The 254,636-nt window shown below is 35.6% G+C and overlaps 7 protein-coding genes and 1 long non-coding RNA gene across 14 annotated transcripts; 6 read left to right on the plus strand and 2 right to left on the minus strand.

The window, feature by feature from the left end:
- Nucleotides 1–29,378: 29,378 nt before the first annotated feature.
- LOC121411047 (low-density lipoprotein receptor-related protein 1B-like) lies at nt 29,379–37,145 on the plus strand. The gene is made up of 5 exons (XM_041603525.1): nt 29,379–29,585; nt 30,446–30,577; nt 31,460–31,606; nt 34,883–35,086; nt 35,999–37,145. The coding sequence occupies exons 1-5, from the start codon at nt 29,525–29,527 to the stop codon at nt 36,487–36,489; spliced, it is 1,035 nt and encodes a 344-aa protein (XP_041459459.1). The 5' UTR covers nt 29,379–29,524; the 3' UTR covers nt 36,490–37,145.
- A 3,024-nt stretch (nt 37,146–40,169) lies between these two features.
- On the minus strand, nt 40,170–60,629 carry LOC121411046 (tubulin monoglycylase TTLL3-like). Of its 4 annotated transcripts, none has more exons than XM_041603522.1 (19): nt 59,905–60,629; nt 59,057–59,149; nt 58,278–58,476; nt 57,694–57,795; nt 57,074–57,261; nt 56,482–56,647; nt 56,108–56,178; nt 55,622–55,750; nt 55,106–55,220; nt 54,521–54,682; nt 54,090–54,273; nt 52,853–53,001; nt 52,098–52,338; nt 51,342–51,564; nt 50,548–50,760; nt 49,855–50,116; nt 47,755–47,774; nt 44,166–44,240; nt 40,170–42,104 (listed from the first exon to the last, which is right to left on the minus strand). In XM_041603522.1, the coding sequence occupies exons 1-19, from the start codon at nt 60,358–60,360 to the stop codon at nt 41,652–41,654; spliced, it is 3,501 nt and encodes a 1,166-aa protein (XP_041459456.1). In that variant the 5' UTR covers nt 60,361–60,629; the 3' UTR covers nt 40,170–41,651. The 4 variants fall into 4 exon arrangements, with proteins under 4 accessions (XP_041459456.1, XP_041459454.1, XP_041459458.1 ...); XM_041603523.1 differs by lacking the exon at nt 40,170–42,104 and adding an exon at nt 42,141–42,193 and having other exon boundaries at nt 59,905–60,627; XM_041603520.1 differs by lacking the exon at nt 47,755–47,774 and having other exon boundaries at nt 40,170–42,193.
- Nucleotides 60,630–76,286: 15,657 nt separating this feature from the next.
- On the plus strand, nt 76,287–77,307 carry LOC121412210. The gene is made up of 3 exons (XR_005969569.1): nt 76,287–76,298; nt 76,682–76,801; nt 77,268–77,307. It is a non-coding gene; the product is annotated as an uncharacterized LOC121412210 (long non-coding RNA).
- A 2,745-nt stretch (nt 77,308–80,052) lies between these two features.
- Nucleotides 80,053–101,394, plus strand: LOC121411048 (dol-P-Man:Man(7)GlcNAc(2)-PP-Dol alpha-1,6-mannosyltransferase-like). Its single transcript, XM_041603526.1, has 10 exons — nt 80,053–80,238; nt 89,655–89,792; nt 90,589–90,727; nt 91,649–91,822; nt 93,564–93,758; nt 94,461–94,564; nt 95,075–95,301; nt 95,734–95,903; nt 96,809–96,887; nt 97,364–101,394. Exons 1-10 carry the CDS (start codon nt 80,125–80,127, stop codon nt 97,629–97,631), a joined length of 1,608 nt encoding a protein of 535 aa, XP_041459460.1. The 5' UTR covers nt 80,053–80,124; the 3' UTR covers nt 97,632–101,394.
- A 1,140-nt stretch (nt 101,395–102,534) lies between these two features.
- On the plus strand, nt 102,535–136,854 carry LOC121411049 (ATP-binding cassette sub-family C member 9-like). 2 transcript variants are annotated; one of them, XM_041603527.1, is made up of 32 exons: nt 102,535–102,579; nt 110,077–110,759; nt 111,916–112,152; nt 112,374–112,565; nt 113,016–113,174; nt 114,113–114,268; nt 115,949–116,083; nt 116,659–116,821; nt 117,253–117,293; nt 118,531–118,800; nt 119,258–119,443; nt 120,550–120,628; nt 123,028–123,133; nt 123,897–123,995; nt 124,558–124,723; nt 125,326–125,463; nt 126,127–126,334; nt 126,669–126,895; nt 127,413–127,582; nt 128,024–128,093; nt 128,367–128,524; nt 129,113–129,205; nt 129,581–129,683; nt 130,000–130,119; nt 130,472–130,583; nt 131,087–131,217; nt 131,482–131,560; nt 132,065–132,173; nt 132,703–132,806; nt 133,115–133,248; nt 133,861–133,923; nt 134,609–136,854. In XM_041603527.1, exons 2-32 carry the CDS (start codon nt 110,127–110,129, stop codon nt 134,744–134,746), a joined length of 4,779 nt encoding a protein of 1,592 aa, XP_041459461.1. In that variant the 5' UTR covers nt 102,535–102,579; nt 110,077–110,126; the 3' UTR covers nt 134,747–136,854. The 2 variants fall into 2 exon arrangements, with proteins under 2 accessions (XP_041459461.1, XP_041459462.1); XM_041603528.1 differs by lacking the exon at nt 102,535–102,579 and adding an exon at nt 108,611–108,678.
- Nucleotides 136,855–139,800: 2,946 nt separating this feature from the next.
- On the minus strand, nt 139,801–146,413 carry LOC121411052 (vacuolar protein sorting-associated protein 72 homolog). 2 transcript variants are annotated; one of them, XM_041603534.1, is made up of 7 exons: nt 146,354–146,413; nt 144,320–144,464; nt 143,448–143,600; nt 142,794–142,920; nt 141,354–141,548; nt 140,708–140,861; nt 139,801–140,314 (listed from the first exon to the last, which is right to left on the minus strand). In XM_041603534.1, exons 2-7 carry the CDS (start codon nt 144,434–144,436, stop codon nt 139,996–139,998), a joined length of 1,065 nt encoding a protein of 354 aa, XP_041459468.1. In that variant the 5' UTR covers nt 144,437–144,464; nt 146,354–146,413; the 3' UTR covers nt 139,801–139,995. The 2 variants fall into 2 exon arrangements, with proteins under 2 accessions (XP_041459468.1, XP_041459467.1); XM_041603533.1 differs by lacking the exon at nt 146,354–146,413 and adding an exon at nt 146,005–146,109.
- On the plus strand, nt 146,171–198,972 carry LOC121411051 (lysophosphatidic acid phosphatase type 6-like). The gene is made up of 9 exons (XM_041603532.1): nt 146,171–146,556; nt 149,842–149,973; nt 150,773–150,903; nt 151,743–151,831; nt 153,120–153,346; nt 153,795–153,982; nt 162,758–162,926; nt 164,275–164,423; nt 194,584–198,972. The coding sequence occupies exons 1-8, from the start codon at nt 146,275–146,277 to the stop codon at nt 164,392–164,394; spliced, it is 1,338 nt and encodes a 445-aa protein (XP_041459466.1). The 5' UTR covers nt 146,171–146,274; the 3' UTR covers nt 164,395–164,423; nt 194,584–198,972.
- On the plus strand, nt 156,400–161,338 carry LOC121411050. 2 transcript variants are annotated; one of them, XM_041603529.1, is made up of 2 exons: nt 156,400–159,710; nt 160,685–161,338. In XM_041603529.1, the coding sequence occupies exon 1, from the start codon at nt 156,582–156,584 to the stop codon at nt 158,430–158,432; it is 1,851 nt and encodes a 616-aa protein (XP_041459463.1). In that variant the 5' UTR covers nt 156,400–156,581; the 3' UTR covers nt 158,433–159,710; nt 160,685–161,338. The 2 variants fall into 2 exon arrangements, with proteins under 2 accessions (XP_041459463.1, XP_041459465.1); XM_041603531.1 differs by having other exon boundaries at nt 160,703–161,338.
- Nucleotides 198,973–254,636: the final 55,664 nt, after the last annotated feature.

Consider the following 254,636-nt stretch of genomic DNA (forward strand, 5'->3'; position numbering starts at 1 on the left):
TGCGCTTAGTCAAAAGTGAAAAATGTCTTTCAAATCACAAACATGAAACCTGGAAAAAGGGGCGTTTGGGAAGACATGTCTGTAGAATCATGAACAAGAAAAGTCATATTAATATAATCAGGATTTGAATCCTGATTCTGATGACACTGTCGGGCTACTTCGGGCTTGACCCTTACCAAGCTCAAGGCGCACGCTATGCATGCATTTATTTAAGTTCTGTGTTAATTATTGCTTGGTACGCTGCTTTTCATTTTTTTGTTGTCATAGCTTCAACTTCAAGTTCTAGTAAATGAACCTACTTGACAGACGATGAGCTCATTCGTTGTTGAGTGAACAGTGCCAATATTACATTGGATTGGGTCTGTGCTGAAATTCACTTCCGAATACCATTTTCAATCTAAAAATGAATAGAAGTGAACAAATTGAGGTATAATAGATTGAATTCTCAAAGCAAAAGATTGTTTTTTTGAGATCCGAAACAAGATACTTTCTGGTTCAACCTGCGCACTGGATCAGCCCAAATCTGAGTAGAACAGCATTGGAATGAAAGTCATCTTAACCCTGATTCGGTGGTATTGTGGTTCATGTTTGTGTTTTGAATCATGATTTAAATCATAATTCTGGCTTGAGCTCGCATAAATGCAGTCATATATATATGTGACGATATGGTAACAAAAAGCTGTGGTTTCAAGACACACTATCATTAGGGGCCTATTGCTTTCTGCGACTACTCTATTACAGTTTGGCTTAAAACAAAACAATATTTGGGGCTTCAAAATAGTCTTATTATCCCCAAGAATTAAGGAAGGTGGGTGCAGGATTTTAAAAAAAGTCCAAGGTCGGAGTGTCCTGAACTTCAATTTACATTCTTTTGCTTTGGAAGATGAAGGTGAGAGAAAACTTGGCATGTGCCTTGTTATGATGAAACGGCAGATCATGGGGAAAAAACTCTTTAGCTCCTCAGTTATCTTCCCAGCGCTGAAATTTATCGCCCAACCTGACAGAATGGCAATGCTTAATTCATGACCGATTCATCAGGAGTTCCTTAGTGTCTTTTTGTAGCTGTGGTATAAGAATTCATTATCCTGATAAACTAAATGCAAATTTAATGACTTGAGCCGACAAGGGGATAGTGTGGAAAGAGGTGATCTATCTTGTGGCCATGCCGGCAAATATTCTTGTCATGCCTGAACTTCTGAATAACATATTTGTGGTTCATCACAAGGAAGTGAGTGAATATTTTATGCATGCCTTTATACTTTAGGGCTAGTGAAAGCCTTTCATGTTTTAGAAATTGACAGTTTTAATAAGGCAGTTAAATTCATGTGAATTGGAAAATTGGGAAATAATGAATTTTCACAATTTTCATCAGTCAACTGTTGATAGGCAGTGTTACATCTTTAGAAACCCCACCTATTCCTGATGAAATTATTTTGTGTTTTTCCTTTACAGGCTAAGAAGTAAAGTTTTTCTTGACAGATCAGCTTCTATTGAAGCAAATGCCCTGGTGATCTATTCTATGCCCATATACAATATAAAAAATACATTTTTTTGACAAAAAAGATGGGTCATTGTTATTGGTAATCATCTGACGGTCAGCTCATTCTAGGTGCCATCGCTGTATGTAAGCAGATTGATGAAAAATAGATTCCATTACCTTTGAAACAATTCTTCATGATACATTTCACTGTGACTGTATTTAAACACATACACACCCAGAAAGTGTGTAATCAATCACAAAGACTTTCAGTTACTTCAGCACAATTGTAAGAGAAAAAAAATTGGAATGTTATCACATAGACTCGTGCCCAATTTCACTTATGGTAGAACATTTTTGTTAGATGTTAGAACATAGATGGATGTGTTGCAACTGATTTCATTAGTCATTTGAAGCACTTCCTCATTGGAAATATGATCATGGCAGTGATGGAGTATTTAATGTCTTTGATACACCTAAAGGTTGGTAGCGGTTCTTCATTGTGTGCAGTTAACCCTTTGACAACTGAATCCTCCCATTCCTGTGGGCTTTGTTTAGGGATCATTTTTGTGTAATTTACAATTCAACCATTTTACACTTTTGTTTTCTGCTCATACTAATTTTGGACTATGTGCCACCATATGCTTCAGAAACATTTAATCATTTTCAAATTATTTTAGAAAATATACCCTGGACACTTCCAGTCTGCAACATTGCAGATGCTGGGGCTTTGGACAATGGCTCACCCCCCCCCCCCCTCTAAAAAGTAAATAAGGAAACAAAATTTAAAAAAATAAAGTTCCATTAACAAAAAAATAAGGAAATAGTGAAATATTGTGTTTTTAAATATGTAAAAATCCTACTCCTCAAAAAAGAAGTTGATTTTCAGTTTGAAAACGGCAAAACTAAGCTGAAGATGCATTTTACTAGACATAAAAAGATATGCTGCAGATCAGAGTTTGGAAAAATACGAAATTCCATGTTTTGTTCCTAATTACTTTTTCTATCATATAATCTCACACATAATTTGTATGAAGATGACTGTATGTGAACAATTTGATGGATGGTCATTTTGTTAGAGTTTTTGAAAATTAATTTTGGGCTCAAGAGCCAAAAGGAAATGTGGGTTATCAGGATGGTGCAACCAGATATGCTTGAGAACATCTCTTTTGTAGAGCTTTCTGACTCCTCTCGGGAGACAAGAGGTTTTCCAGACAAGTGTTTAGAGCATAGGTCTTGTACCAATTATATTATTTCACCGACTGTATGAAATGAAATTAGAATTTAACTGGGCTATAAACTTGAATCATCCCTTTTTTAATGAATATGATGATCATCTTATGCAACCTTAAACTTATGCTAAAAAGAACATGGTTGCACGTTCTAATTCTAGGGGCCAAATTGAATTACCTGCATGACCTTGTTATGAGTGTAAAGTTAGAGTGTAATGTTTTAACATGAACCCAATTTTGGAATATTTACATTTTTATTCATCTACCAATCATGCTTGCAATCTTATCATTACAATGATGGCTTCCGCTTTTGTATGTAAAAGTAATTATGCTCTCAAGGATTTATCGAAAAAATCCAGGTTGTTTGTGGTTTGTAAGCATCCAAACTCTGGATGTGATTTGAATCCCTAATAAATTTATTTTCAAATCTCATACCATTAATTAAAATCTTTAAAGTTTTAGATTTAACCACAGTATCTGGTTGGTTACTAACCACAGCCTCAGGGGACTTGTTTTAAATCCAGGAGTGACATCTACAGTGTAGTTGGTGCAGGATTCAATAAAAATTATAATTTCAGCTTCTGTTGTAGTCATAATTGCAAAATCTTTGATGAGCTTTACAGACAAAAGCATTTGTAAAGATAATATTGAGAGAAATCTATGTGCAATAGCATACTTAAGAATTCTTCTGACAGGTATATGCTGGCCCAAGCACCTTTGTTGATCTGCCTACAAGGTGCTGTCCAGCACAATAGATTCAGAACACTTAAAATTCTCAAAGATAGTTATAGCTTCCATTTCATCTAAACTTTGATCTTGAAGTGATTTACAAAAGGAAAAGATATACCTGTCATATCTTGCAAGCATTTTTTTTAATACTTTCGTCAAAGTTTATCCATCCTTCAAAAGCTCTCAGATGGTAAAATGACACTGTACTGTCTATCTTCTCATAGACCGCTTCATATCCAGATGATGTCTTCTAATCACTTTGTTCAGTTATGACGTACCTCTTGCTGTCTGAGCCAGACAACCACATTAGCAGATCAATAAGCTACTTGTAGATCCGACCGGCTCTCTAACAGAGCATCATTTCCTATATGATTTCTAACGGCATGAACGTCGTCACACAAAAGTCGATCAAGAGATCCTTATATTTAATCAGACTCGAACGTGCGGTTTAAGATGTCATGTACATGGCCTCGAATAAAGAAGTGTATTAAAGGGAACAGGGATCCAGTTTCATCTGTTTCATCTCTATTACCCCTTATCATAGAATCCATAAAGAGAACGGTGTCCAGGAAATGCTCTCTTCTCTCTTACAAAATCCTGTATGATGTGGAATTACAATGAGAAGGAAGATGCTTTGTAAAGGCTTCTTAAATTTCATCAGTGATAACTGATGAAATTTTTGTCAATATTTACTGATTTTAAGAGTCATTTACCTGCTTAATTGTAACATATTCTTGCACATGAAATATGGATGTCTTCAAATTTTATTTAAGGATACGATTTTTTTCATGGAAACTACATGTTCCTATTCAGATCTTATCCGGAATATGAAGTGCCAAAATGTAAGACTCAGTTATTTCATGAGATCTGATCAAATCATGACTGTATATCAAATAAATTCATTTATAATACATGAAGATGACAAAAAAAAAATTTTGCCATAAAAATATATTTCAATTGATCGAGATGCACCATTGGCTTGACATAGTTCAATTATATGTGATATTGTGTATAACTTTACAAACAGCTTTATGAAACCGTTCCCTGATATAGATTGTAAAAAAGCAAAAAGAATATATGTGGTCTTTGTCATCTGTTACTTGACTTTCTAATATTATGAAATATTGGTTTGCTGATTTAGGAGTACTGTAGAGAAAAAAGTTTTATGGTTTGTTGAATTTGGTACATGCAGCCATGACAAATGAAGTAAAAAGTACATCCACATGATTCTGATAGAAAAAATCATAAACTAGACAAATAAAAAAAATAAAGCTTGAACGATTGATTGGAATGAAATTAAATTGGACTTTGAGAGGGGGAAAGAAGTAGGATACATGCAGGAGTGGAGGGGTGGGGTCTGAATCTGCAAATTGCTCTCTATGACCTATCAGATGTGGCCGAGATGAAATTATAGAATAAGTGAAAACCAATATTTAGGACCCAACATACTCATGACAAGTGGAATCCTCCCACTCGTATTGATTTGCCCATGAGGATAGCTCTGTGTGAGAGCTATTCTTCAGGTTAGCATCTTCCTCTACTCTTTATATTCATCCCATTGCACTCCCTTCTTTTTTCTTTTTCTTTCTCTTTCTCACCCGATTCTTACCCCCTTCTATGTGTCAGTACAATTCTATTTATCTATTTTTCCATCTGTCAGTCTAGTCTTTCTGTCTCTCCAACCATCTATTTATTTCTGTTTTAATCTTTCCTGGACGAATCCCATCATGCCTCCTGTCATTTTCTCCCTGCTCAGTAGATTTTTTTTCTTTCTTTTTCTTCCACTATCCTTTATTCATCTTGTACTTCCTGTCATCTGATATTTTCTCCTCTTGTTTAATAGAACTAAGTTTCCATTCAGAGTTTACTGTATGATAGTGAGGAAAAAACACACATTTGCTTTTCATTAAAGTAATATAGAGTTTTAGTTGGTTGGAACAAGTGGGCAGCTGGAGCTAAAAACTCGTCCTTAGCAATGAATTTCAAACCTAATTATATCTGTCTTTCTCAATCAAGGGGTTAAAAATCTGTCTCAATCCATGACCCCATTAATACCACCAGAGTCCTCTTGCATTAAACTGTTGCTAGAGTTTATGCAAAGGGACCCAGAACCTCTTTTTTTCTGAAGTGAATTAAAGCAGTAGGTGTATTCACACCTTCCTGAGTAGGAAACTGCCAGTAAATCACATGAATTTGTCATGCCCCAATTCTGTTCAAGGCGAAGTTCTGATAGTCATCATCCTAACATGCAAGTCTGGTATTGCTATATTGCAAATGATGAGCATTCTTTCTGCCTCACATCAAAAGATGTAATTTTCTTTCACACTGAAAATATTCTTGCAGTCTTTAAGAAATCCCTACCAAGGTAAATTTCAAGGTACTTTGGTAAGAACCTACCACTTCATCAATATTTTCTCCAGAAATATTACAAACTCCTTAATTTCACCATAATCAATGCTTGTTTTTTCCGTGGGTGGATGTGAAAGGGTTTGTGACACTATTTAGGATTGCCAAGCAATGAGAAGGAAGATGCTTTGTAAAGGCTTCTTAAATTTCATCAGTGATAACTGATGAAATTTTTGTCAATATTTACTGATTTTAAGAGTCATTTACCTGCTTAATTGTAACATATTCTTGCACATGAAATATGGATGTCTTCAAATTTTATTTAAGGATACGATTTTTTTCATGGAAACTACATGTTCCTATTCAGATCTTATCCGGAATATGAAGTGCCAAAATGTAAGACTCAGTTATTTCATGACATCTGATCAAATCATGACTGTATATCAAATAAATTCATTTATAATACATGAAGATGACAAAAAAAAAATTTTGCCATAAAAATATATTTCAATTGATCGAGATGCACCATTGGCTTGACATAGTTCAATTATATGTGATATTGTGTATAACTTTACAAACAGCTTTATGAAACCGTTCCCTGATATAGATTGTAAAAAAGCAAAAATATATGTGGTCTTTGTCATCTGTTACTTGACTTTCTAATATTATGAAATATTGGTTTGCTGATTTAGGAGTACTGTAGAGAAAAAAGTTTTATGGTTTGTTGAATTTGGTACATGCAGCCATGACAAATGAAGTAAAAAGTACATCCACATGATTCTGATAGAAAAAATCATAAACTAGACAAATAAAAAAAATAAAGCTTGAACGATTGATTGGAATGAAATTAAATTGGACTTTGAGAGGGGGAAAGAAGTAGGATACATGCAGGAGTGGAGGGGCGGGGTCTGAATCTGCAAATTGCTCTCTATGACCTATCAGATGTGGCCGAGATGAAATTATAGAATAAGTGAAAACCAATATTTAGGACCCAACATACTCATGACAAGTGGAATCCTCCCACTCGTATTGATTTGCCCATGAGGATAGCTCTGTGTGAGAGCTATTCTTCAGGTTAGCATCTTCCTCTACTCTTTATATTCATCCCATTGCACTCCCTTCTTTTTTCTTTTTCTTTCTCTTTCTCACCCGATTCTTACCCCCTTCTATGTGTCAGTACAATTCTATTTATCTATTTTTCCATCTGTCAGTCTAGTCTTTCTGTCTCTCCAACCATCTATTTATTTCTGTTTTAATCTTTCCTGGACGAATCCCATCATGCCTCCTGTCATTTTCTCCCTGCTCAGTAGATTTTTTTTCTTTCTTTTTCTTCCACTATCCTTTATTCATCTTGTACTTCCTGTCATCTGATATTTTCTCCTCTTGTTTAATAGAACTAAGTTTCCATTCAGAGTTTACTGTATGATAGTGAGGAAAAAACACACATTTGCTTTTCATTAAAGTAATATAGAGTTTTAGTTGGTTGGAACAAGTGGGCAGCTGGAGCTAAAAACTCGTCCTTAGCAATGAATTTCAAACCTAATTATATCTGTCTTTCTCAATCAAGGGGTTAAAAATCTGTCTCAATCCATGACCCCATTAATACCACCAGAGTCCTCTTGCATTAAACTGTTGCTAGAGTTTATGCAAAGGGACCCAGAACCTCTTTTTTTCTGAAGTGAATTAAAGCAGTAGGTGTATTCACACCTTCCTGAGTAGGAAACTGCCAGTAAATCACATGAATTTGTCATGCCCCAATTCTGTTCAAGGCGAAGTTCTGATAGTCATCATCCTAACATGCAAGTCTGGTATTGCTATATTGCAAATGATGAGCATTCTTTCTGCCTCACATCAAAAGATGTAATTTTCTTTCACACTGAAAATATTCTTGCAGTCTTTAAGAAATCCCTACCAAGGTAAATTTCAAGGTACTTTGGTAAGAACCTACCACTTCATCAATATTTTCTCCAGAAATATTACAAACTCCTTAATTTCACCATAATCAATGCTTGTTTTTTCCGTGGGTGGATGTGAAAGGGTTTGTGACACTATTTAGGATTGCCAAGCAGGTTCCTTGATGTTCCTCCAGTTGTGAAAACTATTGGGCTGCGCTGGAAGAGATCTGGCTTGATCTAGCACACGCTCATGAAAATAACATTACCTTGAAATGTGCACATAACAATTGCAAGCACGCAAGGACAATGTGACCTTTAGAATATTCGGCATTTTGATCTTATGAGAGCAGAGGGGACTATCAAGTGACAGCAGACTTAAAGTAGGTAGTCATGACTAGATTCTATCTCCAAGAACACCTATGACTAGATCCAGTGCATCAAATGCTACTCTGAAATTAACTTTGATAACCTTTTCCTGAAATTAACATTAATTACTTTTCCTTAAAATTATTTAATTTGGGGTATGTGACAAATCTACTCACAAGGAGAATTACAGCCATTTCACTGCTACTGTCATGATCACTAGTGGCTTTTTGAGCAATGCAAGGACTGCAATAGTACAAATGGGACCATAATTTCTCTATCTCTTTATCTTCCATTGTCAGTCATATTAATTACACCCAACTCTCTTTGTATCCTCTTCCATGTCCCATAAAATTTGAATTTAATCTCTGCTGATACCCCATGAGACTAGACGTAGTGATGACAGACTTTTCCTCTCTGTCTCTATCATTTTACCATTACTCACCTCACGTTTCCTGGACTTTTTATTTTCTTTGTGTCATCTTAGCTCATACATAGAGAGGAGTAGAGCCCCGAATTCACACAAGTGGTATTGAGTATTGAACCACTGGCTTATGCTAATTACATTACTTTATTGCATTCATTCAGAAATGGGAAAGAAATGAATGCACATTTAGTTCATAGTTGTTTGAGACCACTGTTTATTTAAATTAATCTAAGTCATTTAGGGAAGTCGTGGCCTGAGATCATAGCAACAATGAATTTAACACCCAGCTGAGAAAATAAAAATTGTGAAATCTTCACGAATTGTGGTGTTGAAACAGCTTTCATAAATAATGATCAGCCTGTTATGTTTTAATTCTTGGTTAATTTTCCAATATTGAGTTCATTATTTTCCATTTTGCATCTGATATTCTGGGTATTCCTCACTCCACTCCCAAAAGAAATCCTTATTTTTTATACTTGTTTTGAATTTTTCTGCAATTGATATTATACACCGCCAAATTTCTTTTGTGAACCCATGTATTTTTGTAATTAGATTTGACCAGCTTCATTTTTGCAATTTATCATAATTCCATTTTAAGAATCAAGTCTATTTAGATACCACGTGATCAGGTTGCTTCTGTTTTCTTGTGTTGAAAATGGACATTGTTTTGTGTTGCTAAGGCAAGGTAGAACATCTAAACAACATTTCTTTTTCAAACAACTTGTCAGATATGAAAATTTCTTGGTTAAAATTGGCTGGACAGACAGGTGCCTGACTTTTGCTGTGGTAACTGTTAAATAATGACAGCTCATCTGTGCTGGCAACTTCCATGAAATGGTGCCCCAGATTCAAATGCATCTTTTAAAAGTAGGATGTATTGAATTTCAAGCCCCGCCGCGTTGAACCATAATTTCCATTTCATTCAATATCTTAAGGTGACACATGGTTGTCATTCTGCTGTTTCTGAGAAATGAAATACAATTCCATTGTTGTGAAAAGTAGAATTCATGTAACTGGCTTGCATCTTTTCTGCCAATGGAGACAGGTTTGGTATTCACCATGACTCCATCAATGATTTGTTTCAATGTGTTATTTCGCTGTCACTGACCTCAACGAAAGAAATACTTCCCATAGAAAAGGAGCCAAGACCATCGCAAAATGGACTGATGATATTTCAGATATCCTGGGGCTATTATTGTGGTCTGTCAGCAGGCTCGTGTGAATAGCACGCAGGAGTGTATTTTAGACAACGGTATTGGATTCATTGGCCACAGGGACGAGAATAAATTTGCTATTACCTATTTCTTTATTTTCATAATGGCTTAGGTGACAGTCTTGAGATTGGAAGAAAAGAAATGGCGAAGCATATAAAGAGAAATTGCATTTTAGAGAAGGAGAAATGAGATCGGTGTGTGTGTGAGGGTGGGTGTGTGGGAGTGTGTGAGGGTGTGTTTGAGTGTGAAAGGGAGAGAAGGTCTCAAAATAATAAATTATTTTATTCTATCTTACATTCAATCAAGATTCTCAAATACATTGGTGTTTTTTTAGGGGAAAGAGATGCAAAGTATCTTTGAAATAAATTATGAGGGTGTCGTATTATTCTTATTCGATTTTATTCAATTTCCAAGCAAAAGGTTGTAATGTGAGAATCAATTCCTGAGCATTTTTGCTTTCCTTTCAGCATTCCCTTATAAAAGAATTCATTATTTAGAAATATCAACAACCATTATAGGACATATTATGAATAATAATTATGATCTAAATGAATTATTCAGAATTAAAATTGAAACACTTTATCATTTGCAAAGACCATATTAAATAAATTTGTGTGGTTAATGTAGCTGACCATAGTGCAAAACCTATTTCACTTGTGACAGCATTATGGAGCACCCACCAGACATCATTTGGTGAGGCTCAGAAGGGATGTTTAGCTCACATGTACTTCAAAATAGTCTTCTGTCTTAACAGTCAGATGTAATGATAAGAAATAAATGCTTTCCTGTCCAACTGCTGACAATAGATAATAATAAAATCAATTGGAAAACCTGTTAGCATGTTGATCATGTTCTCCATATCCATTTCAGATTATAAAGAGTGATTGGACTGCTAGATTGGTTTTACTCACGCACTGGTTTGCTGATGATTCCAAATCTGTTACCTTATCGTTACAACTAATGATTTTCTTTATCTTTGTCAGACATCATATTGTGTTTCCTCACTCCAACCAAGTTTAAGTACTCCTGTAACATGGGCATAAAACAAAGTTACTCATGCTTATCATGAATTCAGAACCTGTTCAATTTCTTTACTGCAATTCAAGTCTGGTTTCTGTCCTGGCCAATGAAGAATATGTAATGAATGTTCAATGTGATAGAAAGGAATTTTTTTTTATATAATTTATTCTTTTTTACACGAGCGGCCCTATATCCTTTTTAAGGAGGAGAGGCTACTTCTTTAGTTGTATGATATATATATAAATATATATAAACCCCTTAAAAAAGTTGGGAAATATGAGTTTAGCCATTAATTTCTCCCAAAATCCCAATTTTATGCAATACATATTTGATATCATTAAAATGGTCATTTAATTTTTGCTTTAAATGATACCATACTTGTTGTGATCATGCCATCACGAAAAGAGTAGGATTCATACGTGTTGGATGAGGTCTGAATTGAAAAGCTGGATAACAAGCAGAAATAGTCATGAAGGGTCAATGAAGAACATGATTCTTTTGTCTGTGTCAATAAAGTCCACACAAAGCAAGCCCCTGCTCTTTCAAATGTGACGTTTTGTTGTGGTTTATGTGGTGATAACCCATTATGTGAGATAACATGCATGACTGTTTGTTTGCCATCTGTTTGCTTGTGCGGAGGTGTGTTTGATTCCATGTAAATGTTGATGTTAATGTGCATGAAAACAAAAGAAACTGCTGATAAACTCACTCATCACTACGGAAAAAAGAACAGTGACTTTCAATATTGTGTCATTTTGCAACTTCAATTTTGACCTTCCCCCACATTTCAAGGCACTGTATCTCCACATGAACCGTAATAATATCATGTAGGGTATCATTTTAAAGAGAACTAAATGATCTATGTATTGATATCAATCACATATTAATCACTAAAAACAAGGAGGGATTATCAATCAAAGTCTGATTTTCAAACTTTTTTAGGAGTTTATGTATGTACATGTTTATTTATATGTATAAACATTGTAAAGATTGTGGGCTTTGACAGGGCATAATGGTGACTATGGTGAGAAAAAACACTAATGCTCCAAGTTGATAGAAGATATATTGAACCTTCTGCTAATTGTGTGTTGTTGATGGTTGCTATAATCAATTAGATTAATAGAATGTAACAACTTTGTTTGAAGACTAACAAATGCAGATATTTTATGTGGTTGTTTGAATACATTACAGCTATTTTTGGTTCCAATATTGGGTCTTTATTCACATTAATTATGACAATCATTAGAAAGATATAATGAACGCATTTACAATTTTCAGTGTAATTCATCTCTCAGAATGTACTGATCAATTCAAAATACAAGAAATAATTATGCAAAACAATATGAATTGGATTCTGATTTATATGTACAAGAATGTCCAAGATCATAGTAGAGATAAAATTTTTTATTATATCAAGGAATTGCAGTTATGGTTTCTACTGTTTTTTTGCGGCTTCAGTGGTTAAGATTGAGTGATATGGAAAGTCATTCAATTATGTATGATTAATGACGACTGGCTCCAGTACGAGATATGCTCTCAGATGCAGTCTTGATAAAACCGTAAAGTGGGTTATTCACCCCAAACATTCGCTTACAGCCTGCTCATTGTATTCATTGAACTAAACGTAAGGTATAATTATCATCTGCATACTGCATTTTACTGCAGTGGTAATATAGGACTATGAAAGTATTAATTGTTTAAAATTCTTGGTACAATGTCAGGTTTCTGACTTGGTAGAACATGGAAGGAAAATTCAAAATCATCAGAAGACTTTATGTGCAAGTATATTTTTAACATTGCATACATGAATTTATGAAATCTTTCCACATAATAAAACAAAATCTGATGAAGAATTGTATACAATACATTGTGGAAAAATACATTCTTGCATGGATAATAGAAATATTTTCGAAAGCCAGCTTAATATATCAGTCAATTCACTGAGACTTAAGTCGAATATCCATCTTTCATAACAATATTTGATCAAGAAACCTTTTCTATTTTCTTCTTCTTTGTCATCATTAGGTGGGTCTTCATCAGCTCGAGCTTGAAGAATAGCACGCTAATGTGGGATCAGAGAAATAAGCCCGAAGTCAGTGGGAGTGTGCGATCCCGTCTTCACCAGCTCGAGCTTCACCTTGCTTCAGCTCGCTCGAGTTTAAGCCCGAAACTGGCGCATGTGCGCTTCAAAGGAACAAGCGCGCGGTTTTAAAATTTTACCGCGCAAACATTCGGACCGTCTGCGTACGTACGTGTTGCAATTGATGCAAACGTATGTAAATAAACACAGTACATGCATACAGCAGTTGTACCGCGCTATACGTACGTACACAGTACGTGTGCGTACACGTACACGTGTGTTTTGTTGTTGTAAGAGCCGGAAATTGATTGTTGCAGTGCATGGTGGGATCGATAAACCCGAAATTTGAGCTCGAGCTGATGAAGACGCAAAAAGAATAGCGCGCTATTTTGTGAATTAGCTCGCTATTCTGAAAATAAGTCCAAGATTTTGGTGGTTTATTTTCCGATCAGAATAGCGCGCTATTTCCGTCTTCATTGCAAAATTAGCTCGCTATTCTCTGATCGGGCTAATTCACTGGATCAGGAATAGCGCGCTATTCTTCAAGCTTGAGCTGATGAAGACCCACCTCCTGTTCATTAAAACTAAGACTTCAATCCAATTAAATTTTTACTTAATTGTGTTGATGTAAAGTGTTAGCTGCATTCACCATTGGCGCATTCATGAGTGCTTTGTATTTGAGATGTCTGAATTTTAATAGCTCTAATTAGTGCCAGGTTGATATGGTCAGAAAATGAATCCTATATTGTCAAGGGTAGTCTTAACTGACAGACCCATTTTTTTTCAAATCACTGCATAGTTGAAGTAATTTGACTTATAACTCTGTTGAAAGATACAATTTGGTTAGAAAATCATGATTTTTCAATGATCATGACAGGCCTTAAGAAAAAAATTTGCATGACAAATAAGTTCATATCTTTGTTAGATAGCACAACTCCTGGAGCATTTAAAATCCATGTTGGGTCTGAAATGCCTTATATATTGATTTCAGAAAAAAATGTTTTCAAATCAGGAAAGGAGAGAGATCTTTCTCTATAGACCTACCAAACCTCTGTCTCAACGCTGATATTGGAAGATTCAATTCTTTCACAGTAGATTCTATTTGGCAAAATATAAAGAAAAGTTCAGTTTGTGAGATTGAATTGTAAAAGAAATTGTCTTAAGGTTGTTTAAAATTTTTAATGATGATTCTTTTAAGAATGATGTACAACTAAGATGTAAGATTTTGATATTGCAAGTATGATTAGAAATTAACTCTATTTTGCCAAGAGTCACATGCACACAATATGCATATGAGCCATGTTCAAAATCAGACATTTCCTTTCTTTTTAACATGTTTTGATTGTGAGGGCATGCGTGGTGCAACTCTCTACTCTGTAATTTTATATTGTTCTTAAAATAACCTGAAAATAATTAGAAAAATTAAAGTGATTTTTGAGAGATTCCCTCAACTTCAGTTTCCCTTTAAAGATATTGATTTGGAATGCATGAATTCTCAAATTTTCTTATGTTATTTTTCAATTGAATCACACTTAGGAGAAGTTAAATCAGCAGCTGAATTTAGGGGCTTAGTAGTGAAACCTACAATTGATGGCATCATTTCTATATTGATTTTAATCTGAAATACACCTGTCATGCTGAGCACGTTTATTGTATTAAAACTGATGGGAATCTTTGCATGCATATTTCTATTCTATTTGAGAGTAGTCGCACAATTGAATTACTTTGTGAGAATGTATTTCAATCTCACCACACAACAACAATTTGGTGCTGAGGCTCAAAGTTATATATTTTCTTTAAGGATGTTGGACAAAAATAATGGAAATGACACTTCCATTTTACTGTGTATATTTTGGTATTATCAAAACTGCTTTCTTGTTTCTATTTCATGTACTGCTATTATCTTTTTTTTTTCAAATTCAAATCAAAGTAGATCAAAGAGATACAGACTTGAAACTGGTATCTTTTCAATAAAATGATAGAAATAATAAAAATACAATTATAAAGCCTTTGTGTAAAGTGCAAAAAATGATATTTAATTGATATCATGACACTGTCACTGCCATCTTGGAGCCCAAAAGGAATAAATAGGCCTACAAATACCAGGTACTCACTTCACCTTGGTAAGATAAGATCTTGTGAAAGGACAGACTTTAATGTGTTTTAAGATAAAATCATGGTCAACACAGCCTCCAATACAATATAAAATTAATTCCATGCATGAGGTTTGAACCATCAACTCTCAGATTCAAAGGCAGGAGTCAGAACCACAAGGTCATAATGCGTCCACAAATTTGATCCCATCATAAACACACAAAAGAATTCTGCCTGCAGAATGAGAACCATAGTCGGCATATCTGCTTGTGTCATTGCATTGATTTTGGATGATAGATTATCTTTTAACATTATGGTACTTAAAGAAATATTGAGGCATGGAGCACATGTTTGGGTTTTATCTTTGCTCATAATTTTGATTAGGATTTCTAATATTACCAAAAATATTAATTCAAATTTTGTAAAGAATTTTACTTGTCTTTTATCATTTTATTATTATTTTTGTTTGGTGAGACATGTATTCACCAACTTAAACACCTCGGGTAATATCACCAACCATTTTGAAGAATGTAGCATATCAATCAAGAAAATGCTCAAAGATTATTGTTGAGGCACTAAAGAGACTGTGAAGCACAAAAGGATGTGTTCAAAAATGATTTAAAATTTTAAGGTTAACCTTCACTTGAACAAATTTTCATATTTCTGATTATCATTTATTTTTTTTTAAATTGCCTGTCCTATCATGAAAGGGACTTTTATCTGTTATAAGATAAAATCATGGTCAACACAGCCTCCAGACACATCCCACCCTCTTCCCAGCTTCTTCCTTCCCCCTCCTCCGTTAAGATAGAGATGTAGATATAGAGAGGAAGGCCTATGTCTTGCTTCGTGAAGATGTAATGATTCACGCCTGATTAACAACTGGTCTCTTGGCATTTCAGATTTGTTGATTCAGTCCTGTCCTGTTTGTCAGAGGGAGTCTCCTGGTTTTAAACATAGAGAGCAATCACTCCAAAATCTGAAAATTTGTCCCCTTTCCCTTCCATTAGTCTCCCCTGCCTACACTGGAATGCTGTCGCGTTGATTACATTGCTGTTGTGGGAAGATTTGAGTGTCTTTTTGGACACCTGTTTCCCAGATTAATATGTCTTGCTGGTTTCTGAATATTCTAATTGCATCATTGTTAGTATTAAATATACATGGGTTTATCCATTTAAGGCCTTTTCAACCAACCGACTATCCAGTAAAGTCATTATGTGGTTTAGTCTGCCAATTATGAAGAAATAAGTTTTGCAAAGTAAGAATGTCAATGACTGATCATTCCTGCTCTCGGGTGAGAGAGTTCTTACATGCATGTCAATATACAGCGTAGAAATATGGAGCATTCTTTCATATTTGAATGTTATTACATCAGTGACATCATTTTATCATAGGGAATATGCATTATTGCAAAGATGGCTTGGGCATCGTTCTGTATTATTAACCAACATGTCCACACCATTTATATCCCAGTGAGAAAGTCTCATATATGTATGAGTACTTGCAACAAGTTCTATTTGTTCTTTCTTTGACAACTCACTATAGTACAACACAACATGCAAAATCTGCACATTGTTTGTATTGTCTAAGGTATTCATGAGCTTCACAATGATGAATGCTCCCACATATACACTTACTTAGCCCATTGCAGGCCTTTCCGTCTAAATTATAGTTAATTCGCTAATCTTCATATGTCAATGTCAAGTCTACCTGTCAATTCATCTGAAATTAGTGCATGATATGTATTATTAGCACTGCTCACCCAAAAGCACACCTTTTCCTGTGTATCTGACCTACATGCTATATTTAAAGACAGAAGCAGTTGGAAGGGCATGGTCAAATGTAGGGATTTAGGGAAGGGTGTCTTAGCCAATGGAAAAGCAGTAATATTAAGATATCTGGAGCTACCTTGAGCAAATTCTATGCTTAATGTGGAGGGGTAAATTGTTTTGGACAAAAGGGAGGAATTGGTAAGTAAACTTAAATTCAAGTTAATAGGGCTTGAAATTATTTGTTTACATGAATGTTTGGTCATAAGTACTTGCATACCATATAGAAGATTGCCCATTGTTTTCATTTGCAGATCTTATTCTGTGACATTGATAACAAATGGGCAACGAAACGGTTTTTCAGAGGGGGGGGGGGCTGACCATGCAAAAAAATCATAATCATATGGTCATTTTACATTTTTGTATACGGCTTTTTGAAAAAAAGTGGAGGGCTGAAGCCAATCCTCCCCTCTCCGCGGCCCCTAAAAAAAAAACACTGCTAATGTTTTTGTATCATACTGCCCTCTTGTCATGATATATGTACAGTACTTTTTTCCATTGAACATGTTACTGACTGAAAATTGATGGTCCTAAGAATTTGCAGATTTCAAGAGTCGACAGAGTGTATAGTTTCATGTGATTTCTTCCCCTATACATATGCTCTTTATGTGTCTGGTAATAATATACTTTGGCCAGTGAAAGGAAATGTAATCAAACACAACTGAATGAATTCAAACTTAAGTTCCCATTTTGTGATTCTGATTGGTTAAAAAGATACTTCCATTTGATTTAGCTGTAGTGTGTTTGATTGCAACTATCCATGTAACACTTGGAATTTCACAAGCTAGCTTATTCAGGATGTCTTAAAAAATGGAAGATTGAAGTAGTCATTATTGCTCAAAGTTTAGTTATGTCAGTGGCATAGTTGAAAATTACAATTGAATTAGTTTATTGATTGGTTGTTATCTACCAAAGATTATTGAAAACATAACTTGTGAATGATACAATAGTAATAATGGTGAAGAGGATAGCTATTACGATGATGATAATAATAATGACAGTATATAGTAGTGTTGTAGTAATGGTGATGATAAATAAAATAATTGTAATCAAAATAATTGAAATAATAGTAACATTGACAAAATGATTTTCATAAACAACAGCGATAATCATACTAGTTATATTGATAAGAGTAACAATAATGATAATACACTATTAAAAATGAAATTTACAATCATTTAAAATTACAGAGGAGTATTCTTTCTCAACATGATACTTGTATTAAGTGTGTTAGCATTGGTTCTAAAACACACAAAAAGGTAATATAACACTTTGAAATCATTGCCATTCTTCACCATCTTAACTCTTCATGCGTTCACCTGTAAACCCCCTGTCTGTTGCATTATTTTAGAAGTGATCCCCTCTACGCAGTATAATACACTCTGTTATTTAGAGTGCCATAACTATTTATCTTATCATTTTGAAAGAAAATGTTGTGTAGCAAACTTGTAGAGTGTTTCCTGGGCTTTCTTATTGTATATAAATTTATTGGATAAATCATGGAAAATTTTATAGTAAATTACATTTTCTAAATGCTTTCTCCCAATACTTCCAACAAAATTTAGCCCTCCTTTTACTTTGGTTCTTGTGTTTGTGGCATGATTTTTATTTATCCACTTGGACTGTTAATTACATAAGCTTTGTATTGATACCAAAATCATGATAATCTGATATAAATAGCCCATATATCGTGGAAAATAAAAGAGAGTAAATTTTTGCCTGGTCAAGGTACTCTTCTCCATTGAAAGGGTCTCATTCACATTCGTGCCATGAGTCACAGACTCTTAACAATAAACCTGGCCATGGTATTGTTTGTGAGGAGGGTTTTATTGATTTTCTCCTCTCCTTTTTCAATGAACTTCCTGGCTGTGATCAGGATGTATTGATTTTTTTTTGGGGGGGGGAAATAAATGTGATATAAGTACTAATTTTCATGGAAAACTCAACGATTCTGTAATTTGTAAACTGCGATAATCCGTCAAACGCTTAACTAATGTCGCACGCGCGATCGATCAATCGGTACACATTTACGGTATACACAAACGCCAAGCTATACATTGAAGCTACATGTAGGCACACTCCGGGGCATGCAATTGTTCGAAAAACAATGGGACAGGGGACGTCTATGGGAAATGTGTGGTTGTGCAAAAATGCGAACAAAACACGCCTACAGATGTGCAATAATGCGAACGTAACGCATGAAGAGTTAAATGGTGATTTAACTTGCCATTTTAGAGTGTTGATATGATGATGATGGTGATGATGATGATGATGATGATGATGATAGTGGTAATGATGATAATGACAATTATGATGGTGACAATTATCATCATCTTCATCGTATTAATAAGAAAATGTATGACACTTTTAAAGATGATAAGAATGATATTAATGTTGATATACTGATGCCTGATAATCCTTGGAATATTCACTCCCAGTATACATGTCAGTTGATAATGATATATTGCTCCATTAGGTATCTCGGACTTTTCTAAATTTCTTCTCTTATGATATTTTCCCTCTCCTTGAAATTGACTAATGGATGTTTCTAAGTCCAGCAAAGGAAAACAATCAGATGAATGATGGAGAGTTGCAAAGACCTCTAGTGATGTAGGCCAAATACTGATCTTTGTGCATGAATAGCGCTAGCAGTAGACAAAAATTGCTGATATATTATAATGCCTCTGAAGCGAAGCACAAGCTATATAAATTACATTGTCTTAAATCTTGAACATTTGTTTATATTTCAAGTCCAAATTGATTAAAATCAAATTTCAAACCTGAATGTAAATTCACAACCAATCTATTTTAAATCCTTGATATTAAGAGCGTATAATGCTTCACCCATATTCATGAGGCAAGACTATGCTGGGTGTTGTGCACAATCAAATCCAGAACGAGTGACTATCATCAGTGGCAGAATATTTTTTTAATGATCAATACTGTGGAACACAAGCAATCTGCTAAAAAAAAGAGGAAGCTATTGCGAATCATAAATGTGGATTCAGCCTGAAAACTGGTTTGAACCATATGAACTCCACAAACAAGATGATTAAAATGACTTGCTGTATTAAATGGTGGCTGCAATTTAGCATGTCTAGTCTTAATCGCATCCACCTCTTAATCCCTTTCATTGGTTTTTTTTTTCAAAACTAGATAAAAAGGTATATAGTTCTGTGACTATGTAATTGGCATTAGAATGGGTCTGTAATTATATATTCTAATTCTATATTATAGAAGGTTCCTGGGTATGCAGTATCTCAATACCCTGGGGAATCCTACCTTCTGAGGCATATATTCAACACCCTTGCTTGCATCTAGATCCTCTTCTTTTCTCATCACACCTTCTCTATCAAGATTGCATGATTATGTCACAGTTTCATGAGCTTGGCCACTCTTCCTTTTCACTCAGCTGAACAAATTTCAAATCACGCCAGAGCCGTCACAGTGTACTCACTTGTGAAATAAAAACAAAAACTGTCAGCAGAGGAGTTTACCAATCAGGGGGACCCAATTCCCGAGTTGTCGTTGGCTTGCCCTTTCAAGGAGAGCAAAAGAGATGCATGCAAAATTATGTTTCTGGGTAGCGATATTGTGGCATGCAAGTAATTTGGCCCATCGCTATACGAGATCAGGCAGTGGCATGTTAACAAATTCCAAATATAGATTTCAGAAAATCAGCGAGAGATTGACAAAATAGAACATCTCGCAAAGGAATCACTTTGTTTAATCCGTATAGAATTACATTGTTTCTTGATCCTACGCGCTAGCATAAAGAAATTTTTTAATATACTTCAAATGTTACTATTACAATTTTATCATAATGATAAATGTAAAATCAAAATTGAAAGTGGATAATTGAAAAATTGAATTGAATTTAAAACAAATATGCAAAAACAAACATGTAGCTTTTATCCAAACTCTCTACATTGACAAGACATTGATATTTAGAGTCACTGTTAACTGTTTCAAAATTAAAATGAGCAATTTTCCAATTGAATTCTGACATTTTTCTTTCGTTTTCTTGTACAATCTCTATTTTTCTCTCTTTAAGTGTGTAATGGAAATGACGCCTACAATATTGTTGGCAATTTCATACAGGAATGAAAGCTTTGTTCCTGGGGAATGTTCTATGTTGGTATGGATTTAATCAAGGTGGATGTTTGGATGTGTTTAACCCAGTTCTCAAAAATTCATGGAAACTTTGTACTTATGATGAAGAAAGTTTGTTAGTATTTTGATAATGGCGTCTTATGTCATGAGAATAAGCTTCCGGTGATGCATCAACATGTGTGTTCTAATGTACATGGATTTTTTTCATCGGTGGTTTTGGTTGTCTCACAGGAAAGGAAAACCTAAAAAGTACATTTATGTCATCTTGGGCTGTATTAGTAGCAATTGCTATTCATAGAAGCTGTAAATATGGATTAATACATGAACATTTCATCTTTAAAGACGTATAATGTCAACATTAAATCGATATGAAAATTGATGAAGGTGCAGTGCCATCATTAGTAGAAAGTGATGAAAGGGTACATTGAATGTCAAGGAGATTGAGTGGGAGCCTTAAAGTCCTGTTCACATTCTAAAAAATGAATGCTGTCATTAGTAAGTTTACCTGTATGGATCATTAGGTCTATACTATGCGGTTGCTACATATGTTGCTCAGTTATCCAATAAACTTCAGTTTTTCAACCCATAATATTTTATTATATTTTTCCAAGCAGATTTGCCAAGCACTTACGTTTTATGCGTAAAAAAGACTTTTTCATTGTTTCGCTCTGGAGGGTTTCAGGCATTGACTTTAATTGTTAGTGTGATTGCCACCAAGAACATCACTAGGAAATATCTATCCTTTATGTTCTCCCCATCACTGATAATGCATACAACTGCATGCCAAATATAGAGTCAGAGAAATAGAGAGTGCGTTGCCACCTTTTAAGATGGTGTGATCCGTCATTACACGCTGTCATGCCGGATTAAGTTTCGCCTCAGTCATCTCCGAGGCAAGAAGCATTGCCTCGCATCGTACCAACCCCAGGCCCTCCCGGGCTATTTTCCATTTCTCTTTTTATGCACTTATTCCTTAAAAGATCTTCTATAATGGAATTTTAATCATTGGAAAGCTAATGATGTGAATAACACATGCAATTTGCACACCTGTCCTGCTTTGGAAGTGTTCTTGAGGTTTTGAGCATTTCTGCAAGGACAGATTGCTAGGAGGGTTGCAGTATAGACGATGAGATGTGTTGTCATGTGGATAATTTCTGTCGATGAAAATGCATGAAGATAGAAGAGAGGTGCCTCTGCATAGAACAAGAGTGAAGGAACTCTCGCTTTGTTTCTATTTACATGTACGTAAATCAAAATGCTATTTCATGAGTTTCTAGGTACAACGAACCATAGCCCGATAGGGGTTGAATGTCCAGATACTATAGGAAAAAATGAAATCTTGTCTTTTGCCTATTAATTCCACAAAATATATGCATCAAACATCAGATAATCAAGAGCAATTTTGTTCTTTGTCATCTTGCTCAATGATTCTTTCAAACAATTCATTGAATATTGCTTGCTAAATTCTCTAAATTGCTGTCTTAATCAGAAATACTTGTCAATAGACACAGCAATGGGATACACATGGTATTTATAAGCATTGGTTTATTAAACAGATTATTACAACTGTTATTCAATCCACTTAACATAGAGATTGAAGACGTTAATGGTGTCACACCTTGACGTTTTAGACAGCGTATGCCCGACGTATAAAAATTTCTCTAAAACGTCGGCATACGCTGAACTGTGATTTTTTTTTTTCAACTCTGGGCGTATACTTAGCGTATTCATAACGAGTTGGACGTATACATAACGTATTACGTAACTTATAAGTAACGTATTCCAACTAATGCTTAGCGTATTGCTGGTGTACACAACTTATTCCCTACGATAGCCTAACTTACGCATAGCGCGTGGCAGCGTATCGCTGACGAACACGTGTCGTAGCCTATAAAAAGGCTGCCGTTCGACTATTCAAATCATAACCGCTCGATACATCACCGTATCAACACCACCGCCATGCCGAAGAAAACTCCTGTGAACCCCACCTTTATATACCAATTCCTATAAACGTTGTCAATACGCCATTATACGGTAGCTGTAAGTTATAAACACGTTCAGTAAGTTTTGTGGTCGTCTGGAGCACGTCTTCATACGTCAATATACGTTGCAGTTAAGTTACACATATGTTCAAAGCACGTTACTCATAGGTTAGAAGTAAGTTTTAGGATACGCTGGACATTATCTTGACGTACATCGACTTATGAGTAACTTACGAGTAACGTGTGTCAACGTGTATCAACGATCGACGACCTCGCCGTATGACGACGTATACCAGCGTGTTTTAGCATACTCTTAACGTATGCAAAACTTTCCCTGTAACGTATTCGACGTACGCCAGCGTATTCGCCAAATTCCTCATACGTCGGGCATACGCTGTCTAAAACGCCAAGGTGTGACAGTGCCATCAAGGAGTGGAAGCATTTTTTTACAGAGAAAAAAAATCAGGAAATTCAATTTTGATTTTTAACTGGTTTTAATTTAAGGAAGAGAACATTATACCATAAGTATTATTCACAATTAATATGGTCAATATCTTTATTCAAATGAAGTTTACCATAATACATTTGTAGAAATTGTCAACAACTGTTTGCATATTGATTCAAATATCATTTTCAGTGGCCATTGGTTGTCAGGCTCAGATGATGGAAGTGAAGCAGGAAGTTGATATTGTTTAAGGCCAAAGGATGCCAAGCCTCCACTTTCATTACTGGAGCTTGAAGGTCGATCACCACTAATTTCAATGAAGAGGAACAGTGTTCTTAATTCATCTCTTTGATACAGGTGGTATTTAAACCTTGGTTGCCCTAGATGCATGCTTTATCTTTTCAAGATGCATTCCAGCTGAAAATAATGCATATCCATATTCTGATTCAAACTCAGAAAGCCTATGTTGACCATCAACAGTGTAAGATGCAGTAGGGGTATCTGGGTAGCCACGGTGTGACCTGGATAATTTTTATTAAATAAATCTTTGCATGATTACCCATCCAACAGCTGTTCAATCAACTGCCTTGTTAAGCTGGTTATGCTCTGATGAATAACAAATTACCCAAGCTTGAGCATAGAAGCCATCTTGATTTAATGAAATAAAACATAAACAAGGTCCATCTCTTACTGAGACGCACTTGCAGCATTCAGTTGGCATTGATTATCATTCAAATTTCTGATTGAATCTCCTTTATCCTATTACTCCACCAGGTTGGTATGCCGGTGTATTTATCCTTTATTCTATTTGGTTGATATATTTTTTTATTATTCAAACTTGACAGAGGTAGGACATTAAAAAATATTGTAGGAGTAATAGTAGTAATAGTTGTAAAACCCCCAAAACTGGAAATACTAGTCTACAAAAATACAGTCATTATAAATGTAAACAAAATATAATCATTGTTTATTAAGCATCATAAATTTTCCAGGAAAACTTTCATTTTTTGTCTCACCTGCGAAGCAAAGTGAGACTATAGGCGCCGCTTTTCCGACGGCGGTGGCGGCGACGGCGGCGTCAACATCAAATCTTAACCTGAGGTTAAGTTTTTGAAATGACATCATAACTTAGAAAGTATATGGACCTAGTTCATGAAACTTGGCCATAAGGTTAATCAAGTATTACTGAACATCCTATTAGAGTTTCATGTCACATGACCAAGGTCAAAGGTCATTTAGGGTCAATGAACTTAGACCATGTTGGAGGAATCAACATCGAAATCTTAACCTGTGGTTAAGTTTTTGAAATGTCATCATAACTTAGAAAATATATGGACCTAGTTCATGAAACTTGGACATAAGGTTAATCAAGTATCACTGAACATCCTGCATGAGTTTCACGTCACATGACCAAGGTCAAAGGTCATTTAGGGTCAATGAACTTTGGCCGAATTGGGGATATCTGTTGAATTCCCATCATAACTTTGAAAGTTTATGGATCTGATTCATGAAACTTGGACATAATAGTAATCAAGCATCACTGAAAATTTTGTGCAAGTTTCAGGTCTCATGATTAAGGTCAAAGGTCATTTAGGGTCAATGAACTTTGGCCGAATCAGGGGTATCTGTTGAATTACCATCATAACTTTGATAGTTTATTGGTCTAGTTCATTAAACTTGGACATTAGAGTAATCAAGTATCACTGAACATCCTGTGCACGTTTCAGGTCACATGACCAAGGTCAAAGGTCAATGAACTTTGGCCGAATTTGGTGTATCTGTTGAATTACCATCATAACTTTGAAAGTTTGTGGATCTGATTCGTGAAACTTGTACATAAGAGTAATCAAGTATCACTGAATATCCTGTTTGAGTTTCAGGTCACATGATCAAGGTCAAAGGTCATGTAAGGTCAATGAACTTTGGCCATGTTGGGGTTTTTTGGTGAATCTCTGTAAGTTTATTGGTCTAGTTCATAAAAAGTGGACATAAGAGTAACCATGTATCACTGAACATCTTGTGCGAGTTAGAGTAGTATTCAAAGTCAGCACTGCTGCTATATTGAACCGCGTGATGCAGGTGAGACGGCCAGAGGCATTCCACTTGTATTTATCTGGAATTTCACTTTGTAAAAATACTTTTGTAATCCAATGCAGAATTTAGTCATCAAACTATGATGCATGGAGAAAATTATGTACACTTTTGTTTATGTGTTTTCATCTATCTATCTATCCATCCATCATTTAGACCTGCATCACTGAATCGCAGTCTTTCTATCTACAGTAGATGTTAACATTTTTTCTTCTGCCCCAGCTAATGATGATGATATTGATAATGACATTGGTGATGATAATGATACTGCTGCTACTAGTACTAGTACCTCTACTACTACTCCTACTTCTTTCTACTTCTACTACTACTACTACTACTACTACTACTACTATTACTTCTACTTTTACTACTACTACTACTACTACTACTTCTACTTCTACTACTACTATTACTACTACTACAACTACTACTACTACTACTACTACTACTACTACTACTACTACTACTACTACTACTACAACTACTACTACTACTACTACTACTACTACTGCTACTACTACTACTATTGCTTTTAATACTTCTACTTATTCTACTATTACAATGACTCCTGCTATTGTTACTTTGAATAAGCCAAGCAATACTAGACTTATGGCTGTAGGAATGGTGTTTGGTGAGAGAGACAGAGAAGATTGGAGAGAGTTCTAGTGTCTTGGATAAGAGAAAGAGAGAGAGGGAAGATGCAGAGTGGACAACAGTCACATATAGAGGTCAGTCTTGCCTGGATCTATTTTTTCCAAAATGAAATATGATAAGATTTAGTCACGTGTTCTTCTCAGGCTCGGCACTTGCAGAGGATTTCAAGGTGTAAAGATGAATAACAATTTACATTTTTTCCGATTGAAGCGTGATAGGTAGAAGCTGAAGTTATTTAAGAGGATTTTTAAAATTAAAAGAGGAATAGCATTGCCTGGGGTATTAAAACAAAACAAAATAGTCTACAAACTTTTATTACTTACTCTTTTGTTTTGTTCTGTGTTTATACATTGTATCTACATGTGTGTAAACCAGTGAAAAAAATAATTTCTTTTATGGACAATAAAGTCATAAAGTTATCTCATAATAATTCCATATTGACTAAGGCCAAGCCTGTATCCACTTTGCTTGTAAAGGTTGAAGTATGATACCAGCTAATTCAGTGTAGTCTTTCATGCAGGTATATCAGACCCTACTCTATACATAAGTTTTGCCTGCATACTGAACTTGATGCTGCACACCTCAGAATTCAGACATTTACATCACGTTTAAAGGATTTACTTTCATAGATGAGTGAAATTGAATCAGACGATGAAAGCCTCTTCTCCCCATCGATGCCGATAGAAGCAGGCATCTTGTCCCCTCTATTCTGCCGTCATCTCAGAGCAATAGTATGGAGGGGTGATATGAACACAATACTCATATTACATGGGCTTGAGTTGAGAGTTGGGGAGACACAGTCCTACTAAATAGTCTTGATAACAGACCTAGTGTTCATGGTGACTCTCCTACCCAGAATATGATAGATTATGTTGCACTTGTGGAATTGCAATATGAAGTTTAATTCAGAAGAATATGATATTCAGAAGAAAATGATCTCTTCAAACTTTTCCCTTACAAACACTTAACCTCACTAAATACAGGTATGGTAGAGCACCGTAAAATTTGTATCCCATCAACCCGTCATAAGAGCATGGTTGGTTAATTGTCTCAGTCATATTTTCCACTCTTTTTTTTGCCTTTGGGAATATTTTCTTAAATATTTATACTCATTCACTTATTTGTTGATGTAAGCATCGTCTATGTTTCTAATTCCAAGATATTGATTTTATATTTACATCAAATCTACATAAACATATATCGCAATATTCTAAATCAGGTGGTCATTTTGAAAAAGCTCTTTGCTTATTTGTAATTTTCCTTCTATGTCTGTTGCATGTATTTGTATTTAAAATTATTAATGCAAAATTAGATTTGAGATGTGAATTTCCTACAATTTGAAGATTTCAGAGAGAAAGAGGAAGGAAAGAGGGATCGACTCAAAAGATGTGAGGAAAAGAAGGCATATTGACATCATATGAATCACTGAGTGTTTGCCAAGAGAATCGTTAATGGATTGAAATGGGCAGTACTCTTTCATCAATACATGTTTATGACTTGTGTCAAGGAAGACACCTAGAGGAAGACATTAGGAGATCATTTCAACTTGTTTCCATTGGTCCGGAGGTCATAATGGTTGTGATCCTACTTACTTGATTATTGTTTTCTGTTTTCTACTTTGTGAGGAGCAGAGAAATTACAAAAATATATTCCTACATTGTATAGTGTAATATTCTTAAACCTTTTGAAAAAACAAACTCTTATTGAAGTAAACATAATTGTAAGTAGATGAAAATTAAAATCTACCAGGAATGTTTTTACTTTTGTTCATTATGGAATTACCCACCTTTCCTTAGATGGTCCTCCAAGGCTTTATTTTTTACATTGTGTAGCAATATCAGTTTTGCTGCTGTTTACTGTTTTAGGCCTTTGCCATCTGTAGGTAGTTACTGAAGGCATTTTGTTTCAGGTCGTCTATCTGTCTGATTTTTTATCTTGGGATAACAGAACCATGTGACAGATCAAATTTAATGTTGGTCAAAGTATGTATATTTATAGAAATGATTTACTTGTGAAACAAATATGGTTGGTACCTTGTCTGCACATCTACGTCATTTTGAAATGATTTTTTTTCTTTAGTAACATTTCCCCCTTCTACATTATCTTATTTTACTCTTTGTATTTTTCAGATTATGATTTTTTTAATCTAATAAAAACTCAAAGCGTAAATAACATCAAGTGTAAAATAGTCTACAATATCAAGTTTTCTATCTCTTCATTCCCATATGCTTGGATAATCCTATGAGTGGTGAAAGATGGCATTGTACAAACATGAATAATAAACAGATTATATATATTTTTTTAATTGTTGAGATCACACAACCATGCATTATGATCAGATAAGGGACGTTGGAAGAGATGCAACACTAATCCATGTCATCAAATTCATTATATGATGAAAATGAATATTTTCTTGGATTTTGTATACATGTGGAAACATGTCTTAAAACTTGCAAACTTTACACAACACGCATCAAGGTAAAAAGATCCTGTAATCTTAGAAGATATTGCAATGCCTTGCAGTAGCCAGCTTGCATTACTATATGAAGAGGAAATCTAAACTCACAATGCAATTAAAAAAAAGAAAAACTACCAGACATTGAAAAAGAAATCTCTCTTGCTTGCTGTTTTGCATGAATTTGATTTTGTGAGCTCCAAGGTGTAATCGGACATGAAAATTTATCCTCCGTGCTTCCCTGTTTTGCAATTCAGCCCCTCTTGCTTGCTCGAGAAAAGGTGGAATGATATTCTGCTACGTGTCTGCAGCAGTAAAGTGTGGAATTTCGATGTGGAATGGTTGTGTCACGTAATGTATAATAACTTGTCATGACGCATACACTCTTCGTTGCATTTGTAAGAACAAAGAACTTAGAGAGAGAGAGATGACAAACTGAGATGGCCGGGAATTAGTGATTACCATTGATCTTTTCTCTCCCTCGATCATCATGTACTTGATAGAAAGTGATTATAAGGGAGAAGGGATCTTAAGATTAATCTTTGTCTCAATTTGCTTTGGGTGAGAGTGCCTGGGTGTCTAACCACTCTTTCATTGGCAAGATGTAGGGCACCCCTTCCCATTCACTCATCCTTGCCATCCTTTTCTCTCCTCCCTCTTTCCTCTCTCATGCTACCAAATTCTCTTTTTTATATTCAATTTCCATGCCAAACCAAAATCTTACATCAGTAGATGAAAACTGATATCTGAATAACTTATTCTCACATGATTTTATTCCTCCTTTTAAGTTTAGTTTCTCTGTTAAGTGGTTCTCACAATTGGGTGCTCAATTTTTCTGACCGCTAATTGCGTACATGTGCAAAATATGTTGTTACAAACGGTTGCACGACCAATCTTCAGAACCCCTGAGGGACCATCCTGCTTATCATTGTTCTTAACTTCTTATTGTCTCCCTTAAGATGCAGAAGGACTTTGCCGACCTGGTTATTTCAGCTGCCCTTCCTCTGGGATTTGTCTCTCAAATCGTGCCCTATGTGATGGGCTCCCTCACTGTCTATTTGCGGATGATGAGGATGAGATGCATTGTCTTCAAGCTAATCAAGAGGGGAGGAGAATGCTTAGTAGGCGCCAGAGTGCAGGTTAGTTGCCACAAGTTCAATCTTTATTAGTAGTCTAGTACTCGCATATTAGTAGTCTAGTACTCATGTAGCAGTGTTGTATGGAAGAGTTTGGACCATGGTCCCCAAAAGCTCTACAACCAAACAATAAGAAAGGAGAAAAGAATGAAAAGCAAAGGAAAATGTATTATATTTCTCTGAATATCATGTCAAAACCTAACTTACATTAATATTCTCATGAAAAGGTGATTTTTTTATCTCGCTTGCTTTGCTCGCTCGGGACTTATATTAAGCTACCTCTTGCCACACGCGACATACTGGGCCCACCCCCCCCCCCTGATTTTTGTAATAAAAATGTCAACATTTATGCTCGCTCGCATTTTTTCCCGATACACCATATTGCCCCCCTCAATTTTGTTTTTTTTGCCTTGTGACGCCATTGCCTATTCATGCCATGATATGACCAGGAAATTTTTTGCTCTTGCCACCATCCCCTGGCCACTGACCCCTGTTACGACCCTGTCCATTAGAAAGATCTTACTCTGTTTTCATTTGGCTCTGATAATAGATTTGAGAAAACAAGTCTGTACCAATGAACATTTTTCTGGCATTCATAATCACATTTATAGCCCTTTCCAGCCATTTTGTATCACAAACACTCCTCACATTTTGTCATGGCATAACAATTGCAGCTCTATGGGATATTATAAGGCATTTTTGCAGAGTCAAAGAGCAATGGTTTTGTCACATGAGTTGTACTTCCACTCATTATAAAATAACATTTATATGGCAAATGATATAGCCAACCTTTTTATATTGCTGGGGTCTTGGGAGAAAGAATTGCAAGAAAGTAGAGTTTTAATGTTTTTGTTTGTTTTCAGAACCTATTGATCTATCAGACTGCCATTGTGAGAATGGAGGTACATGTATGGAAGATAGTGATACAGGATACTACTGCATCTGTACTGAAGAATACTCAGGGGATCAATGTGAAATTATGGGGAAGGCTAAACGTAAGAAAACATTCTTCATAAAACTAATATTATTGTCAATTAATGTTATTTGTTATTTGAATAATAAAAACATCACTTCCTCTTTTCCTATCCCCTTTCCTGTGCATTATCATTTGTATAGAATTTCCATATTGTAATTATGTAGTGCGGGAGAAGTGTGTTAGGGGGCTCCTGTCTCCAGGCAACAGTGTCGAATTTCATTTTTGTGTCCCCTGACCTACTTGTTGCTCCCACTTTACTTGTAATGGTTTTTTTTTTTCAATTATATTGTAGGTCTACTTGCATCCTTTTGTTGTATGTACATATGCTTTTTGTATATGGTGATTGAATACATGATGATTGTAATTTTGTAAATGAATTCTGAAAGCTTTTGTTAATTGTTGATATTGGTAATGATATTTATGAATTCTAAAAGCTATTTTTAATTCTTGTTTTGCCAAAAAAATCTTTCATCTTGTGAGATTCCTTCCTTACTTAAATGCTTTTCTGTATTTTTTTCATGCCCATTTTACTTTCTCTTATTAATTAAACAAATACACATCAGTCAGCAACCCCTAAAAATGGGCTACCTGTTATGATATCAGTGATAGCAATAGTAATGATATGAATGATAGTGATGTGATGATCACAATAATGATAGTATTCAATTGTAAAATAATGATAACCCCAATGATAATGTTAATGATATTCATAATAATTGTGATAATAATGATACTAATTATGATGTTGATGATAAAAATCATGCTAATTATGGTATTGAGAATTTAATCTAAAAGTATGAGCATGTGACTGCAGAACTCGAAAAGGTATATTATGCAAAGTTCAGAAGTGTTAGCAAAGGCTTTGACCTTTCTTGGTACATGTTTTCTTAATCATTATCAGGGCACCACTTGGCAGCAGTCATCGCCCGTTGTACATGTAAGAATGGGGGTACGTGTACTCCAACTAGCTCAGGATTTGGCTTTGTGTGTTCTTGTTCACCGGGCTTCCGTGGTTATGATTGCAGCCACAACGACAGTATTCCTAATGGTGAGCCAAAAAATATGTTTTTTAACCAAATGTAATGAATATGATGCTCTGGTTCAGCAAAAAAAAAAACAACTTCTCAAATTGGTTGAATTTGAATTCATGAGAGGAGATTAACTTCAGGAGAGTTTAGAAACATGTCTCTCATAACACTGTATCCAAAGGGGTAGTCTTCCTTTCTTACAAGGTGTGGTGGCTTAATGGGGGTGTGTGGGGGGTAAAGATCGGGAATCTGGAATAAAATCAATGATGAATAATTAATGGTTAAAGTTGATCTTCACAAAGATATGCATTACAAAGTAATGTTCCCTCCAGTGACTGTTTGGCAGTAATGTGTTACGAATGATTGTATGAAATTCATTCTCTCAATGTGTTTGAAGTACAATATCGAATGCATAACATTTTCAAAGTCTTTAAATATCTGTAGTTTACTGAATAAGAGAATTTAACTAATTGCAATTTTCAACTTAGGCTTGTCTTGAAGGTCTGTTTTTTCATGGTCAAAGGTAATACTAGTGGGGCTTTGAGGCTTCTAAAAACACTTTGTTTATGAAACAGTGAGATCGCAAGTTTTTAAAGTAATGGGAATTGAAATGATTGAGTATCTTATTTGACCCAAGATAAGGTAAACAGTCATGCTTAAAGTCATGTATAACATACAATCCCTTTTAATCCAGAACTGATATTCCTAGCTAGCAAGCTAGGGGAGATTGCACCACCAGGCATTCACCTTTTTGTGTGTGTAATTTAAAACATATTATATGCAAATTTAGCAGATCGAATCTAGGGGCTTTTGCTTATCCATAATACCTTAACAAAAGTATTATTCCGTATTCACAGCTGAATCTCAATTCACTTGAAGCATACTCGGTCAGAATGTTTATTGCATTATAGATACATCCAGTGCCAATTTAAGGTTTATCATGATTAAGGGCAATCGATGAATAATGCAAGTGGAAATTGTAATTTCAATTAGGGCCACATCTTGTACGCCTAGTTTCAATTTCTAAAATGAAAATCAGGTTGATTTTGCTGATAGAATTTTTCAAATTGACTGGGTGTTATCAATAGTCTTCCCCGGGAGTAGACGTGAGGTACAATCTTGATTCATCCGTTCATGTCTGAACGGTATTGGCTTTCTCCTTGGTGAAATGGCAAGGAGCTCTACTCAACTCTTGGGATTTCCTTGCAAAGATGCTTCACCCATCCAACAGGATCAATAGGGACTAAAGTGAGGAGCGAACCAGGGTAGCAACATCTAAATGGAAATCCTACACTTCTGAGTGTTTGTGGGGATCCTAAAATAACCCTTTGAACGATGTAACTGTGTTTATTGACCTTTCGTTGATAGGCATGTGAGAAGCAAGATGTTGTCATTATGGTTATGGATATCTTGATGAATGTTATTTTCATGCAAATACATTGGAGGTCATGAGGGCTGCTGCAAGAAAGGTCCATACATCTGATTTTAAAATCAATTACAAAGTTATTGATTTATCAATTTTAGCTCTTTAGCAAATAAATTCATACTTTCTGTTTCAAGAAGACAACCAGCGGTCTATCACACATGGGTGGAAATCGCACATTATCAAATGTCCCCCTACTATTTTTGGTCTTGTATGATGGAAAGAAATACATCATTCAAAATCTAAATAAAACATGTATTTTGGACAAGATGACCTCACTTTTTTGGTGATAACTTTTTTTTTTTGCTTTTCAAATTTATTTTGGTCGAAATGACCTTACATTTGTGATGATAACCCTTTTTTTTTGGGGGGGGCGGCTTGTCAAATTTTTCCAGCCCCTGGTCACCCCTAACTTTGGGGATAAATTTCCACCCTTGCTATCACAAACTTGGAACTCTAAGGGATCGATTACTGTACGTGAAGTCCACCAAAAAAAAGTTGATTTCAGTTAAAATAAAAAATCCAACAAGCGTAACACTGAAAATTTAATCAAAATCGGATGTAAAATAAGAATGTTATGACAAATTAGTTTAACTTATTTTTACAAAACAGTATGTACATCCTAGCGGATATGCAAATGAGGAGACTGATGACATCATCCACTCACTGCTTCTTTTATGTTTCATTATACATGTATATGAAATATTTCAATTTTCTCGTCATTGTTATGTGAAACAAATGTTTATTCTTCCCTAAACATGTGGAATTACCATTTTTTTAAGGTTTGCAATTTAGTCAAGTTGGTTATTGTCATATCTGTAAAAATTATAATATTTTCTAATTAAACAGTAAAAAAAAAGAAGTAGTGAGTGAGGGACATCATTGACTCTCTCACTTTCATATCTCTGAGTTGTGCATATAACTGAAAAATAGGCAAAACTTTAACATGTCATAACTTTCTTATTTTACAACCAATTTTGATGAAATTGTCAGTGTTTTTATTTAAGTAAAATTTCTCTGGGGTAGACTTGAGTTTTGAAATTGTTTTCAATTGATTCCAAGTCTCTTACCATCCCTCCCCCGCTTCCATAGTATTAAGTTTCCAACCAACCAAAATAAACGTGAAAATTTCATTGTGAATTGGGAAAGCAGTTATATTATGCTCATTTTTGTGCTTTAATCTGTGGTAGTAACAGATGAAATAGAGAATTTTATGCTTGAGAGAAGACAAAGAGAAGAATTTGAAGAATTTTCTGCATGCTTGATATCTGATGAAAAGTATACATTTGTTTTTACATGTTGAAATTAAGAGGAATATAGTACTATGAATGTACTTTGAGAGGAGACCACATATTGCAGACCTGTAGTTGACCTCAAACTGATTATTAATAATGATGAACCAGGCACTTTATAAAATTTGTGTTTTGATTATTTATAATTCTCCAAAATGTATCACACTTACATATTTGACATATCGTCATCTCTTCTTCATAAAATTTTGATTTTCTGATCTTCACTTGCCCAAGATGAATTATACATCACTTTATGCACGTCAAAGGGAGAGCATTCTTCTGAATATGAATAAAACATTCGCTGAAAATGTGTCATGTTTGTCACTGCTTGATATATAGAGTCCCATCAATGTACCAGATCGTTGTATTCCAACTTCAATTCATGTCCAACATCTATGCCAATTCTTTAGGTATTTGGCCATTGGCACATGGCACAGCCATCTCATTTGTCGACAAAAAGTCAACTTTACTGTACCTGACTTCAAGATTTTTGCTTCAGAGTAGGTGCTGCAGGGTTTTGGGATCTGCAACAGTCACAATCTCAGTTGAAACACTGATGTTTTGTTCTGTGCTTTGTATAGGATCGTCTTCCCCTGCGGAGTACGGCATTGCAATGGGAGCTGCTGTTGTCGCTGTTCTACTTGTCATGTTCGGTGTGGCTCTTTGCATCTGTGTAATCTTACAGTACTTGAGGCAACAGAGGGATGGCCCAGAGAGTCCATACAGTCGGACCCTGAGTCGAGATGTGTACAGCGTAGAGGGTGTCGATATAGCAGGCTTGCAGAGTGAGTTCTAGCTTCATTTGATACTATTTATAAGTTTATATCTCTAATTTTTGGCTCAGTCACATTATTTACTGATGTTTCAACATTGCCAATTTTTGTGTGTAAAGAATTTTCAGTTTCAATCCCCCAAAAGAGGGCATACACCTAAGGGAAAGTAGAAGTATAAAGGGTATTTTGAGTGTCCTTATGGCTAGAGTACCTTCCATCAATGATGTATGGCTTGAGTCAGTTGAAATTGTCATGATTTATCCATATGCAATTTTAGCTACATGTATACATAGACAAATTTTAGCTACATGTATACATAGAAAAATTTGGAGGTGGTAATTCCCAAAATTGCCCCTATGGAGGGATATAGACATACTTTATTGCTCTAAAAAAATTGTCATCTTCTTCATGGGAAGTCTTGATTCCTTCAGAAGATGTGTATACTTGCCATGGAGTAGTGGAAATGGTCAGTATCATTTTTCCTGACACATTTTACCTGATAATTGTGTGCTTTTAACCAAAATTTATATTATCAGCCTTAAGCAGGAGTAGTTTATAGCTACATTATGTTAACCCTTAATAAATAATGATGCATCAATTCATGGACTTCATTGATATAAGATGAGACTTTTGTATGAAACAAATATGCTTTGATATCCTGAATTAGAAACTGAAAAAGACATTACATTGTCATTTCTCCTCTTCTATTATCTTATCTTTTCATTGAACTTAATTTGATTTTTTTACCAATTTCACATCTTCTTAAGATATCATTATTTTCATGTAATTTCTTTATGAGGTATTCTCTTCATCTTTGGGGGGAGGGGGATGGATGGTTCTTTTTTTCATGAGAAAAATACCTGAATGCTTTTTTTGAATTATGAGTCATTCTATGTTTCATTTTGTATGTCTATGTGACTACAGTGGAAACAGTCGAGCCTAATGACTACATCCCTCCCAGTTACAACCAGTGTATGCACCCCTCCCCCAGTAGTCCTGATGGGGACGTCTTCCTCACCCCATCCCAGTCCAGCCAATTCAGCGTTGGGTCACGATGGAGGCTACGCACCCCTGAAAGCCCTCCCCCTACCTATGATGCCATCTTAGGATTCTGCAAGGAGTGTAGCGAGTTGGCTCTGCGTAACATGGCCAAACAGCAGCAGCATCGCGGTCAATCTCAGCTGCAGACGCCAAGTAGCGATCAATTCGACACCATGAGTGGGATCAGTAGTAACTACACCACAGGGCCTAGCAGTGCATTTAACACCGGTAACAATACACCCATTGGACCCATGCCATTCTCCCCTCGTGCCTTGTTCAGGGGTAGTGGCACAGGGCAAGGTGGCCCATCCTCCCAGTCACAGACAGACAGTCCGTTAGAAGAGTTTGAATTGAGGAGAGTCCAGTCAACGTGACCCCAACCAAATCTCGCTTTGAAGGAGCCTTTTCCTCCCCTTCAAATTTTGCAGCACCACAGATTTTTCTACATCAGATACATTTGTATTTTGAAGAGAAGTATTATATAGGATCCATGTTTGTGTAGATCAAGTATGCTGAATAGTCTTCCTCATTCAGTTGATTTGCTTATCATAATTATAATAGAATTATAGATATTATCTATCCTTAATCAGTAAAATAGACAAACTAATGCATTTACCAAATGATAGTCTTATGTAATTGTCAGGTATGAAATACTTTCCCAATACTTGCCTGTATCCTTGTTGTTATGACGTGGTTCCTATTTATGAAACATTTCAACGAAAATGTTCAATCAATCAAATTTGTTTAGGAAAAAATGCTGAGCTTTGTTGCTCAGCGTTTTGCAGAGTTACTTGACAAAAGGAAGCAAGTGACATTTTTCAATGAGCTAAGATTTGACAAATTGATTTGAGGCCAAGTTTCATACTAAAACACTAATCCTAGTGCATCAAAGTGCGCATATATTTTGTTTTTTACTTCATATCTCCATTCATTATCACCAAGTAGTGCTATGTCAGACATGTTTGGCCCTCCTAAAGTTGATTGTTAGGAGACTACGCAGGTTTTTTTTCACCATTGACAAAATGCTAATCTTCATATCATTTCTCCTATATTTTCAGTGTTTGATAATGGGGTTATTAATCTATATAAAAAGAATTCCATACATATTCTATATTAATCATATGTATAATGGATATACTTGTTATATATTTGAAGAAAAATGAGGCTCATTATTTAATACAAATATTGTACAGAACAGCACATGATATCTTTATATTTTTGTACTTGATTGGAACACTAAATGAAAATTAGAGAAAGATGTGAATGATAAATCATTTATCTGTTTGTTTTGTAGTGTATGTTATCATTGTTCATTTTTGTATCATTTTTGTTGTTAGAATGTAAGTGGCTCTTAATGTGTACATAATAAATCATTATAATAGTAAAGATCCTTAATTTCCATGAAAATTATCATGATTTTTTCTAATTTCTTTGGTCTGGAAGCATTACTATTCTCATGATTATGTGTGACAAAAAGTTTTCCATTTTATTCTGACATCAAATATTCTTGCAATTCTTGAATTCTTTACTATTATTCTTTTTCAGGGTCTGTAATATAGAAAACCATTCAGGATAAAGAATACATTGTGCTGTTTTGTTTAACAGTTTGTTGTAGAGGTAAAGAAAAACTCATATGATATACATTAAAAAGTTATTTTTACTCATACTGCACTAATTATTATTGAATCACCTATCTTCCGTGTAATTTAAAAAAGAACAAATTTAAAGGAAAAATCATATTCACTTTTATTAAATTGGCAACAAACTCCCCCTGCAAATTGGTAAACTTGAAAGTGCAGAAGGACTCTTTAGCAATCTTTATTAATTTGAATACAAACTCTGTAAATGCAGCAGACAATCTTTATGTTGCTGATTTGAAGAATAATAGCTGGTGAACTAGTCAAGACTGCAAATAAATCCTTCCCTGAATGGGTTGAAATTGGTATATAAATCATGGCTTTGAATAATAGTGACCAATCTACAAGTACATTAAGTACAAGTGTATTTTCTTCCAGTACTGCAATATGATCTGTGCAATTTTTAACTCCATTCAAATCAGAGAACAAGGATCACATATTTGATATAATAAATTCTTTGATGGCAATAATATGGTTGTCAAGAGAATTTGAAATTAAATTTATATTGATTATAAATCAGCATACACAGGCGACCACTACACGTTTATGTTATTCCTACCTTGTAGTTTATTATAATCTTACCTTTATTTATAAAGAACACTGTAAATTCAATTGTATCAATGTAATTGTATGTAGATCTTAGTGTCATATCTAGGTGCCTTTATTGTGTTACAGGGTTGTATTGTTATATTTTGTTGTTTTTATCTCTAAGCTTGAGTGTTCATTGTTTATTTGCATCTCAGGCCTATGAGAAGTTTAGTTGGGATTGTTGATGAAACATATCAGAGCGTGGCCAAGGTTTAAAGCATGTTACATACTATACATGGGACATTCACAAATGTCTGAATGCTGAGCCTAATTTTTAGCTTGATATGTATCATTGGTTTACTTGGTTCCTTTTACTCACTGCCATTATATTAGCCAGATGAGCCACAATGAGAAATACAATTCAGTACTAGGCATGCCAGAAATTATTTTTCAATTTATTCACTTTAGCAACTTATGGCATTTTATGACTGCACATATTCAATTCCATTTTGTATGTTGTATAAGTAATATAGTACATGGTATGGTATAAATTTTTAAATTTGCATCCTTGTGATGTGTCATAAGAGATGTACTTTGAAGTAAATGATGAATGGTTTGAAGTCTGCTAGTATTATTTAACAGTCCATCTGTGTCACTTGTATGTATATTGGAGATATGTAATACAACTGAAATTATTTTGTAGATTTTTGCAATAAAATTATGACAAAGAAGTTTGTGACTCTGTACCAGCTGTTTGTTTTATTTTTAATTCTTATTATTCATTACCTGATGTTTAGTTTGTGCCTTTTACCAATACCCACACTTAAATCAAAATATGTGAATCAAATCTTCATGGAATATAATGTTTCCTTTAAAAGCTTTTGTCAAATTCAAAAGATGCATATATATTGGCTTTTCATTCTATTTCTTCTTATGTATTATTTCTCATTTTTCATTTAGAATTATCTCTCATAATTTGAGAGTAAACGTTTTGAGAGAATGTTTTGCCCATAAAGTAAAAATTAAAGCCAATGGTATACCCATCATGAGACTAATTTTTGAAGGAAAAAAAAATATTAATTTTTTGAATATTTCTCCTCTCTGCATCTTATCCTTTTCTCTTTTGGTTTCTCTTGATCTTTTTTGTCTTTTGTTCATATTAATCTAAGCCTCACTGCAGCAAAGCTCAGTAACAATTTTGTAGTGTTCAGAAAGAAGTTATTGTCTTTAAAAATTGTTCTCATGGCCATTTTCAAGTTTGGTGTTGACGTTTTGGTGTTGGGCCAATCTTTGCATCAACCCAGCACCAAACTTGAAAGCTACATTTCAAGTTTGGTGCTGGGTTGATGCAAAGATTGGCCCAACACCAAATTTTGGTTACTATTTTTATTTTGAAGCAAGGGAACTCAATCTGATTGTGCTTCAATCACCTAGCCAACACCAACACTGAACTTATATGAGATGTTGCTGAGCTTTTTTGTACCTTGTGTGATCTCTTCCCTCAACCCATCCTTGCCTGATAGAATTTCTTATCTTGCTTTCATGTATTCATAAAATTATCTTGCAAATCTTGGTATCTGACAATGTGACTAGATGAAAAAAGAAAAATATTGGATTTTGCTTTTCATTTTGATACACATTGATTTGTACTTTATTACAAAATAAATTACAATTTAAACTTCAGCGTAAAATTGTTACACAATTACAATACATTGCACAGTACAGTCACAAGTAATAAAAAGAATGTTTACTAAAATTTTGAATGTTTAAAACATTAACTGTCTTAGCAACTCCCAAGAAGAAATTAAGATATTCTTTATGTGCTATGTTCAAAAGCTTCTCGCTTGTCTTGATACCTGTCAAAAAGTTTGCTCCGTTTTTGATCTAAGACCATCATGATTGTAAAATTGCATTAGTCATTAACTGAAAATGGACATTTATAATAAACCTGTTAGTGAGAAATTGAAATGTAGAGATTTCAGTGACAATATTACACATTAATGATAACATTTTTTTACTGGAATTTCACTCCTTTGCTGTCATTCTTTCCATATTGTTTTACTTAACCTTATCCAGCTCAACTATAAACTCGGAGATTATTACTAACTGAATGAAAATCTTGAAACAAGTTGGCTAAAGTGTGAAAGCAGAAAAATAAAAGAAAATGAAGTTTGAATGATAAATTGACATATGATAAGAAAGTAATGAGCATTGGAATATCAAGGCCAAAAAAAAAATGACCCCAAATCATCTCTTTCCTATTGATCGGACATACACATCATGGTATAATGAAGTGAAACCTGAATTACAGGTCCTCTACATGTATAACAGATAGATGTGATTTAAGAGAATATATAAATGAAATATGCAAAAGTAATGGAGAAAAATTGTACATGTTTGACATCACAGATCTTGTTCACATTGCCAATAGGAGGATCCATATAACATTAGTGATCTCAATACCTATTCAAATGCTTATCACTTTCTTATTTTTCATTAAATATTTCTCAAATTTTCATCGATCTGTTTTTTTTTCTTTTTTATAGTAAATTAAAGTGATTCAAAGGGTTTTGTTTTTCCTTTTAAAAATATTTCCATGATACAATTTGTAGAATGTTTTACAGTAATGAAAATATTACTTAATCTTAAATAAGATCTATAGAGAAGCTCAATATGTTAATCAATTTTATTTATAACACTAACATGACAAAAATTTTATTTCTTTCTTATAAACCCTATAACATAAACATACAAACGTGCAAAGATAATAAGGAAAAAAAATCACTATATATGCGTAGTGTGCAGAAAGAAGTCATATAAAAGATTGGTTTCAATAACATTGTGAACACACAACATCGAGTTTCATTCAAGCATAGTTTCATGATGAAAGACTGATATTGCCAGCATACCTCAACTGCAATTTCTATAAAATACTCAGAAAACATGAAGCTGATCAACAGCTTATTACAGTGTATAACATTAGTTCCAAGGGGAAAAAGATTGTTCAAACCTATACAGAAACATACATTTTACAAAATCTTCTACCTACCATAACTAACCCCCCCCCCCCCCCCCATGTCACAAGATTGCCTATACCTCTTTACAACTTATAAATTCTAGATAAATTATTTTCAGTACAATAATGTGCGATCAGAAGACATCAAAAATCATATCTGAATAAAACATAACTTGAAAAGTTTATCTTTATTTACATAATTGATTGCATATTCAAATTAAAGTTCAATCAATGTATCCATGATCAATTTGGAAGCATTTCTTTGGATTTCAAATGAGGCAACATTGGTATATTTCTGACAAATATTTCAGCACAAAGTTTACAGAAAGTTTTGAGGCAACCAAACAATCAGGTGCTACCTCCTAGCATTTGTAAGTACAGCTGGCATTGGTCCTGGAGATCTCAGGTCTCCGTTAGCCTTCATGAAGGCCAGGTTCTCTCTCCTCTGCCTGGTAACATTAGGTCTAGTCCTGCCCTGAGAGAAACCTAGTCTACCTGGTCTTGGTGCACCTGACAGATCAGCAGAGTCATTCAGTGTTAATAACTGCCCCATTGAGTTACTGATGAAATTGATTGCTTTGGGGATTGGGTCATCCTGACTGATAGTTGGTTCAGAGACCTTGGTTTCACAATAGGATGACACGCCCAAGTTGGGATGAGAAGGAGGGCGTGGTGTCTTGGACCTCGGGGGGCTGGGTGAGGTTGCGGTGGTGAGCCGAAGCATGGCCGTGGACGGACGCGAGGAGGGCACGGGTTCGTCGAGGTCCGGGTCGGGGACTACCAGACTACCCCGCTGGCAGTCGCATACCTGTGATTGGTGGGAGGTGTCAAGAATGTAGCCACGCCCGTTACCACATTGAGTGCATTCATTGCTCCAAACACCATCTAATGAACTTCCTGCAGTGATTAGTGATGCGGTGAACATGTGCCACAAATACAGATAGTGGAAGAATGAAAGACAAATATGAAATTGTTTACATGGTGAAGTGCATAAGGATAAAGAAAGGTACAGTAATTTGAAAATACCACATAATAGAGACACATTAAGATTTTTTTCAATAGTGGAAAAGAAATTGTTTAAAAGAAAGGCACATTTAAGACACATGAAGAAACAAGTAATTAGTATGGGAACAAAAATGAGAACTACTGGTCAGTGCATATATTCCAATACGTGTATAATATATGTGTGCATGCATTCAAATTTTCAATATACAGTGTACAATATGCTTTTACTACAAAGTGAATGAGTGCTGCTTAATTTCATTGAACTTATATGACTGTTTTGTCTTGAGGTAGAAAAATAGCAACAAAATCAATGACTAACCAGTAAAATGACAAAAGTGAAATGCCGATGGTGGAACATGTAGTGTATATGTATGTGTGCAAGATCCAATATCTTCTGTACTAAAATTTGCCTGCATGACAAGCCAGGTTCACGCTTGTTAAATTGTTGGAATCACATGGAAAAGTCATTTTAGAATTTCATCACAGAAGAAGTCACCAAACAATTAAATTGGAAGATGGTTGATAACAATGGCCATAACATGGCTCTACTTTGAAGGTCAACTATGTTGATATATACATATTTCCTTTTGGAGAAAAAAAGAGAAGATTGGCAGTGTTGCAAAGAAAGTATAGCAGATCGGATCAGACTGTGTCTTGATACTTCATGAAGTATTTGATGAAAGGAAAGAAAAGAAACCCAAACTCCCAGAGTTGCATGAAATGAACAGTATAAAAACTTGAATCTCCATTTTGTGTATTTAGTGGGTGAAAATGGGAATCTATTTGTTGTGAATCACGGCAAGATATATTTAAAATGACTGTCAATTCATTCTTGACAAGGAATAGGGCAAGAAAATACTTGAAACTTTACTGCATAATTAGAGCAATTTTCCACTGCAGGCTCTAGATCTACTTTGATTTTGTGAATAATGTTTTGGAACAACAAATAGATCTACATTCGTAAACATAGTAATAAGATGCAAATTTGATACTTTTCATCATTTTCTGTTGAACAAGTACCCTCAAATAGTTCGCTAGTTTTTGACAATTTGAAGACAAATATCACATTTATCGACCAGGTAATTTCTGTTGTCATATTTCACAAGAAATGATGAGACAGCAACTGTTCTGGAAACAAGGAATGGCACTCTATGAAAAACCAGAGCTATGCACATTGTATACTATTGGCTTGCGCAGTGACAATCGAGTTCACCAACATGGATCGTAAATTTTCTCCCAGTTCCATCTTCAACGCTTCTATCTGGATAGAAAGCGAATCGTTTGTGCATGGGGTCATAATTCATTTAGTCTTGTGATTGAATTGATGTGCATAGAAAATAAATTCTGTGACTGCAGGGAGTATATTAACACCACTATCTTATAATGACACGAAAATGTGTGATGAAACCTAAACCATTTTATTTTCAATCGTATGTTTCAAATTACGTGTATTGAGATAAACTTTAAACATATAGTTCAATCATCTATGTTATGACATTCATAAAGCAATATAAAAACAAGTCATATAATTCAATATAGAACAAACATTACCTCATTCAATATTGAGATATTATTATAAATGAGTCATGTACAATATCTTGAATAGGAGTCTATAATAAGATGCGACTAACCAGATCACAACTTCTCAGAAATTGACAGAATTTATTTCAACCACAGCCAAATTCCCCCGTTATCAGAATGGCTCTTTAATCAAATATTTTCTGCATGCAATACACTTGAGGTTTAACAATATTGCTTAAGGGGGTTTCCTTTTGAATAGATGCGACTGTGCTTTCAATAAATCTATTATTTCTTGGCGATTGTCTCTGGTGGGGTCATGAGAAAGAGACTGAACGGTACGTACTACTCTGGCCAGACAAGCTATTTCTTGCTTCATGTTGTCCAGCTGCTGGGACAGCTTGCGGCTTTGGAGGCGATACTGTTACCACGGCAACCATGGGCGGTGCAGGAATGGTCCACATCAGAAGAGGGCGGGGCAGATGAGAACATCATTTCAGGAGGGAGAGGAGCATAGCGATAGGATGGTTTGAGCAAGATGGATAAATGAGGATGAGGAATGGATGTAAGGGTGAGATGAAAGAACAGAGGAGACAGAGAGCAACAAAAACACAAAGCACAAAATTAGTAATGGCAGCAAATAAGCACAGATTAAATAAACAGAATTTAGATGACTTCCTTGGTCCCAATAATGAATTTACTGGTGAAAATGAAAATGACAATGAAATTATCACAATACATTATGTCGTAGCTTTTGGGGGATTAATTTTTCTTTTTTCATGCATAGCAGTTTTAAAGGGATTTTAATAAACCATCAAATTTGTTATATCTGATTCGATTTCTAAAAAGGTGGATGGATATACGTTTACTGTTTATAAAAAAAATTCTCCCACACCTGCCCAATTTTCATCTAGTGCAAAAAAGTGGAAGATTGTGAAAGGTTACATGCATTAAGGTGCTAGGTTTGCAATTCGTGTAATAGACATTGTTTACTTTGTGTTTTGTGGAGAGATCATTCCATGGTATTAATTCAATTTTATGAATTCAGGTTGATTATTTAATCTCAATTAAAAATTTATTTCATAGTCTGAATTTTGTTATTGCATTTTGTTCTATTTTATAAACATTAACTTCATAATCTGGCACTAATACAGAATCAATTTTCCATTACTGAACACAGAAACGAGATAGGAATTGAAGAAATGTTCTGCAGTCATTCACTAAATAAAATACTTAATTTATCTACATTTAAATTGCATCAAAAATGGAAAGTGATTGATATTATTAAGTAAGTGTAATCTAGAAATGTAAGACTTAGAATACAAAATAATTTTGCTAACATTGATTACTGGGTGGGTTCTTATGTAAGGCTACTGTGAAACTGTCATTTTCAGAACAAACAATATGCACTGATGCATTAAATCCCAATACTGCATAATGTTGTAAGACATGTATGTATAAAACTATAAGCAAAATGTAAATAAATCAATTGCCCAAACTTCCCATCACCAATAAACAAATACAGGCATGCATGCAACAAAAATGAAAAGTGCATTAAAATAAAATGAGACAATGAAATCACAAGAAACATAAATGATGGTGAAAAGAGGGACGGGTGCTTCATTTACAGTCACAAGCAAGCAAAATGGAAAAAAAAAATCTGTATATTTATTAACTAATGGTCATTTAATGTCAGTTGAAAATAAATGATTCATTTTGGGTTTTTTTTAGTCATGGCATGTCACCGAAGCCTTTTATTCAAGTGAAGATAAAAGCAATGGTGATATGGAATGACTACATGTACATGTAGTTCCATGTTTTCTCTGCAACACACACAAAATAATTGCTTCTTTGAATAACAAATCATTTCAAAGATATATTTTCCTTCTTTAATCACAGCTCAATTGTCACCTTTAAACATGATATACAAGATAAAAACCTGCATATAAAATATGGAATGTATAATAATCTTGGTTAAATAGTGTAACTGGCAGGACTGATGTGAATTCATTTCATGCGTAGGATATTTTGAGAATTTGAAAAAAAATATGACATGCACATCCTTCATCTTGATACAGGTTTCTTTACCATTTTGATAAAGATATAAGAAATCAAAATGATAGGTTCTTTCAGAAAGAAAATAATATTTTCTGTTCTAAATATATTTTCATTTTCATTGTTGATGATGTAAGAGAATATGACAGTACAGTTAGGGTTACACAATATTCTGTTTTATGAGATAAAATGAGTGCTCCTCCTTTTGGCATATACTGTATGTAATGGTAAATGGTGCATAGTGTTACGAATCCATTTCTATGTTGACTAGCAAATAACCCATAAATTCCACACCATTTATAACAAAATTGATTAGCCTGCCTTTCTGTGATAGAATAACCCACTACTCTAATAGAATTAATTTCCACACATGTCTAAATTACCCATAAATCAAAAATGAAATTATAGGTGCACTGAAAATCTAATACACTGTAAGAAATTGACCAAATGCATTATTTACACTTAATTTCAATGATTTTTTTTTGTAGATAGGAATTGATGAGGCAAAATAAGTATGAAATATAGTGAAATACATTTCATCATAACTGACATGCATAGAGCTACAATATAGTGCAGTTTACAGTACTTACTGTAATATACATTTGTAGAACCTGCTCTAAGTAGAGCATTTACATGTATGTACGTATACAAATTGATTGTGGGTCTACCAGTGTGTACATAAATTTATGCACTTGTATTGTGTGATGGCTAAAAAATAGCATGTAACAGGTGCTGTATAAATATCACTTTTATGTATCATAAGCATATATAACACAAAAAAATCGTGGAAGGAAAATGTGACCAATAATCTTAAATACAAAATAAGACAAAAAGCAAAAAACCAACATACATGTAGTACTTTGGACTTTAATTTTTTCCAACCAGGAACTGAGAGAATATCTCTTCCTCTATCTTCTCACAAAATATGGAGATTGGGAATCCCATGGAAATCAAGATTAAAGGATTTTGTCAAGAATAATTTAATTAATACTAAGAGTTTTCAACAGATCCTGCACAGTATCCAAATATCATACTACAGTTAACCTCAAACTTCAATTTTCTCCTAGTTCTTTAGAATTCTTGTAGGCCATACATTCAGTCAACTATTATGGGTTTGTAGATGATCATTTCAAAGCTTATGAACTGGGTTTTTTTTTTAGCAGAACATAAAGAAAAAACCAATATGGTGGACATATTGTTGTGGGATGCACAAATGATGAAAATGACTGACTGTTTGACATTCCCCTTAAATGAGAATCACATAGTATATTAGATAGAACAATGATCAAAATGTGCAGGTAACCAATGAGTGCAAGTGAAGTGTTTCATGGACGATAATAATGAAAATTTAAAAGCGGTGGGCCAATCCTCTCTTGTGTGTGCTGTATGAGTGGGAGTATAATCTGTGATATTCAAATATGTGAATTTATAGTACAGTGCAAATGATGCTGTACGCCCAATGACAATAAGAGTGTAAGTGATGTGACGACAAAAAAATAGTTCCGGATCTGAAGTCCAAACTGAAAACATCATATTTTTCAAAGCAACATGCCGTGACAGTATGAAATACTACTCAGATAATTGATTTCCTTACTAATTCTTCAGCAATGTTTTACTCTTGAATTAAAAGAAAAACATTGTGAGGAAAATATCAAATTCCAATCCATTTTGTGCATGAAACCGAGTGGTAAAATAATGTTCTGCTTGACATGGTGAATAAGCATGAGCTTTCCTGGCTGTGAACAGCTGAAACACTGTTTGTGTAATACATACATACTGAACAAATGTGAATCCCAAAAGAGCAACAGAACAGAGTGAAACCAATATGCACACAACCGATAAAACCCAAAAGAAACTTAAGAATTAAAATCATGGGTTACCTGCACAGTACTCATAGATCCTACGTTAGTCACGTGATCATGTAAATATCACCCAGCCAAATCATGGCCGGAGCAAGTCAAAAATAAAGAAGGAAAAATGATTAGTTTGTTATGGAAGGGAAATAAACTCTGATTTTCACATTTACTTAAGACAAGGAATAGATAGGGTATTAATAGATGTAGAGGCAAATGTGATGTACTCATTAAGAGGCAGATGTAATATTGTACTTGTATGAAATAAATCTATGAAATTTCATTTGTATATTTACTGCTGCAAAAGATTTGCAAGATGGTATACATAACAATTTCAAATTTGATGATTTTTACGGTGTATCTAACAAGCTGTACATACATTTATTTACGAGTACATTTAAATCAACCAAACGTATGTAAAAGTATTTCTGTATCACGAACCAATGACGGAAGTTATAAACAACTTATAATCTACCTCTACACCTCAATGTTACATAAATATTACATGGCAGGGATAAACATATTAGATTCTACACAAAATGACAACAAATTCTTGAAGACATGTTTACAAAATTGTACTAATTCTATAGTTACAAAAATAGACAATGAAAATATTGCACTTTGAATCATTTCCTCGATTTACAATATATTGCTTTCTTTGATGTCTTGCGCAGGTTTTGTAGTAATACAAATGTGCTTTAAAAACAATGAACATATAAGTGGACTTAATCAAATTACATCCCTCACTTGGAAAAACATAAAAACTGTCTTTACTTAGATTTGTTGTGCACCTTACAAAATAAATTCCAATGTTATTCTTTCTGCACACACTGTCTTCTTCACACACTTAATTCCTTTACAAAAATTTGTTGCTAATTAAGTTTCTTACAAAAATGTTCATATTTGTAAAATAGATTTTTCTATCTAGCTAAAATTAAATCTATGAAAGGCATATTATACCTTGATGCTACTTTGTTCTAATACATGTACTTTAGCTTCAGAAAAAAAATTATTATCCACATGTATGTGTTCAGTTATTTGTTTGTGCTCATTTACACATTCATTGATCAATGGATTTACATAAGTTTCAATATTGTTGAACAATTAATTTTATCATATCATTTGTCTTTTATTCATTATCTCTGTTGGGGTGGTTAACATCCTATTATTCTTTCTTCTTTTTTTTTTTTACTAACAACATTAATTTATCAATTGTTAAGTATGAGGCAAATTGATATTTCGGTGAACAAACAAACCTCCAATATTAATTATACATTACTATGTTCACACAGAGTAGTATTCAACAAAAGTTTAAAACATTTCATGAAAATAAACATGCAGCATTATTAGTACTTAGTACTACCACCAACACCATGTGGGGGCTTTCTTTTGTGATGTTTCAAAATGGAAGAGTTCCCTTCAAACATTTCTATTCTTTACAATTTGACTACTTTCTTAATGCACAATACACATATGTTGCATTTTGTTGTATAACAGTGTCCTAATGGGGATTACATAGTTATTTGGCAAGGATCAAGGGTTGACTATTGATTGTTCAAAGAGACAGGCTACACCAGGACTCCATTGATTCTGTCATGGTACCACCTAGACCTGATGACAGCTCAGACCTTCTCCCATTATGCTGCAACTTTAATTTGACCTTGAGAGCTCCTGATCTGACCTGCTTGACAAGAGCACCCTCATCCGAACACTTTGGTTTGGGGAGATTGATCTCGTAGTCCCCGACCGTGGGAGCTCGCACTCGGGATGGTAGCTCCCTTATCGGGAAGCTTCCGTGAATCTGGGCGGTACTCTTCACTACTTTGAAATGACTTAATGAATCACAGTTATTCTCACAATCAGTAGACACCTCAGGTGCAGCATCCACTTTAGCATCCCCTCCCCCACCTGCAGATCTGATCATCACCTGAGTCGGTTTCAACTCTTCCCTTCCTTCGCCAGACGGCTTGTACTGCAAGCTAGGTAAATGGATAGTCTTGGTGACCTTGTGGGATTTTGCCTTCCTGCCTTTCAATCGCTTCATCTTCTTCCCATGGAAAGAGTTAGTGCTACTACTAACGCAACCGTTAACACTACTACTATCAATAACATGCACTTTGTCAATACCTGCTAATTTCTTCTTCATGTCCTCCATGGTCGTAGCCTTCGGTGTTACACCAGTCTTCAGCCCCAACTTCTGGAACGCACTCACTTTGTCAGTCCTTCCCGGTGTCTTGCTTCGTTGGTTGTCAGATCTTCTGTCAACCTCCTGACGAGGACTGATCACGTTGTTGATGCTCTTCTGCCGGTTCAGTGTAACCGGTCGCCGCACGCCAATGCCGTCCACACAGATTGACGCCCCGATATACGGAGGAACACTTACACTGGGCTGTACAAAGAATGAAAACAAGAAAATTACCAACAAGAACTGGTGTACGATGAAAATCATGTTTGTCTTCCTTCTATATCAATAAAATATCATTTCAATAAAATATTATTTCAATAAAATATTATTTCAATAAAATATTATTTCAATAAAATCAACTCCTGAGTTTGATAATTTTGACAGATTGCATGAAGTAAATACAAAAACTTTTATCCTGACAATACATTCAACTTTTAAAAAAACCTGGTAACATAGAAAACCTAACCACAAATTTGGCAAAAAAATTATACACAAAAAATAAAGGCAAATTAGCACTTCATATGCCCAAAATGATCCTGAAAATCAGTAATGGATACAACACGTCAAGTAATTTGAAATAAACAAAAATACGAAAACAGACCCAACTATTTTTCCCCTGACCATGTGATACTCACCCCTTTGTACAGGATCTCAAACTTGCCAGTGTCACAGTTCTTATCATGCTTACGGTCTAGGACAACCTTCATTGTATCCTCAATGACAGAGGCACACATTTCCTCTGTGACCGGTGTGGAGGCGCCCATGGCAGGGCTAGCATTGATCTCTAGCATCCAAGGCAGAAAATCATCTGTCAACATGAAGTCAGCTCCATACAGCTCAAAGGAATTCTGATGGCATTATTCAAAAATAGAAATGAAAAGCTTATATATGGGAAGTTGTGCAAAACCATGACAAAAGTATATACATATATTTGCAACTAAAAACATGTCATGAAGAACACTCTTTTTTAATTTAGCTTACATCAACAGGTAATGTACTTTGACATTTTTTTGTTCAAGAAATAACAGATTCCATTTTTAGGAAATACATCCTCTCACATATGTAACAAATAGTTGTGATATTTGGTATACAACTGATATTTTCACTTACATTACACATAAAAGCTTAAACCCATAATCATGTTTTGTAGCTGACAGGGTAAAAACTTCAATTTATTTTTTTCCAGTGGTTTTCAACAACAGTTGATGTGAACATGTTAACACTAGCTCCAGAAACAGCTTCCTCTATGCTTACAATAAATTGAATCTGACTTCAGATTCATAAAAGATATTTTTTTATTTCAAATCATACATTTTCAACATTCTAACTCACATAGTCTCACACTATATGCAGAATACTGATAATCATATTCAATTAAAAAAAAATCACTGAGCAACACTAAAAATGTCTGCCTATTTCCACAACTCACCTTTCTGGCCTCCATGGCATCCTGTGCACAGAGCATACTATCAATAATAGCCTTCTTCATGCCTGGTACAATCACACTCTCCCACAGACCCTCATACCCACGATCATCAAGATACTTGCGGAAGGTATCACTGTCCCACATGTTATCTTCAGGTAGGTTGGGATCACGTTCTGAGGCATTGTCATAGTGTTTCTGAATGGATTGGTTGGAGAGATGGATAGATCTACAGGGGGAAGATAAAGAACAATTTACATGTTATGTAAGACTATGTTATAAACCTACATGATCATGGCATTTTAGCACATGTAAAATACAAGAAGAAAAAACATTCTTGAAGGTGGCTTCAATTGTGGAACCACATGAATATTAGAGATAAGATGTTAATGAACAACTAATTTCAATACTCACATATTAGTAATCTTCTTTCTTTCATAAATTAGTGATAATCATGATAGTTCTCTCATATCTTATATGGAGTCACAAAGGGTTTATTATATGAACTTTACAAATACTAAGCCAAACGCGAACATTCATGACTACTCACGTCCCCCCAAAATGTTTTCTTATATTAGTAATATTAGCCCCAATGACCAGCCAAATTAAATGGATGTCTTTATAATTCTGGACACGTCAAACTGGTTTTTGCAACTTCAAAACAAGTATGATACAACCATACAGCGATTTGACAACTGTGCTACAATAATTGTGACTGGTGAAAATACCTATGTTATATCAAGTAATCTGCTTTAGACTTACTGGCCCAAGTCATCAAGAGAGAAAGGCTGGGTGCAGAACCTGAGATAGCATGCATCGTACCACCAGATGGTCAAAGGGTTCCAGTCCGTCACCAAGAACCACTGACGGATATCAAACTTGGTTTGGTAGATCAATAGAGGTCGCTCTATGTACTTTTGGACGACCCATTTGCCTTCTTTCTTCACCATGGGGTTGCCGACAAGCTTCAGGATTTCATCCAGTTTGTTCATACACATGATACCTAGTGAGATTGAAAGGTGATGTCAGTCATTGCCATGTTCTTGAATTGAATAGGATCTATCATTAAGTTCCTTTACAAATTTCAAATCTTAAACATAAATTCAAACAACAGGCACATAATCCAACAAAACCTTAAACACTATTAAATTTAAGACGTAAATCTACTTCAAATATAACAGTTTCAATAAATTTTAGAGGCTTGGCACAATAAACAAATACATTAGGCTTTGAGAAAGTATGCGGCCAAGAGTTTAGCTAAATATCCAGTTTTCTGAAATGATGACGTCAGAATACTGGTATAGCAAAAAATATATCAAGGTCTGACGTCACGCAACATCATAGTTGAAATATATTTGGTCACATGATGCAATTTGAACCAATCACTATACAGGAGTCAATCTATGTAGGATATAATACTTACTGTTTTTTACTTTGTTCTTAGTTTAATCTATCCCTGATTTTGTTTTTCAGGATTATCAAGTATATAGAGTGAACAGTAAAAAGAAAATACTCACCTCTGCCCCTAGACTTGGCACCAGGCTTTACAATCCATATGTTCCTGAATCCCTGCATGTCAAGCTGAGGTAGTATTGATCGTAGCCTGTTGAGGAGGCTATCACAGTATGCATAATGCATGGTAGTATCATCAATACTCCCTCCTTCACTGTTGTTGAAAAAAAATAAAATTAGGATTAAAATGCAGAAAATAAGAATTTTACTGACGATCAAATCCATCAAGGGAAGAAGCAGTGGTACATTTTTGAGGAAGAATACAGCTTCATGAACAAAAAGTAATCTATGTTGTAAAAGAGCCTTATCAAATTGCAGAATAAGATGAGCTTCTATATAATGTGGAAGTGTTTTAGTAAATGTAAATTGATTATGACTCTCATCTTTCAAATAGACAGAGATGCCAAGTTCAAAAAAATGTTATGCGTGAGATTTTCATGACTCGACGTCTATGTGCGCGCGCGGCCAGTACTTACACTCGTACGTTGCGAAAAGGCGTGCGCGCGTTGCGCGCGCGCATGAGAAATAGGCTTCAAAACTATTCGATGCACGCACGTGATTCATCGTATCACGTACTAGCTGTGCGCTGACTGCACTCTCGATTCGTCTCGCGTGCCGGGCTAGACGCAAAGGCGGTCGGCCAGTCGTATAATCTGGCGAATAATGCTACTTTTTCTCTTTTTTTCTGTCGGGTCCCGATGCGTGAGAAAAATGGGTGCTATGCGTGAGATCGTGAGACGGACCCTGAATGCGTGCGTCTCACGCACAATGCGTGAGACTTGGTAGCTCTGAATAGATTGTGGATTCAAATCCCAATTCAGGCATATATTTTCTTGAGCAAAGAATTCATTCACTTTGACTGCACTTAGCCCAGGTGAGATGACTGAAAAATCATACCTGGTTGGTTATCATACCTGCCATGGCTACAGCTAAATACGAGGTAATAATACTTAGTATCAAGCGCAGTAGGGTATAAGCATAAATTAGATGCGCTATATAAATTGACTTATCTTTATTATGATTTCTTACAGAACCAATCTAAAAATGTCATTACAGGTGATACAGATGGATATACTGTACACAAGATATGATAATTCCTTATTCAAGCAGTACACGTAGATGACAGTTAACAGTCTGAATTACTTTAATTCCCCCCCCCCCCGACCGCCTGCATTCATGCTTTGTCTGTGAAATATGCTTCCATAAAAAAGTAGAGTCTGTAAGATTAGATCAATGATATACCTTGTTAGTTGATAGTACTCTGTGATAAATTTGTCCCACTGCTCATCTGATAATAGAGGAGAGCTCTCCTCATCAATATCATCGTGTTCATGAGACGTCAGAAAATCTTCTACAATTTTGATGGCGATGTTCACAAATGGAGTTCCTAGCAGGACTGGTGTCTTCTTGGCTTTCAGAGCTTTACCTGCAACAATGGAAATAAGACAGTACAATATCATCAGAATAATCAGATTGATATTTCTAAATGAGAAATCTCTAAAATACTGTAAGGCATGTGTAAGGAAACATACACTCCATATCCGTATCATTTATCTTATCGTATGTGAACTACGTGAGTAGCAAGATAACATTGTCTAATAATCTTGCTAAGTGATATACACTTGAATGAACCCGGTATCATTATCATAAATTATTTAGGAATTACTTCTTACCATTCCTTGGACTAGTAATATTTTTGTTCTCATCAGTTTTGTCAGTTTCTTTGTTCTCTTTATCTTCTTCTTTGTCTTCAGTCATAATGATATCCAAGTCTCCATCTTGTTTCATGACAATCCATTTCATCACACCGATAGCAGCCGATATCCTGTAGTCACCTGTTGATTGCAATCAAATGAATTATATCAATGTCATTTAATTTCAATGAGTCATTCAGAGAAAGACTTTATTCACAAGGAAAATTAGATATGATTCAAGTATTACTCTGTGGGAAAATTTCAAGAAGAATCACTGTGAGTAGTATTTCCCTAAACTCTTTTCAGAAAGTAAAATAATATAAAAATAGAAAGATTGAATGTACCTGGAGTATGATTTCAGTGTATCCCGATATCCATCTTATCAATAGTTTAAACTACATTACATTAACTCAATCTTCATATGAGTTGGCTATCGAATACAAGGTACACGTTTTTTATCGTTTATATCAACAAACATTTTTTTGTAGAAGGCCACTACAGTGCTTTTCTTTTTTTTCAAATGGTAAACCCTGATGATTATTTGAAATTGAAACACATTCTTACCAACAAATGCATCTTTCTCTTCATCTGCACATATTCTATAGCATCTAGGAAAGAATGTATCAGCTTCCCTCTCCTCAAACCATGGAAGACTCTTTAGACTAAGGCATAGACCAACCTGAAATTAATGGTGAAGGCAAAGTCAATATAAATTAGTAATTTGACATTAGTATGATGATTGAAATCATTTTCTATTCATAGTGCAGCATCTATTGTCATAAATCTTCAAAAGTTGCAAAAATACCTCCATTAAGAATTAAACATTCTTATTTTCCCTTTTCACTGAAATACATTAAAGATTTCTATAATAATAAAAAAGATCAAGTTTTATTTATTTGTCTCACTTATATATCATTCAAGTTTTCACCAGTATCTTTAAAACAAAACAGACTATCAAAATTCAATGCCTAGTTTTCAAAAGATCTTGTAACATTTTCATCAGAGTACAATAGACTTCCAACTCAATCAAATGTGCTTGTCATATTTCATTAAAGAGAGAATGCTCTGTTTGATGTTTACCTTCGTAGTAAATGTTCCATTCTTGCAGAAGTGGTTGACAATGGTATCCTTTCTCAACAGTTTATAATCGATGGCTCCCTTACGTACTGTCCACAGGAATGATGGGGTGGCATTCCGGACCATCCGAGACTGCAAGGACAACATTCATTCAAAAGATAATTTACAAGCTAGAGACATATCAGATAAGTTTAAGGAGTTTGAATCCAGACAGCAGAGGCTAATCCATATTTTGTCAAAACATCCAAAAAGGGGTGTGAATTTGGAAACTACGTAGTGAAGCTCTCTGAACCTGAATTGACACAGCGTTTGAGATTTGTCACGTATTTGAATGTCAGGAATTATTTCACAAAACTTTTGAATAAGATGGCAGTCTGCTTGTATATCGGAGCAATTTTTACATAATAATTACATTACCTGTATGGCAAACTTGAAAGCGCCATACATATAGATACATAGATTATAAATAAATATTCAGTTAGAACTTACCATGATACCACAAACTCCATCAGGATCATGAACAACAGCAGCATCGGTGTCATCATCACAAGCATTGTCATCTAAAGGAATAAAACAAAACATTTGGTTAATGAGTAAAATTACATTGCATGGAAGATAAAACATGCATGTTTCTTACATAGATTTTCAAGAATGCCCCCAAAATACAGCGAAAATTCACTTACAAAGGAAAAGCTACAGAGGATGATCAAGGATGTAAAATTTTGTTATATAAGGGTGACTAATCCTAAACCCCCCCCCCCCCTTACCTGGGGTGTGCCTTATTAGATGACCCTTAAAAAAATACAGAATGCTGAATTAGAATGAACCTAAAAATCACCCTGCAGAATACAGAGTTAACTTACCGTCAATGTCGTCATCATCGTCAGAATCAGAGTCATCATCGCCTGCATTCTTCTTCTTATACTTGTGAGGGTTCATGAGCCGATACTCTTTCTCCACCCATGACCTGCGCATCAGGCTCGCCCTCACCACTGGGTAGGGACCTTGGATGGTGAAAATCTTTCTTGTCTACAAGAAGTAGAAATATGCAAAGGACATTAATGAATGAAAAGAAATGAAATATGATCCTAAGCTTTTGTGACGGAATGTCAAAAACTTGTGCATAATCAAAACAAAGGGTAATATCACCATACCCCCCAAAAAAATAATAAAATAAAAAAATATATATCTACACAATGCCTACTTCATCTCTATTTTCAAGAATGGTTCACTGAGCATGGTCTATATTCATTTACAGTACAAAATAATGTATATAATGGAACACTTTATGCCCCTAGGTCCAGTTGTACAGAATCTCAACATCCAATTTGATTTGGCTGTCACAACAGATGCCATCAATGAAAACATTACAATGCACAGAAGGATATGTTTTCATACAAGGTAGGTGAGTGTATTTCACATCAATTTCAAAACTCATTCTCTTGTTATATTTACCTTCATTGCTTTTTCAGCCATAATCTTAGCATTTCTTAGTCGATCTGTGTTGGGGCCTTTTGATACAGAGTACCTAGCCTTGCTCCTGGGAGAGAGTTCTGGAGAGGCATTGGTCTTACTACGGGTGTGATTACTTGGGCCAACAGGACTGGTTGGTTCATTCTCTTCTTCTAGCTCACTTGAGCGACCTGAAAATAGGATGGAAGACAACAATAATCCCTAAATTATTAGACAAAAAATGTCTCTTCATACTATCTTTCACTAGATTAAAAAGACCATTTCAACCTTCATTTCATTCGCCAGTTTCTTAAATTAAAAATTTGAATATAAGAAATCTATCCACAATACAACCCATGAAAAAATATTCAAATTAACACAATACATAAAACTACATGCAGTTGTATTCCTACAATGTGGTAACTCGAGACTTGCAATGCAAGAGATTGCAATCGATCACATTTCAAAGGATACTGATGGATTAATAACAAATATTTTTACTTGAACAATATGCATGTGCTAGAATGACAATGATTGCTATTATTCAATTGCAGATCTTGTTTTATGGACCTCAAATATTACTTTTTCCAGAGAAGAGATTTTTGACCTATAGTTTTACATACCTTCGGTAGGATAGGTAGTTCCACGTTTGTGGTTGAGATGTTTAGATTTTGTGCTTCCTTTCAGCCTCTTCAGGGACATACTTGTATTTGGACAATATGCACCTGTAAAAGACAGATAGAGAAAAGAGACATTGACATGATGTAATCATATTAATAAAGAACTTTTATCTAGACAATGATCTATCAAGGGTATTTCTCCTTGTACTTGGTGCCTCTGACATTATTTAGTATCTTTCTTGACTGTCTAATTCCAGACCGATGAAAATATGCACTCTCTAGCAATTAATAATCTGTCATGGCTAAAGGGCTTTAGGTAATATAAAACTAGACCTAATTCAAAAAAGTAAGTAATGATACATCACACTAGCAGATTTTTGTAATCAAGCAATTTTAAAAAAGTTGGAAACCAGTATCTGTATATGTACAACAATACTTTTTTAATTATCATACTATAAAAGCAAAGTTTCTCTGATAATTTTACAAAATTTTTATATGTGTTCTTTCCAGCAGTAATCAATACATTTTTTACAATACTAACATTGCAAATAAATAATGTACATGTATCAGTTATCAGTATGACTTACTGTCTTGCAGCTTGTTGAAACTAACTGATGTCTGCATCAATGTTCCACCCCGCCCTGGTTTGACTGGAGCCAATAAAGATGGTGTAGATCCACCAACCAATCTTTTAGATGCAGCTTCCCCATGTGAGCTCTCTTTACCATCTATTAGATTGGGAGTTGAGGTAGGTGTTCTCCATGCTTCTTGCGAGGTTTCGTCATTCTTGGATTAAAAAAAAAAGATTGATGAATATGAATTATGTATACCAACAGGTGATTCTTCATTATATGAAGTGAATTACGTGTAACATTTGCCAAATATGCAAAGGTTTTTATATAGCTTTTTGTCAAATAATCTAAATGATCTATCCAGGATATAAAGAGTAAAATTTTGAAAAATATTTTGCTAAATTGTACTGTAGATGATAACAATGGATTACAAGATTAATGAGAAATAAGGATTAAGGACCAGACAACATCAATGATCCTTCTGTGTGTAACACTTTCCCAGCAAATGTTGAGACAGCAAAATCAGCCAAAGACTTTTGTCTGCAACTGGCAAAAGGCAACAACAGCTACACTTATACAATTTTTTTTAGTTTGCACTTGGCAGATGCACTACATGTACCTGAAAGAATAATCAAGATTAAAGAAAGCAGAATATATGTAAGAAGAATCTTTAGAACACTAATTTTAAAAATACAAATTGCAATCTTATGATTTCAGTTTACATGTACATCTTCTATAGATGATAGCATCTGAGAAACTGTTAAACATCACAATTTTTATTTGCTGCTTCTCACCTCCTTTTCTTTGAGGCTTAATCTTCTTGCTTTGGCGATATTTGGTACAGGAGAGAGACGTCCCCGTAATGGCAGCTTTGTGCTTTGTTCCAACTATGGAAAGAAAAAGAATGAAAATGAAAATAAATTATGAGTACATGTACATCAATCAAAAATTCACATTTTGAAGTAGTGCATGTAATACTGATAGTTTGTTTACATTTATATGTAGAAAGTCATGACTAAGTATAAATATTTTAAAAATCCTACACAGGAAACCTTTATTTTTGTTTCTCAATAAATGCAGAGTCTGTATCTTACAAACCTAAAACACAATAAGAGAAATCTTATGAATGGACAGAAGTACAGTTGATACATTCGATAACAATGTATGTATATTTGCAAATATAACTAGAAATCCTAACTCATATCTCATCTCAAAATTCACTATTGCTCTGCTTGACATTACAATATCAGGTCGAATCCCAAACCTCTCAGCCTACTGTAACCATGCATGAATGCTGTCACTCCGCATAGTCTGTGTGCAGATACATGTAAGACCAATACTTCTCCCAGAACTTTGCCATCAATATTCATAAATTATTTGAAAGTCATACTGATAGGATTACAAGACAATGATACTCCATGTATTTCACAATTACTTCTATTATTTTACAAATGTACATGAAAACAAAAAAACAGATTGCACCTAAAAAATGTGATTTTTTTATACAACTGACACCTGTAACTTGTCATGCTTGTCTGTCATGTCTGGACTTTAACGTTAAATTGGACACCGATCCTACATAATTTAACGCAGGTCGTTGTTGTCACAGGTCTGGCAAATTTATGCAATTAATGAAACTTACTTTTTGACGTTGCTTTTGCAAGTGCAGCTCTTGGCGAGCCATAAATGTTGTTCCAAGTCCTTCAGCTATCTTGGCACTGGCAGTGCTCATCTGAGGTTTGAAGGTAAATTCGGATCCTGGAAGTTTGGGGATTGGAGACATGCTGCTAGCATGGTGAATGTTATTGTCAGGAATTCTTGTAACTCGTGTTGAAGCCTGAGCTCTCTGAAAACTTCCACTTTTTAATTGTCCCCGTCGCTCATGCGCCAACTTTAAACTTGTCGCATTGAGCTTTGGAGTAAACGTTAGTTCCTGTTCATATTTGTCAAAGCTGAATCGCTGATGGGGAATCCGTGTACCTCCAACAACAACACTGCTCCCATTACCATCGACGCCGGACCTGGAGCCGGGATCATGACTCGAAGTGGAAGATTGTGAATGATCAATTCTCGAACTCACCGATTCAATTTGTAACATTATATTCCATTTCCAGGGTACACCTGTAGTTACAGCTTATTTACAAACCAATACTGTTCCGTTGCATACTTGTGTTTTCTGTTTCTTGGTCCTACGTCCTTAAATTTACATCATTATTTCAGTTCGATCATTTTCTTCGTGATATTTACGTGTTAAAAGTAATTGATGCACCTGTTCGCTGTCTGCTCCGCACACACATCGCTAGGCGACGCCACACACACCCTTTATTTACAATACACGCTCTGCACACGTACCCGATGGCCGTGCCTTATTTGGTCACCATGGACGCCTAGCTGGTTGTATTGATTGTCGATATAGGTGATTGCTCAGTACGCGCACGCTGAATGGTTCAACCCATCCAAGCGCAATATTTTTAGCCAATCATGTCTGCCGTATCATAAAGGTATGTTTTACCCCTCTGATTGATTACCCGTAAACTACTTTGTGATCACTTTCGAGGATTCTGGAGACGAGGGGCCGGGGGGGGGGGGGGGGGGTCTCGTGTTTGCGGGGAAGGGTGCGATTAACATAATTTAACATCTGGATTTTTTATTGAAATCTGTCATGGTTGGTCTTGTACAGTGTCTCACAATCATTTTCCTTCGATGAAAAAACAAAAATTGCCACAACCACTGGCTAGCTAAAATAATTAAACCCTACAAGAATTCAAAAAGGTACAAATAAAGGAAGGAGCAGCAGAAGAAAAAGAAGGAGGAGGAGAGGAAGGAGGAGGAGGAGGGTGAAAAAAGAAGAAGAAGAATTAAGGAGGAGAAGAGGAAGAAGAAGAAGGGGAAAAAAGAAGAAGGAGGAAGAGAAGAAGAAGAAGAAGAAAAAAAAAAAAAGAAGAAGAAATAGGAGGAGAGGAAGAAGAAGGAAAAAAGAAGGAGGATGAGGAGAGGAAGGAGAAAAACTAGAAGAAGTCGAAAAAGAAGAAGAAGGAGGAGTAGTAGAGGAAAAGAAGAATAAGAAAAAGAAGAGGAAGAAGAAGAAGGAGAAGAATTAGAAAAAGAGTAATTTTGTGCAAGCCTGCATGAGTGACTTGAAAATGGGATATGATATCCTCTTGAAAAATTATCATCTCACTAAATTCAATGAAAGCGCGAAGCGTGAGCGAATTCATTTGTTTTAAGTATTGATGACCATGAAAGTTTTTTTTTCCAGTTATTCCCCTCCCTTAATTCATTATTCGTTCTTCCTCTACCAGTATCTTATTTTTCCTCCCCTTTTTTTCTGTTAGCGAACGTCGGAATTCTGCAAAGATGGCGTAAAAGGCTGCCCCCACACTTTTTTTCCAAAACCTTGTACAAAAACGTAAAAATTACCATATGATTAAGATTTTTGCGTGGTCACCGCCCCCCCCCCCCACTTTGAAAACCGTTCCGCGGCCCCTGCTTACGGATGTTACCTGAAAATAAAGAAAAAAAAGAAAAGAGAAAAGGTAAAAAAGATGAAAGAGAATGGGAAAGACAAAGAAAAAAGAGGAAGGGAAAAGTGAAAAGAAACTAACAAAAACATAAAAGGGGAAACGGAAAGAAAGCGGGTAAAGGAAGAAAGGAAAAACATGTGACAAAGGGCAAATCGTACGTATCAAAATGCTACATTCACATGATTAGTAAAAAATGGAAAAAAAAATAAAAGATGACAAAATGGCAAACGAAATCGGGTAATGAAGGTAGAATAGAATGAGCCAAAAGCGAAATCGAAAATCAAAGAAATGTACAAGAAAAACTTTAAAAGCCTAGGATTGAAAATAAAGAATGGCAATTGTGGTTGAAGTGTAATATAACCTATTTATGCGATAACGGTCGCAATTAGGGAAAGGCCTTGGCAAAAGGCTAGACATAACCTCCCCCCCCCCCCATTGTGTCCTTAACAATAAGTAAAGCTGGAAAGAGTTTCCGTAAAAAGCTTTCCTTTGGCTATTAAAATCTCCAAAGTTACCGGGAACTCCGCCCCATATCCCATGCAGTAGGGGCTCTTCATTCAAACCTTCAAAGCAGTGGCGTAACAGGGGGGGGGCAAGCTGGTAAATTTTCAATTCAATTTTATTCACATCTCTTTAAAAACATCAAAAGATCAAGTTTACAAATCAATACAAAATACAACATACATTATACATAACATTATGTTTCACGGGGAAAACAAAAAAATTGAAGGAAAAAAAATGGGGAAGAAAGATAGAGAGCGGGAAAGAAAAAGGGACAAGTGAAAAGGAAGGGAAAAGGTAAAGAAAGAACATAAATTAGGAAAATGAAATAGTAGCGGGAAAAGGAAGGAAAGAAGAACATGACTGTGAGAAAGTACAAAATATATATCCTGAAATACTAAAACATTAGCACGATTAGCAAGAGAGGGATATCAAATCAAAAGATATGATTCAATGGCACGGGCAAGAGTGACGGGAAAATGGGAGAAAGAGGCCAAAAATAAACAGAAAATGAAGGTAGAGCCAAAAACTAATTGGAAAATCAGAAATATGAAGAAAATCGACAAGAAAAATAGAAAAGAACCACACGACCGGGCTGCCGCGGATTGAAAAACAATTTTGTCACTAACATAAATCTTTCAGGTCACTATAAATTCAAAATTTCATTCGCGCTACGCGCTCGTAGTAACTGTTGACAGAGATAAGTGAATAATTGTCTGTTCACACGCATGGGGCTTAAAAATCCAGTGTTCAAGTAAAATATGCTTATCGCGATTAAAGTTTCCATTATTCGTTTTAGCGAGATACACATCCCGCGTATTCATAATTTTCATAAATCAAACAAATTTCAGCTCGTGGATGGCTATCTAACTAAACAATTATTGTTTAGTTAGATTGCCATCCACTTCATGATTACAAAAAGTGCTTAGAACGTCCAGTTACTCAGGATATCAACAATTTCAGTTTGCGCTTCACGCTTGCATTATTTATTATATCATCATCATTACCCAATGCAAACAGCTAGTCCTTTTAACAGATCCATTTTCAAGTCAGCAGGGCCTTCCTAAAAAAAACCTCCTGCTTCTGATTTTGTGAAATAGGCAAAAAGAATTAGGTGTTGCCCCGGTGCCAGGTAAAAATGGCAGAGGTAATAATGGCAGAGGTAAAAATGGCAAAGGTAAAAATGGCAGAGGTAAAAATGGCAAAGGTAAAAATGGCAGAGGTAAAAATGGCAGAGGTAATAATGGCAGAGGTAAAAATAGCAAAGGTAAAAATGGCAGAGGTAAAAATGGCAGAGGTAAAAATGGCAGAGGTAATAATGGCAGAGGTAAAAATGGCAGAGGTAAAGATGATAAAGATAGGCTACATCATAATAATTATCATCCATGACCGGATCGACTCTTGTCGACGAAATAGGCTATAAAAACTGATTAAATATTATGTTGTTTTTCGTCATTTAAGATCTATACTCTGTCGTTTATATGACTAAACTCAAGCATTTTCTTGCCAAAATGATTTCAATTAGTGACTGCATGATGAAAGGATCTTAAGCTCGTAAGCAGAACAACGCTTTACATACAAACCCAACGATTTTTTTTAAAATGTAAACTCCAATGTGTGCAGCCACTAACCCTCTGAAACGAACAAGTTCGGGTCTATTTCGAACTACTTTCATAATTTAACCTGGATAAAAAATAACTGAACATTCTGTAATAAAAGTATTTTTTATTTCCACATCATGATGGATCATGATGAATAGATATTGATGTCACTGGCGGATCCATGGGGCACAGCAGGCCCGTGCCCCCCTTGAGAGGTACAATTGAAATCTTAGCAAAAATATGCTAACTCAAGTGTGCCCCCTTTTTAAAGCGAGACCCTTTTTCTGCTTGCTAATTATTTTTATGGACAAGTTAGAAGGCGGAAAACTTCTTCGCGTGCCATTTTTCAGGAAAATGTGCCCCCCTTGGAAAATCCTGGATCTACCCTTGATTAATGTGATATGTTAAATGTAAATGATACAATTATTGTTTAGTCTTTAGAGCAATACCTCAATGCAGCTAGTCCAAGTGGATGCCAGGTTCCCAAAGGGTTTGACGTCATATATGGGAAGCTGCCCCATGACATTTTATGCACTACAAAATGGTTCGTAATTGTTTTTTAAAAAATATTTCAGGAGCGTCAGTGAAATGATTTGTCTCTTGATACATACTGAAGATAAAAAAATTTTTTTTCTAGAAAATTATATTTCATTAATATTTTCTATACACCAAATATGGGAAAGCTGCTCGCAAATGACGTCATCACTAAAATATAAAAGTATAGCTTTTTATATCTTTGCTAAAACCCTCACCAATATCATTTTATTTTTTCTGCTATTTTACAATGACTTTTAACTGAGGTTGAACTTCCCCTGTAATGAATCAAGTATAATTGCGATCAAGAGTGTGCTTCAAATTTGAATTTTAATACAGCGATTTGACATGAGAAGGCCGTCCATGAGAGTCCAGAAAAAATAAGATATTCCAGCCAAAATATTATTTGGTGCAGACGATCTATCTATGATTTTAAAAATGTCACCCTTTCCATTATTTTTATTTTCTTAGAACCTTTCTTTGTTAATCTATGTAGGGCTTACATGCGGGGGCTTTTTGATTTTTTTTGCATGGGGGTTTAAGACCCTTTTTACCTATACCATTATGACCTCTGCCATTTTTACCTCTGCCATTATGCCCTCTGCCATTTTTATTTTAACCTCTGCCATTTTTACCTTTGCCATTTTTACCTCTGCCATTTTTACCTTTGCCATTTTTACCTCTGCCATTATTACCTCTACCATTTTTACCTTTGCCATTTTTATCTCCGCCATTATTACCTCTGCCATTTTTACACCGAGCCGTTGCCCCCCCCCCATATTGTTCTTGTCTCCCCTAAGTTAAAAATCCTGGTGCCGTCACTTGCCCGGCTCCCCAAAAGTTCTACAACCGAGAACAAAATAAGCAAAGATGAAAGAAAAGGAAAGGAAGATGTCAGATATTACGCTGTTATGTCAAATTTAATCGCAAAGTTAGATTCTCATTAAACGGTGATATTTTTTTTTCTCGCTCGCCCGGGACTTATATATATTGAGCAATATTTTTGCAGCGCGCGCCATGCTGTACCCCCTCTTTTTCGTACTTATCACGCATTGAGCTTCGCCCTAATGCTCCGGCACACAAAAAATCCTGTTCATATCATGATAAGACTGTGAAATTTTTGGCTCTTGCCCCCCCCCCCCCCGGTCACCGACCCCTGTAAACGCCCCTGCTTCAAAGGGCTCTATAACGGGCCCCTGAAGCATTGGCGTACAGGGGGCCTTGGTTCACAGCCATTAAATAAAACAAAAAAGGCAACGAAAGGAAATGAATGGAAAACAACGCACGCTGGCGACTTTTTATAAATTTTCCCTCATGTGCAATGTTGTATCCCACAAAATATTTGCTTTATTACGCAACTGCGTTAAAATGTGTGATGTGTATATAGCTAGGCCTATATAAACCCGCGATTTGATTGAAAATAGCGGACATCTGTGTGATTTAAAATGGATTTAATATCAAACAGTTAGATTCTCATGAAAAGGTGATTTTTACCAAGAAAAAAAGGGATTTTTGTAAAATGTCAAAAATTTTGCTCGCTGATTTCGCTCGTACTTTTTTGAAATATAATTTTGCCCGATACGCCATATCTGACACCCTCAAAAGTTTTGCCTCATTACGCCAATGCCTGTTCATACCATGATGTCCCGGAATTTTTTCGCTCTTGCCCCCCCCCCCCCCCCCCCCGGCCAGCAACCCCTATTACTCCCCTGCGCGGAATCCCAGAACCTCCCTGGCTATAATGGTCCTGAAGGCAGAAAAAAACAGGAACGGGATAAAGACAGGGGGAGAAATGGGGAGGGGCAAGGCGAAGACGGGGAAGAAAAAGCAGAGAAAAGACAGGACGGGAGAGGAAAGGCAGATAAAAAGACGGACGGGAGAAGAAATAAGGAATAGAAAAGACAGGACGGAAGAGGTGAGATAGATAAAAGGACGGATGGGACGGACGGGAGAGGAAAGGTAGAGAGGAAGGCAGGATGGGAGAGGAAATAATGTAGAGAAAAGACAGGACGGGAGAGGTAAGATAGATAAAAGGAGAGATGGGAGAGGAAATAATGTATAGAGGAAAGACAGGACGGGAGAGGTAAGATAGATAAAAGGAGAGATGGGAGAGGAAATAATGTATAGAGGAAAGACAGGACGGGAGAGGTAAGATAGATAAAAGGAGAGATGGGAGAGGAAATAATGTATAGAGGAAAGACAGGACGGGAGAGGTAAGATAGATAAAAGGAGAGATGGGAGAGGAAATAATGTATAGAGGAAAGACAGGACGGGAGAGGTAAGATAGATAAAAGGAGAGATGGGAGAGGAAATAATGTATAGAGGAAAGACAGGACGAGAGAGGTAAGATAGATAAAAGGAGAGATGGGAGAGGAAATAATGTATAGAGGAAAGACAGGACGGGAGAGGTAAGATAGATAAAAGGAGAGATGGGAGAGGAAATAATGTATAGAGGAAAGACAGGACGGGAGAGGTAAGATAGATAAAAGGACGGATGGGACGGACGGGAGAGGAAAGGTAGAGAGGAAGGCAGGATGGGAGAGGAAATAATGTAGAGAAAAGACAGGACGGGAGAGGTAAGATAGATAAAAGGAGAGATGGGAGAGGAAATAATGTATAGAGGAAAGACAGGACGGGAGAGGTAAGATAGATAAAAGGAGAGATGGGAGAGGAAATAATGTATAGAGGAAAGACAGGACGGGAGAGGTAAGATAGATAAAAGGAGAGATGGGAGAGGAAATAATGTATAGAGGAAAGACAGGACGGGAGAGGTAAGATAGATAAAAGGAGAGATGGGAGAGGAAATAATGTATAGAGGAAAGACAGGACGGGAGAGGTAAGATAGATAAAAGGAGAGATGGGAGAGGAAATAATGTATAGAGGAAAGACAGGACGGGAGAGGTAAGATAGATAAAAGGAGAGATGGGAGAGGAAATAATGTATAGAGGAAAGACAGGACGGGAGAGGTAAGATAGATAAAGGAGAGATGGGAGAGGAAATAATGTATAGAGGAAAGACAGGACGGGAGAGGTAAGATAGATAAAAGGACGGATGGGAGAGGAAATAATGTATAGAGGAAAGACAGGACGGGAGAGGTAAGATAGATAAAGGAGAGATGGGAGAGGAAATAATGTATAGAGGAAAGACAGGACGGGAGAGGTAAGATAGATAAAAGGAGAGATGGGAGAGGAAATAATGTATATATAGAGGAAAGACAGGACGGGAGAGGTAAGATAGATAAAAGGAGAGATGGGAGAGGAAATAATGTATAGAGGAAAGACAGGACGGGAGAGGTAAGATAGATAAAAGGAGAGATGGGAGAGGAAATAATGTATAGAGGAAAGACAGGACAGGAGAGGTAAGATAGATAAAAGGAGAGATGGGAGAGGAAATAATGTATATATAGAGGAAAGACAGGACGGGAGAGGTAAGATAGATAAAGGAGAGATGGGAGAGGAAATAATGTATAGAGGAAAGACAGGACGGGAGAGGTAAGATAGATAAAAGGAGAGATGGGAGAGGAAATAATGTATAGAGGAAAGACAGGACGGGAGAGGTAAGATAGATAAAAGGAGAGATGGGAGAGGAAATAATGTATAGAGGAAAGACAGGACGGGAGAGGTAAGATAGATAAAAGGAGAGATGGGAGAGGAAATAATGTATAGAGGAAAGACAGGACGGGAGAGGTAAGATAGATAAAAGGAGAGATGGGAGAGGAAATAATGTATAGAGGAAAGACAGGACAGGAGAGGTAAGATAGATAAAAGGAGAGATGGGAGAGGAAATAATGTATAGAGGAAAGACAGGACGAGAGAGGTAAGATAGATAAAAGGAGAGATGGGAGAGGAAATAATGTATAGAGGAAAGACAGGACGGGAGAGGTAAGATAGATAAAAGGAGAGATGGGAGAGGAAATAATGTATAGAGGAAAGACAGGACGGGAGAGGTAAGATAGATAAAAGGAGAGATGGGAGAGGAAATAATGTATAGAGGAAAGACAGGACGGGAGAGGTAAGATAGATAAAAGGAGAGATGGGAGAGGAAATAATGTATAGAGGAAAGACAGGACGGGAGAGGTAAGATAGATAAAAGGAGAGATGGGAGAGGAAATAATGTATAGAGGAAAGACAGGACGGGAGAGGTAAGATAGATAAAAGGACGGATGGGAGAGGAAAGGTAGAGAAGGCAGAATGGGGGAGGTAAAGCAGGTCAGGGGAGAAAATGTAAGATTAGAGGAAAAAGGTATACATGTATAGGGCTAGGGTGGAGGATGGGGGGCATGACTGGGGACAAAATGGAGGACGGGTGCATAGGAAATGGGGGACGAAGAGGGAAAACGGAGGACGTAGACAGAAAATGCAGGACGAGGAGGGGGAGGCAGGATTATAGGGGAGAAAAGGTAGAACGGGGGAGCAGGGCGGGAAAAAGAGTCGGGCTTTATATAAGGTTAACGACACTACGCAATGTGTCATTATAAGACGTGTCTGTATAATGTAAATTTGTACTATATCAAGGTGGGATTTACTTTCTAAATGAAGAGTCAGGAAGGTAAACGCAGGAACATGGCTGCACATTTCCTTATTATGTAAGATAATCGGCGAAAAGTTATACATTTTATCATTGGCGGCGGAAGCCCAAAAAATTAGGGGGGTCCACCTGTGATGGACACAGTTTAAAATTTGACAAGCAAAAAAAAAAGGTCATCAACCTAAATTTTAGGGGGGGGGCCGAGACCGTCCCCCACCTCAAATTTAGGGGGGGACCTGTCCCCCCTCCCCCCCCCCGCTTCCGCCGCCTATGCATTTTATGTAAAGGTTGGAAGAAAATCGGAATTGAAGTAAAATACTCCATCAATCATAATTATCAATATTTTATAAGCAAGGATTAAATAATACATTTTAAAAAATCGGGGCAAGATAATTATTTAGGGGTCATTTCTAATGAATACGAGATAGTTGATTTGAACCATATTTTTTTTATAAAACCGTGTGAGGCCTAAGAAAGTGTTTGTTTTTTTGGGGGGAGGGGGTCGGTACAGTGCCGGCCGCGGGAAACGTCACGCCCGAGCACGCAAACAGCCTAGGGGGCTTTCGCGTCTAACCGAGGGTATTCAAGGGGAGCAGTCTAGGGCGTTTAGACGGGCCCGCGGTTTCCCGCGTGCTATATAATATTGGCCGTGCCCGCACTTACCCTCGGAAATCCGAGGGTACGTACATTGCACTATGTTTACATGTACATGTACTTCGATTATCTTGTGATAGACCATTATATTTTTAAACTAGCGTGATCGGGATCTATTGTAGGTTGAATTTTTGATTTAAGATGTTATTTGTTTTCCTTTCTTTTATTCTTTAATTTCTGTTTCCCTTTTAATTCTTTTCCCTTATTTCTTTCCCTTCTTTCCTTCCCTGTTTCCTTTCCGTTTTTCTTCTGTCTTTGTTTCTTTCAAATAATGAAGGAATTATTTTTCTTTCTTTTCACCTCGGCTGGAACGTCGAAGTTATTATCGCAATGAATCTAAACTTTTCGACATATAGATACATGCATATACTCTCGGACGAAGGCCTTCTCCCAGTCTTGACATTTTTTCAGTGCTCATTTATCATTTCTTTTCGCTGGAATAGTCACAATGATCGTTGATTACGATACAACGTTGGTGTGTTCTTTCGACATCACATCATGCACGGAAGACAAGAGCCCCACTTATTGTCATTTCATCTCATTTCGGTATTGATATTTTATAAACCTTTATCCTAATAAGCGGGGTATATAGGGGGCCGGGGAGCAAAAAAAACCCCTCTCATATCGGGGAAAATTGTTCTTTCTCACATCATAAAAAGTAGACGCGCAAAAAGCGAACCCCAGCAAAACTGGTTGTGCTCATCGATTTTTTTTTTATTTGGTTCTTTTGTTATTGCGCAGTCTGGGAGAGTCTTGCTCCCCGTCCACGCCGACCCCTCTCCTTTGATCACATCCGCTTCCCAATTTATGACAGGATGTTCTTAGAAATGGGGGGGGGGGTTACTAATTATCTGATGCGTCAACAACAATGAATAAGGATATTCTTTTCAATTCGGTTCAAATCGGATCTTTAAAACCCCCACCCTGTAAAAAGTATTAATTTACCCCAATGTTGCAGATTTAACAAGTTTGTCTTTTTGCTAAAACATCTGATTACATTATCTGCTCTCGATTGCAGTGTTAGTTACATCGGTAGATATTCGGATTGGGAAGATAATAATAATTAACATAATCAAAGTAAAGATTACTTGTCCAACGCATTTATTACGCGCAATTTTATAAAAAGTTATAGATGGGTTTAAAACGAATATTTATATCCTTGATACACTTATATGATGATCGTCGAAGTAAAGATTAACCTATCATTTTTACGAACTGCAGTTTTATATTGATAGATTAGTTGGATATCATTTATGGTCTAGAAATTGTTTCAATTATTTCATTTCAGTAAAACAATATTTTCCTTCGAATATATTTTGTTATATGAATTGGAAATGATAAAACGAAATCACAAAACCAAACCACAGCTTGGTACAATACATAATTCAGTGTTATATGGAAGATAAAAATAATAATACATGAGATTTGTAAATCGCACTTTCCATCTTGATTAGATGCTCAATGTGCTCCAGAGCAGAACAACAAAACTATTTGCATATATGTTTACTATGAAAAACTTTCCTAACGCATTCAGCTTAAATGCTTAAACCCAAGCAAAAGTATGTTTTTGAAAGCTACTATGACGTGTTGTATGGAATGGGTACTTAGCGAGTTAATTATCACTTGCCGACAAAGCAAGAATGGAGCTATACAAACCCTTCTTTTCTTTTATTAAGAATTTAGCGGGTGCTCACGCAAACGCTAACTATCAAACCTAACTTCTTTTCGGGGAACAAAGGAGTTAGTCGAGCCAAGTTGAAGAATAAAAGCCCGTCCGGGTTCACCTCTATACAATATAGTCGAAAATCCCTTTAATCATCACGCTCGATATCCCCCGCTATATTTTCTCTTTCTCTCCCTTTCCCCTCCTTTTTACCCCCCCCCCCCCATTTATTCACTCTTTTCCTTCTTGCTCCCCTTCATATTTTTCTCTTTTTCCCTCCTTCTGCTGCATGTCCCTGTATATATTTTTTCCCTTTCCTTCTTTTTTCCCTTTCCTTTATCCCTTCTGTTCCCTTTCCCCCTTCCTTTTCTGTGCCCCCTTTCACTCCTTGATTTGTTTCTCCCCTTTATTTTCTATTGCTTTCCCTTCCCCTTCTTTTGTAATACCCCTCCGTTATATTGCGAAACAACAGTTTCTTGTATTCTATAGAAATGTATAAGTAGCTTAATTTAACATAGCATATTATGTTGGGAAGAGAGAATGAGTAGTTTTATAACTAAACGATAAATGAAAATTAATTTGATGATGAGAGGTGCATATGAAAATGATGTCCACAGATAAACATCGTGAAAAGATGAGAGCTAGTGGTTGAGATAGATAAAGGTAAATCAGGAAGGGGATAAAAAATGATGAAAATTAGAGAGGGGTTCCAGTATTTTGATAAGAATAGTCGTATCCTTTTCTTTCCTTTTCCTTGTTTCTTTTCTTAGTCCCTTTCCCTCTCTCTTTCTCGCCTTCAGTAACTTTTATCCCCGCTATTTCATCTTTCTCAATTTTCCCTTCCTTTTTAATTTCTCACCCCTTATTCCTTCTCTTTATCCTTCTTTCTTTTATTTGCCTTCCACCTTCCCTCTTTTCTTTCTATCTCACCTTCGCTTTTTTTCATCACCTCTGTTTTCTTTCTCTCTAGGTTCTTCTTCTTGTTTTAATTTCCCCTTCCTTATCCCTTCTCCATTTTACCTTTTCCCTCTTTCTCTTCTTCACCCCCCCCCCCCCCCGCTCTATTCTCTTTCTCCCCTTTCCCCTTCTCTCAGTCCGGGCTCCCAGTTTTCTATTTCTTTTATCAGCCTCTTATTACCTTTTGCTTCCGATTTGAAAGATAGTTTTCGAAAAGTTTTAGTGTTACAGTGCCGGCCGCGGGAAACGTCACAGTGCCCCGGGGATAGACGCGGGCGGTTCCCTAGGGCAATAATTTTCTAGGGGAGTGGACGCGGGCGTCTTCCCGCGTCCGCTCCCCTCAAATGCCCGCTACGGGCTACCGCGTCCGCCCTAGGGGCACTGTGACGTTTCCCGCGGTCGGTAGATATCTACCTTCATTATCGCGGGTAACTGAAATCTGATTTCCCTGTACTAGCACGAATGCGATGTCCGGAATATGGAAGCTTGAAAAGTGCCACCAATGTTCATAATCATCTCGTCATGTCTACCTACATCTCTTAGGGAAAAGGATGAGATGACGAGATCTAGGATCTCGTCACATGTCTGCATCCCTTATAGAAGAGATGATCAGATGGCAAGATCTCAGATCTCGTCCCTTTTCTCGTCATGTCTACATCTTGTGGGATGGTAAAAGCCGGGATAATTAGCGCTCAGCAATATCACCGCTTAGTAACATTATTAAGCGCTGAAAGAGGGACATTATAGGCAAATTTTTGTAACCATGATGCGTTCCTGTCTCACTAAACAAACAATGCGAGCGCGAGCTGAGATTTTTGTGTAACATTGACTCTAAAAAGGGACATTTTAAGGACTAGTTTTGAAAAAATTGATAAAGCTTTAGAGCATACATATCTCACCATTCATCTAATGCATGCGTCAAGCGCTTGCTGCCTTTGTTAGAATTACACCGAAACACATTAAGCACTTTTTGTACTCATTGTAATTATGATCATGATACGTATCTCACTAAGGCTGAAAATTTTTGAAATTCAGATCTGAAGAGAGAAATTCTCAGGCTTGTTTGTAGGAATTCACTAGACCATACTTCACTAACTGAAATGATGCGAGCGCGAAGCGCGAACTGAAAATTTTTGATGCATTATTCAGACTAGAAAAGGGAAAATTTTAAGGACTGTTTTTAGGAATTCGGGTATTAGACATACATCTCACCAATCCACTAATGCGAATACGTAAGCACTGACTGGGAATATTTTATATTCAGACTTTAAAGGGGGCAATCACTTTAAGTATTCATGAAAACCTGAAGAAGCCGCGATGTCACTACGTACATAAAGTAATAACATCTCGAAGTGCGAGGAAATACATTTGGTGTATATTGGCTTGAAAACGGGATGTGTAAGTGCAACAGGATTGTATATTTCATTAAACAGACATTGTGAGCACCATGCAGGAATGATGAACACATAGGCCTTCAGCAAATTATGTTTCATAATTAAAGTTATGAAAAAAATATTTGTATAATATAACATAATATAATACATGTACACTCTTTTCTTCTTCCTCTACTACGTCTCTCCATTTCCCCCGTTTTTTTTTGTTTTTTTTTTTTTGGGGGGGGGGCATGTGCCCCCCATGTCCCCCCCATCAGTTACGCCACTGCTGATCGACAGTGGACATCGGACAAGTCCCATTTCATACGTAGCCCGGTAAGTAGCCTATAAGGCCTCGGCTTTGGGCCTCGGTCTCTGTTAATGGTTGTTCCGCGGAACTCCATTGGCTCCACTCACCATTACAGAGAATTTAAAACAAAAATAAAAATGTAAAAAAAAAATCCTCGAAACAGAAGGCTGCATGCCATGCAGCTGTCTTAGGACCTGCGCTTCTCAGCAAATCAAGGGAAGTCGTCAGATCTTGCAACTTGGAGTTGTAGGACAAAGGTTGATGAATATAGGTAGGACCAAAGACCTTATAATATATTACTAGACCGAAAGCTGCGCGCCCGTTCAACACAAAACAAATCAGATTAGGCTCCGCCTACCGCGATCATTTGAAGACAAAAATAAGCCCCCATTGACATTCATGAGCGTAAATATATTCATAACCCACCCTTTTAATTGGCTAAGAGCGTCATTAATACGCGATTTCCCCGATTCTCTGTCATCGATACTAGTGGTATCGTGTTACAGAATTAATTATTCATTTGACCCCATTACGTCATCTAATTTATTCATTCTGAAACTTTTCTTTCCACACAAAAAAGGACCTACGAACACTCCGGTGAGTACGTATAAACTGATATAACCACATGAATTCAGTGGACTATTTACAAATTTCACACTGTATTTTGTGATCATAGGTTATTTCTCTACCAAATTAGAGAGTTTGCTATCATTCTTCTGTTAAAGGAAAGCAGAATTTGGTCTTTGAAATTGAAGTTAGATTGTCATCGTCGCCCAGTGCAGCCTGTAGGTTGCTTGCACTAGTGTTGCGGTTATGCCGCTGTGTTAACCACATGTATTTTGTACGGGCTCCTAGCCGATTGGGCATCGAGAGAAATTCGGGCCGGTTTGGTTCACCTCCAATTAACAAGGACCAACCCACGATTGATTAAAACAAGAAGAATGAAGCTTCTTTTTGTACACTGTAACGTTAGATCTAGAGGGAGATGGAGGGAGATCTGCATCTATCTTCAGTAGATCGAGACCCAGTCAGGAATAAACTGTGAAGTGGAGTGTGGATGAAGATATATTGCCTGTCATTGTGTCAATCCTCACTTTCAGTTTCAGATATCAAATTTATTTTGCATAACTTCAGGCTTCTGCATTAAGCCCCCACCCATTTTAACTTATTGTTATTTATAAATATAGTTAGACTCTGTCTTAGAAATAACTAGACCAAAAGCTTCAGTCTCTCTATTTTGGTTGTTCCGCTGAACGTAGTAAAATGTCAAAAATTGTTGAATAAATCCCCAGAAACGACGGTTATTCCTGTCTAAGAAATAATATGCTGCAGCTCTGCATGTTTGTCTTATTATCAATAGATCTAGGACCTAGATCTAGATAGGCCTAACGTTAGATCTAATTTCTAACTTGGTTAACAGAGGATCTTGTGTTGCTTATTATTTTAGACTTAGGCCCTAGGCTATGCCGTTACGGTACTTTACTTTTATTCATTGATGCTTTCTAATTCTAGGCCAACGTAATTCAAATCTAGTCATCTAAATTATACTTTCCCAACCCGCGACACTTACCCCCAGGGCTTATGATCTAGGTCTGTAATTTAGGCCTAGATCTAGGTCTGGGCCTAAACGACTCCATTTACGTGTACGAGTAGGCCTATGCCTGTCAGTGTCAGTGGACCAAGGACTAGATCTAATCTTGGTCAATAATGGCAATGAAGTTTAAACTTTTAGCCTGGAATAAAAGTCAGAGTCAGACATCAAATCCATATAGGCCTAGATCTCGGTTTAGAACCAAAGCTTTACTTTGTAGGTCTAGATAGATCGAGAGTCCATCGTTACTATCTAGATCTAGACCTACGAGTAATTTAGATACGCGAATGCTGTTGCACAGCTCTGAGTCTTGGACTAGATCTATACTTTCTTACAAATAGATCTAGACCTAGTGCATGAGATGAAATTATGTTAAAGTCAAATGAAATAAGATTCGGAAATAAAAAGATGCAGATGTTTCTTTTTATTGGGGGGGGGGGCTGACGTGAAAAAATTTAGAGAAACCTAAAATTCAGAAAGTGAGGGCCAGAAGTAGGCCCTTACCAATATTACCTATGGCCGTTTTGTGCATTTTCTAAAATAAAATTGAAGGATGTCATGCAATTCTTTTTTTGATGAAGGTTTTTCACATTTCAGCTCTTACCCAAATCCCTCCCCTATACATACGGCCATGAAAAATATCACTCATTATTGTACTCTCTTTTCTTTCACAAACAGGTTGGTTTGAAGAACAAGAAAAAACAGGTTGAGTTTGAAGGACAAGAAAAACAGTATAGAGGTCTACCTATATGGTTCAAGATGATCATAAGTGCATGCATCATTTCGCAGATTCTCATCCAGGTATAAAAGTTAAACTAACCCATTCAAAATTACAGATACATTACATGCATTGAATGTTAACCATGTTTACATTAAATAAAAATAACCTGAGTCACAAAGAGGTAGGATCTGTACTGAATATACACTTCTTAAATATACAGGCTCTCGAGTCTAAAGTAGAACCAATGTCAAAAGTTATGTACCTTGGGCAAATTTATAAAACAAGGTCATGTCCTTGATCTACTAGTAATTAAATTGCCTTTTTATTTCCTATTTGTTTATGAACAGAGCAATATTTATTTTTCATGAGTTACATTTTATAAAATTCATTTTATTGATTCTTTAGTGTGATATTCATATTTGTAGATTTATGATTTTTTTTTGTTTTACATTTTGTCTAATAGGATGATGCAGTTTGACAATTTCCATGGAGGTGATTGATGATGATAAATAATTGGTGAAGTAGGCCTAATAGAACAGTGACTGGACCACAAAGAGAAATACAAACTACAGCAGTTATAGGAGTGAGTGAGTTAGTGATTATTTTTGATAATGGAGGTTGTTCACATTTTTTTTGGCAACAAATAGACCTGCCTTTGAAAAACCCATTTCAATTTTGTTTTTAGATTATAGTTAGTGTCGTTTTTAATTACAGATCAAAATATTCTGTGCAACAAAACATATCAACTTTAATTCTTACAATTCATATAATTTACATATGTTAATTTATATATTGATATTTACAAGAAATCTCTGACATTTTTTCAAAGTATACATGTAGTAAGAATGGAGAGTGGTATGTAAACTGCGGAGAACATGTTTAAGTGATATGCTTTATAGAAGTACAAGTTTATAATTAGTAGAAGTAAGATTTCCTGTTATGTGTTGAAGAAACATATATATGCATAGTATCACTTTTCTTAAAACGTTTATGTGTTATAAATCATGACAATTTAATTGATTTTCTTTCTCTATTTTTTCAATCTGCAGGACTGGTGTAACAGATGTTTTCATTCAAGAAATCCAACAAGTCAACATTGAAGACTTGGGAACCACGTGATGAAGATGGAAAAGGTTTTTTTTTCCAAGTCCAATTTAAAAAAAAATTATTATCACAACCCAAATTCATGACGTATGAAATTTCTTATTGATTTTTATTAAAACTGGTTGCAAAAAGAGAAGCTATAAACATACAAATAGGAGCGGCGGATTGAAGTTGAAAGTGGGGGGGGGGCACAGGGAAAATGCTGTTTTATGTGAAATTTTTTAAAAAGTTGCGAGCGAGCAAAATTTTGACATTTTAAAAACAAATATCCAATTTTGTTATAGATTTTGACAAAATATTCAAAATGATATATTTCACCCTTTGCTTTCCTTTTTCTTTTTTTTTCTTAGTCGTGATTTTTTTTTCTTGGGGGGGGGGCAGAGCATTGGCGGCGGAAGGCAAAAAATTTAGGGGGTCCACCTGAATTTATCCACCTAAATCTTAAGAGACCACAAAAATTTCCAGCAAAAAAAAAAGGTTGTCAACCACAATTTTAGGGGGGTCACAACAATATTAGGGGGGGCACAACAATATTAAGGGGGGTCTACCTGAATTTAGGGGGGACGCAGGAAAAAAAATTGATGAGCAAAAAAAAAGATTCTCAACAAAAAATTTAGGGGGGACTGTCCCCCACATATAAGGAAGAGCACTAATTGGTATTACCTAAAACAGGTTCTCATCAGGTGAAAGGGACACAGTACACGTTCGTGAGGGGGCATTTTCTTGCATAAAAAGGCACTTTTCAGTGCTTCAAAAAGTAGGGGGAATTGTGCCCCCCCCCCAGCATACAAAAACAAATTTCTTTTGGTTCAAAGTATTAACATACGCTTAAGAAAAAGGTAAAGCTTAATCCTCTGATGTGGATTTTTTTTTCTGGATAATTAATAAAATTCACCACTAACCAGAGAATTCCTTCATGTCTTTCGTTTGTGTTCATATAGTATTTGTACAGAGCTAAAATGAAAGGGATTTGGAATTGGCAAAATTCAAAATGAGATCGAGAGAGGGAAAGAGTGATGAGAAGTGGGTCGAAAAGAGATGAGAAAAAAATGGAGGGGCACATAATTATGAAGAGATAATTTAGAGGGAGTGGTGAGAGAGCTGATGTTGGAAGTAGGCACAAAAGGGGTGGAAGAGAAATAAGACGAGATTTTTGGAAACCAGGAGACAGATAACAAGTGGGAAAATAAGAAGGAAATATATGAAAAGTTAAGTTGCAAAAGGGGCTAGGGCCACTCCAAGAAAATCATTTTTTATTCTCCCATATTGCAATATTCTTATGCGAAAATGAATTTTCATGATACCCTACCATCAGAAATTTAAAATTGGGTATAAAAGAAATCTACTTATCTTCATATTTTTTTAAGATATTATTTTCCAGAAAAATTATGTATGGACCTAACCCCTTTTGAAAAAAAGTGAATTTTCTTCTTTTAGTTCACTTTTTTTAATGGGAATTTCAACTTTTCTATATGGTATCATCTTACAGAGCTACTAAAAATCAATTAAGACATAAAAATCAAATTTGATTAAAAATGGACCTAACCCCTTTTAAAAGTGAGCTCTTCATATGTAGGAGAAAGGCGGCACAAAACAACATGTTAAAATGATTAAATGAAAAAAAAAACAGAGTAAGAAATGCTGGAGAATAAAGGAGACAGGAAACATATTGAACATGATAAACTGGGGCCCGTTTCATCATGAGTTACAAGTATGGTAACTACGAATACCAATCATAATCAAGGTTCCCACGGTTATCACAATAATAGCGATGTTTAAATAGCTCAGTGTAATTTATTATGAAACGGACGCCAGAAGAAAGCAGGCACGGGGATCCATGAAGATTTTTTTTTTCACTTCTCGAAAATTGTAACAAGAAATGGCTCTTTTAGTGGGGGTAAAAGTTATTTTTTTTCAGTATTCATACTCAACCAGTGATAATGAATACAATCATTGTAATAACCATGATTTGCCCCCATCCCCCACCTTTTTACCTAATCGCGACTTGATCTACTCTTTTCATCTTCCCTTTTAGAATTAGCATAGGCCTATAAGACGCAATAAAAACATTGTTTTGTTTTTAAGTGATATCGCTTGTGATATCGATACTTTATAAAGCGCAACGTATCGTCTCAGATTTGCGCTTGCTTGATTCGCTGAATCCTTCGCGTCACGAGCGCGTAACAAAATGAATACATTAATGAATTTTCCAAGTTGACCTTTGTCATTGCGCTGATGTGCGTATTGTCTAATACACGTACAAAACCACAGTTGACGAGGGAGCATCGTACGAAATTAATATTAATGGGCTTATTTTAGCTTCTAATGGATTAAACAAAATGGCGGTAGCTTCGGGGGCCTGGGTAGGACTGAGACTGAGGATTGCGAAACCGCTCTACCGACTGATCATAGCATAGCATGCATCTCCAAACTGTAATAAAACATCTCCCCTCTTGCCCCCCCCCCCCATCCCCCCAAAACATAACAAATTAACACGAATTAAGTTTAGAGAAAATAGCCGTGCTTACTGATATTATTCATTTTTTTTTTTAAAATCATCCTAGTTAAAATGGAACAATGACAGGTCGGTCGGTCCGCGCATCCGGTTCCTGCATGCCCGCAATTAATGCTGCCCGTGCCCTGCCCCCCCCCCCCCCCCGCGCGCCCCCCTCGTCTCTAGCTCTTGAGAGCCGGCCATATCGCGATTGATCAATGATGATGTGGTCATGTGGATGCAATCTGATGTGTGGATGTGACTCTATCTAAGCTCTGCACTGCCCGAGTTAAATATTCTGTATCAAAATGAGTAAGAAACGAGTACGAATAAGGGAGGCAAGTGGAGAAATTGTAGAGCCAGCCAGAGTGACAGAATCTCGGGAACGAGAACAAAGGATGAAAGAACAAGCTGCTTATTTTGTAAGTAAAATTTTCACCCTCACACCGGTACCGTACTTTAGTCCCGCGCGTATAACTTTTTGTGGTGTAGGCCTAGATAATAAATTAGAAATGTATTGATTATGAATGTGGGCTTATTATATATCAATGGAAAGGTAATGATGTGGGTATTATCAGTGGGTCATTCAAAAATAATGAAAATGATACATAAGGTGAAAATAGCCGATTAAATAACGCTAAAATGTCTCTCCGAAATATGCCTCCCATCGGTCTCTGAATTGACTCGAATTTGATGATGTTACTGTCTGTACGAGAGGCGTGATTGGCTCCCCCACGTGAAGCTGCACTTACATGCAAAACCTGTTGCGTGGGTATGTTTTCTCCACACTGTCACTGAATACTTCGATCACGAAATGGAAGAAAACCCAGAATTTTATCTAGATTTGGATTTTCAAATTGATGATTTTGAAGATGAAGAGAATGATGATGAAGTGAACAACAAAGTTACATAGTTTAGGTATGTGACAAAAAAAATGAAAATCCTCAAATCTCAATGAATTTGGTATCATTTGAAAGCCCTTAAAAAGACCTTTCAAATGATACCAAGAACTCAAATTTTCATCAAGAAATTATAAAGTTATTCCAGTTTAAGTCGCGCATATTTATCCAAATTTGTGGTCATTGTCTTAATGTAAAGTCAATGGAGTGCATAACCGATTTTTGTGACCATTTTGTGACCATTTTGAACCCAAGTCTTCAACGGGCTCTAACTTCTTTGTTTTTGAGCCCTTTGAAGTAATTTAGGTATCAATGGAAAGGTGAAAGAAAACTCAATTGATGTGTAATCATTTCACTTGGTAATTTTTCTTCTTATTATGTGTAAAATAATTTCTTTTAATTAATTCTAATTAATTATGCAAATTACAATTACTCGCCTCTTTTTTTGCCAAATGAAGGTGATAATGAGAGATAATTTGTATATAATTTAGTTGGCATCAAAACAGCATCATGTAGATAATTTCCTAAATGAATTTGTTTAAAGTATTGTTTTTGTAATTTCTAATGTATTTCTTTGTTTTTCTGATATAAATTACAATTAGCTCTTTTTCAACTTTAGTATTGTGTACATGTATGTATGGGGTCTTTTTTTTACAAATGAAAAATATCATTCCTTTTGTACATGTACTTTGTATGGTATAAAAATACAAGTGTGCTTTTCTGATGTATTTGATTGTTTCACTAATTCTTTATGTATTTTATTGTTTCAACAATTTGTTTATAGATGGATAATGTAGCTTTCATTTTGGAGACCGTGGGCATTCGATTACAATTTTTTTTAGGAAGGATGAGCAGCAGAGTCTGAGGGTGTAAAGATGTAGCATTGCATGTAATTCAAGTATCAAGAAGGAAACATAAAAATTAAGCTTTAATATATGCATTTCTTAGATATGTATGATTACAACAAAGGCCATGTTCGAGCACTCCTTTTTTAATGAAAAATAAGTTCATATTCTAGCGTGAAATCACTGCACATAAATAAAGCTCTGAACAGCAACAAAAACAGGCATCAAAGCTCCAACACTCAAAACAAGAGAACAAAAGTGACACAAAAACTTATACAAATCCCATCCCCATTTCAACTTATGAACACAACCCCCCCCCCCCTGCACCCTTCTTGAAAAAAAAAAAAATTATAATAAAATAGAAAAAAAATGAATAACATAGAAAAAAAAAATAGACAATAGAGCCATGTGGAAGTGAAATATTTCCTCTGAGAGTGAAAAATTAAACAACAAATTTTTGCATTTTAATCATGGGCGGAAATTGGCCCCAAAGGTAGGGGGACGCTGGCATCGGCGGCGAAAGCCAACAATTTTAGGGGGGACCACCAAATTATTTTGATAATCAAAAAAATACACCAAAGGTTATCAACCAAAAATTATAGGGGGATGCAGAAAACTAAATTTGACAAGCAAAAAAAAAAAGAAAAGAAAAAAAAAAGGTTATCAAAAAAAAAATTGAGGTGGGGGGATCGTCCCCCACCTCAAATTAAGGGCGGGGGGTACACTTCCCCCAGCTTTCGCCGCCTATGGATGCTGGCAACTCTGACAAGTTAAAAAAAAAAGTTTATCCCCAAACTGTTGTAAGGTCATTTTAACCCCAAAAAGTTTGACCAAAAAAGAAAAAAAGAAAGAAAAAAAATGTATTATTGTTACATGTCCCCCTATTATTTTGGGTAGGGGGACGTGTCCCCCTGGGATTTCCACCCATGAATTTAATTTTAGAAAAGTCAACATTGATATTCCACTGTCAAAAGCAAATCCAGTTTCCAAATGAAACGATAATCAACCACCTAGACTCTTGACTTGAGTCACATAACCTTGGGATGATAAAATCTTTCTGTGACAAATGTATGTATTAAAATCAATATCAGAATAATTATCTACGGTATAATGACAGAGATTTCCCAAAAAAGGCACAACATAATCATCAAGTAAGCAATTTACGATCTAGTTCAATACAGCATGAACAACTCACTATCGACCGCTCCCATCACCCTGCCAACCGCAGGCGCATCGGGCAGCTCGACTGCCGAGAGACCGGCTGTGACAAGGGTAGCATCGCCCTGCCAACCGCAGGCGCATCGGGCAGCTCGACTGCCGAGAGACCGGCTGTGACAAGGGTAGCTGGCATCTCTTATATCTGGACTGCGCAACGTCAGAATCGCGTAAGTTTGGATTTTTTGATAATTCAAATATATTTCCAGTCAAATTGTATACCTAATCGGATTCTTGTTTTACTTACCATAAAAAAATTTCGAACATTTACGCGTCCAAAAATTTGATGAACTTTCAAGCTCCGATATCCACACTTTACAGGCGAGTATCCACATTGAAACTTATATGTACAGAAAGAGCACATCTTCAGCTGTCTGTTAAAAGGCACGAGATTGCACCTACTATGTGCGCATGCGCATTAAACCCCATTTTCTATGAGCCGCCCAGACAGAGGCGATGCCACTCGCAGCAAAACCCGCGCGAAAACCGTGCCACCAAAACCAGCGCTCGCGATGCCCCGTATTCGCACATAGCTACATAGTTGGAGGTAAATTGGGTAAATTTAATACGCCGATGATGATGAGTCGGACGATTCAAGGGTCATTCCATGCCAATTCACCCAATGAAAGTGCAATTTTGCACCCGACCCTCTCGGAATTTGTTGTAAATTGGTATACATAAAATTCACCATGGCCCAAGCACAAAACAAAAAAAATTAGTCAAATCGGTCCATCGGTTCTCGCGCTACAGCCCGCCCTTTTCTCCTTGTTTTGACAAAAATGGGTGTGACCTTCAACTTTCAATGGCCATTGTGTCGTAACGTGTTGACCAATTTTCACGAAACTGGTACCATTTAATAGGAAATTCAGAGAGGAATCCAAAACATGCATCAAATAATGTATTGGAGCGATTTATAAGGTTGTGACCCTTGACCTATTCTTTGACCTTGAATTTGACCCCCGGACAAATAATTTTTTGACTTGATTTTCGTGTATGTTAATTATTTGTATGATATTGACAAAATATGTTAAAACCAATGATGATATTTTATTTCTTCACCTTTAAAAACTCTTCCAAAGATATCATGAAATTTCACTCTAGTCCCACATACTGATATTCATGTTAGTAAAGTGTTCACCAGTTACATGATTTCTTCCAATCTTTAAGTCACAGTATGCAAACACATGATAAGAAATTAAGCTCATCAGTTCACAAATGAAACATTAAACATTTATGCTCATGAATAGGTATCTGTTTAGGCATTTTTATGTTCAGCAATATATATCATATATGTATATTAGGGATCCTTAAATAGGCATATACTCAACAATTTGATGATTAAAGTACCGATTAAACACTTTACTAAGAAGAATGTATACATATATGATATATATTGCTGAACATCAAAATGCCTAAACAGATACCTACTCATGAGCATAAATGTTTAATGTTTCATTTGTGAACTGATGAGCTTAATTTCTTTTAATGTGTTTGCATACTGTGACTTAAGATTAGAAGAAATCATGTAACTTTTGAACACTTTACTAACATGAATATCAGTATGTGGGACTAGAGTGAAATTTCATGGTATCTTTGGAAGAGTTTTTAAAGGTGAAGAAATAAAATATCATCATTGGTTTTAACATATTTTGTCAATATCATACAAATAATTAACATACACGAAAATCAAGTCAAAAAATTATTTGTCCGGGGGTCAAATTCAAGGTCAAAGAATAGGTCAAGGGTCACGACCTTATAAATCGCTCCAATACATTATTTGATGCATGTTTTGGATTCCTCTCTGAATTTCCTATTAAATAGTACCACTTTCGTGAAAATTGGTCAACACGTTATGACGCAATGGCCATTGAAAGTTGAAGGTCACGCCCATTTTTGTCAAAACAAGGAGAAAAGGGCGGGCTGTAGCGCGAGAACCGACGGACCGATTTGAATAATTTTTCTGTTTTGTGCTTGGGCCATGTTGAATTTTATGTATACCAATTTACAACGAATTCTGAGACGGTCGGGTGCAACCACTGGGTGAATCCAGATGGAATGACCCTCAACTTGCAACACAATCATATGCCAATTCGCTACCAACTCATGCAGCTGCTACAAGTGCTAGCTACACCGCGCGCACTCACACAACATGCGAGGTTAGTAATACTAACCTTGCACAACGCATGTGATTTCATAGTGGACTTTGACGTTTTCATTCATCGCATGAATGTGAGGGAATGAAACACGCCAAACCTTTCAGTATTTCTCCACTATGGTATTTGTTATTGAATGATTTAAGTTTGTTTTCAAAAGGAATTGGAAACTATTTATAAAAGTGTTTTTATCGCTTACCTCCAGGTCTCAACCGTTCCATCCATCCTTAGTTATCCTTGATACTGCGGTGGAAAGTATGCAAACAACAATCGAAAAGCAATTTTTCCTATCGATCATTCTCGATTCAAGTCGTCAGCGCATAATAGGAAATTGTACCAAAAATCAACAGGTTGCATCTCATGTATATACTTATTGGTAAAGTACGCCATCTTTTGACAAGATGACGATGAAAGTGGATTGAACGAGCAAGAAAATAATGCTGATCGCCTAGAATGCAGCTAGCAGTACAAGTTGCAAAACCGTAAACAAGCCGGTAGGCACGTAAGAATCAAGTTTGAAAGGACACTCGTAAAATTACGTCACTCTCGCCGATGAATATTCATTAGATCGTGGTCGTGCGTGTTCAATACAAACTCTCTGCATGCATGCACTCAGTGTGTATTGAACACGCACGACCACGATCTAATGAATATTCATCGGCGAGAGTGACGTAATTTTACGAGTATCATTTCAAACTTGGTTCTTAAGTGCCTACCGGCTTGTGAATAATATCGCGCGCCCTCTTTAGGCAAAAATTGATATCCGCGCTGAGCAGGAGGTATCTACGTGAAGATCACGAAAAATGCTCTTATTTTATTAAAAAAAACAGCAAAGAGAAGTCAACAAACGATCTATATTGTTTGGTATTAAAGTGTCATAGCACAATTAGAATTCTTAGCTATGATGTAAAGTCATAGTTATTTCAGTAAAAAGGGTGTGAAAGATTCGCGTGTACCAGGTGCATATGAAACCTTCGCACGCGAGATGATTTGAAACCATGGGTGCACCGCGCGGGCCAAATTGAATTCATGAAAATGAATAACCACATCCAGACATTGTCTATTACCTCTTGCAAAATAAGAAGGAAAATAATGATATAACTGTACTTACAAAGAAGTGACTATAATCCGAACCTGAAGGCAAATCAACTCAACGAATAGCAGCAGACGATATGCACCGACGATAAACTTCATGTGGCTGGAATAGATTGTCACTCGTTCTGTTAGATGTAATTTTTATCTCATTAATTTGACAAAATTACGAAACTCGGGGAATTAACAAAAAAAGTAAGTCCCCCCTAAATCAAATTGCTGTAAATTTTGAACGGAATTACTTTGAGATATGATATTTCGTAGGTAGTTTTCTACACTCATTAAGCAACTCCTGGAAAAAAAATGAGATTGATCGGTTGAGTCGTTCGTGCAGGAATAATTAAAGATTGAATTAAAAATGAACATTTTTGAAAGTCACAAGAGTCGTTTTTCAGATTGTGCAAATACAAAGTTGGGCAAAAGTTGTTTTTAGGTGAATTTTATGGTGTTAATGCTGTTTTACTATCCATCATTTAGCCACTCCACATACAATTTTGATATCGTATGTTCATGGTTGAGTGAGCACAATATTGCAGGGGCCGCAAAAGCAGGGGGGGCGGGGGCCCCCCACTTTTTTCCAAGAGCATGTACAAAAATGTAAAATTGACCATACGATTGTGATTTTTTGCATGGTCAGCCCCCCCCAACTTTTGGCTCAGCCCCTCCCCCAGACTTTGAAAACCGTTCCGTGGCGCTTGTATTGTGACATATCTTCATAGGGGTTTTTGGTAGTATCCTCTACAACTTGTTAGGTCTTAATAAAATTTGAAAATGTTGGTGGCTACCCCGATTATAGGCCCCTCCCCCATTTTTAAATTCTGGATCCACCCCTGATTTGTCCATAAATTAAACTGATCATGAGATTTTGTTAGGAAAAGAATACATTTATGCTGTATAAAGAGTGTTCATTCCTAAGTTTTCGAATGTGCTCGCTCAACCATGAAAATGTTAAAAGTTCGGAAAGTGTGTGGTGATAGAAATGATGGATGATAAAACAACAGCAATTAAAGTCACATTTGAAACCGAATTTGCCCCCAATATTCAACTTATTACCCTTTAAAATGAGTCTGTGACATTGAAAATACCCATTTTCCCACTTTGATGCGTGTTCACTCATCCATGAATACACAAATCGATTTCATTTTTGCACAGAATTCTGCCAATAGATTGATAAACATTACTGCCAAATGACATTGCTAAAGACAGCCTTGAAAAAAAGTTCCACCATATGGGGTTACTTATTCTTAAACATATGCACCCATAATGTACACGAGTCTATGAGAGAGGAAGTCAAAATTTTAACAAATAGGAAATAAGGGTTTGTTTCATGGACGGTTTTTAATACTTCTGCCAACAGTTATTTCATGAAACTTCGCACATGACTTCAGGGTAACACTATCGAAAAGGCGCGCACACCCAAATAACAATTCGACACGGCACAGAGTGGGGCCAAGGCCTTGAACTTTCTTCCCATTTGCATAATTTTCGAATATTGTGTGCTCACTGATGCATTAAACATAGAGATTATCATAAAAATCAAATCAAATTAACCATGCAAGGAGGTTTGTGACAGATATCCATAGTTACAAATTGCATTTTCCCCAATATCGTAAAGAAGAGCTAATCACATTCCACATGTTCATTCAAGCGTGAATGTTTAATTAAACGCCTTCGAATCATTGAAGCATGTTTATTGCTCATGAACATAACAGAAAAATTGATAAAAGATCAGTTTCAGTTACCAAAATGACACAATACTTGCCTATGATATTTGAAAATCGTATTTTTTGTTTTCAATAAATGTTCATTGAACCATGAAACGATGAATATTGTTGAAGATACTCTTCCCAAAAATAATTGTCATCATATTCGATCATTTCTATTGATAAAAATGTGCAAAAAATCCAATTATAGCAAATTAGGACTTGTGTTTATTCAACCGTTAAATTTAGCCCAAAAAGTTGTATCATCTTTTAGAAAGTACCTTTATCAAGCCTTCTGACTATTTTTCATGATGAGAATGTGGAATTAGTTCAATAAAATGGAATCAAAGTCATGATATTTGGCTTGCGACTTTTGAAAAGTGACATTTTTGCCTTCTGACGGTGCTCATGAAGCATGACGTAAAATACATCCATAACATTAGAGGGTAGCTTATAAAATTATTGATATTTGTTTAAGGTGGGACTTACTTTTTTTGTTGTGTATATATTATGTTTAATATTTCTTGTATGAGTATATCCAGAGCACCATTTAACAGCTTTCCTTTTCCTCTGCCTTTTCTTTTTTTTCTTTCTTGCTTAAGTGAGTTTTTCTCAGTCTTCGTTCCAATTTCTTTTATTCTTCATTTCTTTAGGGGGAACTCTCTCCTCCACCTGAAATTTAATAAATAGGCGTACTTATATCCCCACCCGCATCTTTTGGTCACTCACTTCATTTTTTCGTACTAGAAAAAATTATGAGAAGTGTAGAGCTCGGTGTGTTCATTTTAATGCATTCTTCTTTAGCACAGCGTGAAAATAAGCATTTTTGTGCAATTCAATGATAACGTCTACTGGATTTTATTGATGCATACTTACTTAGGTTTATTGCTTTTATCGATAACCTCTTTATCGCTAGTGTTGTCGATAATCGCTAATGTTTTGTGCCACATTGCGATATTGATAACCTTTCTCTCTTGTTGATAATACCCACTATTATGTAGGAACATGAAAATGATTTTCAGCAATTGCGGAAAATGGACGGAATTCTCGGAAACGGCCTTTTGAAAGTGGCTTTCAAAACGGAATATCCTGGAAATCATATTTTTCCTCAAAATGCACAGAACAGCAACAGAAATTACTCTGAAATATCAACAAAATGTGAATACTTTTGAAAGTGGCTTTCAAAACGGAATATCCTGGAAAACATATTTTTCCTCAAAATGCACAGAACAGTAACAGAAATTACTCTGAAAATCTCAACAAAATATGAATACTTAGTAAGTATTCATATTTTGTTGAGATTTTGGAGTAATTTTTTGTGGCTGTTCTGTGCATTTTACTTACTAGCCGCAAAACACAATATCACTTCGCTATAATCGTGACAATCCAAACATCTTGACTGCACTCGATTGTATCAAAAACATTCACAAGCGCAATTTTAGTGACCAAAAACAAGTACCAACTAACGTAGAAGGCAGCACACAGCCGTGTGTTGCTGCCCTCTAGGTACGAAGATGTACAGCAGGATATCAAAATGGCGAATAGGCAGAAGTCGTTGACTGCTCAAAACGATGTCCAAAAAGTTAAAAAAATAATCGATAAAACTTCATCCAACTCTAAAAATAAGGCTAATGGCATGACAGGTGAGGATGTATTTAAGCCAAATATGTTTGTTAAAAGATGTAATTTAATCGTTTACTTTTGTTGAACACAGATTTTAAAGCATTCTTGGTACAGTGGCAGATACAAATTTTGAACAACGCGAGTATTGTGACATCGCTAAAATTTAATCAATGCATAAAAAATGTGTATTGATTATGTTCTTTTGTCAATAGTTATCGAACTCGGTAAGATGTTTTTAGTGATATATCGACAGAGAATTTTCTTACCGATAACAGCACTACTTAAGTTACATCTACTTTCTCCAACAGGTTGATCTTGGTCTATCCATCCTCTTGTATGTTGCTCCATTGGTTCACCTCTTAGCCTGTCCATATACCAAGGTGGAAGAGAGCTTCAACTTGCAGGCAACACATGATATCTTATTCCATCGCCACAACATTAGTGCAGTAAGTGTTCAAACCATTTCTCGCTCTCTTACTGGTCTGTTCTGTTGCAGTTGGTTATGACATATTAAGATACCTTGTGCTGTTACAATGCAAGTATAAATCAGGGAAGCATTTCATAAAAAGGAGTTGTCAAATATCATCTGACAAAGTATGTTGTTTCTGACAGTTACCATAGGAACTGTGCTTTATCAACCAATCAAAATCAAGGAAATTTGTCATGATTATTCACTCTATCTTATGAGTAAACAAGTATTGATGAAACCTAGGCAAACCAAGAGAGACAAACAGTGGTCTTTGTGAGCAGGTGGTCTTTATGAACAGGTTCATGTAATACATGTTTTGATGATGTAACTATTCAAGTGAAACCAATCTTGACTTGTAGTTGTAGTGTTCTTCTAAAGTGACAGGAGAAGTTAATTTGACTTTAGTTGTCTTTTAACAAGTGGTTGAAAAAGCAACTTAGTTCTCCTCAGAGACCCTCATATTTTCACTGAGCTGGAGTATAATAAGAAAATTTATGGAAGCTGTACCTTCTTTTCACAAGTAAATCAAGATCGATCAGGGAATATTTTTCCTGGTATCCCATTGCAATTTGCAGTATATTTTTAAAGACTGCTAAGCACAAAAAATCTTATGTCCTGCAGTTTTTTGTATAGGACTGTACAAAACATAGGTGGTGAGAGCTTTTCTCTTTTGACCCCCAAAAATATGCTTATCAAATTTGGCAAGCAAAATCATTCCCCGTTGATGATAATTTAACATTGGAATCGGTTTTACCTCTCTGTTTTGATTTCAGTATGACCACTTAGAATTTCCTGGGGTGGTTCCAAGGACATTTCTCGGACCTCTCTTCATCAGCTTCATATCTTCACCTTTGGTTGTATTATGCAGTCTCCTGCATTTGGGTGCTACAAAATGGAGTGCACAATATGTTGGTAAGTATTGATTTTAGATTTCATCCATTATTATTAACGAAATAAGAATTGAAGTGGTGGTAATGGCTTTTGCATGGGGATCACTTAATTTCTAGCATAGTGTATAATGATATTGAAACATTAAAATCAGAGTATCTATGTGAAACAGTATTAAAGACCTAAAACTGATTGAACGTGGTTTCTTGTTTTTAGCTTACATGTATGAGTAGCGACAGAAAGACAAAATTAAATAAAGAAATTCTCTAGAAGACATGAGTGGGATATCAGATGTATCCTACTGCGAAAGTTCTTCTTTATTTTTGTTTATTGATATTATTTTCAAGACGTAATCAGACACTATAGTCTGTTTTCAATCAATGCTCATTTTGCTCTAAGTATTAGTATCTCTGTATTGGGCTTTAAATATAGCTCGTCATGTCCAGAATTTTCATCAGCTAAGCGCTGCATACTATTAACCCGGCTTTAGCTATCTCGATCGGACGCTCGAGCATTCAAGGAATTCCTTCCTACAGAGTATCCATTTACTACACCTGGGTGGAGAGTGGCAAATGTAGATAAACGCATTGCCAAAGGACGCGCGAGTGCTATGGTGGGATTGAACCCCGGACTTTGTGGTTCAAACTCCAGAGACTTGCCCACCGAGCCACAACACCTCTACAATATTAGAATGTTAAAAATTTTACTATTATTATTAATTTTTGATGTGTGTATGTTGGCAAAACCATTATAAACAATTATGATTTTATCTTTTTAAGAGTCCATACATCGGACCCATCCTACTAATAGTTGCGTGTGGTTCATGTAGCAGTGTAAAATGTTTCACGAAAATATCATTGCGTATAGGGCAAATAGAAACACCACTCAGGTGAATTCTTACTCAGCAGACTTTCCAACCTTGTATTGATCTTTTTTTTCCTCCAGTTCGTGCCATGCTTGCTTTCATGGTCATATCATCATTCAACTCATTCCGTTCAAGTGTTGCTGACATCTTTGGCCGTGATGTCTCGAGATATCTTGTTCTACTCACTCTCTCACAGAGTCATTTCTTGTTTTATGCCTCTCGCCCACTTCCAAACATATTTGCACTTGCTGTAGGTGAGTTGTGTTTTTCATTATCCTGTATTTTTGTTGTTGTTCCAAGCTATCTACTGTTGGCATTAGATCTACAATGGGCCATGTGTCATTTTTATGACCCTGACTTTCACTCCACCAGAAAGTTTAAAATTTGTGAGGCCCATACTCTGCTTTATAAATGTGTAGGCCTAGATGATAGTTTTCAAACTTATTATTATTGTGATTTTTTATTAGACCAATATAAAAGAACAAATAGAATACATCAGAAAATGATCACAGTTAAAACATGCAAAGAAATATGGGAATAGCAAGTGAATCAGGGGACGCAAAAGCGAAATTCAGCACTGTTGCCCGGAGGCATGTGCCCCCACACGTGCCGCTCCCATGACATAAATCAAGTATATAATCTCTTACACAAAATATTGCACACTAAAAAGTAGGAATGCAGAGGAAAGGGGGGGGGGTACAAAAATATCAAAGGAAATAGAGATGATAATATAATTCCATCAATCTTCCACTTTTCTCATTTCCTGACCTTGTTCAAACATGATATGGTGAAACAAATAACTCTTGTCATGATAGATTTTCAGTAGGCATATGTGCATCAATTAAAATAAATTGTCTTGATTACGCTGACAAATTCATGATATAATAATGATATTATATGTCATGTCATGAGTTGCTATATAGGCCTATATGATATAATGAATGGATTTGTATGGATTTTGCAGTATCTCGGTATAAATTTGGATAAATATATTTTCATTGTAATGTTTTAAGAGCATGATTCCCTTCTTCCTTTTTTTTAAATGTCTCATTTCTCATTCACTTTGTACACAAAATGTTGCTGATGGTTTTACACCTGAACTTGGTGACACAACATCTGAAGGAACATGTAATGATCATGATGTTCTTAAATGTATTGTTGACCTATACTGACAGGGTATTGGGCTTCACAGTTGAAGCTTTACTTGCATTGACTTGGTAAGATGCTTGGTATGTTTGGAATGTCTAGCTTGCAGTCATAGACCCTTCAAATGTCGCTCTGTTGTAGGATCTTGTTAGGGGTATACCTGCCAGAGTAAATTGATTGATTAATCTCATTGACATTGTTTATGTTTGTCTGTGACTGAGCTGAGAGTGTCATATCCTGTTTAGAGAGAGAGAGAGTGGAGGGAAAAATACTGCCCCCCCCGGCTTTCTACATGACGAATTTGCAATGCAAGAGTGATCTCACGTGACATCTCACTTGCATATATATCTTTTGAGATAAAATCCACAACATGCGGTTTCAAAGTTATGCTGTGTCACTTTTGTAATAAATTAAAACTGTTGAGTTGTTCCATTCCCATAATTTGTTAAATTGTGTTACAATTATTATTGGACTCTATTGGAATTTTCAAGGCTCTTTGTTGCATTTTGGGAGTGTAATTGCCCCATACCCTGTGTCATTTTTCCCTCTTGTAAATGGTAGAAGGGGTGTGATGGACTGAAGAAATAGTACGGTCCAACTATTAAAGTGTCTATCTCCAATTTTTCTGAGAAAATCAACTATTTGGGATACATACAAAAAGTGGGTAAAGTTTCTCAACATAGGGTACCATAGGTTTCATAGATGGATAAAATGGTCACTCGTAACTAATCAAACTTCATAAGACTTAATAACCTGAGCAGCTATATAACTTGCCAACCTACAATACCTTTGACAAGTTTAAATTGGCATGAACTCGATCATGTACAAAGATTCATTTTTCCCCACCAGCTTTGCGTGCCATCAGTGGCTGGATGCGTCAGGATCATGTAGCCTTCATTCTCTACTCAGCCTTTGTCATTATTGTCTTCCGCTCTGAGCTGTGTATGCTGATGGGATTGATGCTTCTGATGGAACTCCTGTCCAAGAGACTAGCGATACCTCAGGTCATCTTCTGGGGAGCTCTGGGAGGCATTCTTAGCCTTGGTGAGTTGGATGCAACTTAGCCCTTCACATATTATAAATATTATTTTACATTCTTTATTTGCTAAAAAATAAAAGTAGTATATACAATATTCAAAAGTATTATAGATGTTTAGGAGAGAAAAAAAATGTAGTTTTGAAATACATTCTATGCAATACCTAGCATACATATAAAAACAAATGAAATACAAATTTGCTGGTTATACAATGTTATTCAATCTTTTCAGGCACAAGATCAATTGTTAGATCTTTTTTGATGTACAGTACCTGCTAATTTTAAACATAGCTGCATGGTCATTTGCTTTGGTTAAAAGGGGCTTTGATATCACTTAGATACTACAGTTGTTAAATACAGTTTTAAATCTGGAATTTTATCTGTAAAATCATTTCTTCAATTATATCATGCAATGTAACTTTAAGTGATGTAGCTATCAGTGAATAAATATGAGAAGAGACTGAGAAACTTAGTTAATTGTTTAATCAGCCAATGATTACATGTGTACACTGATTTTTCCTGTGTTTTTTCTTCTTTCCCTTCATAGCTTACTGCAAAGTTTGATTTCAAAGAGAGAGGTTTGACTAATTTATGATATTTAGACCAAAGCCTTTCATTTTCAGTTATACAGTCATAGAGAAATCAATGTGCATACATATACGTCTAAACATCTAAAGATATATATTTTTCATGATGTGTCTTTGTTCCAGGTGCGACAATATTGGTGGACTCTTTATTCTGGCAACGATGGCTGTGGCCTGAAGGCGTAGTATTCTGGTACAACACCATTCTCAATAAGAGCAGTAACTGGGGTGTATCCTTTTAATATATTTGTGTGCTAGCTTTTGCTTCTTGGTTTACATCAATTGTGTAGTTAAAACAATTACTTAGGTCCTAGTTTTCTGTTGTTTGCTGAGGTTTCAGATTCAATATCAGTCTTTTTCCAAGAGAGCAGTAATTTTGATAGAAAGTCAGATGTACATTTGAATTTGAGTAATATGTGATTTGCCTCATTAATCCGCTAATTGCAATTAGCTATTAATGGGTACTCTGTACTTATTTGGTGACTTGACTCATAGCTTGGATACCACCACCCCAAAGCGAAGATAATACACATATTGTAAATGAGACTGCTAAGTTTAGAATCCAATGACTAGGGTACTCCAGTGTATATGAAAGCACTTAGGGGGCTTTCACAGTTGGCCATCCAACTATTTGTATACTGCAGATACCATAATTGCAAGTGTATAAATCATTCATACAGTACATTGTTCAAGGAGTGTTAGAGGGGTTGATCAAATATTTTCTTAAACATAACCATCAGACAATGCCATTCCTATGGTACTTCTACTCAGCAATCCCAAGGGGGTTATGGAGTAGTGTGGTCCTTGTACCTCTTGGCTGTGTCTTGGACCGGAGGATACCATGGTTTCTACTACCCCCATTGGGGTTTGTCTTCCTCTATTCATTTCTTCCTCACAAGGAGCTTCGCTTCATCATCTATGTGATACCAATGCTTAATGTTGGTGCAGCCGCCACCATTGCAAACATGTGAGTGTTGTATCTTCCTCCCCAACCTTGCAGGTTAAGGAGCATTAAGGTGTTTGCTGTAGAGAAATAAAAAAAGTACGATGTTTATGTGAGCAAAATATGATTCTCACCCAGTTGCGAATTGTAACAGAGCACCATATAATTGGTATTTGAGTTCTGTATAAATTCTTGAAGTATTTTGTAATGACATGAAGAAGGGTAACTAGCTAGTGAATTAACAAGTTTCTTGACTATACAAACTTGAAGGAAGGTGACAATGAATTCTCCAGTTGTAGAATACTATTTCATTTGTTACCCCTCTCCACAAAATTTGCTTTTTTTAAAACAAATCTGAAATTACATTGTAATCTCATGAACATGACTATTTATTGTAGGTATACTAATCATTTCTCTTCACTGTCTCTCATATGTATATTTCTGTCATTCTCCCAGATTTCGTAATGTCCAGAAGTCGGCTTTCATGAAGATACTTGCATTAGGAGTATTAGGTCACTTCGCAGTTAACATTATAGCAACAGCCTTAATGTTAGGAGTTTCACATTATAATTACCCTGGTGGTGATGTCATGCATCAAATACATAAACTTGTTCCTCCTAATGCTGGTAAGAATATATTTGCATTTTTTTCTTCATTTTTCATTTTAAGAGAAACTAAACATCAAGTTTTAGTATACTGACTCATATAGTTACATCTTTATTTTGATCCTTATCACTTTGACAGAATTGCTTTGTAGATTTCTGGCAGAACTTATGATTATTCCCTTTTGAAGTTTGAATTAATGTAAGGATTGAATTAATGTAAGGATCGAATTTAAAATGTATTTTTAAACCTTTGTTTGAAAGATATAATATGAAATGTGAATTGTATAGGTAAAATTTTTCAATTAGAACACCAAACTTGAAAAAGAAAATATATGCCGATAATTGCACTTTATTTGTGTTCTTTTAGGTAAATGCAAAAACTGAATTCACAAGATATAGATATGAGAGTTCAGATTGTAGCTGAATACAGATATTTGTACTTTGATTTCAGCTCATTTTATCTTTCATCTATACAAAAAGTATAAGAGCTCTTTCAATTTTAGTTTTTTGGTTTGTTCAATGCTCTTCATTCTTATAGCTCTTTTTATTTGTAGTAACTCACATCCCTGAAGATGAGTGTCGGTCTGTCTGTCCATTATGAACAGGCCAGGCTGTAGACTAAATATTTGGAATTTTAGAAGAAAAGTCAAATTATAATCAACTTTCCTAAAAAAAAAAGATAGGCTGACTTTAACACATATATTTTCATACCATTTAATTTTATGTACTGCAAACAGGCTATTTGTGTAATATAAAATAAGCTATTGAGGTTTTCAAATGGTACATGTTTGATGAAATGATCAATAATCATATGTTTTAAATTTGTGTGACCTGTCATGCAATATATACATAAATATTTGCATGACTAAAATATAATTTTTGTTAATTTTAAATATAATTGAGTTGTTTCCTGTTTTCCTTTACAGACAATGTTCACATTCACATTGATGTAATGACAGCACAAACAGGTGTTTCAAGGTTCACTGAGGTCAACTCAAAATGGAGGTAAATATTAAAGTGAAGAAAATGATCCTGACTGTTGTAATTACTTTTCTTTTTTATATATGTATATACCAAGTGCTTGTAAGTTTTAAAATTATTGTACATTGAAACTGATTTGTGATTCCAATTAAAAGTAGACTGATTAAATGTTATGATATCATAACTGCTTGCACAATAGCTCTGAAAGGAATTAATTAAAAATTATCTTTAATTTTTCTTTTAAGTTGCTCTGTTCTTTCATATTATTTTCGTAACAGTACTCCAGCAGTATTTTTCACAAATTACAAGTAGATCATATAATTTTTGTTTACCAGGTACATTTTTATAGAAAGAAGTATTTGTAGATTGGAAATGAAGCTCAATTCAGTTTAATTCAATTTTTTTAGCTGCCCTTTTTTTCTTTATTATATGATACGATGTGTACACCCATTTGACATTCCTTGTTATAATAGTCAGTTCTCTTTCTTTGCATGAATCAGGTATGACAAGACTGAAGACTTGCTCCCTGGTGGCCCAGAAATGATGCAGTACTCCCACCTTTGTATAGGAGCTTCATCTGAAGACAGTCAGGAGCTGGCTTGGTATAAACAAACCCACCGGGTCCTGACATTTGCCAAGGGATATGCCGGCATTCAAAGACCTAGGAGCTTGAAAGAGTTTGTGATGACACTACCAAAACTGATCCTAGAACCTCAGATCTTTGTCTTAGAGAGAAGAGGGTGGTATCCAAATGATGGTGAAGATTGAGGAGTGGCCAGCATAGATACATTTAATGATGATTAGGCCTTTACAATGTGTGGTGCTATTGCATTTTTCTTGGAGTGGATGTATAGTGGATATACATACTGTATGCTTACTAGAGCCAGCTGTGTGTTGTCAAATTGCAACATGGTGCTGCTGAAAATTTCACCTTACATAAAACAAATGGACGGAACTATTTCATGCTCCGTGGCAAATATGACCAATTGGATATGTTTCCTGCTGGATTCACTCTTCTAATACTCCACTCTGATTTTACTGATTGAAAATTGCTGAGTGATTCTGAGGTATTTAGATGATGTTATTCCATTTGGAAGTTTTTGTGAATAACATTTGTGAATGAACTGGGGTCCGTTGCAGAAAGAGTTGCATTTAAACGCAAGTAAAAAAACAATCGCAAGTCCAAAATGCGCACTGTTGATTGATTGAAAAATCAAGTTGCGCATGATTTTTGGAGTTGTGATCGATTGCAACTCTTTCTGCAGCAGGCCCCAGGTCACTTTATTTTGGTAAGAGGGTATATTTCTGGTAGTGAAAAAAAAAAATTGCTCGGCATTCCTTTATTGCATGCTCATTGGCTCACCTGCTACTGTAGTCTTACTCTCTTTTTTTATTTACTCATTTATTGTTCATAAAGTACATTGTTTAATAAGTTAAATGTATTTTGGTCTCAAGATTTGATAATGACCTTACAATGAATTGCCATGTTTAACAAGATAATTATTATTATTTAGAAAATTGACAATTTTATGACATATAGACACTTTGAATGGTACAATAAGAACAGTACTAGTTTTCCAATTCAAAATAATTGTTCCTAACTATAGATTAATCATGATGCATTCGATTATGTAATGAATATTATTTTCCTGGATAATGTCATCCCTGATATGGTGCAATAACCTTTTTTTTCTCTTTTTTTGTGGTATTTAATCTGTGATCATTTGTTTTGATGATTCCAACCTATTTCATTTATTGGAATTAAGTATTAACTTGCCTGTTGGATTTGTGTGTTATATATGGCGCCATTTGGGTCACTATGTTAGGCTGTGAGTCAATTCACCAAATATAAAACTGCTGGTACAATAAGCATGTCACAATTTAGTTTTGCACTTCATTGTTATTTGTTTTTGTATTTCAGATGGGCATAATTTAAAACATTTACAGCCAGAATTTAATAGTATTTGGGCTAAAAAGGGTCTGAGATATAACCATGTGATGTGAATACCTCATTAAGGCCCATTGAAATCAATGTGATATTGGCCTGGTTATAAATGTATGAAAACCGATGAAATGTAAAATCTTGTTTTGAAATTTTGTATGAAGTCATACTTCCATACTCTATATCGTGATATAAAATACATGTATTAAGGACATCGAAAGGTTCACAGTTGAAACTAATGCAAAAAAGTATTTGGATAGTGAAGTTTGAATTAGATTGATTGCAAGTTAAAATGTGATTTTTTTTCTACATTTGCTCTTACTACTAAGAATCTCTTGCCTGTATTCTTTTTTTTTTCTTATTTGAATGTTATAATCTTGTAGGTTTTCTTTGGTAGCAAAATCATTTACACAGATGCTTTTCATTGCCATTATTTCAGATCAAAGCTATCATGATTTAACCCCAAAACACAGGCCCAAATTGAAAGAGAGGATACTGATTTTGCTTGATTTGTCATGTAAATTACCCAATGTCTGATGATGCATCCACTTGCTTTTAATCATAGGTGAACTGAAATCCAAGTTTGTTGCTATGGTTGATATCACTTATTATTTGAATGAGCCCACCATTTAAAAAAAAAAGATTAAATTACCACGGCCTAGAACCATAACAAGCATATTTACTAAGGATGAGCACCCTGTGACAAAAGTACAGATACAGGAACTATTTTGTTCAGTTTGCAGTATTTGCTAAATGGAATTAGTACATGGAAATCTATGACAGTTATAGCATAGGTCATGAGCAGTCCCCTGCAGTGTAATACAAATGAATCATGTGACTTTACAATAAACTCATGTATTCAGATTTTAGAGTCAGTTTGTGAATTTTAGTGGCTTACATACATTTTCAATTCCCCTAAAAATGAATTTTGTTAGTTTGCTGATTGTGGAATATATGCATTTCACCTGCACACCAAGACATCCCTGTCTTATCCTAGTTTTCGATTAGTTTCTACTCATTCTACTTAATGATTTATTACACCTTTGAATCTAGTGAATTAATCTTCTCTTGCACGTTACTGTTTTGTTCTTTTCTTTCATCAAGCATAAAGAGACATGCGGCTCAGCCTATGTATGTGTTATGTACTGTGCAAACATGTTCAATTTTATTTGTTAACCTTTGGATCATATGGCTGATAAAACATTCTGGTTCTTACAGCTACTCAAAGAGATGACATTGCTAATATAGAGGCCATGGAAGCAGGGGGAGGGGGGGCTTCAGCCCCCCCCCTCCACTTTTTTCCAAAACCGTGTACAAAAACGTAAAAATGACCATATGATTGTGATTTTTTGCATGGTGAGCCCCCCCCCCACACTTTTGGCTCAGGCCCCCCACTTTGAAAACCGTTCTGCGGCCGCTGTAATAAATGCAAATCTAACATCGTGTCTCACTTATTCAACCATGTACAAACTCAGAAAAGAGGTGGCACTATACCTCTTACATCTTCCCTTTGTTTACAAAGTTGAAAGCAATGATCTTGAGAAGTTATCATATGACTGATCATGATGAAGGGCAGTTCAGTTAACTTCAGTTTGAGTTTCTCTCTGTTAAGCTTCAGATTCTTCTCACGGTACCCCTACATTCATGCCTTCACCTTTGGGTCATGATCCCTCTCAGCTATCTTGATTGTTTCTCCTGTTCCAAACACGAGGATATCATCAGCCACTGATTGTACTTTTGAGTGCCTGGCCCTGCCTCCTCTGGAACTCTTCCGGAGCACTTGAAATTCCAATGGCATTCGCAACCACCTATATCTCCCATGTGATGTGTTAAATGATGTCAAATAGGAATATTTTGGCGATGTTTTATTTTATGTTAGAATATAGTTTGACATTCCTTTTTACCCTTTACCTTCGTATTTTCTTTTAATAAAATTTGGATTGAAAGGGTGTTTTCATGAGGGTATTTTAATATTATTTACTCCTTATTGCTTGCCATGTCAATCTTTGACTTAATTTTTTATGATGATGATGATCCACAGCATTTACATTGCGCCATATTTCTCGTAAAAACATTCATTTTTATCATGTCTTGCATCTTTTTTCCCCTCTGTAAGTTAGAGTTATGTGCATTGTGTGGGGAACGACTGCTCATATAAGAGATTGTGTTCTTTAAGAATGTTCAACAGTTAAAATTAATTCTGATACTTTCACCAATAGTTTGTACAGAGTTTATACATTTGTGCATGTTCGGGCGTTGGTCAATTATGCAAGTAGTGATTTAAAAGCTCCGTGGCTTGTTGAATATCAATGAGATATGTAACAAAATTCAATGAAAATTATGCATTACAGTGGCGATGGATATCAGAGAGCAAGAATTAGATATTGTGCCCGTTAAGAATTGAATTGTAACAGCCATTTTAGAGATTGCCATGGCAACAATCAATTAAGATGATGATATGTCGTATTTGGGGGTCACGACTCACGAATGATTTAATTGGTTTACAGTAATGATCTAGTAAATAAAATATCTTGTGTATGTACAATGTGATAAATGAAAAAGTAATTATTAAATTATTCGAACAAATTATTACATGTATTCTGCTTTATTTCATGTGCAATAATTTTAAGATTAAACATTTGTGAAACAAGCTGAGGGTTAAGAGAAAGAGAAGAGGTAAGATATTCATGTGCATTTAGAGCTGCTGATATGAAGAACAAATTAAGTGAATTGGATACATTCACCAAACTGTATTTTTCTGGTAGAAGAGGCACATTATTTTTAATCAAGGAACATGTGACAGTCTGTATAGTACTTGGGGCCTTGATATGGTATGAGGGAGGGGGATTATCATTACAAGGTGCACACCATGGCATTCTTGTACATGGTCTCTAAAAAATAGTAAAAAAAAAACAAGTAATCATCCTCTGATCTCATTCCTCAAATATGGATGAGAAGTAGACCCTATTAGCTGATTTTAGCAGTTTTGATGTAGGCCGTGCATAAATTGCCCAGCACATCAAATGGTACAAAAAAAAAAACATTTTGTGGTCATTATGTCCACCTTAATTGTTTTGTGGCCCAACCTAGTCCTCATCCATCATCACGGCCACCTGGGGTAAGTGTGTGAATGAATTAGAGTACATAGTTCTGGTATGGAATAAGGGGCTTTCTTTGGGGCGGCGCTACAAGGGGGACAGAGGAGACCCCCCCCCCCTCCTCCCAAGAGATGCAGAGCTACCAAGTCTCACGCATTATGCGTGAGACTCACGCATTTTGGACTCTTGTTCATCCCCTCAAATCTCTGTCTCACGCAACTATCACAGCCTATCCCCATATACAATGTATATGGGGATAGGCTGTGATAGTTGCTTGAGACAGAGATTTGAGGGGATGAACAAGAGTCCAAAATGCTTGAGTCTCACACATAATGCGTGAGACTTGGTAGCTCTGCCTCCCCAGCTTGCCATTATTATTATCATTTTTTTTTAAAGAAGATAAGAAGGAAGAGCATACGAAAGAGGGGAATAGGTTTCTAACTACATTTCTCCTGTATTTTTATAGAGAAGGAAAAAAATAGTTGTCTAAATTTGCCCCCCCCAACTCGATCAAAATATTGGAACTGTTTGCAGTACATGCCCCGTGCATGCCCACCATGCCTGAGCGCTGCCACTTCATGCGGCTAGACAGATAGCTTACGGTAATTAATTGGCATCTCTTACGCAATTTACTCTGGCTGAGACATAGGCGGAGTGAAGCCGGGAGTGTGTGACTGTGAGTATAAAACAGTTTTTTTTCACATTTTATTATATTTGATCTATTCATAATCCCCTGTAAACAACTACAACGTTAATTATGAATGGAATTAGTGGAAAATATATTTCCTAGATTTCATGATCCATATTTCTTATTTATTATGCAAGATTATTATGCCAAGATAAAACACTGGGAAATACTGCCGAGATAGGCCGTTACTACTTCCTCAAGCCGCCAGAACTTGGGCTTAGAGATGCCTGAAGCAGCTGGCACTGCTATGGCGCTGGCTGCCCGATGGGGTGTTGGGTGTCCGGACGCTTTATATTTTTGAAGCCTTCTATTTTTGTCTTTGGGCTCGGCCCAGTTGACTGCTTCTCTTCAGTGCACATAAAAAATGAACTTAATAATATTATGAACCACGACTTTCTTGTAAAAATCTACAAAAATTTCATTTCAGTTTAATAGGCCTATACCGGTAACTTCCTGAAATTTTTTAGAGTGCAAATTGGCACTGACAAAACTTTACTTTTAGCAAAATAGTCATAACTTTTTCCAAATATGATGACAGTGAGTCCAAAGTTTGAGTGTTACCATACTTCGCAGACTGTCATTATCTCAAAAAGTAGCCAATATCCTTAAATTCTTAGGCTACATCAATGTGAAAAGCGACCTAAAATTACCCTCTGGCGTAAGTTTCTTTATGATGAGTTGAATATTCATGAAAATATTGACAAAAGATCTGCAAATTTGTCACCGTTAGCGCCCGTTCCGAAGAAATCTGGAATTCTCAACGAGCATCATGATATCATTTTGCAAGCAGATATGATGAAAAATGTGAGTTCGATGTGATACTGACTGATTCTATAACATTTTGTCTTCAATCTGATGTAAATATCTCACTCTTTGAGCTTGAGATTTCATTTAAATCTCCACAAAAACTTTGGTCCGCGAAGTTAGGTCACACTTTTTCAGATCGGTTTTCCAGGCACAGCATGCATTTGTCGATCGCAATAGAATTTTGAGATCACGATACCAGCGAAATCCCTTGACCGACTTCACATTTCATCAATTATTTTATAATAAACGATCTTGCCATCACTGTGGTAACTATTTCTTGAATTGATTTTGTATAAATTGTGAAATATTTTGTGAACAAATTTAAGCCTGATGAATATTTCTGAAAAGTCCGCGAAGTTTGGACACCCCATCATACTTTTACTCGAAATAATCGACTCGATGGCTGCAATATGTTGAGCGAAGGGTGGAAGAATTTTATCTGCCCCAATAATTATCTGGCAATGCCTGGCCCAAAGTTCAAGGGGTACTCCAGGCTTAAAAGTATTTTAGCCCAGATACACACTATGGCTATGCGATGCAATGTTTTAACAAATCACATTTTGCATTAAATTTGACATTTTCAAGAAGCAATATCATTTTATTTGAAGTTCGGCATAATGTAAAAAGAAATAATAAAATCATTTTCTCTTTGCGGCAAGCTCTGTGTTCGAAGCAGATTACAGTCTGAAATCGGCAAATCACAGGTGATGATGACATGACAATTTGGAATTGATTTTGCATTTATTTCAACAGAATTACAGGGAGGCTTGAACTTGACTGAATTTTTATTTCAGTAGTCCTATCTCAATTTTGAATTGTGATTGCTTAGATTTTATTGGTTGGAATGTTCATATCAAATGTTATTGCAATTTCTTTAAAATGTGGATTGCAACACACCGTTTATTTTGCAATGGGCAATGATCAAAATGCTGAAAATCTCATTCATAATCTGTTAACAAATTAAGAAATTATTGAGATTTAAAGTTTAGCAGTAATTCTTAAAACATTTTACTTATAAATGTTTCAATCTCATGAAATCAAAATTATTCCATTTGCTCCCTTGCCACCCCAAACCTATAATAAGGAGTCTAAAATGAATTTTGAGATCTTATAAACTTAACAAAAAGCATATTCTAAGCTATAAAAGCTGTGAAAGTTGAGAAAGTGAGAAAGAAAAAACGAGGTAGAAGTTTTAGATACTCAAGCTGAGAAGTGCATAGCAGTGTGCAATCTCAGTGAAATTTCCAAGAAGCCCAGGGAAAATGGTATAAAAGACACTTTTATTTCATCATTTCTTTTTCTTTAAAACTTCAAACTGAACAGTATAAAGAAGAAGCTTATTTTAAAAATTTTACTTTTTGAATTGGCCATATGACTATTGTTAGCTATTTACACAGTACATTCCCCTGGGGGAGGGCACTCGACCAAAAAAGTAGTAGGTATGTGCCGCGGGCGAGACAAAAAACGGGGGCCTTGGAGCAGGCTTATTGTAAAAAGGAGGGTCCTCGGAATGGGCTTCAGAACTACAAGGCCCGAATTCACAAAGGTGGTTTTTAAAACCCACGGTTGAGTCCATGGTTTATGCAGATTTTCTGTATAAATTACGCTTAATTGAGCGCGTATCGGGTGCATGTATAAACAATTTCCAATGCTGATGCACGCTTTTGTCACAGTGCGCCAAATTGATGCCTGTTGCCATGGTTATCCACGCTATTTTATTCATGAGTCCACTGTTTTTAATAATGAGTCCACTCTTCAAACAGTGGACTCGTGAATAAAATAGCGTATCTAACCATGGTAACAGGCGTCAATTTGGCGCACTGTGACAAAGCGCGCATCAGCATTGGACATTGTTTATACACGCGCCCAATACGCACTCAATTGGACATTGTTTATACACGTGCCCAATACGCACTCAATTAAGCGTAATTTATACAGGAATTCTGCATAAACCATGGATTCAACCTTGGGTTGAATTCAACCATGGTAACAGGCATCAATTTGGCGCACTGTGACAAAGCGCGCATCAGCATTGGACATTGTTTATACACGCGCCCAATACGCACTCAATTAAGCGTAATTTATACAGGAATTCTGCGTAAACCATGGATTCAACCTTGGGTTTTTAATACAACCTTTGTGAATTCGGGCCCAAATGTTTGTGAAAATGGGGGTCCTTGGAACGGGTCACCTATATATTTGAGTGAGTATGCATCCCTATGGAACGAGCATGCAGCTAGCCAAGCGGCACGGCCGCCGGGTGCGCTAGCGCAGAGGCGATGGTCGGACAGCGCTCTGCGGCTGCTTTTCACCTAAATTGCGCCTCTTTATAGCAGATCAATGCGACCGGAACGGCGTAATGGAAAATATGCGAAGCTTTGGAGCAGATTTCTTTCTTTTTTCTCAATAAGAAGAAAATGCTATGCTTTGGAGCGGCTTTCTTTGTTTTTTTTCTCAATAAGACAAAATGCTATGCCTTGGAATGGAAATTTGAGTGTAGAAATTGGGGGTCCCCTCCGCGGCACATACCAACTATACATTGTTTACAGAGTGTTCGCCCCCCCCCCCCCCCCCCCGGCGGTACATTCCCTTGCAAGTTATTGCTGGTTTAAGATGGCAGATTACATATTTTCATTCATGTATTTTTATAAAATGTCTTCATTTATAACAAAGTTGCCTGAAATCACAAAGGTTGTTTTTAATCTTTAGAGTTTGAAAAAATACTGAAGCTTGAATAAACATTTTCATGTATTATCAGCTTGCTCATTACAATTGCATAGAACTGTTTCACCCAGATACTGTGATTCCTCATCCAATTTTGATGAAATTTTCTGGGTTTATTTTTGTTAGTCTGATTTAAATTTTTCTTTTCAAATGAGATAAATTTTTTTTGTCTGGATTACCCTTTTAATGGTTGATCGTACCTTTATTTTGAACCAAATTATATTCTTTCATGTCTTTAAATTTTAAACTTTTGAATGTTTTGTATGTATTGCAGTACATGTAAGTGTAAGACATGTTTGAATGAAAATGGTTGGGGTTGGTGGATTGGATGGATGCAGTAGCCTACTGACTTTGCACATGATTTGTATTAAAATTGAAAAAAAAAATAAAATGACCAAATATTGTGACTTGAAACAGATCTATGTGTTGGGAGGAATGGCTTGGGTGTCAGTCTGGGTGGATATATAAAAAGTGCTAAGTCTCGAATACCTTTGATTTTCCTTGAAGGGGAATGAAACCTTTGGAACAAGTTGGCATGTGTCGAAACAGAAAAATCAAAGAATTAGAACAAAGAAAGTTTGAGAAAAATCGGACAAATAATGAAAAAGTTATGAGCATTTGAATATTGTGATCACTAATGCTATGGAGATCCTCCTGTTGGCAATGCGACAAGGATGTGTGATGTCACATGTGAACAACTTTCCCTTTGATGGACTATAAAATATTCTCAAAATGTCTGTTTTTGCTTTTTCTTTATTGTGATACAAACTCTTTATCCATGATGTATTCTTTAAAAATCTGTATGACATGCCCTCCTGTAGAAAGAACACATGATCTACTGATAGATGTGATGAAAGAGGCAATTTAAGTGAAATATACTAAAGTAATGGGGAGAGTTGTTCACAAGTGACATCACACATCTTTGTCGCATTGTAAACTTGAGGATCTCCATAGCATTAGTGATCGCAATATTCAAATGCTCATAACTTTTTCATTATTTGTCTGATTTTTCTCAAACTTTCGTTGATCTGTTTCTTTGATTTTTCTGTTTTCACACAAGTTATCTTATTCCAAAGGTTTCATTCTCCTTTAAAATGACTAATTAACAACTAATTATTACATAGACGTCAATGTAAGTTAGAATTTTGAAATATGTCTATTCTCAAATTGTACCTGCTGCACATAAAATGTTGTAAAAAATTAATGCAATATTGGATCACCCTAGTATTTCACAATTTTAATCTGTAACATCAATGATTAAATCTGTAACAAAAATTGAATAATTATCTGTTATTGTATGCATATTAATTACACTAATTAACAATATTTAATTTTACATTTTTGCCCCAAAAAATGCCTGTCACTGTTTATATGCAGGGCAAAATATCTACATCATGGGTAGAAATGTTTGTTGCAATGATACACAAGTTTTGTACTTACAAATTAGATCAGTTTACTAATTGATAAGGTTGCAGATCAGAGCTGACATACACATGTATTTCATTCCTGCATAATTTTCAAAATTGCCAAATTTTATAACATTAAATTGTTCCTTTTAAACTGCCTAGAAATATGAGACTGACAGTCATATTACATATTATATTAAGTTATTAATTAAATTTAATTAACATTCTATCATTCACCGTACTTGCCACCCCTGTTACTATAAACTTAATATGCTATTGTTTTTGTTTCTGATATTGTATTGATCTAATTTATAGTAATATATTTAGCCTATAGTTCTAGCTTCAAAATTAGATCTTACTCAATAAATTTGGTCAAGATGCTGTAATGTAGCAACAATTTTTCCATGGCACCGTATGGAAAATTGTTCATCCGCTACCCCTTTTGCTTACCTACTTATGAAATGTGACCACATGCGTTTGAAAACTGAATCGTGTTCAGTGTCACATTTTGTTGCATTCACGATGTTAATGGTTGTAAATCTAAGCTGATTGCATTCCCAAACATACCTTTTCAGCGTTTAGATTTTCCTCCAATTCGTGATCTGAAAGACATTCACTTCTACGATCGGGAATGGGGACATTGAACATAAGCATTGTTTCTTATTACATGTATAGTATCCCTGTTTGGTAATTGTCTTTTTTTTAATCATCATTGAACACCCCCTAAACCTGTAATTCCTAGGGAAAGAGGGATTTAAGAAATTCCCTTCTATCTCTACTTTTTAAAAGTAGTTTACTACATATGCATGCATGTAGAGGTAGTGAATATTTGGCAGGTTGTATTCAACAATTTTATATAGATCTAGACTCTGGACCCTTGGCTTCATTGATAGGTATTGTGAAATTTTAATATACTGCTCGGTGTATGCAAGGCTTGCAAGTGTACAGACACAAATAAAGCCCTTGCTGTACAATTCCCGGTCAAAGTGCACAGTATGTAATTGCTAGAACTTACAGTTGAACTCTTGGGGGATGGGAGATACCAATGTTTGAATGTAAATGCACAGGACTTCGATACACGTGTTCATGCAAATGTGTCTCACCTTTAACATTCTTTTGGTTGTGTATTATTTTCACTCTAGGAAAAAAGGTCAGTCTACATGTATTTTTACTTTTTATGCTACTATATGACATAGACTTTCATTACAAATGAGTTGGCTATCTTGACCAGACTATGATTCAAGTTTACCAAGTAAGACCATAATATGTTGTCATAGACAGACTGTCAAGAAAATTACTTTTCAATGATATGAAAATAATGCGTGTGCTGCTACATGTAAATTCCAGCCATTTGGATTGACCAACAATGAATGCGAGAGGTGAGGGTAAGAACCAGAGCCTCTCCTCTCATCCTTTGTGCACATCACATTGTTTACCTGGTATTTTGCTGACTCATTACTTTGGCTGTGGCTTACCTATTATACATGTGAATTGATGAGCATATATGCACCAGATAATAGCAATGTAAGAATTCAACTGCCTCCATGGAGGAGATAGTATTCCCCATTCAAAAATTGGACTTTTAGTATATATTGGTCTCTACAGTGTATTGTGTGTATGCATCGTATTACATGGGTCACTACATTAAAATAGAACGTAATCTTACTCAAGTCGAGGGATATTTAGTTAAATATATCCCACCCTAATAATGACACAAATGACATTCATGAAAAGGCAATTAATAAATGAAAGTAACCAATGAGCAAATGAGTGAATAAGAAATTTATTAAATGAAATGACAGGGTAAATAGTTCAAATTAATCAGCTCAAATTGAATTGGATTAAATGGAGTACAAACCAATAATTTCATAGTTCTAATGGAAAAATAGAAAACATATTAAGATTAAAAGTAATGAGTAGATCTATAGCTAAATGATTCAATACATAAGTGCATTAATGAATGATTTAATTGATTGATTGATTGATTGATTGAATACATGTAAGTGAAACAATTTGTGAATGAATGAATGATTGAATGAATGAATAAAATTAATTATTTTATTTAATAAATGAATACAATGCATTGATAAGTAAATTGAATAGATTTATATTTTTACTTTCAAGGGAAAAATAATGAAACAAGAGTACTCTATTAAAGTGATGAAATATTGTTTGTATCCATGTACCTGTAACAATAATATTATAAGGTTTGAATTCAGCAGTGTGAAAGTCTTCTCACTCAGCTCCATGCCATCTATTTCCTATCTATTACTCTGTGCTGTCTCACTCTCTCACACGGGACAATTTAATCTCCCATTTGGATGTGACTAATCCTAAATGATCTGATATGTATTAGTGTTGATTATAACATATTTGCAACCACCTTTTGCCTACACAGAAAGGATAGAATATTTAAGGGTTTGATTAGTGTGAGATTATCTGCAACATCATATTTTAACCCAGTTTCTGAGCATATTACCAATAAATATGTAATATAATTCTGAAAACAGTAGAGCTTATATTTTGTTATTTTTTTCATACTGTGCAGGACTTTTTGAAGTGTAACTGACATCCTTATGTGTAGGAAGAGGACTCACTATGGAGGAAACAGAGATTGAGAAATTTTATTGGTTTTGTGGTGAGAACGCATCTTATACAGACAGCCTGTACCCTTTCTCTTGGAACCTAACCCACACCATCTACAATGCCTGTTTCACAGACCTCCTAGTGACATGCTTGCACGGTGTGTTCATACTCCTCTTCTCTTTGGTCCTAATCTTTGTCCGATGCTGCAATGCCAGAACAACCACCAAGCACCCCTACATCACCAGGTACCCCGGCCACGTTTTCCGCTGGTTCATCTACGTGGCTTACATGACATTATGCATCTGCAAGGTAGGAGAAGGCATCCTTACGGATATTCAGACCCTGAGTGATCAAGAGACCTCACCACGGTTATACGTGGCCCCAACTGCCGCTCTTGTCATGTCCATCCTGGCAGCGGTCTACTACCATCATATGGAGTACTGGGATGTTCCTTCCATGTTGGTTCCTCAAGTTGTCTACTGGTTCTTGCTTCTTGCCGCTGAATGTGTCAGATTTGAGACCTTCTACATGTACTACTATCGTGATGAGATCACACTCGATACACTACGGTGGGACCTTAATATTGCATCCATAGCCCTTGTTGCTTTGATATGTCTTACTGAACTGCATGCCATCAGAATTAAGGTAGATTTCAATATTTTCAACTGATTTAATGGTGATTACTAAATTAAAGGACAAGTCCACCCCAACAAAAACTTGATTTGAATAAAATGAGAAAAATTCAACAAGCATAACACTGAAAATTTCATCAAAATCGGATGTAAAATAAAAAAGTTATGACATTTCATAATTTCGCTTCATTTCACAAAAACAGTTATATGAACGAGCCAGCTACATCCACATGAGAGAGTCGATGATGTCATTCACTCACTATTTCTTTTGTTTTTTTATTGTTCGAAAATGAAATATTTTGATTTTCTCATCATTATCATGTGAAATGAAGTTTCATTCCTCCCTGAACACGTGGAATTTCATTATTTTAACATTTTGTGCTTCAGGCAAGGAGGTCCTAATCGTCCAATTCGTAAAAATTGAAATATTGTATAATTCAAACAATAAAAACAAAAGAAATAGTGAGTGAGTGACATCATCAACTCTCTCATTTGGATGTAACTGGCTCAATCATATAACGATATTGCTAAAAATAAGCGAAACTTTGAAATGTCATAACTTTCTTATTTTACATCCGATTTTGATGAAATTTTCAGTATTGTGCTTGTCTGATTTTTCTCTATTGATTCAAATCAACATTTTTTTGAGGTGGACTTGACCTTTAAGTCTTGGTTTTTTTTATTGGTATTTATTTTTGCTGCATATTTTTCTTTTGTTACATGTATAATGATTTGATGTTGGTGAGCCTACGAAAATTAATAAAACATATAAAATTAAGTCTTGGAATAAACAATATTTGTTATAATAAAAGGGGAAAAAATCATAATACTTTCTTGAAATTAATTTATGTTGTAAAATAGGCAATATAATTTTGAATCTCTCTTGTAATATTGGTCACCTCTTGACATGTTGAGGATTGATTGATGGGGGTGGTCCAGTGGTAGGGCACCCACCTCATTAATAGAACATAGGTTCAATCCCTTGCCATATGATTAGGAAGTTATGAAAAATGAGACCCTCTGCTTTATAGCTGGGTGATCAGCATTCAGATAATAAAGAACAGTACTGAAAGTATAAAGTTGCAGAATAATTGGGTCTTCTTAAATCCAGTTAGTGACTTAAGTGGTTAACCTTGAAATAAAATAACATTATCTCTTGTGCTGAACAGATACTGAAGTGGTGTACCATAGAGGAAGGTTTCCCAGCGGATCTCAAGGATCCAAAGATGAATTACTACGAGGGATACTGTAACCTTCCATCATCTGTCTTCTTCTGGTGGCTCAATTCTCTCTTTAAGATGGGTTATGATAGCATCCTAGAGATCAAGGATTTAGGAAATCTCAACAAGACACACACTGTCCATTATAACGGTGGAAGGTTTGCCAAAGTACTTGCCGAAGAACAGGTGAGTAGATTCTATCCCTCTCAGTTACTGGTGGCACTATCTCCCCATACTGGCAAGGTCAGGATCACCATAGTATCATGTAACTACAATTACCAGTCGAGCATTTTAGCTAAAGCCACATAATTAGAAGAATGTACTTTGTCTACAGGTGGAAAAAAGGCATCGAAATATAGTTTCAAGTTTTAAATTGTATTTAAGCAATTCTGTTTTATTTCATTTAGGCCAAAGCTAAAGCCACGGGCAAGGATATGAACTTGTATTGGGTGTACCTGAAGGCATTCTACCCTGGTCTGATTCGTGGAGGAATCATCAAGTTCTTTGGTGATACCTCTTCATTTCTCTCACCTTACCTGATATCTGGAGCTATTGCCTATGCCACTGCAAATTCTTACCCTGATGCTGGGGACAAAGCAGTAAGAAATCCTCAGTTTGCTGTTTACGTTTTACAAATGTGTTGAAGTTACCTTGAGGAGTAGTTCACCTAATTGTTTGAGTGATAAAGTAAAAATAAATTTTGATATATTTGTAGATGATTCATCAAGTTATTCATAGATTCTTCTTCCTTTCCCTTGCTGTATCTATTATCTTTGGAGCATTTATTGAAATGACTTGTCAGATGTTTTATCTGACAATGTCTGTTTTATCCAACAGATACTGTAGTTACAATCAGACACTTGTGCTAATCACAATCACAAAAAAATTGTCAGGTCTGATGTGTTAGACAACAGATGTTAACAAAATGCACTCCCCAGGAGTCATTCCCACTATTAATGAATACAAGAGCAATCAATTGCATGCAGATCAATGTTTATAGATATCCTTCACATTTCTTGACAATTCTACTCTGATGCTTTTCCTTTTAGCCACAAACTGACAAGTACATTGACTGGTATGACTTCTTCACCAATGGTTTTGTTCTGGTAGTAATCCTGTTTATACAGTCTATATTTCAACGACTTTGTAACCAGCACCATTACCATAATGTGATCATGGAATCTGCTCATTCTAAAGCTGCACTCCAGGTTTGTCAACTACTACCCTACTTTGATGAAAGGAACCAATTGTCCAAAGTATAATTTCCTCTAAAAGAGCAATTAATATTTTTTCATGGATACATTACCAGTGTGTTTAAAGCATGATTGTTGATTAGCCAAATGGCAGAACTACATGTAGCATGAGCTATTAATTATTTAGGGTAGAAAATTCATTAAATGCGAAACATTCAAACTTGATTTTAGGAAATATGTTACTTACATACTTTTGCCAAATAGGCCTTAATAAGTGATATCAATTGAGGAATGTATCCTCTGAAAACCTACAATACAGTCAGTTGATATGAATGAATGGCAGTACTTGGCATCCATTATGCATTTGATAATTTGATTGTTTGGGCCGATATTCAATTTGCTGCTTAAGCCAGAATTTTAAGTATTTTACTCAGTGTTTTGCGTATAAAGTAAAATACTTTTCCATCTTTGGTATTCAATTGCATTATTGGTGAAGTATTTTGCTTAAATCTAAGACAGCAGACTGCCCAACTTGCCTACAGCCTGAGCTTGTATACCTAGTTCACTGCTGCTGTCAGTGTATAGCAAGGCCCTTGTCTACCTAACCCTTTTAATTGTATATTTTAACATGCCTGAATTCATTTTTTTTTAGGCAAAGTCATTTTTCTAGAAGGATCATATTGGAAAAAAATACTTGGTGCATTAAATCTCCAAGGCCAGTGAGCATGGCATTGAGGTCAGTCAAAGAGGGCATCTAAAGCCATGGCCTTTCATAACCTTTGATGGCAATTGATTAATTTAAGCCCTTCTTGAAGATCTTCAGCTCATCTGGCATGAATGATGAGATGACCTATACCATGGGGTCCGTCGTCCATCATCTATCATTTGCCATCCTTTTCTCTGTTGTCCATCATTGTCCATCCTCAATTTCAAAATGTTTTTTATGTTCGCAGGCTGCGGTATACAGCAAGGCCCTACGACTGTCGAGCTACTCGATGACTGGTGGATCAATGACCATGGGACAGATCACCAATCACATGTCAGTGGATGCAACTAATATACTCAACTCCTTCCAATGGATACATTACATCTGGTCTATACCCTACTTGGTAAGTAATCTCAAGATGTAAATGAATATAAAGTGGGAATAAAGAGATGTTCATGCAGACATTCTTTATTCAAAGTTGTTGATGTTCCTTTTCCGCTGACAAAGTAAAGTTTTCAGGTAGCATGTTATTAATGAAGGAACTACATTGCTAGTAAGCAAATTTGTACGAATTTATTTCTGCCAATCTCAGACAAAACTAAATTCTTGGCCTTTTAAGGATGTATTCTTAATTAGAATTCAAATTTAGCCCTTGGTCTCTCACCCTGATATTGATCAAGTAATGAAATTGTATTCTTGCATCCAAAGTTTTAAATATTTTTCAATAAACCAGAAAATGCTACATTCTTTCTGTTGATTTGTTCCCATCCCATTATTTTTTCAAGGACATGCCTACTTCCAATATTTTTTACCCCTGTAGCTTATGACTATATGTATGACATATTTTGTGCTTTTAAAAATAACCACTGGATGTATGAGAAGCTAGACTATTGAAATATACTCCAAATAGTACTTGTTAAATAGTGCCTTGATTCATTGATGCTGCTTTTAAGGAATTTCAAAATGAAAAGAAAAAATGTGGGATAGAATTTAGCAATCTGTAGTAGATAATACCTTGTTGAATATTATAGCAGCTAAACACAGGTAATATAACAGGATTAATAGTTATTATTTATATTTGATAGGTGTAATGTGTGGAAAATCCACCAGCTTATTTTTCAAGATTTTTATTATGTTTTGAAGCATATATTTGCTGGTACTGCTGAACAAAGGAATTTGCATGCACAGTGAAGTATATTGAATTACTGTCTTGCTTTTATCATTATTTTGTTAGTCTAATCCTCTCCATTGTGTAAATGATTATAAAGCTATTTTTAACCCTAACTTACCTGGGCTATTTTGCAATTTTAAGTCCGGGGGGGGGGGCCCTTAGGCCCCCACAAGATTGCAGATCACGCGATCATCATAACAAAAATTTGCAAGAAGGTAGAGAATGACAATAACTTATGCCGTTGCAAAAGTAAATTGCAATCAATTCATATTTTTATTCATGAAATCACACTTTTGCTATATTCACAAAATAAACTCATAGGAAGCTAATTTGTGGTGAAATATTCTTTATGGCATTCAACAATTGTAAAGGAAAAATTTCTGGTTCCAAAATCCATTTCTTATTTATTTCATTGTTTTTTTTTCTAGTTTCTATGTATTTTTTTTTTATCTTTTTATTTTCATTGTTTCAATGTTTCAAATTAATTTGAAACATTATTTCAGTCATTAACAGCATCAAATTGAATGACTATTGTCAAGAAAATTGAGAATAATCACTCATTCATGAATTTGGATAAACAGATTTTGTATCGACTTTGTACATGATATAAAAATAAATTTTTGAGCAATTTTATTCTGACATGCACTTACATAATGTTGCTTAATTTCGTAGCCGCATGCCTGGGTGTCACAAATTTTGTGTCAAAATTGTGTGAGACTTTAAAGTAAAAGCCAGCGAGTGGCGTAGTAAAACAAATTCGCGCAGCAGATATATAAAAAAAAATGTCAAGGGGTGTAGCCCAGGTAAGTAAGGGTTAAGCTCTCAAAATGAATATTTGATAGGCTCTCAACAGTGCATATTTATCTGATGAAAAGTGTCTTATTCTGTCTATCATTATTTTTCTTTTTACAGGTGATTGGATATCTCGTCATTCTCTATTACCAGCTAGGCTTTGCCTCCCTGATTGGATCAAGTATCTTTCTCTTTTCAATACCTCTCCAGACATTGATTGCTAAGAAAACTGCCCAATATCAGAAAGGGGCCATGGTGAGACCTGGGATCTATATCACAAAACTAATCAATTGATTGTAAAGTCGATTTGTACAATTGATTGTCCATATAAGTCAAGATGTTCATTAATGAGAATTAGCTCTATAATCAATTGATGAGCTTTGTAGCAGAGTCATTCTTGATACATGGTAGTACAGGTGCTACCATGATTTGATTTTTTTCACAGCAATATGAAATAGAACCTTGATATACTTAAAAAGATTAATTTATAAGATGCAAGGCACAATCATGTTTTTATCTCTTTTTTTTCCTAATTTTTGAAATATTCAAAGATTTTGTTTTAAAAACATCTGTATGAGCCCAATACATTTTGCTTTATCTACATATTAATTGTTGATTCAATTTTTTTTTTCTTTTGTCAGTATGAAAGGACATACATCTTATAAAAAGCTATGATATTTATCACGGAGCATTTATATAAAATGATTTTTGTTTGTATGGTTGTATGTCTGACTGTTTTTCTCTCTTTTAACTTTGCTACATGAGCTTTAAAAAAAAGATTAATGAATCATTTCATGATGGTCCCATATAATCTTTTCAAAATATTATAGACATGTGCTGACAGTCGTTTGAAGCAGACCAATGAAATGCTGCAAGGAATCAAGCTTATTAAGTTATATGCATGGGAAGACATCTTTCTCTCGTCCATTGGAGGAGCTCGTGCTGATGAGATCTGGCAGCTTGTTACTCAAAATATCTGGAAAGTCATTTTAAGTAAGTTTGACATTGCAATAGCAGTATTAAAAAACCTATTTGTTTGTTACCATTTGTTACCATTTTTACCATTTAAAGGAGAATGAAATCTTTGGACAAAGATAGCTTGTGTGAAGGCAGAAATATCAAAGAAACAGATCAACAAAAGTTTGAGAAAAATTGGAAAAATAATGAGAAAGTTATGAGCATTTGAATAAAATATAGATTTAAAAAATAGATTTACTTGTATTCTTGTTATACAACAAACTAATTAAAATAAAGAGATATGATAATGTTTGACATGTAAATAAAGATGCATGCAGGAACATTGCCTAATACAAATCTATAAGGACCACATGAATATGTTTGATTTTATTAGCATAGGGATTTATTTGACTTATGGAAGTTTTAATTTGGTTGTCGATATTTATTTCTTTTGCTTTTCTTCTTAGATGGTGTTTCAAATTCTGCTCCATTGTTGGTGATGCTGACAGTAAGTATTTTCAAATCTGCAATCTTTGTTATGCTGTTATTGTGGTGGTAGTAATGTGTATTTCATATTTTTTAAACGGCCATCCTACGGGATGTATTATGGTATCACGCTCGGTGTCCGTCCGTCTGTCAACTTTTACTTGTAAATACGATAACTTCAGTTTAACTTAAACTAGGCTCATTAATTTGGTGTGTATGATACTAGCATGGATCCCAGTAAGCCTATCGATTTTGAGGTTGAAAGGTCGGGGTCACACTGACATGCTTTCACCTTACCCTTCTGAACTATTTGTAAAAGCAATAACTTCAGGTTAACTTAAACTTAGCTCATATGATTTGGTGTGTTTGATACTAGCATGAATCCCAGGAAGCCTCTTGATATTGAGGTCAAAAGGTGAAGGTCACAGTGACATGTTTCATCTCACCCTTCTGCAGCCCTTGTAAACACAAAAACTTCAGTTTAACTTAACCTAGGCTCATATAATTTGGTGTGTATGATACTAGCATGGATCCCAGGAAGCCTATTGATTTTGAGGTCAAAAGGTCAAGGTCACAGTGACATGTTTCATCTCACCCTTCTGCAGCCCTTGTTAACACAAAAACTTCAGTTTAACTTAACCTAGGCTCATATAATTTGGTGTGTATGATACTAGCATGGATCCCAGGAAGCCTCTTGATATTGAGGTCAAAAGGTCAGTCACAGTGACATGTTTCATCTCACCCTTCTGTAGCCCTTGTAAACACAAAAACTTCAGTTTAACTTAACCTAGGCTCATATAATTTGGTGTGTATGATACTAGCATGGACCCCAGGAATTCTATTTATTTTGAGGTCAGAAGGTTAAAGGTGAAATCGCCACCTTCTACTTTTCTTGCATGACCAATAACTCAATTTTCCGTGTTACGGGCAGGTGTATTATGTACTTGCCTTAGCGACTTTCCTGATGCATATATGTATTCTCTAATATTCACATATTCACAAAGGAACTTGAATAGCAAGAGAAAAGTAAACATCCAAACAAACGTACAAACTAATGAAAAAGGAAGACCGAAGATATTGAAAGTCTTATGGACACCCAGTTCAACCATTCCCATGGAAATAAGTATACATCTGTGGGATCCAACAACAACAAAATTGTAGTAGAAACAGTAGATTACCAGAGTGAACTCATATGCCACATTATCAAAATGAATATTATTCTTTGGGACTTCATTTTCCTGTTTTAATTCCTTTTACAGTCCTACAGTTTATACACAGTGTTAACAGGCCTGCCTCTGACTCCTGACATCACGTTTGCTGCCCTCTCTGTCTTCAATCAGATGAGTCTACCTCTCTTCCTATTACCCATGATATTTACCTTCCACGTCAATGCCGTGGTCAGCACTCGTCGCTTGTCTGTTTTCTTTACCGCTCCCGAGGTGGAGGATAAGGATGATGGACGTAGGAAAGAGGATGAGGATTCTTACCAGACGAATGGAACGCCCGACTTTCCAACGAACAGTACGGAGGTGAAGATATATTCCCCATCATCCTTAGAAGAATAGTTGTTTAAAGTTTCATATCAATATCACATCCATGAAGTAAAGTTAAACGATCGTCAGATGCATAACTCCAAGATATTATATGAAAGTTTCATATTTTCATTTAAAAAGTGGAATAGTCACCTTTCATTAAATTAAAGAGGGGAAAAATCATAGAAAGGTGAAGTAATGAAATGTATTTTATTAATAACTTATATCATTGCTTTTTATTTTATTTCCTGTATTTTTCTGTATATGAATAGTGTTTTCTTTTGTGAATAATTATTTAATATCTGTTTTCAAAATCAGCACTGCTGCTATATTGAATCGCGTAATGCAGGTGAGACTGCCAGAGGCATTCCACTTGTTAATAAATATGTTTCTTTCTAAGTCATATTATAATTGTTTGTTTAACAAACAAAAATACCCTTTTATAATCCTCAAGGTTCCTAAGAGCAGAGTGGTCAACCCACGGAAAGAGGCAAGTAGATCATCTGGTAAAGAGGATACATACCACCTCCTGACAGAGAGTGATGATGATCTTGCATCATCATCATATGACAATCCAGTTCACCGCTCACCTATAAACTCACCATATAAAGATGTTCTCTCAGGTGATGTCATTCTTAAGGTACGTTAATTACCCCTGGGGTGGTTCACAAAGAATTAAGTATGACCTAGAAATCACATTTAAATTAACATTGGTTTGTGGTATGCAGTGCACACTGCATTGAGGGTATAATATCCAGAGGATGCATGCTACTTCATATTCATCAATGAGATTAAGCATATCAACCCAAAACTTTACTGTATTAATTAATGATATTAATTAATGATTAAAGATCTCCAAAGTTGGAACTTCATGAAAAGGTTTTCTAGGGCAAACTGATCTCACTTAGCTGCTTTTTAATGAGCTATGAATGTGCATACATTTCCCTTAGAAAGTTCATATCACAACAATTAGCTTGATATGGTTTAGTATGATCAAAATATGTTAACCCCAATAAGATGTGGGGGGCTGACATTTCTCGTAATAAATCCACTGTGCAAAAGTTATTGACCGCGTCGCTCGCTGAATTTTCACTTTCTTGTCTCGTGCAAATTTTGAGACCAAAATTGTACCCCCCAGGTATGCGATTCTGAAATTATGCACAAATTTTTAAGTACATGCAGAATCCCAAATCCAATAGTCAAATAGTGGAGTTTTTTGCCAAAATTCATAAATGTATCATTTTCCTTTTACTTAATAAAATCAATGAATTTCATCTTGTTTATGGTGAAAATAAAGTCCCTGACAATTTCTATTGAAAAAATAAATTGAAAATGTAGAAATACGTAAGAAATAAAGAAAATGATAAAATACATAAGAAAATAAATTTAATGTTGAAATTCTTTTAAAGTATATTTGATCAGATTCTTATAGAGTCTGTGAACCGAAAAATTTGCATTTTAGAGGCATTATTTAGTTTATAATTACAGCAAACTTTTGAATTTTAGGCATAAATTAACATAATTAATTAGCAATGAGATTTTTCACTGAATTTTATTTTTATTATTATTTTTTTATCTTAGTATTGCATATGCCAATTGTTGCCATGATTGATGACTGAGATCAGGGGGGGGGGCTGAATCAGCCCCCCCCCCAGTCTTCTTAGGCGTCGATTTAGCCCAGTCTTTTTAGGGTGAAACCAGTATTTCAATAACATTTTATATAACTAGCCATTTCTGTACTCACAGGTTACTGATGGAAATTTTACTTGGGACAATACTTCAACAGCCCCTATACTGTCTGGCATACAGCTTGAGCTTCATGCAGGTAGGCACATCTTCTTTCACTTTATCATCAGTTACCAGCTTTAGACTAGTGATACAACTTCTATGACTTTTACTTTTGTTGAGAGTGTGGTTATAAATTTGCTTGAGAAAGCTGTGCTCATCACTCTCAAGGCGCTGTCACACCTTGGCGTTTTAGACAGCGTATGCCCGACGTATGAGAAATTTGGCAAATACGCTGGCGTACGTCGAATACGTTACGGGTAAGTTTTGCATACGTTAAGAGTACGCTAAAACAAGCTGGTATACGTCGTCATACGGCAAGGTCGTCGAAAAATTTTGTGCAAGCACAAAATTTTTCGACGTATGCCAGCGTATGGCTCATACGTCCCGCATACGCGGGCCATAAGTTGTAGGCAAGTTACGCGATCGTTGATACACGTTACTCGTAAGTTACTCATAAGTCGATGTACGTCAAGATAATGTCCAGCGTACCCTAAAACTTACTTTTAACCTATGAGTAACGTGCTTTGAACGTATGTGTAACTTAACTCCAACGTATATTGACGTATGAAGACGTGCTCCGGACGACAAAAAAAAATTACTGAACGTGTTTATAACTTACAGCTACCGTATAATGGCGTATTGACAACGTTTATCATGTTTATAGGAATTGGTATATAAAGGTGGGGTTCACAGGAGTTTTCTTCGGCATGGCGGTGGTGTTGATACGGTGATGTATCGTGCGGTTATGATTTGAATAGTCGAGCGGCAGCCTTTTTATAGGCTACGACACGTGTTCGTCAGCGATACGCTGCTGCGCGCTATGCGTAAGTTAGGCTATCGTAGGGCATAAGTTGTGTACGCCAGCAATATGCTAAGCATTCGTTGGAATACGTTACTTATAAGTTAACGAAGCGTTCGATATAAGTTACTAATACGTTATGTATACGCCCAACTCGTTATGAATACGCTAACTATACGCCCAGAGTTGAAAAAAAAATCAAAGTTCAGCGTATGCCGACGTTTTAGAGAAATTTTTATACGTCGGGCATACGCTGTCTAAAACGCCAAGGTGTGACACCACCTTTAGGTCTTATAAATTCTAACAACGGTTGTAAGGCAGTGTTCATCCGAACAAATGTCTTGGCAATGGGCTTGAAATTTGATGTCACAATGAAGATGATTAGCTGTGGTGCCATTTGTTTCTTTCCAAAATCTTAAGCCACTTTACATCACAAGTTGGATCTTCACAAGGATGCACTGAAAACACAAAACAGGGAAATGGTATATCACATGAGTTTGCTGTTAAGATGAACCGGTCAATAATGTATACAACTTTATGTCTGAATTGCAAAAGAAATATCAGAAGGAAACATGTTTAATGTCGTCCTTCTTCTATGTATCAAAAGATACATGTCTGATGTATTAAAATACTTAAAGCACAGAGTGCACAAAGTGAAGGATATCTCCCTCATATCATCCTTGCTAGAATATATTTTAAAGAATTACCATATATGATACCGTAAGTAACGGTGTATTAACCGCACCTTTTTCTCGGCTGGATAGAAGCAAAAGCCGGGGGTGCGGTTTATACACGGTGAGGGGTCTGAGCCAGCCCGCCGTAATCCCTCCCGGACATGTACGATGTCTGCCAGTTCACAACACATCGAGTGGCCGGGCGTAGCCGCCCAGGCAATGTCGTTTAGAGGGGTATGAGCCGCGGGTAATGGGAAGCGATTATTACGATCTTTATTAAATATTGTCCATAACAAACGCACCCACCTTCATGACACTAATTCTGACTTTATTTTCGATTCAAAGTAGTGAAGTCCCCTGGCTAAGTTAAAAGAGACGCCAAGCATACTCAGTAATATTTTGTCACCGCTGAGCGAGAGTTGAGTGAGCTTAGAGATTGCGTTGTAATGTGGTTATAGTGCGACTTAAGCTGGCGCTATTCAAAGTCCCATTTCGCGCCAGCTTGTTTTTTTTTCCTTCCTGTTTGCTTTTCATAAGATACCATATAAACCACGCACGAGAGAGATGGCACAAAGCCATAAAAAACAACTGGAAAAAATGCCAATTTCTTTGTTTCTTGAACCTTCCTGTAATCCAGTACAGTATTGTAGTTTGCGATGTACAAGAACGGCAGTGCTGTGTGTGTACACTGTGACTGTGAGGTGAGTGAGTGTGTAAGTGGCCAATATTGTCGGGACCTTTCTTTCTTGCTAACATTTGTAGATGAATTGATCAAGAACAGCAGACTTCCGCATACCGTTAATCTCTTTGGATGCTTTGAAATCTTTAACTTAGTTTTTGTTTCTTTATACTTCAAATATGCATGTAATTTTTTTTTTAATCCAAAGTTGGGGGTGCGGTTTATAGTCCGTTACTTACGGTAGTAATATTTTTTTTCTTATTTTCATTCAAATCAAATGACAGGTCAGCTGACAATGATTGTAGGTCAGGTGGGGTCTGGTAAATCATCATTGTTGTCTGCAGTTCTGGGTGAGATGACAACATTACAGGGAGAGGTCAGGTGGAATAGGTAATGGTTACAGTCCCTATCCAATCACTCATGGAAAGCTATAGATGATACAATTCTTCATTTAGGGGCATAACATTAGCCCCCCCCCAAAAAAAAAAAAAAACACTTTCATGATCATTCAGAATGATGAAACATTCAGATGAAGCATTGCATGTAGGATTGTTATGTCACTGGATCTCCATAGTTGAGATTGAAAGCATCAATTGCATTTCTTCGGAAGATTGAGCCTTAGATAATTCAATTTAACATTGTCAAAGTCAAAATAAGAGGAGCCTCTTGCTGTAAACTTTGCAATCAAATGTGACACAGAGAAATCAATAATACTTAAGAGTTGTTAGATACTGGATGGTTTGAAAATAAAGCTGCATTTCATTTCAAATTGGAAGTATTTATCTTATTTTCAATTTACTGCACATTTCAATTTCAAATTTACAATTACAATTGATTGAACATTTGCAATTATATAAAAAAAATCTATAAATGATTTCATAGATTGAATCATTCTTTTACCGCTCCTTTGGGTTTCTAACAGATCAGAATTGCAAGTTTTATTGTTGGTAGGTAATACAGATATAGTTTTAAAAGAACAAAAAGAATGAAAAAAATTATGATTTTGTAATAATTTAACTTATGTTTATGTTCCATAAACATTACTTTTATTTAGTTGTTGAAATTTGTAGGCAAATGGGTATACTTGAAATAATGTTTTATGAGCTCAAAGTATTTATCAACATTGAATTATATTTCCATTCTTTTTCAATAGAGAGCAAAGCACCATTGCCTATGCAGCTCAAAAAGCTTGGTTGATTAATGCTAGCCTCAAGGAAAATATAGTCTTTGGAAATCAGTTCTCAGCAGATAGGTAAGTTCTTCAAACATTTGTTGAATTTTGTGCTAGTGTGTAATACAGCCGCTAGTTTTAAGTTAACATTTTTTTTTTCATTGAAAAATCAAAGCCTTCATTATAAGTACATGTGACATCAATATTACAGAACTGTCAACCAGTACGTTTTTGGCGTATTATGTTTTTTTTAATTTTACTTTTTTATAGAATCGCAATTTATTGAGAAAAATCATCACTATATGTCTCTATTTTATAAAACTTACACAAATATGGTTATTGGATCAATGTAATTTCAGGTAACTTGTTTTTTTTCCAATCATTTTGTTAAAATCAGGGTGAGATATACACATGTTTCAATGTTTTTTTTTTCATCGGCAAGAGCAGTGCGCAATTTAGCTTGCATGCAGCTTGAGCGCCGCGATGAGCGGGGTTTTTTTTTTCACAGTATACACTTTTTCATTCCCAGAGGTTGGCAGGTCTGATATTATCTCATTTTATATTGAAGCAAGGTACTAGTGTGTGGTGTGTTAATGCTTTATTACAGTCATTTGACTTGACTTGATATAATTTCCATTGATAGATATGAGAAAGTGATCAAGGCCTGCTGTCTACAGCCTGACATTGATATTTTACCTGCTGGAGATGAGACTGAGATCGGTGAGAAGGGTATCAACCTGAGTGGAGGTCAGAAGCAGAGAGTCAGTGTAGCCAGGGCTATGTACAGCTATAACAATGTGGTGATTCTGGTAAGTGATTGGTGGAAGGGGAGGGGTCGATTGACAAGGAACATACAATTGATTTTAAGAAGACATAAACCAGAGAAATCTCATGAAAATCTCATGTTACCTTTTCAGTATTTACATCATTCCCTTCCCTGTCAGTCAACCCTTTAAATTTGCTCTTGTAGTTCTATTGATATAAAATCGTTGTTGTTCGTAAACAGTGCAGTGTTGAAGTCATTTGCAGATATGATGCACACTATGCATTGCACAGAAATTTTCCTGTAAAACGTTTTCCTCAAAAGTTCCTGGCTTTTTACTTCTTGGCTTTGTAGAATTTTATTAATGAATTTGCAGATAAGCATGTTTATATTATTAAGTTTGGCAATTATACTCTAACTAGTAACAACCATTATTTTGTAGTTATGAAAGAGCTGCATTTCTTTATTCTTATTGGTCAAAATACATCACATGATATTGATAAGATCCATCCATGTTGTCTATTGAGTGAGGTTTGCAATTACTTTTCACAATTAAAATGTGTTTGTATTCGTTGCCATTAAATTGGATTGGAAAGAATGGTGCAATTTTATTTATTATGATATAAAATTGTTTCTCGTTTCTCCAAGGATGATCCATTATCAGCTCTGGATGTTCATGTTGGCAGTGATATGTTCTATAAGGGCATCATGGAGTTCCTGATTGAGAATCAAAGAACTGTAATCCTAGTAACACATCAGATACAGTATCTAGAGCATGCTGACAAGGTAATTCATTTATCATATCGTATAACTCGTGCAATATATCTAGAGAAAATAATAACAATACTTTATGTTTTGTTGTAAAAAAAAATCTTGATGCAGAGCCTTAAAAGTCTTACAAAAAAAGAAAGTATTGTGATAATATTGTTACATAAGTAACCTTTCAATGCGTAAATGATTACAAAAAAATAATCACTAACATACAAGCAACATGATGCAACTGTCAATTTTTTTTTCACTTCTCAAGACCTTTTTTTTCACTATTCAAGACCTTCTTTATCACTCTCTATTCATTTCTCTTCTAACACCAAACTAGAATTGTCACAGTGAAGCAAAGAAAAGGAGTTTGGTTGCCCTAACCAAAATAAATCAAGCCTCTTATGCTGAAAAACAGCAATACAAATGAATACACATCAGCACTATATTGATTATATCTTTGGAAAACATTTGTTTGCTGACTGCATGTAATTCCCATGCCTGTATTGCTAATTACTGAGCAATTAGTAATTCTCTACTAAAATTGTCTGGAACATAAAACTTCACTGTAATTAAGTTCTTATTTTACTGTAGGAATCTGGCTTGATATAATAGCTGTTGTAACAGCTCCACTGCACCTTAAAACAATGTATTTGGGGTACATTACTAATGTGATCTATCATACCTGTCCAGGTGATCTACATGAAAGATGGCTTGATAGGTCATCAAGGAACAATGAAAGAGATTGGAGCCAAGGATGCCAATCTTATGTCACTATGGAATGTTACCATCAAAGAGATCACAGAATCGGAACCAGAGTCAGAAGATGAAACCAAGACTGCAGAGGAGCGCAAGAAACTCATCAGATCGGTTTCTCAGACAGAAGAAGTCAAAATGAAACGTAAGTCTTGTGATATTTTTTTATATGAATTCTTTCACCCTGTTAAATGTATTCAACTACTTGGCAAAGCGTGAATAATGTGCATGGGCTAAGGGTGATTTGCCTCAAAGTTTTTAAGGAGCTCTCATAAGATGTCAAAGAACCCTTCATAGCTTCATATCATGCTCATGAATACAACTTGTCTCAAAAGGGGATCACCAAATTCTGTTTTCATCCAACACCTCTTACTTCTTGATTTAATTCAATACAGTTCATTTTTACCAACATTTGTTGCTTGTTGATGCTTTTGGTGATATTCTTTTTTACTTTTCTTGTCTAAATTCTCATTTTTCAGAGGCAGGTAAAGATAAGGATTCAGGCAAGATCATTGAGAAGGAAGAACGTATGTTGGGTTCTGTGTCCATGAAGTATTACTGGTACTACATACAAGCATTTGGTCCATTTGCCTTCATCATCATCTTCATCTTGGCTCTAGCTCAGAATGCTGCTCAGGCGGCTACAAACTTCTGGTTGTCTGCATGGTCGGATGCAGGAGCTAATATCACAGGGAATGATACAAAGGTAGGCTTCATTAATGTATGGCTTGGAGTAGAATGGATACAAGTTTGAAATTCATTAATTTTAAGGTCTTTTCACTTTTCAATCTTTGGGACATGAAATTTATTCCAGGGAATGCTTGATATCATTATTATTTCAGGGCGAGAATTAGTTGCTCCCTGTACAATATGTAGATAAATGCGCAAATTTTATAGCAAGTTGATCTGATAATGATAATTTTCACTTGCAAATCTATAAAAGGCCTAAATATAAGATTTTAGTCTTCCATTCATTGAACATGAATATTTTGTAAGATTTGTTGCAGATTCTGGAATAATTTTGAATAAAATAGGTATCCCCATTGTATGAAATTTTGATGATTTTGTGGGTTGATTACGATTTTGCTGAGTGATAAATTCTATGTCACCCAGGCTCTTCCAGGTCACCCCAAATAGGTCCCTTTTTCTTGAAGTAAGGAAATGAAGGGCCAGAATGATCAGTGTGTGATCTCTTTGTACAACATCCATGTTTTGTTTTACAGAAGCAGTCTCAGGCAATTCTTGATGAATATCTTGGAGGTTATGCTGGACTGAGTGTGGCTAATATTGTGATTAGTTTGATCTGGTCCACCATACTCCTCATCAATGCTCTCTACACTGCTCGCAGTGTTCACAATGTCATGCTTCAACAAGTCATCCACGCTCCACTAAGGTAAGATACCAACCATCATATTGCCATATGGTTGCAAATGAGTTAATCTACACCACTTTTACCAAAATAGTGATAAGAGGTGTCCTGGGCTCTCTGCATTGCTGATGCAAGCACTGAATAAATTGCAATTAAGAATATGCAATGCAAAACGATTGTTGACTTGTATTTATCATAAATTGTCATTATAACTGATGTGCAATGTATTATATTTAGCTAGTATTTTGTAATATCCGAAGTGTGTTCTGTATTTCATATGTAACTTAGATTATCCATGTATGCTATTGAATCAAGTATGATGTAAGGCAGTAATGCTTCATTTCAATAATGCACAAAATTCCTTTTAAAGTAAATAAATACCTGTGTGATGTTGAATTCATACAAAGTTGTGCATTGCCTGGCTTTGGCTCATGAGTATTTTATATTTTTGTTCATTGATTCTAGATTCTTTGATACAACTCCAATCGGAAGAGTGTTAAATCGGTTTGCATCAGACATACAAGTTATGGACCAGGTAAATAGATTAGTGAGAAGTATATTTATGATCATTATTGTATTCTTCCCTCCACGTGATTTGTATGAGTGTTAGTAGAATTATTTTATGTTCAACTAGCAGGCAAACATATTTCTCATGTAATATAACGTATACTTGTCCTTATTTCAATAGTAATAAGAAAAATTACTACATTAATTCATATACATATTGCCAATGAAGAAAAATGAAAGAATTAATTGCATTGACAAGTTTGAAGAATTTCTTGCAAATCGTACAATTATTTCATTGCAGAGGATGGGTCAACTGTTGGTCCAGGCAATCAAGTTCACTCTTGCAGCTATTGCAGGAGTCATAGTAAACACTATCATATCCTGGTACTTTGTTGTGGCAATCTTACCGGTAGCCATCTTCTATGTGCTCCTCATGAAACTTTTCATCAAAACATCAAGGTAAAGAAAATGATGATGATGATGATGACGACGATGACGGTGACAGTGACGGTGATGATGACAATGATGATGATGATGATGGTGATGGTGATTTGTGATGGTGATGATGGTGATGTGTGATGGTGATGATAGAGATCGATGGAAAATATGATACGATTTACCCTGGTAAGTGTTTTTCCATTGCCCATAGCTCTATTTATTCTTACATGTATTTTTGCATTTTCAAACATGGGCCTCTCAGGGGATACTGCCTGTTCAGAGAGAGCAAATCAGAATATTATTCATCAGTCAGTTGTACATTATATGATTCCTCAAAGTATTTTGCTCTGTTGGGCAATAATGTTTTCTAATAATTAACTTGAATCACCTTTGCCGGGGGGGGGGGGGGTCCTTTGGGGTTTTGAGGGGAACTCATACAAGCTATTATACTTCAGAAACATAGTTGAAAATCAAGTCATTATTTAAGTTAAATGTTTATGTGTAAAAAAAATACTTGATTACTTTCCGTAATCCTTTTTTTTTCAACTAAAAAGTTGTAAATATATGCCTATGATTAATTTATCTATTTTATCATGTTTTGTGTGACAGAGAGTTGCAGAGACTTGAAAGCATTAGTCGTTCACCAATCTTTGCTTACTTCTCAGAAACTCTTGGAGGTTTACCTACAATCAGGGCTTACAGGTGAAATTAAAAAAATTAAACATTTTTTGTGCTTAGACCTTGCCTCTTTCAGCAAAGTTAGTAATTTAGGAAGTGAAATACGTTTTAAGCTTAGTGGCAGGATAAACATCTATTTTTGGAGCTTGAAGTTTGTAAATTGTAATGAAAATTTGGATTTATGTTTGTTTCCACTGACGTTTCTATCTGTTACTAAATTGTTTGAATATTTCAGAAGAATTTTCATGTTTATGAGATGAGAGGGAAAGGATTAATTTCAACTCATATGAATACTGGGAATCAGAACTACCTCCTGTAAATCCAAAGTATTATTTGGAGGTTCAAATTTAAAATTGTATTTATCTTTCATATTCATATTGTTATTTATTTGTCATGCAGCCTGAATAACCGGTTCCAGAGAAATATTCTGAGAAAGATTGAGACTAATAATACAGCGTTTATATATCTTCAGACTGGAAACAGATGGCTAGGTGTGAGACTGGTAAGTTATCTTCCTTTTATCATATACTTTCATTACTTAGCACATTCATTGTTTATAGGTCTACTCAGTTGAAAGTATGGCTTTGTGTATATTACATGTTCTTCGATACCAATTCAAAAAGAAAAGAAGAAGAAATCTGCAGTGAACTTTTGAATCACTGAAAATAAATGTCTGTATATGTATAATTTCCTCTGTTTAGACTATAATTATTATGTTCATTTTCCTTGTGATGTTTAAGATTGACTGCCTATACTGTATTATGATTGTAGAATCATGGGATTAAATATTTTGATATTTTTCCCCCTTTTCTTTGAAGGATACAATTGGAGCTATGATTGTGTTTCTAGCCGGGATGTCCAGTCTTGCATCTTCTGCAATTTCTCCAGACACATTTGGACCTAGTCTTGTGGGATTGGCCATTACCTATGCCATGTCTGTAAGTAGTTTTAGCATCATCTTTACAATTGATCCTACATGACTGAATTTCATGGTTGATTGCATTTGATTGCAGTTATTAATGAAAGATTTTGATAGAAATGATTGTATGTCATCTAGATTATAAAGAAATTCCAGTGAAATTGCATTAGAATCAAGAAATTTGTCAATTTTGTACTTTAATTTAGATACTCTTGTCTGTAAATTCTCAATTTTATTCACATTGGTATCCTTTGGTATTTTTTTTCTATTGATGTAAAATTGGATGTCGATCACTCTGACACAGTTCAGGTTTGCAATGAATTCAGAAAGTGTACTTTACTAATCTTATTCTTATCCTCTTTGTTTGCCAGATTGCTGGATTGTTGAACTGGGTAATCCGATGTGCTGCAGATTTGGAAATGGCTATGAATGCCGTAGAAAGAATAAATTTCTATTCAGAAATTGATATAGAGGATTATGATGGTAAATATGACAATGTTTCTTTCCATTTATTTTTACAATATGCATGTTTTTATGATGTATGAAAAAGAAATGTATGAAGAGTTTGTGGGGGGGGTTAATGATAAAAAAAAAACATCATTTGTAATACTCTGTTCTTCATTTGATTGATCTCAAAATCAAAGGGCTAATAGACAACAGGAATATTGCACTACATGGATTTGATACCATCATTCTCATCTGGTGCAGTTTTTTTATAAATGAACTCATTTCCAATAGGAGATCTTTCCTCCTTTTTTAATCCACAGAATGGCCTGACTGCCATACAAATACAAATGTAATACCATTTTAAAAATAATATTGATGTTAATAGCAATATAAATTGTTAATCAACAATTTGAAAATCTATAGCAATTTAGGCATCACTAGGGCAGTGTTTAAAAGAAGATAACCACCCACCTCCCCCCCCCCCTTCAAAATATGATATGTCTTTGGTGATCATTTCTCTGTGGTTATGGTTAAAATAGGTTCTGTAATACCAGCTTCATCCTGGCCAGATGATGGACACATATTGTTTGATAATGTCTCAGCTCGCTATGCTAGAGAGCTAGACCCTGTTCTAAAGAAGGTCTCTGTGCATTTCAAAGCAGGTGAAAAGGTAAGGTCTTTCGTTAAAATTAAACCAACATTTTATCCAGGAAAAATAAAGAAATTGATCAATGTTCCAATGTTTATCAAGATCTGATGATTAAAACCAGACCGTTATCCATTTATATAATTTTTGCTGTTTTCTGATTCATTTATTGCATGCATGCCTGTAAAGTACAATGATGTTACCATTAGTGTATTGATGTTTTTCTTTAATTTAGATTTATTTTAGCATGACTTATATTGTATGTATGATTACATGTTGTCTTTACAGATCGGAATATGTGGAAGAACAGGCAGTGGGAAGTCATCTCTTACCCTCACTCTCTTCCGTATAATTGATATGTTTCATGGTGAGAAAACATTCAGTGACTGATTTCATTAAATGTTTAAAGTTACAGATTATTTATTTTTTTTTCGTTATATATTTATTAACATATTTACAGGTTAATATACAAAAGTTACAGATTATGATACTGAAACCGAGTCAAGGCTCTTCTGGAGAGCACACAATTAACATACCTCACTATGTCTGCCCACTTCTGACAGTTTACAAGCTGTAGGTACATGCAGGCTTGAGGATTACCTCCCATTGTTATGTTGGTACCATCATGGTAGAGTGCATTCCAGCTGTGACGTTATGTATCTATTTCCACATTTTTTTCCAGTGGTATTTTTGTAGGCATATGTCCTGGTATATGATATACACTGCTTTTAAGGCACAAGCTAATGCTGATACATCTTACTTCAAAGAGTTTAAAGACATTTATGCTTTATAGTGATTGCATGTTGCAAACTATGTGGAAGAAATAATCAGTAGAAAGTTCAGATTTGTGATCGTTGCCATTTTATCATAGGTGAAATCGTTATTGATGGGATCAACATCACTAGAATACCGCTGAAAGAGCTTCGAACTCGTCTGGCCATTATTCCTCAAGACCCAGTCTTATTCACTGGTACTATAAGGTATGATCGTATGGACTGAATTTAATATGGTGGTTTTGATATAGAGTTTTGAAACCATGGTGTATGCAGCTTGAGAAACATTGAGAAGTGGTCCAATCATGAAGGCATACTATTGGCACCGAATGATTTATGCATGATTGTTGCTATAATCTCAGTCAGCTGTTTATTTGGACTCGTCACTTTAAAGAGTGCTCATTTATCCTCAAACTTTAGAGTCTTATGATAGCAGCATGCATTTATTGTTTGGTCTTTCTCAATCTCTGCAATAGATTGAGCATAATTATTAAGATAATGCATGTTTCAAAATATTCTTGCAAATTGATATATTTCAATTACATAAAAGTCAGGAAATTGACTATGATGATTAAACTGGTTTAATATATCTATTCTGCTTTCATCCTGTCTGGAATTTCATGGAAATCCATGACTTTGTCCTTGACTGGGAAAATACGGAGAATCTTCCAAGTTACAAACTGAATTAGTTACCTGACACTCAAGACTGCATTTGTACTGTTTTTATTTGATTCAGATTCAACTTAGATCCAATGGGAGATAGAACGGATGATGAGGTCTGGCAAGCTTTAGAGATTGCTCAACTTAAAGGTGTTGTGACAGAACTCAACTTGGGGCTTGGTAAGTAGAAACATTTATGGGTCGAAATAATATAAAGTTCAAGAGAATTTCACTGATGACAGCTGAGGGTAATGAGACAGATTAAGTACTTGGACAGAAAACAATTACCGGTATATCAATGATTAAAACTTTGAATCTATGCTCAATCATTTAAATGTTGCTTGTCAAATGAATAATAAGCAAATTGTATTTCATTTGCAGGGTGAAATTTAAATGAGTATAAGAAAATTTTAACTAAAGCTTTTAATTTATCTAGGTAATTGAAAAAGACTCAGTATGTAACAGTGTTTTAATCATATTTTCATTAGACTCTAACATCTCAGAAGGAGGTGAGAACTTCAGCGTCGGTCAGAGACAGCTTTTCTGCCTAGCGAGGGCTTTCCTTCGTAAGACAAAGATTCTTGTGATGGATGAAGCTACGGCTTCCATTGACTTTGAAACAGTGAGTACAGTCGTTCTTTCAAACCTCTTCAAATTTATTTAAATTACATTTATCTCTTGTAATGATTGTCAGTGGTTGCTTAAGTATGTTTACCTCTCTTACTCTCTCACCATGCTACACTTTATATTGGTTACCTGTTGTATTTGTATATTCAGATTCATTATTTCACACCTCTTTAAAATACACAAAAATACATAAATACAAATAAAATTCCTATACAACAGAACAGATTTTGACAAGTATAAAGTATAAGTAGTCATAAACAGATAGTAAAACACAGTAAATAAAAACAATGATTTCCGCTGTACGGCTGTATGATGTGGTTCATTCACGTCATTTGTCAGTTAAACTGTCTAATGTCCCAAGTTTCATTGGTATTATTTCAGTAAGTACATGAGACTAAACAGAAAAATAGGGTTATTAGGTAATCTCATCAACCTTCATGGTTGATTACGATTGAAGAACATGTAATGATTGGGTTTTATTTTAACATAGATATATCGGAAGAAAAATTATAGAATTGAAAGGGCTTTTGTTTTGACGTAACATACCGACTACATCTTTAATGCTTTATTCTTGTGCAATACAAATTTTTGTTTTTGTTCTGAATAGGATCGCATTCTGCAGGATGTTGTAGCAACTGCTTTCCAAGACAGAACTGTTCTTACAATAGCAGTAAGTAAATTTTGTTGATTTTATATTTCTGCTCTTCTCTGCCTGTTACCTCTACCACTGCTCCTTTTGTTCTTACAAACAAATTAGCATCCATTTCAGGTACTGGTATCCAGATTTTGATTTCTGTTAGAAACCTTTCCATTAGGGAATAGTAAGTGCTCATTGGATTACATGATTGTTCATGTTTCTTCCACTAGTAGACCTTTGATGCTACATTTTTATATGATGAGAATTTTGCTGCTGGAGAGACATTTACTGTATCTCGAAAGAGTAATTTGTTAAAGTGGGAAAACATGTTTGCCATAACACTGTATCCAATGGGAAACTGGCTGCATTACTTCGAGATCAAGAGCCAAGATTTGAAGTGGACTTCATTTGACAGATTCATCATAACAGATCAACCTTGGTTCTTCAGAATTATTTTTCAATATACAATATTTTTTTCAGCTTTTCCTGTTTGCATTTTAAAGTGCGATTTATATTCATGCTAATAAACAAAAAAGAATGATTGCACGTGTTTGACTCATTGAGACCTATCCCAAAGATCCGTTAGTGTAGTATAGGGTCTACTGAGAATGAATGCTACTACAGTCACTAAAATTGTGTTCAATGTGATAAAAACCAAAACTTGTGTTTTTAACACACACACTGAATTGAATCCTTCTCTCTTCCCTTCTTCCTATAGCATCGTGTTGCAACCATTATGGATGCTGATAGGATCCTGGTCCTAGCAGACGGTGTGATTGAAGAGTATGGAACACCAGAGGCATTACTAGCCAAGGAAAATGGAATCTTTGCTTCCCTGGTCCAAAGTGGCAAATAAACCCAAACAATATAGCTTTCATTCAAAGGGGGTGTTGGAAAAAAATGTATTGCTGGACATGTTATTGTAATTGATTGCAAATGGCAATCACATAATTGTAATGAATGTGTCATTAAAAATTTCAATGAAGCAGACCAGCTTTCAATTGCTAATTTTGAGTTATTGAAAGACACGATTGAGGGACCTAATATTGACTTACAATTGATAAATTTTTTTTGCAACACTCTTGTTTAACGTAGATCTTTGTCATCATGATTAACCATTCTTGTGACTTTGTTGCCATTATATCATTCTACATGGATTGTTAAACAATCTTCAGAATGCGGGTAATGTGTAATAGGTGAATCTGATGTTGAATTATGAACTTGATGGATTGATCGATTGTGGGGCATTGTTTCTTTTTAGTGATAACCCATTTTGGTTATAAAGTAATACCATGTGTTCTGAACACATGAAATAGATATATAATAACAGAAGTGACAATAGGACAAGTGTCAACGTAGGTCTACTGCAGAATTGAAGGCATCATTCTTGTATTTAGTACGTATTTAGTACATATTCAGTACATATTTGTTAGTAGTACATATTTATGTGAACAAGATTTGAAAGTAGGTTAAAGCAAGAATCTATATGTTAATGCTGCATCTATTTGGCATATTTGTGGAATTTTAGATTATATTGATCTAATGCTAATGACATCTCATGTAATGAAAATGATGTCAAGTGTTTCTACTTTTTTCAATTCACATGAATTTATTTCTTTGTAACAGATGTTTCCCATCACTCAAAGTGGAATCAAGTTTTATGACTAATAGATTTTTTTGGGGGGAGGGGGGTGGGGCTTCAATTTTAATTCATGAAACTTTGTACCAATAGATTTCAAACATTGCTTTGTATATTTGTAGTGTCACTGACGGGACTAGCTTGTCCCAAAGATATGTAGCTTTATTTCAGTATCATATTTTCCAAGTGTTTTCACAAAGATAGGTATCAACAAGTTGTAATCCACTTTCCATGAAAGATCAAGGCATTAACTACCTGGGACCAGTAAAACAAAGGTGTGTGTTGGATAACAAAATATGCAAGTTATTTTGATTGGTTCATTGAAAATATCAAGGAAAAATGTGCATCTAACAATGGTTTTGATTGGACATTGCAATTTGGTAATTGAGTGCTAACTTTTCTCTTCATATACAGTGTCTACATTCAAAGAATATTTTTACAGAAGACAATCCATAAGAAAAAAATTCTTTCTACATTTGCAATTGACTTGTTGAAAAAAAAAGAACTCATTAAAATGAAAGCACAGGGTGAAAGAGATCATGGATGAACTTAAGAATCACAAAGTTCATGTTATATGTCCATGATCAAAAATATTGCTTCACTGTAAGAAAACTTGGCTCATGCAAAGTTGACATGAAATGTATGCGTGTACTGTATGTAGTTTTCAAAACTGCTTCTATGTCGTGTATATTTGTGTATGTATATATCTCATGTAGAGCTAATTAGAGTACATTTATTAAATTAGATGAACTTATGCAAATTATCTTTCAGAAAGAGTACAAGTTGTGCCATATTATAAAATTATTTCAAAATCACTTCATTGTTGCTTGTGGAATATGTAATGGAATATACCTTGATATATTTGTAATTTCATGATTGTGTAAATATGCATAAAGATCTATTTTTCATAGTATGATTATGATTATAATTCTATTTATATCCTACATAAATTAAATCCTGGATGCCGATTGGCTTAAATAGCATCATGTGACCAAACAAATTTTCACTATTTTGCGATTATGTTAAAAATGAAATGCCCACTGAAGAAAACTGATTATTTTGTGACGTCAATGATGGAACAGTGCACTATTCCACCATTGATGTCACAGACCATTGACACAGACCATGCAATCTCTTGGGCGCAAAGATGACTCTACCAATCAAGTCCCACAAAGGGACAGCACAGGCACAAATTTGTGTTCCGCTGAGCGCAATTGCTTCAGGAAAAGTCTTTATCATGGCGATGTTCAAAAAATGCATGCTGATTTATGCATGGCTGGAACATGATTTTGGGGTACTAAATTTGATTATCCACAAATTTTATTTTCAGCTAAAATTGAAATCCAGTGGGTGTAAATAAACACTGTTAAAAAGCATCTGAATGCAAAATTAATTATTTGCCAAAATCATTGAGGTTATAGGTAATTCAGCCTTGGTAAAAAAAAAATCAGGGAAATTTTTAATTCCGGTATCTCGTTGGGCACGAGAAGTGGTCACCAGTCATATTCACATCTTCAAGTATAGCTTAGTAGCTTTATGATACACCCAAGGATTTTATGGATAACTGAACTCTTCTATTTAGACTGTGCAATTAAGAAACATCTTGTAAAAACAAAAAAAAAATAACTATTGATTTATAATAAATAACCATTATTTTCAGAATTTTTCCTGCAGTGCAAATAACCATTTACATGATTGTTATCATAAATGTGTGGATGTTGCTCATATTCTTGAAAATATATATGTACAATTTTGCAGTAAAATACATTCTATTCTTTGTCAGAAAATTGATATTGCGTTGTCTGTGTACGAGTGTGAAGTCCAAGTACAACCTACCAAACCATTTCACTGTGTTTTTTTTTGTTCTAGTGCTCCCATTGCATAAGAGCGACAAGGTATTTTATAGTTTTACCATCCAATGGTAACTTCTCTGGAATCCTTGGTTTTCATTGGCTGTTGAGCATTGTTTCCATCGGATGGCAAAGTTAAAGGACAAGTCCACCTAAACAAAAAGTTGATTCGAATAAAAAGAGAAAAATCCAACAATCACATCACTGAAAATTTCATCAAACTCGGATGTAAAATAAGAAAGTTATGACATTTTAAAGTTTGGCTTAATTTCACAAAATAGTTATGCACATCCCGGTCAGTATGCAAATGGGGGAACAGATGACATCACTCACTATTTCTTTTTTATCTTATTATATGAAATATTCTTTTCTCCTCATTGTCATTTGAAAAAAAAGATTTATTTTGCCCTGAACAAGTGGAATTACCATTGTTTAACATTTTATGGTTCAGTCATGTTGCTCCTAATTGCCATATCTGTAAAAATTGAAATATTATATAATTCAAGCAATAAAAACAAAAGAAATAGTGAGTGTGAGACATCATAGATTCTCTCATATGCATGTGGGTAAATTGTGCATACACTATTTTGTGAAAAATAAGCAAAATTTCAAAATGTCATAACTTATTTTACATCCGATTTTGATGAAATTTTCACCATTGTGCTAGCTTAATTTTTCTCTATTGATTGAAATCAACATTTTTCTGGGGAGGACTTGACCTTTAACATTAAAATGACTGTTATGCAACAAGACCCAGGATGGTAGCATTGAGGATTGCAATGCAGGGAACAATATAAATACAGGTGACAATGCCTTTGTGCATGAGGGAATATAAACACACTCCAACAAGTTTGTCATTCATGCAACATCATCCACACAAAATTGCATCCATAAGATGGAACTGTGTTCTATGTAATATTCTCGACACAATCTACTCAACAAGTTGCTAAGATACATTATCTTAATGATCTCAGTATTTGAAATTTCTTATTCATTGTATGATTTCTTTCAAATTTGTCCCATTCGGTGGTTTAATATTTTCTCAACTACCAAGATTGTATTCCCCTTTAAACAAAGCGTTGTGAAATATTTATGATTTTACATTCATCACCTTCCTTTGATATTAAATCAGATGATCATAATGCACAAACACATACAAGTATGACATCCATAACATCTAATTTTTATAAACATTCATTTAATGGAAATTATGCAATTTCAAATAAAAAAGTCATAAATAAATTACAAACCACAATTCTCATGTGAGAAAGTATTCATCAATTGTGTACAACATTGTTTAGTTGTAACGCATTGCAGGATGGAGAAAGGTTTGAAGTGAAAATCTGGGGTCTGTTTCAAAAAGAGTCAAGTTTGAATTAGAGTTGCACTTTATTCCTAGTTGAATGCCAAGTATAACTTATACCTGCACTAGTCAAGTTCCCATAATATGGTCAACAGTGTAGTCAATTTGAGTTGGACATCATATTCCCATTGGCACTAATGCGTTAATTTATTGTCACTCTATTTTATGTAGGAAGCAGCCAACACTTGGTCCAATAAGAAACAAAACCATGTTATCGCATGGATAACCTTTCATGAAGTGCCTTGTCAGTTTTTTACACTTAGGATTTTTCTCTCAGCTAATCAGATACAAGGTTTCAGCAGCTTGAAATAATTTCCAGTGAAAATTACCGACATCTCACTTCATGAACATGTCACCCAGGGGCGGATCCCAGATTTTCCAAAGGGGGGGGGGGCACATTTTTCTGAGGAAGAATTTGACAAGCAAAAAAAAAAACCAAAACAAACATGATTTTCAACCATAAATGAAGGATATTTCATCCCATAAAAAAAAAACAACAAGCACAAAAAAAAGGTCTTCACTTTCAAAAGGGGGGAGGGGGACACCCTTCTGTTTCAACGGCATTTTTACATTACAAATTTTAATTTTGCTTCTCAGCCGTCCATGCCCCCCCCCCTGGATCCGCCAGTAATGTAACCTCTTAATGAGGGTTGGGATGATTTTGAAGCCTCTGTACTGGATAATTCAATTTGGCATCAAGTAACTTCTCTGAAGTCTATTGCCACGTTTCATAGGAACATAGCAACCTTTTAGACTTGAGAAATTGGCTTTTGAAGTGAATAACAACCATTTTGAATATTCTGGTCTGAAAACTAACTACAATTTCTGCTATATATTTGACTTCTAGAAGAATGACCTGTGCAAAATTGACTATACAAATAGAACATGGCACATAAAATCCCGAGACAGATAGACAGTAAGAAAATGTCTGAATGATAAATTCCTCAATATACAGGTAGAGGTGTTGTGGTTTAGTGGATACATCTCTGGACTTTGAACCACAAGGTGTCAAGGGTTCAAAACCCACCGCAGCACTCGTGTCTTTTGGCAAGGTGTTGTGTTCTAAATATGCCACTTGGTACCAGGTAAGAAGAAATTCCTTGACTGCTTGAACAACTGAATAGGGTAGCCAGGGTAATAGTATGCAGCACTTAGAAACATTGTAATAAGCGCTAAATGTTGCATATTATCATTAATATTATATAGCCTCACATCAGTTTCTGTGTTTCTGTTTATGAAACCTTTATGTCTTTTCATGATCCTTCTTCTTTCAAACTGGACGAACCTTTTGATTTCCTGGGTTTGACCTCTCCAGACATGGCAGCCTCTATCTCGGTAGCGTAAGTCTCTCGTATAATCTTGAATGCCTGCTTGGTGGCAAAGGCAATACCTGTAACTGGATCGACATATCTGGCAGGATACCTTGTGATAGGGCACAGCTGTTTAGGGGGAGCCCTCTTTCGACCACGAGGAAAACTCTCCTTAAACAGTTGCGGTTCACTGTATGTTATGAAGTTCCTACAGCACTTTTCCGCTGATTTTGTCTTTCCCCTTGTTGCTGGATGTGTCAACCTGATAAAATTGAAAATGAAATAGGGATGTTTGAAAATTAAGAAAATGCTTTTACATTGTAAAACTAAATATTTTTGTTCTCTATAGAACATTGAAAAGTTAGTGAACCCCACCAGAAAATGAACATATTTAAAGTGTTCAAGTTCTGCCATGTTTTAGATATTTAATTGTGAAGTCAGGTGATAGAATATTACATTCAATAAAGTTTGTTTCTCTTGGCTCACCAAACATTGAAGTGTCGTTTGAATTTGATACTCAGCATGAAGGAGCACATTTTGTGATGGGTTCACTAACTTTTGAGCACATTTGTACTACCAATGTCCAAATTCTACGATATAAACAAATGAACTAGAATTATTTTTTGTTGGGGAGCAGAGCAGTGTAATTACATACCCTGTTTGCTCCAACTTGTCAACATTAACATCTATTTCCTGGATCTTTGGTTCAACCGGCATTGTAGTGGAATGAAAGCGAATAAATGGCCCTGTGAATCCTTTCTTGAACACTTTCGTCTTTTTCTTCTGTTCTTCTAGCTGTTGGAATAGGTCTACAAAAGAGATAAAAACATAGAAAGTATTGAAATTATGAAATATTATAGAGAAATTAACTTCTGAAGGTTTCAAATGCGAAGATGTGTAGTGGGTTTCACAGTAAACCATGTTGTTTCTTGGGCAACTGCTGGTTCTGAAAAGGACCATCCAAACTCAACATTGTGACAAGTGTGTTCTTGTCATCTTCAGAATGAAGACGACAATATTTTGTCACACTCACAGCCATGCATTCTTCAAAGCTTTCTGTTCATTTCCTAAATCTTTATGTGTCCTGGGCAATCTACAGAAAGGATTCGGTAATTTCTAAGTCATATGTACTAGTATTATTTAATTATACATATCTACATGTGTGCACTTATTTATTTTTTTATCTTTGTCTTTAATCCACAAACTGACTCCCCAACCCCCCCTACAAAATTTTATTTTTCAATCAATTGAAAGTTGTAACACTGATTAGAGATTTGGTCTACAAATAATCCAGAACTCACATAAAGAGTGAAGATTTTTCTTCTCTGTGATCTTAGCCTCGGCAAGGAGCTCCTCTTGAGTGAGTCGTCTCATCTCTGGAACGTTCTTCTTTGTCTTCTGTTGTTTGATGATCTGTGCTTTGGTCTCGCGCTCTTTGATCCGAAGCTCAAACTCATTCACCCGTTGGATGGTTGACCGTCTGCTTGACTTGCGAACTGAAAAGACAAGAATTTCAACAATATTTTATTTTATGAGGACTTCTCATTAACACTACAAAATACTTCCTGGCTTAATTTTAAAAAAATCTCCCATAGTTGTTCTTGAAAAGAATTGAGCCCACTGATTTCATCCGACATATTTGGGACTCATGAAAAATATAGGATGTAAGAATGACACTTAAAATTTGCTCCTTCAAATAAATAACAAAATAAAGCTACAAACATGTTCACAATTTATATCAACATTGAATAATTATACCAAACACCTAACTAATGCCCTAAATGAAATCTTATAATATAATGGAGATCCTTGAATACATGTCCCTCCATGCCATCATGACTTTATGCCATGCATGCTATATGTGCACATTGGGTTGGTATCAGCTACCCCATTCCTATCAAGGTCAATGTACTGGCTAGCCGGTAATAATTTTGGTCAGCCAAATGGAGTTTCAAGAAGTTACATAAAGCATAGGGGCAACATTTATCTACAGCTTAGTAACATCCCAACTCAAGGATTCATAGATTTGAAAGTTAAAACCTTACTGAGGAAGTTCATTCAGCCAGTCCCATCAAGGTTGGCAAAACATTCCGTCTCAAGCTTTAAAGGTCAAGTCCATCCCAGAAAAATGTTGATTTGAATAAAAGTTGAAAAATCAAACAAGCATAGCGCTGAAAATTTCATCAAAATTTGATGTAAAATAAGAATGTTATGACATTTTAAAGTTTCGCTTATTTTTCACAAAAGAGTGATATGCACAACTCAATGCAATCCAAATGAGTCAGTCGATGATGTCCATCACTATTTCTTTTGTTTTTTATTATTTGAATTATTCAACATTTCATTTTTACAGATTTGACTATAAGGACCCTGACCGAACCATATAGTATTAATCAATGCTAATTCCACATGTTCAGGGAGAAATTAATCGTTTCACTTGACAATGAGGAGAAAATTAAAATATTTCATATTTCGTATAATAAAATACAAAAGAAATAGTGAGTGGATGATGTCATCAGTCTCCTCATTTGCATACCGACCAGGATGTGCATATAACTGTTTTGTGATATTAAGCTAAACTTTAAAAACGTCATAACCCTCTTATTTTACAGCTGATTTTGATGAAATTTTCAGTGTTGTGTTTGTTGGATTTTTCTGTTTTTATTCAAATCATTTTTTGGTTGGAGTGGACTTGTCCTCAGAGATCTCATTTGGACTAAAGACTTTAAAATGGCACGTACCTGAACTGGAATCTTCCTTGGAGTAATGTTTCTTCTTCTTACTGCTTGGTGTGGTAATTTTCGCTTTCTTTTCCTTTGGGGTGTGACTTGTGGGAGATTTCTTCATGACAGGCTTCTTGGCAGGCTCCTGGAATAGGAAGATATGTATAGTAAAGTCAAACTCGAGAAGTTGCGACAAGAAAACATTTTGAGAGGGCTTTGCAATAGCGGACTGTACAGTACTTCTGACATTTCCTACCATTATTTCAGCAATCTCATACTTTTACATTCTTGGTGAAGAAAATCTGAATTGCAATTTCATTTCATAAAATACAAAAAGAAAAGCAGGTACATGACATTAACTCCCTCTTTTTAAGTGATGACATGCACAGAAGTGTTTTAATGTAAAAATAAATCAAATATACTGTACCTTACCTTTGTTATTTTTAAAATCCAATTATCAGTACATGTTTACATGGGGGAAATTACATAAGGGAAACTGAATGTGTGATCCTTCAGTACAGATGGTCACAAGAGCAATTTTTACTATCTGTATACCTTGAAAAAAATATCAGAAAACAGTATACAACGATTGAATTTTTTTTTAAAGTAAGGTTTTATAGAGAAAAGGTGGTGAAACTATAACTTTGACAAGGGATAAGAGAGGGGTCTAACCTTGTAGGATTTGGTAACCACTCTTCGTTTTCTCTTTGGTCCATCATCATCACTATCACTGATTGGTTCATCATCCTCTGGGGCATCAATATCACTATCAGATGATGAATCTGCTTCACTCTCCTCACTAGAATATTCCTCATCACCGGATTCCTGGAGTAATCACATATAACAGAACATATCAACACCAATCGGGTATTATTCAGAAATTGGTCATCAAGATGTTTTAAAACAGTGGTCTATCTGCATTTGAACTAAGGGGAAATTAGCAACTCTAATGTACAGTGTATTTGTAGTTATATATTTGTAATTAGTCGATAATGATCCTGTCCTGAATCTTTTTATATTATTTTATGTAGGAATCAGTTTACAATGAGGTGATTTTTCCTCCTTTTTTAGGTGGAAAAGTAAAAGTAATTTTTATTCCAATCCATATGTACATGTAGGATTTACATTTGAGTCTGATAGCAGCACATATCAATGAACAAATTAATATTTAGCCTAGATATTATGAAAAAATGTGTATGTAGTCGGTCTACACTCTTTGCAATAAAATTATCTTATTCAATAAATGTCTAGTTTTCACATGAACTGGCATATATGTAAGTCAGTGTAAGTCAAACTCTTGATGCCACATAGAAAGTTCACTTTAGAAGAATTCATCTTAATAGAATAAGCAAATAATACCCGTTTTTAACCATTTTATCGGTAATGTAACTTTGAATTCTTTCGGAGAGTAGACTCGTGCAAAGTTAAAATTTTGCAGACTGATTATGCTAAAGCATACATTTCCATAGTTACCAGCCTGAAAATGCAAGCTTTAATAGTCTCAAATGAGTTAACTATACTGTTTACTTTAAAGTAATCCTCACCTCCTGGAAACCTCCGTAAGTTGTTTTATAGAATTCATCCTCTTGTTCTTCAGCAAGGAGTCTGTGCATCTTGCTGCCAGCATTGGCACGCTTTTCTCTCGTCTGGACCAGTGACATGTTTATAATAGTGTGATTCTCTAATGGACTGTGGTATAAGATATGAGAACAAAAATAAAATTAGAAAAATAATACCAGTGCTGGTTGAAAGTGAAGACCTTTTTTATTGCTTGTTCCTTTTTTTTTTGGGGGGGGGGGGGACGAAATACCCTTAATTGTTAGTTAAAAACCTTTTTTTTTTTCGCCTGTCAAATTTTTCCCCTTTTTGCCCCTTTTTGGAAAATCCTGGATCCGCCCCTGCTGGTTATCGTCTGTGAACCTATTTCATTTCAAAAATTGTTCCAAAAAAATCTGAACTTCTCAACAAGCATCAACTTTCAAGCAAACGCCATCTTTACCTGCACATGTCCTTAGAGACTTAGAGTTAATTGTGATAAAAACCAATCCCATGGCATTTCAACCTCCATCTGATACAATTATTTCACCTTTGACTGCCTTACATGTACATGTAATTCTTTTCTAAATAAAGGCAAGCTAACATTAGATTACCTCGAGCGAAGTTCGTGCAGGCTCCACTCCACTTCACTACCGCTATACTACGCTCCACCTACCCGAACTTCGAGATTGTGAACTGGATCTGATAATCCGAGTGACAAAGGTGGGATTTTATTGGGGGGAATATAAAATTCATGCAACATCATGATCTTTAGCTTAAAAACAATTAAAACTAATATTCTTACTTTACACTTTCACTTCTTTTCCATGCCCCTATCAGTCTCAAAATTGGTGATTTAGAGCCAATATGAAGTTCCTCACACATATATTCGCTGCATATTTCAAAGCATCGCATGCGGATGCAATATGCCCGAGGTACCGGGTCGGTTCGAGCTCAGACCCTCGCACATGCGATGTTTTGAAATCAGCAGCGAATTGAGGAACTTCATGTTGCCTTGGCTCTAAATCACCAATTTTATATTTTCCCCCCATAAAATCCCACCTTTGTCGCTCGAATATCAGATCGAGTTCACGGTCTCGAAGTTCCGGTAGATGGAGCGTAGTGTAGCGACTAGCGGTAGTGAAGTGGAGTGGAGCCTGCACAAACTTCGCTCAAGGTAACGTTAGGCCTAGATCTAATTGAAGTTGAAAAGTGTGCAGAGCCAGAAGTCGCAAAAGCCAAGGCAAAAGTCAATGACAATTAATGATTCATACCAAGACACAAACGAGATTGCGAACAGAATTTCATGATATAAGGTAACAATTAGAATGTAGCTTGGTTCAGTCGCTCTTCTCACTCTCTCATTCTCAACACCAGCAAATTCACTCAAACGTGAACCGCTGAGGCTCGGCAAACTGGCGCGGTGCGAAATGGCCGGCTGCTGCCGGACACGGACCAGGCCAGGCTGCGGAGAAACTTCCCGCCGAACCGCGTCAACGTCCGCGGCGGCCTACGGTACGCCCTGGGCCTGGCCCCTGACCGGGCGACCGGGCTGACGCCGGGCTGCAACCTTCAAACGTTAAGTGTGCAATATATTCAATTTCGCAAACTCTCTAACTCATACTTCAGATTTAAAAATGGTTAACGAATGTCATATACACTTTGATTCACTAAAAACTTGTGAAAATGTTACCAGAAGAGTGAAAAAATGAAGAAACTAAACGCCGACTCGTGTAAAGATTTTTTTCCTGCAGGATACATGTACCGTACCGGTAATTGCATCAGTGCACGGCAAAGGTGTAGTACCGGTACGGTACCGTATGCGCATACCGTATATACCGTATGCGTACGAACCGTACTACGAAAAATAACACACTTGTGCATCCAACAAGCAAGGTTGAACTGACTGGGATTTGCGTTAACTTTTTCTTCAAACAAACTAATAATCAACAAAGATAAAGAAATGCCGTTTTTCAACAAAACCCCACACCTCGGGGCTGCCATATTAGGAGCTACGATGGGCAGTGTCGGGACTGTAATACCATTTATGATGTCTCTTTCGCCCTTCTCAGTCTCAGCATCAAGCGGAAATGGAGCTGGAGAGACCCCCAGAGCTTCGGCTTGCAAGGATGCCTCTATTCCGCTGGTTACACGTGATGATTTGGAGCTTAAGTTTGTGCAGATTTTGTTTAGACATGGTGCTAGAACGCCACTAGGATCTGGATGTATCCCAAAGTCTGAGCAGGTAAGATGTTTAAATTGACCATGTCACAGCAATCTAAGTAAATGAGTTGAATTTTATTTTCACTCTTCGCATTAAAGTGCAACTGCCAGTGCACTCACACAACATGCGAGGTTAGTAATACTAACCTCGCACAACGCATGTGGTTTCATAGTGGACTTTGACGTTTTCATTCATCACACGAATGTGAGGGAATGAAAAACGCCAAACATTTCAGTATTTCTCCACTAATGGAAATTTGTTTTTATGATTTAACTTTTTTTTAAATGAATTGGAAATTATTTATAAAAGTGTTTTTATCGCTTACCTCCAAGTCTCAACCAGGATACTCCGTTCGATCCGTCCTTAATACTGCGGTGGAAAGTACGCAAACAACAATCGAAAAGCAATTTTTCGTATCGAACATTCTCAATTCAAGTCGTCAGCGCATAATAGGAAATTGTACCAAAAATCAACAGGTTGCATCTCATGTATATACTTATTGGTAAAGTACGCCATCTTTTGACAAGATGATGATGAAAGTGGATTGAACGAGCAAGAAAATAATGCTGATCGCCTAGAATGCAGCTAGCTTGCAACACCGTAAACAAAGGTACGGTAGGCACTTAAGAACCAAGTTTGAAAGGACACTCGTAAAATTACGTCACTCTCGCGATGAATAATCATTAGATCGTGGACGTGCGTGTTCAATAAAAACTCTCTGCATGCATGCACTCAGTGTGTATTGAATACGCACGACCACGATCTAATGAATATTCATCGGCGAGAGTGACATAATTTTACGAGTATCCTTTCAAACTTGGTTCTTAAGTGCCTACCGACTTTGAAATAATATCGCGCGCCCTCTTTAGGCAAAAGTTGATATCAACGCTGATCAAGAGGCATCTACGTGAAGATCACGAAAAATGCTCTTATTTTATTAAAACAAACAGCAAGGAGAATTCAACAAACGATCCATATGGTTCGGTAAGTGTCATAGCTCAAATATAATGCTTAGCTACGATGTAAAGTCATAGTTATTTTAGTAAAAAGGGTGTGAAAGATTCGCGTGCACCGGTGCATATGAATCCTTCACACACGAGACGATTTGAACCCTTGAGTGCTGCAAGTGACCAGCAGCCAACAATTTGCACTTGCGCTTGTTGCAGGGGAGGGGGGGGAAAGGAAGGAAGGAAAGGGGGAAGTATGAAATAAACACAGAAAAGGAACAGTAAAAAGAAAGATAATAGTAAGAAAGGAAGGAATCAAGAAAGAAAGAAAAGGAAGGAACTTCCTTCAAGGAAGGAAAGAAAGAAAAGACAATTTAAACGAAAGAAAGAAGAAATGAAAGGAAGAAAGAGAAAGAATGGAAGATAGAAAAGATTCTTTACCAGAGCTACCAAGTCTCACGCATAATGCGTGAGACTCAAGCATTTTGGACTCTTGTTCATCCCCTCAAATCTCTGTCTCACGCAACTATCGTGGCCTATCCCCATATACATTGTACACAATGTCTGTGATCTCACTCAGATTCACAGAAAATCTCACGCATAGCTGGTCTTTGAACTTGGCATCTCTGCTTTAATGGAAAGAGATGAAAGAAAGGAAAGGACAGAGAAAATCAAATGAAGGAGCTGGTAGTGGGAAAGAAAAGATGATGGAAGAAAGTAGGAGAGAAAGAATGAAAGGAAAATCTATGAAAGGAACTCTCATGTGATCATCATTATGTGATTTCTACAGTAGCGGTCTTGGATTAATTTGGGAGAGATTCTCCCATCCAACTGTATGAGAGGTGATCTGCCACATTTGATATGATTTCATATGGTTTTTCAAAATAGGGATATGAATTATAAGCAAATTTGATATTGTATATCCTACATAGATTGAATCCTGTATATTAATTGGTTCGAATAGCATCATGTGACCAAATATATTTCAACTACTATAGTATAATGTTTCGTGACGTCAGACCTCAATATATTTTTCGCTATACCAATATTCTGACATCCTTATTTCAGAAAACTGGGTATTTAGCTAAACTCTCGGGTGCACCCGACCAACCTCAGATAAATAATTCCACTATACTTTCTCAAAGCCTGATATTTTATTGTAACTTTTTACTGTAGTTTCAATTTTTTTTTTCATCCAGACATCCACAGACAAAACAACTTGGGTTCTGTCCTTGATAAATCCTTGGTTTGAAAAAAAAATATTGCCTTGTTTTTAATATTATTTCTTTCTTTGATCACTTTGCAAAGCAAGTCATTTTTACTAGTATATATTCCCATATATACTGACATCCCCAAAACTACATGTATATGTAGCAAAGGTGTTTGTGACTTTGATTACAGTATCTCTAATTGATGCATGCTTGTATTGAGCAGAAATAATCTTTGTTTGTATACCAGCAAAACTTATATAGGTTTATGGTGGATGAGGTTGCTACTTTGATGGATGGGGTCAAACCGATTTATTTTTTATTATAATTGTATTTTACATGTACCTGTTCTCAATAGTTCATCAGAAATCATATTCCTTTTTTGTCTTATCATATATCTAGGCCAGTGATAGTGCTACATGTATCATCATTAAATGAACTCAATCATCACTACCATTTTCATCATCATTCTCACCATCAATATATTTATAGTGTTCTTTTATTATAAATGAGATTGCACAGTGAACACACTTTAGGTGGTTTGTTATGCCTTTTCTAATTTGATTTTATTTAACTTAAAATACAATATCTCTGTTGAACAGAGAAGTAGCCTAATGTCATGAATTCTTATGCAAAAGAAAATGCAACAACAAATAAGATAGAGAGCATGTGTGTGTGTGTATTTGAGTTTTGTCAGACGTGTATCAATCAGATATGATTATTTACGTCTGGGACCGACCTTTAACGTCACTATCCGAAAGACATGACCAGGGCTCGAACCTCGAACCTCTGCATCAGTTTGTAACTTCCCCACAGCTTGGATTACAGGCAGCACTATTTACAAGTAGGCTTGCATAAAAGATGTTGAAAGAAAATAAATGCTACATTGGACTTTCAGATAGTTACTTATTGATCGAACCTGACAATCACTGTATTAAGCTTAATACAGTATGTGTACATAAATTAATCTGTTCACTGGTCAACAGTGTACTTTTTATATTTCAAGAGTTTGGTGAACTTAAATCAATTTTTAGCCTTCGCAGATTGAATGGAAATAGTGGGAAATTAAATGAATTATACTGTGTCATTTCAAATGAACTTGAAGAATGCAAGATTATTAATCAAACATTTCTTTTTTATCATTATTTCAGAGCGTTTGGGATAAAGATACTTTATTCCAAGGAGAAGCTGATCTATGCATTGATTACAAAGTTAGGGCTTTAGATGGAAGGCCACAGCCTGAATGGAAAATTGAGCAGTACTACAGAAAGGCTCCACTAAAGGTATGTTTGTTACAAGTACATTATATTCACACATTTGGATGAGTTTCATTAATCATGTGGTTACAAAATTTCAAGTTTCAAATAACTTTACAAACAAATGCAATCTAGGCTTCCTGTGCTTTAGTCAAGCCAGTCACCAGTGTGCAGGAGATGCAATATTTTTGCACATACATTTAGGCAGACCAATAGAATAAAGAAATTCAAATCAAAGTGTCATAGTTAACCAGCTTCATCAGAACAAAATTTAATAAAACTTTCATATTAGATTTTAATCAACCAGGTTGGACTCTACATTTTTACTTTATTTCATTATTATTCTTTTTTTTTTTTTGGGGGGGGGGGCCTAAAGACAATTGTTTAATTAAATGTGTACATATGTGCAACCATATTTTTTAATGTACTTTTATAGCACTACAGGCAAATAGATTCAAGCATGCAGAAATGATCCCACTGTGTAATCTTATTGCCATAGTTCTGGTTGGTTGATTACAGATTTGAAATTAGTATATGAAAGTTTTAATGTACATGTATATAGGGAAATTCAGTTCCAGCAAACCAGAACTATTCATAGTATTTTTATCAAAATTCTTTTCGATTTTTGGAAATTTTGAATTTCTTATGAGCTGGAGACACATTTTATAGATTTGTGTTTTGCCAAATGATACGTTTAGATTACAGTGTTACATTATTTTTCAAACAATATTGATGTTCTAAGGACAAACTGCACTGCATTTCATTGAAACCAGCAAACAAACAGGTTTACATGTAACCATATTTTCCTTGTGTCTGTAATACTCAGGGTGGATCTTTTAAAGGTCAACTTACAGCCAAAGGTATGAAACAAGCCAATGATCTTGGAAAGGAATTGAGAAGACATTACATGGAGAAACTTGGATTCCTACCCAAGGAATTCAATCCACAACTGGTATAGTAAGTGTTTAGTAGAACCAAACCAGTTTCATGAGGGTTAAATATAATAATGAAGCGCCTATTTATCGAGTATGATTTTTTTTTTCCAAAGTACAAATTCTGTTTCTAGCCCAAATCTAAAATTAATTATAATTATATTACTGATTGAAGTCAATTAATTTTATGTTGTCTGTAATCAGTATGGTATATCCAACCATTTCCATTTAAGAAACAGGTAAGAACAAAGAGTTAAAAACGAAATAAAATAAATACAAAATATCAAATAAAACCATTGAAATACACCAAATTTAAACACACTTTATAAGAATTGCCCAAGGAGTCTCTGAACGAAAATTAGCAGTTCAGTTGCATCAATCAGTGATTGACAGCCAAATTTGAATTTAATGCTGCATGAATAGTGAAATTTAGCTATGCAACCCTATAGATTACATTATTTTCTACCATCCAATTTATTATCATGAGCAGCCAAGATCTTAGAGAAGTCCTAAAATACAGATGTAATGGTTATCAAGTATGGCCAATCACACAACTAGAATGACAGGTTATTAGTTCAAGGTCAGAGGTCATTGCACTTTGATGAATATTTATATAAAAAATGATTATAATTTAGATATTTTTATCATATTTAAAGAAACTTGTATGACCTAAATAGCATAAATTTAAGGTCAAAGGTCATCTGAGGTAAATAACTCAGTAAGTTATTATTATATTTTTCACAAAATTAAGACATTAATATACCTTTTCTTGTTTTTATTTCTTTTCCACCATGTGTGGTGAGGAGAATTGTATCATTTACATTGTTTTAACTTTGGTTTAAAATTCTCTTATTTTTACTACAGTACCAGATCAACCAATATAAATAGAACATTGCAGTCACTTGGATGTTTGCTTGGTGGTTTATATGGTGATACTATTTCAGCCAAAGAGTGTAAGATTGATCATTAATTCATGAAAATTCTAAAATAGTAATTAGAATGCTTGTTTATTATTTTAGGATGATATTAGACATTGAAAGATAATTTGATTTGATCTTTGCAAACACTAAAGTTACAGATAATTCGGTCTTTTGCTTCCCTCTCATTTCATCAATAACCCATCAATATTAGATTATGATATTTCAAAAATTTGATTCAAGAAGAAATAGAGATAATATCATGTTTAGCACTGTAGAGCTTTATGACTTTTACTGGTGTAATAGCAATTAACATATAGCATATTGTACATTTGATGTAAAATATCTTAAATCTAGTTAATGATTTTCATAAGAAAGACATGCAAGTATGCACTCACGACCAGTGTCTCATTCAAAACTCATTTCTACAAATCTTTCAATTTAATTTCAATTAATTTCATTTAGAATTAAAAATAATTACTAGGTTAATATATCTATACAATAAAATAGAATGTGGAGACAGCTTGGAAGAACATTGAAGTCTTATGAAATGCTGCCACCAAAGATACGAACAATTAAACCAAGTAATATACAAGAACAAATGAACCAGTTTTTTAATATTCCCTTATCCCCTAACTTATGTAGTTACTGCCCCCCCCCTTTTCTTTCCTTGTTATTCAAACCTATTTTGCCATTCTTTATATGGTCTAGATTGTCTTACTTTACTTTTAATTACATACGATTAAGATTATTATAAATTCATCCTAAGGGACTTACAATTACAAGCTTCGCTTTTTAATAAGTCCCTCATTTTCATTTTCAAATTATAACTGTAATCTATAATTTGTCATTTGTCTAATCAAAATGTATGTGGAACAAGAGGAATTGTATATATTCCATCTATTTCCTACGAATTTGTTAATTAAGTATTCTTATGACACTTATTCTGTTTTATACATTCATACATATATGTATATATATGTTTGTTATGTTTATTATCAGAAAATGGAAATGAAATAAACTAAACTGAAACTGAACTGAAATGACAAGAGAGCATATTTCAAATGAGTAACAAGATGATACATATGATACATAATATAAAGAACAAAATGTGTGAGCATCCATTTTTAACCAAATATTTTTGTATTGCAACTTTGCATTCTACCGATGTGATATGGCAGTATTATTCCCAATTAATGAGTACAGTACCTCATATGAATATCAGTTACGTGTTTAATCAATCATAGGCCTTGAATCATTACATGCAGCACGTAATGCTCAAGGGAGTGCAAGATTTAATGTTACTTTTATCCTTTTCTAACAGTACCAGTGACGTTTTATGTGGATGAAGGCATGGAAGAAATCTTGTACCCAAACAGACAGCGTTGTGGTCAACTGTCCCACCATTACAAATCTGTCTTCACGGATATGTTTTGGGTTCCAGAAATGGGTCAGACATTCGATCAATTTGCCACAATCCTTGATTTGAGTGATGAGGAGAAAAAGAAATTAGACTTCATCAATCTGAGGGATGAGGTCACTGCTAGATTAGTAAGTTGCTTAAATAATTTTTTTATGTTTTACACTTACAGTTCCTATGTGATGAAGAAAAATATGAAACACTTATAAATGTTTTCTAAACAACAATGTAGATGTACAGTAGTACTGTAGAATATTAAGGGGAGGAATGGGATATGAAGAAGGCTTAATACCCTATAAACATAGATATATTGATAAGGTTTAGGGATAAGATTGAATGTAATTGAGTCAAAGAAATTTAAAATGATTAGTATTCAGTACAAAACTTTTTAGTGTACTGTACAAATACCAAAAACTAAACAGTTTTTTCAAACCATATTATGCAAGGAATGTCATTTTTCATCTTTTAAGTCTATTGTCTTTTTTAAGAGATTCAATTTCAGCAAATTTCCCTACCAAAATCTTTGCCTTGTGTATACAGGAAGTTTCTTACCCTCTTTTTCCTGTTGCTTTTAAATAGGAACATTGCAAGGAAGTGCCTGACTTTGTTATGAATGTTGTTGATGTGATTGAGAAAAATGCCACCATTCTGATGAAGTTTGTGATTGAAGGCGGCAATCCATCTGAGAGGAATCTCATCAGATTCTCAGCTGGTCCCACAATGCATTACATCACTGAAACAATAGACGCTGCCAACAAGAAGGAGATGTGAGTACCACAACCTCCTTGTGACTTTTGTCACCAAGTAGCGACAGACTGCAATTTTGCTCCGCCTATCATGTTGAAAATAGTACCTCCAAAAACTGTTCAATCTCATGAACCAAACACTTATGTTATAATACAAGTTAAGCAGTATCTGACAGTTTGTTTACTGGACATTCATCCTATAATAGTATACATTATGTTTATGTTGTATATTTTTAAGTTATACATATTTGAATGGTGTATGACATAGCTCCCAATTTGTTTGTATACAAATCCAGTAGGCAACATGAAATGATTTCGTGACCCCCCCAGTCCAAACAATATCTATAACATACTAGATTTTAATTCGTCATGCGGACGAATTAGGTGGTCTGTCCTTATTCTCGCCATCATGATCATTATCACCATGTTCATGCAGATCAATATGATCATCATGATGACAACTGAATGTTCATTATTGATAGAATACTTGTGAAAGATGGGAGATGATAAAGCACTGTGAAAAAAGGTCTATTCAATTTATGACAATACATGTGATATGAAAAAAAAGCAAGTATAATCTGTTTTATCTTTCTAAATTTTAACTTTTAAAAAAGGATAAAGAATAAAGGATCATGTAAGAGGTGGTAAAAAGAAAAAAAAATGGAAAAAAAAATCATCTTGTTTACCCCAGGACTCGAACCTGCGCCCCCGAGAACGCAAGTCAAGTGCGCTATCCATTGAGCCACGATATTCCCCATAGAGATTACACGTAAGCAATTTTGAGAATTACAATTCCAATTTTGCAAGTGATAAACGGGCATGATCCCGGCATCTGATCAAAAAATGGAGGGAACAGTTGTGAAAGCTTAGAATCTCTGCTACAACATACTAAAAGCTCAGGGAAAACTGACAAGAAAAAATGGAGATATGGCTCACGAAATAGAGGAATGTCGAATCTAGTTTTGAGAAAAAGTCATGTCCAATAGAGATTACACGCAAAATGAGGAAAAATGACATGCCTTTATTATTTGCAATTTTTCAGGATGATTCGTTTATCAAAATGAAAAATAAAGGCAATAACTCAGAAAGAGGAAGACCTAAGCTACAGCTTATCGAAAATTGACCAATATTCACAGAGTTAAATCCTAATTTGCATAATTATTATGACATCATAACAAGGAAAAATGGATATTTTGACTTCTGATGCCATTTTTATGATGTCATGATCAAATTGAGGGACAATGGTGACATGAAATCAAATTTACCACTCATACTCTATCGATATATGAAAACAAAAAATTGGGGGTCAACGGACTAGTTAAAGAGCTACAGTGAATTTGCGATAGGCATGTTTTTCCCATATATGGCCTATAGTGAGAGCTTGCGCACACACATGCTGCAAACTTTAACGGTGCTCAGAATTTTATTATCTACTTCAGATACGCCATACTTACCTATTCCCTTAAATGCCATTCGATCGCCACGCTCGAATACACCCGGCAAAAATTTCTCCTATAAAAGGAGAAAAAGTCTGCAACGCAGACTAGAGCCCTGCACGACAAGGAGGGAAACCCCGCCCTATACTATAAGTACCTTGCGTGCGTGGCTCACTTCCTCTTTCTTTTGCCGGCGCCCGAACCTAACGGTTGTGTGGCGCTTACGCTCAGTTAGAGTTTCTACCCGGTTGGGTCACTCAATAGTCTTGGGGACCGCATGACCGTTACCAAAATCGCGGGAAAAGGGGTCAATTTCAAGGAACGTCCGCGGACAGAACACTCCTCGAAGTAGTGAAAATAGGGGTGCTCACTGTCCTCGATCTGATGGAAATAGGGGTCAGGAAAAAGGGGAGTAAAATCCGTCGCCGAGTCACCAGCCGCAGAGGGCGCGCGCATCATGCTCTGTATCTTTATATGGACAACTCTACATTTATTTTTACAAAGAATTCTACCGTTACTTTTCTTATTTTTCAAGAAAAATAAAGTTCTTTTGGATTATTGTATCAGTATGACTTGGCTCTTGGTCATCTTTAAGGACTGAGCACTCTGACGCCTGTGTTGCAATTTCCTCTAATGAGGAAAGGGTGTTAAATGCCCTGTCCTTGAAATACGGTAAATAGGGGTAAATTTGCGAAATGGGCAAAAGTGTCCTTACAATCTTATAATTAGGGGTGTTTCAAGGTACCATTTTACCGCAATTTTGTCCTTGTTTTGCGTGAAAATAGGGGGGTAAATTTCACAAAATGTCCTTGAAATTGACTGCAATAGGGGGTCACTTGCATTTGTGGTAACGGTCATACGTGTCCCCCTCTGCGGCTGAGTGACCCCACCGGGAGTTTCTATACACCCAAACAGTAAAAGACTTTTCCCAAAAGTAGACAGAGGTCTCAGAACCCACGTCTCGGGACAAAAAGTAGACAGAGGTCTCAGAACCCACGTCTCATGACAAAAAGTAGACAGAGGTCTCAGAACCCACGTCTCATTACAAAAGTAGACAGAGGTCTCAGAACCCACGTCTCATCACAGAAGTAGGCAGAGGTCTCGGTACCCACGCCTCATCTGATCCCACAGCCATAACCAGACGGAGGTACGTTTCAGGCCCCACGTCTATATTATCCACCATAATGAGCCAAACAACTGGATCGAAAGACTCTCCCCGTCAGGGCCCCAATCAAGCCAGTAATAACACTTCCCAGAACAATACGAAAGAGGATGGAGCTATGAAAGATGATGGAGGAAAGAAAACCCCCAATATAGCCAGGTCTAAACGAGGTACAGGGTTCAAAATCCCCCTCAAAGGAAAAGTCAAGACCCCCTCCCAGGCCAAACCCAAGGGGAAGACAGCTAAAACCCCTACTCCGGACGAATTAACCCTCGGGACGTCCGTCACCTTACTGGGAAAGATACCGAAGGTTAAGGGGGCCGAGTTTTCTTTGGACGACTCGGATAAATTCGAGACGATTCCCGTCACCAAGAAAGCGAAGATGGGGGAATCAGGGAAGGACGTAAAAACGGGTTTTCATCCCCCTGACGACACGGACATTGCCTCGGCGGCATGGTTCATGAAGATGTTCCAGGCGGCGCAAAAATGTATTAACTTGTCGAATCAGCCGATTGCAGGCGACACCAGCGCCCCTACCAGATCAGCGGCGCAGACCAAAACTCGGCCCGACAGCCCAGGCGCCCCGACGCCGGACGGGCCGCTGAGGCGTGACAGAGTACCAGCGAAGCGGCCACGGCCAGGACAACGGGACATTGAAAGCCGTACTCGGGGGAGAAGCCCGAGTACCTGTCATGCTCCCTCTATTGATATAAATGAGGATGATTCAAACTCTGAATATGGCTACCATCGGCCCATAGCATCCCGCAAGCGAAAATGGGCAGACTCTTTGCTGTCTCAACTTTCCACTTCAGGATCAGAGAGACAGAGCATTGCTAGCGGTCGTTATGAGAAGGAGGGGGTTTCAGTGATTAGTGAGGGTTTTTCTTCAGCTATTTTTGCTTCCAGCCCCAGCTCTCGCCATGATAGCGTAGAAAGCAAGCCTGTTTCGGCTGCAGATTTGATTACGAAATACTGCCCCCAGCTTAAGGCAGAGACTACCGACTCAGAGGAATCTAAGCCTATTTTCTGTCTCGATTCGGAGCTTGGGAGACAATCTGTCAACTCAGCTGCGGTGAAGCTTGACAAACCCTTCTCATCCTGCCTGAATTACCTTAATGACAGGGGAAGGGACTTACGTCCTACCAACAGAGTGGTTAAGAAGCACTTTCGCTTTGGGGAACGAGACTTTAAGCACGCTTTCAAGACTCCCACAGTCCCAGATGCAGCCTTTTGTGTTGGTGATGCTAAGGCTAAGAGATCGCGCTACTCTAATCAGAATCCACTCGGGTCACGTAGATTTAAGCGTATGGAGAGTCAGTTGACCTCTATTGACCAGGCAGCCAGGGCATCTATGCGCCTAGCAACCTATCACACATATCTTTTGACAGCCTTTCGGGAATCTGAGAGACTAGGTATCTCCCCAGAGGATCGCAGATACATATGGGAGTGTGTTATGAAGATTGCAGAATACCAGTTTGAACAGGCGTCGAGAACGGCCATACTTTGCACGAGAGCAAGACGTTCACAGGTCATTGACCTACTTCAGATTGAAAAAAATGCTACTCGACTACTCGAAAGACTGCCAGCCTGGGGGGATGACCTTTTCAGTGGTCGTTTTCAGGAAGTTTTAGAATCTTCCATCTCTGCCTCTTCCACGGCTGATAAGACAGTGTACAGGTTGTCTTCACATTCTTATGGCCAACGTTCCTCCTCACGTCAGCAGGCCTCTGGGCCGAGTAACCAGCAACCGCAGGGCCCCCCACAACGCGAGGTCAGGGATAGGAGCCCCCAGACCAATCAAAGGACCCCTACACCCTTTCGGGGTCGACGCAGATTGTCCCGGGGTTCTCAGTACCCCCCTAAACACTTGTGACTCCTTGGCCGGACCGTTTTCCCCAGACTTACACGCCCCCATAGGAGGAAGGCTCATTTTCTTTGCAAAAAATTGGAGCCTCATAACAAGAGAAAGCGTGCAATTTCCAAGGTGCCCTCCAGCCGAAAGATTGTTTTGTCAAATGTCTTCCTAATTCGGAAACGGTCCGGAAAATTCAGGATGATCCTGAATCTAAAGAAACTAAACAGGTTCATCGAAAACAAGCCATTCAAGATGGAATGCCTCTCCAAGATCCTGCCCCTGCTTCGCCCCCACGAGTGGGCGGCATCTATAGACTTATCGGACGCGTATCTTCACGTTCCAATAGCAAGGTCCTCTCAGCATCTCCTAGGTTTCGCAATAGGAGGGGACACTTACCAGTACCAGGCCCTCCCTTTCGGCCTTCGCTCTGCTCCTCGCATCTTTACAAGGCTCGTCAGGGTAATTGCTGTAGAGCTAAGAAGAAGAGGGGTAAAAATTTTTTGTTATCTGGATGATTGGTTGATCCTCGCCCCCTCAGAACAAACCCTTCTCAGACACTTGAAGGTCACAATCGCGTTAACGACAAATTTAGGCCTTCTCATAAACTGGGAAAAATCAAGATTGACTCCAACTCAGACTCCGGATTTCCTTGGAGCATTTATAGACATCCCGCGTCAGGTGGCAGCCCCCCTTCCCCACCGGGTTCAGAGAATGAGAGCAGTCGCAGAGCAACTCCTGTCCAGTCGTCTCTCGACTGCGAAGACTTGGCAGATTTTTCTGGGACTCTTAGCAAGCTTAGTGAATACAGTTCCCCCTTGCAGACTGAGGATGAATTTTCACATAAACAGTTTGGAGATGATTGCGGTGCAGTTAGCCCTCCAACACTTTGCATCCGAGATAGTGGAAAAGTGTGTCCTGATAAAGTCAGACAACCAGACGGTGGTAACATATCACATAGCAGACTTCTTTTCGAGGGGGCGCTATCTCCCCTCGGAATGGATGCTCCACGAGGCTGTGGCCAGGGAGATATTCAATCATTTCGGCAACCCACAGATAGATCTATTTGCCTCAACACTACCAGGGACCCAGCACTACTACCCCAAGCCCAACAAACTGAGGCTCACACTGTGGCCCATTACAGGGCAGCAGCAATCAAGGCTGGACTTTCTGAACGGGCTGCCAATTTCTCAGCAGAACGTTTACGGTCTTCCACACGATCAACCTACGACTCCAGACTCAGTCACTATGTGAGATGGTGTCGGCAGCCTAAGACTAATCCATGCAGGGCATCTGTAGGTGAGATTGCTGAATTTTTTTTATATCTTTGTATGACAAGAATTTGACATGTAATACTATTCGGGGTTACAGGTCTGCCATAGCTGTCCTACACGAAGGCTTTGACAATGGTGAATCTGTTTCCTCGTCTATTTTTCTGTCACGGTTATTAAAGTCCTTCTTTCTTAACAGACCCAGTAGAAGGCTTCTTGCTCCTGCTTGGAGCCTTCCCCAGGTGTTAGTCTCCCTCAGTCAGCCCCTTTTGAGCCAATGCATAATGCATCTTTGCGGGATTTAACCATAAAAACTGTTTTCCTTCTGGCAGCGGCTTCTGGTCAGAGGCGTAGCTCTATCCATGCTCTTACCACAGCTCCTGGGCATATTCGTTGGGAGAAAAACAAGATTAGACTTATTCCTCATGGCCGTTTTCTTGCTAAGAACCAACGGGAGTCCTCTCTCCCTCTTGAAATTGTTCTACCATCCATAAGTTCCTTTTCTTCAGTTAGGGAGGATAGATTTTGGTGCCCGGTAAGAGCATTAAAGAGAAATTCCAGTAGTTGCAGTAAACACTGATTTCATGAGACAGTCTGTAAAACAAGGCTTAATTGTCAGTATATCACCGAGGATCTAGATCTGGTACAGTTACATTAACTGAACTTTGTGAAATCTTGAAATTTACGCTGAAAAATGTTCACACCGAAGATCCCCAACACAGATAAGCGCACGTGGGACAATTTATAATTATTGCTTAGGGCGTCGGGCCCGACGCCCTACCCGATTCCTGTGCTTATTTGCTGATTTCTCAGCAATTTCACAATTTCTTCCAGAATTCTTTGGCACATGCGTTTTATTTATACAAACAGACACTTTGGTGGTCATTTCATTGGATTCTGTACGAACTCATTTTGATATCGTTACCAAAACTAGCATTTACCTTTAAAATGGTATCTTGATAAGACTAAACAATTTCGTGATTCCGATCAACTTTTTGTTAGTTTCATTCCCCCTCACAGGGCTGTCTCGCCGGATACTATCTCTCGTTGGATTGTGGAGGCAGTGAAATCTGCTGGTGATCCAGTCATCATTCACCAGAAAATTAGAGCCCATGACACAAGAGGATTGGCTGCTTCCTGGGCCTTATTCAAGGGCGTACCCATGGAGGATATAATGAAAGCGGCATATTGGTCCAACGCTAATACATTCACATCCTGCTACCTCTCGGATGTCCTCGGTGATGAATCCAAGTTTGCGAGGGCCACCCTGTCCGGTCCCCATCGCTAATCCAAGGTATGAGTTTAACTTTACAAGCTTGTCATTAGTATCTTGTATAATAGAATTGATCTGTAGGGCCTCTTGGCTTTGACCTTTGGCCTGACCACCTCCCATAGTTGTTTCCGTGGGAATCTGGCATTTAAGGGAATAGGTAAGTATGGCGTATCTGAAGTAGATTATGTTGTTCAGTAGTGAACACCATATCTACGAAGTAGCCATACTTACCTATGCTACCCTCCCACCTCCCCTCTTTCTGTATCTGAGGTTCGTTTGCCTAAGAAAGAGGAAGTGAGCCACGCACGCAAGGTACTTATAGTATAGGGCGGGGTTTCCCTCCTTGTCGTGCAGGGCTCTAGTCTGCGTTGCAGACTTTTTCTCCTTTTATATGAGAAATTTTTGCCGGGTGTATTTGAGCGTGGTGATCAAATGGCATTTAAGGGAATAGGTAAGTATGGCTACTTCGTAGATATGGTGTTCACTACTGAACAACATAATCAATGCAATGATTATAAAAAAAATTGTGTTTCTATGTTGCGTTAAGGCGTTATGCGCGGAAACACGCAAATTTTTGAAATGCTTAAAATGACCTGAAACGTACCCTAAAATTTTTATAGGCCATTTGGAGGATTTTTTTAGCTTTGACGCACGCGTACGCGCATCATGACCTTTACATGACCTTTGATAACATTGACAGTTGACCCTTGACCTGAAGTTAAAGTGATGTAAATATTGTTATTTTTTGACAATTGATAATGAAGATATGATCAAATTAAGAGTTTTACAAAATGGTGCGTAGATGACGTCATCATGACCAGATAACCTTGAAAAGCTTAGTATGCCGTCTCTATGATAGACTCTATATATGACAGAAAAATCAGCCAAATTGATTCATCCAATTCGGAGAAAAGTTGGCGTCAATCATTTGTGCCAAGAATAAAGAAAGAAATAAATAAATAAAGAAAATTCTGACGAAATTAAGAGGTGATCTGTCAGAGACAGACCACCTAATTAGAAATGTGGACAATGAAATTGATGAAAGTTTAGTGACAATTTTGGGTTTTCTTCTAAATATATGAATAATTAGAACTCTTTAAGTTGTATTAGATCCTTAAAAAATAATGTTATATATTTATAATATGATATTTATTTACAATATTATTTATTGTAATTGTAGAAAAATATTGAACATATGATGATAGCTTTCAAATTGAAGATCAACACTTACAAAGTACTTGTTCATTCACAAATTCTTCTTTGAAAAATGACAGGAAATGAAAGCAGTGAACAATTACCTGGCACTCACAGAGTACTTCCTGATGGTCGAGATAAACCAAACAATATCAAAAGGGAAAGGGAAAGTACAGATAAACCTCAAGCACATGGCATGATTTATCTGCTACCTTTATACAATTTAAACAAATCTCTATTGTTACTGCAACACAAAAGAGTAGCAGGTTATATCGGATTACCAAAAATATTTTTGAAGTGATATTCTTATTGACCAAAGCTTGTCTTTAGGTTTGATTTTGCAACGAGAATTTTGATTTGAAAATATCAAGAATAAAAAAATACATTTGACACGCCAAAACTCAAAACTGAATCGAGAATGACATAGATACCACATGGCATAAAACCAAATCACAAATAAGACATGAGTATAGTTTAAGTTATCTAAAATAGGAAAAATATTGGCTCATCTAGTATCAAAAACTACAGGTAAAGAGGATATATCTCTGTCATTGAAATTGGGTGAAAAGATGATTGAATTTACTCTTGAATTGATATTTATTTTTCAGTCCTTACAAGTTTCATCTGAATTCCTGCCATGACACAACACTGATGACTGTCCTACTAGCTTTAGAAGTATTTGATGATATATGGCCACCTCTTACTGCTTCAATCATATTTGAACTGTATGAAGACAAGAAAGGGAATGCATTTGTTAGAATCCTTTATAAAAACAAGGTAGGTAATCCCCCTTTTTCATGTACTTTTGATGTTTTCCATCTTCATCACCATCGCCGTATGTCAACATTTCACATAGTAATGATCGCATTGACAGTTATTTGATTACCGGTAACCTTCCTGGTGTACAAAGTTAATATTCAAGCTCTACATTATTATGGTGTAAAAAAATTCAGGCATGAGTACTATCACTGTGGGCATGTTTGTCCCATGTGTACCTTTTTGAGCGTTAATCCCTCCCCAATGTGTATTGGGAGTTATAATGACCCATATCATCAATTTCACCTTTTTTGTCATTTGTTCAAAGACATGTAAGATGTACACCTAAATGTTCATAACCTTAACCAGCATCCACTGTGAACTTCCTGATTTGATTTTGCCATTGATAGACTACAGTTCAGACATTCAGAGTTGTTATTGTTGTCAGACTGTTGTACAATGTAATCACATTTTGCTATCAGTAATCACAAAGATATGTTTAGTTTGTCCCGATGCTCTTTCCATTGTGTTAATTGCCACAAATATGATTTCATTTTCATGTGTAGAACTTCAACCTCTTTGTAATACTTATACTTGCAAAAGTAATGTGATATATGTGCACACCTGTGGGTTTTTTTATCTTATATGATAATAGACAATGTAAAACTACATATAAGAAGGATGATTTCAGTTTTGCTAAATTTGTTCAACACCCATCATGCATGAAGAAATCCAATAGGCAAAAAAATTGTTTTAAAATAGCGCCACCTTGTGATTTACAACTGAGTTTCATGTCATTACCATATTCTTTGGGAGGGGGGTTCTCTCTCTGAACAAGTAAAATGTTTCGAGAGAATACTTAGTTTGAATAGATTGAACAGAATGCTTTGTGAAAAAATGTATTTTTTGTCACAATTCAAAAGAATAATGTATCCATTCCAGTTAATTTTGTATGTGTTGACACTCAATTTTTGGTCACCATGGGAAGATTGATTTAGATTATAACAGAAATACTAAGGTTTTAAAGACCCTGAAAGAGTCATGTATGTTTGTGTTATTATTTATTAAATCGTTGTTTTTTTTTGTGATGATTTACATTATCTTTTGTTGTGTACATGTAGGTATGGATTGAATAAAAACACAAAAAAATCATTTAAACCTGGAAGTTATACCTAACCTGAAATATCACCAATAGATCCCATCATGTAATCTTTAGATTTCATTTTCTATCAGATAGATTCTATTGTGTATTCACAACAAAGTCCATTGTTTGCTTAATAGATTTCCATTAGCCAGTCAAGAGATTCCATTGTGTATTCAATAGATTCAAACATCTTTGTTCATTTTAACTGTAATCTTTCCTATGCAGGAGCAAAGGATATGCCAAAGTAAAGAGACCCTTCTTCCATTTGAGAAGTTCAAGCAGCTGATTGCCCCTGTATCCTACACTGCCCAAGACTATGCAGATGCCTGCAAAGTAACCAGTTAATGATTACTCTATACTAGGAATATGAAGAGGTGAGTTTTTATTTACTAGACAGTTCACCATGAGGCAGAGGAACCTTTCTGCAAGCAATGAAATCACACCCTCTTAAAATTGGTAGATAATTTTTTTGAGCCATTAGACCCTATGCGCATGATAAGTCCAGCTACAACAAAGTTTTATAATTGAAAAAAATAAAATAAAACTACTTCTTTTGAAAGTGCTCCCATTGGAGATGGAAAATAATTTGCAGTAAGCATTGTTTGACTGAGACAAATTGGATATATTTTCTGTACCTATCAAATTTGAAAATTAATTTCTTTATATAATTTCCATTTAAACATAACACAAAGTAATATTAATCAGATAGAAATTAAAAGACTGACAATTGAAAGAAAAGCAGTATAGAATAGAGCATGTGGAAATGGAATTGAGTAGGATCCACTAAATGCAATTCTTGTATTAAAAGTGTGGATCCCCCTGAAAATTTAGGGAAAAAATAGTTACTTAATATTATACATTCATATATGCAAGAAATTAGGAAAATGTGGACAATTTTCGAAAAATATAAACTTGAGGGATTAGCAGATGTTGATACCCATTATTTGAAGCTAATTTTAAATTAAATACAGTAGCTGAGCAAATCAAAGTTTACAGTGATGTCATCACATGAAGATAATTACCTCTGACATTTTCAAATATGCCTAACGCCTAACATTATTTGATACCATGCCATTTAATATTTCGAAGAGCAAAAGTGTTTGTTTTGTTTTTTATCATTTATGGGGGGGGGAATCGTAGACTTTTGAAATAATAATACAGATGATGTAGAAATGCATTGTTTGTGATTGGCACGTACAGTAAGTTCAATGAATCAGCACTGAGATTGCAATACATTTATAGTAAAGCGTTCCTTCTACATGCACAAAAGTCAAATAGCTCCATCTTGTGTTGAATACTTATTTACATTTTACCCCCTGTATGGTATCCCCGGATGTGAGAGTGGGTACCTTTCATGAATTATGATGTTCGTTTTCTATGGTACAATACCAAACTAACATTTGAATGGGAGCCCATGAATATGACATTGCAATGCTCGGTGATATTGGCCGAGAATGGCCATGACTGATACCTCACAGATTTCAACAGGAGAGTCTTGTATTGCTTGCCAAAAATGTTATCACAGTTTAGCACATTTGTCTCTTGTATGTGGAGTATGAATTGACCCATGTTCTATATCATAATGGGGAATTACTGTGGGACAAACTATTTGTCCTGCGGTAATGTTCTGCTTCTAATAAGCTATGAGCTATTTAAATGTAATTCATAATGATGAAATATTATTCATAATGACTATTATCATTTTCATTACATTATATTTACACCGCCTGAATGATTGTAAAACTCTCCTAAAATGATAGCCATTTTCAAATGTTGTATATGGTTGGAAAACAAGAGGAGGAATTATAGAGAGATTAAAAGATACACATGTATGATTCTCCCCGCTATTTATAGTAAGTTTTGTTATTCTAGATTCAGTCTATGTACAAACTCTCCTAAAATAATAGTCATTCTAGAACGTTGTGTTTGGTCGGAAAACGAGAGAAGGAATGAATGAGAGATCAAAAGATCTTTTATAATACTATTTATTATTTGTAAATTATTATCTGAGATCCTTTCTATGTACATCTACAACATCTGAATCATTTACAAACTCTCCTAAAATGATGGTTATTCTAGAACATTGTGTTTGGTTCGATTGTAAGAGGAGGAATCGATGAGAGATCAAAAGATCTCTTATATTGGTAATTCTTTCTACTCTTTATTATTTGTAATGACTGTTATCCTATTCATTCAACAAACGTGATATCTACAACATCTGAATGATGTACAAACTCTACTAAAATGATATTCATTCTAGAACATTGTGTTTTGTTGGATTGTGAGAGGAAGAACCGTTGAGCAATCAAAAGATCTCTTTCTTTTTTATGCATCGATAATTCTTTCTACTCTTTATCATTTGCAAAAACTGTTATCCTATTCGTTCTATGAACATAATATCAACATTGTCTGAATGTTGTACAAACTCTCCTGTTGAAATAAATAGTCATTCTAAAATTTTGTGCAGTGTTTGGTTGGAAAATGAGAGGAGGAATCGATGAGAGATCAGAAGATCAAACAATGGAACAGGAGGAGATGGTTAACAAATAAAACAAATAAAAGCAAGAAATTCTATCTGAGGAAATGGGTGTTATTTAATTGAAGAGAGACCCTGTAGGCAAGAGAACGGGACTCCTGTGTATGGTTACCATGGCAACCCAGCAGCTACGACAATGGCCGGTGGCATTCGAAGCTAAGAATGATTGCAGTGATGCGTACATCCATCCATAAAAGCTTGAAATCCTTTTCTTTGTGTGGATGTTCGTGTAGCTATCTCAAAATTTAGGGTTGGTGTCTTGCTGAGCATTTATCAATCCCATGATGAGAAAGGGTTACTGAATTTCATGCCCTCATGCACATCTGTGGTAATTTAGTGATTATCAAGCTCATGTGAGCATTACATCTATGCATCAATGGTTCTATACAAAGCTCACAGTGACTTGTATGTTTTTTCATTTACTGTTACGTCCTTTGTTGCTATCGCCAATAGGGTAAGAACTCAACGGTTTGTGGGTTGGATTTTTTTTGAGAAATGATGTAACTTTTTATCTTAAATATGAAAGTAGGAATTGATTCATATTTTTCATCCTTCTATTTTTGAGAAAAATTTCCAGGAAATCTTTTTAAATAGAAAATAACAATTTCATATCGGCTAATAGGAAGTAAGAATTGATTCACATTCTTAATTTTTTTTTTTTTTTCTTAGATTCTTTTTGGAAATCATCAATGTCATTTTTGAAAAGAATGATACAAATAGAAAAAAATTGTTAAAAATTGTTTTTAACAACATGAAATACAGCAAAAGAGGACATATTCCTACAGTGCAGTCTATAGCAAAGTTGACACAAAGTTTAAAAGAGAAACTCAATGCCACCCAATGTATAATGGTTTAAAATAGCTGTCAGCATATCCATTTATTTCATCTGAATAGATGTAGTTTTAAAACACAGGATTTCCTCTATATCTCTGATTTCATAGTCTCCAGGATTAGACCAGGAAAGGTTTGTAATCATTGCAGCTTTTAGTGATGAACTGGCTGGAATAATCTGGATGATTTTAATCAGAGAGAAATTGAGCGTCGGTTCTCCCCAACAATGCTTTCACCGAGAGTCATGCTGAGTGTAACTGCGCTTGCTAGATTGGCTTCAGTTTATAATCATATTAAATCTTGCTTGAGAAAATATGTATTTTAACAGGAGGAGAGAGAATGGATGAAATTGGAAGAGAGGAAGAAAGATAGACAGAGACAAAGCAACACAAAAGGAAGAATGGGAAAGACCGGGGGTAGAGCAGAAGAGGGAATGGGAGACAGGTTGGGGCTGGAGCAGAGAATGATGAAAAGGAAGCTCCTGAGAATTATATGCAAAATGGCAAAATATCAGCGAATGAATAGATTGCAGTATGGACGCAGCTTAAAATGTTTTTATACATTTTGACAGAAAATGAAATAGTAGGAAAGATGATTTTGAATGTTTGTTTTGTTTCTTTATGATAAAGTTTTTTAAATCGGAAGCTTTTTTTCTTGCCTTCAAACTGTGAGATGATACTAGATAGAGTTTGTATTTGCTCTAATCTAGATACAGAACACGATATAAACTTGTATGTATATGTCCATCTTGCACATAGTTTTGATACTATTTTCAGCAACATTTTTCTTCATTTCAACTCTTTAAGTGGCATAAGGAAGACCCCATGTGCATCCATAGAGTCTGGAGTCATTACGTGCCGGAACCCCACGCCATCCTCTGATTTCTCACACTGACTATCTCATCTCTAAATTGATTGATCACACCTTTGACGTCTAGCGACGCTTTCCTAGACCAACCCTAACTAGATATATAGTATTAATTCATTAGAAAGTATTCCGATTCTAACCCACCATGAGTCATCATCCTCATCACAACATGTATCATAAGAGTTTCACAACAGCATTTTCCAGTCCCATTGATTTATTCTTTTAAACGTGGGTAATCATGAAGGTCATTTGTAGCGCAATCAGACCTTCGCATCACCGGAGAAGAATTAAAAACTGGAGCGGAGGAGCTCACTGACTTGGAAGTAATGGTATTGTGTCTCATAGCCAAGTCATGGGCATGATATCATAACAAGGGGCATTCCTATTTTGGTCTCATGATCGAATGCAGTTTCTCTCCTTGTCGCAAAGTCTTTAGATGATTTCTGTCTCGAGATGAGTAGTTTTTCTGATGGGAGTTGATGTTTCCGTCGGTTGCCATGGTGATCGATTGTGGATACCATCTAATGTGATTATTGGCGTAGGTGTTCTTGTGACTTAACCGTTTCTCGAAAACTTTGGTGAATCACTATGATACATGATTAATATGAAAAATATAATGTGGCTCTTTATTTAGATTTTTTGGTATTGGTGTGTCATCTTTTTTTTCAAAGTTTTTCCCCTTTCAAATTTGCAATTTATATAATAATAAAAATGCATTTAGCCCTTTTGGTATTAGGCTATAATTAAAAAGTAGAGCAACTGCTAGACCAGTGGATATAAACACAACATTTTTTATTTCTGTTTTTAAATAATTTGATTTTTCAATACTTTACCAAAAAAATTGTACCAGTAGTAAAAGGTAAATATGTTGCCTCTCAACAATGAACCACAAAATTATAATGATTTCATATCCATCTCAGTTTGTACACCTACATTTTTTATTACTAATAATTTTATAATACTTATAATTTCCCATACTTTAAAGATTGAATTGAATTGAATTGAATTTATTCAAACAAGTCAAAAAAGTACAAAGTAAAAAAAGTACAAAAGTACAAACAAAAGAAATGATATGTACACATGTCCGTGTAATTTGTAAACTAAATATCTTAGTAAACTTAAAACAGGGAATCGGTAAATGCATATGTTTTTTTTAATTTATTGCAGAAAATAATCTTAATATGTTCCCCAATTTTTTTTAAACATCCAACTAGTGTGTATTTTTCAGTTTTCCCCCTTTTCAGTCCCAAGGGCAAGATCTATGGCAATATTGATGTAATGAAGTTATTACATTGTAAGCATGCATGATGTAGTCAATTCTATATTTATTCCAATTGATATCAATTCTCATCAAGGCTATCAAACTAGATAGTAACCCATTCAAGCATGCCTCCAACATAGATTATCACCTTTTCCTTAAGCAAGTTTACCAAACAGAACTGGAACATGTAAATAGGTCAGGATTGTCATAGCGAAAATGTGTAAGTAGGCCGTGGTAATTGCTCCGACTGCTTCAAATTAGCCGCAGCCGTTATGCCAACAGAAATGCAATGTCTTCACGGTGTATAAATCACTTGATCACACCAAGAAGAAGATTTCTGAGGGACCAATGTGACTCCGCTACCCGACAAAAATAAATTCAGACCGTATGTTCGCTTCAGGCTATCAACAACATGCTCTTACATCAGCCTAATTCTTGGCAGCATATTAACCTCATCTCATCCAAGACACTATGGATTTAAAGATTTGACAGTCAAAATAATACAAACCCCACTTTTCAGAAAAATATGTTTATGTTTAGGTTTTCGTCAATATTTTTTGCCTACAAGTCATGATTTAGTGATATATTTTAGACGTTTTATTTAGTCAATTCTTGATTACAGACATTGATATTTTGTACATAGTTATGCAATTGGTATTTTAATGACACTTTCTTTATTTTAAAAAAATGTTTTCTATCTTTTATTATTTGGTTAAAAAAGGCAAGCATGCTCAATAGATATTTCTTTTTTTTCATGGCATTTTTTTGTATTGTTGTATTAAGAGTTATCTATCATGTATAAGCATAGGTTAATATACCCGTCATGATGATATTTTTATCTTTTTATGATATGAAACGATGATTAGGAATGCCAAATGTATGTGTAGACTATTATTATCCAGACTTACAATATGGTGTGTACATAAACTGTTTGAAAGGATCATCATCATCTGAAGAGGAGCCCCCTCCTCCAGGTTTCCTCAAAGATCCCGGTCTGGAAGATGCCTTCTGGTTTGGTTGCCATGGTAATGTATACAAATACCACTCACCTGTCAGTGTTATGAATGAGAGCATCTTGAAGATGAAGGGGGTTGGATGTTCACCTTGCACCTGAGGAGCATTTCATGAAGTTAGTTTTTTTTTAATCAGTCATATGACTGATCAATGTTAAAAGCAACTGAAATCCTTTCATATGATTGGCTGAGAGTCAGATTATCAATCAGAACCACTGATAGTGTGACTTTGTGAAATGCTCCTCTGGAGTTTATCTTCAGAGGTAGGGATAGGGGGTTTTGAGTACATTTTTCTGCTTTGCATTGCTATGATATTGATGGTAACTTGCAAATCTTGGATGTCTTCAGAGAGGGAGACATAAATTCAGGATTTATTCATAAAATCGACTACTAGTACTCTAGTGGAAGCCAAATTCAGTACTGAGTAGACAATCTGCCAATGAGACAAGGGAGATGGTCATAAAGCATATTTGGATTATATTCATGAAATTCCTGTTCATAAGATATATAATATAGTTTGTAAATGTAAGGTGTATCTGTACATGAACATTACATTACTTTATCATTCATTTGCCAGTATTCTATTTCGCAACAGAACCCATTCATCAATTACTAATTAATTTAACAGTTGAAGTAATATTCTATTTCGAATCAGATAATATGAACACCAAAATATATTACTGTACCATCGTCCCCACAAAGTTTATCAACAATAGCAAGTGGGTAATGAATTTTTGTACTAACATTTTCCTTTAAAAAGAAAAGAGAATGGTTTGCAAGAGGAGGTCGTTTGTCTTTTCTCATCTGCACCCTGCCTCCGGGCAAAGTGTACATCTCCTAAACCTGACCTTGGTAGGTATGTTATGTGATAATCATTTTCTGCATCTCTGATCCTCTCGCGCTATCCTCTCTGTTGAAACAGAGGAGCATAACCCAATAATGAGTGCTGTCCTTTCATGTTACACCCCCAAGGCAACTGGTGTTGGGTCTCCTACCTATTATTGCTTTTGACTCGCCCTCTTCACATAAACAGCTTTCTCTTACAAGGTGGAAAGGAGATGGTTGGCATAGTGTAGGTTTAGAATAATAGCCAGCATTTTCCTATCAAGTCTTCCATGTTACCATATATTTATATTTCCTTTATACATTAAGTCTGATTGTGTATTTGCTGTTAGATATTGTATACACAGGGGGTGATCATGCATTATTATACAAATTCAATTATTCCCTTTTCTGTGTTTATATAAAGTGATTTCTAAGCTCCTATTTAAAAAAGTAATCATTGAATTATATGTAGAATTGATGGGTCATACATGTAGATTATGATTTAATTCTGAATTTGATTTGTAATGTGATTTTACCCATTTAGGCCCACACCCTAAGTGGAGCAAATATCTATTTTCACATGATAATGCAAGCCTTGCAAAGAAGAAATACGATTGTCAAAAGTGAATGTGAATATTACAGAAAAGTTAGGAAATGTATCTTTTAAAAAAATTATTGGGTGCATTTAATGCTGTTTTGAAATACATGTATGTCTCATATTGGGAACAGCTTTGGGCATCTAGACATTGCAACAGTCCCTTTTTAATGGAAATATAATCCTCTTATACCCCAAATTATTCATTTCAGAGACTTATAATCCTTCTGCTAAAAGCCTGACCAAGATATAGTTTTACTATTAGAAAACCCATTTCCCCCTCAAGTGAATTTTTTTCTAGTTAATGTAATCATGTTTTGTACTCTCTTTCTCTGAGATGCTCTTTTTCTCTCTCGCCACCTCCCGTCTCTCCCCCTCCCTCCCTCCCTCTCACACTCAAAATCTTTATATTGTCTCCCACTCTTTTTCTCATCCACTTGCTGTCATTTTCTCATATCATTTCCCTTCATCTTCCATTATTTAGATAACCTGGAGCGCAAAAGCATTTAGTCTAAAAAATCCCATTTTAGTAATCCAATTTGTGTTTGAAAGAATGGGTGCCTAGATAGGCCTATATACATTTTCAGGATGTGGGGTTCTACAATAGATGAAAACTTATCTAGAATGTAGTTTGTTTCATAATATTGTCCACTACTTTTGGCTTCTGTTCTCGCCCCATGAGGAGGGTCAGATGTAGGTGTTGATTAGTTCTAAAATAACCGCTCTTGGAGGAAAACTACTCCAATAACTCCTCCAGTGACTTAGAAGTTGTATTCAGAAGAATTGCAGTTTGAGTAAGGTGTTCTCAGGGGAGACACATAGGTCACATTTATCAACTCATTGTATATTTGGAAAACGAGCCTTGTCACTGCCCAGTTGTATTGGGCATTTTCTCTGAAACCGGAATGGGTAGGGGTCTTCAAGGTTGATATATATTTCAAACAGGTTTTTGTGTATCTCCCCTGCAAAAATATGTTTCAAGCTCATAAGTATTTGAGATGGCACAAATTTGCGTGATTCAAAAGTCCTGTCCAAGCCTACAATCAAAACCAAAAACATCAATATCATCTGCAAAGAGTACCATGAAAATGTTTTGAAACTTCAACTCTACCCCAGAAATGAGTTAATACACACACTTTTACTCTGAGGATTTTTTTTTCTCCCCTTCGAGGTACCTTGTACACGTTTTTTTTAGATTTTTTTTTGGAAATCTCATCAAGGGAAGTTGTCTTGTGGTGTGAAAAAGGGGTTTAATATGTGCAACAACACAGATTATAAAGATGAAGAGAACACATACATGAATTAAACCAATTATCTGTGATGATGTAGTCAAAGCAAATCTACTGAGTACTTTTTAGGTTCCCGGTGGTATTTCAGAGACTTTTTCAGAAGATATACTTTTTTAATAGTTGTCTCATAAGACAGTCACATTAACAAAACCAACTCTAAACTGACCACAGGTATGTCATTTTGAATAATGTAATAGCTGATCGGTCTGTGACATAAAATAATACCTAAAATCATAGGTCCTCATGTTACTGGCTTTCAACCATAATGCTTTATGATCGGTCATATAAGACAACCTTTAACCAGTAGTGACTTAATTAGGTTTTATCTTAACCATGGAGGATCACACAGATTTTTGTCTAATTTAACTTCCAAATTGCTTGTCTGGTTTGTTTACTAGTAATCATAGCTGACTGTGTTACCATGATTGTACTTTTGATGTTATGCCAAGGCCTGTGATTCATTGTGTTGCGATACCATGGTTAGAGTCACTGAGAGCAATATCGGTCGCTAAGTTCAATCAGGCCTTAAGAGAAATATTAGAGCTACCTCTAATAGCCCATGTCAGATGTTGTTTGTGAATGCATCCATTCATACAGAACCGGTAGTGAGCGTGTGTGTGAGAGGTACAGTGGAGGTCAGGAGATGGTCAAATGATATCGCATCATTCACATGACCGGTTGATCCTATATTATTTTTCTCATATCTTAAAGACCCTGACGGTGTAAAAACAATCATATATCAAAATAAAGGTAATGATTCATACAATACAAATATACCAAAAATATTACATATATCTCCTTCCAATAATTAAAAATATTAAATAAAAATCAAAGAAACAGCTCCTCCAAAGTACTCTTCGATTGAGCACCCCCACGTCCCCTGGAAATGATGACGTCACGTTGTGTCTGGAGGGTTGTGATTCCATAGGTTTGTGTACAAAAGCATTGGGTATTTTCTTCCATTTCCATGTTATGAATCCATTTTTTTTACGTTTAAAGGTGAAAATGGCACTCAAAATTATTCACTGTTCAAATTGTTGTAAACCTACAACTATTCAGTACCTTTTTTGTGATTTCTCTGTTTGGCTCTTATTGGGCCTAAATTGCTATGTCAGGAAAAGTTGTTATACATAATCTAAATGCAGATAGAATTGAAATCTGCGCCAAATAAGCAGGAAATAAAATAAGGCAAAAACTAGTTCAAAACTGTAGATTTCATAAATTCAAGCTTGTGGGAAAAAATATATGTGATATCCCTCTGTGATAGGAGTGAAGAGAATGAAATGCGTTATCTGGAAAGCAAAAAAATCACCCAGTTTTTCTGTGTACAAACCTATGGAATCACGACGCTTCTTACACAACGTGACGTCACGGTCTCGAGGCAGGTGAAAAGCACAATAAAGCCTATTTTCTAAGCGGGGTTCGAAGCCCGATAATTGGAATATTCTTAATCAAAATACTCAGCTGGGAAGCGGTGAAAATGAATAAAGCATACCTTGCTGTATTTAGTAGCTTATAAGCTTTCGATTGGTATATCATAAATCAATTTCATTTTCGGGTCCGGTCTGGATCTTTAAATTAAATTAAATGAATGTTTTTTAATGATTTAAACAATGAGGAAGTTATACATTTTTTATAGTGAATGTGATTAATAGTCATCCAAAATAGGACATTCCTTATTCTATGCAGTATTAGAGTAATTGATATTTAAAATGGAGTGCGATATCTTTTCTTTTCTTTTTTTACTTAAAAAAAATCATTAATCATGTTAGTCTTTTAATCAGTACTAACATATTTTATGCAAAATTATGTTGCAATCAATGAATGAAGGGTACCAAGATATACTGGTATAATATGTCATTAATGAGCATATCTTCTCATTTGGATGATGATTCAGAAAGGGTGTCTTTCAACAAGAATATGGAAAGCTATCTGAAATACCCAATAAAGGCATGTTAATATTACTCATTAAATTTTAACAAAGCAAATACACCTGTACTTATATCAGTATTCACCAAATGTGTGTGGTGGGTACGGACATGTTGACCAATGTTCTTTGTATTAAACGAGAGCTAGAATCCTATTCAGCATTCCATAAGTCAAGTCATTATTAAAGTGGATCTAAACAGAAAAATAGCCATGTCAGGATGAAACAGCATCAAGTCCCGTAAAACGAAGGTTAATGATCAATCTTACACTTGGTTTTCATTGTTGATTGTACATTGTAGTTAATGCAATTAATCGTCGAAAAATGTTCTACAATAGTTGCTAAGCTTTGTGATATGGGCCAGATATCACCATCTCTCTTCTAATGAAGATATGAACTTAGTCATAAGTTTTCTTGTCATTAGCTTTGGTAATCTTAATATCAACTGGACTGTCAACATGATTTACATCCATGTGATCAATCCTATTAAAGCTTCATTTAGATAAAGTAAGTAATGGAATAAAAGGTAATGACACTGTGTTTGTTTTTCTTCATATCTAAATATAACATTGAACTAGAGACATATCATGTTCCTGATTGATGGCCTAATATCGATGGATAAAATCTGAACTACCTCTACCTCCCTCCAATCTCATCATTCTGTTCACTCATGTTATGTAGGACATGCATATTTGCAATGTAGTCATCCATTTTAATTCTGATGGACACCGACATCATCCCACAAAATTATTGATCCGATAATTTACAATAAAAGCCGAGATGGAACCCTGTATGGTTACCCACAAGTTCTATCAGGGATGAACTTTGGTGCAAACAGGAACGATGCCAATTTGGTTTTATTCTTGGGACATCCCATTGTTTGATGATAAAGAACAGGTCCGATGACTCACCTTAGTGCATGTTTTATGTGATAATAGAGTGATAAAATTAAGACGGGATTGGGGAGGGTTGCGGAGTAACCCTATCTCCGCCAAAGTTTACCCACCGCACTGTTGAGTGCTCTTCCTTATAGCTGCTGAAACACCCTTGATTGATAAATGTTTTGGCAAGAGGATGCCCTGGTCCAGCCTTCTCCCTGGCAATCGGACACCACCAGGAAGCGCCTCACATCCCCATCTTTCTCTTTGTCTACCGCCCCGACATTGTATCCCTTCCTCCAATATTGACGGCTTTCCCTTCTCAAACACGGGGTGCGTTCACTTGTCTCCAAGTATTAAATAACATTCTTTTCATTTTTCCTGTGTAAATCTGGCTAGATGTAAACTATGGATAGTTCCAATCTGTAGATTACCAGTTCGACAGACAATTAACAGTTTATATTGTATTCTATTTCAATTCATCACAGTATCTGAATATTTACTGAACTTTATGGATTAATTCAATGTTCTTGATAAAGCAGTATTCTAAAATTCTGTTTGAGATATAAATCTTGAATAATAATGTTTTATGATTTTGATTTCTTAACCGTTATCATTCTAAAGAAGTTATCCGTTTTGAAACCAAGAAGACCCAAGAACATATATGTACATAGGTTTATTTTTGTTTTGTGAAGTATTTGTAATAAAAATCATTTAATGATTAAAAAAAAGAACCAAGAAGAATATAAATCATTATTTTGTGTGAATGCATTTCATAAACTTATTAATTAACATTCTTTGTCTTCTACTAACCCCTGGCAAAATGGAAAACAATAGAATGTTTTGCATTGAGAAATGGGTTTGGTTGTATTCATTGAATAACATATTCCATTTAAGTGTGAATGTGCCTTCAGGTACATGTAGAATTAAAATTACTCTAGAAAAAGGACCATTATTTCCCTTTTCGCCATTTGATGAGAAATGGAGGTAAAGCAGGGAATGCCCACGGGACGACACAATAATTCAATTAGTGTTATTCCATTGGGTATACGATACAATCACAGTGGCCCATTAATTGTTGTTTCTCCAACCTGAAATTGTGCATCCCAAACTAGTCATCTTTTTATCTCTCTTTTTTTGGAGGGATGGGGGTGGGGCAAACACTGGTGGTGGTAGACTGTAAAGAGAAGGTATAAAAGAGGAATTAAAGGTTGGTCTTTGAAACTGTATCTTTTGTGTATTGGTTCTAACCCTCGACCAGTGAAGTGGCCTGCACTTTCTTGTGTTTGGAAAGCAGTATTGGAGATCTTAACTGCCAAAGTGCTTTGTGAATTTAGTTGGAGTTTGTATAGGATGTCATTCTAGGTCCTTTTTTTCAAATTGTCATTTCATTTTGTAAACTATAAAAACTGAAGAGCTGAACATACTTCCATAATTTCATCCTTTTAGAGATGAATACCATTTTGTGATGTTACATTCGTTCAGAGCTGTCTTGATATTTGAAGCCTCTGGTAAGATTTGGTAAATCCGCCCAAAATTTAGGTCACTATTCCAAATTATCACTATGAATTTGGATGTATGATTATGAATGAAAATATTTTGTGATTATGAAATGATTTTGACTGAGATCCAGATGGATATAATGATTTTAAATATTTGATGTGCAATGACTACAAACAGTATTTTTCAAGAAATATAAAAATATTCCTGAGAGATGGTGCTGAATATATCAATTGATTTGAAATATTTTTTTATATTGCATTTATAGGTGAACAGTCACTACAATTTTGTCAGAATGAAAGATTTTTAGCAAAGTTGCATTAGAAGCAGCGTGTTTTTCTGAACTTTACGAAGTCGTATAACTATGATTTTTTTTCTTTTTAGTTCTTTTTTTGAAGGTCGGAAACTATATGTACCAATCTAATTAGAAACTGTAGTATTGATTGACAGAAGATAAAATTGAGTTTATAACTATAGTATTACAATGAAAACATGATGACCTAATTTTTGGATGATGTCATAATGCGATGATACATCCCCATAACGAACATCTTCTACCAAGGTATATGATCAATCATCCATTTTCTCAAGATGCAATACTTTGGCCTGTAGAGTGACTCACTGTTTACTTTAGATATTTACTAATTATATGGGTGTCTCTACTGAATAAGGGTGCTTCCCCTCCAATCCTACCCCAAACAAGGATGGCCCGTTCCTTTCGCTTCTTAATGAGACACATGTCCGCAGTGGTCACATCACACAGGATTAGACCTGTTCAATTACTGGTATTAGCATTGGTCATCCTTCGGCTCAAGGCTCAGGCTTTTTCTGCAATATGATCACTAGGGAATGCTTCATGGAGATCACAATGTCCACTTAAACTTTGGAAATTTGCCATTTGGATGTTAGTTTAGAGGAGGCTGCAAAAATTTTCTATGGGATTGGGGGGTGTGGAAATGTTTTTTATTTGAATTGTGACAAACAAAAGAGGAAAGAGCATTGGCATATTTTAACCTTTGTTATAGTAACTTTGTAAGAATTACAGAATATATTATCAGTGTATTATTAATATGAATGCTGAAATTCTAGGCCATTCTGGAGGTAGTATAATGATCAATGTTACGGCTGAAGTGACACACTAAATTATCATCACTGATCATCACTGTGAATGATGATTGATGGGAAACTTCTTATGTGATTAACTTTTGCCAAAATTCTTAGTATGTCGGATATAAATGATCGTGTGTGCACACTTCCCATTTTAGAACTCCCTGGCAAAAGTGTGATATTCAAGAAAGTGAGGGGAATTATTTTTTAGAGATGAATAACTGTGGTTGGTAAAGAATATTACATGAGAGGTTATATTCATGAACAGTTTTTTTAAATCCCTAAAAGTGTGAGATACAAGATCATTTTCCCAAGTGACATTGTGGTCCCCCACATCTCAATCCAGCCCCTTTAGGATGATTTCCAAGACGAACTGCAGTCTGGACTGATAGACTAATGGTAGATTAATAAATTGGTTGGGAGGGGACTACTCCTCAGGTGTGAAGAAGTAATGAGAAAGAAAGCCAATTGCGTGGTCCGGTTCCAAAAGACTGTGCCACTAATTGCACCTTTTGTCTTGGCCATCCCATGATGATGATGATGATGATGTCATCCAGGATGTACTTTTTTTCATCTTCAATCCTCGTATGTCTGTCCCAACAGCACACTCTCTCCAATCAATCAAATCCCTACCTGGAGATGTCTTTATATACAAAGCAAACCTCTTGATAGTACTTATAATAATGTAATTGCTGTCATCGATTCTTTTACACTTTGTAAAGTACAATGCCCTCACCAGTCAATTTGTACCAGTTCCATCATCATTATTCAAGAAAGTAGTTTTATTAAAACAAGTCAGATATTAAAGCCGATATTTATCACTATGCAGAAAAAAAATATTGGAATCTTTTTACGTTTTAGTAAAAAATGCAGACCATTCTATCATTCTGAATTTGAAAAAGCTGTTTTTTATAGTGTACCATCCATTCCTCTGGGAAGCTCTGTTCTTTTCCTATTTTTAGCAAAGCTGAGCCTACCCTTTTTAAATGAGATTGTTCAGAGTTCTGATAATGTTTTGTAGAGTGGAGGGGAAATATAGCGAAAGACACAGTTTTTACAACCATACTTCTCATGAGGACGCTTTTTGTCTCACCTGCATAGCATAGCGTGACTCTGTTGGCATCAATTTTCCTATGACTGGCAATAGTGGGGGTGATAGTGGTGGCATCATCAACATTAAAATCATTTGAAAATAAGGTTAAGTTTTTTGAGGATAATGAAGAATAACTCATCATGTACCTGAGTTTCAGGTCACATGATCAAGGTCATTTGAGGTCAACAAACTTAATACCTCATTTTCAAATGAATAGTGTTTTTTTTTAACTCATTCATCTTAGTTTTCAAAGTCAACACTGTCATGCTATCAAATTGCACAATGCAAATAAGAGTTCCAGAGGCATTCCACTTGTTTCCTTTTCATTTATGATTTTTGCATCTTTGCTCAAATTACTTTCCAGTATTTGATTTTTTTTACTTTACTCACAACCCAAATCGAAATTTGAGCCTTGCAAGAATAGGATAAATTTATTATTCTCAGTAATTCATCACATCGAGAGACATATTTCAGTATGCGAGACACATCTATTTATACATGCAGCATTGGAAAACATATCTGATTGTCTGGTGTAACTGTTGAATCATTTTCAATGTTCCATCCCCGAGGGTCTCAAGCACTCGCGATACAGCCAGATCAGATTCCTTCAGTGATAGCAATTGGTAGTACCGACCATGATCTTCTTTGGGAGATTGAAGAATTATACCTCACAAGATGCAATTCCATAATTCATAGGGCAGCGGCCCCATGTCCCTCATTTGGAAGGGGCTGCAGACCAAGGAACACCTATACCATTAATGTTAGTTGTGTCTTGGATTGGGGTTCAGATGACAGTAAGATACTACCCCCTTACTCATCCCAAACTACCGTTAAGGGACTTGGTCCTTCCGCTCAGCTCATCATTCATTTCTTTTGTTGTATGTCCCTTCTGTGTGTTTACACTACCATTGAGGTTGAGAAGACAGGAGCTTTGCCTCAACTACTGATTATCGTCTTTGTTGTTTTTTTTACATGCTGCAATCATGCAAAAAAAAAAACAGTTGTATCTTGAATTTGTTTTCAATAGTGTTAGGTAAGGGGATAAATACATTTTTATATGTTTTTTTGCAATTTATAAACAATATGAATTATATCAAATAAATTTGCAAAATATGCCAGTTTACATGGTAACTGTCTACTTTTGCTACTGACTACTTGCATTCTTTCAATTACAACTCTTGTAATGAAGAAAAATTTACTTGCAATACGGGTCAATTTGTGATCCAATGTGAAAATTGAATTCTCTTTTTTCTGATCTGCTAAATACATCATAGCAAGGAGTTAACTCCTTGATCATAGTAAACATGGGTGCAACAGCACAATGTTTCATGATTCTATATTGAGACTGCTTAAGTCTTAGTATTTCCCAATCAAGCCAAAGTATATACATTCAGAATATATTATGCCAAAATCATTGATATTCCCACAAGTTCCTACACTTGCTTCATTTAACTCCCTGGAACATGTTCTTCACCATATTTTGATTTTTCAGTATGGACTTAACAGCTATTGTAATCTCCCGCCAGATAGTACACATGCATTTTTATGATTCCGTGTGAACAAGCCTGCGTTCTTGTTGCTCCCGTCCTGGATAAAAGATGATGTATGATGGCATCAATCAGAGGAAAGACATATGACAGTAAGATGGATGAATGCCATCCCACTGAATAAAGAGCTTATCAAAGCTTTCACATAGATCCAGCAGCATTGCCATTAAATGTCTTCCCATCATTCAAATATAGGCTAGTTTTTCCATTAGCTCATCCTTTGTTCCAAGTATGAAAGCCTGATATTGTAGACTGAAAGAGGCAAATGAAAAAAAAACATAAAAATGTGTCATGCAATGGTAATTTTAAGCAAACTCATATTGTGATGATTGTGATTGGTAATTTTTTTTACCTGATTGCTAAGAAAGCATGAATGCTTGTAAGCAAGCAACCAGAGGACCGACGGCTTAAGGTCCCCTCCGAAGTACCTGGTACTGAGGATTAATGCCTTACCAAAGGGCACTAGCGCACCAAGTGGGAATTGAACCCGGGTCACCGGAATACGAATCCCCCGCTCTACCGACTGAGCTATTGCGCCTCCATATTGTTTCACCACGTTTGTAAAATGCTTTTTCCATTCTTTTTTCATTCTAATGCATTTGTGAAAATTCAATTTTAAAGTAATTGTGGTGTTTGATCATTGGGGGATAAATTATGAAAAGTTTACCTTTTTCAAAATCTGAATGCATTATGGATCAATGCACACAATAAATTACACAAAAGACCAAATTCATTGATTCCCCCCCCTCTGCATGATATTTCTTTTATTCAAAAAAGATATTAGAACTAGACGTTCAAGTCTGTGATTACATGCACACAATTTCACAGTCTTTAATGGCCTCACTTTATTCCTTAAAAATATTTTCCTTTTTCAGATATCTATTTCAATCACAAACATGTATGTTAAACATTATTCTGTAACACTGTATTTTTTACATGTAATTTATGTAGGTAAAGCTAAACTTATCCTAATGTTATTGTGATTGTAAAATGTGAGTAAAAATGAAAACAAATTGAAATTGAATTGATTTGAAATTTCAAAAAAAAAAATGTAAATACTTGCTTTTATGCACTGAAATCTTCATGGGACAGTCCAAGTAAATGATGCTGATTAGATTCACCCTTTTTTTCTCTTTCTATGAATGGCATGAGAGGAATAGATCACTCAACATTTATTTCATTTCCAGAAATGATTTAGGTTAGGATACCCATCCATTATCATTCATCCACTCAATCATCAAGAATCTACCAAAGTGAATTCATATAAACTGTTGTGTATTGATGCTTAGTGCACATGTCACACAACATTATGTCAATCATCAATGTAGGTGTATGCATCCCACAGTTGAATGAGTGGAGTAATATTTCAAATTTAAGAATGATGGATTTTGTGTTTGTTTTTTCATTTTCTCCTTTTTTCAACTTCATTTCTTTGTTGTTCTTGTAGAATTATGAATGATAATACTTGTTCTCTTATTTTCAAATTCAAGAGTAAATGAGGTTGATGTATTTGAATTTCTTTTCTGTCATGTTCTCAGACAATTATGAATGATTGTTTTTGTTCTCATTCTGATTTTGAAATCAGAGAATAAAGACAGCTACTTTCCCTTCTTTTATTATCTAGTTTGTTCACAATAATGTAAAATGGGTAATAATCATCATGATTTGATACCTTCTGATAAACTTAATCAGAAGGTATGAGAATCATGATGATTAAGTGACAATGCAACCATAGGTAATTCCCCTTTCCACATCTACAAATACCAAGAAAGGGAGTTTGGTGATTATAATAAGATGAAAGATACCGCTGTAGCCAGATGATGAATAACTCATTAAATTGGCTTTAATCATAGTTTCTAAAGGCAAAACCTTTAGGACAATAGACCGATGAGTCACCATAGAATGACAAAGAAATCACAAGTCCATTTCTCCAGACAGACCACATGTTGAGGGTCGATATGTTATGAAAATAGAGGAGTTCCTCTGATTAGTAACGCTTTTCAGTGATTGTATTGTCTTCATGATGAAAGTGTTATGTGGGGTGAGTAAAATGCTTTGATGAATTGAAGGTAGTAAAGATGCGATCTCCTCTGCAGGAAGATGATGATTGTCAATTCGGAGGTGTTGCTTTGGCGTTGGGTAATTTGGAGTTGCTATGGTTTTGTGAAAATCTTCATTCTTCAAGGAGTGAAAGAAAAAGCATTGTTTGACATTCAGTAATGTTTATTTTCACTTGATTTTATAGTGACTTGCAGATCACCCTGAAATTCCCATTTACTACTTGATGTCACTCCTACATTAGTGAAAATACAGTAGGGGAAGGCGGGGTAAGTTGAGCATAGGGGCAAGTTGAGCCACCAGCCCCAGGCCAATAATGAATGAGTCAGACATTGTGGTGGTGCCATGTATTGATGACCCATAGCATAACCCCTAACCCCACCACATTGTTTCCAACTTTGAAACAAAAAGTAGTTTTTTAGAGGGAAAAATATGAATTTCAGCCAAAAAAGTAAAAAAGAGTGTGAAATAGATAAGTGCTTTATAAACACACACGTCTTTAAATATAATAAAGACATGATAACAATATTATTAGTCCAGGTATGGATCTTAATTCTTGTCATAGTCTTTTATATGATGGATGCATAATAAATTTGTGGATACAAAATTATCGCACTAAGTTCGGACTGGGGTAAGTTGAGCCAAACAGCATGGGGCAAGTTGAGCCATGGTAATTCCTATGGTAATGTATCTTAAAAAACAAACAAACCATAAAAATAGATTGAAATGCAGGCTGAAAGGAGCAAATATACATGACTGCTCTTTTCCTTTTACAGGATGTTAGTATTTATAGAGAATTAGCAAGTGAAAAGACTTTAAACAAAAAAGTGACATGCTGGTTGTCCCCCCATACATTTTGTACATAGTTTTTGTGGCTCAACTTACCCCAGAAGGTGGCTCAAACTTACCCCATATATGGGGCAAGTTGAGCCATTTGACATCGGTTTTTTCAAAGGTCACGATGACTTTCAGTGTTGGGGTAGAAATTATATATAGGTTATATATATTTCAGAAGAATGAAATTTCAAGGCAAGGTACTTATTTCGACAAGATTATTAATCATATCAATTCTAACATGCAAAAAGCAAAAACTGTCACAACTTACCCCGCCTTCCCCTACATTTTTCCACTCATATTCGCTCTTCCAAGATTGAATCATATTCAATATTTTTCATAAGTGTGTAAGTAACTCAATTCCTGGGTCATGGATTCAAATCTCAGCTCAAGCAAAATTGATATACTACACGAGTCATAACATCTATTAATATATCTGTAAAGCGCTTAGACATGTCGTTCCGATGTAACAAGCGCTATATAAAAGCGGATTATTATTAACATCTACATCTGTCACCCTTGACCAAGGTTTGTATAGGCAAAGTTCTGAAAAACAATTTATAATATTGAAATAGAAAAAGTTAAAGTGACTGATATGCCAATGATGATGAAACTGAATGCAGTGAACTACCAATTAAATTTTTTTTTCATTTCTAGGAGACAATATCTTCGATAAAGGTCTACCACCTCAATTAACCCCATCTCACGTTACATCTACTCATAGGTGTATTATAATCTTTACCAAGAAGTTTCCATACTGTACTTTCTTATCACCTACCATCAGCCACTTATATCTCCATCGCCTACAGGCCAGGCATCCTATATGGGGGGAGAGCCCCTACAACACTCTAGAAAATGAACATCAATTGCCCGACTTGACTGCGACCGACCGAACAAACCTCCACCACTGGGATTCGGTGTCTATCCAACTAGTGGTCCTAGCTTATTGTTGCACGTTCACACCTGCCCAAGTCGGACAAATACATATTATTCATGAGAACTCGTAATTGGGCCTCAAAATACCTCATTTTCATTTTATGCATTGAAAAATATAGTATAAGTGGGCATTAAGATTTCTGTATTCCTGTAACAAAGTATGATATTTTTTATCCCGCATCTCAAAAGTTCTTGAAATTGCTTTTACGCTGCAAATGTCCCTGTGACAGTCTGAAGAAATTTCTGCAAAAGTCTTGACTGTCTCGTTCTTCTTGAAAGTAGCAAGAATGTGTGTATTTTGGTGAACCATTCATACTGAGATAACAAATAGCTTTTCCTGATGAGAATAGAATGCTGGATCAGAAAATATTAGGTATTATTCTGAAATGATCAGGTATGAATATGCCCTTTTTTGTTGCAGAGCCCTAGGCCACTTCAGTCAAGCTGTTTCAATTTGTTGGGAGAGAACAAAGAGGTGATCGGAAAACCCTCTCTGCTCTGATTTCACCCCCATCTTTTCTTTTTATCATTACCCTGAACGAAGACAATCTATTATTACTTTTTATCACTGTGGCTTGTCAGAGAAATACAAAAAAAATCTTTTGTCTTTATGGGAACAATCAGACTTTCCCATTAACATTGTATTGTTTGTTTAAGTGGGAATGAAATATGTATTATTAGACAATGATGGACAAGCAGAGTCTTCATATTCTAATTTCCGACTGAGCTGGGAGCAATAAGGAAGAGTCTAGGTAACGCACATTCAATGTCTTGAAAAGTCATGTTGGAAGATTTTTTTTGCGCTTCAAGATATGAAATGCCCTCTTGAAATTAATGAAGCAATACGAAAACTTTTCAAAAATATTTAGGCTTATTATTCCTCTTCTTAGCACTGTTAAAAGTTCACATTGGAACTATTATACAAATCTTAAGTGGATTGGCTCAAAATTAGGACAATGTGCAGAAGAGATTGAATGACTTTTCTACAAGTATTTGCTAACAATATTAGTAATAGCTATCTTACATACATTAATATTAACATCAGTAAATTTTCTATATTATCTATAATCAAAATGAATTTGAAAATACTTTGGATTATTACAAATCAAAATTCGAAATAGTATTGAATGAAACAAAAGCAAATATATTCTTTACACCTTCTAAATTATACTTTATGTATTATATATTATTTTCTATGCGATAGTCACTTTTAATCATTAAAACATGCCCTCCCCTTTTTTTTACTAGCAGTTAATATTCTTTTTTTTCACATGTTGACATTAATATCAATTCTTGTTTATTTTGTCTATTTAGTGATTTGCATCTTCCAGTCTGTTATTTTTTATCAACATGTCTTCACATCATTGATTTTTACAGTATGATTTTGGCCACAGAAATCATTAAAAAGTGCCCATTCTCTATCCTTTACCTACTTTCTTATCAAGTGTAAATGGCATCCCTGGATATGAGCATGTCAATTTTCCTTTGTGTGAACACCACCAGTCTGTAATAGTATTCTTTGGGTGTGTTCATTTTCGGTTTTCCAAATTTAAACAGCAACATGAATCATGATTGAAAACGTAATTACAAAATGCAATATAATGAGAAACAAAGCATGTGTTTAGTGTCCTCCTTCCTGGTCATAAAAGTAAATGTCTTTCAAATTAGGAAAATTTAAAAAGATGCATTTGTAAACGCATTCATCTAAAATTGTATGACTTTCAGCATGGCGAGTGAGACACTGAACACTATTGAGTTTTGAAACGTCTTTAAATTTGTTTTCGCAGTGGAAGCCTACACAAGCAGTTGCCAGAATTGGGGCCCCGCCAGAATTGATCTTTCTTGTGATGGGTCAAACTGCGCAATTGAGCTTTGCTTACGAAAGCGGGAATTTCAAACACGATCAATTAATAATCAGCTTTATATTTTCGACACTGAACAGTGCACCGCTGATCGTGTTTGTGTTCTGTGTTTTGTAATTGAGTTCAATCATGATTCATGTTTCTGTTTGAATTTAAATATCAACAATGAACACACCCTCAGTCGGTCTATTGTTTTCATATCAGTCTGACTGGAATAACAGGAATGTTTTGCAATGTGTGAATACAACCATTGTGTGATATTGCACTGTTGAGTTGGTGGAGAGCTGTTAACACTGATGCGGTCATGATGAAAGTGTGATGCAAGTGGTGGTAAAGATGGTATGGTTTGTAATCACTCTCCTGATTGGACTCTGAGTCATTCACACCTCACAATTATTAAGTTTATTGACCTCTCACACCTTCAATGGTGCCCTATATTTACACAGTATTTATATTTTACAATTTTGGTAGCAATGCGAGATGGGGACAAAAGGTTTGTATTTTTTTTAGTATGTTAAAGATTCCTAAAAAAGTGGAGGAGGTAAATATTCTTGCCTGGTTCTTTATTGATAGCTGCTTTGATTTTTTTCTTTTAGTATTTTTTTCAGTTACTGTATCAAAGAACATATTCATGTCTTTTCTGAATGATTTTTTCTTTTTTTAATTCCCCATCTTAGTAAAGAAATTGTATATATATATATATATATATATACATGACAGTGGTATTTGTGTACATATGATTTACTCTATCTTGACTTGGCACCTGTAGTTAATATCTCCTAGAAATTGTTATCTAACTACTCCTGATCTCTGTTTGGATAAAAATTACCATCATCATGAATTTTTCTTTCGCTAATAACTCTCATGGTATACAGGGCTCCACACTAACCCATTTTTTCTACTGGTCCAACCTATTCATGTCGGACCAGTAGATACCCAGTTTTTCAAATTTTTACTGGTCCGAACCTAAAATCTACTGGTCCCAAAAAATAAAGAAAACATTAAGAAAAGGCGCAAGTTTTTTTTTTAGCCTTTAGTTACCCCCCCAAAAAAAAAATTAAGGACAAAAAGAAAGCAAGACAGAAACGAAGAAAGACAGAAAGAAAGGAAGGAGGGAGGGAGGGAGGGGAGGGGAGGGAAGGGGGGAGGGAGGGGAGGGAGGGGAGGGAGGGAGGGAGGGAGGGAAGGAAGGAAGGAAGGAAGGAAGGAAGGAAAAGAAAGAAAGAATAAAAGAAAGGAAGGAAGAAAAAAAGGTAAAGAAAGGATAGATGTGAAGGAAGAAAAAAAAGTAAGAACTAAAGAAGGAAAGGAAGGAATAAAGAAGGAACAAATATAAGAAAGAAAGAAAGAAAAGAAAAAAAGAAATTAAGGAAATGAAGCAAGCAATACAGAAAGAAAGAACAAATCCAGAAAGTAGTAAAGGAAAGAAAGAAGAAGCAATAAAAAAGAAAGGGTAAAAGGAGAGATGGAAAGACAGACAAAAGAAAGAAAGGAAGGATTGAAAGAAGGAAGGAATTAAGGAAGAAATGAAGGAAAGGTAAAATGATAGAAGGAAAGAAATAAATGAAGGAAGGGAAGGAAAGAAGCAAGCAATTATAAAAAAAAGAAAAGGTAAAAGAATAGATGAAAGGAATAAAAAAAAAAAGAAAGACCGAGAGACAAAGAAAGGAAGGAATGAAAGAATAAAGGAGAGAAATGAAGCAAGCAGTCAAAAAAAAGAAAGGAAAGGTAAAATGATATAATTAATAAAGGGAAAAAGGAAAGAACAAGACAGATAGAAGAAAGGAAGGAACGAATGTAAGAAAGAAAGGGCTGAGAAAAGAAATAAAAAAGAAAGGGTAAATAAATGATGGATGGAAGAAACAAAGAAAGTAACAAAGAATGAAGAAAGGGGTAAAAAGAAGAAAGGGGTAAAAAGAAGGAAGGAAAGGAAGAAGAGAAGAGATGAATATAGGATGGATGGACTCAAAAACTAAAGAAAGAAAATATCAGAAAGAAAGAGAGAGAAAAAGGAAATAGAGAAAATATTTTATAAAAGGATAGAAAGAAAAAATGAATTAAAGAAAACAAGGGAAATTAAAAACGAAAGACAGTAACAAAAAAATCGAGGGAAGAAACAAAGAAAGATTAAGAAGGAAAGAAAGATAGGAAGAAAGCTAAAACTATTATAATTTATCAGTTTCTTTTCTCATTTAAAATAGCTACGAAAGAAAGTCGCAGATACCATTAGTGTATCAACACACACATAAATGCATATGTGGGGCTATTATGTATTCAGACGATATCACCCGAAACCCGATCTGTTTGAACCAAAACAGAAGTGAAAATTTCTCCTTTTACTGCTTACAAATGACAGAGTTGCTCCAATTTTTAGGAAATATGGACATTATAAGAGCCTTTCATGAGTATGAACCTTGGATTTTGACAGTTATGTGAGAGATTTCTGCCAGAGTTTAGCCAGGCTTCGTTCGTGCGGCCAGTGGAGAATTTACCATGTGGTTTGTGTGGCAGACTACATGTACACTGTACTGTATGCATGCTGTATAGTACTCTAGTAACACGTGCGATTCATTCTGTGTGTATTCTGTGTGTGAATTGCAGAATTTAACGGGGGGGGGGGGAATGGTTTGCTGTGAATTTGACCATTTCTGGAAAAGTTATTGGCCCAACAATGGTTTTTATTACTGGTCATGTCGGACCCTTAAATCTTGCTATTTTTGGAAAAATTACTGGCCCGACAATGATATTTTTTACTGGTCATGTCGGACCAGTAAATCTTCCAATTTCTGAAAATCTACTGGCCCGACAGCGATTTTTACCGGTCTGGGACCGTCGGACCGCCGCTAGTGTCGAGCTCTGTGGTATAACAAAGCTCAATAGCCTATCAAAATCAGGGATTCTATGTAAGTTACATAACCATTACTTTCATGCAACTTGGCCCAGAACTTCCTTTTTTGTAGTATGACATCTGAACGCAGACTTCTATAGAGCAATCATTTGAGGAACCAGCCCTTAAAACGCCTTCTTATTTTAGGTGGAAATTAGGTTGATTGTGAGGAGGCTTCGCAGGCAGCTAAAAGGCTACTTGTTGTTAGATACTAATTACACCAGACACTGCCTACTAAAGTCTAAGTCTGATAAATGAGAGCACTCAGTATCAGACAATAGGCATTATTTTTTCATCTAATCGAGTTGTTCACTATTTCAAGGGTTATATTAGGTGACTCAGAGAGGGCATACTGATCTCCAAGGTTGCTTTCTGTGAGGACATAGGGCAGCAGGAAGAAAGAGAATACATTCTGCCATGTGCATTTTAGCTATGAACAATGAAGAAGGCATAGAGGGCTTCATTTCATTCATTTGGGACTAACGAGGGTATTGGTCTCGGCCATGCTTTCCATGTGAGTTGAAGTATTACTGTTGATGAGATGAAATAGGGAGGAAGGTCAGGAGTGATAAATGGCTCAGGGAAGGTATTTTGATGATATCTTGGTAGATTACTAGGTGTTGCATGTTTCACTACGAGGACGTATTATTGGTCATAAAATTTGTAGAATTTCAAAACCAATTATGGTATGTGTCTAGCACATTACACTCTAAATATCTTGAATGTATGATAGGCCTACATCCAGATTGAGTGTGGATGGTGACCCAGAGAATTCTGTAAAATTTGTGTATTCAGTTCTTAGCTTTTGGAATGTAGGCCTTGTTTGCAGTCAAAAATGTTCTCCCGAAAATGAGTTTTGTTAGATTGGCTTACATGATTGTTTAGAAGCAGAGTAGCATGACCACTTTCTAATAACATTCACTATGTGGAAACACCAATGTATGTAATTAAGTAAATTGTTCAAACTAAGAGTTATCTGATAAAATTGTCAGTAATATAGGTCACTTAGGAATATTGCAATCATCAGAGTTAATTGCAATTACTTTCAGATTATAGGAATTTCCTAGTACATTCTTAATTCAAGAAGGATATTGCCATTACTTCAACAAATTTTTATTCAGGTCCAATGAATTTACAAAATAATTGTAATTCCAATGAAAGTAATACTTTAAAGTGATAATAATAATAACATTAACATAATGGAAACTAGTGATAATATTACAAATAATAATAACCAGGAAGATACTAGTAATGATTTTTTTAATTACAAGAATCCACCAAAAATAGTTCACAAGATGTTTATTGTAGCCACTTAACATAATATGCCATAAGAATCCTTGTATTATTCAAATACTGAGCTCCTATCGGTATAAGTTTGAAGGTTCCAGTTTAGAAACTTCTTTGATTTTACTCGGCCGAGGTTTGACCCATAACTTCCTGTTTGTAAAGTGGGCACTTAACCACCGAACCACCATCATCACTATATCCACCTCAATCAAAGTCACTACCATCTCCTTCATTATCTTTACAATCACTGTTGCTGTCATCAGAATCTGCACCATGGCAACACTCTCTATCCGAGCCGCTTTTAGGTAGAAAGTTAAAAACTTGCCAACAAAATGGCAGGAAATTGTACCAAAATTGTCAATATATTGTTATTTCTCATCAGCATATCTACCCCATCTTTGAATTAGAATTCTCATGGGCATCTCCAGCCCAAGGGCAATTGTGCAATTTGAGATGGTAACCATGGAAACAAGAGTCAATTACAGTGACTTCATTGATACTTGCCATTTGTGAGGAGCCTACACACTCCACTGATTGGTCAGATAAATGCATTTTCTGACATTTTCTGACTGTTTGGTTATTTATCCAGAGTTGCTATTGATGCGAGAATGCACTGAAATAGATATATTGACCCATGACAGAGGAAAAAGCTTCTCATTTCTATTCGTTTTGCAATCTGTTCATTTATTGTTGAAAAGTATCTCTGACTGCAGAGGAAAGAGTGAAGGACATATTCTGTATTCAACCAAGTTTAGGGTATGAGCAGACTGGTATTTTTAGAATATCGAATCAAGATGATTCAACTCAAAAGTCTAAATTAAAGTAAAAATATTGCAGCCATAAGAAAGTATTAAAAAAAGAAGTATGAGTAACTTCACTCGTAGTGAGTTCATCTGTTACAGTGTTGTATTGTTTCATGAATAATTCCTGAATAAGTTCGCAGTATAATGCTGCATAGATAGAAGTATAGGAGATGAATTCCTCAGTTGTATTTCTTTATTTATAAACATGCATTTTACCTTAGAAAATATAATGGGTGTGCACCGTGTCTGCGGATGAGGATGTAAGAACCTAATACCCAATTACAAACCACTGAATATCAATGAACCTTCAGAGAGCTAATTTGAGAAGGAACTTAGAAATTCAGGAGGGGGATATTTTTTTTTCTATTTGGCTGGTGTTTTCGTTCTCTATATAGTTGCTTATCATTCATTCTCTATATTGTTCGAATCTCAACTTCATTTAATAAAGAGAAACAGAGAGCAGAGTGGTTGCAAATAGAGTATGGTTTTGAATCAAAATAATTTATTTGAAAGTGGATGTAAATAAAATTGAAAGAATAAAGCAAAGCAGCTTTTATGAAATGCTAGTTTCAAAAGGTATTATATCGACCTTTTATGAAAACTTAGAATACTGTTCTAATATCACTATAACATAGAAACCAGTTCAAAATACTATAAAATATCCTATTTTCTCTCTAAAGTTGCAAAGATTGATTTATAATATTTTGGAATTGATCTTTTTATCTGTAATGTACCTATATTTATCTGCATTAGATATTAAGTTGCTAAACCTTTTAATTCATTTTGGTGAATGACTTGGAAAAGAATGATCAACTGTATTTTATAGAAACCATTTTTGGGGGAAGAAACCATTTTTTGGATAATATCAAACCTCAATCCTACAAGCTAAAAATATCCATGAATCTAAGTAATAAACTGCAAGGACCCTTTTAACATTGTGTTTATAACCCACTGTGACATGATACTGTGTTGTCATGTGAAAAAGGGAACAGGTTACAAAGATTGGTGTATTACCTTTGTGAACCAATATGTGATGGACACATATTTATACCTCTATCTGCATTAGATATTGACTTGCTGGATTTTTGAAGAAAGAAAAAAGTATAGTGTGACAAATGACCTGTATAGCATAGTGATCATTACTCGATAGCCTGTATTTTTTTATACAAGTGATAACATTCAGTATATTTAAGCTACCATCATAGTTCTTAAAATAACAGATGAAGAAAATATTAATACATAGAGGTAAGCAATTCTTGGGAATGGATTGACCATTCAAGGCCATCTTTGCATGCACATGTCATTATAAATGCTGAAGTTCATACAATCACCCAATGTGCAACTAATAATGGGCCCAAGATGTCAGATAGAATATCAACGAAAGCCAAAATGTTTTTTCATGTGCGGGCAAATCCAACTTTAGCCAGGATATGGCTCGAATAATTTTTCTACATCTTTGCCCCCACCGATCAAATAGGCCCCACCTCCCTCATTGCCGACAATCATTCATGTGGCATCTTTGAAATGATGGACAATCAATTGAAAATCATTAGAAATTGATAGAGGACATTTCTAGCAGTAATCCGATCTGATGTACAAGGCCTCTCCCCTCACATACCAATCTTCATATCTACCCCAAGCCTCCCAGAAAAGTGAATTGAGATGAGCTGGCCTGACCTAGTCTGTAACTAAACATTTACACCAATTTAGAGCGAGACACGTCGTCGTCAATGTGATGGTCAGGATCCTAATGTGTAGAGACTTTTGGTGTATATTCGTTGGCTAGTTTTTAGGTTCTACTGCTGCTGCTTGATTGAAGGATCACTCATCATGAGGATAGTTGTAGGAATTCCAACCAAATGGATTCAATGATCAATAGAAAAATAAGATTGGGATATTATTAGAAAGAAAAAAAGACATGATGGTTTTCGAGTTGTGAGTGTCAGCATGAAAAAAATAAGTGATAGTATAGAAAGAAAGTATTTTTAACATGATCTTTCTAGGATTGTAGAATATTATTCTTAGCCATTAGATTTAATCATTCAACAGAAAGATGGTTTGCATTGTATGCCAATTTTTGTTAATTTTTGTGTTAATGATTTATAAGTATAAATATTTTTTGTGATATATTTTTGCAACATCTCAATTTTTTGTTTGCATTTATTTTAATGCAAGGACTAGTAAGCACCATTGATTAGGTCTGCCTACATAGAACCAAGCTTTGAAGGAAATTACTATAAACTTTCCTCGTTGTTTGCACAATAAGTTCCCTCTTGTAATATAGTCATGAATGTAGTTGCAGTTTTATAGTTTTTGCATTATATTATATTTTTTAAATTATTTTCTTTATAAGTGCTTTGGACCATATGGGAAAAGCTCCATTTAAGTAATAAATATTATTATTAATGTTGTATTTTTCATGCATTTCCCCTTTCAATCTTGGAGGAAAGGACTCTGTGAGAGGTTTTGAGGATAGGTAGATGGAGAGAATGTCTGAAACAATAATTGAATGGATATAGAACCATCAAAGAATTTTATTTAAGTATAACCAATACATTAATCACCCTGTTTCTATTTTTTCTGTCTTCTCACTTACAGATCTAAGCAAATGAGGTATTCAGTATAGACGATGCTTCTTAGAGAGCTGATGTAGCACTGTGGAGCATTACTTGAGATGATTCAAGAAAATAATATTACATCAAGATTTCTCAACTACATTACCTCTCATTTTAGATATATGTACGTTGTTGTATGACCTTTCAATTCAATCAAACTATCATTGTAAATTATATTCAAATTGAAAAGGCAATCCGCCATTGATGCAGACAAGTAGTAAATGAGCACTGCTTATGTTCTCCCATTAAGTTAAAATTCATCAAACCAATTGACCTCACTTGTTAATTGAGTATTATCTACAGTAGTCTGTACAATCATTGATCATAAACACTATTGATGGTTAAATGAAGTTGTCTCAATCCAGCCCATAATAAATGATAACATCATTACAAGATTTGGATTATCATTAATTGTATAATTTTATTTTGATTATCTGAACAATTTCAAATCATTGTTGATATTGAAAAAAGCGATGGACAACTCGAGAGATGAAACAATAAAATTACTTCATTCACAAGCTAATTCTCTATAAAAAGTTGTGATCAATATAAGTCCAACCATGCCAAATTTTAGAGACCATCCAATGAATAAGTTGGAAAGCATGTATTTCTATTTTATACCCACATATGCTCATTGAAGACATCGCTATTCTCTTATCTTTTTGCAGTAACTTGAGAAACATTACATTTTTATGAAATTTTTATATTCATGCACATCAGAATGGCAATAGTCTGACTGTATCTTCAGGTTTAGGAATAGGTCTAGAGAGGTCATTGTATTATTGGCAATAGCTTGTTCATGTAATAACATACAAATCATGAAACTAATTTTCTTCTCACTTTAGAAATGTATTCATATTAGAATGACAATTATCTAAGAGGTCAAAGGTCACAAAGGTCGTCGGGTAGCTGAAAGATCTTACTATAGCTATATGTCAAGTTAATGGAAATAGATTTTAACAGAACCTCTTCTCACTGTACCTACAAACTTCGTTAGAATTGTGCCACCATGAAACCCCAGAGGTATGACCCGGGCCCTGTGACACAAAGGTTAGCAATTAATCGCTAAATAAAACGGCCAATCAAGATCATTGTTGCATGTGCATTTTGCTCAGTAGACTGACAAGGAACCAATCAGCATTGTTCTTTCAGATTAGTGATTAATTGCTCACCTTTGTGTTATGGGGCCAAGATTGATAACGGGCTAATTTTCGATTACATAAACCAATCAGTAAGTACTTTGGCAAGGCTTGTTTAAATTCTGGTTCAACTTGGCTATGGTTAAATTTTGTACTAAATTTATGGGAAGCCCAAAAAGTGTCAAAATTTTGTTAACATTGTGTGTATCTTATATTCACTGTGCTCTTTTATCATGCTATAATGGAAGGGAAAGCTAATTCAGTTATAATATATCTGTAAAGCGATTAGAGACGTCATTTTGATGTGTTAAGCGCTATATAAATATGGAATATTATCCTATTATTATTATTTTCCCCCGCACAGTTATGAATAATAATTATAGACAGATGAGCTAATTAATTGAACCTGGGAGCCGTTTCATAAAGCTGTTCGTAAGTTAAGTCGACTTAGAGATTGACTGGTGATCCTTTCTTGTGGTGAATGGTATACATCAAATTGTTCATTGGCGTTATGGTTTAGCGTGTAAGAAAGGTTCACCCGTCATTCGTAAAGTGGCTCTTAACTTATGAACAGCTTTATGAAACACCCGTCATGAATGTTTGAGATCAGTGTCAAAATAATTGGCTCTACATAGTTTAACTTTGGATCAGAGTTTTAAATTAAACATGAGATCTGAATACAAGCCATTATCTTTTATGTTGGTTTCATAACGACACTTTACTTTCAAGCTTCTGGTTATCTGAAGCTTTTGCGTCCAGACCCACTTTGTGATATGATTACATGATTGTAAATTACAAGAAAAGATATTTGAAAAGTTATATGAATATTTGTATCATGTGTGTGAACCTTGACAGCTTGTGGAAAATTGAAATTGTCTTCTGAGTTCTGAATTTTCCATCACCTGTTTTTGTATGTATTACATTGTTTAAAGAGGGGTTATTTTGTTTTGTTTAAGGGGGTTTTCAAAGTTGATTATGATATTTGTCATCTTCCTCCCTTCCCTCTCCTCTCCTTTTTGTTTTTATTTTATTCATTTATTCCTGTATTTTCCTCTCTTTCTCTCTTTTTCTTTCTTTGTTTTATAAATTCATTACTTTAACTACTAATGGCATTCAATTAAACTGAATACATGTACCAATATATTTATCTATTGTATAGCAATATATTGCTCACATTGAGTACATTTTCAAGGTTTGGGGTTGTTTTTGCAACCATTCTTTTGTTCTGAACACATATTTATCAATCCATGCAATCATTGCATGATTTAAGACATTTTCCTGGATTCCATGGGAAGTAAAGACCTATACGCTAATATTATAAGTACGTAAGGTAATGGAGATCTTATATCATGATGGTTGCAATAGCTACTGCCTTTCATTTGTAATATTGATATATAGATCATGACTAGTAACTGTGAGATTTGATCTCTATAGTGTATGAGTTGATGATGTTTGACTGAGGGAACAATGACAAAATCAGATCAGATTGAGTGAATATGTATCCACTTTATCAGAAATTAATCATGTATTTGTTTGTTTACAAGAATTTGTGATATTTGTTTGTCCATGATTTTTTTCATGAACATTCACTGTAAACTTAAATATGCATGTAACAAAGGGTTATAAGGAAATACATTTTTGTTTAACTTAATCTAATTTTGGTGAGTATAGTCAAAAGCTAATGATACATTGATATACAAATAAAATTGACACTAAATTTTATGTTGAATTATTGACCGCTTAAGTTTAAAAACTCTCACAAACAATGTTACTTTTGGCAACACATTTAATTGGTTTACTGCTTTACAATATTTTTGATGAAGTCCTATTCTGCTATTACCAAAAAAAGATTACCCGAGTGTGTATATCAGCATTTGCTGTATTTTACTTTTTGTAGGTACTTCCTTTGTAAAATGTTTGTAAAGATGTCTATGTTTTCAGTAGTCATCAGTCTCTAAATAACAAATGTAGGCAAATATCTTGAATTATAATCATTTTTGTTCTGAAGAAATATAGAAGTATTTACTCATTATGATCATGTTTCGATACGTCTTCCATTTTTCATACTGCTAAGCAGAGCTACATTATCCTTTTCAGTAAACGGTGCTTTAATATAAAGTATATCAGAGTTGGCCATTGTGCCAAATTATAATAAATCAAACACATGTGCGCATGTAAATGCTTTTCATTATTCTATGTTTTGTTAGCCTTATAAGGTGATGTCCTATTCTCAAATCCTTTTTTATAATACATATATTTGTACAGTATTTGCTGGAATATCATCAATGTATGATATATATCATATGTGATTATGGCATTAAATCTAATACCCACCAAAAATAATGGTTTTGTAAAGCTAATGTAAGTACTAGTTTGTGAGTGTTTATGTATAATTGAAAAGTAGTCTGAGATTTTTTTCATTAATAATTAATCTTGTCAGTGTGATTCTGTTCTTGTGAATGTGTTAGATATATAAAGCAATCAGTGACATCCCGATAGTCTGTCCGATAGTACACGGCGTGTGTGAAATTATGGTCAGGATATAGTAAGATGAAATGTCATCGAGAGGTTAAAGGTCAACTGATACGAGACCATTGGGTTTTATATATAACAATAATCCAAAGGGCAATCGCTTCCCGACAACTACTTCAAGGAACAGTCCCTGGCAGTAAAACTGTTGGGATATTTTCCTTCAAGTAGTAGTCAGGGGGCGATTGTCCTTTAAATTATTGATAAAGAACCCCATGGTCTTGTATAATTTGACCCTTTGACCTCTCAATGACATTTGATCTCACTATATCCTGATCATAATTTTACACACACCGCAGACTATCGGACCCGCGGACTATCCGGCTGTAGCCAAGCAATCTTCTTTCAGAACATGAGTGTTACTTCTTCTTTATATAGTGACATCAATTAACTTGCAAAATTATATAGTAATCATGAATTTACAATTAATGTTGCTTTTCTTGCAAGATAGTGGAATGATTGGGGGCATCTACCTAATTTTCATTCTTTATCTGAAAGTGTTACAAAATAGAACAAAGATTTGTTAAAATTGTTCTTTAAACATCGTATTTTTTCATGTATAAGTATTTTTAATGGAAAACTGTACAAATTCTTGTTTTCACACTTTGCTTGAAAGCATATATGTAAATGAAACAAAATTATTCATATTTGTTTAAGACATTGTGATTTTCATGTATGGTACAAAATAAAGGTATACGGTTTTGGTACTTTAGATTATGTTAATTGTCTTTTGTTCTTGCTTTTACCCTTTAAATCTTTAGCCAGTTGTAATCAAGGGAAAATAAAAAAAAACACTGTTATACAATAATATTTTTATTGTTCAATATTTTTTTTAATTAATGACCTCTGGAAGATGTGCATGTACTAATTTATATTAGGATAGGGAAAGTGTCCCAATTATGATTAACATAAATTGGAGTCATTTTCAATATCTAAGTACTTTTTATGTTGGTGATTATATAAAACGACCAACTTATAGTTATTCCTGTCTCCCTACTATCTTACCATACAGATTACCTAACAAATTATAGAGAAGTATAAGTACGTAGAAGTTTAAGAGTATTTTGAACAATTTTGCTGCAAGTACGATTATTTCTACCTTTCTCAGCGGTTATGGGTTGTTTGTCATACCGTATAGAGTTTTCCTGTTAGAATGTATCCGTTGGAGATGGACGTGATTTTGTTTAGCAACCCCTACATGATTAACCCACCAGACAGTCTGAATTACTCATCAATTCGTAGTTTAAAAGCAGCTTTCAATACTTGGCGGCGCCTTCTTTGATCTTCTCATCTAAGTTTCAGTCGCCTGGGTCTCAGGAAAAAAAATCCGAACCCAATATCAAAGACAGACTACTCCTTCAAATTGTTATACATGAATAATGTCCTCGTTTATGTATATTCATGAAGGTTATTTCCCTTCATTTGATATCTTCTATTTAATGCACACACCTCACTGGCGACAGACATTGTAACAGGCTAAAGTTCAATGGACACGTGATGGGTTAGGGACTCGAATTTCATTCAATTGTCCATGGATTTTGCTTCTCAATCGAACTTTTAACATTTAATTTATCTATGAAATTTTTAGCCTGTTGGCACATTCATCGACTTCTTGATCACATCAGTTTATTTCCTATTTAAGTCATTTTCAAAGTTTAGAAAAGATTAAGGAATGTCGTACCCTTTCCCCTCCATTGGCATTCAGGCATTGACTCTTGACTTTACAGAGAGCAAATCGGAGGTAATTAAGGCAAACGTTGGTAGAAAATAAGAAATATTTTCAAAAGAAATTCTAATGGCACGATGAGTCACTTCTAAATCTACGGGGATGAATTTTCACTTGTGTTTTCTTTACTTCCACCACCACCAAAATGTCGCTTCACTTTTATACCATCTCGGGTTAAACGTCTGCTTTGCGAATGTAAATTTCCCTAATACATTCCCCAGGGTCTGCACCCAAATAGCAAAAATCGGATAGAAACGTACATTTCGGGAATAAATTCCGCCAGAAATGAATTCATTGTCTGGAGACACGTAATCCAGACTCCTCTCGAAAGAAAGTAAGGTTCTTATCTTCCAGAATGTTTTTCCTTCACTCCCTATCACGTTACTTTACCCTTCATTCTTTTTCCCCGCGCTCCTATTTGAGATTCTCGTCACCATGGCAACCTTTTCCACAGCGACGCTTTTACCTGAACTCTCATCTCGTATGCAGTACGTGTTGAGTTTATTGCAATTATTTGGCATTAGGCAAATGGGCAACTCTGAATATCAAGAAACGCTAAGAAGAAATACTAAGTCTATTGCAAAACATCAAGTTTATATCTATAACAGTTAATATTAACTTCCCAAAGACTTTTTTTATTTACTGTATATCTTTGGATAAGTATTCTCTGTAACTTTTTACCATTGATTCTTGAAAATTATGATTATTACATAATTTTGTAACCATGTAGCAAATCATTCATCAATAATCCAAACCTTATGTGAAAGTTGATGCTTTAGCCTTTCCATGGGATGCATGCACTATCACCATGCAGTATAATGCAACTGTACCAGGTTTTGGAAACATATACAAGGCCTGTGGTTTGAAAAACTCTGAAGACTTTAAAGATATTCACGTGATTTCCTTTCATTGGATGCTAAGGAAGGTAATCTGCATGGTATGCGGCTGGATGCCCAAAGTTTGGATATTCAAAATATTTTGCAAAGATGGACTTTAGTTGTAAATTCCTAATTTGAAAGCAGTCATAGCCATATCTAGATACCATTAATGCTGATCCAAAAGATTAGCAAAATGATCTAATCATTTGAATCTGAGCAAGTAATCAAAGATAACAACTTCACATAGATACAATTTTCTTGAGTCTGAAAATCAACTTTACTGAATTGTCATGAGCATCGATAGCCAAACCAGTTCAGACTTTTAACTAGTAACCAATTTCTTTTTCTGTTCCCTATTAAAGAAATGGCTGATCTATTATCTATGGTACCAAGGTATTTCAGTAATGCAACCTGTGTAAACATATTGTAAGCATATATATGGTAGATCAGTCTATGAGCTTTTAATTAAAAGTGATGATGAATAAAAAAAAAAAAAGTTTATATCTATTTCTAGGATTTCTATCGCAAAACTTGCGGTTTTCTTTTGATAAACTCAGTTTTTTTTATTTTGATGAACGTAGTTTATTGACGAAAAACAATAATTACGGTCTCTGTCTCTCAAACGCAAATACTTTCTCTCCCTTCCTCACCCACCCGGCTCACCCACCCCCGTACAGACCTCCATCTTCGGCACTCTCGTATATAGCTGCCACGTTTTTAATTTTTCACATTTCTTTGTTTCTCTTCAGCATGTTTAGTGATCCTTATAAAACAAATTTACGTCACTCCCTTTACGTTTATGGCACTAATATGCAAGACACGAGGTCATTATGAATAGAAATTGAGAATTCTCGTTTTCTTTTGGCGTACAGTCGGCGAGAGAACTAGAGGCGTACTGGAAGAAGTCTCTTTTATGGCTCAACAGTCACGCAGAGTGTTGCCATGGAAACCTGCGACTAAGATGGATGTGGGTTATTATCCGCAAGAAAAGTCTAACAAGGGGCCATTTTAGAGAAAGGCGCAAACCTTGATAATGAAACAGAGTGAAAAGGGGAGAGGGGAAGAGGGAACTACACGAAGAAAAAAAAACAACTTAAAAAAGAAAATACCGCCAGATTGTAAGACGAAAGGCGGTACCCTTTGATTATGAAAGGCTTGTGAGAAGGCGACGTCTTTTTAAGCGGAAATTGGATATTCACTTCTTGCAGACTTGACTATGTTACTGAGCGTGCGATTATTTTTCGTTAACAATCTTAAAACACGCACAGCAGACTCCAAAATGTTTCTGATTCAGGATCATTTGGTTGATTGTATAAAAAATATATATTAAGGTGCACTAGTACATGAATGTAAATGTCTTGCGTATCACAAATGTGTGTGCTTCGATGACATCAAAAGCAAACGGTAGGAGAAAGCGAGAGATGGATGGGTATGAAAGGATATGGATGGAGAGGAATAAGAAACACTATCATGGATTCTATCCAAAAGTTACTACATCACCTGCTATATTACCTATTCCTGTTATCAAGAAAAAAGTATTACACTGTAATGATATGAATGAGAGTATTAACCTGCAATATTCGCAAGAAAAGGTCATTTTTTTACAAACTTGCCTCATGTGTATTTTGGTCCGCATTTATTGGATAATGCCAAACATTTATTATAGAATAAAATATTTGCTTAGTCGACTGATAGCACTTTATATTTTGCTTTACATTTATGAAGAAGCATTTTTACTGCTAGGCCTAATCTTATCTTATACATTACATTAAATAATAATTGTTATTGTTTAGAAAAAATACTTTGTTATAAAATGCACTTGACATGAACTGTTTGTAGTTCTTTCCAATGTCTTTAATAATCGCCATTATTTTTATACTTTACAGTATCTGTAAAGAGCAAATAAAGTTTCCCTGTGGCAGATAGCATTAGGGTCAACGCACGACTTTCCACTATGTTTTCTCTTGGCTTTCATTTTAAAATACGATTTTAAAGTAGATTAGAATCATTAAAGTAATCATAGTAATTTTATCATTAAATGCGCTCTCCTAAATAAGAGGCAATACTTTCACTGTAATTGGTTCATTTCCATTAAACCTCGATCGAGTTCTCAAAAACGCGGTCGTATAAGTGGATCCGTGTATTTCAGGATTTTTTTTTATAAGGACGTTTATTTAATAATCAATTAAGCTTCGGAGAGGTCGTATGTCAACGGATATACAAGCTTGCGTTCATTTGATGTTGATGACCGTGATAAATTAATGATCATATCATATATCATCTCTTACATGTAATTTGATCAGAGTGACCACGCGGTGATTGTCCATATTGAGAAAATTTATCGACCGCGTCCAAACATGGCCGCCGTCTCCTCAGTGAATATAGGGATGGTGCTGAAAAAAAAATCGTAATTTTGTATCTTTTTATTTTCCCTCTCTGACAGACCTGATTCATCTTAATCTTTGTATCAATATGGCATTCCTAAAGCGGTTAAGATATTCTCATCCCTGAAATTGCATCAACTTTGTTTCACAAATGATCTCCAAGGTCCAAAGTAAGAACGACTAATGATGTTTATAATTGGCTGAATACACAGATGGAATATAATTGCCCATTATTGCTTAAATGCAACAATGTGAATTTATCACTCTGTCGAAAAAAGGCCTATATAGGTGGGATATTTATCCTGATGAAGTTGACATAGGGTGATTTATACCAATGTCACATCAAGCCATTAATTCCCTCCTTTTTAGCGAATTTACTTTCTGGTATTCCTTTCGGTTACTGATTTGGATTTCCTTTTTCAATCATTAAAAATCATTTCTCTGGTAATTATCATTTCAAAGTTATTCACGCATTGCTCTCTTTAAATAGATACACACAAACAAATATAATAATTCTTCTAAACTGATAAATACCAACACAGACAAAGAGTGCTTCTCCTGTAAGTGAACTTGGATAACCTATGTGACATGAGTTGATAGAATATGTGGAGTACGTATTTCCTTTTTAGACCAATAAATCAAACGTGTTGGTCATATTTCACTAATTTGCCTCAGATTTTATCAAATAAATTTGGAACAAAGGAAACGACTAGTTGGAGACATGCACGAGTATATTTAGATAAATGCCAATGTAGGCAAAATGAGGAAAATGAGACAATCAGACAAATACTGTTGCATAGAATAGAATTGCATCCTAAAAAAAGTGTGTAATTCTATGCACTCAATCTTAGTATACACATAGTGGCAGCATCAAGTAGATAGACATGAACAAGGGACACAGGGAAAACATTAGAGTAAATTGAGAGGGAGAAAGACAGAGAGAGGGTAAAGAACGAGATTCTTTTTAAGAATGAGGATGGCAATCAGGACACTCGTTAACCTACGCTCCATAAATCAAAGCATTTTCCCAAAATCCCAACTCCAAACAACGTCCAAGTGAGTACCTTCGTACGTTCAACGTGTCAGATGCCCAATTTGGCGGAACTAATTTGCAGAATAGAACTACATCACCGTCATACGTATTTTTCTCTTCCTCACTTCCCCACCGCCCCCCCCCCCCCCCCCTCTCTCTTTCTCTCTCATTTTTGTCTTCCGCAGATCAACGCCATCCATATTCCTTTCCATTTTCCTTTCTTCAATTTCATTTGCAAGATGAACGTAGAATTTGGCGAGCAGACGGCATGTGTATTGAGAAGGATTAGCATCTTGGCCGAAGCCAGGCGTGAGAGGTTTTGGCGGGAAGATGATTTTTGACAAGTTCGTAATGGATCGATGCTCTTTGCCTAATTGGCTCTACCTTTGCGTCTGATGTATTGCACAAAGAAAACTGAGAAAATATTTTGAACCATGTGGTTATTTTTCCAGGCGACCACTGTACTCTGAAGAACATGAAATTTAGACGTTAAATTAATGATCAACAGTGGTAAAAATTTCAGTGAAAAATCGACAATCGTGAACTCCGAAATCATGTCAAAAAGTTTATTGCAATAAATTTTGTCTCAAATACATTACACAACTTTTGGCCCTACAGTATTTCTAAGTTGTACAGGTCGGGGGTTGTTTTTCTTCTTATCATTAATTTACAAGTAAATACATTTCATTTGAAATATTTAGCTTTATCATCAACGCAATTCTTTTGCTCTCAAATACTATCTCATAGCTACCCATCAGCCCAAAACTCACCCTTACCAGTCAATATTCGAAATGAAATAGCTATTAGGGCCCAAATGGTTGCATTTAAATTTCACAGCAATCAACCTTCCTCATATTTTATTTTATCACAGCGCTACTCGGCAACCGCTCCCTTTAAGCATGTTAAATGTCTTTTTAAAGAAGTAAAAAGTACAGAACGAAGTAAAAAGATCTCGCACAATCTTCATGTTAAGGGCTTCCCTCTGAAGTCTTCACGCTTAGCAGAGAGGAACAGGTTTTATCGATTTACGCATGCGCAGGGGAGATCACGTACAAGCTGAACCTCTCGAAACGGCGCCACAGTGACAGCAATACACGCATAGTACTTGGGATGAGTACCAAGAAGAAACATCGATGAAAAATAATGACGATTAATATTCCATGATTGTCACATACTCAGCCCCACCATTACTCAACACAGCTAATGAGATTTTCTTGATCTATTGGTCGTTGCCTCCCGAGAATTGAAAAAAAAATGCATCTGGAGAGCGGCTGTTGAGAAGAGACAACAAAAGTGGTTTGCCTTGGAAAAATGATTGCTACAAGTGGGCATCTACTCATGCGTTCTTCACTGCGCGACATCTTGTCTGGGCACTGCTGATGAGATACAAATAAATCTTGATGATTTGCATGCAATTTGTTCCATTTTTTTAAAGTAATATTGTCTCATGTTGCAAATCGTTTCTAAATCATATTTAGAAGACCTGCAATCGTATAGCCAATTTTAAAAGGCCCTTGAATAAATATGAATCTTACTCGTTAGCTCTTGATAAAATCGAATAATGTGAGAAATGAACTGGAAGATAGTGATGGTATCGTGTTTACCCACTATAAGTAAGTATTCACCTTCGTGATCAATGATGTCGGCGTCTGGTCGGCAATCTGACTCATCGACCTAATGAGCCTGACCAATTTTGGCCGACAGGTCAGTTGATGATAAATCAGTATAATTACAAAATGGTTGATCCCGAACATCATTATGATCATCAAGGTGAGTTATTCATTGATGAGGACAACCCCACATGGGATGAATCAAATTTTCGTAGACTCTTGGTGAGAGTGGTACAAATTTACCAATATCTCTTTGCATTGTAGTCCACATTATTCTTTCGCAGGTGAATAATTTAATATCTAAGGTAGATAGCAAAATACTAAAACGAGTTCTTTAGATTTATAGTAAATGGAGATTGTTAGTTTTTTCTGTCCTTTGTAGTATTTTTAGGGGGCTGGATAAAGCTTTTCAAAAGAAAGTCTTAAAGTTTTTTCCTATTATTTTGCGTTGTTGCAAGTGACAGTGATCTCTTTTTTTAGGGGCCAGGTAAAATCGAATTATGTCGAATAATAAATCAAACATTTTGAAGTCAACAATGGCATTGTACTAAAACGCAGAGTACAAAATTATAAACATCGTGACTGTGTTATCAATCAGGTATAACCCTAATGGTGGAGGAATATATCATGTTGCTGGAATAATTTGGTAGGTAGATTTGTATTCATCAAGTTTAGTGTCCTCACTCTCCTTCCCTTCTAACACTAAAAATAAAAGTTATCTCATATAATTGATATTTCTATTAGCGTGTAATTAATGTAATACACATACGCGGACATGAAATTAGTGCAATAAAAAGGGCTGAATAAAATTGTTAAGTTTCAAGGATTAAGTCAAAGTGTGGAAAGAAACGGTAAGGTATGTAGATATTTTAAATGTACATTGGACAAAATATTATCTTTACAGTTATCTTGATAATAAATAATGATGCGATGACGATGATCCAGTATAATTTTCAATGAGTTTATAGCTTTAAAATTTCAATCAATTTGATATAAATCGTTCAGGATTCATCTAGAATACTTGGATTTAAATGAAAAGAAATTGTCTCGATCTAATTATTGGCAACCCACAAGGATACAATCAACAGAATCAACACTAACCGTATACGCCAAAAGAAATTAGGATTTTTTTCTCTCTCTCCTCCAGTCGCAACACCTTCAAGCGGCCCCATCTTCTGGAATACGACTTGAATTCCTTTGCCCTTTTTATCGCCCGATTCTTATTTTTCTTTCTGATTAAACACCAAACTCGATTTAACAGCTGCCCCATTCTGAGGTGTGGAAAGGAATAAAAAGAAGAGAGCGATGTTTTGAATGGGAGGAAGCCACAGAATCTCTATTAAAATTCAGAGTACAAGCTCACCATAAACACCCCTACAGCACGTTGCCATGGAAATCACTGACCGGAAACTCAATAGCTTCTTTCGATTATTGAGATTTTCTTATCCTCCACGGAGGCTAGGTCTCTACTTCTTGTCAATCTCGCGTATCTTAAAAGCCTCTGGTTTATCTTTTCCACAAATCCGTTCATACGAGGAAATCAACTTGTTGTTCATCTTCTATTTTTAACTTTTCACAACCTTTTCGTACAGACTTTTCCGCATCGTTTTTTAATCTTTGTTAATTACTGAGCTTCATCCAGGCCCCCGAAGCTACCGCCATTTTGTTTAATCCATTAGAAGCTAAAATAAGCCCCCATTAATATTAATTTCGTACGATGCTCCCTCGTCAACTGTGGTTTTGTACGTGTATTAGACAATACGCACATCAGCGCAATGACAAAGGTCAACTTGGAAAATTCATTAATGTATTCATTTTGTTACGCGCTCGTGACGCGAAGGATTCAGCGAATCAAGCAAGCGCAAATCTGAGACGATACGTTGCGCTTTATAAAGTATCGATATCACAAGCGATATCACTTAAAAACAAAACAATGTTTTTATTGCGTCTTATAGGCCTATGCTAATTCTAAAAGGGAAGATGAAAACAGTAGATCAAGTCGCGATTAGGTAAAAAGGTGGGGGGTGGGGGTGGGGGCAAATCATGGTTATTACAATGATTGTATTCATTATCACTGGTTGAGTATGAATACTGAAAAAAAAACTTTTACCACTAAAAGAGCCATTTCTTGTTACAATTTTCGAGAAGTGAAAAAAAAATCTTCATGGATCCCCGTGCCTGCTTTCTTCTGGCGTCCGTTTCATAATGAATTACACTGAGCTATTTAAACATCGCTATTATTGTGATAACCGTGGGAACCTTGATTATGATTGGTATTCGTAGTTACCATACTTGTAACTCATGATGAAACGGGCCCCAGTTTATCATGTTCAATATGTTTCCTGTCTCCTTTATTCTCCAGCATTTCTTACTCTGTTTTTTTTTTCATTTAATCATTTTAACATGTTGTTTTGTGCCGCCTTTCTCCTACATATGAAGAGCTCACTTTTAAAAGGGGTTAGGTCTATTTTTAATCAAATTTGATATTTATGTCTTAATTGATTTTTAGTAGCTCTGTAAGATGATACCATATAGAAAAGTTGAAATTCCCATAAAAAAAGTGAACTAAAAAAAGAAAATTCACTTTTTTTCAAAAGGGGTTAGGTCCATACATAATTTTTCTGGAAAATAATATCTTAAAAAAATATGAAGATAAGTAGATTTCTTTTATACCCAATTTTAAATTTCTAATGGTAGAGTATCATGAAAATTCATTTTCGCATAAGAATATTGCAATATGGGAGAATAAAAAAATGATTTTCTTGGAGTGGCCCTAGCCCCTTTTGCAACTTAACTTTTCATATATTTCCTTATTTTCCCACTTGTTATCTGTCTCCTGGTTTCCAAAAATCTCGTCTTATTTCTCTTCCACCCCTTTTGTGCCTACTTCCAACATCAGCTCTCTCACCACTCCCTCTAAATTATCTCTTCATAATTATGTGCCCCTCCATTTTTTTCTCATCTCTTTTCGACCCACTTCTCATCACTCTTTCCCTCTCTCGATCTCATTTTGAATTTTGCCAATTCCAAATCCCTTTCATTTTAGCTCTGTACAAATACTATATGAACACAAATGAAAGACATGAAGGAATTCTCTGGTTAGTGGTGAATTTTATTAATTATCCAGAAAAAAAATCACATTATCAGAGGATTAAGCTTTACCTTTTTCTTAAGCGTATGTTAATAGAAATTTGTTTTTGTATGCTGGGGGGGGCACAATTACCCCTACTGTTTGAAGCACTGAAAAGTGCCTTTTTATGCAAGAAAATGCCCCCTCACGAACGTGTACTGTGTCCCTTTCACCTGATGAGAACCTGTTTTAGGTAATACCAATTAGTGCTCTTCCTTATATGCAATTTTTTACCCAAAAATGCCCCCCCCCCCCGTGTTCTGTGCCCTTCCATCTGAGGGCCCGTTTCACATGTTACAAAGTGCCCCCTCGCCTTCTTGGAAAGTGCCCTTTCTTGAATCACTGCCCCCTTTTACCAAAGAAAAGTGCTCCTAAAGAACTTGTTCTGTGCCCCTTTCACCTGAGAAGGATCTGTTTTATGGTCACCATGACAAGTGCCCTTTGAAACAAGAAAACAATATTTTCATTTCTATAATATACTTCTGAAGGAAATCCTTTGTGCATTAAGTTTAATAATTCATGTGAGTGGAGTATATAAGCAGTTTCGTACAGATGGAGGGGAGAGGGGCTTGAAGGACTCTTGCCCATAGGCGGCGGAAGCGGGGGATAGGGGGACCTGTCCCCCCTAAATTTGAGGTGGGGGACAGACCCCCCTAAATTTTTAGTTGAGAATCTTTTTTTTTGCTCATCAATTTTTTTCCTGCGTCCCCCCTAAATTCAGGTAGACCCCCCCTTAATATTGTTGTGGCCCCCCTAAAATTGTGGTTGACAACCTTTTTTTTTGCTGGAAATTTTTGTGGTCTCTTAAGATTTAGGTGGATAAATTCAGGTGGACCCCCTAAATTTTTTGCCTTCCGCCGCCAATGCTCTGCCCCCCCCCAAGAAAAAAAAATCACGACTAAGAAAAAAAAAGAAAAGCAAAGGGTGAAATATATCATTTTGAATATTTTGTCAAAATCTATAACAAAATTGGATATTTGTTTTTAAAATGTCGAAATTTTGCTCGCTCGCAACTTTTTAAAAAATTTCACATAAAACAGCATTTTCCCTGTGCCCCCCCCCCCCACTTTCAACTTCAATCCGCCGCTCCTATTTGTATGTTTATAGCTTCTCTTTTTGCAACCAGTTTTAATAAAAATCAATAAGAAATTTCATACGTCATGAATTTGGGTTTTGATAATTTTTTTTTTTTTAATTGGACTTGGAAAAAAAACCTTTTCCATCTTCATCACGTGGTTCCCAAGTCTTCAATGTTGACTTGTTGGATTTCTTGAATGAAAACATCTGTTACACCAGTCCTGCAGATTGAAAAAATAATCAATTAAATTGTCATGATTTATAACACATAAATGTTTTAAGAAAAGTGAGACTATGCATATATATATTTCTTCAACACATAACATAGGAAATCTTACTTCTACTAATTATAAACTTGTACTTCTATAAAGCATATCACTTAAACATGTTCTCCGCAGTTTACATACCACTATGGAAGCTTAAAAGTGCCACCGAGATGTTGAGATAATTATCTCGGGAAGTCGACATCTTGATAGCAAAAGATAAGATGACGAGATCCCAGATCTCATCATGTCGACATCTTTTAGAAGAGATGATGAGATGACAAGATCCCGAATCTCATCATGTCAACATCTTTTAGAAGAGATGATGAGATGACAAGATCCCGGATCTCATCATGTTGACATCTTGTAGAAGAGATGACAAGATCCCGGATCTCATCATGTCAACATCGTGTAGAAGAGATGATGAGATGACAAGATCCCGGATCTCATCATGTTGACATCTTTTAGAAGAGATGTTGAGATGACAAGATCCCGGGATCTCGTCATGTCTACATCTTTAAGAAGAGATGTTGAGATGACAAGATCCTGGGATCTCGTCATGTCGACATCTTGTAGAAGAGATGATTAGATGACATGATCATGGATCGAAGATCTTGTCATCTGACCATTTTTTCTAAAAGATGTCGACATGACGAGATCGGAGATCTTGTCATCTCATCATCTCCACTGAAAGATGACGACATGACGAGATCCCGGGATCTTGTCATCTCAACATCTCTTCTAAAAGATGTCAACATGATGAGATCCGGGATCTTGTCATCTCATCATCTCTTCTACACGATGTTGACATGATGAGATCCGGGATCTTGTCATCTCATCATCTCTTCTACAAGATGTCAACATGGTGAGATCCGGGATCTTGTCATCTCATCATCTCTTCTAAAAGATGTTGACATGATGAGATTCGGGATCTTGTCATCTCATCATCTCTTCTATAAGATGTCGACATGATGAGATCTGGGATCTCGTCATCTTATCTTTTGCTATCAAGATGTCGACTTCCCGAGATAATTATCTCAACATCTCGGTGGCACTTTTAAGCTTCCATATACCACTCTCCATTCTAACTACATGTATACTTTGAAAAAATGTCAGAGATTTCTTTTAAATATCAATATATAAATTAACATATGTAAATTATATGAATTGTAAGAATTAAAGTTGATATGTTTTGTTGCACAGAATATTTTGATCTGTAATTATAAACGACACTAACTATAATCTAAAAACAAAATTGTGAAATGGGTTTTTCAAAGGCAGGTCTATTTGTTGCCAAAAAAAAATGTGAACAACCTCCATTATCAAATTCAAAAATAATCACTAACTAACTCACTCACTCCTTTAACTGCTGTAGTTTGTATTTCTCTTTGTGGTCCAGTCACTGTTCTATTAGGCCTACTTCACCAATTATTTATCATCATCAATCACCTCCATGGAAATTGTCAAACTGCATCATCCTATTAGACAAAATGTAAAACAAAAAAATCATAAATCTACAAATATGAATATCACACTAAAGAATCAATAAAATGAATTTTATAAAATGTAACTCATGAAAAATAAATATTGCTCTGTTCATAAACAAATAGGAAATAAAAAGGCAATTTAAATACTAGTAGATCAAGGACATGACCTTGTTTTATAAATTTGCCCAAGGTACATAACTTTTGACATTGGTTCTACTTTAGACTCGAGAGCCTGTATATTTAAGAAGTGTATATTCAGTACAGATCCTACCTCTTTGTGACTCAGGTTATTTTTATTTAATGTAAACATGGTTAACATTCAATGCATGTAATGTATCTGTAATTTTGAATGGGTTAGTTTAACTTTTATACCTGGATGAGAATCTGCGAAATGATGCATGCACTTATGATCATCATCTTGAACCATATAGGTAGACCTCTATACTGTTTTTCTTGTCCTTCAAACTCAACCTGTTTTTCTTGTTCTTCAAACTCAACCTGTTTGTGAAAGAAAAGAGAGTACAATAATAAGGAGTGATATTTTTCATGGCCGTATGTATAGGGGAGGGATTTGGGTAAGAGCTGAAATGTGAAAAACCTTCATCAAAAAAAGAATTGCATGACATCCTTCAATTTTATTTTAGAAAATGCACAAAACGGCCATAGGTAATATTGGTTACTTCTGGCCCTCACTTTCTGAATTTTAGGTTTCTCTAATTTTTTTCACATGTCAGCCCCCCCCCCCCAATAAAAAGAAACCTCTGCATCTTTTCATTTCCGAATCTTACATGTATTTCATTTGACTTTAACATAATTTAATCTCATGCACTAGGTCTAGATCTATTTGTAAGAAAGTATAGATCTAGTCCAAGACTCAGAGCTGTGCAACAGCATTCGCGTATCTAAATTACTCGTAGGTCTAGATCTAGATAGTAACGATGGACTCTCGATCTATCTAGACCTACAAAGTAAAGATTTGGTTCTAAACCGAGATATAGGCCTATATGGATTTGATGTCTGACTCTGACTTTTATTCCAGGCTAAAAGTTTAAACTTCATTGCCATTATTGACCAAGATTAGATCTAGTCCTTGGTCCACTGACACTGACAGGCATAGGCCTACTCGTACACGTAAATGGAGTCGTTTAGGCCCAGACCTAGATCTAGGCCTAAATTACAGACCTAGATCATAAGCCCTGGGGGTAAGTGTCGCGGGTTGGGAAAGTATAATTTAGATGACTAGATTTGAATTACGTTGGCCTAGAATTAGAAAGCATCGATGAATAAAAGTAAAGTACCGTAACGGCATAAGTCTAAAATAATAAGCAACACAAGATCCTCTGTTAACCAAGTTAGAAATTAGATCTAACGTTAGGCCTATCTATTGATAATAAGACAAACATGCAGAGCTGCAGCATATTATTTCTTAGACAGAAATAACCGTCATTTCTGGGGATTTATTCAACAACTTTTGACATTTTACTACGTTCAGCGGAACAACCAAAATAGAGAGACTGAAGCTTTTGGTCTAGTTATTTCTAAGACAGAGTCTAACTATATTTATAAATAACAATAAGTTAAAATGGGTGGGGGCTTAATGCAGAAGCCTGAAGTTATGCAAAATAAATTTGATATCTGAAACTGAAAGTGAGGATTGACACAATGACAGGCAATATATCTTCATCCACACTCCACTTCACAGTTTATTCCTGACTGGGTCTCGATCTACTGAAGATAGATGCAGATCTCCCTCTAGATCTAACGTTACAGTGTACAAAAAGAAGCTTCATTCTTCTTGTTTTAATCAATCGTGGGTTGGTCCTTGTTAATTGGAGGTGAACCAAACCGGCCCGAATTTCTCTCGATGCCCAATCGGCTAGGAGCCCGTACAAAATACATGATGTGGTTAACACAGCGGCATAACCGCAACACTGCAAGCAACCTACAGGCTGCACTGGGCGACGATGACAATCTAACTTCAATTTCAAAGACCAAATTCTGCTTTCCTTTAACAGAAGAATGATAGCAAACTCTCTAATTTGGTAGAGAAATAACCTATGATCACAAAATACAGTGTGAAATTTGTAAATAGTACACTGAATTCATGTGGTTATATCAGTTTATACGTACTCACCGGAGTGTTCGTAGGTCCTTTTTTGTGTGGAAAGAAAAGTTTCAGAATGAATAAATTAGATGACGTAATGAGGTCAAATGAATAATTAATTCTGTAACACGATACCACTAGTATCGATGACAAAGAATCGGGGAAATCGCGTATTAATGACGCTCTTAGCCAATTAAAAGGGTGGGTTATGAATATATTTACGCTCATGAATGTCAATGGGGGCTTATTTTTGTCTTCAAATGATCGCGGTAGGCGGAGCCTAATCTGACTTGTTTTGTGTTGAACGCGCGCGCAGCTTTCGGTCTAGTAATATATCATAAGGTCTTTGGCTTCATCATTGTGTATCATAGAGATGTATACTCTATGTTGTGTATGTGAACGCGATTGTGCGTGCGGAATGATGTCTTTACGGGTGCGTACAGTTTGGGGAGGGGTTTTAAGGGGTGTCCTCTTTGCGGGGGAAGGGCGATAATTATGTTGTTTTACCTTTTTTGCCTTAATTTGTTGAGAACCTTTAATCAAACTGTTCGTTAAGAATTTCATATTACAATGAAGAAAGAAATTATCTCTCCTAAATTAAATATACATATTAAGTTTTGCATTTCAATTATTATGGAGGGACGAGAACAAGACATTAATCGAGGAAAGGAGCAGTCGTCATTTGGGGCAGTACGAAAAGGTAGAGAGGGTGTTTTTCAAGAAGGTAAAATAATTAGATTAATGAAAGCCAGATATACAGTATAAAGTATTATGGGGTGAAATAACATCATCAATCGCTCCAAAAGGGAATTGATAATATGATTAATTTTAAATTCATTAATCATAAAATAAATAACCACACACCCTTGATATTACTGAATTTATCACACGATTGTATGATTAATGTTACTTCATCAAAAGTGTGAAAATAGTTGTCTCAGGTGCTCGCTCAGATTGATTAATTTTCTTGACATTTTAGAATATTTACATACAGTTTGCTTTACTGTTGGAGAATCTCTTCGCATTTAGATTACGTAACCAAAAAAATGAGTCAGCTATGTTGCCGAGTCAACATAAAAACCATCTCCAGTGTCTCTCTATTTACTCATCAGAGATGAGAAAATTGTCTAGACGTAACGCCAAACTACATTTTAGATGAGTATTCACTTTTTGATGGAATTGACAATTGAATATGTTTTTAATAATGCATACTCTTTCTAGTCTGATAATCAAGATGATTGCGGTTAGTGGAAAGAAAAATAAGATGTGGAATAAGTGGAAATAGCAAACAATGAAATAAGAACTATTATATTGATAAAAACATGGTTTGTGAAAATGTATATCATTCTGAGGTATGGAAGATATCGCAGCAATCAAGTAATATCTTTTATGCAGTTGTCAGAGAATGAATGTCTCTACTTATTGGTCCTTTGCATTTAACGAAGTAAAAAGTGTTAATGTAGTATTTTATCATGCCAATAGTTTCATTAAAGTCTAAACTTATGATAAAACTTGTCGAGCTTGAAAAGTTAAAAACAACTACAAACCTGATAATTAATGTTATCAAACCCCATCTAGTTGCATCTTAAGACCTACGTTCACTATTTTGGTCAAAAACCTAATCGGACAGCTTTGTTTTGCTCACCAAGAGGCATCGATTGCTACAAAATACCGATGCAATAATCAAATAAACCATCGGCATGTGTCCTTTTTTGTACTCTCTTTTTCGAAGAAGAAGAAAAAACACCTTTCCGACAATAAAGTATCCGAACCCCCCCCCCCCCGATGTTACCATCGTCAACAACAAGTTTTCTCGTTCGGAGTATGACAGAGATATACATTGCTGTTTCGTATCTACTTGACCACTCTTTATGGATTTAAACTGATAATCTTCAATCTAATCGTGTGAGTCAACGCACAATATACGCGTGCAGTATATAGAATGTGCAAAAGTGCAAGAATATTGTATATTTCCGCTCCAGACCAGCTGGAGTCGTTAACCCAGCAACTTTCCAGTCCAATGGTTGACAATAGTTCACATTTGTCTATCTATTACTTTAAAACATAAATCCTATTTTAGTAATTGGTAATGATAAGGGATGCCAACCAATGAAATGGCAATGAATTAAGTAAATTGCATTTAAATGATGTATAATGGTGATAAATTATTGAGGCGAGGGCAAGCTGTTTAAGCCCAGTGAGCGCATTATGTGACTATGCGTTTTTGACTAATCTACCTCTGATGTTAAACTATTGCCTGTCCACATTTTTTTTCTGTCTCTCTCTTTTTCCCGCTCTCTCCCTATCTATCAACTCATTATGTGACACACATTTGCTCCTGTAGCATTGCTCTGGGCTTTATTTCGTCTAAGGTGAGCGTTGTAATAAATAGAGTTTTATATCAGGTTTAGGAAAGGGTATATAAGTTAGTCAATCAATTAGTATGTGGAATGTATAGCGGATCAATTGTCAACGGAGAGGGAGAGAGAGGGGGTGAATAGGCAAAGAAGGACGAGAATAAATGAGCTGAGAAACACATTTACGTACCAACGGAGGAAATGAGTATTGAAAAATAAAGACAGAAATATAACCCACCCCTTCCCTTTTCTCTCTATCGTTTGATCATTTGCGGGTTTTTTTCCATGATGCTTCTCTTTGGAATAGGTGATATTTTGATGATAGTCACATTCATCGTCATTTCTAATTAATACAACATATTTATTTTCTTAATTGTTCTGTAAACAAAATGAAGGCTTTTACCAACAAAATTACCGTATAACAAGAAAATATGACGTTCTTGAATCAATATCAGAGGCGTATTTTGTACACTATTTCCTCCTCAATGACAACATCGCACACAAACTTTTAGCTATTTCTTCATATTTTATATCCTTTAGATAGACTAGAGATGAGCATGTTGTGTGATGTCATATAAAATGTCGTACATCTATACTATGCTTTCGAATTAGCTTCTTATCAATGGGAAATCTTAAAGAAATATGACACATGATCAAAACGGTGGTATCACGTTACATAAAAGGCGCGAATCTATACTAACTTACGGTGTTTGATGATGAATGGACTCTCGCCTATAATCATGATAATACAGACAGATGAACGCTCGTTGTAATATGACTTATAGGATTGGAGATATGCTTTTAAAAAAGGAACGCGTTGGGATTTGAGATAATGGCCTAAAAGTAGCGCGATGTTGATAGATGGGTCTAATAAGGTAGCCTCTGTCACACACATTGGGATTTCATAATTATAACACGACTTGATAGCAATATTGAAAAAAAAAATGAGTGTGACTCACTTTCACCGCGTATGCCTGGCGTGATAAATGACAGACATTACAAAACAATAAATCTATTGTGTATATCAGGTGCTCTATTGCTAATGCTCCCATTGAGAAAGTAGAGATCAGTCACGAAAACAGGTGATTTTGGTCAACTCTATTGCACCTTACCCCCCCCCCTATCCAACACTATTTCCTCTTTTATATCAACTGGTCTCATTCGTGATTCATATCAGCAGTATAGTTTGGAAATGTGCGAAACATACGCTACGGATTGAATTATAAAGCAATCAGTAAAAAACTGTTTCCTGTCTTTTCAAATATTTATTCGGGGACGGTTGGACATTTTTAAACTAATCAATATTTTATGATTTTGTGACCCTGACTCCCTCTTTTTCACATCTGATTCTCCCATCATTATGAATAATGAATAGTTCTTTTTTGTCACGGGAATACCCACGTTGTCTGGTCTGTGTCGTGTGTGATGACGAATTATATTCATGGAGAGAAATGATGCTTACACCAGTAAAAAGATATATTTCAATGAAAATTCTGCCCCTCACTAATGATAAAGCTGATTTTAAACGATTTAAAAAGAAATAATGTATTTCCGATCCGCATTCTTTAGTGTAAACAGATTTTTAAAGAATATGTTAATGTATATCTTACCTTTACAATCACATTCACTCTAAAAATATATATTTATCAACTCGTTTAAAATGGTAAGGGAGCAAACAGCAAGCATAATCACGAAAAGTGAAGGACAAAACCTGTTACCCTCTGTATTCCTCTTTTCTATAGACCCCTCATCCCTTCATCAATGGGAATGCGGGTGGGGCGCACAGTCCTACATTACTGACACAGGGTAGATTATCATTTACCATTGAAAAATTGTTTGTAGATTCATTTTCTTTTTAATGGATTTAAAAAGAATCCAGGGTTATTTTATACTTAGACTACATTTTTTAAGTTTTCCTACTCGCATAGATCGCTTTATCTTTATGAATTTAGTTTAAACGTATAGCAGAAAAAGGCAACCAAAATGTAAAAATTCTACCATGCCCGTAGCCTCCAACTGAGCAATGATGGGGGAAATAAATCAAATTCATGGTATAAATCGTGCCGGGACTAACATGTCGATCATCAAAGTTAACCCTGGCTATTTGAACAGAACCTTTTCATCTCTCTAAACTTATGTTCCTCACGAACACACATGCTTTCATAAAATCTCCATCTCTATCTCCCCTCTCTCCTTCCCAATCTCTCTCTCCCTCTTTGTCTGTCTGTCTTTCTCTATCTCTCCCTTCCTCTCACCAACCATCTCACCTATGCACAACTCTCTCTTCTTTCGTCCAGCATGTGTATGGGGTTACTCATACTAATCGTCAATTAAAGTTTAAAATCTAATGAGCGTTAATATTAAACGAAGATTGGGCAGATTCGTGGCGCCACGATGATTACCTGCAAATTCGCGCGCCAAATAAAACGAAAATGTGTCGCTTGAAGAGCGCTTTTTCGAACCCATGTTGGCCTAATTATGTAACTCTTATCAAGGCGATGGAAGGGCACAAAACTACGCATTTGATTAGACATTATTTTGATACTATTCATTCACTGAATGATTGTTTAAGTGGGCTTATTGTTATTCAGGACAATGGCCGAATTCAGATGATATGGATAATAATGATAAATTATGGATGATGGCATGATATTCGCCAAAATGAACAGAAGCCATTATCAAGAAAATTCTATTCACCAAAAATACATTGACTGTGTGTAGAATGAATTAAAATCTAAAAAAAGATATTGTTCATCACATATACATCATGACTTGTTGCGATACTTACGAACTCTTCGGTTACGCGTCGCTATCATATATTGCGAAAATAGCCACCTCGAGACCAAGAAATTCACATTGGGTTGTAGTTTCCATGGTAACCCTATTTTTCAATGTTCACTTGTCAATATCTGAGTGTATTAAGATTTTAACATGATAGAGGTGGAGTCTTCCCCGCCTCATCGAAGCAAGTCTCCATCTGAATACACATAATTCGAACCAGCGACCATCCATACCTACTAACATGGTCACCATTAAAGGGGAATCCAACCCAAATAAAAACTTGTTTTTGTCAGGAAAAGAAATATCAGACAAGGTGATAGGTGAAAGTTTGAACAATATTGGACAAACGAAAAGAAAGTTATGAATTTTTAAAAGTTGTAATTATTGGTAATCACTATACCCATGGAGACTTCAAATTGGCCTCATGTGTGATGTCATAGTGATGTAAGGCAAGGCCTACTCTTCCATGTACTCCAATACATATTATGGCTAAAATGTAATTTTTCCCAAAAGTTTTATTTCAAATTATATTTTTCTTTCATGAGGACATACAACAATATACTACCTGGGTTATATTTAGATTACTGCCCCAGGGGAATTGGTACTTAGGAGAAAACCACAAATCCCTGATAATAAAGTACATGGCCTATGGGAAAGTTGTCCTTGCCCCTTGTCATAATTTACTCACACAGTTGCCAATTTGAAATCTACATGGTATTAGTGATCTCAATTTTAAAGTAACTCTAACTTTCTTATTACTGGTCCGATTTCTTTCAAACTTTCACCATTCTGTTTAATTTATTTTTCTCCTTCCCAACACAATATTTTATGGCCAAGGCTGTATTCCCCTTTAATTATAATCCCTGTTTTGGGGCAGATTTTTAATTTTTATAATTCTTTACGGAAAGTATTATCAACAATAGCGCGAGAGTGCCTTGACATTAGCGGGCAAAGCGGCCGTTATGCGCCCGCTGATCAAACACAACTTTTAAAGAGCGGGAAACAGACTGGTGTTCAAACAAACTTTGAGAGGAGGCGGTGTTGACTTATTCCAGCTACATCCCATCAACAAATACACCAATCTTTGGTGGGCGATTGGACGAGACGCGAGCTGGTATAAAAATGACATTATTAAATTTCATTGTCTACAAAAGAAAAAAAGGGGGGAATATTGATCAACATTGTTTGAATATTCAAATATTTGAATGGAAATCATTAAAATCTAGTTGATATCTATATGTACGAGAAATAGCATATGGAGGAGGTATGTGAATATCAATAATATCATTATCGAAGTTTTGAACAATTTCGATAACATCCAAGTCTAAAACCATCTGATACTTTACAATGATATGTTTTAGATACTCAAAAGCATTTGGGGTCAATACAACATCCATTTATTATGTAGATTATGTTTCATTTCACCATGCAAAAATGGATTTTTCCTCTACTTTGAAAAATATTCAAGTTTCGTAGAAAGGATGCGTTAAGAACGCCATATACGTTCTCCCAGCTGCACTACTTTCAGGCGGCAACGCTTCCAGGCAAGGCATAACCTGTCATCAATGAAATTATTTGCTATCCCCATGACGTAAATGGAGGAAACTCGAAGCGTTCCCTCCTGGTCGGCTCAACACCTGCGTGCAAAACAAGACATTGAGATAGCAAAGATCAACAACAGTCTCTTCTTACTGGACAAATTATGTTGTTTGACTGCTGAGCATCAATGAAAAGATGTAACAGAAATGTGTTTTCACACGGGAGCTGGTGGATCGGTCTTTATCTAAAGAGAGGAAGGGATAGGAAGGAAGTCGGGGAGAAGGGCAAAGGGGGTCAGAACGGAGAGAGATGGAGATCGATTGATCGATCGATGGTTGGATAAATATATAGATAGGTGGTATTATAAGTAGATATTCTGCAGAGGTAAATGGAGATGGATTGATCGATAGATAGATAGATAGATTGATTGATTGATTGATTGAAAAGTCGACCCTCCCCACGGCAAACTTAATTCCTCTGTAAGATATTGGGGAGGTTATTTTATACAAAAAAAATAATACAAACTGCTTTTTACTTTTTTGCCGTTTTCTATTCATTCTCATGAGATATGGGTACGTCCATCTCACTAAGAAAGGATTAATGTTCGTTTACTAGAAGAAAAGAACTAAAATCGAGTGTGTTTTACATTAAGCCCTTGGTTGATTAAGCCTCTGGCAATAGAAAAAGGTTAATACGAAATATGAATCGTGAATTAAATTGCTTTTACTATTATAGCCAATACACAGATGCAACATATTTCTCATGCATTGATGAAAATAAAGAATGAGATTATCAGAAACGGATAGTTTAAACCATAAGAAGGCAGGTGAACAAATAAGTATACTGTATATACCATCGGATAGACAGACTGATATGATTTCAGAATGCAATAATTAATTTTGTCGTGCGACAATTGTTTGAGATGATTGAGTGGATTCATCACTACGTATGTTATTTGGTGGTGCGCAGCGATCTGGAAAAAGGGTTAGTCATTAACAAAGCTTAATTGTCATACTATCTGTTAAAATAAGAGCAGTTTGATTGATGATGATATAACAATGAACGGTGACAGGAGTATAACGCGAACCAAATCCCTCAGAGTAATTGTCAATTTGTTCATGTTTGTCTGTAATGTTGTTCCATTACCATGATTACTGATTCGAACCATAACATTCAATCCTATTGTCCTTTTTACTCTCTATCTCTCATTGCTTCGATTGAGTGCTTTGTTTTCGCCCTGTTAATGTTTTTATTTTTACCCCCTCCCAATCCCCCTCTCACTGTTCTCGCTCTTATATCCTCTCATAGTCCGTTTTTCTTTATCCTCCAAAATATATGATTAAAACCATTGCAAATTTTTATTTTCTTGCCAGTCTTGCACTATAAGTTTTAAAGGTAATTTACAATCGCACTCTGTAGTGCAGCAATTTTGTGAACTTCAGCAGATATTTAACATATTACAGTCAAACTATTTCCTACCTGTATAATATTATCTGACTCCTCGGTTTCAACAAATCTTTAAAGAGAACCTTCTTGTATTTTTTTTATGAATCACAATGACGTCAGATGTAACGAAAATTGTGATTGATGTTTTGAAGATGATTAAACGTATAAGTGGTGTATAATTATAACTGCCTGTCTGAGAGATAAAGATTCATGAGAAGATTCGTGTTTTGTGGTTAGTTATTAACCTGGTCTTGTCAGGTATCTGTTCCTAGAAGTGTTCCCTGATGATTGATGACTACGAAGACCATATAATGCGGGAGTGGTCTTGACTTTCGATGACCTTCGCACTTGACGTCGGTGAAGCAGTAAATGGGTTTTTGTCTGGTATTTCCTTTGTCTTGATGTTCTAGTATAATGTCTTGTATAAGGATACCTTGTGGCCTACTTTCTTACATTCGATTTCATAATTTGTGTTGTTTTCTTTCAGTTTATTGACTTTGTACCGATGTTTTCATGCAAACTTATGTCAGTTATTGAATTAAATTCCCTTTTTTCAGAGGTTTATGGTTAGTATGATTAGAATTGTCAGAAACGGTCCAATTTGATTTCTATGGAATTTATCGGTTATGCGTAATATCCATTTTTCCGTTAATGTTTTATCAAATAAAAGAACTGTATGTCGAAGAAATGACAGTGTGGGAAATGTGTTTTCATTTTCCCTGAACAGATATCTCCCAGGATGCAATTTTTGTATCATTTGTGTAGAAGTAAGACTTATCCAAGCATAACCTAGGCTTTGCACTTTTACATCATTGCTTTTCGATTGGCTCTCCTCCTGGTTGCACAAGCATAGATAGAAACTTTCAAAGGAAATCGGCTTCTTTGTTGGAAGATAGAACGTTCAGATAGCGGGTTGACAAAGTTTGATCTAGGAGTTAGCGTAACCTCTAAAGTCATCCAGCCTTCTGCTGCTGATGGTACGTCTTAGGAAGGCGTCTTGAAAGACCAGTTCACACATGGCCCCATCTTTCTGTTCCGATACTCCACGAAAACCAATTTCTCTGAAATCATCCTCTCCTGTTATCATACTCGTCACAAACCAGAGACCTACCAGACTTGTGTAATCATTTCACTTGTCAAATTGAAGTGGTTTATTATATGGAAAACATGACCAAATGATTAGGCCCTATAATTGGTAAGTAAAATTAAGTTGCCAGCGTGTTCCATTCAAAGATTTCTAGAATCTCCCTCAAAAACCATCAATATAATAATCAATTGTCATCCTAGTAACTTTCACACAAGTTATGTTAATCTTTGAGAGGGGCTGTATTGCCATTTGAAGATTATAGTAGAATGAGAGGAAGACTATAGTGGAGAGGAGATGCAGTGGTATTGGAAGAATAGAAGAGGAGGAGGAGAAGAAAATATAATAAGAAGGAGAAGAAGAAAAAAAAAAGAAAAAAGAAAGAAAGAAAGAAAGAAGAACAACAAACGAAAAGATGAAGGAGGAAAAGAAGAAGAAGAGAAAGGACGATGAAATGGAAGAAGGGAGAAGAAGAAGGAGAATCATAATAGAATAAGAAAGAAACAATGGAGTAAATAATTACACGGATATTCGTGCTTTCTATGAACGGCTCTGTTCAAACATGAACGTGAGCTGGTGGAACACCCCGCTTGTCATTGTTTGTACTCCGTGCCTTCATCCTATCCCTAGCCATTATCGTCTCAGATGCGGACCACGTTCCAAGTTAGATTAGGATGAGGAAATATCATGACTTCTCCATCTTTTCATATGACAGGTATCCAGAGTACTATGAGTCCACTGCCGGTCAATGTCAGAATGTTAGCTGCACGGGGCCTACTGACCATCTTAGAAGGGTGACGTAGATTCCATGAGATTAGATTCTATGAGTTTTAAAATAAAATTGATTATAAAATGCTTACCAAGTTATTATACAGGGAAGTTTGTCACCACGACTCGCCTTGTGTTAAAGCTTCAAATGTCTCGTTATGTAAATCTTTGGGCTAGTTGTCGAGAGTTCATTCATTCAGTCTGAAGACGGCTCTTTTTTTAAATAAAAGTTGCAAAAATGTGCATGTGTCTTATAGCTACATGTACATCAATTTTTTTTCCAAAATGTTTTTTAATGAGGCTAAAAAATGGTCGACGGTCGTAATTCAGCCCTTCCTTAAACAGAATAAAGGAAAAGTGACTGACCTATCTATCTCGGTGTTATTTTAAACATTAATTTTTGTAGATACAGATTTTTATGTTCACATGTCATTTTATAGTATTCAGTGGTGCTAATAAGATTTTTTTCTTCAAAGTTGATCATAAAGTGCAAATTGATTTTACCTTTTTATCTCTCTTCATAAATGAATGTTTTTCCCTTCTCTACAATCTTTATGATGCTGACAACCCCGTCATGGTTTCTGAAACTAGGGATTATGATAGAAGGCATTAGATAGTAGAAAGAAATATTGAATGGATTTGGTCAATATGTCGGATATCTCTGTCCTGGGACTGGTGATTGGTTACTGAAGACGGCGCCAGGGGAGAAGAAACCCATACAAACTCCTTCTCATCCTCGCCTATAATGATCAGAAGAGTCGTGTCCCATCGCGTGTATATGACACGATGAAGGCCTCCCAAGTCCGCATCATTGACGGCTTTATCAACTCGGCAAACACACGTGCTCAAACTTGGGTTTGTGTGTTAGCTACATAATCTGTATAGTTGCTTTTCTCTCGCGCTGTATAAGGATGAACCGGAGGCGGGGGGACATTTGGCTTTTAGACATCGGAGGGGGGTTACTGAACTGACTTGTCGGACGTTTTATCTGACAACTCTTACATGCAGTTACTGTAGGAACAATGCCTCTCAGTCAATAAAACTCGGGGAAAGATGTCAGATGTGACAACTTGTCGGATGAAAATGTTGATGAAACGCTCCCCAGGTCGTGGGTTTGGGGCGTACCCCCCCCCTCCACCTTACCTTTATTAGTAGGCCTACATTAATTCAGATGAATTTTTAATGGTAGACCTAATTCATTTATAGGTGAAATACCATACTCAAAACAAAAGAGAAGAAATAATCGTGATAAGTGAGAGATGAATAGTTTCACATCTTTAGTAGATCACAACTTTTCAACCAATATATTAAAATATGTTTTTAAAGCTACACAGTGTTATGGTAGTAAGGTGTCATTTCGTGAAATATGGATCTACAAGGATTGATGAGCCATTAATTCTTTGTATTTTGATCATTATCATCACACCGTAATAACACTCTAAAAAATGAAGTGCTAATTCAGCTCTTGAAGAGCGTGTATAGTGACTGCACTTCGGAGTGCTGATTTGTCTAGTTCGAATTTGAACGATACAAATCAGCACTCCGAAGTGCAGTCACTATAAACGCTCTTTAAGAGCTGAATTAGCACTTCATTTTTTAGAGTGTAATATTATTATAGCATTATGATTATTATTACCATCATCGTTATTGATTTAATTTGATTTGATTTTGATTATATATAAGTATTATCAGCTTTGTTATTATTAGTGGAAGTAGTTTTCATAGTAGTATGTACATGTATTAGTATTAGTAGTAGTAGCAGTAGTAGTAGTAGTAGAAGTAGTATTAGTAGTATTAGTAGTAGTAGTAGTAGTGGTGGTAGTAGTAGTAGTAGTAGTAGTAGTAGTGGTGGTGGTAGTAGTAGTAGTATTAGTAGTAGAAGTAGTAATAGTAGTAGTTGTAGTAATAGTAGTAATGGTGTTAGTATTATCTTTATCATCTTCATTAAAGAAAACTACTGTCAATATCGTCTTTGTCGAGTAAAACTGCAAGATCAAAAAGTTGAGAAACTATACAGACACTTTGCAAATTGAAGACGATCGGGTGATTATATTGGTTACTCTGTTGTCTGGATGTGGTCCACATGCATGGTAAAAATATGTTGGTCTTCAAAAAATTCATTCTGGTCATCGTTAAAAGCTATGAGACAGATGAAAATGGGTTATAAACGGGGGACAGTGGGAAAGAGAGAGAGAGACAGAGAAAGAAAAAAAGAGGGAGAGGGGGTCAGAGACGCACAGACTGACAGACAGATGGAGGTTTTTTTTCCATATCAAGTTAGAATAAGATCAAAGATAAAGAATGCTGGGTTGTCTATATGTGATGAAGTACATGTAGGTAACGCTGGAGAAAGGACGAGATAATGATATATTACGGAAAGTTGGGTTGAGAAGGACGATTGAGGCAAGGAAAGAATGATAGCTCGAAATGAGTTGAGGAGATAAGGAAAGAAAGCTTAGAGACAGACAGATTGGGAGACATAGAGAGCGACCCATATTGCTCTAATCCTACTCTAATGATTACGGGCGTCGTGTTCTGTCAGGAATAAAAGCTTGGATGTGAGGCCTAGTAACCTCTGTGTCTATCTCTCTATTTAATCCAGTACAACTAGAGAACTCATGCTAGCTCGTACAGTAATCCTAGTTTTTTTAAGTGTCACGGAACGGTCACACGACTTGCTACTCAATGTTCTTACATGATTCGTCTAATTTTATTCGACTTTGGTAACAAGTAACATTTCAATGACCGTGATAGGTCTGTAGTCTTCTTAATGATCTGTACTTGCATGTAACATGTGTATAGGGAATTCAGGATATTAAAAATTTATTTTGACATTTTGAAATAACGATTTAATATAAGAACAAATTACTTGTAATAAATGACGGCAGTAAAATTATTTCATTTTCTGCAGGCCCCAAAACAGTATCACTTACTTAATACAATATATACTCCGTAGTGGAAAATGTATAAGGATTATTGATCTTAAATAATTCAGTGATTAATCTTCTGAAAATGAGTTTCGTTGGATTTCATTCGTTTTTTTGTTTTCAAAAGCATCATTATTTAGGAATAATTGTTTTTATTGCTATTATTAGAAGATTAATTTTATTTACCATAGGCCTATCTGTATTGAGAATACCCATGACTAAAAGTTTCGATGTACTATTCCACTTTCAAAGCTTCAAATACTCTGAATGGATTGAACTTTTACATACATGCTATATAAATCCATCCATAATGGAGAGCTTTTATCAACGAGTACCTTAATCAATTCGTTCATCTATCAAACAATCTCCAATCAATCTATCCATGTGAAAGAGTTGGAGCTGAGGGCCTAGTTTCACAAAAGCATGTTTGCAACAAAGTTTCTGGTAAATGTGATATCATCAACCTAAATATCGTAACTTCTAGGATAAATCTTTCTTGCAAACCATAATTCATTAATGTGTGTTATATAGCTCAAAAAGGGATTTTTAAAAGAAATACCGCGCCAATATAATTATGTTAACATTAAATTACAAACAAGTGACTATTATATGGCATCTCATAAATTAGTGATACCTATAAAGGCCGTTGCCTGCAAAGACCTTTTCATGAAACATGGCCCAGGGAACCATGATGTCTCTGATCGATCCATGCCCTGGCTAATGTCCGTCTCTCTCATCGCAATGCATTATGCTGATTGTCTTATATCTAACCAGTCAAAAATCCGCTGAAAGATTGCTTTATTTTCACAAACCCCGATGTCATTACCTCTGTTGATTCTGACTGAAAGAGAGCTATCTCCCTCATGTTTATCGGACAAAATCGATTTCCATCTGGATTTGGACTTTGAGAGAATGTTCCGGTGCATGCCCTTTGCATCAGCCTGAGGTTGAAAGCACCAACGATGGTCACATCTGAAGAATGGGCGATATTGGTAGTTGAAACTAGAGAGGGGAGATTAGATTAAACTATTGAGAGTGATCTGGAGATGAAGCAAAATAAGTTTCAAATTCTTTTGAGTTATTATAGGGAAGTCGAACAGGCAGTCACGACGATTTTGATGTCACGGCTATGTGGATGAAACAACTCTCTTCCATAGTACACCCAATGGCCAATGCCCAAGATCACCTGTCGACGACAATATTGAATGGTAGAATCGGTTTAACATTACTTTCTATTCCTTCGAAACTAAAAGGGATTGAGAATACGAGGATGTGTAAAATAAAGTACATACATGTAGTTTTAAGGGGTGGAAGTCAGAGAGTAGGCCGAAATTTTAAAAGAATATGATCAATATGTCTTCTCTATCTGTCCTATAGAGAATATTTCATAATAGGTGATTTCTGATGTCTAGCAGCAGTCGCCTCAGGCTTGATGACACGGAAGTCAATTATCAGCAACGCTTTGAACCCAAAACTTTATAAGCTGTAATATGCTGCACGACCACAGGAACAAGACTGTACATGGAGGCAAGGCAATAAATCGACTTTTCTAAATTCCCAGAAGGCGCCTAGTACCACCATGGCGTCATGTGATTTGTGCATTCCTTCATTGTTGTAGGTCTCTTCTTTTCGCTTGACCTCTTTGTGACGGGTCACAATTCTATTATGTATGATACGAGACTCATGGGACAGCTTAATACCCTCGTTTCGCTGGTTCCTCGGCGCCAATAACACACGAATTTATCCTGATTAGATCGACGAGGATATTGAGACTTCAAGAGACGGTATAAAAATGGGAAGGGTTTGGTCAGAAGTTCGATAAAGTATATTTATTAGTTGGAATAAACAAGCGAAAGAAGATCAATGAATTCATATCTTCCGTAGATTATACCATTAAAGATTGAAACACGTTCTATATAGGGTCTGTTGCAAGTATGGGGAGTTGCAGTTGCACTAACTCCAAAAATTAAACCCAACTTCACTCTCAATCAATCAAAATAGCACATTAAGATTCTTGCATTAAGTTTGATTGTGAAAATTTTACCTTATCATAGAATTCATCACAATGGCAAGGTTACCACGATTTAAGTTCTTCACAAAACGGGTCCGGTCTGCACTAGGGATAAATTTCAGATGCACAAAAGGAGATATAAATTTTGATTACACAACGGCCATCAATAGCATATCGAACCTATTTTTCTGTTTTATTTAAACTGTATTTGTTAGGATTAGCATAGGAATACAGGGTTAGTTGTGACCGCTGAAGTTGTTCTTTTAACCAGTTTAGAGTATGACATGCTTTTATCGATATGCTTGGCTTTTTTGTAATGAGTACTCTTAAAAAAGTAGATTGCATTGATCATGATATTAAAAATATTATGATGATAACTCCCGAAACACAAATGAGGGAGACATCGGACAATGGCATGTATAGCAAATTATCTCAAGTGCAGCATTTTTACTTTTAAAAAAGTATTTTCTCATTGTAATTCTCTAAGCTTTCCCATAATAGCCGAGCCGTCCGTATTTATCTCAACCCTTATGACACGAGGGATAGTCTCTTGTGATGTCAAGATGTGGAACGCGAATGAATATTACATGAAGATGCAAACCCCTGGTCGATTGCTTCTATAACTTGTTAACCCCCATGATATCAAATTGAAATGCCGGGACATATTTCATAACTTCAATACAACATTAAACGTCTATCACTCTCTTAACTTTATCCTATCTCCCTTCTGGTTAATGAGATGGTGCCCATTTTGTTATTAACGATTATCAAACTTGACAGAAACTTTCTTAATCTGTTTTTTTTTATATTTCTTTGTTATTCTTAAGGGCATCATTTTTCTCAATCTAACGTTTCTTTTAATTAATCTTCGATTTAAAATTAGAACAAAATCACATTACCATATTGACATTGCGAATCAATTAATTAGTTTCTATCTCGTAAAAATATCTTTTGAAATTATAATGACTTTAAAATAATTTTCTGTTAAGATTCAGATCGTCTTGTAATACTTCAATTGTATTAACTGGAAGATTTCAATATTCTTAAACACACGCCGGACAAAACAGTCGCATTTTATAAAGCATGAATTACAATCTGCTTATCAAAGCATATCGAATTCCATCTAAACTGAAGCAACAAAATTCAGTATTTCATCAGCAAAAAGGTTTTGATGAATCTATGATTTCAGAATTTATTTATTTATATATTTATCTATTTATTTACATTTAGGACAATTCAGTATTTCATCAGCAAAAAGGTTTTGATGAATCTATGATTTCAGAATTTATTTATTTATATATTTATTTATTTATTTACATATAGGACAATTCAGTATTTCATCAGCAAAAAGGTTTTGATGAATCTATGATTTCAGAATTTATTTATTTATTTATTTATTTATTTACATTTAGGAGCATTTCTTGTACTCAATTATAAGATACTGCATGCATGAGCCGTCTGTAAGCACAAGTTGCACTTTTTCATGAGTTCGTCTCGCCTTCGTTTATCCTATATACGAAATATAGTTGATAGATGGTAATGGAGAAAGGGAGGTTATAATAACTCAAATAAACGAGATATATGATATCAAGTGATCTACAAATGACAGTCATTTGGTGTTAGTTATGACTTCTTGTATTCAACCCAATATCTAAATGTACAGTATGTAGGTCAGATGCATAGTGCAGTCGATGAAAAGGGCAATAGGTTCGTTTGAAGAAATGTTTTGAAATTAAAAGTGCGATGAGCGCATACTTTAAAAGTATATTCTTCCTGATTTAGGAAAACATCAAGTTCATCAGGACATTTTCAAGAAACTGAACAAGATGGCTGCAAATAGTATGAAAGAACATAAAATCATTCATTCTGACTTTATTCAGGGAATTGGGAGGTTACCTGCTTTATTGAAATGCAAAAATGTCACATATGGGCGGACGCATACACCGGATATACAAACAAAAAAGTTGTTATTTTTATAGGATGTTTTGAAAATCAAGATATGTGACATGTTATTGCTTTATATGTTTTTAATACAAAAGTGCTAAATATCTTGGAGTAGTTATTGATCAGCAATTAAGTGGAGAAAAATAAACATATCAAATACCTGACTGTAAAAGTAAGCAAATTCATAAGTTTTTGTGACCGTCTTCGACAGAGTTTTAATGAAGCTAGCTTAAAATTTATCTACCAATCGATTATTCTTCCTATTTTTTACTAAAAAACATATTTCATTGTTCGAAATAGACACCAAAAATGAAATACTCAGAAAATTTGTGCTGACTATGCTGATGAAGTGTACGATTCTAGTGCTAAAGGATGTGTTACCCAGTTGCATAAGTTACAAAACAGAGCTGGAAGAATATTACTTAAAATAATCATTTCAAACATAATTATATCGAACTGTAATATTTATTAAATCTTAAACTGAGAATCTTTGATGTCGTTGGCAATAACATATAATTATAGTTTTTATCACAATTATTCCTTACGCTCAATTGGAAACTTGTCTTTACCTTACCCAATTACTGAATCATGTCGTCTAATGTTTTCATACCGTGGGGCCTCGCAATTTAATTCTTTATTTCCTTCTATAAAATCATCTTCTAATTATAATACATTCATTAGGACACTAAATGAATCCTGAAAACTATTTCCCTTTAAACCAAAGTTCAAAATTATATCTTTTTGAGTACTTTATGGATGGATGGAGGGTGGGGTTATAGGTACTCGGTTCCTACTGTAGGGTGGGGCGGGGTTGCTGTTATCCCTTTAACTGATGTGGCTTTTATGTTATACAAATTTGTTAATGAATTGATTTTATGATATGAATTTCATGTTTTTCATTTAACATAGCTGGACCCCTTTGCAGAATAGTTGTGTTGTAATGGCTCAACTGAGTAGGGCAGTCCATCCAATGTTATTTTATCATGTACTGTATTATATTGTAATTTTATATGTATTGATTATATTGGTAAATAAAAAGAAATAAAGTCAAAATTTGTTATGTATGCAAACGGTGTTCAATTTATTAATGTCACTTTCTCGGCACCTGTCTAAAGTTAATGTCCCACAATAACCCGTATTTTATAGTCAATGTGAACATTCTATAACCTTTTCAAAGACAGGGCAAAATGGGTGACTAAATTCAGGGCGTCTCACAAGAGACGACTTACTCCTTAACTGCCTCTTAGGAAATAGAACGTCTGAACATTAGAAAAGAATTACCGACCCATTATCGATGTATACTGTCTTAAGTGGTCGACATTGACTTGTTTAACACATTTCTCTAGGGTTTGTAGTATGGAAGACATTCAGGGTTAAAAATAAAAGTTCTTGACATTTTCTGAAAGCCCCCAAAGAGTCAAGGTCGGTGTTAATAGCAGGATAAGGTACATAAAAGCTGTCGACAGTTCAGACTTTGCTATCAAATACATGACTGATTATGTCTCGGTAAGGCGCTCAAAAGGTCCATGGGCATTTTTTATTTGTATATTTCTTTTATAGATACACTCTAAAAAAATGTGGATCCATTATTGGGTAAAATGGGTACATGCATGTTGTTTGGGTAAAAAGATATAATTTGTAAATTTTACGCAATGTTGCGTTGAAATAGCCTAATATGGGGTAACGAAAATACCAAGCAAATATGCATGTTCCCTTTCTACCCATTATTGGGTAAAATTTTACTCTTTGATATGGAATGTAGCTTGTCCAGTACTGTGTGCGCCTCACAGGCGACTGACTGGAATACTCCCCAGGGAGTGGAGGATGTGCACACATTGTGTGCGGGAATGACTGATTGAATCCGATGACCGGGGTAATAATATATCTGTAAAGCGCTTAGAAACGTCGTTCCGATGGATTAAGCGCGATATAAAAGCGGATTATTATTATTATTATTAATGTAAACTGATTTAAGTACTATAATCCCGGACTTGTTTGTAAAATGTTTTGAATAACTATATACTGTAAAACAATAGTGGTCATTTGACACTACCTTCCCTTTAATTGCAAGCAGCTCCTTTGGTAAAAGTCCGTTTTTTAAGAACGGTCCGAAATTTCTTTATTCCGTTTATCCCCATTTCTCATTCCAGTATGATGTATGCCTAATGTGTAGCATTTTGCTGAATTCATTCAAAGTTATTTCATAATCACGTGGATCATTCTTCAAGAGTAATAAGTACCGTTGGGTAAATTGGCATCAATCTTAAGGGGTACACAAGTCATGCGATATCTACCATTTTTAAATGTAAACATCGATTTGTCAAGCCACCTGCCATTAATATAGATTAACAATAAAAAGACAAAACAGAAACAACAACAACACTATTCTTGGGGAATGATAAAGAATCTATCGATATTGATGAGAATCAGTTGTGATTAGTACACACTTTCTAACCAATATTGTCCCCTGGGATTTGTGGTGAGGGGCCCCTTTGTAGGAAAAAGGAAATCCTTGCAAGTCTGAACTTATATATACTTTGAGAACATCGAGGCCAAGAAAATACATTATTACTGTCCGACTTGCCCATACATAATTCATCGTGAACTTAGGACTATTCGGTGCCCTGTTTTGAATCGGTATAGGGATACTAGAGCGATCACTTCAACGATCAAATTTCGAGAAAAAGTGCCTCTATCAAGAACCAGAAAGGCTAAAAGATGGAGAAAAACAAGGTCAAAGACGAAAGCAGAATGCAGAATGCGAGCCCCCTTTTACTTGACTTTTACCCATACGAGAGACTTCGAGTGGGACTACGTGGAGTCGCCCGTGACCAGCTTGAATAAATCGATGCCTTGTTTTTAGATTCTGAGGTATCTTCTCTCCCAGTATAATACTAGACAACGTAGCACTGGGACGCCTTTGCTTGTATAAAGACATGTAATGAAGAAATCAAATAGTGCACCGGCGCTGTCTCTGCTGTTATGGCATCAACAAAGAACATCATACGTTTGTTGTCTGGTCGTTATGTCATTTCAAATTCAAACATAACATAATACTGGGAATATTCATTAATAAGAGCATTTAACAAACGACATTGGGACGTAACTGAATATACCCTCGCTCGTAAAGACCGAGGAAGGTTGATTTCCATTGTATATAATAACAACGATCTCACAACCTTGTTGGTTCATTTATTTTATGAGCCGTGAAACGAGTCAAAGACTCATCTCCAAACCAAAACTCATTCTTGTGACGCCTCAAGAGGCTAGTCCAATAAGACTTGTCTCCTATGGCTAATCTTGCGAGGTCATCTTTTCCCTTGACAGATGCAACAGTGTCAAGACACTTCTAAAATATGCAAGAACTTTGCCCTTTCGTGCCATTCTAACGTTCAAGTTGTTATTCACTTTCTTACAGAAGTCAACAAATTTTATGTGGCATGAAGTCAGATTCTCCCATAGAAAGTTGTTAAACTTCTACAGTACTGTTATTAATCCCCGATCACCAAGTTCATGGTAGTGCATGCATTTATATTGGTTACGTTAATGGCCAATTCATTAGACTTGTGCGTTTTATTGCATTTTCTGCATTTGTCCTTTTACTTTCCCCATTAGTGCAAAATTATGCCCTAAAGGAAACTAACTTACCCTAAGACTATCGAAGTTGAAGGCTAGTTTATACGCAATACAATAGCTTTAAAACGATTAAAATGATAATACAGTGAATGGAGCTCCTGAGAAATCAGAAAAAACACGATGTCTGTTTGTATCTATACACTCGGTTCCCATTACTGGGTATTTTTTTATGGTTTGAAATAAAGAAGAAAAACTTGTTTACCTCAAGATGGTGTCCCTATAGTTTAGTTTGCTCGGTCAGTAATACCTTTTTCTATCAATTCATTCATCTCTTAAGATGACCCAAGAGACTGCTGTAGATGTACGTTAAGTCAAGTAACCATTAGACAGTTCCCTAACCAAACATATTCAAATGACCTAAATCGCCTTCTCCTCCAGCGCACTTTGAAGAAATAAGACACTCATGAAATAAATAAATGAAAAGATTCACCAACAAACGTTAACATCGTTAAGGTTATTCTAAATTTTTAAGTGAGGCAACGTTAAAAGAATACGAAGTCGTTGATTTTTATTTATTTTTGTTTTTAGAATTTCAAAAGTATGCTTTGAAGACAATTCCATTCTCGAAGCTCTCAGCTGTCTTTTGCATTATAATTAATATTTTTATGGGGAGGTTGGTTCATCGTCTTAAATCATAAAGAGCTATTTTCACTATTTGTCGCAGTCAGTGTTTTGAATATCTATCACCCCCATATATTAAAAACACCTACACACCAATCAATTACTACGAATTCGTCATATTTCAGTAACACATTTTTTCCCCCAAGGATACCTGGGAATTCTTTTGCGATCAAGATAGGACACTAACCAGAAATTCGATCGCAGATAGTTTTGGATGAAGTAGTCAGTCAGTATTGCTCTGAATTTGCTGAAACGTAATTAACACTTCTCAAATTAATATCGAATTCTCTATCTTACTACACAAAATATCAGTTCAGTGGTTCTTTGTTTTCATAAATATAACAGTAATTTAATATGATTTTTGAAAATAATGTTCACATTTGCCATCACACATATTGATAATTGTGAATGGCTATTTTAAGGGTCTTTAATTTAGTTCAATCTGAGCTGTTACTGAATAAAGCACTGTATATAGGCATATAATTATGTAATGTATATTTAACCTAAATAGATTTGGCTATGTTGAGATTTGAAAGACGACTATAGGTCTGTATTGGCAATCAGATAGTATGGTGTGTTTTTATAAAAGTGTTGGTTGATCGATCGCAGGTAGTAGAGCTTGCTTGAAACACGTTTCCTCCATTTCCGCCATTCCTTGTAGCCTCAGGAAAACATTAGCAGCAAACTGTGTGCTGTGACAACACAGGCTTTCTCAGTGAGTTTGATTCTTGATGGATTCATTCAGAACTACCCTATTTACTACGAGCTAAGGGTAAAGGGTAGTATGCTCTCCAACACACTTTCTTCTACCTACTTCTTTTATTCACTCTCCTCATTCTCTTTGATGTCTTTCTTGACTCTCTCCTCCTCCCTCCCCCCTCTCTCTCTCCCTCTCTTTCTTACTTCCATGATTTTTGCTTTTCCGTGTATCTTTTTTTCTTATTTTAATTAATCTTAATATTTTTTCTTTCTGTGACCCATCTTTTTTCTTTTTCTCTTTCCTTCTGATCTCTCTTCTCCGCTTACTTCGATCAAGCAGTTTAATGTGTGTTTTTTTTTATTCTTGTTACTATTGTCTTTTTTTTTTGGGGGGGGGGCATTCCCTAAAAGCAATCTGCTTTTTTGTGGTCCTAGCCATATGTTGTATTTTCTATCGCATATTATAAGCACTGTATGATTTGTATGATATTTTATGGTTAAATAAATTGGAAACTGAAATAAATTGAAATTGGTTCCCTATTTATGTTTAACTTCTCCATATTTTTCTTTTTATTCATATTTTCGTCCTCCCCCTCATCTACCATCCTATCCTTTTCTACTTCTTAATCTTCGAATTCGCATTTCTATAACTCTTTTTGTTCCTCGTTTATTGATTTTTATTTCAACTGCTACATGTATTATATAATAATAATAATAATATATAGCATTTATGAGGCGCCGATCTATCTAGTTGCCTATTCAGTGGCGCACTATCATTACCCCGGCCGTAGCTCCAGCTGCTAAAGGCGCTTGGTGCATTCAAGGAATTAATCCTGCCGGGTACCCATTCACCTCACCTGGTGCAGCTCAGTGTGGATAAATTTCTTGCTGAAGGAAAACACGCCATGGCTAGGATTCGAACCCACGACCCTCTGTTTGAAAGACGAGAGTCAGAACCACTAGACCACGACGCGCCCATATTATATGGTCTCATCCTTCGCTGTATGTATCTCCCATCCTCTTGATTTTGAGCTCACTTCACAATCTTAATACGTTTATGCTGACATCTCTGCAATGCATCTATAATCAAATCGCCTTCGTCTCATTATCTTCAGTATTTTTCTCTCTCTCTTTTAATCCTTTCATCTATTTATCTCTGATTTCTCTTTCCACATTATGTATTTAACACATATTGTATCACATTATAACACACAAAATTTTTTTTTTGACGGACTAAGCGTTATGACTATACAATGCCATTGTTAAATGTCACGTGCATGCGTTAAAACCACTGAAATGACATATATTATTTACCCCTCTAACACCATAGACCTGGAATGCGGGGATGCTGGGGGCGGTGAAGTACCCCCGAATATATTATATAAATAGTGTACAATCTATTGTACAATATACTGGATTATATGTACGACAAATATAAAATTATCCCGAGTGCAGGTTTATTTCACCGAGGCCGAAGGCCGAGGTGAAATAGGCTTGCACGAGGGATAATTTTATATTTGGAGTTCATATAGTCCAGTAATATTGTATGATAGAACGTTCACTATTTATTATAGTAAATAGATCCCTTAATCTAAGCCCCCCATCATGGATTTTGCCATCCAAAAATCGAAAGTTATATTGTACATATGTACAATATAACTTTTTGAAGGGAGGTCACGTGGTACAAATCCAGCCAATCACAGCTCGTATTTTACTACCACTATTTACTATATTCTTTTCTGGGGGGGGGGGGGGGCTGTGTATGTAATACACCATGGGCAGGACTGGATGGTTGGTAAGCTAAATATAAAACTTAAACAATTATCACATTTCTTTTGGAGCGAAAGCCTCTTTTTTGTGTGTGTGTTTGGCTCGTCAACATTTTCTGACAAGGATCACTTTTATTTGGGGGCTAAAATCTTTTTTTGGGGGAGGGAGGGACTTGCAATTTTCTTCTTTTCAAAACCAGCGTCACCTCTTCCAATTTCCTGGTCCCTGTCGAGAACGAGTGAAAATTTACACTTTACGTTATTCAAAGGAATTTAAACAATTTTTAAGCGTGTTAAGTATTCAGCTTTTTGTCTGTCCAAAAAAAGCTGCATTTTGTGCGTCATAAAATAAATATATATAGAGATTATATAGCTGCAATATCAAAGTGAATGTCGTCAACGTTCTGATGATAAATGTTTCATTCACTCTGTTTATCTTTAAAAATATACAACATCAATAGTTGTCATGTTTAATAATTGCATTAATGTTTCAAAATTAGACTGATCGACGACATCTTTAACAATTAGAATAAAAAAACTAGATCTTTCAGATAAAGACTTGATGTCTACATTTTGTGAATATAGACGATGATAAAATGGAAATTACTTTTGATTGTCGCCAGTATGAAAATGTGATAGTTTTCCGTTTATTGTTGTTGTTCTGTTTTAGGTTGCTGCTGCTGATATTGATTCAGATATACCGATTCTTATTCAGAAATTTATATTGGTGGCATTTTTGCATATATCAAAGGTTGACAAAAACTAAGATGTGTATTCGTCTGATGATGATGATGATAATAATGCATGAAGGTGATAATGGTCATGGTGACAACGATGATAACGGGGATGATGATGATGGTGGTACGTATGTGCCTTACACGAAATGACACTTAGTTTGATTTGAGAAGGAAAGAAAATCAAAATATGTATAGAAATTTCTAGTTTGCAAATTGCTCTAAATGCTCCATTTTTGTTCTCCATAAATGCATTAATCCTCCTTTATTTCTTTGAAATCTCGACTGTTACATCATATTGCTTTCTTTTAGGCTATGTTTTCACGATGTTGTCTGCATTTTTTTTGTAATGCCTCTCCCTGTTATCTATGACCCCCTTAGAACTTTCTATTTCTCCACTTCTCTACGTCATTCCCTCTCACTATCTGTATGTCTGTATCTGTCTGTGTATTTCTCTTGTCATCTCTCTCTCACCCAAGGGCGGCGGAGCGAGGTTAAAAGTGGGGGCACAGGGAAAAAGGGCACCTTTTCTTTCGAGAAGGGCATTATCTTAAAACAAAGTAAAAATTACTACAGTGGTGTAATGAGCCAAAAATTTTGAGGGGACTAAATAAGGTCGTATAACGTACAATTTATTATCTGCAAGCGAGCGAGCAAAAATTTTGACATTTTCAAAATGCAAATCCGATTTTGTGATAGATTTTGACATGATATTTGGAAAATTATATCATATTTTACCCTTCTCTCTTTCCTTTCTTTTTTCTTGATCGTGAAAAAGGCCCCCATCCCAATCTCTACGCCACTGCTTACCTGCATCACTCACATGACTCATGAATAAGGCGTGTAGGAATATTCTTACAATTTTTTTTTTCATTCAATAAGTAGTAACATCTAAAATTTAGAATATTGTTTTCTTGTTGCAAAGGGCACTCGTTAACACATAAAATGGGTCCTTCTCACAGGTGAAAAGGGCACAGAACACGTTCGTGACAGGCACTTTTCTTGGGTAAAAAATGGCACTGATACGAGAAATGGCACCTATGAGAAGGCAAAAGAAGACTTGCTAAGGCATAAGACGGGTATACAAGGGGCACAGAACATATTCTAGAGGGGCTTTTTATTGGGTAAAAAGGGGCACTGATTCGAGAAAGGGCACTTATAAGAAGCCAAGGGGCACTTGTTAACATATAAAATGGCTTCTCAGATGAAAAGGGCACAGAACACGCTCGAAAGGGGGCATTTTTGGAGTAAGAATTGGCACTTATACAAGAAAGGGCACTTGGTAATACCTAAAACGGGTCCTCCTCAGGTGAAAGGGGCACAGTACAAGTTCATGGGGGGGGGCTTCGAAAAGGAAGGAGCACTGTGCCACCGGCCTCCATGATCGCTGCCCCTGCTCTCACCCATCTCTTACATTCTATGTCATACACCCATTCCCTTCCTCGTTCCTCCACTCTTTCCCATTCTTTTTTAAATCTTTTTTTATCTCGCATAAAATACGTGTTCTTTCACCGTAAAACAGAGAGCATCTCTCAAGAATAATATTATGTTAACGACCATAATTCTAGCGTGTAAGTAGGCACGTAGTCCTTACCCCCAGATGGTTCGGGTGCATAACAAAACCGGATATAGCTAGAGGTTATTATCATTTCAATAAGACACTTCAACGTGTATTCAACACAAACGCTGCACTTTCGCAATTATTCTCTACGTTCCTCTTTTCCCTTTCTTTTCGTCTGCTATATCATACTATTTCCATTAGACTCTTCAGCGACCATCTGCGGACTTGAAATGAGTAAATACGTCCCGTCGTAAAAACGCCCACAGAGTTTTCTGCGTCCTCTTAGACAGAGTTTTGATGGAAGCAAAATTGACTACTGACTGCTCATCAAATTTGACAAGTACTCATCGATAAGTGAATAATGTACACGTACAATTATACAATCATTTCTTCTTTTGATAGTCAAAATTATTTGTCAGTTCATGTTTAGAGTTAAAGAAAAAACGCAATTCTTGTTGTAAATGTCAGTTTGATAATATCAATTTTACAATAAAAATGCAAATGACGTAAACGGAAAATGATTAATTAAGTGAAGAGACGTCATTTTTCATATTACGACCGTCGAGACTGCGAGGGCTCTTGAACTAACGGACATTTACCTTTCTTTAGTTAAGGCATAATGCTTGAAAATAAGTCATCTAAAATATAACATTCGTTTAGCAAAGCAATACCTAATGCAGCGAAAAATTTACGTAACGAGTGAAATGTATTTAACAAACATGCATGTTCTATTACTCAGTATTGGGTGCATCCTTTCTCAAACCTTACTGCATGTATTTCTCACTGAAACACATGTTTTTAACCGTATTCTCATTAAATCACCCCGTGTTAATTCAATACATTTTGGAAGCCGTTAAGTTTTATGTCAAATTATGTTCATTCTCAAAACATGCCATTGAACATTACGCCAATCATCGATTTATCTATTCTCACAAAGTTTCCCTGTTCATGCTCTCCCTGTTTCGGAGACCCAACAGGCTTTCATCTCCCATCGCTGTTACCTTTCACAGCTGCCTGTGTACGTCAAGGCTAAACCCATTACATATGACACCGCCTGTTTACCTGTATGGCTTAATCGATGAGAAGTATGGACTATGTGTTGACGTGTAGTCTGTATATGTTGAAGGGGTCTGGAGGGTATAGTTGAGTGGTATTTAACCATAAGACACATGAAAAGAAAGTGAGGTACGTCTTTGATGTGATTGGGTAATCTTTTTTTCGACGTCTTTGTCAGTGTGTATGGTGCTGTTTCCTCCATCAAGTTTCTTTCCCAAACAATCATTGGTGAAATACGGGGTAAAAATACTGATTCAGAAATGTTCACTCCTTTTTGTTTTTAATCTGCACTTGGATAATGCTTTACCAAAAATAGTACAAACGACAATTCTTGAATGACCGACTTTAAAATGAGTAACGAATGCGTTTCCCCCATTTAACAGAAAGGACAACTTTAAAGTACAATTCATTAAATTCCTTTCGAAACGGTATATCTACAGTAGATGGCAAGTTGTTTAAAAAAAGATTAAGGTCATCTGTTGTATTATGGCATTTTTCACTCTCGAATAATCCCATAGGCGTTTTGAAAATATATATTCTCTTTTTACGTCGGTCATAATTATGAAAGTGTCTGCAGAAAGTATATGAAATTTTCAACTCCCTGGAGAGTATTCTGACAATGGACATAATTCTGACGTAACCAGAATTAAAATCAGAAGCTTTTGTGTTAGCATGCTACTGGGTAACTATATTATCTGTGGAGAGTGTAGATTTACGTCGTACCAAATGACATTGATGTCGTAAGATACTATAGTATTTGCATTTTACGAGGCAAGAGTCAGAACTGCTCCCTGCCACCACACCACGCATGGCCACGTCGCGACGTTGCAACTATATTACGACGGAATGAGAGTCCTGGGGCCTGTTGCATAAAACTTTTTACCTGAGAAAACTCTGGTAAAAAGTGAAAACTAAGGTTAGTCTGATTTCTGCCATTGACTTTAACACAGGGCAAAATCTCTGGTAAAAATAACCTGAGTTTTCTCAGGTAAAAAGTTTTATGCAACGGGCCCCTGGTGATAAAAATTAGAAATAAATACAATTTTGTGACCTTAAAAAAATAACAAATTGGTCTAGTGAATATCAGGGATGGACGCGCTATGAAATAGAAGGCCCTTATGAACATACTGTATATTAGTAACTTTTTCCATCAAAGGCAAATGTCATATTAAACTGCTTCTTTAAAATTCTACATGGAAATGGTTACAATGGTTTTAAAAACTCAATGCATAACCACTGCCTGTTTGGGCCTATACTGAAAAAAAAAAGGCTGAAGATTAAGGAAGGGCGCATGTTTTCAGAAATACTGCAAGGAATCATGGTCCAACGAAGTGCGGTATAGGCCCTACTGTATTATGGAGCAGGTGTTTATTTTATGTTCATTCACAAAATGTCTACCAGGACCATTTAAATATTTAGATGAGAGGAGGTGGCACTTCTCTAGAGCCATGTATTTGATGTATTATTGGTGTGCAGCCTTTGGGAATGAACTAATCATGAATCTTTTACTCTCCCTAACCTTGGGATTTTATCTGTAGTGATAAAGCTGATGGTGAATGTCAGAGAGAGGGAGAGAACAGGGAGGTAGACGAGGGAGGGTGGTGAAAAGGAAAAGAGACAGGTAAAGATGGAACGAGAGCTAAAATAAACCTAGGAAGAGTGGTCAACAGGGGATGCCTATAGTATGTATGAAATTGCTTGATAAAAACACTGGAAATACGTTTGATGGAATGAAAAGAAAAGAGAAACGATTACGAAGCAATAGGTTTATTTCTCTTTTTTTCTTTAATTCGCTTCGAACGTCCTCAATCGGTTTAAATTAGAACGTCATCTTCAATCTAAATATTTCACGAAATAAATGATTACATTATCAAATTTCACGTTTAAACATGCTCTACTTTTTGGTGATATTCAATATAAGCCAAATGTTGTTAAAACAGAATTCGATGTAAATCTTTACATTGGAAATACCTTATCCCTCTATCGATTGTAACATCGATTGTAAAGTTCATTTTTATCATAACTTGATGTTACATTATTGTCTCAAAGCTCATTTTTTCCTCATTTTTTAATAGTGTTTTTTGTGTGTTGCAAATCCCTTCACCTCTCAGAATCTTATACACAATTTCACCAGTACATCCCCTTTAACGCGTATTGTGGGGAAACAGTTTACATCCTAAATAGTGAACATAATCTACTGCGCACATTTTTCAAAATTTGTATCAAATAATGATAGAATGAAATAGGTGAGGATGAAACATAAACATTAACCTATATCTGTTCTTGAAATGAGAATGTTTGATAAGCCTTCAACAAGTTATTTTCATACATCTCTTGTTATTAGTCTGACGTTGAGCAATTGAAACAGATGGAGTTCCTACGCCTCACCGAATCAAAAGATTTGCGCGAGGACTAGGAAGTGACGTTATTTTATGCATGGATTTGTTTGGAGATCTATCGCCCTCGGGTGTGATTATACATAATAATATCATTCTATTTTATAATGCTGGTCATGCAAGATGTGTCTCAAAACAAAGACACGTTTCTGGTTATAATCATCATATGCCAAATGTTTCTTGTCGAAGTTTGAAAAAGGTTGTTTGAAGTTAATTTATTTTAAAATTTTAGTTTTAATTTGTATTTTTGTATGGGGATGGGGGACTTTCAAATTGTTTATATACACTTTGATGGAACAAGCATTTATAGAGAAGATTGTATAGAATAAAGTTAAATATATTGAAAGGAAAAAACGTATTTGATGATTTATTCACATGAGAGAAATTTCCCACGTGCGTGACGCAAATGAATGATATGTTTAAAAGCATTAGTATTCAGATTATGATAGGCCTTCATATTAACACGAGAATGGGGGAGGGGGTAATTCAGGAGAGGGGAGGGTGGATAAAATCAAAGTACCAGAAGGTGTTTGGGGAGAAGAGGGGAAAGGGGGTATTTCTTTGGGAGTGTGATCAAGACAAAAGTGCACCCATTTTTTTGCCCGCCCTGGCATCGATGATAGAGTGAGTGGCGGTGTCTGTCTCTATGAGTCACGCATGACTTCCAGCCTCAATACATCTCAACTCTCAATTCCCCTCCACCCCCAACCAACAAGAGGGAGGGGGGGGGGGGGAGGCGGAGAGAGAGAGAAAGAAGGCCAGAAATCAGACATTTTGATTATGAATAACAATAGATCCATCTCGCCCATCATCTCCTCTTGAAGACGATCTGTCACACTCGCGCCGTCGAATCTTTTGTTAGCGTCGTCCGACACTCGAAAGAAAATATAATTCAGTCTCGCCTTGGCCTGATGCTTCAGACGCAACAGAGTTTGGCGGGAAGGCTTAAGCTTAACCGTCAACGCATCACTTTCTTCTTAATCTGCATAAAACGATGATGAGAGAGATAATGCGCGTTGGAAATGGTATGGGAGAAGAAAGTTGATGATTTATCGCACATATAGGGCATTTATATGGCTAATTATGAGAAATCCAAAGCGTTATGAGCAGTCACGACCGTCGATGCATTATGTCCAGTGAGATGAATAGGTGATGCACAAAATAAGGTGTCCGGTTGAGGTGTCCAGTTTCTATAGACCAAGGATGAAGGTCCTCTGAGAAACTAACGGAGAATGCTCTTCATTTTTAATTCCCATAGCATGAATAATATTCATCATCTTTATGAATAATATTTCCGATTCGATTACAAGCCATGGGTCATAGTCATGCAAATAGAAGTGGTTTGATTAAAAAATGTTCTATAAAAGATCATCCTTTTTTCAAATGAAAAGAATGTGAGTTCGAATGATATGATAATAGTAATAATAATAATGAAAAAATAATGAAAATACTACTACTAATAATAATGATAAATTAATAAATAAGTTAATAAAACAATTATAACAATAACAATGATAATAATGACAAAAACAATTATAATATATAGTAATAATAAAAAGTAACAACAATGACGATAACAAAAACGATACTTTTATAACAATGATAATTACAATAAGCGTTAGGGGGAACTTGTTTGTTCTCTCCCATCATTCGAAATTGGCCCTAATATATAATTGGTTCTCCTTTCACTATTGTTGATGAAACACATTTAATTGTTCTATCGAGCTGTTATTCCTCATGCTGCTGCTGCTGCTGTTGCTGCTCCTGCTGATTATTGTAATGGCAATATATTGTCATTTATGTAACATGAATCATGTTGCTCATAATAATGATAGTAGCAATAATACTACTAATGATAACATTAATGATGATACTGATACTATTATAATCATTATGGTGAATATAATGCTCATTATGATGACCACCATCAGCATTGTCATTTTTAATAATTTTACGGATACATAGACATTTTAATTACCTTCTTTGTTATATTTAAAGGAAAATTACGTTTGTGGGGAATATAGACAATGTTAATATCCTCCGCAGAGTAATCTATTTGACTTAGAGCCCTTTATAGTGTCTTTACCAATTACTTCACCATAGTGAAAGTCAAAACAGGTCGTAAAGCGCGCATTTTGACCGTTTCCGATCGTACTTTCTTCATAAGAAAAAGGCGTACAGCCAAAATGTATCAGGGTGTATGATTTGATATTGTCTTACGGCTTGATACTAGTATTATGTCACGTTCCATGTAGATACATTATTCATATCGTCTGAAATATTGTTTTCCTTCCCCCTCACTACTCGTATAAAATGCAATAAAGCACGACTTTGCCCCCGTTACCAGGCCTATTCCGTCTTCTCGCCCAGACAAGAGTTGGAGAAGATGACTCACTGGAAATAAAATCATGATTTTTCGCCAGATCGTTATTAATTTCCGTCGATTTGTCACTTCGTTATAAGACATCAGACATAGATGGATGGACGTTCATGTCGGTGATAATTACATAGATGCGCTCATCTCACTCGCTGTCTACATATTCCAATTTCTGTAATTTTCTATCCTATCCCCCCCACACACAAACACACATACGCGCATTTGTTTTTCTCATTGGATCTCTACTCACATTCACACCCACAGTCCTATATATGATCCACTCTTTACTTTTAAAGAATTATTTTCACCTTCCATCATCTCTCATTAGCTCCATCTTCCACACCCCAAACACACTGAAACTACTTTATATCTCTCCACCAACCCCCTTCCATTCAGACTGCCTTCTCCCTACCCTCATATTAGCAGATGCAGGTGAATTTGTCCATTGTGAGTAAACGGCAAAAGCCAATTAAAAGTTTATGAAGTAGATAAAAAATATTTTGAATGGAATAATTAAAATTGAAAAGACTAAATAAGTGACTTGTAACTGAAATTGTTTTCATTACAAGTATGCATAATTATTCCTTCCAACAAATATATCAGTATTAATGAATTAATTATTTCCTCAATCATGCAGGAAATCTATTTAATAATAAGCCACCATGTTCATTTGGATATCAGACGTGCAAAATTGAAATATTGCATAACTAAATCTTTATGATATGTAATTATTGTTTTTGGTATATATAAGACATAAACGAACTAAGTTCTATTAATACGATCTACATTGCCTCCGTATCTACCTACATTCATGTATCTCTCTTTTAGTATCAGCAGTTCAGCCACTCTTTATCTATCACAGTGAATGGTAACGACAATCCAAGAACCTAAAACAAATTTTCTAAAGAAAATAATATAAACATGTCGGCAACTGTGCATCTTTTCTTTGTGGGTTACCCATTCCTGGATGCGCGCGCATATGTCAGAAATTTTTAGAAGAAGGGATCATGACATAATTTCGAGTTCCATTTACACGTGCGTCATTGATGTTTACCCCCTTCTTTCTTTTATTGGGATTGACATAATCATTTGTTTATGATAATAATAATAATATAGGTATATTTACCCAGGGAAGTCGCTTCAGTTCCGAAAACTGTTCTCCCAGCGGGCCCTGCTATTATTATTACCCAGGCTTTAGCTGGGCTGCCTAGGCGCTCAAAGCATTCAAGGAATTTCTTCCTACCGGGTACCCATTCATCTCACCTGGGTTGAGTGCAGCACAGTGTGGATAAATTTCTTGCTGAAGGAAATTACGCCATGGCTGGGATTCGAACCCACGACCCTCTGTTTCAAAGTCCGAAGACTAATCCACTGGGCCACAACGCTCCACATGTTTACGTGTGTTTACGTGTGTAAATATGTTTACGTAATATTTCAAGTTCTTGTGCATTTGTTGCACTAATAGTGTGACAAACGCGAGTTTATTTTCATACACAGTCGTTGAAATTCCTTTTCTACACTTTATATTCCATCAATTTTAAACTGAAGCCACGTAGGATGTGATTATACACCAGTCGAATAATGGATTTAGATTCAGAGTCTTAGGATTAAGTTCTACTCGGCAACAACCACAGGAGATGGGGATTTATTTTAGATTTCTGTAATTTAGAGGTGATAAATTTGCCATCAACCAAAGATAGGTCACACCTTCATATTTTTTTTTAGTAATTGTTTATTTTATTTTTTTAAAAGGTTTGTTGTAAAAACATGGTTTCGGCTTTTAATCATGGGCTATTGCACAAAGATATTCGACTGATGAAATTTATGGCTCTAATTTATAAGCTGAAGCAATTATAACTATATATAGCTACATAAACAAAGTGAAAATATCCTCTGTAGCTTATTAATGACTATGATGGTATCATACTATCCAGTTTCCTGAGGCCTAATGTTTTATTTAAATCACATTCTAAGACCTTAACGCAAATTCAATGCAGATAAACGGCAACTCAATCAGCTCATTTTTAATGTGGACACCAATATAGATTCGACTTCATCCGATATCGTTGAACAATAATTTCTGCCTAATAAGCTCATTGCCGTTTTGTTATAGTTTTATTATTTGCCTCTTTTGTACCTAACAATATAGGCCTACCAATAAATATATGTGTTTGTTTGTATATGCAAATATCATCTTCTTTTCTCTGTAATAAATAATGAAACTCATAATCCTGGCCAGATTTTACTGACTGCTGGTTCGAATCTAAATCACGGTTGTAGGATTGTGATGGGAAATACCAAACCTGTCTCCAAAGTAACTGACCATGTAGGATAGAGACGTGTAGTCGAGAGTGAACGTGCACTGAGCTCATTTTATATACACCTCTAACTTCTGATGTGAAACTATCGATCTGCATCTCACCGGTGCGCCATCTACGTCTGTGCTCACAAACCTCGACGATTTCTGTTTTGAGGAGCTGTACTTGAGACATCCGACCTTCTATCTGAACACTGATCAAACCCAATACTCGTTACTCCATGAGAAAACATTGTATCCTCAAATTTATATATATTTGTTTATTTCCCAAGGTTATATCGTTTAAAAGCGGTGTAGTAAAACTACAAATGGTGGACAAGGCATGCTCCAATGGGTTTATGTAAATCATGCTCGATTAACAAACTCCATTTTAAGTATGAAAATAGATCTATAATATGTTTTTATATATTTTAATAATTCAGCACAATTATCAAGGCCTCATTAATTGAGCTGATATCACCACTATGTAAAACAAAAATATGTTCGTGAATTTAGACTTGAATTATCTTTCTCTCATTGTAATATGAATCTTTTCTTATCATTTTCTTCTATCATAAAATAAGAAACCAATGGTTGGATATCTTCATTAAAGGACAAGTCCACCCCAACAAAAACTTGATTTGAATGAAAAGATAAAAATTCAACAAGCATAACACTGAAAATTTCATCAAAATCGGATGTAAAATAAGAAAGTTATGACATTTCAAAGTTTCACTTCATTTCACAAAAACAGTTATATGAACGAGACAGCTCCATCCAAATGAGAGATTCGATGATGTCATTCACTCACTATTTCTTTTGTTTTTTATTGTTTGAAATATGAAATATTTTGATTTTCTTGTCAGTGTCATGTGAAATGAAGTTTCATTCCTCCCTGGACACGTGGAATTCCACTATTTTAACATTTTGTGCTTCAGGCAAGGATGTCCTAATTGTCAAATTCGTAAAAATTGAAATATTGTATAATTCAAACAATAAAAAACAAAAGAAATAGTGAGTGAGTGACATCATCAACTCTCTTATTTGGATGTAACTGGCTCGTTCATATAACTATTTTGTTAAAAATAAGCGAAACTTTGAAATGTCATAACTTTCTTATTTTACATCCGATTTTGATGAATTCTTCAGCATTGTGCTTGTCTGATATTTCTCTATTGATTCAAATCTGCATTTTTCTGAGGTGGACTTGACCTTTAAATATTCGAATGATATATCTGTAACTGAAATACTCATTATCATGAAATAATACCAAAAAAATGATAAAACCACTGGAAAACGAGAAAATGAAAGAAAAATATTGAAATGAGATCACTATTTTTACACGTCCACAATCATCTCTGGAAGTCATATTTTGCTGCAGAAAAGTGATGCCTGTCAGATGTAGTCAGAAAATGCACACCAATCAGCAGGAACGAAAGTTCGCTTTAGGGGCGTGGTCAAAATATACGAGCGCCGATTGGACAGAGCCTTCAGAAAGCTTTCGCTACATGCAAATATGCCAGCAGGCGAACGACCGTCACGATCGCACGAACTCGCTTACTACGATGCGTAGTCTGCTACAGGCTATGGTATGGTGTGTGTCGAGTTTGCTGGTATACGTACAGTATCCTTTCATTCACCTGTTGTGTGCCTGTATGTTTTCGTGAAAATCATACTGCGGCTAATTTTATGTGGTGATTATGGAAACTCGACTTTTCATGTTACTGGAACTGTCTTACTGGGATTCTATCTGAGATTTTACAGTGGTGGACTATAACGAATTTGAGAACGTTTTACGATATTATTGTTTTTTTTTGGCAAGGATTCCTGGACTTGTTTTCCTCCCTGAGACTGAACGACGAAGGGATGTTTTGCAGTGGAGGTGGAAGTGGTATCATCGGCATACCCCGCCGCTGGATCCTTTCTCCTCCCCTATCTACGGCGTGGATAATGTTACTTACCGTAGGAATCATCATGGGGCTTATACCGGCTTCCACGGCACAAGGTAATATATAAGTGTTATTTTGAATGTTCAGTGAGAGGGATAAAGGTTTGAATTGTCCTTAATCTTTGTAACACACCCCTACTTCATGTTTTCATGTTATTGAAGAATGCTCAAGAAATTGTGGCATGTACCATTGCCAAGCTTTGCCATGCCTTGGAAATGAATTGCATAGAACAATACGATATTGAGAAAGATTTTGTCTCTCATAATTTGCAACATTAATAATAGACAAATGGAATTACAATTAAATTTGGAATTAAATGAAGTTCAATTAAAAGAAATATTGATGGATTGAGAGTGGGAGTGGCGCCTTAGCTAGCAGGAAAGTCATAAAAAAGTACGGAATTTGTATGCTATCTGTGTGCGAAAGGGGGTGTACCGAGTAGCGATGTAATGGATGACAGTATGTTAATTCTAATTGTATGTGAGGGTAATAAAAAAGATCTGCTTCAGAAGGAAATTGTTAGAACTGAACAAATGACATTGCTGGAGAGTGAAACAACAGGTATTATAAGAGGTACACCTGCTGGAGATAAAAATATGGGGGGGGGGTCAAAAGTGTCGGTATTTTCTGATAGATACTGTTAAAAGTCTCTATCATCTTCCAATCATCCAAACATTACCTACCATTAAGGTAGTCCTTGGTTCCAGCAAATTAAAATCTTTGCATCCTTACCTTACGAGAAATTTATCAAGAAATTGTAGGCTATTTCATAACTAGATAAAAATCAGTCCATTTTGGTCAGGATGCACTCTACTTAGACTTTGTCTGGATTCATGGTATCCCTCCCTGGAGGAGACCTTGAAAACATTAGAGAATATACCCCCCCCCGCCCCAAAAAAGGAAAAACGGACTCAGTTTTCAGTCCATTTCATGACATACCATCATGACTGATTGAAGAATACTACAGTCAGTGAGGTGCAATGCCTACTGTATTCAATATCAGTCCATATAATTAATAGTTTGTAAGAACCCTTAGTCATTACAAGAAACCACTCATCCTGAAACAAAAATGAAACGTTTTCACATACTCTGCAACACAGGTATTCATAAAGATTCACTACAAAAGTATTTGTATACTGGCGATTTAAATCTTTTTCAACCTTCCCCATTCGATGTAGTGGAGACCAGGTCTTTTTATCTTATTAGGATCATGCTGCAGTGTAGCTCCTGAAAAAAATTCTGTAATATTAAACCTGAAACTATATCATGGTTGTAAACATATTTTCGTAATACTCTAAGGAATGCCATGATTGAAACACATTCAAACATTGGTTTCACTCCATGGGTGATAGGCTAAAGAGAGTTCACGCATCAATGCATTGGAGCACACTTAAGGCCACATTCTTAACTAACTTATATATACTAACATCCTTAATTCTTGTAGAAATTTTTAGTATAGCTTTAGATCACAAGATTAAGATTTATCAGCCTAAAGACCCAAGGGGCCTGTTTCATAAAAACTGACTATACTTATCATGTTTGCAGGACTCAATAGCCAATCAAAACACATGGTAATACATTAATGGCAAATTTTCCACAAGTTTAAGTTGTGCAGTCCTTAGTAGATCTATAAAAAATAAAAACAGAGAGGAAAATTGTATCCAAAAGATTTCTCTACCATGTTCTTTTGTTGTGTTTCTTATCATATTTCCAATGGAAATCATTTTGCTGTTTGCGTATTTAGAGGAGAGGTAGAAGCTGTCATTGACCTTGAAGTAGAGTAAGTTGAACGTGTGAAAGATCCTCTCATGAGGGCCTAAGCTTCTCTTCTCCCTGACACTTCTCACTGTGGTGAAATGAATAATGAAAACCGTATTCAAGGTCTGCCTACTGTCATATCAGTGAGCAGGTTTAAGGTCTCTCTTTCTCATGGACAAGTTTAAAGTCTCTATTCAGTCAGTGCATTGTCCCAGACAAGGCTTCTTATACTGGAGGTTTAGAAGTGCTACTATTAGAAATCTGAACTCACAGCACTGTCCCTTAGTGTACACTTTTCAAATTCTTGTATTTTACTGGACATCAAAATAGAAAAAAAAGGAACCTTCGTGCGAGGACTTATGTTGCAGGAGGTTACTGCACCAGTCGCCATCATTATTCGATTACACAGTAGCATTTGGAGAAGTGGCTGTAATGTGTGCTTAGGAGAGTGCGGGGGTTCATAGCTGTCGGGCATTTTTGCATTAGAGTACTGGCATACCCATAAGTACAAACACCCTGTTTGCATAATGCATTGTGGTTTGTGAAGTTCAAAGAAACAGTTCCAGTCATGTTGCAACTGCTTGGAGTAACTGAAAGTTGTTATAGTAAGGATTAAAAAAGAAAGTAAAGTTCTATAGAATGATTCTAGTTCAGGTTTAATGGTCAGCAAAAGAATCTAATCCTGGCAAGGCCTATTAAGTTTTGTGCCCCCTTTGTAGTTGATGCCTTTTGACCAAAACAAATCATGCATGAAGGAGGAATGTAAAATAGTAATTTGTATGTCATGACATTACCGTCCCTCCATATTTTAAGGGAACATAAGAATTTGTGTGAACTTAGCTTTGGTTCTTGTTCATGGTAAATATAAACAACAACAGTACTTAGATAAATGATCAACACCACTGCTGAAGTTTTTGTAGGATCTTTGCTCTTAGGGAGACTGAAACATTCTGTATGCTCATGAGGAAACCACTTTTTTTTATTGATATGCTCCTGATTTGGCAGTTAGCATTATATTTGTTCTTCAAGTCAAAATCAGTTTTACAAGTGCATGTCTTCTCTGCTGTGATTATTGTCACACCTTATCAGACAGATTGTAAATATTTGAACACAATTCTCTTAAAACCTCTCACCAATGAGCCCGGTATAATGTCATAAGCGAACACATTGCATGCGTGTTTGTTTAGAACTAGAAGACCACATGCAATGTGATTTGAAAGGAAGGAAGTTTATTTGTTTGAAATTTGGTGTTTGTCTGTTTGATAGGAATAGATTTAGTTACCACTCCCCCTGAATTCGTGTTCAACCTGAGGGTATACTGTATCACAGCAGTCAAAATGTTCTGAAAAGTAGCAATATTTCATGGTCTCACATTACTTATATCCGTATGCACACCTGTGATTACATTCCTGTTGGTATCATTCACAATTAAGGATAGTGATAGTTGAAATAAAGCTAAATACGAGAGCTGTAAATTAGTAATAAACCAAACACTCCTGTCTATGGCCGCAAGGTGTTTTTTTCCCATCCCAACACCAATACCAGCCCACACATGTTTACACATCTTCAGTGAAGAGACACCAACTTAACAGTAGTGGTGTATGTGACCTTGTTCTGAAGAAAGGACTGCTAACAATACAAACTGAAGTTCTATTCAATTTTCTATTTGCAAGCGTTCAAGGTTGAAGAATGAAATCTAGCTGGTAGTTTGGTCCAATTTTTATTTGAAATACTGCTTTCTAATAGAATTCTAATGGGTAAAGAAAACAGATTAACTTGCGTGATATATAAGGGGTTGTCTGTCAAGGTTGGGGACATGATAAGTGGTATGTATCTGGTGTCTGTGGTGTATATTCACTTGTTCTTTAGTTCTGCTGAAAGCTAAGAAACACATGCATTGATACCATTGAATAATGTATAAGTACGATTGTATATCCTCTTCCTGTATTATTAATAAATTCATTGTATGGCCTACATGTGCCCATGCATGCAGAGACAAGGCTGCATAGCCGTCAATGTGATTTCAGCCTGAAAATGAAAAGATTAGTAATTCTTGCAGTCGATGAATATTCCAAGACTAAGTTTATCAATGGAATCGGTTGATTTGATGACTCAGAGCCTACTGTTAAATTGTGCCCATTGAGTGGATGGTATTGATCGACCTGTGCAGAGGGTAACATAGATGGCACAGAGATCATGTGAAAAGGAATTCTTTGAATAGGTTGATGTCATGCATACTCAAGATATTTTGTTATTATTTCTGCCTTTATTTGCAGATCTATGTGGTGGAAACTCAGGAATCTTTTGTATACAAATTTGTAGAAAATTAAAAGCTTCACATTGAGGAAACCATCTTGATACCACTAGGATAGGTACTTAGTGATGTAGGGGTGATAGGTCTAGATCCTTTGAGATATATTTGTAATTTGTTCTTTGTAAGCCTGCAGGTAGCTTAAAACAATTCTGTACTTGATGCAACTCTTGAATGGGGATAAAAATCAGATTTTTATGAACAATGGGGGTAGTATTGATGGAAGTAGTTCAAACCGTCTTGTGTTCATTTTGCACATTGTTGACCAAAATGTTGTTTCCGTTTCATCAGTGCTGGTAATTTCAACAATCATCTGGCAGACATATTAGCTCATTTGCCAGCAGTGTGGTGTGGACTAGCTAATCGCTATTCTCATGTGTGAAAGATTTGCCCTGTCAGTCACCCATATATACCAACTCTGTTCATTTAGAGGTCATTGCACCCATCAAGATTTAAAGTGATTTTGACAGAAGCTCCACCAAAGGGGCAGGGCAAAGTACCACCTCTACTTTGAGATATTAGAGATATAAAGCAATCTGTATCCATGGGGAGTATAATGTCATCTAAACAAATCTTGATTCTCTAATAAAACTAGATATTATACATTCAGTAAAATATCTGTGAAAAGTGATGTTGTCAGTGAAGAAACTTGAAAG

The sequence above is a fragment of the Lytechinus variegatus genome, chromosome 3 (genome assembly GCF_018143015.1).
Source record: "Lytechinus variegatus isolate NC3 chromosome 3, Lvar_3.0, whole genome shotgun sequence".
NCBI classification, from domain to species: Eukaryota; Metazoa; Echinodermata; class Echinoidea; order Temnopleuroida; family Toxopneustidae; genus Lytechinus; species Lytechinus variegatus.

What these genes read in the sequence shown, in the direction of transcription:
- LOC121411048 (XM_041603526.1), top strand. Translation starts at nt 80,125, where the DNA reads ATGAGTAAGAAACGAGTACGAATAAGGGAGGCAAGTGGAGAAATTGTA. An exon ending in GGGAGGCATTCTTAGCCTTG is followed by an intron (nt 93,759 to 94,460) that starts GTGAGTTGGATG and finishes TCTTTGTTCCAG; the next exon opens with GTGCGACAATATTGGTGGAC. An exon ending in GAGGTCAACTCAAAATGGAG is followed by an intron (nt 96,888 to 97,363) that starts GTAAATATTAAA and finishes TGCATGAATCAG; the next exon opens with GTATGACAAGACTGAAGACT.
- LOC121411047 (XM_041603525.1), top strand. Translation starts at nt 29,525, where the DNA reads ATGCATTGTCTTCAAGCTAATCAAGAGGGGAGGAGAATGCTTAGTAGG. An exon ending in TAGTAGGCGCCAGAGTGCAG is followed by an intron (nt 29,586 to 30,445) that starts GTTAGTTGCCAC and finishes GTTTGTTTTCAG; the next exon opens with AACCTATTGATCTATCAGAC. An exon ending in CGATATAGCAGGCTTGCAGA is followed by an intron (nt 35,087 to 35,998) that starts GTGAGTTCTAGC and finishes ATGTGACTACAG; the next exon opens with TGGAAACAGTCGAGCCTAAT.
- LOC121411051 (XM_041603532.1), top strand. Translation starts at nt 146,275, where the DNA reads ATGCCGTTTTTCAACAAAACCCCACACCTCGGGGCTGCCATATTAGGA. An exon ending in ATGAGGTCACTGCTAGATTA is followed by an intron (nt 153,347 to 153,794) that starts GTAAGTTGCTTA and finishes GCTTTTAAATAG; the next exon opens with GAACATTGCAAGGAAGTGCC. An exon ending in GAATCCTTTATAAAAACAAG is followed by an intron (nt 162,927 to 164,274) that starts GTAGGTAATCCC and finishes TTTCCTATGCAG; the next exon opens with GAGCAAAGGATATGCCAAAG.
- LOC121411049 (XM_041603527.1), top strand. Translation starts at nt 110,127, where the DNA reads ATGGAGGAAACAGAGATTGAGAAATTTTATTGGTTTTGTGGTGAGAAC. An exon ending in AATATCAGAAAGGGGCCATG is followed by an intron (nt 116,084 to 116,658) that starts GTGAGACCTGGG and finishes AAAATATTATAG; the next exon opens with ACATGTGCTGACAGTCGTTT. An exon ending in TTATTCACTGGTACTATAAG is followed by an intron (nt 132,174 to 132,702) that starts GTATGATCGTAT and finishes TATTTGATTCAG; the next exon opens with ATTCAACTTAGATCCAATGG.
- LOC121411050 (XM_041603529.1), top strand. Translation starts at nt 156,582, where the DNA reads ATGAGCCAAACAACTGGATCGAAAGACTCTCCCCGTCAGGGCCCCAAT.
- LOC121411046 (XM_041603520.1), bottom strand. Translation starts at nt 60,360, where the DNA reads ATGTTACAAATTGAATCGGTGAGTTCGAGAATTGATCATTCACAATCT. An exon ending in TAAGCCTCAAAGAAAAGGAG is followed by an intron (nt 58,477 to 59,056) that starts GTGAGAAGCAGC and finishes TTTTAATCCAAG; the next exon opens with AATGACGAAACCTCGCAAGA. An exon ending in CATGAAGAAGAAATTAGCAG is followed by an intron (nt 44,241 to 49,854) that starts GTATTGACAAAG and finishes CCGTGGTAACAG; the next exon opens with TATCGCCTCCAAAGCCGCAA.
- LOC121411052 (XM_041603533.1), bottom strand. Translation starts at nt 146,093, where the DNA reads ATGCAATTACCGGTACGGTACATGTATCCTGCAGGAAAAAAATCTTTA. An exon ending in CAAGGAAGATTCCAGTTCAG is followed by an intron (nt 141,549 to 142,793) that starts GTACGTGCCATT and finishes TTGTCTTTTCAG; the next exon opens with TTCGCAAGTCAAGCAGACGG. An exon ending in GAAAAATCTTCACTCTTTAT is followed by an intron (nt 140,862 to 141,353) that starts GTGAGTTCTGGA and finishes TCTCTTTTGTAG; the next exon opens with ACCTATTCCAACAGCTAGAA.